The sequence below is a fragment of the Aotus nancymaae genome, unplaced genomic scaffold (genome assembly GCF_030222135.1).
Source record: "Aotus nancymaae isolate 86718 unplaced genomic scaffold, 86718_ANA_hifiasm-v0.15.2.pri h1tg000019l, whole genome shotgun sequence".
Taxonomy (NCBI): domain Eukaryota; kingdom Metazoa; phylum Chordata; class Mammalia; order Primates; family Aotidae; genus Aotus; species Aotus nancymaae.
The window spans coordinates 58,357,759-58,608,286 of NW_026988431.1; the positions used below are offsets into that span (position 1 = coordinate 58,357,759).

Genomic DNA, 250,528 nt, shown 5'->3' on the forward strand with positions numbered 1-250,528 from the left:
TTTCTTCTTCATGCATCCCCAAGTCTATTCAGCAAGTGATCGCTCATCTACTTCCAAGAGTGAATGATGGCTTATGCCAAAAATAAATAAATAATAAAGGTCACCATTCTACTTGTTTTACTGGCTACATATCTTTGAAGAAAAAAAAAATCAAGTCAGTAAAATGTTCATTAATCAAAGAGATTTCATCCACTTGCCTGTGGTTTTTTGCTCCTTTCAACATATTTTCCATATCCATTTAAGATGGTGCCAATGACAGCAATTCTTTAAAAATCTTTTTTAAAATGGAGAAAAAAATAACTGAGTTGCATGACAGCAAAAAGTATACTGCCAACAGAAACTTAGTTTAACATTTAAAAACTTTATAAAAATAAGCAAATTCTGATTTCTTCCCTTTATTTTATCATAATTGAAAAATGAAACCACTTAACATGAATACTTGATACATAATTTCCTTAAAACTGCTCTATGGTGAAATAAAACTGTACCTAGTTTAAAAATGTATAGAATATTAACACTCACGACAATTTCAATCCAACTGTTGCTACAGCTTCAAATTACTATTAATTGTGGCTATTTTGGGGGGGAAAACTGTGCAAATCTTATGAGGGCCCAGTATATGAAAGACTTAATTTTTCAGAGTCAAATCTACATTTGTCACAAGAGTTGAAATAGTGACATTATAGTGTAAAAGCACTAGAAAATGCCATCTCTTATAAGTCTTTTAAAACAGGTTGGAAATAATATAAAAATACTCAGTACCTTATAAGTAATAATTAAAAAATATATTTCCATTGACTACTTTTTGTCCAAAGTGAATAAGGACAAAAATAGAAATTCTTGTTGCTTTACTATTTGATAAACTGCTGATAAGCTCCCGTCAGAAGTTTTTTAGGCAATACACCAAGTTGTCTCGGTCTCGTGATCATATATATATAAATACACACACACACATACATATATATATACACACACACATATATATATGCATTTTTTTCAAGTAAAGAAATGTTTAACAGATGTAAACTATTTATTGAATATTTGCCACCAAATATTGTTAAATACATAATCTTGCAGCATATCGCTTTCAAGTTAAAATGTCAGAAACAAACACCAATATTTACAATTCTTTTAAGGAATGTTATATAATGACACATTAAGGCGTAAATTCATTTGGCTTATAATTCTTAAAAGAATGATAATAGCAAAAGTGATGCAAAATCTTCAGTGTGAGATTATGATTAAGCTACATTTTACAAAAATATGGTGTAAGATGGCAATAATCCCATTCAACATCCTGGATTAGATCCCTTCAGGAGGGACTGATAATTTATACAGTCAAACTTTAAAATTTACAGATAAAGGCAGTTCAATACTGCCACTGAGAAGTACATCTCTTAACATATACAACTTTCAGGCCACAGTTTTGAAGGTCTGAAGTATTAAGTTGGTTTGATGAATTAGTCGGTTGGCACTTATGAACACATTTATTGCCCTGTTTAAAAAGAAAAGAATTAAGCATTAATTTCATCCAAAAAAATCACCCTTTAAGATTTATACTATTAACAGTAGCAATAAAATCAATTTAATAAAAAAAAAAAGACAAGTTAGTACAGAGTATTAAAATTTTTATTCCAATTTAGGATTTCATAGCCTTGCATCATTTTAAACTAACTAGGAATTACTGCCCCCTGGTGGTTCTGACTGGCAGTAAAGTGTCGGAGGGCTGCTAATGATAGGTTGGAGCCTAAACAACCCCAGCTCATTTATAGATGGAACAAGTTAACTGGCTGAAGGAGGATTCAGATGTGGTCTCCAGCTGTGGCTTCATAGACGTTAACAAGTAAAATCTAGCAAAGTATCATAATCTCAAAATCTTGTACATTAACAGGCATAATAAATACTCAAGAAAAAGTTAATTACTTCTAATCTGATTCATCCCAATCTTTATCTCCTTCAAAAAAAGGTAGAAATTCTAAACTACAAACTACTTTTACTATAAACATACTTTTAAGACAAAATAATCATGCAGTTTCAAAATCTGGGATCTGACAACATATAAAAACATATTCTTTAAAATTAACTGGCTTTGTGCTCCACCACATACTCCTAATGGCTCATCTTCGTATGGCTGGAACAGAGAGCTGACACCCCAGTCCCACTGTGTGGCCTTAACAGTCTTCTAGTATCATATCTAGCATGTACCTGCATCCTAGACATTTCTCAAAAGAGAAGGTCCGGGGGCCAGGCACCATGGCTCATGCTTGTAATCCCAGCACTTTGGGAGATCCAGGCGGGCGGATCACGAGGTCAGGAGTTGGATACCATCCCGGCCAACATGGTGAAACCTGGTCTCTACTAAAAATACAAAAATTAGCTGGTTGTGGTGGCATGCAGCTGTAATCCCAGCTACCCGGCAGGCTGAGGCAGGAGAATTGCTTGAACCTGGGAGGCAGAGGTTGCAGTGAGCCAAGATTGTGCCACTGTACTCCAACCTGGGTGACAGAGCAAGACTCCATCTCAAAAAAAAAAAAAAAAAAAAAAAAAGAGAGAAGGCCCAGGAAGAAATAGCTGAAACAGTTGAACCAATACAAATCCATGGCTTAAAGATCAGGCTCTATCATTAATTTTCTGTTTTGAGGAGACATACAAAACTCACAGCACATTATTCATACACAAAGAACTGAAATTTTAAAAAGCTACAGAATGCAGAGAAAGTAGTAGCAAGGAGACTGAATAATCCATATTTGGAGTAAATAATTTCAAATTAATGAAAATTAGGCTCTAAATTAATGTCTACCTTTCAATGTGCTTATTCCATAATAGTAATTAAAATCAGAAATAATGATCCCATCATGTAAATTATTCTTTTAATGTGTTTTTGGTTATTTGGGCTTAGCATAGCTCAAAGTTTATTTTCAAAACACAACTGCTAGCTTATTAAATTAAGTCATCAAGGAGCATGTCCCTTAGACAAACCTGTGTACGGAACATCACCACAAAACATCACCACTAAATTAACAAAATTTAGCTCGATATCTCTAATTCACAATGTAAATATTTCAAGATGTTTGAACTGTTAAAAATTAACATTTGACTATGAAAATTAACAGAATTCTACCTAATGTATTTTTATCATTTTTAAATATTACTACAATAATATTGTAATGATATGACATGAATATAGAGATCTTAAAACCTGGATAGTAGGATGGGATGACTGAGGTCTCTATTTAGATTACTTTTCTGACTTTAAACAGTGTTATATAATCTTGTTAAAAAAATTCTCGTATTTGACTTGAAGTGCAAATAACTATGTGGCCGGCCTCTGCATCAGTTTACACATTTTATATATATATGCATGTATGTATGTTAAAATATATAAAATCTCTTGGTTTTCTATAGTACATTACAACCAATTATATGTAAATTTAAAAATAATGTCCAATTTACATTTTAGTATATTTCCTGTTTTATAGAATGATGCTGTGAAAGCCTCTTACCAGGACAGTGGATCAAAACACTTACAGCACTTTAAAAACATCTGGCACACTTTTACATAACATCCAAAGCCTGGCTCCACTCCCAGCCAACTGAATCAAAATCTCTGCAGGTGGGGCCTAGGCAATAAATTTTTTTAAAACTGGCCTCAAGTGACTCTAATGCACAGGAAGGATTGATAACTATTGCTTTAACTTTAGTACAGTAGTTCTCAACAGAACTGTAATGTCAGTATCATCTGAAAATTTCTAAGAAATGTAAATTCTTGGGCTTCACCCTAGACCAAAGAAATCAGAAATTCTGGAAGCGGGACCCTTGGGCAATTTGCAATTTGTGCTGTAACAAGTCCTCCATATGACTCTGATGCTACTAAAGTTTGAGAACCATTGTTTCAGGAGTGTATAAAGTAGACCAATACACTAAAAATGCTTTTTACATGTTTAAATGCAAAAAATAATAATAAAAAAATATTATCTGATAGGTAAAAATTATTTCAAGACACTAAAATTTGAATTTTGTATAAAGTTTTATTAAAACACAGTCACACCTCCTTGTTTGTACAAACAAGTGGCTTGTTTCTGTACTACAACAGTAGAGACAAGGTGGATAATGGCAACAGGCCACCAGATCTAACATATTTACTATCTGGCTCTTTTCAGAAAACGTCTGATAACTCCTGCTCTAGAATGGAGTTATGGCTAGATTAGCAACCATTCATTTTCTATTTTTAATGGTCTGCCTTGACCAGTTGCCTGGAATACAGACAATAAAGTAAAAGGGCTTAATTTATATGGTTTTCTTATCATATAAAACAACATAATCTATTTAATTTTTAAAGTAAAGGATAAATTACAGTACTTACTTGCCATCTTTAAAATACGTTTTCAGAGTATCACTGAAACTTTTGGAGTACTTTACAAATTCTTTCTTTTGGTGTTCAAGTGCCTATAGACATGAAATATAATAAGAAAAACATACTCAATAAGAGAAATAATCACAAAAGCCAAAGGCAAGGACAGGAGATTACACAGAATATGGGATGCATGATGCACTTTATACAAATATTACTAATAGGCAACAATTATTTATTAAATAATTGTTTAAATATTTTTTTAAATAAAAAGGCATATTTAAATTCAAGGATAAACTCAATGGTTAATGACACAAAACTATTTCCAATAATCAATCTTATTTTTAAATCAATGAAACAACTAGGCATAAACCAACATCTAGGGCGTCAACTAGGAAGGCTTCTACTAAACATACCCTGCGGTTCTGGTATTGATATTTCTTGAAGACATTATTCACTGTATCAAGAAGTTCTTTTATTGCACTAGCTATATCCCTGTTGGGAAAAGAATAAAGATTATCAGCTACATTTGAAAGAAATTTGTGAAAGAAAAGAACATCAGCTATATTTGAAAGAAATTAAGTACACTCGATCTAATCACAGCACACAATTATCATAAGTACAATCACTTCATCAAGAGCCAACCTCTTGGCTAGCTGGTTGGAGTGGGGGTTTTAGCCTGTATCCCTCTGTAATCCTAATTCTCTTGCATCACTAACCAAGGTTGCCAACCAACACCAACTTTCTCCAATCAATCACATTTCATTCAGCATTCCCTACTCAAATTTATAAAAGGATAAACATTACCTATGCCTGTCTTTTCCCGTTTTAAAATTTTTCTTTGCTCTAGCTAACGTAGCTAAATTCAATCTATCATATTCTCTACTTTTGTTATTTGAACAATTAACAATTTTGTGAAATTCTGCATTACATATACATATAACTCAATTCTGCATTTAACAACACTGACGCTAGATACCTATTAGTTTTGATGTTTAACATAAAATAGTTCCTCCTCAGAAAATATTCCTCTCCTCTGAGAAAATATTACTCCTCCTTTACTCTTTTACAGACACTTTTAGGTTCTACCCAGCCACCAAATATCCTCCTCTTTCAAACACTTGCAGTCAGTCACTATTCCCCTTGGAAAATAAATTTAAATTACTGGGGGAGACAACATCACAATATTCTTCTACTTTAACCTTTCCAGAAATCATTCCTAGACTGTATAAGCATCAACACCTTCCTCCCATTTCTAAAGAAAGAAAAAGAAGAAATCAGTAATTCTCATTTGAGTTGACTGCTCTTCCTATCCATGCACCATTTTTTCTGGACATTTTTTGCCTTTATATCTAGACCCTTTCGATTTCCATTCTAACCTCGTAGCAATTTTTTTGTCAAACTGTAATGTAATTCTGCATTCTTAAATAGTCTCACATTCTCTAAGACAAAGCTTCTTTTTCATATCCATTCACTTAGCTGTTAGTCACTACAAAAACCTGTTCAAATGCAACTGTGAAGAAATGAGTAAGATGCAAATCTGCACCATCCTAAACATAACATTTTATTACTAATATTAATTACAAATGTCAAATTTCAGTTATTTCATATTGAAACATTTCAGCACTCTTATTTCAAGAGGAGAAAAACCTCAGTGTCCAGGTTTCTGTGTGCATGTGTGTTTCCCAGCATATTTTTCAGTAAATAAGCATGTAGAAACTTTAAGAATTAAAAGCATACAGAATTTTGATATAAACAAGTATTTCAGATTACTCTGCAGTAGTAAGTACATTTTCATTAATTATTTCAATAACATTTTACTTATTACCTCTCTCAGGTCAAACACTCGTACTGGGCTGAAACTTGAAAACATTACGTATTCAAGTAAGACAATAAGTCTTACATAAATGTTGTCTGTCTAATTTTTTTTTGCCTCCGGTTTAGTAACAGCAGTTTTTAATTAGATAACTATTCCTTTGTTTATGGCTTAAGCAAGTTGAATCTTTGTATATTGGTGTGATGGACATAAACCTACCAATGTTTAACAAAATGCTATCATAGGACTATTCTATTATGTGAGAAAAATTACAGTTTCAACAACAACAACAAAATGTTAACTCTCTAAATGTGCAAGTTTCTCCAAACCCACAATGAAGTTATTTAAAATGGAATACAATGGAGCAAATTACACAGTGATCAGACAGAAGTTTACTGCAGTCTCACTTTGTAGTATATTTCAGTAATCTGCTAAAGAGGAATAAAATATGTTTTCGGGGTAGTCATCAAGATGAACATATGTTTCGTATACAATGACAATGGCTGTATTCTACAAGTCAAAAGAGTGGGTATGAAACATTTTGCTCCATGCACCTAGAGAGACAAAAAGACAAGGGGAGAAGAAAGGAAGGTTTTGCTGGACAAAAAATAGAGAGACCTGCTGATAAATACTGGAAATCTCTACTGTAAAAGGGGGTGGGGGAGGAACAACTCTGCTGATGAGTCAGGTTTGAAAACCTGGAGCTAAGGTTTAATGCCTTATTGGAACAGAGCTTTACAGAGAAGTCTGTCAACCAAGGCTGTATATTCCTAAGCCTGGCCTTCTGTTTGGACACGAGAAAAAAGACTGTTAAATCCCTACCAAATCGTAGAAAAAAATGTTCTCTAGAAACAATCTGCAGCAATGTATGTCAAATATTAATGTTATCCATATGTACAGAGACAAGTATTTCATTTATGGCACCAAGGTTTGCAACTAGGGAAGCCAAATAGTATGAGAAGAAGGATAAAGAACTTAGCAATTTGCACTAACCTAACAGTAGTGCAGCTTTGTAAAACATACACTGAAAGACAAAGCTTCAGATGAAACATAAACATAAATCTTATCAAAAAACTGCATGGGAAAGCAGAGTTTCTAATCATGTCACCCAAATTTGTATGATACATGTTTATGCAAACCCGCTAATGAAAGGAAATACCTGTGTTTTATTTTGAGTTTGGCTTAGACTAGACAACTCTGAAAAAATCTCTTCTGAGCCCTTCATGAAAACTCCTAACTTTAAACAAATAAACCTGGCTGAATTTTAGCCTAAGAATACACAAATGCAGATTACAAATGGTAAATAAATACCTGGCTTTTTAATTTTGATCTATTAAAGCACAAGTCTCTACTAGTTGTCCATTAACTGATGTACTGGACTTCAAAAAATATAAATTAATTTTATAAAATATTTGCATAGCTCAAATGTAGTCAGACATTGACTGATCAAGAGTCTTTTTAAAGTATTTGTTTGCTGGATCATTTTTCCTAATCAACTCCATTGAGAGAAGTGGGGAAAACCCTCATTTCGCAATGCTATTATAGCAGGCACTGTTGAATGTATGCTAGGTTCTGTGCTAGGCACTTCACGTACATCATTTCTTTGAATTCTCACAAGTCATTACCCTCATTTGCAGAGGCACAAACTAAAATGACAGAAGTTAAGCAACTTATATCTAAGGTTACATAGCTAACTGTGGGACTGGAGATTCAAACCTAGGTCTGCTAATATATTTAAAATTGAGTATTAGCTGTGAGGAATCTTTTTTACTTATACTTTGATATAATCTATAGCATCACCTATAGTACTTGGTGTAATATGTCTATGACATATGCTTATTGAAAAATGTTGCTAAAATGAACGAAGGGGATAACTATCTCAGATTTAAGTAAAATATTTGAGAAACAGCAACTGCACAATATGCTTTACCTGAAGGAGAAATCATTTTCTATTTTAGTGAAATTTTATCCACTAATTTGCCAATTAATAGTGGTAAGAGCATACATCAGAATGTACCAATATATGACAGTGATACAAATAATTATACTTTAGCCTATCTATGCTATTATATGTGGTTTAATTTTAGTCTCAGAAATTAACATACAGATCAACAAACTTGCCAGGGCAAATTATCCCTCCTCAAATGGTTAAGAAGTAAATTTTTACTGCCATTACTCTTAATTCAACTGTGCTAAATGAGTACACTCTAGAAAACAGAACTGAAGTATTATAACTCCCTCATAAATGAAACAACACCTTAACGAAAGCCTGTTAATGACTACAGACAAGACTCTTAAGCTCAATTTCCTTATGACTAAATGTGCTGTTAATAATGTGGTTTTTAAACTGTAGCTCCCTAGAGTCACAGACGGTTTAGCAGAGATGTCTCAGGAAGTCTGTAGGGAGAAAAAGGATGTCAAAGTGTCAGGATGAGGACTCTAGGCCTACATTTTGACCCCAGCTTCAACCACAATACTGTTATCTCTCACACATACTGGCATTTTAGGTTAAGATATCCTTCATCACACTTCTTTCAAATGGCAGAAACGCCTTTTTTCAATCACCAGATTAGATCAACATTACAAGCCTACAACTGGGAAATAGCAGTGAACACCTGGCATCAGATTGCCTGGGTTCAAATCCAGCTCTACCACTTACTAGGTAAGGTCTGTGACCCTACCTAACACTCTGTGCCTGCTTCAATTTCCTCACTTGTTACTGGGTTGTTGTGATAAGTAAATATATGTAAAGTGATTAAAAGAGTGCTTAGCATACAATAAGTCCTATATAAGTGATTGCTATTAAGATGACATTGATTACGTAAACCTACTTCGAAGATCTGAAGCAAAATCTGCTGCAAATATTATATTTAAATGTCATATCTTCATAGAAATGTTATCATGGCTCATCAATGAGTACATGATTATCAAAGCAAATGAAAACTTACTAAATTATTTGAAAACTTTAGAAACAAATAGTCTAAAAACCAAGTTTGGGATCACTGACAATTTATTCTTTTACAGGCCAAACATCTTTACTTTAACTATACAGGGCAAGTCTCCCTTAAATGAAATGCTTGAGACCAGAAATCTTTAGACTTAGGGATGAGGTCCAAGTCTAAACATGAAATTCATTTGTGTTTCATAAAGGTGCATTCACAGATGCATGTATTTTGTGCATACAACAAAGTCTTGATTGTGTTTTGACTACAACCCATCACATGGCATCAAATGTGGAATTTTCCACTTACGGTGTCGTGTCATGGTGCTCAAAAAGTTTCAGATTTAGGAACAGTTAGAATTTCTGATATTCAAATTAGGGATGCTCAACTTGTGCCAGATTAAAAATAAAACTCCATCAACAGTTATTATCTTCCCCCTTCACATATTAAAAATAGAAAAGGAGGTTGGGGCTTTCCTATAGGAAAGGTAAAATATAAAAACCTTAGTGTTTGTCCATTGTGACACAGATTTTAGCTATTTAATTAAAAGCCTTTTTCATATTCCTGGTCCTTAATTTTGTCAAAGAGGAGAGTCATTCCTTGATAGCTGGGTTGCATACCTATCATGAACCATTATTTTCTATGGGACTTATGTTATCCATATGTACACAGAAAAGTATTTTCATCTATGGCACCAAGGTTTGCACCTAGGGAAGCTAAATAGTTGCATCTCTCTTTATGTGACTCAAAACAGAGCATCCAACCTAGCTAGGTATCCAAACAAGCTAAAACAGCATTTCTCAATGTGAATTACAAAGAATACTATTTTCAAAAGATGAATGTTTTCTTTTTCTTTCCTAATTGAGAGATTTTATCAGTTGTGTTGAGGATCAGTACACAGACATTTCAATTTGTACACAACATATGTACTGCAAAATCTAAAAAGACATGTATCATTATTCTTCTTTAAAGTTATTCCAGTGACTTTCCAGCTTACAACTGAGGCAAAATTTCCTTAAAAATTTGGTAAGCTGTTACATACATCCCACCAAGTCACAATTTAATAGCATATACACTACATACTTCAATCTTTCACAGCACATTAACAAAGTTATTAGAAAAACATGACTACCATGACCAAAGATGTTACACAGTGCACACGCTTCTGACAAGGAGTGGTTTGCCCAAGGAAACAATTCTACTAAATACTAAACAATTCTACTAAAATACTAGAAAACAACATAAAGAGTAGAAGTAATTTAAGGACAGGTGTGATGGCTCGCTCCTGTAATCCCAACACTTTGGGAAGCCAAGGCAGGAGGGTCAGTTGAGCTCAGAGGTTAGAGACCAGCCTGGACGATGTAGGGAGACGTGGTCTCTACTAAAACACACAAACAAAAAAAATTAGCCTGGTGTGGTGGTGTACACCTGTAGTCCCAGCTACTCAGGAAGCGGAGGTGGAAGGACTGCTTGAGCCCAGGAGGTTGAGGATGCAGTAAGCTTTGATCATGCCACTGCAGTCCAGCCTGGGTGACAGAGTGAAGTAATTAAAAATGTTCAAGATATCAAATGCAGGACTGTGACTCCACTTTGCCATTTAGTATGCTTTCGATTATGGGACATAAAAACTAACCACCCATGTATGCAGTATTACACTGACACTCATAATAGTCAAGGCTTCTCATAATTCAATATCCAACATTATTTTCTTGTTGTACCAAAAAGTAACCAGCAAATTATTTCACCTTAAAAAAAAAAAAAAAAAAAAAATTTACACTTAAAAAATGGGATGAGGTGGGATTCCTTCCTTAAATGTTTCCAGAGCTACTAAAAAACTTGCATTTAAAGCACAGTTGATAAAAATATTCCTCTGGATTTTATAAGAAGGGAGACAAGGAATCACTGATAAAACATGGTATATGATATTAATGAGAGTGGGCTTCTTTCGCTCCTGCTTCAGAAGCTGGACTCTCCTCAGTTTGAGTTTCTCTGTTTTCTGCAGGTAAATCTTTACTCGTGGTTAGCCACCTTGGCCCGTTTTCTGCAGGTAAATCTGCACTCGTGGTTAGCCACTTTGGCCTGTTTTCTGCAGGTAAATCTTTATTCGTGGTCAGCCACTTTGGCCTGTTTTCACTTTGCTACTATTTTCCCTTTTGTTTGCCCTTTTTTGCCTAAAGATTTATCCTTTCCTGCTACCTTTCTGGGCTTCAATTCCACTACTGAATAAGCAGGTTAGCTGACAGCCATGCTAATCTCCTTTTGGGCTCTTCCTTTACTGCCCCTTTAGCTGGGCCGATCGTCCTCTTGGGCATACTGGAAGTGGGGAAGCCACACATCGGATGCATGTGGGCCCCGGCATGCAGAGAGCCTTCATGAGGCTGGGCTGCCTGGCCGCTGTCACTCTTCCCACTTCCCAAGCTCCAGAAGATGAATGTTAACATTTGTTACAAGTGATTCTCCTTAGGTTCTTCAAAGTTACTACCTATGTCTCAGCCTCTTCCAGAAAAAGACCTGTGGTAAACCTTTTTTTCCCAGCAACATCTACCTACAGTTTCACCAAAACCGTGCATTGATAGTGACACTGCAAGTATTCCCAGCTTTCTTTGTTTTCTATCCACTGAGGCTGAAGAAAATTATCAGACTCTCTAGTTTAAAGATACTTATGTAGGGATTATGCTTTCACTCAATCCCCTACCCTCTCACCCCTCGCTGTACTCCAGAAGACAGTACCCCTGGTCTGAACTACTGCTTCTTGCTGCTGGTCACCAGCCAGCCTCCTGACCCCACGCATATTCTTGATCTTATTTCACCTATATCCCCCAAGGCAGAGGCTCACTATTCAGTCAGCCTTAGAAAATGCTACTCATTCCTAAGAGTTCATTACTTATCTTAATGACGTCTGTCATTTCGCAAATAAAAACAATTTTGGTATCTCTTACTACCAATCTCTATGACATATCCAGTTAATTCATTTATCTGACATTTACACTTTTCTATCATTTATGTAGTTCAAACTACATTCCAGTTTACACACATTTCATTCATTGTTAAATTAAATATTCTAAAAAATGTTTTACCCTGAAACCAAATGCCATAAAGTTAATAAAATGCAGTATTTAAAAATTTGAGATTTTATTTCAAATTAGTATTTCAAGTTATTATTGTTATACCAAAATTTAAAAATGTAGAAGAGTAGTTCCTTGGAAGTACTTTTAAGAAAAGAAGAAACAAAACAAATAATTGCTTACTTGATTGTCTGCAGAAACCTCACTCTGTCATTGATCTCATCTGGGATCTTACTGAGAATTTGTTTAAGTGCTCGTGCCTTTTCGTTTAGGTCTTGGAATTCTGGCTCTGGTCGTTCAATCATATACTCTGATAAAATAAATACATAATAAAAAACATCCTGTGACTCTCTGCCAAATTCATAACTAAGAGTTCCAATGTTGGTCAAAGGCAGGTGGGGAGGAGAAAGGCCAGATAATTAGGAAAGACAAGGTTGCAAAGCAGAATTCATTATCGTTCAACTTGGTCCAGTAATCACAGCAGGGCTCCCTTCCAGTAAAATCCCAGAAAATGAAAGAATATAATATTTTCAATTTGGGATAAAAGGAAATCCCATGAAATCTTTAAAAAAAAAAAAAATAGATTTAAAAGGGAGGCTTAAGTTCATCAGTGCTGTGATGTTATATTTCCCAAGGAAACCTTAAATTAAATAATGATATTCATAACTAATGCCAAGGTAATATCCATTTGCCAATGAGAAAGATTAGTTTAAAAATCTAAAACCTCTATATTGAATATACATTGCTTCATTATTTTAAACCCCCCAATAATCTAATAAAATCTTTTACACATTCTTGAAATCTCACTTAAAAACAAACACCACCACAAATCCAACACAAGGGCTGTGATCATAGAAGAGCAATTGCAGAAAGGAGGTTCAACCAGAATTCACCAGATTCATTGTAGACTTGGCAGCATTACAACTCTACCAATTCAATATATTATGATGTAATGGGGTGCAAATGCTCAACTCTAAATAATGATAAGGGCTTTCTTATAATCATGGAATCAGTTAAAATACCTGGTTTTTGTTCTCCCTTAATAATTATGGGCAATTATATGTCCACATTTTTCTAAATTAGTGAGAAAATTGCTACTAAACTTAAGTAAAACCAATGTCTATTATTTTTTTAAGTAAAAAAAAAAAAAGCAAAAAGAATGGTTATATTGTTCTCTTAAATCTGGGCTTGAAAAAAAGATGCTGTACTAAAGTTAATAAAACAAGCAAACAAGAACCTCATTATTTTCAAACTGTTTTTTGCTTAAAGTTGACACATTCCAAATAGCTTATCTTTTAGTAAAACTGAAACTCACCAAACAAAAAGGAGGAAAAAAGCATGTAGCATAAACAAATTTCAAGTAATTAAATCTCACAAATCTAAAAAGCAAGAAAAAATCTATTTTTCTATTTTATCTAGATTAGCTTCCACTATTACTATCACTATCACCACCACCACCACCATCATAAGTGAAGGGAAGGGGGAAAAACAGTAGGGAAGGAAGATTTTTTAACCAAATAATAATGATTTAGAGGAAATGCTATTCAACATTTGCAAAACTTAAACAAGGTTCTTCTTTCTGATACCTTCTACATCATCAGCTGCCATACGAAGAAGGGATTCCGTGAAGTTAACTTCTACACTTTTTTTCTCTAAAATTTTCATAATGATGTCTTGTGTCAGACCTGGATTTTCTTTTTCAGCCTATAATAAAGAGAAAACTAGTTTTGAAATATAGATAAGGAATCAACATTTTAAAGCCAAACTTTAATTGTTTAGAATCTGTTGGGAACTTCTTACACTGATAACTTTTAAGGGCAGAAATCTTTGTAAAGCAGGTATCATGATGGCATTCGCTAAGGCTGTTAGAGCTTGTGCACCTGGCTCTTTACTATTACTAAGGTTCCATTTTCCATTTGAACATAAAGAATTTAATATTTTCTACACCTTCTTTACACATTCTCTTGCAATTGAACCAATAACACTGAAATAAGGATTATATATGTTTTAGTAATCTATCAATTACTCTTCTCATTACTTTAAATATACTGAGGGTTTTTTAAACTTTTTAAAAATTTGCTAATATTGTATGTAACTCAAGGACCAAGGAATAATCCATCTGACTAGTATTTTGTATACTCTTTGCATTTATATTAAGAGAATGCCAGGAAAAACAAAAAAGGATTTATTCTGAAGGTTTTACTGAAGCTATATAATATTACCTTAACTATTTTCCCACACAATGATTTTCATTTCCTATTTTATTTTTGTAGCAAGAATATTTCCTTCACTGGTTTCTAGAACATCATTAAACCTTTTACTACCTTGTGAGCTTGTTTCACTGAGTTTGCATTGGTTCTATGTTACTTAGACTCCCAAGACAATAAAATCTTCTAGCCATTTCAAGACTGAGCATAGAGTTCTGAGTTTACCAAAGCCAGAGTTAATTTTCAGATTTCAGTTTTTCACAGTAAATTCAATAATCACACTTGATGTTTGTTTCCTCTAGGATGACTATCAATTTTAATTGTTATACTGATGATTTTCTTTCCTTTTTGCCCTAATATTAAACAGCAAATAGAAACACAATTTTCGATCTTAATCAGATGGCAAAGATGGCAATCTTTTTGTTGCCCTATGTGTCAAGCACACTTAACCTCTGCCTCTTCAATTCCACTGATTATCACTGCAGATACAGTTTTCTTCTCTTTCTATTGCTCTTTCCATTAGCTTGTCTTGTTTCTCATTAGATCTCAAGTATCAAAAACTGAAGGGTTGTGGGGCGAAATAAGAAAAGAAAATACACGCATTTATCTCAATCCTGGGATCATTTTAAATGCTGTCAAATAGTATTTAGGGAAAATCATTTTGATAGATGATTAATGACAATAAACCGTGTCTGACTGAATCCTGTTTCTTTTATAAACTATGTTGACTTTTCCTTCCATCGATATATATTTAAGAAAGAATCTATTTTTTAGCCAGGCATGGTGGGGTATGGCTGTGGTCCCAGCTATTTGGGTGGTTGAGGTGGGAGGACTGCTTGAGCCCAGGAGTTCAAGGCTGCAGTGAGCTGTGATCACACCACTGCACTCCAGCCTGTGATTAAGAATAACTCGTTTTAAACAAACAAAAAAACTATTTTTTTTAAAAAAAGGAGTTTCCTTTAAAAGATGTCCAAATATGGCTTAAGATGTGTTGTTATAGCATTAATGTGGTGTACTGCCACAAAATTACATATAATGTAGCATTTGGTAACAATACTTTATCTTCTCTAAAAAGCAATAAATCTACCTACATAATGAATTATCTTGCGTAGGTGGGGAGCATTCTCTATGTGCTTGTAGGGAATGACAAAAGAAAAACATCTCTCTGATTAAGTTATAATAAAGTACTGAAAGGTTTAAATGCTAAAAGTCTGAGAAAAAAGTTTTCAATACCAATGTAGTCTGGGACCCAAAATGCTAAAGCTAGATCATTACAAAAGTCTCACAGATGTCCTTAACTTTCTCAGTTTTCAGTGCCCTTAGTGCCAAGAGATACACCTCACAGTGCTGTTTATTAAACAATTAGGTCCAAACAAGTTATTAAGTACTACATCCTAACTACTTAGCCTTTAAAAAAAAATACACATACATTGAAAGAAAAATATTTTACTTCATTCTTAAATAACATGGTCACTTATTACTGGGATGTGTGTGCCTACTGGGCACTTCACAATTTCTCAAACACTAGACTTAGACTGGACCTTGCCACTCTCATTTCCTTTTGCACACATATTTTTTTCTGGTACTTTTGTTAGATCATAGCACAGGACAAGAAATCCAGCTTCTCAAAGACCTACCACCATTGAAAGCAGTGTAGAACAATCTAATATGCTGAACTGCAATCTATCTCAAGCTAGGAGCCCACGCAGTGTCAAACAGATATTGAGTATCACTGTACACCTGCAAAATTTTAAAATACATCGTGGTACCCCTCTGAATTTGCTATGGGCCACCAGGTACCTCAGTACATAGTTTGGAAGGAGTAGTCTTAGTACCTGCTGGCTAAAGATCTGGTTAAGCTAATTCTTATTTTAATAGCTTGAATTTTTAATGACTCTAATCATCTCCATGTGAGCAGTTCATCTCTCCAGCAAACGAAATGAATAGATATGCTCTTAAATCAAAGAGACAATCTACACCTCTAGATTTTCGCTCAGAATACAACTTGACAATCTATGTCTAAACAATCTACACCTCTAGATTCTCTCAGAATACACCCTATAGGGTGTTTAATCTTTGTAAAGAACCCAGCTGTAGGAGAAAAATAACCCGAAGGGCAGCAACATACACTCTTGTGGATCAGTGATTCTCAACCTGGAAGATGGACAGCCTGTTGGAAGCTCTTAAAGAGATAAGGGAGACAGAGAATCAAGTAGAATATAGCTAACCCTTGAAGAAGTGGTTTTAACTGCTCAGGTTCACTTACATGCAGTTACTTTTCAATAAATATATAGGACAATTTTTTGGAGATCAGCAACAATTTGAGAAAATTTACAAACTGAGTGGCCTATAAACAGTGAAAAGAATAATAAAAACATGTTATGAATGCATAAAATATAGGTATCTACTAGTCTATTTTAGTATCTACTATCATAAAATATATACAAATTATTAAAAAGTTAAAACTCAATCAAAACTCACACACAAACACAGACCATACATGGTGCTATTTGCAGTTAACAGAAATATAAACAAATGTACAGACACAATATTAAATCATGACTGCACAAAATTAACTGTAATACATATGTATATGTAATAATTTTGAAGCCACCTCCTATTGCTATTGCAGTGAGTTCAAGTATTAGTAACTATATGATTAAAACACTGTGTGACTCTAATAATCTCCATGTGAGCAGTTCATCTCTCCAGCAAACTGCACATCCCAATACAAAGTAATGCCTCCCAGGTCTCAAATTTTTTTTTTTTCATCATGTTTAGTGCAATGCTCTAAACCTGGAATAACACCATGGGACCCAACAAAGTGCCACTAGTGATGCTGGAAGTGCGCTCAAGCAGCACAGACATGACATGACAAGAAGGTGAACTGCGTGATACTGAATTGCCTGAATCCAGCCTAAGGATCATTGTAAGGAAAAAAAAAAAAAAGGAAATTCATGAAAAGAAGCAATTGCTGCAGCCACATCAACAGGTAGGAAAACTTTGCATGTTTTGTGAAATACCTTTTTGTCTCGTTGAAAATGCAGCTTTTATGTGGGTGCAAGATATCTGTAAGAAAGGCATACCTACAGAACCTAATATGATTCAAGGAAAGGCAAAGTCATTCTATGACAAAGCAAAAGGAAAAGTCTAAAGCTGAAGAATTTAATGCCAGCCAAGGATAGTTTGATAACTTTAGAAAAAGGTTTCATTTTAAAAATGTCAAGATAACAGGAGTAACAGGAGAAGCAGATTCTGCTGACAAGCAGCAGCGAGTAAGTCCCCACACACCATTATGAAAATCTGAGGAAAAAGGACATCTGCCTGAAAAGTTTTTAATACAGATCAAAGTGTCCTACTGTGAAGAAAAAAAGAGCCACAAAGAATATTAGTAAGGCAGGTAAGTGAGTTCCAGAATTTAAGGCAGGAAGGGATAGGCCAACTCTACTGTTTTGTGCAAATGAAGTTTGGTTTATAATCAGGACTGCCCTTATTTACAATTCTGCTAAACCCTGGAGCCTTGCAAGGAAAAGAAAAATACCAGCTGCCAGTCTTGTGGTCATACAAGACGACCTGGACAAAGAGAACCCTTGTTCTAGACTGATGCCATCAATGCTTTGTTCCTGAAGTTAGAAAGCACCTTGGCAGTAAGGGATGGTCTTTTAAAGTTCTTCTGACTGTATGTATGTATCTATAGAGATACATCTATAGATCTATAGATATAGATCTATAGATATATATCTATAGATATCAGATATATATTTATAGATATCAGATACATTTATAGATATAAGAGATACACACATACACACACACACACATGCTTAATTGGATACAAGGTCTTGCTATGTTGCCTAGGCTGGTCTTGAACTTCTGGCCTCTAGCCTCACACTTCGGCCTCCCAAAGTGCTAGGATTACAAGCCTCTGCAACTAGCCTTTATTATTATTAATATTTTTTAAAATTCATCTGATATTGGATAATGCCCCTTGCCTCCCAGAACCCCAATGAGATACTGTAAGTGTCAAAGTGGCCTTCTTGTCCCAAAACACCATACCTCTAAATCAGCCTTTATATCTGGGGATTGTAAGAACTTTTAAGGCTCATTATACAAGGAACCATAAAGCCTCTATGGAAAGGGACGTTAACAATCCTTGGTAGAAAGAATATCAGGTAAGTCTGGAAGAATTATACCATTGATGTTATTGTTGCTATAGAAAAACCCACGGAGTCTAAAACAATAAATTTCTGCTAGAGAAACTGTGTCCACATGTTGTGCATGACTCCACAGGATTTACAACAGAGCCAGGGAAATCATGAAAGAGATTGTAGATATCATAAAAATGGTAGAGGATGAAGGGTTTCAAGATATGAATATAAGAGAAATTTAAGAGTAAATAGACAATGAGAAAGAAGGAGTGCCAGAAAACAAATGGACATGAGACAATCCAGCAGAATTCTGTTTATCCAAGGTTGCTTTATGACAGACCCTTGTATGATATCAGCACTGAAGCTAAAGCAAATGTTGGAAGATTGGTACTGTCCTGTCATTTTCTGAGAAATGACAAAGCGAGTAAGTCAGAAATTAAAGTTATACTAAGTGTGCCTGCCTCTCTTGCCTCCCCATCCACCGCCTCTACTTCTGCCATCCCTGAGCTAGCAAGACCAACCCCTTCTCTTCTTCCTCCTCCTCAGCCTATTTAATGTGAAGACGACAAGGTGCAGACCTTTATGATGATCCACTTCCACTTAATGAATAATAAATATATTTTCTCTTCCTTATGATTTTCTTAGTAACATTTTCTTTTCTCTAACTTACTTTAAGAACACAGTATGTAATCTACAAGACACACAAAATACATGTTAATCGACCGTTCCTGCTACCAGTAAGATGTTCTAGTCAACAGTAGGCTTTTAGTAGTTAAGTTTTTTGGGAGTCAAAACTTATACTCAAATTTTCAACTGTGCAGGGGATCAGCACCTCTAACCTCCACATTGTTAAAAGGTCAACTGTATATGTATTAAAATATTCAGTAGTATTATCTTGGGAAAAAACTATTTTAGTCCTTTTTCTTCCAAATGACAAAAAGTATGATAAAAACTATTGTTGTTGCAGACCAGTAATTGGAAGTATGAATATAAAATATTTTACGACTGGTGAGGTTTCTTTCATAATTTTTCAAAAGTTGTAATTTAAAAAATACAAACATCTTTGTTTTTAATGTCTCCCTTCAATTTCATTTGAAATTTAACAAATTAAATGTGATAATTAAAAATACATCAGTGAAAAAAAAATACATCAGTGCAAAGTTAGCTAATTTGTTTTCTTCCAAAATAAATAACATACGCCATGGACGATAAACTTTATCCATGGATCAAACCATTTCTATCACGGTCACATTATCCGTGCTTAAGCGTTAAATCATTAGCTTGTATGTTAGAATGTTACAAGAAAAATCCTCATAAAATTTATTATTTATCTTATGAATGTCATTGAAGATACTATCTACTCCATCAGACAGGGTCTTCTCTCTGTTCCTGGTATCAGAAAAGCTGAAAACTTGACTTTTGTCTTAGCAACACTATACTGTACAGATTACTCTTCCTTCTTTTGGCCACAAAGATGCTTAAGATAGCATCATGCCTCCCTAATGATCAAATATGCCATTCCAAAACCAAACTGACACTCAAAGAAGAAAACAACAATAAAAAAAAATGATTATGGTATTGCTTCACTAACCCAATGATTTGGGAGGATGCAATTTAATGAAGCTACTAAATATATATACACTCACCTTGAATCATAAGATATTAAATCAAAAAAGCTCTAGTCTAACATACATAATATAGATCATTGTGATAATATGAGATATCTAGCGGCATTACCTATGCTATCAGCAAAGAGTGGTATCAATAAACTTTTGTAACATGAAAGAAATCAAGCTGAATGGATTTATAGTTTCAACTCCAGTTAAAATATAAATGTATTCCACATTTAAACATTACACTACTTTACCTAAAACACAGGTTATTTAAGCTGCTGACAGGAAGGAACACGAAAATTAACGTTTTGGGCACCATGATATATATTTGGGATGGAGGACCAGATAAAAGTTTTACATTAAAGAATACATTCAACATGTACGGTAACTCTCTAAAGTAGGGCTGTACAACAGAAATGTAGTATCAGCAACAACTATGAGCTACCTATGTAATTTTAAGTGTCCACATTAATAAAACAGGAGAAAGATACCGGTAAAATTATTTTAATCATACATCCAAAAGATTATCATTTCAACATGTAATCATTATAAAATACTTATTACTAAGATAGTTTACTTTTTTCTTATATGAAGTCTTCAAAATCTGTGTATATTTTAACTTGGAACATATCTCGATATAAACTAGTCTTATTTTAAATGCTCAAAAGCAGCATATGGCTAGTGATAATCCACTGAACAGCTCCGGTCTAAAGACAATGAAAAAATTTATTTTGAGTGACTTAACTGTATATCCTCAAAGTATATTTAATTCACCATATTTGAAGGTATTATTTTCCTGTTGAAAAATATTTGTTAGACTCATGTTCTATAATTAAACAATAGAAAGAATACCTTCTCAAGTTAAACTTTTACAAATACTTTTAAATTTTTACTTTATTTTGAGACAAGGTCTTGCTCTGTCACCCAGGCTGGATCACAGTGGCACGATCATGGCTCACTGTAGCCTCAAACTCCTGGGCGCTAGCAATCCTCCTGCCTCAGCCTCCTGAGTAGCATGAACAACAGGCACACATCACCATGCCTGGCTAATATTTTCATTTTCTGTAGATACGGGGTTTCGCTCTACTGCCCAGGCTGGTCTTGAGCTCCAGGCCTCAACCTCTCAAAGTGTTGAGATGACAGGCATGAGCCACCATGCCCAGCCATGTAAGTTTTCAAAAGGTCAAATTAAAAAAAAAAAACCCTCAAAAATATAATCTACAGTTAATGAGATAACACTCTGAAAAAGTCAGTTTCAAAGGCACAAAGTGATGAAAAGATGAAATAAATGCTAATGATAATATGCATTTGTTCTAGTTTATCTTCTGGAAGTGTTTTAAGCTTTATCGAATATAGTAAAACAGGCATATGATGGCTCAAAAGGGTTTCACTAAAAGAAAATAAACTGGCAACCATCACATGTACTTATATTTACAAATAATGCATACTTTAATAATCATAATAAATTATTTGCACCTCACCTTAATGAAAGCGGCTCTCAGTGTCTGAGCTGCAGATAGATTTACTCGTTCTAGCTGCAATAAAAATTTAAAATCATTATGAATATCAACTTTATTGGGAAAAGCACATTTCTGAGATCCCATTCTGTAGCAATCACATGAATACATTAAACATTTAATCAACAAACATCCTTGTTAATAACTGTACATCACCATAATTCTTCAATTAGACAGGGTATCAAACATTTTCAATGAAAACCATGAAAAATTTTAAGTCCTTAATTTTTTATAAAAAAATTAAAAGCAACCCAAATGCTTTTAATTTTTATATCAAATATGTGAGATTAATAATTTCAAAAGATTAACATCCTTACTACACACATTAATTCAGTTTTCAGCAAACTAAAGGCAAAGAATTTCATAAAAATAATTCCATTTGTAAAGAGTTAACTGTCAGGCTTAAAAAAAAAAAAAAACCTAGTTAAATTCTGATTTTTTCAGTCCTTAAAGATTGAGCTAGTTAACTCAATAAAATTCAATTGTATTTATTTTTTATTAGGGACAATATTAAATTAGAAACAATGTAACCTATACAGATTTTTACCAAGCGGAATATTTCTACACAAATCTTATGAACATATATCATATTATGCAATAAAGTCTTCCCTTGAGGCAACAAAAATGTAAGTTTTGCTTTAGAAATCACTCACACACACACACACCCCTCTCTGTATGGGATCTCTAACACTTTAAATCAATTTATTTTCTAAACAAGAAGTTACAAATGCTAAGAACCATATCTTTCTACAAATTCACCTTAAGCACAAAGCAAAAGCAACAGAATCTGACAAGGTAGTTTATCCACCAAAAAACAACGAACCATTTAGCTTAATATTTAACATGACTTCTAACAAATCTTGTAAAATCTAATATTGCCTCAGTGGGTAAAAAGGAAGGCATAAAGAGCCTGGTAAACAAATGCAGAAAGAAAGAACTACATAAATAGTTCATAATTAACAAAGATATGTTTCCAAAAAATGGAGAAAGTTTCCTACTTCAAAGTAATTAATGTAATTACAGTGCATACTACTAAGATTAAAATAACAATAGAGCTCATTAAATCTCAAGTTCTTGTTATGCAAGAGAGGCAGAGACAGACATAAAAAAATGAACGTTCCCATTCTGATAGGAACCATTTCCTTACTGAGGTTTACACCACACTCTTAACTCTTTTAAAAAGGTCCGAGTCAGCTGTATGCCTTCAAGTATTAACGTTATTAGTTCATTCTGTATTGCCCTGAATGGTATGTTAAAGGATCCAGACAAGTAAAAGTGCCCAGAAAAGTTCATGAAGAGCTGAACAAGATTATCTGAGATAGTTATCAACATCTCTAGATTTCTAGACTCATTTTACTTATGTGAACCTTAAAACAACAACAAAGTCATAGGAAGCTCATACATATACTAAATCAAAAAATCTGTGAGCTCAGAAGCACTTCACCAAAATTCTGCTGGGAGCCATTTGGAGATACACTGTAGTCATGCATCGCTTAATGATGGGGATGGATACGTTTAGAGAAACATGTCATCAGGTGATTTCAACATTACGTGAACATCACAAGATGTACTGACATAAACCTATAGGGACAGCCTACCACACACCTAGGCTATATGATGTTGCCTACTGTGCCTAGGCTGCAAACCTGTTATGTTTACTGAACTGACTACTATAGGCAACTGTAACACAATGTTAAGTATTTGTGTATGTAAACAAAAAGAGGTAATGCGTTGCACTACAATGAACAATGGCTTTAACATCACCAGGTGAGAGGAATTTTTCAGCTCAATTATCTTATGGGACAACCATCATATATGCCATCCATCCACCACTGACTGAAACGTTATGTGGCACATGACTGCATATACCCAAAGACCTTACAATAAAGCCAAAAGGCTTTCTTACTCATATGGTATTGATATATCCATGGTGTCCAAAACAGTACCAGGCACCTATCTATTGTTTGAACTGAATTTAACCTCTCATCCACAAATTTAACTGACCTGTTCTTAAATCTATCTGTAATTTCAGCCTATACTACTTAGGTAGCAAGATATGTTATCTTCTTCTCCATTTTACAAAGGAAGAAACTCAGTTTGAAGGTAAATCCTGTAAACAAGCCACTAACGCTACCCTGACTCCCTGTACTCACTCTTCCAGACTGAAGCCATTGAATCTCTTCAAGGCTGCTTCTTTAAGGACCGACACATTATTGAGTTCCTACCACATACTTGAGTTCCTACATGTACAACATGAAGCAGCTATATGAAAAGTGGAGTGACAGCCATCAGTTAAAACAGAAAGAAGTCTTTATAAACATGCGATTTGAACTGGTCTTTAAAAGTGTGTTGTGGCCTCTTAAAATCATCCTCCTGGGAAGTTCTCCTACTTAGAAGTTTCTTCAAGGTTGGTAACACATAGGATGTCATGATTTTATGTAAATTTAGGAAGGAAAAGTATTTCCATTTTGTTTCCAGTCTCTTTAGAGTCCAGCACTTTTTGAGCTTTAAGGTAACAGTCTTCGTCTAGGGCATCTTTAAAGAATAAACACAATAACCTTCTTGGTAGTAACTGATAGTGCATACGCTGTATTTTGGGTCCACTGAAGGAGGAATATATGACTGCACCTTGTATTAATGGATACTGGGACAGAGAGAGGCTGCTTGGGCCTCAGTTATACAGTATGTCCATGTAACCAGTAAAGGAGTAAGAGAAAATAAGAGAATCAGAGTGAGAGAAAAGGTATGTAACACACTTCATCTCTCCTAAAAGAGAAGGCAAAGTACCTCCCGAAGCACATTTGGAGACAACGGATAGGCTGGGTGAGCCTAACAGGTCTTACCTCAACCCCCCATTCTGCCTACTCTGTTTTGTGAGTTCCTTCTGTAACTTATTGTTGATAGTCTTTAAGAACACTTACACTTACTATCAACCACAAATCAGGTAAATTTACTCTGCTTCACTTATAAAAATATTTTAAAATCTTCCACATAACTCCGATTCCATGAAGAGTACATTCATTGTTTTGCTCTTTCCAAAAGTATCAGTTTCTTCTACACTTTTCTAGCATCAAGCTAGTTTCCTAAAACCATATTTAAAAAGAAAAATCCATTAGCCCTTCGGTTACTCAAGTTTTTAAAGACTCTTGCTTTCATACTTTTGTGAAAGCTGTGTGGTCTGTTGTTGTTTGGTTTTTTTAAAGGTCAAAATAATTAGGATAACTGGATCCAAATTGGGTACAAATCTACTTGCTTCTTCAAAATCAGGCAAGATTTGACTTTTTCCATGTTGACACTTCTCTCCCTACCCACACTAAACAAAGATTGTTGATCCTATTTCTTAAGAAGAATTAAACTGGGCCAAGTTACAAGAATAAATACTTCAAATACATCTCCTGTGATTTAAATAAAAGTGAGGTGAGTCAAGTAAAAAAAATAATAAGCATGCAAGAAAGAATTAATGGAATCAAGAGGTTACTTATTAGTTTTTGAACTGTCACAGAGAAAGATAATGAAATCAGCTGTATTTGTACATGTGAAGTTCAACACGTTTCTAAAAGAATCAGTTCTTTGGGTTGCCAAGCTGTCTGGCAAAAAATGTAATCGGAACCACCTATTATAAAAATATTCCATTAAAATACTGCCTACAAGTATACAAAACTGTGAAATACATGTGAAAGATTTCTTAACAATAATAGCTAACACTTACTATATAACTAGTACTATTTTAAACACTTTACATCAACTTATTTATTTCACAGAGTTGTTAGGACAAAGAAGTACACCACTGTTTATCCCAGTTTTACAAATAAGGAAACAGATAAGATTAAATAACATACTAAAAAGAAGAACAGTAATTCAAACCCAAAATGTTGATTATGATCACTTCCGGATAGTAGGATTGTAGATAAAATCTCTATCTGCATTATAGAATGTTTACTATGCTGAAAGTTTGAGGTCTGGTTTATTTTATCTTTAACAGGAAAAAAAGATAAGAGGGGAGGCAAAGCAAGATGGCTGATTCAAAGCCTCCATTGATAAGAACGTTCCCTCTGCAGGAATAGCAATTTTACCAACTACACACAAAAAAGCACTGCCAAAGAACTAAAAATCAAGTGAGCAATCATACCACCATAGTTTTAATTTCATATCGCTGAATGAGGCAATAAAGAGGGCAGGAAAGACCATCTTCAATTGCAGATGCCACCTCTCCTCCATCCTGCAATAGCATCTGTGTGGCATGGACAAACAATACGTGTACTTGGGTGGGGAGAGCACAGGAACTAGGGGACTTTGCAGTGCTGACCAATCATGGTGGAGAGCAAAAGTGTGCTGGGCTCAGCTAGCAGTCACCCACAAAAGGGAGCATTTGGACATGACCTAGTCAGAGGAGAATCGCCCATCCAAGAGGTTGGAAATTGAGCAAGCCTTGCCACCAACAGCTAAAGTGCTCTACGGTCCCAGGTAAACTTCAAAAGCAGTCTAGGACACAAGGACTGCAATTCCTGGGCAAGTCTTAGTCTTAGAGTCAGTGGACTAAGTCAGCACATGACCAGCTGAGCCACTAGGCAGGGCAACCAAGGCAATAGATGTGTCACTTCTCTGCAAACCCCAGGTGATGGAGCTCATAGCAATGATAAGTGACTCCTTCCTTCTGCTTCAGGATAGGAAGGCAACAAGTAAAGGCAACAGAAGTTTTGTCTTTTACCTTGTATACCAGCTCAGTCACAGTAGGATAAGGCAGCAGGCAGAGTCCTGAGGCCCCATTCCAGGCCCTACCTCCTGGACAACATTTCTAGATACACCCTGGGCCAAAAGGGAACCCATTGCCTTGAAAGGAAGGACCCAATCCCGGCAGGATTCATTGCTTGCTGACTAAAGAACACTGGGGCATGAATAACCAACAGCAATACCCAGGTAGTAAGCTGTAGGCCTTGGCTGAGATTCAGACATGCTGGCTTGAGGTGAAACCCAGCAAATTCCCAGCTCACTGTGGTGACTACGGTGAGAGACTCCTGCTTGAGAAAAGGAAAAGAAAAAATAAAAGGGATTTTGTCTTAAATATCTTAGATATCAGTTTAGGTCTTGAGGTCCCTGAGTCTAGGCCTAGGCTTTTGGACAGCATTTCTAGACCTGCCCTGTCCAAGAGGAGCCAATTGCCCTGAAGAGTGAAGCTCAGACCCAGCAACAATCACCACAGGCTGACTAAAGAGCCCTTGGGTTTTAAGTGAACACCAACAGTGGCCTAGCGGAACTCCCCGCGTGCCAGTGACCACAGAGAGAGGCTCTTCTGTCTATAGAAAGGAGAGAGAATAGTGGGAAGGACTTTGTCTTGTGCTTTCAGTGTAGGCTCAGCCACAGCAGGAAGAACACCAGGTCAATTTCTAAGGTTTTTGACTCTTAATTCCTGGACCCCAAAGTGCATCTCTAAACCATGTGAGGCCTGGGGAACTCACCACATTGAAGGGAAGGACATAAATCTGGCTGGCTTCACTACCTGCTGATTGTAGATCCATAGGGCCTTAAGTGAACATAGGTGGTAGGCAGGTAGTGGTTACAGCAGGCCCTGGGTCACACCCACTGCTGTGCTAGCTTTAGGTCTGATCCAGTGCAATTCCAGAGGTGGTGGCAACAGGGATATCATTCCATCCCCCAGCTTCAGGCAGCTCAGTACAGAGAGACAGAAAGACACATTTGTTTGGGAGAAAGTAAGGAAAGAGAGCAAGAGTCTCTGCCTGGTAATCCAGAGAATTCTTCTGGATCTCAGTCAACACCACCAAGGCTGCAGTATCTCTATGAGATTGAAAGAACCACAGCATTAGTGAGCTTGGGGCCTAAGTCCTTTTGAATACTTAGAAAGCCTTCCCAAGAAAGATGCACAAAAACAAGCCCAGACTGAAAAGACTACAATAAATACCCAACTCTTCAATGACTAGACACCAACAAACGTGCAGAAGCATCAAGACCATCCAGAAAAACATGACCTCACCAAACGAATTATATAAGGCACCAGGGACCAATCCTGGAGAAACACAGATATGTGACTTTTCAGCCAGAGAATTCAAAATGACTGTGTTGAGGAAACACAATGAAATTCAAGGTAACTCAGAGAAAGATTCAGAATCCTATCAGACAAATTTAACAAAAAAACTGAAATTATTTTTTAAAATAAAGCAAAAATTCCAGAATTGAAAAATACAATTGACATACTGAAGAATGCATCGGCCTCTTAATAGCAGAATGAACCAAGTGGAAGAAATAATTAGTGAGCTTGAAAACAGACTATTGAAAATGCACAGAGGAGTCAAAAGTACAAATAAGAATTAAACACTCCTACAAGATCTAGAAAATAGTTTCAAAAGGGTGAATCTAAGAGTGATTGGCATTAAAGAGGAGGTAGAAAAAGAGATAGAGGTAGAAAGTTTATTCAAATCAATAGTAACAGAGAACCTCCCAAACCTAGAGAAAGATATCAATATCTAAGTACAAGAAGGTTATAGAACACCAAGAAGAGTTAACCCAAAAAAGACTGTGTCGAGGCATTTAATAATCAAACCCTCAAAGGTCAAGGATAAAGGTTCCTAAAAGCAGCAAGAGAAAAGAAACAAATGGCACACAATGGAGCTCCAATTTGTCTGCAAGACTTCAGTGGAAACCTTACAGGACACGAGAGAGTAGTATGACGTATTTAAAATACTGAAAGAAAAAAAATTTTATCCTAGAATATCCAACAAAAATATCCTTCAAACATGAAGGAGAAATAAAGACCTTCCCAAACAAATGAAAGCTGAAAGTTTTCATCAACACCAGACTTTTCCTAGAAGAAATAACAAGGAGAGTTCTTCGATCTGAAAGAAAAGGACATTGATGAGTAAAAAATCTTCTGAAAGTGCAAAACTCAGTGGTAATAGTAAGTGCACAGAAAAACATAAAATTTTATAATACTGTAATTGCGATGTGTAAACTACTCTTACGTAGAAAGACTAATAATGAACCAATCAAAAATAGTAACTATAACAACTTTTCAAGACAAACAGTACAATAAGACAAAGAGAAACAACAAAAACTAAAGAATGAGAGGGATGAAGTACAGAGATTTTATTGGTTTTCATTTTGCTTGTTTATTTATGTAATCAGTGATAAGCTGGCATTGGTTTAAAATAATAGGTAATAAGACAGTGCTTGGAAGCCTTATGATAACCTCAAAACAAAAAACATACAATGTACACACCAAAAATAAAAAGAAATTAAAACATGCCACCAGAGAAAACCACCTTCACTAAAAGGAAGATAGAAAGGAAGGAATGAAGGAAGAGAAGACCACAAAATAACCAGAAAACAAGTAACAAAATGGCAGGGGTAAGTCCTTATCAATAACAGCATTGAATGTGAATGAACTAAACCATCTAATCAAAAGACAAAGAGTGGCAAAACGGATTAAAAACCAAGAACAATCTGTTGCCTACAAGAAACACATTTCACCTATAAAGACACCTGAAATCAAAATAAAGAGACAGAAAGATACTCCATGCAAATGGAAACCAAAAAACGGGTAGGAGTAATTATACTTGTACCAGACAAAACAGATTTCAAGACAAAAATTATAAGGAGATAAAGGTCATTATATAATGAGAAAGGGTTCAATTCAGTAAGAGGATATAACTGTAAATATATAAGCACCCAATGCTGGTGCACCCAGAAACATAAAGCAAATATTATTAGAGCTAAATGGAGAGACTGACCAAAAGATTATAAAAGCAGGAGACTTCACCACCTGACTTTCAGTATTGGACAGAGCTTTCAGACAAAAAAAATCAACAAAAAAACATCAGACTACATCTGCACTACAGAACAAATGAACCTAAACAGAATATTTCATAAAACAGCTGCAGAATACACATTCTCTTCCCCAGCACATGGATCATTCTCAAGGACAGACCATATGTTAGGTCACAATAAAAGTCTTAAAACATTCGATTAATGCCAAACATCTTCTCTAAACAATCAAATAAAACTAGAAACCAATAACAAGAGTAATTTTTGAAATTATACAAACATATGGAAATTAAATAATAGGCTTCTGAATGAATTGTGGATAAATAAAAAAATTAAGAAAGAAAATGAAAAATTTCTTGAAACAACAGAAACACAGCATACTGAAACCTATGGGATACAGCAAAACCAGTACTAAAAGGGAATTTTATAGCTATAAGTGTCTACATCAAAAAAGAACAAACACTTAAAAATAACATGCATCTTAAACAACCAGAAAAGAGCAAACTAAACCCAAAATTAGTAGAGGAAAAGAAATAATAATAAAGATCAGAGCAGAGATAAATGAAATTGAGACAAAGAAAATACAAAAGATCAATGCAACAAAAACATGCAGAATACACATTCTGCCTGTGTATTTTTAAAAAGATAAGCAAAATTGACAAAACTTTAAACCAACTTAGAAAAAAAGAAAGAAGACCCAAATAAATAAAATCAGAGATGAAAAGGGAGACATTACAACTAATACCACAGAAATTCAAAGGATCATTAGTGGCTACGATGAGCCACAGTATGGCAATAAATTGAAAAATCTAGAGGAAATGGATAAATTCCCAGACACATAACAGCTATCAAGATTGAACCAGGAAGAAATCTAAAACTTGAACAGGCCAATAATAAGCAACAAAATCAAAGCTATAATAAAACCATCACCCAGTAAAGAAAAGCCCAGCATTCGATGGCTTCACTGCTGAATTCGGCCAAACATTTGAAGAACCAATACCAATCCTACTCAAACTATTCCAAAAAACAGAGGAAGAGGGAATAATTCCAAAGTCATTTTACAAAGCCAGCATTACCATGATACCAAATCCAGAGAACGACACATTGAAAAAGGAAAACTACAGGCCAATATCTCTGATAAATAAATCCTCAACAACATACTAACAAACCAAATTCAACAATACCTTAGAAAGATCATTCATCATAACCAAGGAGATTTATCCCAGGATGCAAGGATGGTTCAACATACACAAATCAATCAATGTGATACATTCTATCAATAGAATGAAGGACAAAAATCATATGATCATTTCAACCAATGCTGAAAAAGCATTTGATACAATTCAACATACTTCATGATAAAAATTCTCAAAAAACCGGGTATTGAAGGAACATACCTCAACATAGTAACAGCCATATGCAACAGACCCACAGCTAGTATCATACTGAGCAGGGAAAAACTGAAAGCCTTTCATCTAAGATCTGGAACATGACAAGGATGCCCATTGCCACCACTGTTATTCAACACAGTACTGGAAGTCCTAGCTAGAGCAACTGTACAAAAGAAAGAAATAAAGGGCATCCAAATTGGAAAGGAAGAAGTCTAATTATCCTTGTTTGTAGATGATATGATCTTACATTTGGAGAAACCTAAAGACTCCACAAGAAAACTATTAGAACTGATAAATTAAGTAAAGTTGCATAATACAAAATCAACAGCATTTCTATATGCCAATAGTGAACAATCAGAAAAACAAATTTAAAAAAGTAATCCAATTTATAATAGCCACAAATAAAATTAAATACTTAGGAATTAAGTTAACCAAGGAACTGAAAGACCTTTACAATGAAAAGTATAAAACACTGATGAAGACAATTAGACACAAAAAAAGGAAAGACGTTCTGTGTTAATGGATTGGAAGAATCAATAGTTAAAATGCCCATAATACTCAAAGCAATCTACAGATTCAATATAATCCCTAGCAAAATACTAATAACATTCTGCACAGAAATATAAAAAAAAAATCCTAAAATTTATATAGAACCACAAAAGACCCAGAATAGCCAAAAAGAAAAAATGGAAGAGTCACACTGCCTGACTTCAAATTATACGACAGAGCTATAGTAGCCAAAACACCATCTACTAGCAAAAAATACACACACACAAACCAATGGAACAGAATAGAGAACCTTGAAACAAATGCATATGCCTATAGTGAATTCAATAACAAAGGTACCAAGAACATATACTACAGAAAAGAGTCTTCTTTAATAAATGGTGCACAGAAAACTGGATATCATATGTAGAAGAAAGTGGACCCCTATCTCTTGCCATATATAAAAATTATATATGGATTAAAGATTTAAATCTCAATCATCAAACTATGAAACTACTGCAAGAAAACATCCACAAAACTCTCCAGAACAATAGTGTGGGGAAATTTTTCTTATGTAGTACCCCACACACACAGGCAACCAAAGGAAACATGGACAAATGGGATCACATCAAGTTAAAAAGCTCTGCACAGCAAAGAAAATAATCAACAAAATGAAGAGACAACCCACAGAATGGGAGAAAACTGTAAACTGTCAATGTAACAAAGATTAATAGCCAGAATCTATAAAGAACTCAGACAATTTCACAGGAAAAAAAAAATCTAACAATGCAATTTTAAAATGGGCTAAAGATCTGAGTAGACATTTTTCAAAAGAAGACATACAAATGACAAACATGAATATGAAAAGGTGCTCAACATCATAGACATCAGAGAAATGAATATCAAAACTACGATGAGATAGCATCTCATCCCAATTAAAATGGCTTTTAAGCAAAAGACAAGGAATAACAAATGCTGGTAAGGATGTGGAGAAAAACCCTCATATACTGCTGGCTGGAATGTAAATTAGTACAACCCTGTGGAGAACAGTTTGGAGGTTCCTCAAAAAACTAAAAACAGAGGTACCATATGATCTTCTGGTATCAGCAATCCCAATGCTGGGTATATACCCAAAAGAAAGAAAATCAGTATGTAGAAGAGATTTCTACACTCCCATGTTTGCTGCAGCACTGTTCACAGCAGCCAAGATTTTGAAGCCACCTAAGTGTCATCAGATGAACAGACAGAGAAAATGTGGTACACATACACAATGGAGAACCATTCAGCCATAAAAAAGAATGAGATCCTGTCATCTGCAACAACATGGATAGAACCAAGGTTGTATGTCAAGTGAAATAAGCCAGGCACAGATAGACAAACTGCACATGCTCTCATTTACTTGTAGAAGCTAAAAAAATAAAATAATTGAACTCAAGGAGATAGAGAGATGGATCATTACCAGAGGCTGAGGAGGATAGTAGGGGTCGAGGGAAAGTGGGGATGGTTAATGGGTAATAAAAAATAAGAATAATGAATAAGACCTACTATTGATAGCACGACAGGGTTGCAACAGTCAACACTAATCATACATTTTAAAATAACTAAGAGTATAATTGGATGGTAATATAAAGGATAAATACTTGAGGGGTTGGATACCCCATTTACCATAATGTGAATTATTACGCACTGAATGCCTGCTTCAAAGTTATCTCATGTACTCCATAAATATATATACCTACTATGTACCGACAAAAATTAAGAAATTTTTTAAAATAAAATTTTATCTTCTTTAAAAAAAAGTATGTTGGTAAAGCTGGAGAGGTACTCCCAGCTTTCATTTGCTAACTAGGAAAAGCCAGGAAAACATAAAGAGTTCAGTATCTGCCAAGAATTGGTTTCCAAATGGAAATATACTAATTATTTAACATGGAAGCATACTTTTGTGTAATTTATTAGGAAACAAACATATAAACCTTTGGTGACCTAAAATTAACATAGCTGCAACTGTTTATTTTTCAAAATACGACATGTATTGCTTGCGAAAACAATTCCTCTAAATGGTCTTAGGAAAAGAAAACACAAGCCTTATTTTTTCCTGGAATGAAGAACTGAATCACCACTCTCTCCTCCCCAATATACAAAGAATCACTACAAAATAATAGTTACATGAGAACCTGATATGACATGAAATAAGGTTTCCAGAAATCTATTATTCCATAATGCAATCAAGGGACCTATTTCACAGTACATTTACAACACATGCAATATACTTGGACTCTGAACTCCGAAGCAGCTGACTGAACAAGAAGCCTACTACTACTCAGCTGTCCTGGCATAGCTTTATTAAGTCTAGCAAACATCGAGCTTTCAGAGTGCCATAAATAACTTTGGCTTGCAAGCTGTAGTAACAGTACTAAAATTTCCCCAGGTGTAAAGATGTCCTACCAGCTAGAAATCCTTTAAAGGATGGTTTCTAGACTACCATTGTAGCTATTACGGATCTAACGATAAGGTGAGGAGTGAGCATTTTAACTCTTACAATACATTGTGGACAAGATTTAGTGAATCATTTAGCTTCAGAGTAAAACAGTCAACCTTACAATGGTACAATTTTGTAGAGATTAATTTGACAACCATTTTCACCTTTAAATCTGCACAGCACAGAAAAAGCCAAACTAAAATATAATTTCCTTATTAGATATACAGAAAAATTCATGGGTAAACTATAGTTAAACACTAATGTTTAACTGATTAAGTATCTTATTTATATGTTATGTTAACAAACTAAGTCACCAAAGAGTAATACTAGTACATCATTCTTTTTTAACAAAACACTTCATATTTGAAGGAGCAGTAATTATTTTACTCCACTCCCAATTCAAGCCCTAGGTTTCATCTCTATCAAAGAGGAAAACTAATAAATACCATCCCTATTTCTAAAAATCTATAGTTCTGAACATGTCTTTGAATACGACAGAAATAATTTTTTAAAAGCTTGATACATGATGTTAGATCAGTAAATTCAATTTGAGAATTATGCAAGAAAAAGACCACTCAAATTGTTAGAACAAAAAGCTTTTCTAATTGCTCTTCATTCATTAGAGGATCAACCTGAAGCTCTGCAATATAAATTTTCCTCCATTCAAGTAAAGACTCAAAATACCAAACAAATACAGAAAATTCTTCCAAATAACTTTGCCCAATAACTTATCAACTCAGAAATATACACATGAAAAGAGAAAGTATCCCTGGGTGGAACTGTGATAATGGTTCTTGAAATAACTGAAAAGGTCAAACTAAATTCTTACCAAGATAGGTTATTCACTAGCTTATAGGATCTGTCTCCTTATCAAATTTCTAGAGCAAGGGTAACTTAAAAATGTACTTGCTTAAATATCTGTATTTCCAAAAAGATTCTTGAGAACATGCATGCAGCCTTTTTCACATCGCTAGACCCTAACAGAAGTATTCAGCAAATAAATAGCTGACATTCGGTGTTTACTAAACAAAACTTGAAGCCACTTGCTTCTAACAATAGCTCCTTAAAAAATGAATGGGTATCAGAACAAAAATGATGAAATTAATTACTGGAGTGTTGGCTATAGTTGCCAAAAATGGACATAACCAGACTTAAAAAGTGTCTCCAATGCTACCATGATGGCAGTATAATAGGAGTAGGTTTTTCAAAAGATGCTTCTTCCTTGATAACAACACTCCTAAATTTCGCAACCTCCTTCGCAGCTAAGTTTGGTCATTAGACTTAAGTTCTTGACAAAAAAAATTAAGTGGAAGTCTTGTGTAGGCCTTTCAAAAGGGCTACTTTAGGAAGCAAACTCAGCTAGAAGCAGGACCCCATTCTCTGCCCTACTTTGTCCCCTTCCAGACAACAATTTAGGATGTGATGGGTGTGGCTCTTCAGCAGCTACCTTGTATGCTGTGGTGACCTTGATTGATAATGAAAGCCAAATGCTATGAAGACAGATAAGAACTTGAGTTTCTCATACTAAGTCATGATAATATTAGCCCTGGACCACTTGCCTTCAGAATCTTTTATGTGATAGAGAAACAAATTTTTACCCAAGCCAGCATTTTGACCATTCTTCTATGGTCACCAAACCTAACAGAGACAGCGTTTACAGTGTTTGAAAATTTAAAACATATGACGGAATTGGCAACTAAGTCTGTGGTTTTCATGGCAATGAGTGTAAATGGATCACTCTCTACTGACCCTAAGACTTAAGATTATAGAATACAACACTGTAATCAAGTTCAATAATGTGGGAAAAAAATGATTTTGAAATGCAGAATCTTAATGAAAATATTTTACAAAAAAAGATGAAAATTCATTGGAAATGGTGAGAGCGTACAGACTATAATAGTAACAATAAGGTTAATGGTACTAAAGGCAAATTAGATTAATAAAATAGCAGTAAATTATTCAATTTTTAAAAGGCTGAAGCCACTGAATTTGAAGTCTAGAGACCTTGATTTGATTTTAGTTATAGGTAATTTTAGGAAAATAAATTTCACCTATTAGGACTTTAGTTCCCCAATATACAAAGGGGATTAATTAAATAATCTCTAAGAAAATTTCAGTTCCAGAATTCTCTATATACCCCAGTATGTTAATATTAACTTAGAAGAAAATCCAAAAATATATCAATATTAAGTGTAAGATAACTCTTCAAATTAAAAAGCAACTGCATCTTCTCCAGATACAAAGCAATGATATCTTCCAAATATCAGTTTAAAAAGTTTTGTCACCACTGACAGTATCTTATTAAGATCTTGTGCCTACTATTCTGGCTACCTAGAATTGACTTATCTCCAACTCTTCAACTAACTCTATTTATCTCTTTTAGATCTCTTTCAGATCTTAGGATCTATGTCTTTTTTTGAGTGAGGCCTGTCCTGACCCTAAAGTAGGTCCTACCTATTTTCTTTCTTAGTGTACTTTGTTTTTAAACTTCACAGTACTTATCAACATTGTTAATTTATATAATTATTTATGTTCTTTTATTCAATGTCTCTCTCTCCCATTATAGTATATTCTCTAGAGGGAAGAGGTGTGTATCTGTTTGGCTTTGTCTTCACAATTTTTTTCCCTGATACAATGCCTAACACACATATAAGAGTTCATTTATGATAGTATTTGTCATAAAAAAGAACAAGCAGATGAATAAAGCAGGTATTAAAGAATTTCAGAGTTCATGCAAGGAAAGGTTTACCCAACTCACCTCATTAAACACAGGATACATGACTGCATAGAGGGGCATAGAAACCATGGATGTGGTCTCAGCTTCATTCTTCATCTCTTCCATTGTCATCCTCATTCAAAAGCCAACTACAGTTGAAAAAGCAGTGCTAAAATGCAGAGGAATCTTCATTCACTGCAGTATTTCTCCTCGTTTTTGGTGATAAAAGAATAGGGCACAAAACACACACTGATCTGGTGAAAGGGGAAGAAAGAACAGAGATTTACTATATTAAGGGGAAACGACAAACACCAATAGCTTTCCTTCCCATTTACAGAGTTCCTAGCTTATGAAAAGCTATTTTTTAACATATTTTACTTGTGAAAGCAAACCTAGTTGACAAGAAATCTACCTTTTCCTCAAAAGACTCAACAACTGCTCTTTCCTAAAGTCCTTAGTTAGGTACTAGTTCACAAAGCAGTGATTTAAGAAGCTGCTTAACTTGAACTCAGAGAGTTCTTAATGATATGCTACCATATACAATCTAAGAAAACATATCAATAAGATACATATTTATAACATATGTAATATAAAATTATAATCAGGAAATGCATGATGTGTTAAATGTGTGCAGAATATCAAATTAAAGAATCAATAAAGAAGAAAGAACTAGGCTGTTTTAACATTTTTTATTAAAACCTTTTTCTACTTGTTTAGTGATTTTGTCACCTGAAAACAACACAAACACACCAAGCACCAAATATTTCAAACATAAAATTGAAAAAAATTCTACCAAATGTGATCCACTTGATAAAATACTTGCTACTTAATTGTGCCAGTGATACCTTTTGGTATTTAGAAGAACTATGGAAATCTGACACAAAAACTGAGAAAGAAGAACTCAGAGAGGCTGGTAGTTTGGGATTAAAATCAATAATTCAACAATAAAAGAAAGATATTTTGCCTTGAGGCGTTAAGGAAATATGTTAGTTTTTAAAGATAATGCAACCATTTAATTCCTTTACCATGGTAAAAAAAAAAAATGATCCTAATCATAAAGGGAAAGAGTAATGGCAGTGACACACCTATATTCAACAAGGCATTTTTTGAATAATTTCTACTACTTGTAAAGCATTTTCATAGTATTCAACATTTTGCACATGCATTTAGTCCTACGATAACCTGCTTTTAAAAAGCTGCAATTCTAATTTTACAAGTCTTAAGGCAGGCTCAGAGATCATAAATAACTTGCCCAAGATCACACATGCAGCAACCCAAGACTTGATACCAAACTCTGCATATAGATCAGATACTCTCACATCCCAAAACCAAATTTGAAGTAGAAATAAAGAACCCCACCTCGTCTACTCAATAAAAGTACCCAGAAGATATCATTCACTAAACATGTTTATAGTATGTTTAGCACTCGCTAGATATGAAATGCAGTTCCTAATCATTAAAAATTTATGTATGCCAGATTGTATAAGACCTAACAAGATTGAAAGATACAATCAAAGGCCTGCAGTGACGCTTCAGAAAGCTCCAATAACCTGTTCCATTTGAAAGCTGCTTAGTATTCTACCATATTCAACACCTACTGAAACTGTTTAGTCCCATTTATGACAGTTCTAAACATCAAAGAGTTTTCCTGTTCCTCACCTGAAACCTACTCCATGACTTCACAGAACAAAAAGAACAAAAGGCCAATTCCTGAATTTCATTCTATAGGAAAAGAGAATATCATCACCTGATTACATAACTTACTTAAGTAGATGGCTTCAATCATAGCATGATGGAGAGAATGGAGAAAGAATGAAGGCAAGGAAAACTTAAGAGACTTAGTATACCTATGTCAGAAATAAAAAGACCAAAATAATAAGCAAGAAGAAGTAGGTAAATACCAATTGTGGCCCTTCTGTTCCTATTTAACTATTTAATGTCACTGGTAATCTACTTTTCCACTTCAAAATAAATTGGGAAAACTTCATAATAAAAAAACCTGGGGAAAAGGAGGATGGCTAAAATGCAGTGATAGCAGTCAAAATGAAAAGGACAGAATGAATGCAGAATCTAGACAGCAGCAGAAGGCATGGTATCAGTGAAAAAGCAAGTAAGAAACAGCAAAACAAAACCAAGAACAGACCTTGAAAAGCTCTCTCATTGTTTGCCAGGAAAAAAAATCATTTATTTAATAAATATTTCATTAGTTACATAGAGGCACGGTATTAAATATAGAGCAGCGAACAAGACAAGACAGTCTCTAATCCCATAAAACATGTTTTATCAAAGTTAAGTCAGAAAATGTACAATTGTGATGCGCACACAAGGGAGAAGTCAGGCTGCTACATTGCTGTGGGAGAACTGAAGAAAACCAGCATCATGAAACAAGAAGTTTCAAAAGAAGGTAGCCAAAAGTTTTAAATGCTACTGAGTATGAGGAGTAACTTTAAAAAAATTATTTGCTTTCTTGATGAGGTTAAAGCGGTAACCTTCAAAGAGCAGAGTACTTATATACTGGGGTGAGAACTCCCTGAAGGGGCTAAGAGAGTGAGCTGGTAAGAAAAGAGTCTAAGTTTGCAAGAATCTCAGTATAAAGGATACGAAATCCTGATGAGAAAAGTGGGCACAAAAGAATTACTTTTGTGTTTTACTCTTTTGAACACATACGCATATAACTGCAGATGTAGAGGCTGCCAGAGATAAAGGGATAAGGTAAGTATCTAGAATTACTTTCAGAATTACTGCTGATATCTCTACCTACCTACCCCCAATAAACCTACTCAAATACTTAATTTGTACCTTGCGTAAATATTGGCATTTAATATTTTTTAAACTCATGTTTAATAAATAGTTTCTTCTCTAAAACTAACTATACAGTACTAGCAGTTCTTACTTGTCAACAAAAAGAACAGTATTTTGGCAACATCATGGGCTACTAGGTGGCTGGTCTATGGCATACATACCACCTTTTAATATTGTTCTTATGAAAAATGCTCCAAAGAACCAATTTAAAACTGCACTTTTTAGACTACACATTAACAACTGGGGGCCACTCACAGTTCCAGTAGAATTTACATGAGATTAAAAATCAACAATTCCAGTATGGCTTTTTAAATATTGAATTATTCTATCAATTTCAACTTCAAGTTAAAATATGCCTTTGTCATTCTTTCCACATGCTTCTTCATTTGAAATAGTTTAGTGGACAACCTGCAATTACTCCATGCAACAAAGAGCTTGCTATGGAAAGAGCAAGGGTCAGCTGAGCTGAGTTGAGTGAGGTCTGAAACCCCCTTTGACAAGGTGCCCTCCGTTCAGTATGAGTGTGGCCAAGCCTCAGCAGCTGGGTACACATTAACAAAGTTTCAGCCCTCTAAGTAATTATGCACATACAGAAAACTGAAGGTCGACTACAAATTCCAAATCTGAAAAGGCCTTAAAAAGTGATTTCATCCATCCCACTACCTACAGCAGAAACCAAAGTCCAAGAAGGGTGCAGTAACTTGCTCATGGTCACAACTTCTAGCTAATAATTAAATGAATAAAAAAAATGTAATGTTGGTATGATGGCAACGTAGCATGAACTTTACATCTCACATTTCAAGTATGTTGCTTTGGGGGAAAATTTTCAGTTCAAAGTAAGATTTGTGTACTGTTAGCATCCACAGACTAAAAACAACCAGAATTGTAGATAAGAACTTAGACAAAAGGCATATTTTTAAACACATTTTTCTTCGAAAACACCCAATGTAATATGGGGACATCAACATAAATACAGTATAAGCAATCGTCTCATTTATAATTTCCCACTCATTTTCTTGAATATTCAAAATAGCATTACTAATTTTTTTTTCTTTTTTCAGGCATATTCTAGCAAGCAACTAATTTTTCATGGAAGATGAATAAGCTTTAAATATCTTCCTGAGCTGAAGACAATTATCACTTGTTTAGAGTAAGAGTCCTAAAACATAGGTATTGGCCATTCCACTGCCAAACTCAAATCTTCGGTATTTCTGCTCTCCCTAACCAACTTGAGTCTGCTCATTTAAAGAGCTACACACGGGTATATCTCAAGGCTCAGAATCAGTATTTCCTGAAACTGCCTTACTTTACTCCGTCTGGGACTTGAGATAACTCTAGAGCCAAAGCTATTTACTACCAAATGAAAGGAGTGGACCAGCAGAAGAAGTCTTGGTACTGGTATAGGCACTTCTTGGTTACAAAAATGGCTTCCTAACTCTACACTTAAAACATCTGTAGGCAGGTCTTTTTGTCTTGTTATTCTCTCTAGTAAAATCCAGTACTTAGCCCTCTCAGTTGGCCCTAAAGTCTTATAATTCCTATAATTCTCTCTCAAAAGGGAAAGATTGATTGACTGATGTATGCTGGATCTCCCACAAAATGTGCAGGAACACTCAGTTAAGAGAAGTGTGTTCATTCTAGCAGTGAGCAGAATCTTATGTTTATGTTTCCATTTATAAGTGTATTTCTTCTTCCCAATAGAGACATTAGAGTCAGCATAGCAGGCACATAATAGACACTTAATGTTTGCTGAATGAACAAATATATGAATTAAGAGATGGGCAATTTATAAGCTGAATCAGTCTTGCTAATACTTTTCAAATAGCATGCCTAGTAAAATAAAAAACAAAAAAATAAAATTAAATTAATTCTATTAACAAAGTCTGGACCCAGCCACATTATCGCTGGACCTAAAACTCAGTAATAAGAGTTCATCATTGTTATCAGCTGTACTTTCCAAAGTAATTTCATGGGAATTTTTTTAAGACAAATTTTTTAAGCATCAGATCATTAACAATTATTTACAAATTCTAGTAAGGAGGTCCTCCCCGAGAGTTGGTTGACCCAGGGTTTCAATTAACTGACAATTTCTTGCTTTCTCCCAATAATATAAGATCAAGAATCATATTCATCAGTCAGACACGGTGGCTCATGCCTGTAATCCCAGCACTTTGGGAGGCTAAGGCGGGCGGACACTTGAAGTCAGGAGTTCAAGACCAACCTGGCTAACATGGTAAAACCCCTTCTCTACTAAAAACACAAAAAGTAACTGGGCACGGTGGCGGGCATCTGTAGTCCCAGCTCTTTTGGAGGCTGAGACAAGGGAACCGCTTGAACCCTGGAGGCAGAGGTTGTGAGCCATGATTGTGCCACTGCACTCCAGCTAGGCAACAGAGTAAAATCCCATCTCAAAAAAAAAAAAAAAAGAATCATAATCATCCACCTTAGATGAGTTCTTAGAGAAAATGGATTTATACAAAAACTATAGATCACAGTCTGGCCATTTAACACAGCTGGGAGGGGTTAACATTTGCTGACAAAGTTTACATACCTTTTAGGGCTTTCTCATGCCAAAATGTTGTTAGTCACTTCCAAACAAGAGACCAAGATTTAGAGGAGAAAGCTAGGAAAAAGGGAGGCAGAGGAACAGGGTAAGTCAGTTATCCTGCTTAGAATGAAATGAGCTTGATGTCTTAAGAATATACCTACATCCCTCTCCTTGACTTGCAAATTATATCTTCTATAATTCATTCTCTTCCATTTCTAGTTTACTTAATAAAGTTAAGTGGAACTCAACATCCCTAGACATACACTACTGTTAGTTTAGTATTTATAGAATTTTACACTTAGGAACATCTAGAAGCAATCTCTTGTTAATAATAAGTGTATATAGCACTTTGCCATTGTATTGTTTACATATATATACACACACACACACACACACACACACACATGCTGTAAAAAATATCAAATGGACAATTTGTGCAGAGAGAAGGAGGGAAAAACCATAAGCATTAAAGTCTCAAAGTGTGGGCTCAAATTCTGATCCTATCATTTATAAACTATCTTTGTCTCTGAACAAGTCATTTCACCTCTCTATGCTTTAGCTTCTTTAATACATTTGACAACTCTAGGGCACTTAGCAGCACAAGCTTGTGGATCTTCAGAGGTGTCACTGAGACCTCTGACTCACCTTAAAAAGTCAACTACATCATGTCAAGTGTATGCACTTACATATTTTGTAGAGTACTGTTTCTTTTCTTTCTTTTTTTTTTTTTTAAGAGACAAGAGTTTCACTCTGTCACCCAGGCTGGAGTGAAGTGGCACAATCTCGGTTTACTGAAACCTCTGCCCCACCTCCAGATTCAAGCAATTCTCCTGCTTCAGCCTGCCAAGTAGCTAGGATTCTAGGCACCTACTACCACGCCTGGCTAATTTTTGTATTTTTAGTAGAGACATGGTTTCACCATATTGGTCAGCTTAGTTGTGAACTCCTGACCTCACGTGATACACCTGCCTCGGCTTCCCAAAGTACTGGGATTACAGGCATAAGCCACTGCACCCAGCTGGAGTACTGTTTCTTAATACAGAAATGTATAAAATGGATAAGTAATTTTTTCTACACACAAAATGGACAGAATGCAGCAGGAGATAAGTGCTCAGATTGGAAGAAAAAAAGACCTCAAGTTGAATTTTTGCTCAGCTGGATGCTATCATTTCAGTTTTTTAAATCTCTATTTTTAAACTAGTGAGAAATAGAAATATGCATTGAAGTACCCACTTCCCCAGGTTAAGAGTACTAAATGTATATAAAACACTTAATACAGTGGCTAACATACAATAAGAATTCTATTCATATTATTACTAACATTTTAGCTGAAATTCTAGGAATCTGACATGGAATCAGGACTGCAACTAAAGTGAGGCAAACCAGACACCTAGAACACAAAATTTTGCTCTGATTTGCATGACATGGAGAGTTAGTGCCTCTTCAAAGTTTGTACCTTACGCACATCTCTTGCCTAGTCCTGCCCCTGCATGACATACACAATGAGAGTCAACACTGATGTCACAATGTCATAACAGTCACCTACATAGCATATTTTCAAAATCCTTTATCTCCCACTTATCAAAGTGGATGCATAAACTTAGTTTTGGAATACATAAAAGAATTCGGTCATCAGGTGCATTTTAAACTATTTGCCAAGTCAATGTTAAAATTACTTTTTCTAAATGTACATAGGTAAATTTAACAAAGGAAACCATGGTCCAGAAGCAGGCTGGATAGCAGGCTGGGTTGCAGAGTGAAATCAAGATGTGATCAAAGACCTTGAGACAATTCATAAAAAGTTATAAACTATACAAGATAATCAAAAGTTGACAGCAAAATCAAAGAGCTCATTACCTCTGAATTAGCTGATGGGAAATAGAAACGATAACAAAATAGTAACAACTGACATTCTAAGACATTTCAAAGCAACTTGTTCAGGGGAAAAATACGCATCTCTTTAGTTGTGACAATCCATATTTTTTTCCTATGTCTAAATTTTTGGTAAATTCTGATCCGAATAAAATTTAAATGAAAACACTTGTTGGAAGACAGGAAACAAATCTGTCCCCTTGAATATGTTCGTCTTTTGCCCATGAAGTTCTCAATCTAGTGGTTCATGAATAATACTGCCTAGTTGAATAGCTGTTTGGTGTTTAATTGAGGTACATGTCTATTATCCTTTTTTTTTTTTTTTTTTTTTGAGTCGGAGTTTCGCTTTTGTTACCCAGGCTGGAGTGCAATGGTGCGATCTCAGCTCACCGCAACCTCCGCCTCCTGGGTTCAGGCAATTCTCCTGCCTCAGCCTCCTGAGTAGCTGGGATTACAGGCATGCGCCACCATGCCCAGCTAATTTTTTGTATTTTTAGTAGAGACGGGGTTTCACCATGTTGACCAGGATGGTCTCGATCTCTTGACCTCGTGATCCACCCGCCTCGGCCTCCCAAAGTGCTGGGATTATAGGCGGGAGCCACCGCGCCCGGTCTATTTTCCTTTTTATTAGCATTTATTATTCCTTGTGTTAATTTCTCCAATACGATGTTAAAACTTCCCTTTAAAATCCCTTAAAAATTCAACTAAACTTCATTCCTCAGTTTGTCCTCTCTGGTTAAAGGTACAATTAAAGGAATCTGTACCACCCTGGGGCAGAGCTACTTGCTTTGTATGACTTACAATCTTAGATACCTAAAATTTAACTTAATGACTCCTATGGCTTAAGATCCTCTAAAATATGTATCAGGTACTTTCATTACTTTACAAAATTTCTTGGCACCAAAAACACTGATAAAAAGTATTAGCCCCAGACAATATATAGCCTCTGCCTTATTTAACGCTAGGTGCTATGTGAGGCCAAGGTTCTATCTTGATGATGCCACTGAACTTTACCTTTAGCTCCCAACTGATCTCAAATACAAATGCTACTAGTTACAAGAAGAAATTAGGGCCAGAATAGTATCTGTTTTTACTGCATTTACAGTTTCTCCTGTAACCTTCACTTTGCAAAAATGTGATTTATTTTTTCATGAAGCATATCAAAAATAAGGTAGAACCTTGGAAATCTCTCAAGTTTTGGCAGTACTGCATAAATGCCAATTTTAATATGGATAAAGACATAGAAAAAGATGTGCGTTTCTCAATTAAAAAAACCAAAGGATTCAAAATCCTTTGGAATTAAATGAAAAAAGCCTTCCAACAATCTAAACTCGTATAGGGAGCAGCTGATGTCTAGAGGCCCGGTCTGACTCATTTAACATTCCCAACTGGCTTTTGTTGTAGTAACCTTACGTAAGTCTGAGGAGGCAGACAGTGTGTAACATCTTAAGGTTTTGTCATTCCGTAACTTTAATCTCAGTTGAATTCCAGTCCATCTTAAAGTAAGAGAGAATGACTGAATAAGACAGGGAGACCCATTTCAGTGCCAGGGACCAGATGGCCGTTAGAGAAACTATCATTTATTTTTCTATCAGCTCTAACCTAAAATTATAAAATGAACTGATGCACATGGAAGTACTTACTATATTAGAAAGACTAAATATCCATACAACGGTCTTTTAACCCTTTCCCCTTGTATCTACTAAAGTCTAACTCCCCAAAGGGAAGTTTCATCCATTTCTCTATTTCCTAGTATCCAACAGTATTCTGCATAGTCAGTCTACGTCAGCAACAGTGTTAGTTGGAGACATGGTGATGAAAAGTCTAACAGCATATACCCTTGAGTGTATGCAGTCTTGCAGGGAAGAGACAGTAAAGAAATGCAGTGTCATGTCACACTGCCACTTGGCATTAACACTCCAGGGAGCATATCTGCTTCACATGATAATCCTACCCTATGCAAGTTCAACAGACATAGTCAACATTTGTTTGAAGAAAACAAAAAATAACTTTATCAAAAATAACCACTGGAGTATGTAGGTGGTAATTCCATTCTATATACACAAGTTCCAGAATGAGAGATAAGAAACATGGTTCTGCCACACACACCCCCACCAGACTGAGAGCCACAGTGAGCCCTCACAATGAGCAGCTTGCCACACTGATTGTGATTCTTGCATTATAATATGAATATTTCTTTTTTCAACATGGTCTCTGAATAACAAGTCAAACACTTCACCTTGTACTCAAAAGATATCTACTCCAATGCTAGGAAAAAAATGCTGTGTTGAAGTTGTTAGTCCACAACATGTACTTCCTAATAGGTTTTTTAAAAGTTTGAATATTAAGTAACTTTCTGCCTGCCACACTGACCTCAGCATTTAAGACATAACTTCTCTGTAACTACAACTCTTAATGCTAACTTCTCTCCAATGGAGTTCAATCACTAACATCAATGAGGAAATATAATTTCATCATTACATTTACTGTAATGATGAAAAAAAGCAAGGTCTCTTGAGGCAGCCAGCCTGGATTCAAATCCTAATTCCAAGCAATTTTTCCTGCAACCTTAGGCAAGGTCCTTAACCTTTCCGTAAAGTTTCCTCATTTAAAAATCGGAGATAATAGTGCCTATACCTCCAAGGGTTGTTGTAAGAGAGCCTGTAAAATGCTTAGCATGAGACTTGGCACTAAGTCACTTACTACTCAATAAACACTAGCTATTATATTAGGTTCCAGCTCATTCCAAAGAAGGTTTAAGGCAATTTCACAGGTAATGTGCATTCAATAAGTAAATGAATCAAAGGATCATTATTTAGACTGACCTCTGGTAAACTTATTCCCAAGGGACTGGCCTGACTGAATACATGTTAGTGACTACCACTTAACATGTTCCACTGCTGTTACCCAATAGTTCAGAAGCTTGTTAATAAAATTCTTTCCTTTATCTTTTAACCCTATTGGCAATCTTGATTCTATCAACTGTGTAAGAATAAAACTGAATAGCGTAAAATCACTTTTGGGTGATTTTAAAAATGGTTATACATAACCAAAAATGTGTAAGAGTGAGCTTGAAAAATAAGTGTAATATAATACACTTAAGACACATTTAAATTTTGTAGCTTAAATGAGAAAACTGAAATTTCAATCTTCATACAAACAAAACTGAACCACCAAACCACAATGTTTATCTTCCAGTAATTAAATTATTTCTAATTGCTATAATAAATGTGCTTTCATTTTTTACATTATGTGTTTGTGTGTGTGTATCCCTAAAGCATGAGCTTCTAACATTGAAGCTTACTATAATATTTCAAGTGCAATAACATAGATAACAATGAAATTTAACTTCTAAATCACTGTTACAGTTTATATTACAGAAAAAATTATTTATCATGGAAGTGGCTTAAAATTCTTAGTAACGCCTATCATGATGAGCTTAATAGTCCGACAACATATAAGAAGCAGTACTTGAGTTTTATCCTCCACATACTGGTTATGCTAGGTAAGTATGAAAATTTTATCCAAGATTCAAGTAACATCAACACTGACTTTTTAAAAAGTTTAAGATTTAGCAAAGACTTGCTTTTAATAACAAAATGGATAGTATTATCGAATTTTAAAGCCAAATATCAGCAATCTCTTTTTGACAAGATCTTATGGAAGAGTAAACTGGTAAATCCACAAAGGCATACAGGGCTACAGAAACACAGGGCTATTATTGACCTTATTCTATACCATACTGTGGTACAGCAAATAACTGCAGAACTCGTTTTCAAGACCAAAACCTAACACAATTTATCCCTAAAATTCAGTTTGCATGTTTTAAAAATGATGATCTTTTTATGCTTAAGTCTCTAGGTTTAAAGCAAATAAGATTCGTTTAAGTATTACAAAAATTTTCAGGAAACCCAAAATATAAGTTCCTTTGAAACAAAAACTACTAAACTTTACAAAGCCACCTTGTCTAAATCAAGTGATATTAAAGGTATAAGTCACAGGAAGATAGCATGGTTTAAAAGAAACAAACAAACAAAAAAAAGCAAAGAAAAAGGAAAAAGCATGGATTTTAGAATCCGAAGACAGATCCAGGTTTTAATCATGGTTCCAGTACCTACTTTCTGGAAACCCTAGCAATTTAAACTTTTTTGAGTTTAATAAGTAAATTTACTTATTTTCTTGAAGTCTTCAGCTATAAAACAGTGTTAATACTACTATTCAGAGGAGATAAAAGTTTTGAGGACAAAATGAGATAACATTAGGAAAGAAGAGTCCAATAAAAGTCTATACTTTAGTCTATAGTCTAAAGTCTGTAGTCCATGTCTATATTTTGTACAATGAACATTACCTGCAAAAAGCAGGACAGTAATAAGTCTCTAAAATGCTGTGTTACACAGTAACTTTGCTGTAAATCAAAGTGATTCCTTTTTCATTTAGAAAATTAATCCTGATTTCAGAGACCTCCAAAAATAAACATTTTTCTACAGTTTATATTAAAATTCTGTCAATGACTCCTTTGCATATAACCTAAGTTGCCTAAGTGTTATAGCTCATTTTAAAGTTCTTATATATTTCAATCCAGAAAGCCTATCTGCTTTATTCATTTCTCTATTTCTGTCCCCAGAAAAGTGCTGGAAGCACTGTGCATGAATATACTCCTTCATTCATTCAGCAAATATTTACTGAACCCTTACATTGTGCCAGGTACTACATAAGTATTGGGGTAAAACACGACAAATGAGGGCCCTGCTCAGGTAGCTTATAGTCCAATGAGGAGACAAATATTTGTCAAATAAATACAGAAATAATTAAGTTTCTATTATGATGATGCCACAAAGGTGTAGAGTATGGTGAATACTTAGGGGCAACCTATGCTGGTTTTGGGAAGGCAGGCAAGGCTCCCCTGAGGAATGATATTTAAATTGAGACATGAAAACTGACTGACTACCAGGTGGCCACATTTAGGTAGGTGAGAGTCGAACAGTCCAAGGAGTGAGATGGAATATGTAAAGACCACCAAGTCAGGAAGCAGCTTATGTAGTAACTGAAAGGCACTGTAAATGAAAAAGGCTGGCGATAAGGATGGAGAGCTGGATCCGAGAAGAGATAAATTTTTAGTGTTAAACAGAGTAAGTGGGTAATAGTGTTTGAATATTTAAGTCACATTGTCTTTTTCTCATGTAAATAAGGGAACTAAGTCTCTACTCCACAATATTAAAGATCTGTAGTCAGAAGATCTCGATTTTGTCTTGCTCCCACCAGTTAACTAGTTGCATAACCTTGGGCAAGTTACTTAACCTACTTGAGCCTCTTCATTCTCTTTGTAAATATTATCTTACCTATTGAGACTACAATGATAAATAATACACAGCACCTGTTCTTACAGACCTTACATCCTTAAAGAAAGAGACAGATGTATAATACATGGAAGACATCTCAAGTCCTATGAGAAATAATGTCCCGAAGCTGACATAAGGCTCCTGCGAAGTCCAAATTGAGAAGAAGAAATGCAGACACTAGTGAGCTGCAACTACTCTTAGAATGCTTGTGTATACATAACTCTGTGAACTCGTAACTATCCAACCAAGGTGCAGAGATCTAAAGTGACCACAATACTCCAGCATGTGACTGAAAGATGATAAATACAATACAAATATTAATCCACCAGCCCAGGAGAAGAAATACCAAAACTATAACTGGCCTCAGAGATAAAGAGAAGTTAGTGGCAGAACTGAACCAAGAAAACAAAATCTAAAATACACTGAACAAATGCATTATATTAACTTATTTCCAAATTTTCCTCATAGTTCAAAAGCTCTTTCCATAATGACATAGCTACACGCCAAAGGTTAGAACTTATTTCATACCTCCTTCAACAAAAGGCAAATACCTACACTGTCACCTAGAAAATACATTAATATTCTTGCTTTAACATCAATGATTCATGTTCAGTTTATGGTCTACTTACACCACCGCAGCCTTCTTAATCCAGCAAGATTAAGGATTATTAATCCTTCTTAATAACAAAGTCAGTTATCCTCACACAATGTTCCATTTGTTTAACTGATTCTTTCTTGTCTGTGTACTATTACTACTCATGGTACATTATTCCTGATTTTACTTCATTCTATAGCATCATAATTTTTCTATTTTAAAATCGTATTAATTTCCACACCATCTTAATTTCAATCATCCAGGAACATACCACTGTTCCGAAAAAAATGTTTTTGCATTAAAAAGTGAAGCACATTGTTGATAATATAATAATTGCAGAGTACATTCAAAATTCAGCAAGTCTAATGATCAACTTATCTACAAAACAGTAAGCTATGACTTATTACACGCTAAGAGTAAGCCATGATTTTTTACATGCTAACCTTTATGAAGTTATCACAAAGAAATTCTACCATCAATGAATTCTATTACAATTCTATTAAAAACTTACCCAATAATAATAGTCATGAGCTATAACTGGTCATAACAATTAGAGGATAAGACTGGCATAGGGCACTACTTTCTCCAAGATATAAAATATAAGAGTACTTTTTAAAATTCTTTAATGTAAAACAAGAATGACTTAAAAGTCACAGATGACGCTAAGAAAAATAAAAATATCCAAGAGCCTGATTTTATTATTTGCAGACACACACATACACAAACAGCCTAGAGTCAAGAAAATGGGGGAAAAGTAAAATCTCAAACAATAGGATGTTACCTCTAAGAAATGCAAAATACCTTCTTTTCTAGTAATAAGCACATTAAACTCTCCTAAGGCTATATTATTTGGAAAAGGTGTGAAGTTTTGTAAAAGAATTCCAATCCCACTATTATCAGTTTTACAAAATGAGAGTAAAAAGAGTCCTAAGGTAGAAAAAGAATATTCTATTAAGGAAGGGATACATTGTTTAACTGTTGTTCACCCATCCCATTACCTACCCTTAAAATTGAACTGTAAGAATACAGTATATTTTAATACATCCCTAATAAAAGGGGGAAAATCTGTAAAAGTTGAAATTGACCCTTTTAATTTCTTCCAAAAGTTTCTTTCCTTTATTGAGGAATTTCACTCCAGTTCAAGAAAGTTTTCATCTCACAATGGCTTATTAGACGTACTATATAAAATACATTTACTTTGCAACTTCCTCCACCCTTTTCAAAAAACACAACCAACGTCCCTAATCTTTCTCTGTCGGGCAGCAGCTCTGCTTTAGAAGCTGGACTCGAACCAGACTAGACTGAGAAAGTCTGTCCCTACGTGTGTGACCTTGGGCACGTCATCTAATCCCTCGGTTTCCTCATCAGCATCCCAACACGAAAGCGCTCTGAAAGCAGTAAAGGAGTAAACATACCTTAGGTATGACACCTAAGAGGGTCAAGCCTTTCTGTTTAAGGCAAAATTACCTCCTTAGAGGGGCCACATCATTAAACTGGAACTGAATCCGTAGACCTCAACATTTGTCTCTTCCTTCTTCCAGTGCTCCCCTTCCCTCAAAGGGCATAACCGTAGTCACCCCAAGAGCAGACTCCCAAGCACCCTTTCCTTCCTCCTCCCTTTCTCTTACAAAGCAGGGGGAAAACAACAGCCTCACCTCTCCGTCCGAAGCCACACCTTTAAAGAACCCCACCCCAGGCACATCCGCCCTCTCCCTGCTCCTGGGGCACCAGGGGCCAACCTCGTCCTTCCCCTCCCGCCCCCACCCAAAGAAGACTTCCTGGAGGCGTTCGGGCCCAAGCCGGCAGGCGGCATTTACAAACCCGCTTTACGCCACTCGCGTAGGGTAACCTCGCTTACGCCCGTAGGGCCCCGCTCCCAGCCCCGTCCGCTCCGCCTGCCAGAACCAAGCCCGAGTGCCTCAGCCATGGCCCCTACGTGACCCTAGACCTCTTTTGCTCAGTGGAGAGCTACGGGGACTGGGACAGAACAGCTACATCTTACCAGCAACTGAGGCACTGACTTCACTTCCCACCTTTGCAGCCCTCTTCAACTCCCGGATCAATTCACTCCGGCGACGCCGGAAGGACCCGAGAGGAACCAGGCGTTGTCCGGAATCCTGCCCAGCCGGAGTCTCGCAGAGGCCTATGGGGACTCGTAGTCCCGCTCGCCGGTGTTGTCCGTAATTCCTGCACTCTGAAGACTACACTTACCGGCAGGCCGTGCGGGGGAGCCTGAGATGATGGGTGGGGACACTCCTAGCCAATAGCAGGAGAGTTCCCTGCCTTTGCGGGAGGAGGTGAGAAGAAAAGAGATGGTGCACGGAAAGGAGAGGAAGGGCGGGGCAAGCCCTCACCTGCGCCAATCAGGGTGCGGGGTCGGCCCGGCAGGCGCCTTACCCATTGAGGGGGCGGGCTGACCGAACCGAGGAAGTAAGGGGGTGAGGGGCCAGTGGTGGGGAACGTGGGGCTGTCGGGCTGAGTATGCCGTGCGGGTGGAGAGGAAGCCTCCGGGAAATCTCCTGGGTGAGGGAAGGGCTTGGTGTAGGGACTTGCACTGGGCGGAGGGGCAGCTTTCCCAAGAGCAGCTAAGCCCCAGGCACATCAGGGAACCTGACCCACGGGTCGGGGAGGGATCGGCTGAGCCGGGGCTCCCAGCAGAGACGCCTGGGTGGGGCCAGAGGCAGCTCCAGGTGTGAGGCCACAGCGGAGGGGAGAGGGACCCCCAGGGGAGAGGAAGTGGCAGAGCAGCTGCAGAAGTGCGGCGAGCGGGAAGGTACCAAGGCAGCTGCTTTCCGCTGCCTCTGGTCCGGGCAGCTGCAGAAACAGCAGGGGGAGGAGCAACAGCTGCCAAATTCGCCAACTGGAGGACGGGGAGGCGGAGCTTCGGTCCCCGTAGAAGCCGGAGGCGCAGTCTGGACTGTAGTTACCCGGGAGAGAGGAAAGCAGGAACGAGAGCGGAGCGGAGCACAGCCCTACCGGCACCAGCTCCAGAATCCTGACAGGGGTTGCAGGTGTGTGGGAGGTAAGCGGGGTCCTTCTTCGGGGCGTCTGCACTGCCCTGGAGGAAACGTTTTCCAATGGGAATTACATCAAGACACAGCTAAAAGAGTCCGCCTTGGGTTAGGAAACCGGTGCAAACCCTCTCGGGTGAAAGATTTACATTTTTGGACTTTAACAGCAAAAAAGCGAAAGGAAGCTTGATTCTGGGCATCAAGGGCGTGGTTAGTGTTTTTGGTTTGAGTCGCACCAGTACAACTGTTCTGGGAGATCTCAAGATTGAGAAAAACCCTGCTAATTGAGGACGAGGTGGATGTTATCTGGTGGATGTTATAGGTGCGCAGCCTCTAAAAAGCAAAAATTGTGCTATTGATGTAGAATGACTTCCGAACTATTTCACTAGGAAAAGAACTTTGCGTTCTTCTTCAGTGTCTACCCTTTACGTTGATTTATCAGATTGTCCTGCTATCGACCTGTTATCTAGGGTGGTTATTTTGCAGGTTCCTAGAATTGCAAGAGATCCGTTTTAAAGAAGCAAAGGCAGGCAGGAATAGTCAGGATAGGCTGGGCTCTGACTTAATCTATCAAAAGTGCAACTTTTGCCAGCAATAATATAAAAATGAATTTTAATGAATAGATAGTTAGCTTTCTTTCCAGTGGCTCTGGAATATTGGAACAAAGACCTGGATTCAGCCTACAATGGGAACATATGGTGTACTTCACTGCTGCTCCTTATTCTCTCATTTGTGTCCGATAATATGTGTACATTTTAAAAACAAGAGTGCATAGGAAGCTGTGTGGGAATCTTTTCTCTGGGTAGAGAGTATACGCTTAAGGATTACCCTTAATATGTGTTATGATAGTGGGTTCAGATTTAAAACACATGTAGTGTCATAAAATAATAGTTTATTCTCGGTATTAAACCATATGGTATTCAAAGCAATGTAACTGTAATACCTATGGATGGAAATATGTTGTCATGCCAGGTAAAGATGAAAGTCTCACCTACCTTTGTGTAATTGTGACAAAATTACAGCCTTTTATTTTTAGAGTAGTAAGAAGCTATTTTCCTAGTTCATTTTCATTTTGTTACAGAGGTTCCCAGATTACATGGCTTTTAATCGTAGTAGCATATTGCAGCAAATTTTGCTCTGAAATGCCTTCATTGTGACAGTTGTGTATTTCGGAGTCTGTCTCAATACTTTAATCTAGGTTTTTTTTAATAACTAGGGTCAATAAAATGGAGTAATTGCCTTGTTTTCTCCTGTTTCTATGCTTTCCTGAGTTCTCAAGATTTTAAATTTTATTTTTGTAATGCATTCCAAATTTCTTTTTGAAAAGAAATGGCTCAAATGAATTCTCTTCCCAGCTTAAAGTTCAGTCCTACTGAGTGCTACTACCGATAAGCCTAAGTGACTTATCAGTGTATATACTCTTCCCTCCCACACTCTCACATACCATAGAAATATATAGACAGATAGATCTTAGAAAAACAGCTGCTTTTTTTTATTATCCCTAAGCAGATCAGCTAAGTATCAAAACAGGAAAAAGAAAAAAAAACAAACATTCTTTTTTGCTTAAAAGAAGGAAAAAGCAACAGTAGCTGCTAAACTTAACCACTGTAAGGATCAGGTTTTATCTTTGCTACAGCACTGGAGAATCTATTAATTCACATAGCTGATGTGGCCCTGTGAAAATGATTTTTGGGGTTAAAAAAAGTGGGTATTAGGGTGACACCTGGAAAAGACTGTGTTTGCCCTTGTTATTTGTGATTAAATGGATTGTCTTGAATCAGTCTTAGATTCTTTCTCAGACCCTGCTAATTCATTTTGTAAATTGAATACTTGTCACCGGGTTATTTCCCCTATGTAATAATTATAATACTAGCGATGAAATTTCTTCAGAGCCTTTATTAAAAGATCTGTTTGAAAGAGTTTTATTGGGAAACAGATAATAAGCAAGCACATGGTTAGAAGATAAATATCTAAACAGTTGAAATTAAGATGTACTTTGAATCCCAGCTCTTTATAGGTCTTCTGCTCTGAAGTGTGGTAAAGACTAGAATCTCATTAGGAATGAATGAGTTTGTGGTATTAAAATACTGATTTTTTCATCTATTTCCAAGATTTGGGTTCTTTTTACTGTGTCAATAAAAGAGATGGGTTTCAATATCATTTGGAAAAAAGAAGACCATGTTTTTAAATGAGAGAATATCATTAGCAATATATGGCATTTATTTTTTACCTTGAACTTTTGATTCATTAGTTGATATTCACATTCAATCTCAGGTAATATGAAGATTTTTCTTGATTGATGTTGAAAATGTTCATTATATGGCAGTTTATAATTCTATGTAAAATGCTACCTATGTTATAAGCATATTACTTGCTCTGCTCTTTGTTTTCACTATTTGTGTATGGCTATCAGTGAATATATATGATGAGAAAGGAAAAGCAACAGAGTGCATAATGTCTCTCTTGAATGGAAATTGCTCTGGGGATGATTGTTGTTTAGCCAAAAACCTTGATTAATTTCGAATTACAATATTCTTTGGTCTTTTCTTTAGAATTCTGATTCTAAGCCTATTGAGTAAAAATAAGTTAGTATGGATTTCTCTTTAACAGGAGGTTTCACTGATGCATGCAGCACAAAAGAGCAAGAATTAAAGGTTCAAGATCAAATGGTGTTGGTGAAGAAGGAGACGGGAATACATATAAAGAAAACTACTTGAGAAACACACCTGTAGCAAAAGAGAAAAAAATAGTTTATATTTTTTGTTAAATTCTTATAATCTGTGATTCCATGGCCTTTTCTTCCCCGGTCATTAATTTCTAGAGGCCTGTATTCATACTAGGATACATTACTTTTCTAAGTAGAATTGAATATTTAAATCTAATAAATGCCAGTCTGATTCCAGTTAAAATGGTAGTTTTTGCTGGAATAAATTTTAGATAATTAACCTTCCTTTTTTATGTTTTTATAATCCATGAATATTCAAAATCTAATGAATACCAGTCTGATTCCAGTCAATTGCCATTTTAACTGGAATCAAACTGGTATTTATTAGACTTTGAATATTCATGAATTATTAAAGCATACAGAACCCTCTGTGTATACATTCACTTCTAAGTGAAACCTTATTTGAACAAAATATCAAAAAGTAAAATCCTAAAATAGTGTTTTCCCCCTTTAAAATAATAATGGTACTTGAACCAGACACTGAGATGAAGAAGAGCCCATTTATTTAATTAAGCAAATTTCAAAGGTTAAACACTGCTTTTGGGATCAGAATTAACATACACAAATAAGGGATAGATTTTTTGTTGTTTTATTTTTATTATTTTTTAATCTTACAATATATGGACTAAATTTTAAATTTTAGTCCTTAAAATTTGAAAAGTGTGTTTTAAATAACCATATTATTAACTCTTACAGACCATATACTTCTTTTCTATTTCCTGTTGAGCACCTTATGTCATATTCAGCATAAAGAAATTGAGTAACCAATTACTGAATTAGAACCATTGGACATTGGACAGTACGTCTATAATGCACACATTGAGACAGTTTGCACTTTGATAGACAGAGTCAGTTGACCTCACAGAATGTTTGCTTATACATTAGTCCTTCTGAAAATGTCTTTATGCTAGTTTTCCTTTGCAAAAGTGTTGATTGAGCACAATTGGATTCACACCGTGTGGGCTGCAAAAACATTACAAATTTGGGTGCCAACATTTCTAAATTTGTCCCAGAGATAGGATATATAGGCAAGGGTAAATGAGTCTCCAACTGGTGCCACTTAAGGTCTGAATTTCACGGACAGGAAAACCTAGGGCTCACCATCATTTAACCTCAAGGCCCTAGAGTTATACCTTTGTTGAAGCTTATCTGTAGAAAGCATGTTTCATTCTATAAAAACTGAATTTGCTCTTCTGTTTTTCTAACTATTTCTTCCAAAAAAAAGAAGTAGTCAGACTGATTTTGTTTGAGCATGTGTGTGGAGGTAGGCATTTGTTGTTTTCTTTCTTTTTTTTTTTTTTTTTGCATTTAACCTTCTAGAAACAAGTTAATCTGATTGGTGGTAGAATTAAGAATCCAATGTAATTTTTACTTGATTATTATATGACCTATACAGCTAGTTAATTGTATATAGTTTTTTAATAGTAAAATTAATTATAGCAAATATTTAACTGCTTTCTGTTTACTTTTACCTTAAAGTTGATGGATATAAATTAGCTTAGAACTGATCATAAATCTTCCTTTTTTTTTTTGGAGACAGGGCCTGACTCTGTAGCCCAGGCCGGAGTGTAGTGACCTGATCATAGTTCACTGTAACCTCGAACTCCTGGGCTCAAGCACTCCTCACACCTCAGACTCTCCAGTAGCTAGGACTATAGGCAAGAACCACCATGCTCAGCTAATTTCAATTTTTTATAGAGATGAGGGTCTCACTGTGTTGCCTAGGTTGGTCTCAAACTTTTGACCTCGATCCTCTCACCTTGGTCTCCCCAAGAGTTGGGATTACAGATGTGAACCACCATGCCCTGCTGATTACTATTCTTAGTGATTAGCACTGTGCTTTCTGTAAACTTAGTTCATACCATCTTTCTCAGCAGATACTTAGTATCTTTAGAGCTAACACTGAGTTTCATTGACCTTTGTATTCATTTTAATAATCTTTTTACATAGTTCATACTTGGTAAGTGGTAACAGTTTGGATAACTATTTGGCAATCTATAATGAAACATCATTTTGCAAACAAATACAACTAGAAAAATGAATTTTTCTTAGACATCTGTTTTAGTACCAAATTCAGCCGTCTGCCAACCACAGTTGCTTACATTACAGCTAAATATAAATATTGCTATCTTTTGTTGGATTTCTAAATGAGTAGAACAAATTTTGTTATTAACTGCAAACTTACTTGTGTGTGTGTGCATGGGCGCAAGCTTTAGACATGAATTTATTCATTAGATGCTATTTGGAGTTTGTGTGGTCCTTTTCTCTCCTTGCCTCTAGAACTTCGCTGATTTAAAGATGTACTTTTATATAATACCTCCCCTCCCCTACACATGATTTCTATTACTTCTTTTCTTAACAAATAGAAAAAAAAAATAGATAAATTGTAATATGAGGACTTATCTTAACTAAAGTTTAATTGGCCTTAAGTGTTCTATCTTCAGTGAAACTGTTGCAGTGGGAGGCCTTCGTAAAGCTTATATTGTACCTGAATTATACAGCTATTTGTCATCTCTGAGCCATCATGGGAAAGGGATGGATTTTGAGACTTGACATTGATAGTGCTCAGTGTTGGCCTTCTATATATAGCTTAGTGGCCGAAGCTTACAGGGTACCTCCAGCTTCAGCCACTGCTTTGAGGACTCCTTCTGGTTCTGCCTAAGAAAGGAGACTTCGGAGCTCCTCACAGCTCTTACTTAATGTGGGAAGGAAAACAGATGAATTTTTTTTTCATTTAATAACCTTATTTGTTAAACTGTATTGTTTTTCCCAGGTATGTCTCACACCAAGGTTCCCAGTAAGAGTATCTCAAATGTCACAAAGTGATTTCTATAGCACAGCCAGGCAACTCAGTGAATACCTATCAACTTGTAGTCCATTTTCTCCTAGCATTTTGACTTTTCTTGGACAGACCCCAAAGAGCCCACTGAAACATTTCTGATATTTTACCCACATTGAATTGCTTCTGTCATTTTCTTGATAACCTAAATTTTGTTGCTTTATTTGAGGTCTTTTAACCTGATCTAACTTGAAGAGCTAGCTAATTTTATTGTTTTTACACCTGTTATTAGTATGCTTTAGATACCATATTATGGTGTATAATTTTTGCCCTTACTTGAATTAAATCAGTTATTGGAGCATTTAATTGTAGTGTACTTCATGAAGCAATTTAGAATCACTGAAGCAATTAGTGTTTTTGAGATATATTCAGCCTTCCAGTTAAGAAACCTGTACCTAGTCTCCTAAATTGCTTACAGATGTTAAAATCCTTTATTTGATGTCTGTGGCAGGTTAAATAGTATCTTACATCTTATATCCTTTGACATATAATACCAGATAAAATTACATAATACCAATATTCTCTCAGCTATGTAACAATAGAATAATTTTTGGCTTTGGTAAATTAGGAAACTTTTAAAAAATTATGAGATTTTGAGCACAAGGTATATTAACTAAATCTAAGGCAACAAAGTATTTTTTTGTATTTCAAAGTTTCTGATAATATTCTTTTAAAATGCAAATAACTAGGTATCTAGATAAGAAAGTCTTAAAATTTAAAAAATTAATAAAAAAGAATGAAAATAAAAAATGCCAATAACTTAAAAGGCTTAAATAATAGCTATTTAATATAATAGCAGATTTAATTAATAATTACTGATATAAAATTGAACATTTTGAAAGAGAGAGAAAGAAATCTTAATCAGGATTATCTTAAAAGCCAATCTGTCCTCAGATTCTGTGGCCCAAAAGTGATTAACAATTTAAAAAATAATTTTAAAGTACAGATCAACTAGAAACACATTCAGCTACAAGTTTTATGCGCAATGACATTAAACAATAGGGATTTATTTTTCCGGAACAGGAAGTCTGAGGAGAGTAGTCGTTTGCTTTCTGTTTACAGCCTCGACGTTGTCAGGGTTTGGTCCTTGTGATTTCTCTTGTGCTTTTTGTAAGAAAGATGCCTCTGCTGATCCACATATTACACTCTCATTCAAAGAAGGAAGAATGAGGAACAGTTGTGCCTGTTGAGTCTTTTCTCTTTTAATCAGGAAATAAAAGCTTTCCCAAAGGTCCCCAGCAAATGTCCATGTGCACTAACTGGCTCATGTCATGTGGCTGTCCTACCTTTAATAGAAGTTGAGATATCGAAGACTTTTGGCTTCTGTGGCAGATGGAGCAGGGGAACAAAGATTTGAGAATGACTTTTGGGTAACTGTCAATAGTTTCAGCCATAGTCTGATGACTAAAACCATGTTTATTTTAAATTTTCTTTTCATTCTTATCAACTTTGTGTCATTTTGTGTGTGTCTGTCTGTCTGTGTGTGTGAGGTGTAACAACTCTAACCTTCCACACCACATGTTCACTTCAGTGATTTCCAAATTTTAAGTCCTTAAGCAAAGGCATTCCTCAGAAACTGATGGTATCTCCAGTTAAAAGGCCATCTAGCTAATATTGCATCTCATATTTTTTCCTGTACTTTGCATTACAAACACTTTTTTGTAAAACTTGATGGTTCTATAATAAGTCTGCTTTAAATCTAAAAGTATTCCATAATCTCTCCATATAGACTGTATTTAAAAATGTGGGTATAATGCAAATAAAAGAAAAATAGAATATTAGGAGCTCTTTTACGAAGATTTTCTTAGCTGCGTGAGAAAGCAAAATAAGCCATTATTCCCTAGAAGAGAGCTTATTCTAAAAATTTGTTACCCTAGAAAGTGGTGTTATCCATTTCAAAGAGGTGAAAAATTTGAACATCTATAGAGTTATTATTACCTAAATTATTACTCATTCATACAGTGACACTTTGATACTTAACGGTTTGGCGAATTATGATTCCTTGAGATAGGATAGTCTGAGGAGAAAACTGAAATTGAGAAAATGTAAATAAGTACATTAATTTTTTTCTCTGCCTATAAAACTCTCATAATGAAAGGCATTGACTGTAGAACCTTGGCAAATTTGTAGTTGTCTTTGCATTTATATATCAAAATTTTTACTATCTAATTTTTACATTTCTATCATCTTACCTTAGGTGAATGGCTTTACTGGGGTCAAGCTTTCCAGATGACCATCACATGTACATTTCTAAACTCTTCTACAGAGAATCTCTAGTATGGATTTGGATCCTATAGGGAGATATAACAAAATAAAGTTACTTACTCTTTGGCATAGTCTTTTGTCAATATAGTTCATAAAAGAAGGCACTGGAAGACACATTTACGTTGAAACAATGATATATGACTTTAGGCTATGATATTACAACAGTTACTATGGTAGAAAACCAGAAGCAGAAGAAATCTGATCTATGTGGTAATCAGAAAGGGCTTTGAGGAAGAATTAGGGCAGCTGGTATGTTGGTTAATTGAGGGGATGGCAAGCTAGGGCCTGCAGTCATACTACCTTGCTTTATAAATAAAGTTTTATTGAAACACAACCATGCTTATTCATTTACATATTGGTAAGGCTGCTTTCTCAGTACAACAGCAGAGTTGAGTCAATGCAATAAAGACATGTGACCCACAATACTAAAATATTTTCTATCTGGCCCTTTTTAAAAAGTTTGCCAACCACTGGTTAAGAATGTCAACTCTACAGTCAGACAAAACTGGGTTCAAATTTTTGTTCCATAATCACTAGCTATATGATACTGGGTATGTTACTTAATCTCACTAAACCTTGGTTTTGTAATATGTAACTTTTCTCAAAGTTTGTTTATGTTGATATAATGAGATTTTACATAGAGTATACTGCACGGTACCTGGCATGTAGTGAATGCTCATTAAATGTTATTTTATTAAATGTTGGGTTTTATTATAATTTATTTTTTAAATGAACTGTAACTTTTTTTACTCAAATAGGGATTTGAAGCTCTAATTTTAACTCCCCTTCAGCCCCTAAAATAATGTTCAGGAAACTAGGAAGGGTATCATCTAATTGTGAGACATTTAGAAGAGTTGCACAGAATATTGTACTAGGACAGTAAGATTCATGTAAGAGCCAAACAACCTAAGTATGTGGAAAAAGTAATGCTACACTTTAAAATACAATTAAGACTGAATAGCCTATTGAGTATTGAAGGAATCCAGGCCAGTCAGTTTTTTCTAAGTTAAGACACTGTCTCAGAATTTAGAAGAAAATGATATTTAAAGGTGAATATAATAAAGATAGAACATCACTACCAATCTTACAGAAATAAAAGTATTATTGGGGAATACTATGAACAATTATATGGCAAAAGATTAGATAACCTAGATGAAAAAATTGCTAGAAAGACACAAACTACTGAAAGCAACTTCAGAAATAGAAAATTCAAATATAGACTAAAAAATACTCAACAAAATACTAGCAACCCAATCTGGGCAACAAAAGAATTATCTACCATGATCCAGTAGGATTTATTCCAGGATTAAAGGTTAGTTTAACATGAAAATCCATTAGTGTAATATACCATATCAATAAAATAAAAGACACCTAATTATCTCAATTGAAGAAGAAAAATATTTGACAGAAACCAACACACTTTAATGATAAAAACATTTAACAACCTAGGAATAAAAAGGAACTTCCTCAACTGGGTAAGTACATCTACAAAAAAACAATTTAAAAAAAAAAACAACATAGCTAACATATTTAATAAAAGTCTGATTATTTCCCTTTAAGATCAGAAATAAGTCAAGGATGTCAGCTTTCACACTTTTATTCAACACTGTATTGAAGGTTCTAGCCAGGCCAATTAGGCAAGAAAAAGAAATAAAAACCTTCCCCATATTGGAAAGGAAGAAATAAATTTCACAAATGAAATGGTCTTATGTATAGAAAATCCTAAGGAATCCACATGAAAAACTATTAGAACTAATAAATAAGTTCAGCAAGGTTGCAGCATATAAGATCAATAAAAAGAAATTAATTGTATTTTTATACACTAACAGTGAACATCCAGAATCAAAATTTTAAGATCCACTTAAAACAGCATCAAAAAGACAAAATATTAAGGAATAAATTTAACAAAAGTATAAGAATTTTACAACAAAAACACCAAATGATGTACAAAACATCACTGAAAGAAATTAAAGAAGACCTAAATAAATTGAGAGGCAGCTCATGTTCATGAGTTAAAATACTTAATATTGTTAGGTTGACAGTATTCTTTAAATTAACATGCAGATTCAAGGAATCCAAATGTCAGCCACCTTTTTTACAGCAATTGACAAGTTGATCATGGAACCCAGACATATATGTGTCAGTAGAATAGAATTCAGAGTCAAGAAATTATTCTTTACATTTTCAGTTAATTGCTTTTCCACAGGGTGCTGAGACAGTTTAATGGGAAAGGATAAGCCTCAATACATGTTATCTAGACAACTGGATATCCACACGAAAAAAAAATAAAATTGAACTCTGCCTCACACCATATACAGAAACGTTACTTAAAATGGATTACAGGCCTAAATGTAAGAGCTATAACTATAAAACTCTTAAAATATAGGAGTAAATTATTACCATGAATTATGCAGTAGTTTCTTAGATATGACACCAAAAGCGCAAGAGATACAATAAAAACAAATTGGACTTCATCAAATTTAAAACTTTTGTGTTTCATAGGACACAAGAATAGAAAAGGTAAGCCACATAATGGGAGAAAATATTTGCAAATCAGATATTTGAGAAGAACCTTATATGCAAAGTTCATAAATAGCATAATTCAACAATAAAAAGACAAATACCCCAATTAAAAGTAGGCAAAGGATATGAATAGACATTTCTTCCTCCAAACAAGATATAAAAATGTCCAATAAGCACATGAAAAGATAGAGAACATTATTCGACACTAGGGAAATGCAAAATCAAAACCACAATGAGCTACTACACACAAACTAGGATGGCTAAAATCAAAGACACAGACACCTATAACAATAAAAAGTACTGGTGAGGATGTGGAGATACATGAACCCTCAAAGTTTTGGTGAGATTGTAAAATGATACTGCCACTTTGGAAAACAGTGTGACCATTCTTCAAATTATTAGCCACAGAGTTAGCATATGACCCAGCAATTCCACTGTAGGTATATGCTGAAAAGAGTTGAAAAATATTTATCTACACAAAAACGTACACAAGTGTTTATAGCAGCATTATTTATAAAAGTGGAACCAATCCAATGTCCATCAGTTGATGAATGGAGAAACACAATGTATAGCCATACAGTAGAATATTCTTTGACCATTAAAAAGCATGAGGTACTGATACTACAACATGGATGACCCTTGAAAGCATGCTAGGCAAAAACACCTGACAAAACAGGCCACATTTTATATGAAATATCTAGAATAGGCAAATCCATAAAGACTCAAAGTAGATTACTAGTAAGGGACAAAGGGGAACAGGAAGTGACTGCAAACGGTTATGGGTTTCTTTCTGGGGTGATGAAATGGTCAATGTATTAAAAACCACTAGATTATACACTTTAAAAGGATAAATTTTATGATATGTGAACTATATTTCAATAACCCTGTTTTTAAGTGAATATAATTTTAAAAGATTTTTAAAAATAGGGAAGAGTTATAGAAGATTGAATTATGAAGAACCCAGACTAGCAGATAAAAAGTAATGTAGGAAAAAAAAATTTCATTTTACATCATTTGGCCTCACAGGACACCACCAAAATTAGTGAAGATAGACTAAGACCTAGCCATACCTTGTTAAAGTATTTTTTTGTTTTGGTTTGTTAAATTTCAAAATTAAGGCAGGGAAAAAGCCTAAGCAACTCTAAGCAGATAAAAATAAAAGAGGTGGAAGTATCAGCTTGTCATAAGACTTCTTTTATTTTATACTTCATTCATAGAAAATATTTAAGAACAAAAAAAGAAATGTGATCAAAACAAAAAAAAGGATAAACGAGAACTTTAAAATAGAATGACAAATACTAAACAAATATATTACAATTATCACAGATTTAGTCCATTAATAAAACAAAATCTATCATACTGGGTAGAAAAAAAGTCAAACTATTTAACATTTAAAAGAGATAAAGTTAAGCAAAAGAGTACCCATTTAAAGTAAAAGGATGATAAAGCAATAATAGACAAAATAAGTTTTAAAATATAAGGTAGGTATATTTGTATAAGACAAGATAAAATTCGAGGCAAAAGCCTTTAAGGTCAAGGAGGGTAATTTATATTGATAAAGGTATAATACGTAGTGAAGACCTAATAGCCATGAGCCTATTTGTGTCAGTCACATAGAACTAACATAGGTAAATCAGTCTGAAAAAGAACTGTAAACATGGCCATGGTGCCAGATCTTGATTCAAGAGGGAAAAAGTAAATAGTCATACAAAATTAAGACTAAGGAAGGGATAAAAATGGATTTTGGAAGAAGTAGAGATGACAGTGTCTCAGAGGTAGTAGCACTGACGATAGAGATTTGAGGGAATTTGAGTACAAAATCAACTAGTTTTGTTTCTGAATTAGCTCAGGGATTACAAAATAGGTCAGCAGTCAGCCCACAGGGGTGTGTGTGTGTGTGTGTGTGTGTGTGTGTGTGTGTGTGTCTATGGTATCTAAATACCAGTGTGTGTGTCTATTGTATCTAACTGCCAGTTGTCCACAATCACTACCATGCTCTGTTGTCTTACACTGAGCTCATTTTGGTCATTTTCCCAGCCTCCATTTGGATTTGTTACCACTCGTTTGGGATAAGGGAAAGGAAAAGGACTAAGAAAGTTTTGAGTCAAGCAGCAAAAAAAGAAAGAAAAAATGTAGTAATTCAAAAAGTAACCATTATAAATCGGCTGAAAACATAAAGCATTTAAATCTTTAAAAGTATTGTATTCATCTACATTCAGTTTGCTTCATATTACTAAAAATGACTCACTGAGATATTGATATATCACTGTTTTGAAATTGTCCCCTTGCTTTTATGATTAAGGAAGTCAACTTTCATTAAAATACGGAATCTCATTTCCTGTCTTCTGTGTCTTAAACTTTTCTTTGTTTTCATTGCTCTAGTTTACTCTCATACAACGTTCCTTTTATGTCTTACCTTACCCTAATGGGGAAATTTTATTTTTTGGTTTGACTCCGTCTTAACCTCCACAGAACATATTAAGACAACTATGCTTTTTACCGTCATAAAAACATAATATTCAGCTAGCTACCTGGCATGAATAATCCATCACTGAGGACCATTAACCATATATGACAAGCTACAGTACAGTAATAGCTATTTTATACAAGACAATCATGACTATCAGGCTGATGACTTAAAACCATAAACCCAGTCTCACTTTAAATGTAATAGTGCACCAACTTATATTTCAAGAGTTGTTTTCTTTTCTTCTGTTTATAATGACATTTATAAATGAAAAACTTTAACAGGAAGTTCTCATTTATTAAATGGATCCAGAATTTCCACTGTAACACACCCTCGAATGCAGGAAATAAGCTTACAAACCCAGCCCAATTCCTTGCTGTGAAATTCACCTTATTCATCCATTAGCCTTTATGCAGAATCTATTTACTGTTAATAAGCTGTTTAATTTACTATCAAATGCTATTTATATGTTTAGACAAATTGACAGTGACTCAATATAAACAAAAGATGAGAGAGGAAAAAAGCTAAGAAACTAAGAAAGCTTAGTTGCCTGAAGGATTCGTGTCTTGGTACCTCAGAGAAGTGCAGAGACATGAGCTGTGGGGCAGTAGATATCAGCTGGGTGAAGGACAGAGCCAGCAAGTTTTTAAAAAATGACCTCAGTCGTAAGAAAGAGAATTGTTACATTTCCAATTTTCTGGAAAAAAATAAGTGAATTATACATTTTCTTTAAGTTTCGATGGGTAAAATAAAAACTTTTGGTGCTTAAAAAGTAATTCACAGCTCTTGGTAAAGCACCTAGCCAGGATGACTTATTTTCAGAGAAATTAAAGAAACCAAAACTTTTCTTTTTTTCTGGATGTCACTACATGTGTTATGTCACCCAAATATCTAAAATGACAGCATTGAAGTATCTGTTTTAGAGATGTGTGTATGGAATGACTAATTACATATTATATAACATTTCTTTCCAGGTTGAATTTAGCAAGCTCTACGAGAAATATTTTTTCAGCCATGCAGTGTAGCGTGGCCAAGTTAGGACAACATGGCTGCACATAGAAATTAATGAAACAGAAAAGGCGACATGGAGCAATGGGTTTGCCGTCATGTGTTCGTGATACTTATTTGTGTATCTTGTGAAGACTATTATTAGTATGTGAAGAGAAAATGGAAGGTTTTAAGGAGGCAGTGGGTGTTTTCTACAAGGAGATCCAGACCTACTTCACTTTTTGAGACTGATTTTTTTACTGTGACCTAAGCACTCATATCTTTACATCCATACATTTTCACTGTTAATTTTTTTGACAATCCTGTGAGACAAGTACTATCATAACTCTCATTTCATAGATGAGGAAAGTGAGGCATAGAAAATTATATAGGTTATTTCAGGTATTCCCACACAGTACCTATGTTGTATTTATTTCCAGCCAAAACATAGTTCTGCGATATAATCATGATCTCAGAAGTAACCAGAATACTATGTGTATTTCTATGGAATTGTCCATAGTTACTTCACAGTATTTATATATCATATATTATACTTTGCATTCTGCAACTATGAATTCTCTTGCATTCTTAAAATTAAAAAATTAAGACAGTTACAATTACATGTCTGAACCCTATTAAAAAAAATCAATATATAAAAGCTAATTTCAGACAAAAACTAGAGAATGTTTCATGATAATATATATTTAAAAAAAAGAATAGAAAATTCACTGCAAGGTTACTTTAAATTAGTCATTTCAAACTGGCAGCTTGGCAGACCGAAATCTTTCTGTCTCACCTCATGTTGGCTAAATTATGTTTTGCAGAGTTTATTATATTAGGAAAAAAAAATTTTTCTTTAGATGAGGAATACCCTCTTCAGATTCCACTGTTCACCATTATACTGGACCAATTCACACATTCATATTATCTGCCAAGAAACTGCAGACTTCTGAGCTTGTCAGAATTTTAAATCACGAGCCCCTTGGTAAATTTAAAATATGTATTGAATTATTAACAGAATTTTTAGAATATGTCTACTTCATAAAATGAGGTAGACCTGTAATTACATGAAGTAAGTCAAACCATATCAGAATAGTTTTTCAAAGCATAGTCTCTACAAGCAAAGATTAAATTATTAAGCAGTCAACCATATCTGTTAACTTCCTTTAAATGTTTTCTCCACATAGAAAGGAGTAGGAAATACGAGATTTTTCTTAAGACAGATGAAAAATTTGAGATGTGTTAAATTGCAAGAGGTGTTAAATTGCTCTGCTAAATATATAGATTTATCAGAGAATAGTGTTGAGGTTATCGACAGAACATGGTGATGGGCTGTCAATGGCATTTTCAGGCTGTCAGCTCAACTGTCAGGGTGAAACTAATTGGCATGTCGTATGCAGCATTATAATGTATGATTTGTTCTAATATCTTTTCCAGTATGTACGATCATAAAGAAGCCTCCAATATTAGTGAAAAATTCTTCTTCATGTTTGAAATGGCAACATTTTAAAACTGTGTACTGTACCACAATATAAATGGATTTTGTTTCAAATTGTGTTGCATGAAGTTGAACTTTGTGAAATTGCCAGTATTTGACTATTTTTGACCTACCAAAAAAAAAAAAGATAATTCATATGGTTCAACCTAATACAATAGTTATTCCAACCTATATAGTATTATGCCAAACCGGGAAGATGTTTTTCTACAGAAACTGAAATACAAGTTTGTTTTGATATTAGTAATAAATATGCATTGTGCCCCTGCTTTTTGCCAGACCCTGGACTCTCACAGAAGGTCATTTTCTCTCTTCATCCTCCTAAGCCTTGCATGTGTTTGAGTTTCCTAGAGCTTGGCCATAGGCCTTCTCTTTTCCACACTCCCCAGTAAATCTCATCCAAATGTGCTCATAACTCCTAACCCAGACCTACTGTCTGAACTCTAACCTTATTTATCTAACTACTTTCTTAACTCTCCAAGTGGATGTCTCATGGGCACCAAGGATTTACTTAACTGAAGCAAAATTCATGGTCCTCATCTCACCTCTCTCTGCTTTTGCTCCAACCTTCTCCATCTTAGTGAAGGACAGTTCCACCCACCCAGCTGGTTGAGTTTAAACCTGTTAGTAATCTTGATTCACCCTTCCTTTCTGTTACCTCTGTCTTATCCAATTTATCTTTTAAATAAGTATATCCATAATCTAACTACCCCTTTTCTATCTCCATTGCAACCCCTGTAGTCAACCATCTTCTCTCACCCAATTGTTGCAATAACCACCCAATTTCTCCTTAAGCTTCTACTTTAGACTCCCCATACTCTCTCCTGTATAACTTCATAAAATATACTGCCTTTAGGAGAAAATGCAACATCCTTGCGGCTTACAAGGCCCTAGATACCCCAGCTCCTACCTCCGTAAGCCAGCCTCTTCTTGCCCTTTGTTCACTGTATTATTTCAGTTCTTTAATCACAAAGCTCTTTCCTGCCATCAGGCCTTCATGTTATTCCCTCTGTCTGGAATATTGCTTCCCCACTCAACTCTTATTTATCCTCAACTCTCAAATAACTCTTGCTTAGAGAAGCCTTCCCTGATCCTCCCCTTAATCTAAAATAGGTCCCCCTTATTCTTTTATATGACACACTGTTACTTCTTCTTCATTGCAGTTAACACAGTTTTCAGTTAGGTACTTCAATGCATGTGTGTTTGCTTAATGTAAGTTCTGTAAAAGGAGAGCCCTTATCTGCTGCTTTCACCTCCATGTCCAGGGCCCAGTACACAGTAGATGCTATTGCCTGAAATGACAAGTATAGTCTATATTGGATGTTGATGCTTGAGAAAAGCCAGATGTTCGGAGGAGGATGTGATGATGAGGGGCTTTTGGAAATGGGTGTGGTTTCAGCTCCCCTCTCTTTTTTTTGATGACTTTTCTGAGCCCCTAGATTGTAGGCGTTTTCAAAGCAGGTACTTTGTCTATTTTGTGTACAGGGCATTGCTCTATTCCCAGTGCCCAGAAAACTGCTTGATAATTAGTGGTGCTCAATAAATATTTGTTAAGTAACTGAACTGTTTCCTCTTTCACAAAGTTCCTTTCTCATGACACTGTGAGGGGGGCAAATAAAGAAAATATAATAAGCATTTAATATATAGCAGGTACTCAATAATGCCAGAAACCCTAGTGCATTTTTCTAAACATAATTCCCACATTTTTTACAAGAGTGATTCTCAGAGGCCTTGGGACCCCATGAAGATTGGGGGTAGGGGGCAGTGAGGTGGGTACCTAAACTTATACTTCATATCCACTGCCTACTACAGACTGGCTAATTTTGATGAAAAATATATTATATTCCTCAGGTGTGCTAAGGCAAAGATTAAGAAAAATATGTCTAAATCTTACCTAGAACCAATGTCACAAGAACAATAGCTAATAAAGTAGAACTGCATATCAGAAGACTGCCAGTGTTGCTGGCTGAAGTATATATATTAAAAAAAGAAACTGAAATAATTATATAGTGATGCTACTGTCTCTCTTCTGGTGAGACATATCAGAATGTGTGTTTGACAGGGTGTCTCTCTGGGTATAATACCTTGGATTTAATTTTAAAGACATTTGCTAGCCATTAATGTTTTTAAAACGGGGAGGGGAATATTTCCTATTCTCCAAAATCATGTATTAACCTTACTTCAAGCTTCTTTTTCAAGGAAAATATTTATACTCCCAGTGACTGGTTGGAAGAGATGCAGTTATGCCACATTTACCTTTGTTTTATCCAGTTTAAGAATTTGTGAGCTCTGCATTCATTTTTATACTGGTTAATTGAGCATGAAATCCAGGAGGGATAAAGGAATGAGGGTTAGAATCACCACAGGCTGTCACAAATCCCAGAAATAGGAGAGAGAAGTGAAAATTCACTAACCAATTGAAACACACATTACATACAGTCAGACCCTGGGCTGCAGAGATGCATCTTCAGTAACTGGAATAGATGAAAGTGTCTCTTAAAGCCCTCTATTGATCTGTAATTTTAAAATGTTTACAAGCATTTTGATTGTGTATCCAACAAAAATATTTAAGCAACTTTAAGTGTCCTACTTCTATGGCACATATTTTCTTAAGTTACAGATTCTGTTATAAATTTGTGCTTTCTTTAATATATGGACACTGTTTAAATTTGAATATTCTTTTTAAATGTCAACAAAGAATAACATTAATGTTTATGAGTTGGCCATAAGGAAATCCATAGTGCAAAATCTGAATTTTATATCCTTGGAACCTATTAGAAGTGTGACTAATCAGATAAATCCATTAGAAGGAAAACTTCTGGTAGAGCTATAATCCAGAAGGGAAGTTGACTGAACACACCTGAATTATTTGGTTATAGCAGAACTCATTTTCAGGCTGCCATGGTATAGGGTTTCCAGATTGATCCAACTAAATCCTTTCATTTCCTTCCACTTCAGGAGTTCTCAGTCTTTTCTGGTCTGCATGTCCACCGTGGAGTTCAGGTTCAAGCTGCTTCTCTCCACGTCCTTCCCAACCCTGAGTCGGTGCTTGCTTCTTGGATCCCTGCTAGCACTTTTTTGTTCTCTATTAACTGACCACCTAGTTGGCCTCCTCTTCTCTCTTTCTTTCCTGCTGTTCACAGATATCTTTGGTAGCTCCTTCCTGCAGCCTCAGGTAGCTCGATGAACCGTTCTGCTGTCTGATCAAAACATTTGACTTTTACTCCAGTCTTTCAACAATCCTACCAGGTTACTGGGTCATATCTCTCATTGTAAGTATTAACATGTAACTCCACATCTACATTTTGTTAAGTTCAACTGTATGGGAAAGAATTATGCATATTAATCCATGACCTATTTCAGGATGGTGGTTTGGAAGCACTTCCTAATTAAGAAACTCTGAAAGAAAGCACATGGCATTATCATGATCACTCCAAATGGACCTCCTTTTAAAGTCATTTCAGATTTTCACCAGCAGCACACATTCACTCCTGATTTGGAGTAGGCAAGTGACCAAGGATACTGGTACATTCAATATTTTAAAACTAACTTACTCGTAAAAATCAGTTCTTGTTTCATGAAAATAGATGACGGTATTATAGTACTTCAAAAGGGCCCATTGCGATCAAGCTATGCTTTGTAAAAAGATCTGTTATTTTAGGTTAAGCAATTCAGGAGAGGAAACTATAAGGCACTGTGGTTGGTACTGGAACCTTGTAAAATGCAGGCCAATATCACTGACTGTTCATACTTGGAATTGCAATAAATGTAAAATGTGACTTTGGTATTACAGCATAGTCTTTTAAAAATATATTTATTTTCATTTGTTTTTCACTTTCTTCTCTGTGATCTCGCAGATTCTAGTACTACTGAAATAGTTTAGTAAACCTATAGCCTTTATTATTAGCTATTAAATAAGTAGGTGTTGCTAGGTTTTGTTGTTGTTTGTTCTTTGTTTTGAGACAGGGTCTCACTCTGTTGGCCCGGGCTAGAGTACTGTGGCATGATCTCAGCTCACTGCAGCCTTGACCTTTTAGGCTCAGGTCATCCTCCCACCTCAGCTTCCCAAGTAGCTGGGACTACACACATGCACCACCACACCTGGCTAGTTTTTTTGTTGTTTTCTAGTAGAGATGGGCTTTCACCATGCTACTCAGGCTGGTCTTGAACTCCTTGACTCAAGTGATTCACCCACCTCAGCCTCCCAAAGTACTAGAATTACAGGCATGAGCCACCGTGCCCAGTCCTAAAATTGCTTTCAAATTAAACTTCCAAATAAATATGTCTGGCCATTAGTCAAAAGATAAGTTATCTTTTTTTTCTTTTTGAAAGAGAAAAAAGAAAGAAAGTAGAAAGAGAGAAAGAAAAAAAAAGAATGAAAGCGAGAAAGAAAAAAAAGAATGAAAGAGAGAAAGAAAAAGGAAGAGAAAGAGGGAGAGAGAACGAGAATCTTGCTCGATTGCCAGGCTAGAACGCAATCTAAAAATAGGTATTAAAAACTTCTTTTATACCAATAATTGTGCTTAACAATGGAGACAGGAAGGAATAAGGGAGGGAAATAACAAACAAGCAGCCAACCAATATTTCATTTAAACCTGTGAAATGCTATGCAATTACTGAGGAGTGATTTACTTCCAATAATGTGGTCACTTTTAGAACGGGTGTGATGTGATACTGAGAAGAATGTATGTTTTGTGGATTTGAGATGGAGAGTTCTGTAAATGTTTATTAAGTTTACTTGTTCGAGGTCTGAGTTCAAGTCTGGGATATCCTTGTTAATTTTCTATCTTGTTGATCTATTATTGACAATATGGTGTTAAAGTCTCCCACTATTGTGTGGGAGTCTAAGTCTCTTTGTAAGTCATTAAGAACTTGCCTTATGTATCTGGGTGCTCCTGTATTGGGTGCCTATATATTTAGGATCGTTAGCTCTTCTTGTTGCATTAATCCTTTTACCATTATGTAATGTCCTTCTTTGCCTCTTTTGATCTTTGTTGCTTTTTTTTTTTTTTTTTTTTTTTTTTTTTTTTTTTTTTTTTTTTTGAGACGGAGTCTCGCTCTTGTTACCCAGGCTGGAGTGCAATGGCGCGATCTCGGCTCACCGCAACCTCCGCCTCCTGGGTTCAGGCAATTCTCCTGCCTCAGCCTCCTGAGTAGCTGGGATTACAGGCACGCGCCACCGTGCCCAGCTAATTTTTTTTTTGTATTAATAGAGACGGGGTTTCACAATGTTGACCAGGATGGTCTCGATCTCTCGACCTCGTGATCCACCCGCCTCGGCCTCCCAAAGTGCTGGGATTACAGGCTTGAGCCACCGCGCCCGGCCTCTTTGTTGCTTTAAGGTCTGTTTTATCAGAGGTGAGAATTGCAACTCCTGCTTTTTATTTATTTATTTATGTTTGCTCTCCGTTTGGTTGGTAAATCTTCCTCTGTCCCTTTGAGTCTTTGTGTATCGTCGCATGTGAGATGGGTCTAGATGCAGCATACCAATGGGTTTTGGCTTTTTATCCATTTTGCCTGTCTGTGTCTTTTGATTGGGGCATTTAGTCCATTTAAATTTAGGATTAATATTGATATATGTGAGTTTAATACTGCCATTTAATGCTAGCTGGCTGTTTTGCCCATTAATTGATGTAGATTCTTCATTATGGTGATGCGCTTTACCTTTTGGTATGTTCTTGGAATGGCTGATACTGGTTGTTCCTTTCCATGTGTAGTGCTTCTTTCAGAAGCTCTTGTAAAGCAGGCCTGGTGGTGATGAAATCTCTGAGTACTTGCTTGCTCACAAAAATTTTATTTTTCCTTCACTTATGAAGCTTAGTTTAGCTGGATATGAAATTCTGGGTTGAAAATTCTTTTCTTTAAGGATGCTGAATACTGGCCCCCACTCTCTTCTGGTGTGTAGGTTTCTGCTGAGAGATCCACTGTGAGTCTGATAGGCTTCCCTTTGTGGGTAACCTGACCTTTCTCTCTGGCTGCCTTTAGTATTTTCTCCTTCATTTCAACCCTGGTGAATCTAACGATTATGTGCCTTGGGGTTGCTCTTCTTGAGGAATATCTTTGTGGTGTTCTCTGTATTACCTGGAGTTGAGTATTGTCCTGTCTTGCTAGGTTGGGAAAATTTTCCTGGATAGTATCCTGAAGAATATTTTCCAGCTTGGATTCATTCTCTTCGTCACATTCAGGTACACCTATCAAACGTAGATTAGGTCTTTTCACATAGTCCCATATTTCTTGGAGACTTTGCTTATTCCTTTTTAACCTTTTTTTTCTAATCTTGTCTTCTCATTTAATTTCATTGAGTTGGTCTTCGACCTCTGATATCCTTTCTTCTGCTTGATCAATTCAGCTGTTAAAACTTGTGGATACTTCGTGAAGTTCTCGTATTGTGTTTTTCAGCTCCATTAATTCACTTATATTCCTCTCTAAATGTCTGTTCTCGTTATCATTTCATCAAACCTTTTTTCAAGGTTCTTAGTTTCTTTGCATTGGGTTAGAACAGGTTCTTTTAGCTCACAGAAGTTTCTTATTGTCCACCTTCTGAAGCCTGATTCTGTCAATTCATCACACTCATTCTCCATCAGGCCTTGTTCCCTTGCTGATGAGGAGCTGCGATCCCCTGTAGGAGGAGAGGCATTCTGATTTCAGGTGTTTTCAGCCTTTTTGCGCTGGTTTCTTCCCATCTTTGTGGATTTATCCACCTGTCATCTTTGTAATTGCTGACTTTCAGATGGGGTCTCTGAGTGGACATCCAGCTTGTTGGTGATGAAGTTTTTTCTGTTTCTTAGTTTTCCTTCAGTGGACGCCCCTCCCCCACAGAGCTGGACCTTCCTGGGTTCAGCTGTGCTTGCTGTGAAACTCTCAATCCTCAGCGTTTCCAATTGTTGTTTTTTTGTGGGGGTAGGACCAGCTGAGCCTGATCACCTGACTCCCTGTCTCAGAGCCTTTTTTTTTTTTAGTTGAACAGTTGATTCTCTCCCAGGTGTTCCAGTCGCCTGTCGAAAGGGCACCAGAATCTGTGTAATTTCCCTTGCGGCAACTGAAACAGCAGCGTTGAGATTCATGGCACTTTTCTGCCCGGGAATCTCCCGGTCTGGCTCCCTGTCTCCATCCCCTTTTCAATCAGCTGAATGGGCAACTCTGCCTTCCCGGAGCTCCAAATGCCAACCAAAAGGGCACCCAGTCCCGTATACTCCGCACCGAGAACCACTGCGCCGGAGAGCCGGTAAAACAGCAGCGCCGGCCAAAAGAGTCGCGCTGGCAACCCGTGGGGCTCCTCCGCTGGGAATCTCCTGGTCCATGGGCAACAAAAATTCATCTGGGAGTGTGGTGTCCACTCACTCTCTGCGCTTTCACTGGGAGCTGCAATCCTGAGCTGCTGCTAGTCAGCCATCTTTGATCTCTCTCTCCATCCTTTTTTTTTTAATATAGATAAGCATATGCCCTGGTAATGACTATGGCAGTCATAGCCATAAAAGCAATTTCTAGTCCACCACTACAGTTATTTAGATTTGCTATTTGATTTCCATTAATCCAAAGACAGCCAGAATATCTGAGTAGCTACAGTATGCAACCAACTTTCTGCCTGAGACTTTTAAAATAATGTATTCTGAGTCTCAGCTGACTCTTCCATTATGTCACAATTTTAAGCCACCATGTGAAAAATAGAATTAGTGACTCTATGTAAATCAGGTTTTCTGCCTGTAGGGAATCAGTTATGTGAAATTCAGTGAGTATTAAAACAGCTACAAAGGATTTATTAAAGAAAGAAAAATGCATCTATTACTGATTAGGATATTTTTAGAGAAAGGCACATTGAACAGCAACCTTTAAATAATCAAGTTAGTTAATCACAGTATCAAATGACTTTAGTGCTAGAAGGAATCTGAAAGATCGAAGTCTAAACCTCCTATTTTACTGATGAAGCCTAGAGCTTTTTCTAAGACCAGCTTTTGAAAGGACCTCACACTAAACTGCAAGGTTACTGAAGACAGTATATAATTGTTGCTTATATCCATGGTGTTTATGCAGTGCTGGGATGTATTAAACATTGAAAATAAGAATTTGCATGATGAATTAATAAATGATTTTATAAACAAACATAAGGAATTAATATGATCTCCTTGGTGTTACATAGGGATTTGTTATACAAATCATAATGAAAGTTAACGTTACCTGTTTCAAAAAGTGCTCTTATTTTTAAAGGAGCCTGATTTGGTGAGATCTCTCTTTCTTCCTCTCTTTCTCTCTCTCTTTCACACACACACAGACACACACACACACACACAAGATATATTACACTATTAGATATAGTCATTGAACTTGTAATCATACTCCTTGCTGGCCTCTGTATATTCAAATGAACCAGGGATATAAATGTTCCTAAATGTGGCTGGCAGCCGTGGCTCACGCCTATAATCCTAGCATTTTGGGAGATCGAGGCAGGTGGATCACTTCAGGTCAGGGGTTCAAGACCAGCCAAGCCAACCTGGCAAAACCCTACCTCTACTAAAAATACAAAAATTAGTCAGGCCTGGTGGTGCACGTCTGTAATCCCAGCTACTCAGGAGGCTGAGGCAGAAGAATCACAGGAGGCAGAGGTTGCAGTGAGCCAAGATCACACCACTGCACTCTAGCTGGGGCAACAGAGTAAGACTCCATCTCAAAAAATAAATAAAAATTTGAAAAAGATAAATGTTTTTAAATATTCTTCTTGCCAATTGCCAGAAAACCAAATCTCCAGCCAGAGTATAAATATCAGGGATATTCAGCATTCTGATTTATGTAATACAAATCCCTATGCAACAAACAAGAAGTAATATTAATTCCTTTACACTGATTCACATTTTGAGTGTCTGTTGTATCTTTATAAATCTTTTGTCTTCATTCTGGACTGCAGGTGTCTGGATCCAGTACCCTGTGTCCCCTGATACTCCACACATTTTTTCTTGCCTAAGCTTATATTTTAATTAAGCTACGTTTTTAAACAGGCGTTTCTTTAGATGGATTGATATTTAACAAGGCATTGATCTATGTGAGTTGGACCATCTAAAAAGTCCATAACAAATCTGGGACAATTTGAAAAATAAGTAGTGATAGCAATGTATTATAGCCTGTAGAATAAAATAAATACCCATGAGTCTCTACTGACACAAAAATAATTTTGATACATAAGTAAATGGGAGCAAAGGGACAGCTATTTCTTATAGTAGAATTCCAATTGACGAATGTAGAATGATGGAAATAGAAAAATCACAATTTGTCAAATACAGCATTAATAATTGTTTCAGATAATCATTAACAGATTAAAATTAGTGTTCAAAGGTATGATGAGAAACAGGACGTTTATATAACCTGAAAGTATTCAACCACAGGACACTTTTTCACATATTGGAGGAAACTAAAGACACGTGGCAACTCAGTACAATATGGGATCCTAGATAAAATCCAGGGCCAGAAAAAAGATCATTGTTGAAAAAATTTAAACAACCTATAGATTACTCAATAACATTGTATCTATGTTAATTTCCTGGTTTGGATGATTATGCATTAGTTACAAGTAAGATGTTAACATATGGAGAAACTGAATGAAGGATATATGGGAACTCTGCTTTTTTTCAACTTGTTTGTAAGTCTAAAATTATTTCAAATTAAAATTTAAAATGTTTTAAAAATAAATAAAAAGGTTATAACACTCTTATATTTGAATGGCTCTTTATAAAAGAAGCTTAAGAGATACAGAAGTTTTTATGATTCACACTTCACACAGGAAATAGATGTCGTTCGCTTCAGTGACTTGCCCAAGGTCACCCATTATGGAGCCAAGTGTTCTGTTAGATCCCATTTTCCTCTCTACAGAAACTGCTGGGCTTTACTATTTTATTCTCATGACCACTTTACAAAGACAGAGAAGACATATTGTTCCCATTTTATAGACTTTTGAGTGCCAGAGATTTCTCAAAAACCTAACAGTAGAACTATCATTTGACCCACAATCTGACTACAAATTTTTTTTTACTAGCCAATAGAAAATAAATCATTTTATCAAAGAACCCTGTACTCATATGTTGATCACAGCACTATTCATAATAGCAAAGTCATGAAATGAACCTAAATGTCCATCAACATTGGATAAAGAAAATGTGGTGTGTGTGTATTTATTTATGCCATGCAATACTATGCAGCCATAAGAAAGAATGAAATCATATACTTTGCAGCAACATGGATGGAGCTGGAGGCCATTCTCCTAAACAAAATAACTCAGAAAATCAGATACCAAATATTCTCACTTATAAATAGGAGCTAAACACTGGGTGCACCATAGACATAAAGATGGAAATAATAGACACTGGGGACTCCAAAAGTGGGGAGGTTGAAAGGGGGCGAGAGTCGAAAAGCTACCTATTGGATACAGTGTTCACTATTTGGGTACTATTTTCACTAGAAGTCCAAAACTCAGCATCACACAATATATCCATGTAACCTCCACAGGTATTCCCTGAATCTAAAATAAAAGTAAATGAATAAAACTGAGTTCCAGCAAAGGTAAAAGATTTGCCATAAATAACACAGGTTAGTGAGTAGTGGAGTTAGAAGTCAAGTCCAAGTCTTCTCACTCTCTATTTATTTATTTTTTTTTTTGAGACGGAGTTTCGCTCTTGTTACCCAGGCTGGAGTGCAACGGCGCGATCTCGGCTCACCACAACCTCCGCCTCCTGGGTTCAGGCAATTCTCCTGCCTCAGCCTCCTGAGTAGCTGGGATTACAGGCGTGCGCCACCATGCCCAGCTAATTTTTTGTATTTTTAGTAGAGACGGGGTTTCACCATGTTGACCAGGATGGTCTCGATCTCTTGACCTCGTGATCCACCCGCTTCGGCCTCCCAAAGTGCTGGGATTACAGGCTTGAGCCACCGCGCCCGGCCCAAGTCTTCTCACTCTTAACTCAGTTTTCTTTTCATTCATATTCCAAGAGACAGATATTTCTGTAGAATTCCAACAGATATTTCTGTAGTCAAGACACTGCAGTGAGCACTATATGTGTGTGTGTGTGTATATATATATGTATATATATATGCATAGTTGGGGTCATCTTCAATGAGATGAGCTTTGACAGAGGATTAGAAGTTGGCCAGGTGAAAGGAATTAGCAATATCATTCTAAGTAGGAATAGTGCTTAACATTCTGCTTCTGACGAGCTTAAATTAGTTAGGCTGCCTCGTCAATTCCTCTGAGTTATCAACTAGATCTTACCATAGTTGCGGTGGTTCTGGTAAAAGAAGTGCCCGCTACCCGCTGGAATAACTAATTTCAAGAAAAAATAATATATGTCTGAGTGGCTTGGGAACTGTGAGATCGCATGCTGTTCTGGCACCAGGGCAACAGTGTGAGGCATCTGATCAGAGAATACATAAAACCTCCAGTCCTCTGACACTATGTTTCTGGGTTGAACGTGCTGCCTCAGCTTTAATTGGTGAGCTGGTGACAAAAATTTCCTCAGTTCTGGGAACCCAGCTCCAAATTGTGTGAGGTGTGTGTGTGTGTGTGTGTGTGTGTGTGTGTAACTGTGTTACAACACTTAACCTATTTAAACAGTATGGATTGTTTAAGTGGAACATCTCTCTGGATTTATCTAATCTGGCCAAAGATTACACAATTCCAATTATCTGAATTTGTCCTTTCCTTCATTGGTTTTAAACACGTTCAGATTAGCCTACAAAAGGGATGAGTTCAGCAAGGGAGATGTGAGCCATTAACATTTAGGAGAAATGTTATAGAGAAATTGATTCATCACCACAATTCTGCAAATAACAGGCAAGTTCAGGCAGAGTAAAACCAAATGATGATTTTCTGCAGGGTGGGTAGTTTTGGATCTTTAGCTTGCGCTGTTGTTTTGGTGGCATGCAGAATTTATGCATCTGTATTTGAACAAGATTTAACACTAGTACCACAGCTGTTCCTGATGCACAAATGAACAAATGAACTCTTTGCTTGTATAAGAACCTTCAACCTAACCTGGAAGGGGAAGAAACAGTGCCTCTTGTATGGTTTACTCAGGCTTTTGCTCCAAGCCTGCCTTCAGACTTTTGAACAATAGATTTAATACATTTGGGATTGCAGGTGTTTTTATGAGTTTATCCATTGCAAGATTAGCCATGGTTGCAACAGCTTTGAGGCTTGAAGAGTCCGAATGAAAGGCTGAAAAGTTTAGTGGTAGAAATTTTACTTTGTTAACCTATTCATTGTCCCCAGGTCAAAAACTTTATAGGCCTCTATTTAATGGCTGATGCCTTTGCCTAAATTCTCTGTTAATAAAACTAAATTCCCAACTGTAACTATTTTCCAGTTGTATCATCAAATGTATAATCCCAACACTTTAGGAGGCCAAGGTGGGTGGCTCACCTGAGGTCAGGAGTTCAAGACCAGCCTGGCAAACTTGGCAAAACCCAGTCTCTACTAAAAAAATACAAAAAAATTAGCCGGGCGTGGTCATGGGCACCTGTAATCCTGGCAACTTGGGAGGCTGAGGCACGAGAATCGCTTGAACCCAGGAGGTGGAGGTTGCAGTGAGCAGAGATCATGCTGCTGCACTCCAGCCTGGGCAATAAAGACTCCATCTCAAAAATTAAAAAAAAAAAAACTTTAATAAGCCATGTTAAAGATTTGATTAGTGTGGTGGGGTGGAGGACCAGTAAGCAATGCCTTTATTATCTGACCTATGTAGGCTCATTCTACCTTAACCCTCCAATCGTTGTATAGTCTGCTGATGTCCTAATTTCATAAGACATTAGAGTAATTTCTGTTGCATAAATGATAGCTTTCATTGCTTATAAAATGTGCTTCAACACACTCAATAATGTCTTCTTCAAACTTATATTGCATTGATTACATCTGGCAGCCCCATATGGTGAAACTTAGTTATGACCCTTCCACTTAAATTATAGTTCAAACTCACTTCTAGGGTGCAGCTCAGCAATCTACTAAATTTCTCAGTAACATTCAGAACATGAAGTAATTTTGGGAGAATAAATTTGCAATACAAGTGGGAACAGAAGAGAAGATTTTCAATCTCTATTAATTTGTTTTTCAAAACTCATTACTTGGACAATTTACTTTCCAAGCTAATTCTAAGCAAAGATGAGTAATACTATCTTGACAGGAGTCTTTGCTTACAATATTTCCATACGTTTAAGCAGAAATACCTAGTTTGGTACGTTCCCTATAAGTAGAATGCCAGAAAAATGTTCTTAAGACAGATTCTCCAGCACCTTTTTCCACCCTTGGTCTCAATGAAGGACCGCCTGTCCTATTTCACAGGGAAAAGGGAACCCTGCAGAAAACTTTCACACTCACTACCACGTGTTTCCACCGAAAAGCATCTGTACCCATGTACTTCAGTTTTTCTTCTGTTTCTTATAGATGCATTGTCTGTGCTTCTCTATAAGGTCAATGCCTCTACTTGTGTTCTAGACGTCATTCTCTCTCCTCTCCTCATGATACCACTCCTGAATGACCTGCTCCTCCAAATAATCAACTTCTCCCTCCCCTAGATCTTTGCCCTAGGAAACAGGGGTGCTGTTTTTTCTCCTATCTTAAACAAGAAAATGAAGAAAACGTTCTCTTGACTACTCCTTTCTCCACCCAGCTACTGTCTTCAAGAGTTTTCTTTGCTCAGTTTCTAACTTTTTGTTCCCTATTCTTCCTTAACTCACTCTAATTAGGCTTTTGAGTTTCACTCTTCACCTCACCGTCCCATTCCACCTGTACTGGCTTCTTGCTAATCTCTGGATTAACCAGACATACTCCTTCCTCAGCATTTGCACTTGCTAATCCCTGGCCTCTGACCCTAGATATCCAAGGTTTAGCTTCTTCACCTTCCTCCTTGAAACCTTTGTTCAAAAATCACCTATTCAGTGAAGCTTCCTAATCTTTATTTAAAATTGCATCACTCACTCTTAGCTCTTCACTTTCTTATCCCCTTTCACTGAGGTTTTTTGTTTGTTTTCAGGATATTTATCGCATTCTAATATTCTGTGTGACTTCTTTTCTAAATAAGATTCCTTACAGAGGTATTTGAAGACCTGAATGTTTAACAGGCAAAGAAGATAGAAGTCTCCTTTACAAACAAATTTAATGCCTGGTAACATTGAATTCAAGGAGGGGATGTTGGGAGAGAAGGGGTCTGGACCTAGGAGCTGGACCTGATTGGTTCTCTGCTCACTATTTTTCAGTTGCGCCATTTTAGGTAATCTACACGAAGTCTCCAGGTCTTAGTTGGTTCATGTGTAAGTAGGGATAATATACCTAAATCATTCACTCAGCGAACATTGAGTGCAGACTTGGGCCAAGCAGTGGGCTAGGTCCTCGTAGTCCTAAGTAAGGCAAATGTGGTTTCCATTCCTCATGGAGCTTGCAGTCTGGGGAGCAAATTGATATTAGGCAATAATGCTAGAAAGAAAGATAAAAAATACAGCCAGTAGATTGCAAAGGAATAAGTGATCTGGCTTGTAATTAGTGCTCAATTACTTCCTCTTTTCCCGTTCCTCTCATGCTACCACTCATATTTCAACCACAGTTTTATTGTGTGTGTGGTGTTTGTTTGTTTGTTTGTTTTTGGATGGCATCTTACTCTGTCACCCAGGCTGGAGTGTAGTGGTCTGATCTTAGCTCACTGCAACCTCCAACTCCTAGGCTCAACCAATTCTCTCACCTCAGCCTCCCAGATAGCTGGAAACACAGGTGTGCGCCACTATGCCCAGCTAATTTATTTCGTATTTTTGGTAGAGACACAGTTTCACCATGTTCCTCTGGCTAGTAGACCACAATTTTACTGATAGGTGTATCATAGTTGATATTCTACCAACTTGTTTTCCACAGTTGAGTGTGTCTAACAGTCACCTGAAATATGCCTTAAAAATACACGCCACTGAGGCCAATGTGTAGAATTTATTTTTCAAGAATTTGGTGATGTGCCACTAAACTGGATTTTAAACATTTCCTAAAAAATCATAATATTAGACCTGAGTGTATTAGTAACTGAGTGTATTAATACTGAGTGTATTAGTAATTATACACTCAGAAGTGCCAGGTTTGAGAAATAGTTTTATTGTCTCTCTTTTTAATAATAGGTTATGAAAACACTTTAAAGTCATATCATTCTGAATACGTTATACTCTCCCAGAAGCTATTTAATCTAGGACTTTTGCCTCACATTAATAATATTAATGATCTTTAGAGAGCACACACTATTGAATCATACTAGATTCTAAATCTTAACATAACTCACCCCACCATCGGGACACCTTTTGTTTCCTGGCATCTTTATTGCAAAAAATACTTGAATAATTTTTAAATTGCATCAATTATAATGGCTAAAAAGTAAGGAACAGCAAAAGAGCCACACCCAAAAAGAAAACTGACCACGGAGAGCCCTCCTGCCACAGGCACTGAGGACAGCAATCAACAGATGGTGCTGACTGCTGTGATTATTAAGCCAAGCACTTTGTACTAGTCCGTTTTCACGTTGCTGATAAATTCATACCCAAGACTGGGGAATTTATACAGGGAAAAGGGTTTAATGGACTTAGAGTTCCACAGGGCTGGGGAGGCCTCACAATCATGGTGGAAAGCAAGGAGGAGCAAGTCACATCTTACATGGATGGGAGCAGGCAGAGAGAGAGCGCTTGTGCAGGGGAAGCCCTCTTTTTCAAACCATCAGATCTCATGACACATATTCACTATCACAAGAACACCATTGAAAAGATTTCCCCCATGGTTCAATAACCTCCTACTGGGTCCCTCCCATAACATATGGGAATTCAAGATGAGATCTGGGTGGGGACACAGCCAAACCATATCATTCCACTTCTGGCTCCTCCCAAATCTGACATCCTCACATTTCAGAACTAATCACGTCTTCCCAACAGTCCTTCAAAGTTTTAACTCATTTCAGCATTAACTCAAAAGTCCGCTGTCCAAAGTCTCATCCAAGACAAGGCAAATCCCTTCTTCCTATGAGTCTGTAAAGTTAAAAGCAGGTTTGTTACTTCCTAGATACAGTGGAGGTACAGGCATTGGGTAAATACAGCCATTGCAAATGGGAGAAATTGGCCAAAACAAAGGGGGTACAGGCCTCATGCAAGTCCGAAATCCAGCAGGGCAGTCAAATCTTAAAGCTCCAAAATGATCTCCTTTGACTTCATGTCTCACATCCAGGTAATGCTGATGCAAGAGATGGGTTCCCATGGTCTTGGGCAGCTCCGCCCATGTGGCTTTGCAGAGTCTAGCTTCCCTCCTGGCTGCCTTCACAGGCTGATGTTGAGAGTCTGTGGCTTTTCCAGGCACACGGTGCAAGCTGTCAGTTGATTTCCCATTCTGGAGTCTGGAGGACAGTGGCCCTCTCCTTATATATCCACTAGGCAATACCCCAGTAGGGACTCTGGGTGGTGGCTCCAACCGCAAATTTTCCTTCCACACTGACCTAGCAGTGGTACTCCATGAGAGCCCCACACCTGCAGCAAACTTCTGCCTGGGCAATTACGTTTGCATACATCTTCTGAAATCTAGGTGAAGGTTCCCAAACCTCAATTCTTGACTTCTGTGGACTCACAGGCTCAACACCAAATGGTAGCTGCCAAGGCTTGAAGCTTGTACCCTCTGAAGCCACAGCCCAACCTCTACATTGGCCCCTTTCGGCCATAGATGGAGTGGCTGGGACATAGGGCACCAGGTCCTTAGGCTGCACACAGCATGGGGTCATTGGGCTGGGGCCAGTGAAACCACTTTTTCCTCCTAATGGTAGGGGCTGCCACAAAGGTCTCTGATGTACCCTGGAGACATTTTCCCCATTGTCTTGGGGATAACATTCAGCTCCTTGTTACTTATGCAAATTTCTTGAGCCAGCTTGAATTTCTCCTCAGAAAATGGGATGTTCTTTTCTATAGCACTGTCAGGCTGCAAATTTTCTAAAACTTATGTTCTCCTTCTCTTATAAAACTGAATGCCTTTAACAGCAGCCAAGTCTTCTCTTATAAAACCGAATACCTTTAACAGCACCCAAGTCACTTTAGAAATTTCTTCCACAAGATACCCTAAATAATCTCTCTCAAGTTCAAAGTTCCACAAATCTCTAGGGCAGGGGCAAAATGTCGCCAGTCTCTTTGCTAAAACATAATGAGAGTCACCTTTGCTCCAATTCCCAACAAGTTCCTCATTTCCATCTGAGACCATCTCAGCCTGGACCTTATTGTTCACATCACTATCAGCGTTTTTGTCAAAGCCATTCAACAGAGTTCTAGGAAATTCCAAACTTTCCCACATTTTCCTATCTTCTTCTGATCCCTCCAAATTGTTCCAACCTCTACCTGTTACCCAGTTCCAAAGTTGCTTCCACATTTTCAAATATCTTTTCAGCAATGCTCTACTTTACTGGTATCAATTTACTGTATTAGTTCATTTTCATGCTGCTGTTAAATACATTACCCGAGATTGGGCAATTTACAAAAACAAACGAAAAAGGTTTAATGGACTTTACAGTCCTACGTGGTTGGAGAGGCCTCACAATTATGGCAAAGGCAAGGGGAAGCAAGTCACATCTTATGTGAACGGTGGCAGGCAAAGAGAGAACTTGTGCAGAGGAACTCCCATTTTTCAAACCATCAGATCTCCTGAGATTTATTCACTATCATGAGAATGACATGAGAAAGACCCACCCCCATGATTTAGTTATCTCCCACTGGGTCTCTCCCACAACACATGGGAATTTTGGAAGCTATAACATGAGATTTGGGTGGGGACACAGCCAAACCGTATCAGTGAGGAAGGCATGTTAAAAGCTGAGATAGGCCAAAAGCTAGGCCTGTTGTGCCATGCAGTTAGCCAAGTTGTGAATGCAGAGAAAAAGTCCTGAAGTCAATTAAATAAAAATGCTACTCCAGTGAACACAATGAACACATGGATGATATGAAAGTTAAACAGTCCTATTGCTGATATAGAGAAAGTTTTCATGGTCTAGATAGATCAAACCAGCCACAAAATTCCTTTAAATCAAAGCCTAATCCAGAGCAAGAGCCTAACTCCTAAATTCTATGAAGACTGAGAGAAGTGAAAAGGTTTCAGAAGAAAAGATTGAAGCTAGCAGAGGTTTGTTCATGAGGTTTAAGAAAGGAAGGCATCTCTATAACATGAAAGTGTGTGGAGAAATAGCAAGTGCTGATGGAGAAACTACAGCAAGTTATCCGAAGATCTAGCTAAGATGAGTGATGAAGGTGGCCACACTAAATGACAGATTTTCACTGTCGATGAGACAGCCTTATACTGTAAGACAATGCCATCTAGGACTTTTATAGCTAGAGAGATAAAGTGAATGTCTGGCTTCAAAACTCCAAAGGACAGGCTGATTCTCTCATTATGGGCTAATGCAGCTGGTGACTTTAAGTTGCTCATTTACCATTTTAAGAATCTTGGGGCACTTAAGAATTATGCTAAATCTACTCTGCCTGTGCTCTATAAATGGAACAACACAATCTGAATGACAGCACATCTGTTGTGCAGCACGACTTAGTGAATATTTTAAGCTCACTGTTGAGACCTACTGCTTGGAAAAAGAGGTTCCTTTCAAAATATTACTGCTCCTTGACAATGTACTGGTCACCCAAGAGCTCTGATGGAAATGTACATGGATATTAATGTTGTCTTCATGCCTACTAACCCAGCATCCACTCTGCAGCCCATGGATTAAAGAGTAATTTTGACTTTCAGTTATTATTATTTAAGAATATATATGTAAGGCTATAGCTGCCATAGATAGTGATTCCTCTGTTAGATCTGGGCAAAGTAAATTGAAATATTCCTGGAAAGGATTCACGAGAATGGTATCATTTAGTGATGCCATTTGAAAAAAAAAAAAAAAAAGTTCTCTTTTTTGTAAAGAACATTTGTGATTCATGAGATGTTAAAGTGTCAACATTGACAAGAGATTGGAAGAAACTGATTCCAACCCTTATGGATGACTTTGAGGGGTTCAATCAAGTCTTCAGTGGAGGAAGTAACTGTGGAGATGAGAAAAATGATATGAGAACTTGAATTGGAGCTTGAAGATGTAACTGAATTGCTGTAATCTCATGATCACATTTTGACGGATGAAGCATTGCTTCTTATGGTTGAGCAAAGGAAGTGGTTTTTGGAGGTGGAATCTACTCCTGGTGAAGATGCTGTGAACACTGTTGAAATGACAACAAAGAATTTAGACTATTACAAAAACTCCATTGATAAAACAATGGTATGGTCTGAGAGGACTGACTCCAATTTTGAAAGAAGTTGTACCGTGGGTAAAATGCTATCAAACAGCATTGCATGACACAGAAGAAATATTTTGTGAGAGTCCATAGATGTGGCAAACTTCACTGTTGTCTTATTTTAAGAAATGACTACAACTATCCCAACCTTCAGCAACCACCAGTCTTACCAGTGAGCAGCCATCAACATCAGGGTAAGACCCTCCACCAACAAAAGGCTTATGACTTGCTGATGGCTCAGATGATCATTAGCATTTTTCAGCAATAAAGTATTTTTACATTAAGGTACATGCCTTATTCCCTCTTAGACATAATGCTATTGCACACTTAATGGACTACAGTAGAGTGTAAGCATAACTTTTATATGCACTAGAAAACCAAAACGTTCATATAACTCTCTTCGTTGTGTTATTAACTTTATTGTGGTGACCTGGATCCAAACCAGCAGTATCTCTGAGGCATGCCTGTCCTCAATTCAAAATTGTTCAAGACTGAAAAAGCTGACTTGTGGGTTAAAAACAAAAGCACATCAGTGATAATGTATTATTTGCCTTTTACACTATAGCAATACCATAACTAGCTACAGCCACAAAGAAATTAGTTTTTCTATGTATTTGAGTATTGTAGAAAACTGAAATATATCCTGTTGAATATTCCAATATTGTGTTTCAGATGGCTTATGGAATTTATCTAACACATATTATTCACATCCCTGAAGATCCTACTGAATAGAATAGGGTACTATTTTTGAGATGGTTGAAGGGCGTCATCATGAGTATCCAGCACTGGCCACTATAGTGTTACCATGATCCGCATAGAAAATATGCTTACGGTAATGGTCCTACACTTTAAGGCTTTATTTGAGGTCTGCAGACTTTTTCATGTGCTGCACACCAGCTCCTTTTATGGCTTCTTCCTAAAGTCACTATACCTGTCTCCAGGAGCCCCTCCCTCTAATGTTTGCTTTTTCTTTTCTTCTTTTTTTTTTTTTTTTTTCAGATGGAATCTCCCTCTTTCACCAGGCTGGAGTGCAGTGGTGCAATCTCAGCTCACTGTAACCTCCACCTCCCGGGTTCAATCAATTCTCCTGCCTCAGCCTCCTGAGTAGCTGGGACTACAGGTGCATGCCACCACACCCAGCTAGTTTTTGTATTTTTAGTAGAGATGGGATTTCACCATGTTGGCCAGGATGGTCTCAATCTCTTGACCTCATGATCCGCCCACCTCGGCCTCCCAAAGTGCTGGGATTACAGGTGTGAGCCACCGCACCTGGCCCTAATTTTGTTCTTTTAAGTGCCAAAGGTAGGAAACCAAACCAAAATACACATGTATATTAAGATTGTACATAAAATAAAATTAAACATTCCAGGGTAGGAATTATGTGTTCCTGCCCCTCTGAGTTAACTATATAGACTTTGATACAAAATATGTATCTTTATGGATTTTTTGACTGTTTAAAGATCTTAAAGCTTTTGCTTATTCTGGTTTATCAATTGCATTCTGGATAAGAGAAGTCATCTAATATTGTGACCTTCGTATAAGTGAGATAAAACCATAAAACCCCAATCTTAAAGATTATAGACATATTCTACAACTTTTAAACGGTGACTGCTTTTCTGTCCCTGTTCATTTTTTCACAAGTCATGTTTTAGAGGCATTGTCTAATATTAAGAGTGTGAGCCTTAATATTTTTATCAATCTGATAAGTGACTAATGGTACTTCAGTGTAGTCTATTTTAATTAATAATTATTGAAAAGTTTGACCATGTTTTTACATGTTTAAAAGCCATTTGTAATATCTTTTTGGTGAAATATCTATTCATATTCTTTCCTGTTTTTCTATAGAATTTTTGTTGATATTTTTTATTTATAAAAGTCCTTTGTAGAGTAGGGAAATTATTCTTTTGTCTGTGATTTAAGATTTTTCAGTTTGTCACCTGTCTCTCGACTTCAGTTATATATATATATATATATATATATATATTTTTTTTTTTTTTTTTGCTGTGGATTATTTTTATTTTAACATAGGTATGTTTACTTTTTTTTTTTAACAGTGCCTGGATCTTTGTCACACTTGGGTCTTCTCTAATTCAACATTATATATATAGATATGATATGTGTATATATATGCATACATATATATGTGTAAGTTTATGTATATATGGAAAACATATATGAATATGTATATATGTGTATTTACATATGAATATATGTTTTTAAAGTATATGTTTAAAAAGGTTCATGGTTTTTTCCTGGAACTTTTAAGTTTCATTGTTTACTTTTAAAGTCTGATCTCTCTGAAATTTATTTTGATTTGAAGTACAAAGTAAGAATCAGAAGATTATTAACACAAAAATATCATGTTCTCCCAACACCAGTTATTATTTACTGAATGATCTCTTCTGAAACCACTGATTTGAAGTGCCAAGTTTTGTCATATAGTAAATTATATTTTGAACAACCCTATTTTAATTATTGTAGCTTTTTAATGCATTTTATTATTTCATCACTGTTTTTATTGCTCAAAATTTTCTTTGGTATTCTTAGTGTTTTCTACATAAACTTTAAAATTAAAAGCAGTCTAATTTTTTAAAAGCTGCTATTTTATTGAAATTTTATTGAATATATAGTATAATACACGGAGAACCGACATCTTTACTATGTTGCATATTCCTATTAAAGAATAAGGTATCAATTTCCACTTACCGTAGTTTTTTCCCTCAGTTGTCTCATAATTACTATAAATGACTTTTACAATTTGTTTCAACTGTAAAATAAAGCCCAGGCATTATAATTTGTTGATGTGCATCTCAAATCTCTTAAGCCATCTGTCTCCCTGTTTCTCCAGCTCTCACTGACCTTTATTTCTATGTTATGTTTGTTGAAACTGATCAACTGTCCTGTACATTTTCTCACCATCTGGTCCTTGCTGATGTACCCTCATGGTGATGTTTAACATGTTAATCTGTCCTTATTTTGCTAAGAATACTACTTAAAAGATGAAGGATTCTAGTCTTTTTCGTGTCTATTCCTCAGCAGCATTTTGTCTGTTCTTTGATATAGATCCTTCTTATTTCTGTTTGAGTTTATTTCTAGGGTTTTAAATAATATAACCTCTGTAAAGCGCAATTTGACAGTATTTATTAAAATTATAAGTAGTTGTATTTTTTGACCCAATAATTTAACTTCTGGGAATTTACACTGTGGAGATAATTGCCCACCTGTGAAATACTGTATTTCTGAAATTATTGTTGTGGCATTATTTATAATAGCAAGATTGCAATAATCTAAATTCCCATTGGTTGAAGACTAATTAAGTAAATATAGTGAAATGCTATAAACCTTATTTTTTTAAATGAGAAAATTCTTTATGTAATGCTAGGAAATAGTATCCAACATATGTTGTTAAATAAAAAGTAAAAATCTAAACCAGTGTGTATGAATGCATATTATGTTATCATATCTGTAAGAAAAGGGGCAATTCATATAGTGTATATATACGTAAGATATCTCTGGAAGATAACTTGGGTTGATTCCACTGAGGGAAACTGGCTAAGGGACAAGGGAGTGTGGGAAAGAGAATCTTCACTATATACCTTTTTATAACTTTTGCATTTATGTTCTGTGAAAGTTTTACTTATTTAACTTTTTTTTTTTTTAGTTAAAAACGTTTAAGTACTGTAATGAAGTAAATGGTAGGTTAACATCCCAATGAATGTATTTTATGTTTGAGATCTGTTGTAGAATTATTTGGCACAAGTAGGACCAATATATTAAAGAGAGTAAAATTTCATCCAAACTTAAGGAATACCTTGCCAGCAAGTAAGCCAATTTATAACTAGATGGACAGCTGTGTGTGTGTGTGTGTGTGTGTTTACGCACACACATGGGATTTAGCAGTCAGTCTTTTACAGCAAATTGCTGTATTAAATTAACAGAAGTGAACCTGATTACCTCTAAATCCCATCTAACATGGGCAGCATGGCATAGTGAAATAGTACAGGACTTGAAGCCTTCTGATGAAAGTTCAGATCCCATCTTCACTCCTTAATAAACTGTGTGAACATAATACAGTATCTTCAGCATAATGGGTTTCAGTTTCTTAATCTACAAATGGGGTCGCCAGCATCTACCTATAGGCTTGTTAAGAGGACTAGCAATAATTTATATTATGTCTAGATGTTTGGTTCATTATATTATTGTTCCATCTCTACAGTTCTATGAATGAATGATCTTTGGGGAGAAAATGGAGTTCAAAGGATATACTTTATGGGAGGAACTTTTCATTTTGAAACTTAGATATTTCTATCATATTCCCGAATGTTATTAACAATTCTCTAGATCTTTTAGCTCCCAGCCACTCACCTGTAAAATTCTTTAAGCAATACTAGAAGTGAGGAAATATGACAGTATAGCCCATCCTATTTGAGTAACCTGTCTAGCACTTATCTCAAGTTGAGCTTTGCCTCTTATTACTTTTCTTATTGGGATTTTAAAATTGTATATTCAAATATAGCTATATAGATCTGTTATAGAGTAAAAATCCATAATGCTCATGGCAATCCAATGTCATTCAGTCATTCTCTGCAGAACTAATTGTCTGTATTTTTATAAAGTTAAGTCAAGAGAATTGTTTCATTTTATTCTAATTCATTTATGGACAAGTCTTATCTCCATGACAGTCTCTGACACATACCTTGGAGTCATTAAAATATTCTCTGAAATTCAAGTGTAATGGAGTGCACTTAGAGTATCAGCTGCTCAGGAAGATGAGGCAGTAAAATTGCTTGAATAGCCATTGTATTCCAGCCTGGGCAGCATCTTGAGACCCTTTTTCTTTATATTTATGTGTGTGTGTGTGTGTGTGTGTGTGTGTGTGTGTGTGTGTTTCTCTGAAGTTTATCTGACACAACCAGCTTTAACTTTTGGTAATGCTTAACACAAGAAGCGAATCAAAAGTTAAAAAAACAAAAAGGCTCCAGCATATTTGCCTGCATTTCATCATGACTATTCTGAGAACCTTCAGTGGTTACCTAAGGAGAGGGACACATCCTAACTATGCCAGGGCAATGAATGCTGTTGCTCACAATGTAAGATCCATACAATATTCTTCCCATTCTACCTGTACAATGATGGGAAAAGCTTTAAGCTGCTATGTAAGGAGCCTGATAAGAGACAGTTTCCTGTTAGTGGGGACTGTTAAACTTGGATTTGATTCAGAAACATAAATCAATTTCTCTTGAGATCTCTGAAAGGAAAAGTGGTCGATTTACTATTTTAAGTGCCTTGTGGAGAAGTACAATATTTCCCTTACACCAACATTAACATTGGCTGATTTCCTTGACACATCTTTCTACATGCTTCCTAAAGCTGTTACTATATTATAAATGTTGTTCTGAAAATTACAAGCAAATGTAACTAGAATACTTTGATAGAGCCTTTTTAAAATCTACTTATGTTTTAGTTGTTTGCCCACACTCTGCAATAAAAATTATAAGTTGCCTTTTCTGTCATTCACACTGATGAACAGGAACAGGTAACCAAAGTTTCTTTTAGAAATACTCCTATTACAAGGTGTGTGGCAGGTTTATAAATAGAATTAACAGGCAGGTATTTTCAGATAGCATTAGCACAGTGTTAGTCAATGTCAGGGAAATGTTTTTAAGTTTATGGGAGCTTTAAAAAAGAAAACAGTAAAATAACTTTTGACACATTCTTTCTTAATTTGACTTTCACCATGGTCTGTAGTCCTGAAAAAGTCTGTTTATAAAGTAATATACGTAACTTAATTTCCCAGGATAAGTGTGAGCCACAAGTATTTTTGTGATTAAGAAAGAGCCACTTAACTTGGGTTGGTGTTCCATATCAGTTAGAGAGTTCTTCTGTTAATTTCTAGCATTTCTAATACAATATTAAAAAGAAAAAAAGAATTCTTAGAGGAAATGATAAAGATTTTTTTCCAGATTTCTAAGTTAGTATACAATTTTTTAAAAAACATCATAATAACTCTATGAAATATAAAGTGGCAAAACAACGTGAAAGTTTTCACCTTCAGCTTGGCACACAGCTAAGCTCAGTAAGTAACAGATTTAGGCATATGAGGTTGCCAATATTTGACCACTTTGACTCACAAAAATGACAATTTCAGGAGATTCAAGTTAAAATTAGTCTTCTTCCTCATTTGCATTGGTGTCAGAATCCCATTAGCCTAATTCACCTTACTAAAAGGACCTTGGCCCAGATGAAAGTATATTTGCATGGCTTCTGTGGCTACTGCGGCAAAGTGAACCTATACCTTTCACCTCAGGAGAGTTTAGGGATGTCCTCACACCTCATACCTGATCTTATAAAGCAGAGGTCCCCGATCCCTGGGCCATGGACCAGTACTGGTCAGTGGCCTGTTAGGAACCAGGTTGCACAGCAGGAGGTGAATGGTGGGTGAGTGAGCATTACCACCTGAGTTCCACCTCCTGTCAGATCAGCAGCAGCATTAGATTCTCATAGGAGCCGGAGCCCTGTTGTCAACTGTGTATGTGAGGGGTCTAAGTTGTATACTCCTTATGAGAATCTAATGCCCGATGATCTGAGGTGGAGCAGTTTCATCCCCAAACCATCCCCTCACCCCTGTCCATTGAAAAATTGTCTTCCACAAAACCTGTCCCTGGTGCCCAAAAGGTTGGGGGCCACTGTTATAAAGTACAGCAAGAGGTTAAAGCTAAAGGAGTAAAAGAACAGTTGTGAGGCTGACACTGTAGTAGGGAGAGACAGAATCCAAAGAAGTGAAAAAGGACAAAAGCGCTCTACAAATATAATACAAATATGACTTGATCTCGGGTGCTTTGATGTGTAGGTATGACTAGCAGCACTGTATCCTGCTGTCCTCTATCGGGATATCATTATATTATAATAACGTATTTCTAGTTCTGACTGTTCGCTATCAAGACAAGTTTAAAACTGTCTTTGGGTGCTCTAAAAGTCAGTGTGAATTTTAAATGTGAGTTCTAAATAACTTCTCTGAAAATTTTACCTGATTCCCCATTTCTTCAGGGTACAGTGAAGTGTCACTTTATTATTATTATTATTGTTATTTGCTTTGTTTTGTTTTGAGGAGAAGTCTTGCTCTATCACCCAGGCTGGAGTGCAGTGGCGTGGTTGCAACCTCTGCCTCCTGGGTTCAACAGATTCTCCTGCCCCAGCCTCAGAGTAGCTGGGATTACAGGCACCTGCCACCACACCCGGCTAATTTTTGTATTTTTAGTAGAGATAGGGTTTCCCTTGAAGTGTCACTTTAACACATGAATGATTAGAGGACTAGTCAGGCTACAACTCTCTTCATTAGCAAAACAATTGAGAAGTAACTTTGTATCTGGGTATTTTTAGACTTTCAGGGACACAGCCAACTTTTACGATTTTATTACACAAAAATATTTTAAAAATAAAATATTAGAAAATATTTTAAAAAATTCTGCATGAAAAGCTGAATATCTCCTTGAACAATGTAGATCTAGTAGATGAAGAAAAATATCACAAACAGGGGTTGCTTGTTTCATCTGTTTTTTCTGTATCCCTAGCACCTTGCTCAGGGGCTGGTATATAGCTGGCAAGAATAAGTATTTATTGAATGAATGGAGTGAATGAAATTCTATGTATTGCATTACTATTTGAGTCTTTAACTCATTAAACATTCTTTTTGTACAAGAAATTGTTCAGTAAAAACATTCATTTTTCTCACCTACAAAATGGGGGGAGGCCTTACAAGGTGTTTCCAGCATGACTATTCCACAGTCTTGTAAACAGCCAAGCCCACTGTCTGGGGAAGAGATCAAACAGTAGGGATTTCTTAAAATATTAATGGGCAAGGTAAGACCATTAATGCCTGGCTTAGTCCCACAATGGCCTTGGGCCACATGCAACCTTGATTGATGATGACTTTTTACCCATCTCTCTGAAACTACTTGCTGAGTTTTGTCTGAGGGCTTGTGTGTCACTTGTTTAGCTCTCCTGACATGAATCCAAAGGAAGTCATTCATTGGCAAGTATAAATTCTCCCTAATTATGCCAAAGAGAATTATTCATTACATTTTATGGAAAGCCCAAATCACATTTCCAGGAGGGCTGAGGACCTGCCAGCTCACTGGGTTTTGTTGGCATTGATTGATTTTGCTTTCCCCAGGCTTTAACCGAAAGCCTTTGGAATTCCAAATGGAGCCTCTTTATCATTTCAGATCTCCTGAAGAAAGGGAATTTGTTTTTAAATAAAAATATCTTTGCTAGGGGCACATGTTTTGTGGGATTCATGCTACTAGTTTTTCTCTGCTTTTTTTTTAAAAAAAAAAAAATTGAATTATGGGCTCTTTGGTCAAGAAACAATGTTGAGAAAAGTTGATCTTTTTAGCCTACTTCTAGCTCTGCACTGACTAATTCAGTAGGTACTAGCCACATGTGGCTATTTGATTATTAAATTAAAAATTAAGTTCCTTAATTTCACTAGTCAAATTGCAAGAACTCAATAGCCAAAAGTGGCTGCTGGCTATGTCACTGGAGAAGCCCACATATGTAGGATTTCTGTCACCACAGAAAGTTCTATTAGACAACACTGGCAAACTATCTCCTTGACTGAACTTGAGTCAGAATCCCCTGATCTCTCTTCTCAGCTAGGCCCTCCCTGACCTGGGACACTGTCTTTGACCTACTTGGTCCAGTTTTAGTAAGAGTCCTCCTGAGTCAGTGTAGTGAGACTCCCCTAGTCTTGATATGTGATAAAACTCCTCATGTTGCCTGTCCTACGCACATCATCCTCCATATCTTATCTCCCTGGCCTGCCTATACCAAGAATCCTGTCAGGTCAGTTTAGGTAGGAACCCCCTAATTCCTGATCTTTCCTCTCAGTAATTTCCCATCCACTGACATCCACTCTGCTCCTTGGCTGTAAATTCCCACTTGTCCTGGTATTTGAAGTTAAACCCAATCTCTCTCTACTATTGCAAAACCCCCAGTGCAGTAGTCCCTCTTGAATAGTCCTCCTTATCATCTTTGAAAATGTCATGAATGTTTTTTTCTTTATTGACATTATCTTAACTTCTGAAAGGATACAAAATAGTCAAGTATTTTAGCTTTAATTTAAAAAATTTCTTATGACCTAAGATGGGAAAAGGATTGACCAGATATTTATTTATTCAACATTTATTTATTGAGTCAAAACAATTTTACAAGAGGTTTTTGTAGTTGTAAAATATTCCTGGAGGTTTACAGCCTCTATCTCCCACTACACAGGTGATGTTGTGGTCCAGGGAAGCTCCTGGGGAAAGCCCAAAGACTTTTTGGAAGCCTCAGGCACTTTTTTTTTTTTTTTTTTTGAGACGGAGTTTCGCTCGTTACCCAGGCTGGAGTGCAATGGCGTGATCTTGGCTCACTGCAACCTCCGCCTCCTGGGTTCAGGCAATTCTCCTGCCTCAGCCTCCTGAGTAGCTGGGATTACAGGCATGCGCCACCATGCCCAGCGAATTTTTTGTATTAGTAGAGACGGGGTTTCACCATGTTGACCAGGATGGTCTCGATCTCTTGACCTCGTGATCCACCCGCCTCAGCCTCCCAAAGTGCTGGGATTATAGGCTTGAGCCACCGCGCCTGGCCCTGCCTCAGGCACTTTTAAAGAAAGGGAATGTTCTCTTCTAAGTGACAGTTCATCTTCATTTCGACTACCTTTCTCTTGATGCTAGAAATTCAGATGTAATATATTAAATATACTTTAAAATTCTAGGGAGCGTTGGCACTGCTTATTCTCTTAGTTGTTTCCAAACATTTCCAGGACTAGATTGTATTACAGTTTGAATGTGCCCTTCAAAAGCTTAAGTGTTGGAAACTTGATCACCACTGTGACGATGTTAAGAGGTGGGGCTTTGGGAGGTGATTGGGCTATGAGGGCTCTGTGCTCATGAATGGATTAATACTGTTATCATGGGAGTGGGCTGGTTACTGCAGGAGTTTGACCCCCTTTTCCTCTCTGTACTGCCCTCTTTTATCTTCACTTGCCTTTTTGCCTTTCAGCCTTCTATGGTGGGATGACCCTCATCTGATGCTAGTGCCATGCTCTTGGACTTCCCAGCGTTCAGAATTATTTGCCAAATAAACTTCTTTTCTTTATAAATTACCAATTCTGTGGTTATTCTGTTATAGAAATAGAAAACAGACTAAGACAACTTGTTAGTCCCCAAATGAGCAGGTCATCAGGCCCAACTGTACTCTTGGATGCATGCAAAATAACCAAGAATTTTACACCTGTGTTACAGCCCAACAGGTTCTTCTTGCCTGCTGCACAGATAAAGCCAATGCACTAAGACAACACTGTTGCAGCAGAGAAAGAATTTAATTACCACAAGGCAGCCGAGCAGTAGAATGGGAGATATTTCTCAAATTTTCCCTGCTGAGATCTCAGAGGCTATGCTTTGTAAGGATGATTTGGTGGGAAGGGAGCTAGAGAATGAGTTTTCTGATTGGTTGGGGATGAAATCATAAGAGATGCAAACTGTCTTTGGAAGCTGAGTCAGTCTGTGGGTGAGAATCACAGGACCAGTTGAGTCAGTTTGTTTGGGTGAGTCACTGATCTGGGTGGCATCAGTCTGTCTACCTGAATTCAAGTCTGAGAAATATCTCAAAAACTAATATTAGATTTTGATAATAGTGATGTGATTTATAGGAGCAATTAGGAAAGTTCCAAATCTTGTGACCTCTGGCTACGTGATTCTTGAGCAGTAAGCAAGCTAGAGAACAATGGCTGATTATCACTTAACTATGCTTGTAGATTGCCAGAATTCAGGCCTCTACCATAATTCTGACCTTCTGGCCTTTCAGTAGTCTTACGAAGGCAGTTTCAGTCCCCAAACAAGAAGGGAGTTAGTTTGGGGAAGAGACTATTATCATCATTGCTTTAAAGTTACACTACAAACTAAATTCCTTTCATAGTTTGGCCTATACCCAGGAATGAGCAAGAACAGTTTGTGAGGTTAGAAGCAAGATGATGTCAGCTGTGTTAGATTTCGCTCACTGCTATCATCTTTGCAAAGGCAGTTTCACCTGTAGCACAGCCAGGTCAGTGCTAGTTGCTATGTGATCAGTAATTCCAAGCAACGGAGGAATTCTACCAAATCATTTTGGGCTATCACTGATACAGAACAAATTCAAGCAATGATTAAGGAATGTTTAGTGATTAAGAAAAGGCTAACATTCCAGTACCTTCCTACTCTAATTATTGGATTATTCTATAAAAATAAATATTTTTAAGAGAAAAATTTCTAGCTTCAAACATTTTTAAACCAATTAAAGAATAACTATTTTTAAGAAGGTTATAATCTTGACCGTCAAACAAATATAAAATGAATACATAGCAAAGATGTTTTTAGCTCAATTATTAATGAGATAACCAATAAACTATTATAACCAATTCAGGAAGGATCCAAAAAGCAGATGAATATATAAGCCTATCAGAAATACCAAAATACTTTTGCTTAATAGATGCAAACTGGCCAATATCCACAGGGCAATAATCAGTTGCATTCCACTATACATGTATGCTGTACATTATTATGGACCAGAATCATTTACCTCATGACCAATTTTCTACAACTTAGAGAGTTGTAAAATTATTCAAAGAAAACTTCAAAATCCATAGATTCAGATAGCCTATAAATGTATGTTTTCGATAATACATAGTTTTCATTGAAGACACCCAGTAATCATCTTGGCCCATTCCCAAGTCTTCCATAATTTTTTTCTGGTAAATTAAGTCTTCATATATTACTCTTTCCATAGTTATGTCCTTTTGATTTACTTGGCCATTTTATCAAGTTCACCTCATTTGAGACATATCTGAGGAGCTTTCCCTTTTGCTTGATTCAGTAGTACAGAAAAAAGTAACATGTATCCTATTAAAAGCTCGAAGTTGAGTGTATGGAAAGGGTCACAGTGAGCTGGATAGCTAGAGGAAGAGGCAAAAGAAAGAGAAAAAGGAGAAAGGATTAAATCATTTATAATGTAATTTCATGGATATTACAGAATTAAGCCTCTTTGTAGTCCCTTATTTCCTTGGTCTGGCCTATTGGTTTCAAGAGACGTCTCAATTTAGTAATTTAGTCTCAATTTAGTAATTGAGAAGTCTCTTGAACGACTCAATTTTTTTTGAGAAGGAGAAAGAAAATTTGAAAAGGAAAAAAATATATACTTCTTTTAGAAAAATGGAGTATATTCATACCATGGCATATTATTCCCTGAGTAAACAACAGTTTAAACCTTTTTAACATTCTTCTGAATCACTTTGTCCATTATTTATCATGCATATAACATGATACTTTCATAATGCATGTCCTGATTGGAATCTTTTTAGCACCTTTGTGATTGAAAATGTAATCTTAAGGCATTTCGAAGAACCTGGGATATTTTCTACATAGTCCACCCCGTACTTCTACTCTCTCTACACACACTGCAATTTAATTATATACCTGAGGTTATACAGCTAATTTTGAAAGTTATAAGGAAGCTTTGATAGCTTACCACCTGAGCAGTTGTCCTCAGCATAGGATTCATGGGTTATTCACTTTTCCTAGCTTTGAAAATACTGTGATCTATTCTGAAAGACGGGCAAATTCACCTGCCTTTTAACTGTGCTGGTTGGCATCCAACAGACAGTTCTTGTGAAGAACCCAAGGCCAAAAGATTTATTAACTTGCACAGATTTATCTACTTGCATGTGTTTTCTATTCTTGGGTCCTCTGTAAAACATTTAATTGTCATTTTACAAGAGAATCACTTGGTTCGTTTCTTGAGTGATGAATATTTGCATCACTTCCAGAAAATTAAATCCTCTGGTACGCTCCATTCTCTTCTGCATACACAGTACTCTTTCTGTTCAGTGCTGCCATCACAGTACAGTCCTACTGAGGACAAGTGCAGATCCAAGTTTAAGGAAAACTCTACTGTGAGAGGCAGCACCAATGGAAACAATTCAACTGAGGGAACAAGGATAAACAGCCTAAAATACATACTTGTCCAGGCTACGGCACATGCACGGGAAATAACAGCTCTGACACAATTTCCCTGTCTGTATGGAGATCAGCTGATTCTCTCAACACTGATTATTAAGATTTATTAAAATTGGGAAAGGGAAGGAACACTATGTATGAGGAATTTGTGAAATTATAGATTTCTAAAATTCAGATTATTTCACAAAGTGGGACCCCCTTTTTTTTGACAAGTTTTTTTGACAAAGTTCCTAACTTCATTGCTGCTGATCTAATTTTGCCTTTCTCATAGCAAATCAGGAAGCAAAGGCCTGGAAACTTTAACTTATTCCAAATTTCACCAAGGTAGCTAGTATTAACCACAGTTAAAGCAGTGGTTCCCAAACTCCCAGGTTTCCAAACACCCATGATAAAGTTTTCACCAATCTGTGGCAACATGAAAAAAACAAAGTAGTGAATTTTTATGAGCTTGAAAATATCCACTTCAAGGGATTGTCTTATTTTCATGATGAAATACTGATGTATTCACTCTTTTATATGATTCGAAGAGACATTGTTTTTGTTAATTTTTTTGCTGCTACATCAATATATTAGTAGAACAAAAATTTAGCAGCCCTATGTAGGTTCTTTCAATTAAAAGAATTACTAATAGTTTGCTTACAAAGTCTGAGAATTAAGAGGCAGTGGAATTTCTTTTTCTTAGGTATTTCTCCCTAGTTATTTCTTGTGGCTTTTTTTTTTTTTTTGGCTGGAGAAAAGGCCTCCCTCAAGCATTTTTCTTAGCTACCAAAGGGCACCTCCCTCTTTTTCTCAACTCACAATTATGGAACCATTTTTTATAATATTAAAATAATTCATTTATAAAAAAAGCAACAAGATGCATTTATGAATAATCAATCTAAATAAGATGAACTACCAAATTAAAAAACACTATCTTTTTTTTTTATAATGCTGACATTTAGTTTTGTGATTCATCATACTTCAATTACAAGAAGATTTAGTTCCCTTACTTGTTTTAAGGAAGTATTTGCTGGAATAGTATACACGTATGCACTTGTATACAACTTACTCTACCACCGGTAACAAAGAGGAGAAATGCAGGAAGTAAGGGTAGTTTATTCATAGCTACACTACTTCTACCTTTGCTATTACCACGGCACCATCTACCACTATTCTGGTTCTGCAGCCCTTTGTTTTTTGGTAAAGACATTTTACAGAGTAGCTAGCAAAATAATAAATCTCCAAAGTCATTATCCATGTGAAAGTAAGTCATTTGAGAATGTATTGATTATTATGATTAATAGTAGGGCCCTGGCATTATGTAGACTAATGTTAATATTGTAATGTTTTGGTACCACCTTTTGTGATTGTTCAAAGTGGTGTACTAGTTAATATATTACACGTCTAGTCATTGCATTGTGCCAACATTGGTGACAATACCACTTTGTCAGGCTGGAAAGATGGAAACACTTTATCAAAGAGAAGAAAAAATAAAAATGAGCTACTACCTCTGGGCTCAAATTAAATTAGCCTCAAACATTTAGAAGTGACAGCTACTTTTGCTGTTTCTCCTGATATAGCATTGTGGGCCTTTACATGTCATACTATATTAATTTAATAAATATTTATTTGGCACCTACTATGTGTAATTCATTAGGTGCTCATTCTGATTACCCTAAGATACACAGAGATGAATATCCTTCCATTTGTGCCCTCAAAAAGCTTAGGACAAGAGATGATCCATGTATGAAATTACCTGTAAAAGAAGGAAGCAGTGGCATGTGATATTGGAGAGGTAGAGATAAAAATTTGGCAAGATTTCAGAGGTGGGAGGAAGTTGCTGTTTTAATTGAAGAATGAAGCATGTATTCATGAAGAAGACAAATATAGAACAGAACCTGGAGAAGTGCTTTGGATTTGAACATATGGAACTTGGACTAGGTTCGTTTCAGAAAGAGAACTACACAAACCAGTAACGGGAGAGGAAAATTCTGGTGTATCTGTTGCAAAAGGGAGTCTGGCTAGAGTTACAGGATCCATGAAGGGGAGTAGTTAAGTAGAAAATTATGCTGGGTCACAGTACAAAGATTGTGTTATGTTCAAGACCAAAGATTTTGGGCTTTGGTCTACAGGGATGGGGAAACTCCTGAGGTTTTGTAAACATAGGAATAACCTGGTCATAGGGTGTATCAAGACAATTGATCTGGAGGCTCAGCATATGTGCTGTATTGAAGAGGGCAATAACCAGCAGTTCAGAGAGTGGCTGAGAACCAGAACCATTGGTGTAGCCCTTGAGATGCACTGAGAAGAAGAAGTGCCATTATGGCCATGGGAATGGCCATGGGACGATCAACAGGAGAGGTGCCAGGATGCAATGTGGAATGCCTGTTTGACGATGAATTGAACATGAGGGGAAAAGAGGTGGAGGGGAGTCAAAGGCTTTGACGTCATAAGAAGAAAGAGTAGGTTTGATTGATAAGGAGTCATGTTTGAGCCTCCTTGAATTCAAAGTGCTGGCAGGCATCAACAAATAAATATCCCAAGAAAAATTACCAATGCATATCAGAAATTAAGATAAAAATGAAGCCAGAGCTAGAATTTTACTTATTTGGGAATAATCTTAATAGATATAATAGTTGAAGTGTCTTTGTTTCGAGAGTTCACCAGTGGGCATGAGAAATGTACTACCAAGAAGAGAGAAGGGCCTGGACTAGATCCGTGGAGAATATCAACACTTAGAATGTAGAACAAGGAAAGCACTGCCTCCAACCCCCACCCAGCCGAAAACCTAGAAACTAAAAATAATTACCCAATACTCAGGAGTAGATAGAGGCAACAGAGGTGGAGGAAGAAGCCAGCAACCAGCAACCAGCAGCAGAGAGGCTAGAGCAGGCTAGCAGAAGTAATTTTGCTTGCAAGCTGGACGTCTTGCTTCAAGAGGAAGAAAGGTCACTTAACTGTGGATAGACACGTGTGTTTCTAGAGCAGAGTTCTTTCAACTTGCTGAAAGAGTTCCCTGACATGGCCTGCTCCCACAATTCACAGCCATGTGGTCCAAATTTCTTGGCAGAATGTGTCATCAGTGGCCTGCTGCCCACTGCCCTGGCAGAGCCCTCTCCCACAAACATAATGGGAGCTCTTTCCAGGAGTTTAGAAGCCCAAAGATGCATCGTGGTTTTGACATCTCATTTTCCCTAGTAAGAAAAACCTGCAAAGCTGCAAGTCGATCTAACACTGCTTTTTTCTCGGTCTGACCATCTGCTGTTAACCAGAGGTTCTTTACCTGAGGTCAGTGAATATTCTAACCAGTGGATATAATTTTCTGTTATCCATGTGCATGTATTTTCCTGAAGGGATGATTTATTCTTCTCCTCATTCTTAAGAAGATCTATTTTCTTAAAGAGCCACTGTAATACTAATTGTAAACTCTTGCAAAATGATGTGAGTTCCTTGAGGACAAGAGCCTGTCCTTATAAATTTTGATATCTTCATGGAACCTCTGTCAATCTTGGCTGAATGAATGGCTAATGGTGCCACATTAGACGGGAAACAGAGATGATTGTGTTAGTCTGTTCTCACACTGCTATGAAGAAACACCCGAGACTGGATAATTTATGAAGGAAAGAAGTCTAATTGACTCAGTTCCGCATTGCTGGGGAGGCCTCAGGAAACTTACAATCATGGTGGAAGGTGGAAGGCAAAGGAGAAGCAGGCACCTTCTTCACAGGGCAGCAGGACAGAGAAAGTGCAAGCAGGAGAAATCACAGGAACTTATAAAACCATCAGATTTTGTGAAACTCACTATTACCAAAGAGCATGGGGGAACCTGCCCTCATGATCCAATTACCTCCACCCAGTCCTGCTCCTGACCGGATTGGGGATTTTGGGGAATACAATTCAAGATGAGATTTTGGGTGGGTACATAGCCAAACCGTATCAATGATAAAATACTGATTTTGCCTTGATAGCCTGTTGTTTAACTTAAAAAATATAAATACCTAGGAAACATTTTTTCATAATGTCCTCTGTTAGAATAACTTGTTGCTTAAAATCAGTGCCTCGCAAATGCTCTTATTTCCTTAATCATTTTGCAGAGTGGGGATTAGTATCTTTATTCCATTAATGAGGATGCTGGGGCTGAGATAAGTCATGTGACTTGCTGAGCATCAAACAGCATGATAGCACACTTGGGACTTACATCCAAGTCTTTGTTCTCCAAGTCTTGTATCTTGTCCCACTTATCCAAGGACTGGAAAGCCAGGTTAGTTTAGTAGGCAAAGCCCTATAAAGATGGCTTGGGCTCTAATCCTGGCTCTAGCACTTCCTGTATGACATTGGACAAGTTCCTAACCTCTGTAAGCCTGTATTTCCATTTATAAAATAGAGACGGTAAGTGTCTACTTATAAGGTGATTGCAAAGTTGAAATAAGATAGTTGTTACAAGTATTCAACAAATGTTAGCTATTATCATCTCATGGTACATTCATTTATAAACAAAAAATGCCTGTGAACATAGTAGATTTTGTCTTGTTTTCTGGAATGCTTATTAGCAATAGGTTGAATTTTGATTTATGTGAATATCATATTTTTTTAGCCTAAAATGTGATATTCATGTTAAATGCAATGGTTTCCAAATAGTTGTGTTATTGACCGACAGATACAACTATCATACAGTAAATTTAATTGCTTGGTCTTATACACTTATTCATTGCATAATGACAGGAATATATTGAGCAAATGAGTCATTAGGCAATTTCATTCTTGTGGCGACATCACTGAGTATACTTATACAAACCTAGATTGCATAGTCTACTGCACACTGGCATTATATGGTATTATGTAGGTCCTGGGCTACAAACCTGTACAGCATGTTATCATACTCAATATGGTAGGCAACTGTAACACAATGGTATTTGTATATCTAAACATAGAAAAGGAAAAGTAAAAATACAGTATAACCTGTCTTTCCAGTCCTTGGATAAGTAGGGTAAGATATAAGACTTGGAGAAGACAGGCCAGGCATGGTGGCTCACACCTCTAATCCCAGCACTTTGGGAGGCCAAGGCGGGTGGATCGCTTGAGGTCAGGAGCTCGAGACCAGCCTGGCCAACATGATGAAACCCCGTCTCTACTAAAAATACAAAAATTAGCTGGGCATGTTGGCACACACCTATAATCCCAGCTACTCAGGAGGCTGAGGCAGGAGAATCTCTTGAACCCAGGAGGTGTAAGTAGCCATGAGCCACGGTTGTGTCATTACACTCCAGCCTGGGCAACAAGAGTGAAACTCATCTAAAAAAAAAAAAAAGACTTGGAGAAGATAAAATATGATGTGGCTGTCTGTAAAGGACACTTACCATGAATGAGCTTGCACAGGTGGAAGTTCCCTGGGTAAATCAGTGAGTGAGTGGCCAGTGAATGTGATGCCTAGGACATTACTGACTGTTACAGTAGAATTTGTAAACACTGTACACTCTGGCTATACTAAATTTATTAAAAATATTTTTCTTCTTTCTTCAGTAATAAATTAACATTCACTTCCTGTAACATTTTTACTTTATAAACTTTTAAATGTTTAAAAACCTTTCTGAGTGTTTTGTATTGCCACCGAGTCCAGCTCCAGTAGTGTACAGAAATGTCCTAGGCATCACCTTCACTTATCTCTCACTTACTCACCCAAGGAACTTCAACCCGTGCAAGCTGCATTCAGTAAGTGTGTAAGTGTGAAACGACACTTAGCTTAAAGCACAGACACATCGTACAGCTGTACGAAAGCATTGTCTTTATATCCTTATTCTATAAGCTTTTTTCTAATTTTCTACTCTATATTTTTATATTTTTACTTTTTAAACTTCTTAAAAGCTAAGACACAAATACATACATTTGCCCAGGCCTACACATGATCAGGATAATCAATATCACTGCCTTCCACCTCTATCTCTTATCCCACTAGATGGTTGTCAGGGGCAATAACACCCACAGAGCTGTCATCTCCTTTGATAACAATGCCTTCTTCTGGAATACCTCCTGAAGGACCTGCCTGAGGCTGTTTAATAGTTAACTTTTTTTCTTAATGATAAGAAGTATGGTATAGTAAATACATAAACCAGTAACACAGTCATTTGTTATCAAGTATTGTGTATTGTATGTAATCATGCTATACTTTTATACAACTTGCAGTGCCGTAGGTTTGTTTAAACCTATCGCATGCATCACCACAGGTAAAGCCTCTGCCTTTTCCTGGAGTTCTCTGGAGTACAAAAGGAAGTAAGAATGCCAGAGCAGTGGCAGCCTCCCAAAGGTGGCTGCAATCAGTAGACTGGCAGGGCTGCTGTGCTCTTGGCACCTGGCTTTGTCCCAATGCTGCATGACTGACAGAGCCTGACCTGCAGCAGTGCACTCCATCTCCCATTAGCGGTCATCCCATTAGCAGTGGAGGTGGTGAGAGTCCATATTTACAAAGAGGCTGAGACTTACCTTCCTAAACAAGCAGTAACTATTTATTTACTTGAATACAAATGCAGGAAGGTGAAGGGGTGAGGGCAGAGGACTTTGGAACTTTTCAGACAAAAAAACCTGATGCTTCTAACATTAAAATGTGAAGGACTTACAAAGTCATAGGGAGTTCTCTGAAATTGGAGTTACAAATAAATGTTTCAGGACTGATTAGGATCTTCTGATTCATAAGCCTGTTGGAATCACTCTGCTGTTCAGTTAAATGTGTATGTACTCTGTTAATTGAGTAATGTAGACTATTAATGCTCGCCCATAATTAAAATACAATTTTCCAAATGTATTTGCTCAATATTACTTTACATGTTGTTTTAGTAATGTTTTTAAATGATCAAGAACAAGTAAGTTACTTGTGTGAATAAACAGTTTAGCTTTCCAAATGTCTGCAGTGACAAAATTGGAGAATACAAAGGAAATTGGAAATCCTGTCCCTAGTGTGTTTAAGTCAGGCTGTTTGTGGGAAGACAGGGCTTCTGAAATACTGGCATATGCCAAGAAGCAGAGATATTATTCAGAGATTCTGGGCACTGATGGTGCTTTTTTTCTTCAAAAGAAAATGTGGCCTTGATGCCCTTCAATTTGGTTCAAGAACCTGATGAGCCTGATAATTAGAAATATTAAATAGAAATGCCAGTTGGTTTGGTGTTTGCTGAAATGGTAACATAAGCCTGAATATAAATGCACTGTGTTGTAGCAGGAATTCAGCTTCATTCTCCACTTTGGTAGGGGGCTCCTCCCTGCCCAAAGATTGTCACTGGGAGAGCAGCAGCCTCATAGGAACCAATAGGTGAGAAACAATCACACAAGGATGTGCCGAGTCTGCTCCTTCTCTGGGTTACCACTGCCTGTGGGCTCTGCCACCTGGAATGAATAAACTGGGATTTGAGGAAGGTATATGTCTGATCTCTGCTCACCAGTTGGTAACCCAGCTGCAATGTGCATTTATTATATAAATGGGTAAAGTGACATTTTCAAATGCTTAGCTGTGCTAGTTCATCTTAAGCCCCTTAAATACCTTTTGGTTTTCACTGCAGTTGTCCTAGACCCACGTAGTTCGGTGGAAGCTAGAGTTAGTCCATTCAAAGTCATGATCAAACTATATTTGGAGAGGCTGTGAAAAACTGATAAACTAGCTACACCAAACATGACCTGTAATTACTTGTTGTATAAGTAACTATATATACTCTTAACCCCGTAAAGGTAGGGACCATGGCTATCATGTTCCTGGGAGAATCCTCAGAACTTAGCAGTGTTATTTGTTCATTTGACTATTAATGGAGTTTTTAAAATAGCACCTTCCAACATATCCTTCCGTGAGACTTTTGTTACAGGGATAACTAATAATTAATATGTAAATGATTGTTTTTTAGGCTTGTAACTATTACAATATGGCTTTCCCTGGACTCTTCTCTCTGCTGTTGCTGCAAAGTATGGCTGTAGGGGCCACTCTCGCTGATGAAGCCATTGCTGACTTGTCAGTGAATATGTACAATCGTCTTAGAGCCACTGGTGAAGATGAAAACATTCTCTTCTCTCCATTGAGTATTGCTCTTGCAATGGGAATGATGGAACTTGGGGCCCAAGGGTCTACCCAGAAAGAAATCCGCCACTCAATGGGCTATGACAGCCTGAAAAATGGTAAGTGTGATCAGGTTTGATTTCTCAAGACTTTTGAATTTGACTTTGACTCAGTTATGTTGTCTTCTTATTCCAGATGCAGCAATATTTACACAGGGTAAAAGATAATCTCATTGAAATGGTATGGCTAGAAGGATTAGGAAACCCAAGAAATGTGTTAATTCCTGGCTGCATTTCTGGCTGAGTGAATCTAAGGAAATTACATCTTCTAAAAATTATTATGATTTACATCAACTCATTGTAATTTTAAAAAGCAAACATTATTCTGGAGTTTTCAGTCTAGAGGGAAAGGCACATATTTATCACACAAATAAATGAAAAATTACAAATATGATCAGTGCTACAAAGAAAGACAGCATGGTTCGCTAAGAATATCAGAAAGTTTTGCTTAAAATCAGCTGTATCTTCCTGGTTTAAATAGCATCCAATAATTTTTTTGAGGTGCTCTTATTATAGCAATTCTATGTATTGGGGGAAATTTCTAGCCAAATGGCATTTTGTAATCACTTTGACATAATGTTTGATTTCTATTTAAATGCTTTAATATACATGTGAATTCGCTCATTAAAAAATTAAAAATTAAAATAATTTCTAATGGCTTTTCTAGTTTTAAAATTAAAAGGTCTACTGAGTAAAAAGGGTGATCTTGATTTTTTTTTTTTTTTTTTTTTTTTTTTTTTGAGTCGGAGTTTTTCGCTCTTGATACCCAGGCTGGAGTGCAATGGCGCGATCTCGGCTCACCGCAACCTCCGCCTCCTGGGTTCAGGCAATTCTCCTGCCTCAGCCTCCTGAGTAGCTGGGATTACAGGCACGCGCCACCGTGCCCAGCTAATTTTTTGTATTAGTAGAGACGGGGTTTCACCATGTTGACCAGGATGGTCTCGATCTCTTGACCTCGTGATCCACCCGCCTCGGCCTCCCAAAGTGCTGGGATTACAGGCTTGAGCCACCGCGCCCGGCCGATCTTGATTTTTTAACTAGGTCCTTTTTTCTAATAAGGTAAAAGAAGTCTAATCAAAATAACTTAGTAATTTGAAATAAAGCAATTGAAACAATCTCTATAGATTGTACCAAAATAACAACAAAATAAAAAATAATGTCAGTCCATGATATTAACTTGCAAAAAGTTACTTTGACCATCTAGAAATAGAGTAAGTATTGGACCATATCAGTGTGGGGGGAAAGCCTGGCACTCTTCTCCTGGGTACCTGTTCCGTTAACCTCCCTTGCTGTATTTTAATGCTCCTCCACTTTCCTTGACCTTTTCCCAGTTTGTTCTGCAAATATACTTGTCCTTTCTCATCTTGCAGGTGAAGAATTTTCTATCTTAAAGGAGTTTTCTAACATGGTAACCGCTAAAGAGAGCCAGTATGTGATGAAAATTGCCAATTCCCTCTTTGTGCAAAATGGATTTCATGTCAATGAGGAGTTTTTGCAAATGATGAAAAAATATTTTAATGCAGAAGTAAATCAAGTGGACTTCAGTCAAAATGTAGCTGTGGCCAACCACATCAATACGTGGGTGGAGAATAACACAAATAGTATGTCACCTGGTTCCTTTCTTCCTCTAATAGCTTAGTTTTAACTGTCTTTAACTTCTGAAAGTATTTGCCCCCTTGCTTCTTTTGCATTTTGAATGTTAGAGAGCATTTGGTTGGGTATGTAATAATTATTTTGTATAGATTATGGTCTATTTGAGAAACCTTGTTATGAATGAATATTTGAGAACAAAGTTAAATCTTTTGGCATGTATAGAAGTCTGTACTCTCTGACTGATGGGTTTCCTCTGTAATCCTAACCACTTTATGGAGTTTTGCTTGTCCTATTTAATAAATTAGTTACTGGATAGAATGCCAGTCGGCTCTTAACATTGTGATTAAAATAGAGTAAGAAAGAGTTAAAAATCAGAGTTTATAGATGTTTGCTGGCTTTTGAATCAAATACCTTCATTGGTAATTTTTTTAAAAAGTATATGATTAATTTTCAAAAGAGCAGCTTATTTCAAGTCCCGCAAAATGGAGAGGAAGTAGAATGAGATGCATTCATTCTAATTTCATTGCTATTTTATGTTTCTAAAATGTGTTTAGAGTTCCCAAATGTTTCATATTTTAGCATTTTATTTTCCAATTTTACCAGCAAAATATTGAAATCATAGTATAAAAACTGAGACTAAATGAAAAGTAAATTTTTAAAGCTGTTCATTAAATGAAGTTTATTTTCAAATCTACCCAAATAATGTTAACCTTGAACTTTACATTGGAACAACAACAAAAGTAACCCTGAGCAGATACTCAATACTCCGTGATCTCCAAGATGTAGGCACCTTTTATCTTCAGAAGTGCTCTGATTAATCAAATGAGAGAATACAGAGCAAATTTTCATCTTATGTTTTTATCTGTGAGATTAAAATGTATGATAAAAGAAACTTAAATTTAGGCTTTTAATATTCAAAGAATAAATTAAGGGTGATAATCCATATGAAGTAGATTCAGTTATTAAAACCTATTTGTTTTCAAACTCCTTTAGACACTTGTAGCAAACAGCAAAGATCCAATATCTTTTCAAATAGATTTGGAAAGGAATATTTCAGATGATAAACACCAATGCATGATGTAAACTGGCTTTCATGCATCTGTTTTCACCTACCCAAAAGCAGATGATATATTGGCAGAATGATGTCCAGTATACACAGGGAAGAATTCGAAATCGATAACATTTAATCGTATGCATTGTTCAAGAATAAGCTTAGGGCTGGGTGTGGTAGCTCAACACCTGTAATCCCAGCACTCTGGGAGGCTAAGGTGGGCGGGATCATTTAGGCTGGGAGTTCCTGACCAGCCTGCCTGACATGGTAAGACATGGTCTCTTCTGAAAATACAAAAATTAGCCGAGTGTGGTAGTGCACACCTGTAATCACAGCTATGAAAATCACTTGAACCCAGGAGGCAGAGTTTGCAGTGAGCAGAGAACGTACCACTGCACTCCAGCCTGGATGGCGAGACTGTTTCTCAAAAAAAAAAGAATAAATTTAGAAGCATTTATTGAGTGCTTACTCTGTGTTAAGAGTTGCAGCACAGTTTACAATAGCAAAGACCTGGAACCAGCCCAAATGCCCATCGATGATAGACTGGACAGGAAAAATGTGGCACATATACACCATGGAATATTATGCAGCCATTAAAAACGAGGAGTTCACGTCCTTCGTAGGGACATGGATGAACCTGGAGAACATCATTCTCAGCAAACTGACACAAGAACACAAAATCAAACACCACATGTTCTCACTCATAGGCGGGTGTTGAACAAGGAGAACACATGGACACAGGGAGGGGAGCACTATACACGGGAGTCTGTTGGGGGGAGTGGGGGATAGCAGGGGGGTGGGGAGTTGGGGAGGGATAGCATGGGGAGAAATGCCAGATATAGGTGAAGGGGAGGGAGGCAGCAAATCATACTGCCACGTATGCACCTATGCAACAACCTTGCATGTTTTTCACATGTACCCCAAAACCTAAAATGCAATAAAAAAAAAATAAATAAAATAAAATAAAATAAAAAAAGAGTTGTACATACATTACTGCAACTAAAAAGAGATTAAGTCTAAGCTTACGTTGTGTGTGGTTCTGTAGTTTGTGTATCAAGATGCTAGTAGTATTATTTCAGGTAATATGGGTTTTTTGAATGTCCTTAATTGCTAAATGTGTGTGTGTGTGTGTGTGTGTGTGTAACTCTTTTCCCTTTGAAAGTAAGACACTTTTTATTTTCATTGTAAATTTGGTGTACAGTTTCTCTAGACCACTCTATCAGATGGTGGTTTGAAAATCTTGTGGTTACCTTTCATATTCTGGTTTAACGTGAATTTTTATCTGTTCATTTTTTTCAAAATAGATCTATTGAAAGATTTGGTATCCGCAAGGGATTTTGATGCTGCCACTCATCTGGCCCTCATCAATGCTGTCTATTTCAAGGGGAACTGGAAGTCACAGTTTAGGCCTGAAAATACTAGAACCTTTTCTTTCACTAAAGATGATGAAAGTGAAGTCCAAATTCCGATGATGTATCAACAAGGAGAATTTTATTATGGTAAGACATTTTTTCTTTTATTTTTCTCTTCTTGTCTTCTTGTAGTATATCAACACATTTCTAAGAAAAACATGAGGTATTTATTCATTGCTCAAACTCCTTGTCCATATAATTTGGGCTACAATTCAGTTTCCTTGGCTCCATTTTAAAAACCCTCTAATTAGCTTCTGAGTTAATATTATATTCATTGATGGGTTCCAGTGTATTTTCAAATTTATAAGTTGGTCACACCTGTAGAGTTGCTTTATTCATCTGAGAATATCTGACATAGTGTGAGGATGTTCTCATTTACTCCAAAAAGTCATTTGCTTTAGCATGGGTCTTCATGAACCATATGCTCCACCAAGCACTTGATTTGGGCTCTGTACCACTTTTTAAATTACAAACATTCTTCTCATACAAGAACTTTAAAAAAAATAATTTTAGACTTGTGTATGTATGGCCAAACATAATTATTTGTTTATAGTTTAATTTATTGAGAGCCTATGATTTTTAATATAATTCAATATCCTTGGTATAATTTTCTAAGATGTTTTATTGGATTCTTCAGAAGTTTAGGGTATTAGTCCTTCTTATCCACTACATTGACTTGTAATAATTTGTTAGTCATAATCAGAAAGGTAATTTTTAGCCAAGTATATGTTATAACTAGTAGTTTTATTCTGTTTAAAAGCATATTACAGGACAGGTGCAATGGCTCATGCCTGTAATCCCAGTACTTTAGAGATGGACGCAGGAGGATTGCTTGAAACCAGGAGTTTGAGTCTAGCTTGGGCAACACAACAAGACCCTGTCACTACAAAAAATACATATATTTTTAATTAGCTAGGCATGATCGTACACACCTATAGTCCTAGCTACTCGGGAGGCTGAGGGAGGAAGATTGCTTGAGCCCAGGAGTTCGAGGCTGCAATGAGCTATGATCCTGCTACTGCACTCCAGCCTAGGTGGCAGAGCAAGACCCTGTCTCTACAACTATATATATAGGTTTTATATGTAGATAAAACTATATGTACTATATATATAAATAGTTCATTTGGCAATATATATATATGTGTGTGTTAATTTGGCTAATTTGGCTAAATTCATAGAGAACAAAGCCAATTACCTCATTTACCTAATTACCTAATTTGGATATATCAATTTTCACAAATATAATAGCTAAATATTATACAATCTTTGATTTCACTTTGACTCTGCAAACTTTGCTTTAAAACTTGTAGTTTTTATCATAATAAAGTGCCAGGTATTAAATGGTCAAATTTTCCCTTCTTAAAAATCAGGTGAATATTGATCAATGTGCTTTACATCCAACTTAGAGCCAGGGCTTTATTTTTGTAAACAGGACTTTTCGTTGTTTCTAATGCTACACTTTAGCTGTAGTGAATAATCTCATTTAAAAACAAAAAGCAAGTCTTGAATGCATGTTATTACAAATGTGAACTAATTCTGGGGATTCTAAAATAAAATAAATTATACAGGGCTATGAATTCATTTGAATTTTAGGACCTATGTTCAAATAAACCTGCTTTTTATCAGGTGCCTTAATTTCTTTATATTCTATATACTATTTGGTAGGAAACATATATAACAGATTTAAACCTTTTTATTTTTATTTTTTCATTTTTTCATATTTTAATAATTTTGGGGGAACATGGTTTTCGGTTACATGGAAAAATTCTTTAGTGGTGATTTCTGAGATTTTGGTGCACCTGAGCAGTGTACACGGTACCAAATTATGTGGTCTTTCACCCCTCACTCCCCAGCTTTTTTTTAAAGCTTTGATATGAGTCTTTTATGGCCTTCTTTCCTTTTTAGGGGAATTTAGTGATGGCTCCAATGAAGCTGGTGGTATCTACCAAGTCCTAGAAATACCATATGAAGGAGATGAGATAAGCATGATGCTGGTGCTGTCCAGACAGGAAGTTCCTCTTGCTACTCTGGAGCCATTAGTCAAAGCGCAGCTGATTGAAGAATGGGCAAACTCTGTGAAGAAGCAGAAAGTAGAAGTGTACTTGCCCAGGTGAGCAGCTCCTGTGTCACCCCTCCCACAGCATGGACAATGGGCTATCAATGAAAGTCTGACCCAGACCACTCTTGGAACTGCTTTCACATTGTAATTCTTGTACCACTCTCCTCTTGTTCTTGTTCTTCTTCTCTTCCTTCTCCTTCTCTTTCTCCTTCTTCTTTGATTTTCTTTTTAGTATTCTTTCAGAGTCATTTCTTTCATACTCATGTGGTCCTTCCTATAGACACATGCTCACTTATGGGTTCATTCAGTGCTATTCATCAAGACCTAGTCTCAGATATAATTCAATGTTCTTGTCTTTGTCTTAGAAAATTTCTCTCTTTTCACTCTGAATATCATTTGCATCGACAGTCTTCTGTATTTCATTAATACTTAATCTTTAAGGATGATTATAACTGAAGAGGAAACCATCTCTGATATTGCTAGAAGACTTGCAAACAAGTCACTGTGTTAGGTGCTGAGATGCAAGCATAAATTAGCAGGAAGATGCAACTCTGCTCAAAATTCTCCCTGTGGCTGAAAGAATAAGATGTACACAATGCCTTTAATGTCCTGAATGCCATCCCCTTCTCAACCCCATCTCTGGTCACTTGCCACATCAAGCGTGTTGTAGTGAGTTCTATCCATGACTTGTGGTTATGCCACATACGTCATGCTATTTTCATGTCTCTGAGTCTCCGTTTATGTTCTCGCATTTGCCTAAAATGCCCTCCTCATATATCTTTCCCAAGGTAGTGTTACTTAGCCTTCAAGGTATACCTCTAGAACCAGTTCTTCTCTGAAGCCTCCCATTAACTAACATGGAGCAAGTGACCCTGACTTTCGCTTCACTTATACACCTTTCTGTTATTACTTGTTACCGTCTCATAATAACATTATCTTTTTGTACAGCTAGTTTTCTTAAGTTCTTCTAGGGTAGAGCCAGTTTTCTTTCTTATAAAAAAAAATAAGTGTTTGCAAAATGAAACTGAACTGAAAATGTGTATTCTATCCCTGAATACCTTAAAACTTAGTGGGAAAGCTAGGTCAGTAAACTGGTAGAACATGTTTATTAGCATACTATGTAAATTTTAGTCTAGAAAACAAGACATATCAATAAAACCAGATTAAATGTATATGTATATAGGTATGTGGAAGTACAGTTAAAACTCCTTCCATATTAAGAAAGTTGTTCAAATACGATTAATTAAACTGTGAACATTAAAGTGGTAAGTAAGATATTAGTATTAAAGATGAATTACTAATAACTGATTAACCCCTTCATATTTATTCTAATTTTAAGAATTATCATTTAAGGGTTATATTTTATGTAAATATCAATGTTTCTAAAAACTTAGCTGATAGTTTGCTTATGTTGGTGAAGGAGATCTATTTGGAACTTCAGAATTTTTGCCTGTAAAATGTGTTTTATAATATATTCATAATATGTAATATTGTTATAATTTATTATATAATATGTCATCTTATATATTCATAATATATAGCCATAAATAATATGTAGCCATATATTTTCCTTTTTAAAAATTTTAAGTTCTAGGTTATATGTGCAGGATGTGCAGGTTTGTTACGTAGGTAAACATGTGCCATGGTGGTTTGCTGCACCTATCAACTCATTACCTAAGTATTAAGCCTTGCATCCACTACCTATTTATCCCAATGTGCTCCCTCCCCTCAACCCCCCAACAGGCCCCAGTGTGTGTTGTTCCCTTCCCTGTGTCCTTGCATTCTCATTGTTCAGCTCCCACTTATAAGTGAGAACATGCAGTGTTTGTTTTCTGTTCCTGTGTTAGTTTGCTGAGGATAATAGCTCCCAGCTCAATCTATGTCCCTGCAAATGACATGATCTCATTCCTTTTTATGGCTGTATAGTATTCCATGGTATATATGTACAATATTTTCTTTATCTGGTGTGTAACTGATGGGCATTTGGGTTGATTCCATGTTTTTGATATTGTGAATACTGCTCCAATGGACATATGCGTGCTTGTGTCTTTATAATAGAATGATTCCTTTGGGTGTATACGCAGTAATAGGATTGCTGGGTCAAAAGGTGTTTCTGGTTCTAGGTCTTTGAGAAATCTCCACCCTCTCTTCCACAATGGTTGAACTAATTTACATACCATCAACAGTGTAAAAGGATTTCTATTTCTTCACAGCCTTGCCAACATCTGTTTCTTGACTTTTTAAGAATCGCCATTCTGACTGGTGTGAGATGGTATCTCACTGTGGTTTTGATTTGAATTTCTCTAATGATCAGTGATGTCGAGCTCTTTTTCATGTTTCTTGGCCATATAAATGTCTTATTTTGAGAAGTGTCTGTTCATGTCTTTTGCCTACTTTTTAATGGGATTTTTTTTCTTGTAAATCTGTTTAATTTCCTTGTAGATTCTGGATATTAGACCTTTATCAGATGGATTTATTAGATTGTAAAATTTTTCTCCCATTCTGTAGGTTGCCTGTTCACTCTGATGATAGTTTATTTTGCTGTGCAGAAGCTCTGTAATTTAATAAAATCCCATTTGTTAAGTTTTGCTTTTGTTGCAATTGCTTTTGATGTTTTTGTCATGAAATCTTTTCCTGTGTCCATGTCCTGAATAGTACTTCCTAGATTTTTTCCTAGGGTTTTTATAGTTTTTAGGTTTACTTTTAAATCTTTAATCCATCTTGAGTTTTTTTAATTAGGTATAAGTTTCAGTTTTCTGCATATGGCTATATTTAGTCACAAATTTTCTTGTCTGCATATAAAAGTCAAGGCAATCACAACCCAAATTGTTGATTTTTTTTCTTTTTGGCTAAGATATTTCATATGCATAACTTTCCATGACAATACATATATGTAGAAATGTTCCATAAGTCTATTCTTAAGGAGAGGTAGTCAGTAAATACCTACCAAATAAAGCCAAGAGCTTTTTTTATATATGATAAGTGACATTTATATACTAAATATGTAAACACTGTATCTTAATTCCAAAGAACAATTGACTTTTGAACATTAATAATTAAATTTAAATTACTATGTAAATCAGGTCTAAACTTGTAGAACATTCAAGGCATGTTAACCCTCATCTAGTGACCTTTCACAATTAATTTAGTATTTTTTATTTCATTTTATGAGGAGTTCCTTTTGATAAAATGAAAATTTCAGTACAGTGTTAATGCTTCTCTTGTTAAATCCATGAATTAAGTGCAATGGTTCCAAAGGCTTCAATTCTGTGAGGATGCAAAGTTATTTAGGAGTATTTTAACAGAATTCTAAATGAATGCTTACTAAATATTATACACCCTAATTCAACCATATTTCACTAGAAAATGTCGCCTCCAGGCCCTTTCCACTGAGAAATTGAATGTGGCAGCAGAAGAAAATTAAATTTTCATTCTCTAAGAGATACTCTTCAATTATGAAATAGTTTGGCTCTCTTGCTCATATTAATGTCTGTACTAATCTAGGCACAGGAAATTATCATGTATCAATTTTTCCAGGAGTTATATTAATTCTCCCTGTACATGGCTAATGCATAGACAGGGAGGCTAAATAGCAAAATAAGATAACTCTGGATTCCCCTTTTAACAGACTGAGCTGTTTTCAAATACTTATATATTATATTAATCAATGTGAAACTCTCCACCTTCTCCATTTTACAGCATTAGGATCCACTAAATGTTTGATGATGGTAATGATTTATGTGATCCATTTTTAGCAAAGGTAAACATGTTTTTAGTAGCTATATTCTATGTTTACTAAAGTGTCCATTTTAATAGTTTACATAGTTTTATCACAGAGAGATATTATTCTGAAAATGCAGCTTGTATTTCTATAATTTGACCACATTCTTGTCCTGCTCGACAGGTACTTTTACTTTCTATTTTGCTAGAATTTATACAAACAGCTTTAAAATGCTGTCCTCGAAAAACCAAATACTGCGTTTTCTAACTCGTAAGTGTGAGCTAAACATTGAGTACTCATGGACATACAGATGGCAATGATAGACGCTGGAGATGACTAGTGGAGGGAGGAAGGAGAGGGGGCAAGGGTCAAAAAGCTATTGGGTGCTGTTCTCACCATCTGGGTGACAGGATCATTTGTATCCCAAACGTAACAATAAGCAATATACCCACATAACAAACCTACACATGTAGGCCTTGAATCTATAATAAAAGTTGAAATAATTAAAAATAATAATAAAATTAAATAAATGGCTGTATTTAAGAGGTAAAGGGAGGTTATTTGCAGGGGAGGGTCATGTAGAAGAAGCAATTGCTTTTGCATTTTAGCAATTTTTCCCCCCTCACAGTAAGTTCTACAGAAATTAGATGCTGAATTGAAATTATATTTTTATCCAAAATTTAAGAATCATTTCAAGAAAAGATAAGATTGCTATACCCGTTGCCAAATCCAATGAAATACCACAAGATTTATACATAGTTGAACATCTCTAAGATTTAACTAAGATGGCCAGATCCTTCCATTTATCCATGGCAGCAAAAATAGTTTGTTTCATGTATAAAATATTTATGTAAAATATCCAAAAAGCACTTAAATATAAAATCTGGTACAGAGTAAGCATTATGTAATTATTACCTATTATTAATATTATTGCTATTTGTTTAGTGTAAATTTTAAGTCCTGGTATTTACATTGTGTTACTCTTAGAGGTAGCTTTATTTATACCTCTCTCTAAATTGAATTTTTTAAACCTGATTCTCTTGAATTTTATCCTCTTCAGCGTGTATGCTTCCTTTTAAGTCTTTACTGATATAGCTTAGACATAAAAAGATTTTTCTAAAGTTAACATCAAATTTTAATACTTGGAAGCAGATGTACCTTGCTCTATGTAGTATCTGTCTACTCTGGCTTTTGTAGTTTCAGATTTGTCATTGTGATCAGAGTGTTGGAAATCAAAGGATGTGAAGTGGTTCTCTATTTTGTAACAGAAACTATCCTGATATTTTGAAATAATTGCCTATTAATAAAGCACTTTAGTTTCATGTTTGTAAAAGAAAACCAATACATAAGTCATGTGATTTTTTTTTTTGGATGAATCTCACTCTGTCGCCCAGGCTGGAGTGCAATGGCACGATCTTGGCTCACTGCAACCTCCACCTCACAGGTTCAAAAGCCGTTCTCCTGCCTCAGCCTCCCAAGTAGTTGGGATTACAGGCATGTGCCCCCACGCCCAGCTTTTTGTATTTTTAGTAACTATGGGATTTTTAATTGTTTATACATGTTATAATCTCCTACCTAGGATATATTTGTTATTTTCTAACACTTGCTCTGCAGGTCTTCAAATCTCTACCCTCCATATGCCTCTTCAACTTATTCAGGTAGAAAGTTCCAAATGCAGAAATTACATTGTATGCCTTTATTAAAACAGGCATCTCCTTTGGCTTTATAAAAGCAGTGTCATGGCTTTTAATTTTTATATTTCATGAAATGTAAAATCTACTTTTAATGTTGTTTAATTTTCAAAAGTCGTTATTGGAATTATAGTGATTAGTGATGGGGGATTTGCTGTCAGAAAGACCTCTGTTCAAATCCTTATTCTACCACCTATTATCTGTGTGATTAGAGAAAGTTCCTTGTTGCTTAGCTCTTTTAAGCTTCAGTTTATCCTTCTGCAACCAGGAGATAATGACACTTATTTCACAGGGTTGTTTGAGAGCCTCATAGAAATGATTAAATATTAGCCATAAAAGGATTTGCATAGTGCCTGAAACATAGTAAGCACTCAATATATGGGAGATAATGATTATTTATATCACTATTAGTCTCTATTAAGAGGAAAGAAATAACAAACAAATAATTGCTATTTTTCAATACTTTGATTTTAAAAAGTCAAGAAATGGACAAGTGGAGATTATTTACTCCCTATCTTCAACTTTGAACAAAGTCTTACAAACATCTAGATTTTATTTCACTTCAACTTTTGTGGTTTGTTCTTATGCTAGATATTGCAAATATCTAGAATAAATAAGACAATAGATTTGACTAATTTACAGTTAAGGTGGCAGGCATTAATATAGCTACTTAATCAAATTGCACCAATTACTACTAGAATGCAAACTTACAACACCTTAACATCTATAGTAATGTGACATGTTATACATAACTGCAATATGATAAATGGCATTCATGGTATCTACTCCTCATTGCGTGCCCATCCTAAGAGCTAACCTTATTTAATCATTCCATCAATACTATAAAACAGGTATTACTGTTGGCATTTTACCTGTGACAAACCTGAGCCTCAGAAATTAAGAAACTTGCCGAAGTTCACTTGGATCGGTCACTCATGATCACCTGACTAGCGAGTGTTTCATCACTGACGTCTGTAGTCCTAGCTACTCGGGAGGCTGAGGCTGGAAGATCGCTTGAGACCAGAATTTCGAGATCAGCCTCAGCAACAAAGTGAGACCCACACCTATAGAAACAAATTAAAAATAAAAAATAATAACCGGGTGCTGTGGTGTGCACCTGTAGTTCCAGCTACATGGGAGCTGAGGTGGAAGAATTGCTTGAGCCTGGGGGTTTGAGCCTGCAGTGAGGCGTGATCATGCCACTGCACTACAGCCTGGGGGACAGAGTGAAACCCTGTCTCACACACACACAAATGTATTACTTGATGCAGACATGTTCGGTCAATATCTTGCACAAGAAAGTTTGGTGATACAATTCATTCGTTTGGGGGAGAGTCCATATTAGGACCAATCTGGCTTGCTGTGGAAACTATTTTTTAATTTAATACTGTTTATGATCACTATACTTATTTTTATTTTGTTTTAAGATAATGTTTCATTTCTTTTTTCAAAAGTTACACACACTTATGTATAATAATTCATAAGGTCAATTAAAACAAAAATAAAAATCCATGATTAAAAAAACAAACTCTGAAGTGTACTAATTTACACTCCCACCAACAGTGTAAAAGCGTTCCTATTTCTCCACAGCCTCGCCAGCACCTGTTGTCTCCTGACTTTAATCATCGCCATTCTAACTGGCTTGAGATGGCGTCTCCTTGTGGTTTTGGTTTGCATTTCTGTAATGACCAGTGATGATAAGCTTTTTTCCATAGGTTTGTTGGTTGCACACATGTCTTCTTTTGAGAAATGTCTATTCATATCCTTTGACCACTTTTTGATGGGGTTGTTTGTGTTTTTCTTGTAAATTTGTTTAAGTTCCTTGTACATTCTGGGTATTAGCCCTTTGTCAGATGGATAGGTTGCAAAATTTTTCTCCCAAATTCTGTAGGTTACCTGTTCACTCTGATGATAATTTATTTTGCTGTGCAGAAGCTCTTTAGTTTAATTAGAATCCATTTGTCAATTTTGACTTTTGTTGCAATTGCTTTTGATGTTTTAGTCATGAAGTCTTTGCCCGTGCCTATGTCCTGAATGGTATTGCCTAGGTTTTCTTCTAAGGTTTTTATGGTTTTAGGTTTTACATTTAAGTTTTTAATCCATCTTGAGTTAATTTTTGTTTAAGGTGTAAGGAAGAGGTCTAGTTTCAGTTTTCTGCATATGGCTAGCCAGTTTTCCCAGCATCATTTATTAAATAGGGAATCCTTTCTTTTTTGTCAGATTGTCGAAGATCAGATGATTGTAGATGTGTGGTGTTATGTCTGAGGTCTCTGTTCTATTTCATTATATCTGTTTTAGAGTTCCATGCTGCTTTCTAGAACCTGAAATGCCATTTGACCCAGCAATTCCATTACTAGGTATATACCCAAAGGATTATAAACCATTCTATTATAAAGGCATATGCACAAGTACGTTTATTGCAGCACTATTTCCAATAGCAAAGACTTGGAACCAACTAAATGCCCATCAATGATAGACTGGATAAAGGAAATGTGGCAAATATATACAATGGGATACTATGAAGCCCTAAAAAAGAATGAATTCATGTCCTTTGTAGGGACATGGATGAAGCTGAAAACCATCATCCTCAGCAAACTAACACAGGAACAGAAAACCAAACACCTCATGTTCTCATTCATAAGTGGGAGTTGAACAATGAGAACACCTGGACACAGGGAGGGGAATATCACACATCGGGGCCTGTCTGGGGGCAGGTGGGGACAAGGGGAGGGAGAGCATTAGGACAAATACCTAAAGCATGCGGGGCTTAAAACCTAGATGATGGATTGATAGGTGAAGCAAACCACCACGGCCCATGTATACCTATGTAACAAGCCTGCATGTTCTGCACATGTATCCCAGAACTTAAAATTAAAAAAAAAAATCTTCAGTGTAAAAGCACATAGTTTTTAAGATATAATATTTAACTCACTATCCATGGAGTAATAGTTTTTTTGTGATGATACCATGGGAAGAGGCTAATTTTTAGAGATCACTATAACCATGAAAATACATTTTTTAATGTAGTAGGTTTTATGTTCGCTTTCTCTGACTCGTAGGGAGCCGAAATGCTAAATGTATTCATTGTAAAACAGAATTTGGCTCTAATTTAACTTTGTCCATGGTATTGATGCGGGTGGGAGTCACAGATCGGTGGAGGGTTAGGAATATAAATTGACCAGGATACTAAGAAGAGAATGAAATAGCCAACGTAAATGTATGATTAGTCATCTCCAACTTAAAAATAATAATAAATATATAACTACTAGGTCAAAGGATTTAGAAAGCTACTCAATTACAAGTTTTACTCAGTACTATGATACTAAGTGATCATATGGTAATGATACTTGATCTCAAAACTCATTTATTGTACCATATATTACAATTTTGTGTCTGTATCATGTATTTTCCTACTTATGAGTTTAAATTCTATTTTGTTACATCATTCTCTTTGATGCCACCTCTTTTCCATGTTCAATCAGATACTAGTTGCAGTTCAAAAGCCAGTTTTAGCATAATTTACTCTCCATAACGCAGACTTTAAACATCCACATATATAACATTTTATTCTTGTCCCAGGTAACAATATGCTGTAATGAAATATTTTTCTCCCTATGTATTTTCCAGGTTCACAGTGGAACAGGAAATAGATTTAAAAGATGTTTTGAAGGCTCTTGGAATAACTGAAATTTTTATCAAAGATGCAAATTTGACAGGCCTGTCTGGTAAGAAATAAACACAAATTTTTAAAAATATTATTCCATAAGAGTTTTTTTTAAATAATGATGATGTTAAATCCTCTATTTAGCATGGAATTCTGAGGTAAAATGTAGTTACCACTTGCCAAATAAATCTAGCATGAAATATATTTAACCTCTACAGGCAAAACTATAAATATAGTCATAATATTAAGTTTATATTATCTGGTTCATGTCTTATCTTTGATAACAGATTATATTCTCTGGGAGACCTGTCTTATACAGCTTTGGATTCCCCATTCCATCTGACATAATGCCTTGTAGAGTAGATAATCAATAAATGTTTTGATTGACTATCTCAATACATCCCATTGTAGTAAATCATGTAAGAAAGAAAGAAGAGAAGATAAATGAGTGCCTGCTGTGGAGCTAGACCAAAGGTCCTTTTAAAAAGTAAAGAATACCCAGTGAGATGGTATAAACATGTTCTAATCCTTTGATCTAAAAAAAAAAACAGTGGGCTGGCATGGTGGCTCATGCCTGTAATCTCAATCCCAGCACTTTAAGAGGCTTAGGTGAGTGGATCACCTGAGGTCAGGAGTTTAAGGCCAGCCTGGTCAACATGGTGAAACTCTGTCTCTACTAAAAATACAAAAAAATAGCCGTGCATGGTGGCGGGTGCCTGTTATCCCAGCGACTCAGGATGCTGAGGCAGAAGAATCGCTTGAACCCAGGAGGCAGAGGTTGCAGTGATCCGAGATTGCGCCATTGAACTCCAACCTGGGTAGTGAAACTCTGTCTCAAAAATAAAAATAAATAATAAATAAACAGTTGTTTTAAAGAAGTAACTTGAAAGTATACCTGGCACATTGGAGTCTCTAGTAATTTATTTTAAATATTGCAAGAAAAAAATCCAATTGAATTATTTGATTCAAATACCCTAATTTTTTCAGAGTAAAAAAAAATCACAAAATATTAATAATATTAAAGCATTTATAATTTGTAAAATACTTTTAGAAGTATTTTTAAGTAGTTAACCCCATGAAGTTTACCATCAGAAAAAGGCAACGATGAGCTTAAGGCTGAGTAAATAAGTTACATAATGATGATTTTCATCATTTCCTTAGAAGAGAGAAAATAAAATACAATCTGTTTTCTGATGAGATAGATATATATTAAGATAAAAGAAACTCAACATGTAAGGCCTCTTTATATGCAAATTATTTAATCCAAATTTCCAAATAGCACTGAGAATGACAGAAGATTCCTTAGCAGTTCATCTGTTAAAGGAGAGAATTTCGTTTTCTTATCCTGAAGCAGCAGCCTATAGAAAATCAAGCTGGCCGAACCACAGCTTCTACACATGGAGTGTGAGGGTCCATAGATTCAATTCAGGGAAGCTGATGCCCTCCAACCCTGGAAATTGCATATAAATATGTACACACGATGCATGTGCACATATACATGTAGGTGCGGGAGAGAGAAAGTTAGTGTGTGTGGGGGTCATACTAATAGCTTTCAAGAAATTCTCAAGGAGGCTGTGATCAAAAAAGCCTTTTCCTCCCAGATTTAGGATTGAGCATATTGTTTTCTAAACAGCACTCAGCTTCTAGCAATGAGTTGATACTAATGTATTTGGTACAACTTCTAGCCCTTGTTCAGAGAGCTTACAGCCCTAAACACTAATAGAGCTTTTCTAAATGTCTACTATATAAATGTTCCTGTCCACATAAGAGAAATGAGCTTTCCCTGAGTAAATGTTTTCATGGCTTATATCCAAGCTCCTAGGGCTCTGCACTCTTCAATGGGGTTATCAAGAATGTAGCACTGGTAGAAATTCAAAAAATAATGTGGTATCTGCACCTGAGTCAGAAACATATTCATGGCTGAAGCTTTGCATAGTTTAACATTGTGATTCTCTCTTCTTTAGGAACTGAGAGAATCTGTCTTACCACACTGGCCAAATTCCAACTGGATAATTACATTCTGCTTTCTTAACGTGGCTCTATTTTCAGTTTGATTAGTGATTCCTCACTGTCTCACCCAAACATCTAAGCAGTTATTTCAAACAAATAGAGTATCTGCTGCCTCTCAGTCCTGAGGGAGTAGCAGTGCAGTGGCAAATCAATCATTGTGGTCAGTGTAGCTTATAATTTCTAACATAGTTGGAAGGTTTATAAGGTAATATTTAATTGCCTTTACTATACACAGAGACAATAGACCATAAATATGCTTTATGAATACAGATGGTTTGGAGATGTGAAATAACACTAGAATCTTCCAGAGAATTAATACACTCTCTGCTAAGTATCTGTTTGTTTGATCAACACCTCCATGAGAATCGAATCCTTCTCTCTGTCCTACTCACAGTTGCATTCCTGGTACCTTGTAAAGAACTAACATATAGTTGGCACACAGTAAATGTTCACTGAAGGGTAAAAAGGATGAGGGAAAGAAGACAAGAGGTTTCTTTGGACCCACATTACATATGGTCTAAGGACCACTTGTCCCATTAAACATATATAAGAAATCCAGTATTCGCCGTTCTCAAATACCGCCCAGTTTAGGTTTTCAGGATCACTTGATGAAAGATCTAAAGCAAACTTCCGAGTCTTTCAGTGGGAATTCTTTGATTATTACATTGTTAGTTTTGCTGGAGTCTTGGCAGCTCCTGCTTGCCATCCACCCTAACGAATCTATCCTTACATTCCCCATGGCATGCACACACACATTAATTTATGAATCATTCATTCAAAAACTATTGTTATGATTATAAAACTTGCCTCCTTATTTCCTCTAAATTCAATAACATTTATCTTTTCATCATTTATTTGAGCACCATATGCTCTGCTTTGTAAAGTTGGTATCATTTTCTCTTTTTTTATTTATTTAACTTTAGGTGCATACTGTATCTGGCATTTCTCCCCATGTTATCCCTCCCCACCCTCCTCTCCCTCCCCACCCACCGCTGTCTCTCCTCTACCCCCCAACTGCCCCCAGTGTGTGATGTTCCTCTCCCTGAGTCCACCTGTTCTCATTGTTCAACACCCACCTATGAGTGAGAACATGCAGTGTTTGGCTTTCTGTTCTTGTGTCAGTGTGCTGAGAATGATGGTTTCCAGATTTATCCAAGTCCCTACAAAGGACATGAACTCATCATTTTTTATAGCTATGTAGTATTCCATGGTGTATATGTACCACATTTTCTTTGTCCAGTCTATCACTGATGGGCATTTGGGTTGGTTCCAGGTTTTTGCTATTGTACACAGGGCTGCAATGAACATACGTGTGCATGTGTCTTCATAGTAGAACGATTTATAGTTCTTTGGGTATATGCCCAGTAATGGGATTGCTGGGTCAAGTGGATTTCTGTTTCTAGATCCTTGAGAAATCGCCACACTGTCTTCCACAGTGGTTGAACTAATTTACACTCCCACCAACAGTGTAAAAGTGTTATTTCTCCACATCCTCTCCAGCATCTGTTGTCTCCAGATTTTTTAATGATCACCATTCCAACTGGCGTGAGATGATATCTCAATGTGGTTTTGATTTGCATTTCTCTAATGACCAGTGATGAGGAGCATTTTTTCATATGTTTTTTGGCCTCATATATGTTTTCTATCATATGTCTAGATTTTTTCCTCTCCAAATAACATGATAACCTTGATGATTAGTGTTTGTGACTCTTAGTATCCTCCATGTATACCCAGGGAAAATATTTGCATGCATTTGGTTTCTACTTTAATGAGAATCTCATGATGTTTAGGATATATGAAGGCTTACCTCAATATATACGGGTTTGGCTTCAAACCACTGCACTAAAGTGAATATTGCAATAAAATGAGTCACATGAATTTTTTGTTTCACAGTGCATATAAAAGTTATGTTTACACTATACTGTAGCCTTTTAAAGGTACAAAGATATTATGTCTGAAAAAGTAAGGCATGTATCTTACTTAATGTAAAAATACTTTATTGATGAAAAATGCTAATAATCATCTGAGCCTTCAACGAATCATCAGATTTTTGTTGGTGGAGAATCTTGCCTTGATATTGATGGTTTCTAATGGATCAGGGTGGTGTTTGCTGAAGGATAGAGTGGCTGTAGCAATTTCTTAAAGAAACCATAAGAATGAAGTTTGCTGCATCCTGTACTCTTCTTTTCATGAAAGATTTCTTGTATCGTGCAATGCTGTTTGATAGCATTTCACCCACAGCACAACTTCTTTCAAAATTGGAGTCAGTCTTCCCAAACCCTCCCACTGCTTTATTAACTAAATTTCTGAAATAGTTTAAGTCCTTTGTTGTCATTTCAACAATGTTCAGACATCTTCACTAGGACTAGATCTCATCTCAAGAAACCACTTTATTCATCCATAAGAAGCAACTCCCCATCCATTTAAATTTGACCATGAGATAGCAGCAATCCAGTCACATCTTCAGCGTTCACTTCTAATTCAAGTTATCTTGCTGTTTCTACCACATCCACCGTTACCTCCTTCATTGAAATTTTGAACCTGTCAGTCATAGAAGTCAGAATCAACTTCTTCCAGACTCCTGTTAATGTTGATATTTTGATCTCCTTCCATGAAACATCAGTGTTTTTAATGGCATCTAGAATGCTGAATTCTTTCCAGATTTTTCTTTGCCTAGATTTTGGATCTGGGCAAAGAAAGTTGGTTGTCTAAACTGTGGAATGCTACTGATATCTGATGAGCAGAGGCCAGGGATTCTTCCTAACATCTGCAATGCCCAGGAGAGCTCCTCCGCAACAAAGGATTATCCAGCCCCAAATGTGAATAGTAAAAAGGCTGAGAAATCCTATACTGGAGAAAACATGTGGAAGCAGAGAAGAAGAAAAAAATTAAAAGGCAGAATGGGAACATATTGGGTCAAAAGACAGAGGAGTCAAGCTTATGAAATTGCTAAAAAAAAATAGAAAGGAAATGTAAAGGTAGAGAACAATATATGTATATATATAGACTTTTAAATGCCTAGAAAATTTTTGAACACTATCTTAGAAAGTGATAACAGCAAGCTGCCTCTGGAACATGGGACAGAGGCTTTAGATGAAAGAGGAATTTTCATTTCATATGCCACTCTGTAGTGTTTGGAATTATACCTTGTATATGTATTGCTTTTTAAATTAAAATTCTTACTTAAAAGTTAGAAAAAAATTTAAAAAATCATTAATAGGCCAGGTGCAGTGGCTCATGCCTGTAATTCCAGCACTTTAGGAGGCCTAGGCAGGACAGTCCAGGAGTTCAAAACCAGCCTGGGCAACATAATGAGACCTTGTTTCTAAAAAAAAAAAAAAAAAAAAAGTCACTAATAGTAGAAATAATTAATTTGAAATCACCCAGAGAATAATTTAGTACTATTGTTATACTGTTACTTTCTTAAATTATGTGATAAAAATTATATCTTTCTTCAAAAATAGCATATGTGATTTAGCAGTGGGGAAAAAATAAAACCTGCTTTGCTTTCTCTTGCTTCTGGAAAAGCAGAGCGACGAGATCTTTTGCTAAGACCTCTCCAGTCCACTCTTTCATTTTTTATTCCATGGCATCCACTCTTATTTCAGACTCTCATTACTGCTGCCGTAAACTATTTCAATAGCCTTCTAAACGGTTTCCAATCTCTCTCCAATCTAATCTGTTTCACCTATCACTGCCAAGATTAATCGCCTTAAAAACGCACCCTCAGATCATTCCAGTTCCTGTTCAAAGCCGGCCTTCAGTCGGCTGTGCCTCATCCACTGCTCAGCAGGGCACTGAGACCAGGATTCACTCTGGCTGATTCCATATACACAACTCCTGCCTCAGCCAAATGAAACACTCACTCTGTGTCTCACCTGTCCCCAGACCTCTGCCTTCGTGAAGTCTCTTCCACAAGAAAAATCTCTTGCACTGAACCTCAGCTTAAATATCCCAATTTCATCGAGGCATCATGACTACCCCAACCAGAAGTAATCATTTGTCTTAAATTTGTGATATCTTGTGCTTTTCTTTATGGCACGTATCTCATTTTATCTCATATTATTGTTATTTATGTGTCTAATATCCCCTGCCAGAATTTACACCCACCAAGACTCATTATTACACGTTTCCTATAGTGCCCAGCACTGTGCCTTCTGCTTAGTGCCACTGAATAAGGAGGTGAATCAGATGAGATGCTCAGCATTTATTACATTTATTTTTTATCTCAATTTGATGTCCATTGCTTTAGTTGGTAAATTCCATTAAGATAAAACACAGTAAAGGCTCTTACAATAAACATGGAATATAGAAACTGCTGAGAATCATTTTCTTCTCAGGCTCTATTTAAAATGCTCATCTACTTGCAGTGAGGATCCTGTTATAGAGAAGAACTATTTTTGTAATGGAAATGAATGAGTGTCAGCATTTGGATTAATAGATAATCCTCTTGGAAGGTGTAAGGCGAAGGAGAAAGAGAGTGCTAAATCCTTCAGTATCAAGTACAAGCTTTAATGAAGGAGCCAATAAAATAAAGGAATGAAGAAGACACACCAAGAGTCATATTCAGGTTAGACTCAAGTGCTGGCGATTTATGCTGGACCTATTTTTACCTCCAACCTTGTTTGTTCTCTTTCTTCTTGCACCTGTAAACCACAAGGCTGTATTTCTCTCTCATAGCCATAATTCCAGTTCTTCTCCTACTTTCTTGCCTGGATTATTGCAAGAGCTAACAAACTTCATCTTCCTGTCCCAGCTGTTTGCTTTTCTGATTCACCCTTCACAGCAGCTGCCACAGCTATCTCCTGAAATCAAAGCACTGTGTCCCATTACTTCTGGATAAAGTCCAGGATGTCTGCCATCATCATCAAAGCTCTTGAAATTATGTCCTCTCCTACTCCCCATCCTCCTCATAGCTCAAGCTCCAACTGGCCCTTCAAGACATCCCCACTGGGGATGTAAAGCTTCTCTCACTTTATAAATAGAATCCTCTGCTTGGAATGTCCTTCTTGACTTCTCTGACTTTTCACTCATACTAATTGTTCAGGAGCGAGCTGAAACGTCGCCACCTCAGAGAAGCTTGCCCTGACATTCTTCTTCCTTCCTAAATTGTTTACTTTTCCTTATCTGGAATCTGGTAGCACTTTCCACACACCTCTGTTAGCACATGTTTCATTTTCTCCTAGACTGTTGGTTTACATGCTTGTCTCTGGGATCAAAGCTATTCAAAAGCATAGACATCTTTCTGTCCCCAGAAAACAGAAGAGAATTTGGGGGGTGGGGGACAGGGTAGATACTGAGTGGGTTATTGCTGTGAGTAAATGTCACTGTACCCCACCTGGCTACAAGCATCGGGGGGTTGTCTCATAATTCCTGCTCTCCCAACTCTACACGGCAACCACACAGCCCTCCTCTGGGTCTTTAAACATGTGGAGTTTGTATCTGCCTCTGCACTAGCTTTTCCCTCCATCTGAAATACTCTCCCTTTACATCTTCCAGTGGCCGGCTCCTTTGTATTCCTTCAGTCTCAGCTAAGATTTGCCCTCTCAGACCCACCTTTCTGAATAACTGGTGTCAAGTAGCTCCTCTTTGCTGCCCCAGTCACTGACCGACATACCACCTTATCTTGTTAGCTTAGTTATACGTGCTATACTCTGAAATTGTAGTCATTTATTGATTTGCTTTTTTATTGTTCTTTTTATAATGTTTGTTTTCCTCTCATTAGGAAGGAACAGTTTAGTTCATCATAATATATCTAGTACATCGAGTGTCTGGCTCATAGTAGGTGCTCAGCACATGAATGAATGAATGACCAATAACTGAATATTTGTTGGTTCTGTAACAAAATCCATCCAGAGAAGCAAACAAAGAAATGTTATTCCTATCTTAAGAGAATTCAAATTCTAGGAAGTTTTATAAATTTCATGGGTGGGGCTGAAGCTAAAAATATTTTGGCAACTAAAGCACAGAGACACTTTTGGTATGCCAGGGTTCTGTTATGATACTCTCGTCATTTTGTTATTTTAAGTATGCCCTTGATGACGCAGAAATCTATTTAAATTGGCTGAGTTTAGGAACCGTGCCACAGAGGAAGTAGTGGCCTACACTTGCGTGATGACCATCCTACAAGCACGATGTTAATGTCAGACACTTAGAGCCTTTTGTGCCTTGCACAATACCTCATACGTAGAGGGTAATGAATAAATATTTACTAAGTGACTGAATGAATGCCTTTGTAGTCTTGCCCTGCTTTTTTCAGAAGAGTTTGAATTATTGCCCAGTTTTTCTCTAGGGGAACCTAGGGTTTACTGGCCCTGTTCCCATCTCATCCATTGTAAAAATCCTGGCTTCATGCTGCCTGGAGAAAAGTAGAACCAGTCATTTGGCAGCAATGTCTGCTGTGGCCAGAAGGAGAAGGCTGCTTGGTGCCAGTGTGCAGATTTAAAAACAAAAAAAAACTATTCGCCTTTGCTTGATTGATTGAGAGAATAGCTAACTTTTCTCTAACCAACAAGACAAGTTCATCAGTGTAAATCTCCTTAATACCCCTTTGCATTCTGATTCAATTTATCAGATATCTGAGTGCATACCTGGTACCTCACAAGTGTGCAAGGTGTTGTGAATGAGATAAGTAGAACGGGCAAAATCCAGGACTTGAAGAGTGTATGGCCTAGTAGGAAAGATGGTCTTGATTGTCTACTGCATGGGATGAGTGATACTGGAGGGCAAGCTAAGGGGCCATGACATTGCCTGTATCTCTGCATGACCTGATCTACTTCTAAGGTTTTGTGGCTGCAAACACCTTTGCTTAGACCACTCTCTGCGTATATTTTATTTAATAAGTCTCAACTCCTTGAAGTTTGTCTCAAGAAAAAAAAGGCTTCATTTTCTTTTTTTTTTTCCCCTTAGTATCTGTGATGTGATTTCTTTCTTTTTTTCTTTTTTTGTGAGATGGAGGGAGTCTCACTCTGTCACCCATGCTAGAGTGCAATGGCACAATCTTGGCTCACTGCAACCTCCGCCTCCCAGGTTCAAGCAATTCTCCTGCCTCAGCCTCCTGAGTAGCTGCTATTATATGTGCATGCCACCACACTGGGCTAATTCTTAGACTTTTAGTAGAGACGGAGTTTCACCATGTGGGCCAGGCTGGTCTCGAACTCATGACCTCGTGATCTACCCCCCTCAGCCTCCTAAAATGCTGGGATTATAGGTGTGAGCCACCACACCTGGCCTTCTTATTTGTCACATTTTCTTCTACTTATGTATCCAATGGGATGGTGTTTTACTAAAGGTTGATTGTCCTGAGGTCTCATTTACATGTGCAGGCATTTGCTATCCCTCACGTAGCAGTTAATCATGATATGGGAATCCACATGTTGCATTCAATCTTTGTTTTGCTGTCTTTGAAATAGATACAGTAGCACCGGTCTGCTGCATCCTGTTCTCCTTAGTCTTTTACTCAATCAGATTTTTAAGTCTTTTAGCATGTATGTGGCCTTTGCACTTTCTCCCTCTCTGTTGCTGTTCTCAATTTTCTCAGAACATCTACTTTAGATTATTGTCTTAGGTTTTATTTATTATAAGAATAAACTTTTTAAAAAATTTTCTTGAGACAGAGTCTCACTGTGTGTGCCCAGGCCAGAGTGCAGTGGTGCGATCTTGGCTCCCTGCAACCTCAACCTTCTCAGACTCAGGTGATTCTCCCACCTCAGCCTCCTGAGTAGCTGAGACTACCAGGCCCAGCTAATTTTTATTTTTATTTTTTTGTATACAAAAGTTGTATATATGTGGGGTTTTGCCATGTTACCCAAGTTGGTGTCCAACTCCTGGGCTCAAGCGATATGCCTGCCTTAGTGCTGGAACTACAGACATGAGCCACTATGCCTGGCCTATTACAAGAATAAACTTTATAGCCATAATTGTGAACAGAGCTGTGATCTTAGTATACATACATCAAATGACATTAAAAGGCTTTGCGTACCCAAAGTCTTATAATATGAAATAGTTAACCACTTTCATTCAATAGTTACTGAAATCCTGTCTGTGACAGTATACTGGGTTAAAGACTAGAAAACTGAACATTACCAGGAAACTCCCTCCACTAGGGTTAGTTCATTCTTTAGATCCAACTATATGCCAGAAGGCAAGGTTACTAAGAAAAATGACACAATTCTTGCCTTAAGGAAGGGAAGCATCAGTGCAAATATGACATATTAGAAAGGCTTCAATAGAATTAGTTTCTGGTTTCAATAGGAAAGAGTGGTCAGATCTACTTTAGTGATTTAGGAATTAGAGGAGAGCAGAAAAAACCCTCACAGAGCTAGAGGCTAAGCTTTTAAACTAGATTAGATGTCTTACTGTACAACAAAAGTTGAGGGAGGATCTAGGGAAACAAAAATACAGAAATGACAAAGTGTGCTACATTGAGGCTGTTTCAGTTCAAATACTTTGAAGCACAGCATATGGGGCAAAGAATGCTAACTGAAGAAAGCAAAGGCGGCCTTATGGAGGTCCTTATAGTTTATACTGAGCAGATATGCAGGTCGTAATATACTGAAGGTGAGGAGAGACGGAGAGCAAGCAGGAGAGGGGATAAAGTGTTTTAAGTAGGTTAGTGGCATAATTTGATTTGTATTTTGATAAGATCATCCTGGAGGAAGCATTAATGTGAACCGGAGGCAGTCAGTCAGGAGAGCAGTTCTGTACTGCTGAGTCATGACACTGTAACATCCATTGAAACTCATTCAAAAAGATGATTTGTATATGTTGCTGAGTTTAATTTTCTGATTTTTAAAGAACTTTATCTTCATGCCAATAGGTGAGCTTGATCTATGATTTTCTTTCTTATATTTCTTTTTTTTCAATTTTTATAGTAAAGTAAGAATACCCACAGATTAGATAGCTTTTATTTTCTTTCTAGTGCCTAGAACGATTTTACAACAGGCAATCCTATCTGTTCCTTGATCTGGTTTAAATCACTTGGAAAACCATTTAAGCTTGGAGTCTTTGATTTTGAGGGTAGAGAAAGTTTTTGTATACTGATTCAATTACTTCAGTGGTTACTGGATTATTCAAATATTCTATTTTTTTTTCCTTGACTCAATTTTATAATTTATACATTTCTATAAAATAGTCTAGCTAATGGCATATCTCTTCATTTTCAATCTTATTTTCCTATCTCTGATTTAAAAACATGTTTCTGATTCTCTTTTTGTAGATAACAAGGAGATTTTCCTTTCCAAAGCAATTCACAAGTCCTTCTTAGAGGTTAATGAAGAAGGCTCAGAAGCTGCCGCTGTCTCAGGTACTGTTTGCTAAAATCTCCCCTCTTCTAGATTTGTATTTTTAGAGCAATCTTGGGTGGGGAGTGGGGTCATTTTCAAAACCAAGCCAAGAAATTCACTCTGCTCTAACTTAGAAGTCAAGCAAATGCTGAACCAGCCGGAATTTTCTAAATAGAACGTGAAGTGTGAATTCACTCCAGTGCCCCTTTACCGGTAACGCTCATCTTCATTTTCTAATGAGAGACAGGAGGACACTGGCAGCTCTCTGAATATAGATTTTTCTGCTATCTATTTACACATTTTTCCTCATACCAAATCACTTGCTGAAGTTGATTCCTAATTTTTCAGCAAAAAGTTTTTGTTATTTTATTTTCATGGTTACATAGTAAGTGTATATATGTACGGAGAAAATGGGATATTTTTGATACAGGCGTATAATACATAATAATCACATCAGGGTAAATGGGGTATTCATCACCTCAAGCATTTATCATTTCTTTTTATTATAAACATTTCAATTATACTTTTCTACTTATTTTTAAATGTACAACAAATTATTGCTGATTTGCAATCACTTTGATGTGCTATCAAATACTAGATCTTCATTCTATTTAACTATATTTTCGTACCCATTAACTGTCCCAACATACCCCCCCATCACTGTCACTGTTAGGATAGTATTTTCAGAAGGAAGTAAGAGCACGGTAGTCTCAGGCATCAAGACAGCTTGAAATCTCAATGTAATCTGGACTTTCTTTTGACAATTAACCACACTGCAGCAAGTATATAACAATCGTCTTATAATGAGGATCTCGGGGGAATTCAGTAGCCCGGTCGTGTGTTACCCCATCGCATCTCTCACTGTAACATTTTCCCTTTTATCACTGCCATCCTGACCACCTACTGGAACCTGATGACTTGCTATGTAAAAATACCCACTTCAAACAAAAGAAATCATGATTTGAAAATATAAAGAAATGGTCTTCAGTTTTTGTTTGGGGATTTTTCTTTATACTTCCCTTTCCTTTTACTCAAAAGTCATTTTAGTAAAGACACACATATTTATGTGAGGCTGAGAATAAAAATTGCATAACAAGCAGAATAAATTGTCCTATTATTTTTAGTGGAGTAGAGGGAAGAGACTGTTTTGATCGTGGTGTGTTTTTTTGTTCTGTTTTGTTTTTTTAGAAGATCAAGTAGAAATGTTAACCCCTATATAATTTTTCTCCAGTTAAGTATTTAACATCTTGTTTCCTGTAAGTTGTGGATAGACACAGATGGCTTTGGGGAATCACTCATCAGTCCCTGCACATCCACATATAATTACTTTTTCTCTGCGCTGTAGGAATGATTGCGATTAGTAGGATGGCTGTGCTGTATCCTCAAGTCATTGTTGACCACCCGTTTTTCTTTCTAATCAGAAACAGGAGAACTGGTAAGTTTATTATGAAAACAAAATTTTAATAGCCCACAAAGAACCTCTTTTTTAAGTGGAGATTTTTTTCTCAGTAATCATCATGTAATTTCTTTTCATAATTTTATTTATTCTTTTTCCTGAGATTGATCAACTGAATTATCAGATAATTTATAATGTGGAAATAATTTTTTTTTAATGAAGATAAGGCTGGATGAGGTGGCTCAGACTTTAATCTCGGCACTTGGAGTTCAAGGCAGGAAAGATCACTTGAGGCCAGGACTTTGAGCCCAGACTGGGTAGTGAGACCCCATTTCCACATAAATAAAAATTTTAAAAAGTTAGCCAGGCATGGTGGCACATGCCTGTTATCCTAGCTACTGGAGGTATTTGGAGTAGGAGGAATGCTTGAGCTCAAGAGTTCAAGGTTATAGTGAGCTCTGATACAGCCACTGCACTCCAGCCTGGGCATCAGAGCAAGACCCTTTCTCAAGAAAGTAAAGACAGAAAGAAAGAAAGAGGAAAAGAGAAAGAAAGAAACATATTTTCATTAATTGTAAGTAAGAAGGGAGATAAATATTTCATTATTTTGTTCACCCCCTCTTTTGTTTACGTCCAAACAGGTACAATTCTATTCATGGGACGAGTCATGCATCCTGAAACAATGAATACAAGTGGACATGATTTTGAAGAACTTTAAGTTACGTTATTTGAATAACAAGGAAAACAGTAACTAAGCACATTATGTTTGCAACTAGTATATATTTAGGATTTGTGTTTTACAGTATATCTTAAAATAATATTTAAAATAGCTCCAGATGAAAACAATATATGTAAATTATAAGTCAATTTGTCAAGGAATGTTATCAGTATTAAGGTAATGGTCCTGTTATGTCATTGTGTGTGTGTGCCGTTGTTTAAAATAAAAGTACATACTGAACATGTGACTAGATCTATTTTTTTTTAGAAGTCATAATACAAATATATCTCTTGGTGAACCTTGGAATGTTTCTGTACATCTTAAATCTCTTATAATTTGCAGGGTCAAAACACCAACGTAAAATGCCATTATATACCTACACATAACAAGCAATAGCAACTGAGGTGAAGACAGGTACTCCACAAAAATTCTGTCATTTCTTGGAAATAATTGTATAGTGTAGGCAAAAGAACACAAACTGAACATCTTCCATATTGCTTAATGACAAGACCTGTTAGAGAAAAAAAAAAACAACAGATCTATGCACATCTCAAATGCCTATAGCTTCTCATATGCCTAAAGTAGTTTACAAGTCTGGTGTATCACTGTTTTGTTGCTGCAAGTAAAATCAAAATTACAATTCCCTAAAAGCCCCAAAATAAACCACATGAACAAACTAGCAAAAATATGCACTTTGGCATGTCACAGGAGAGTTAAGGAGAAAAACCATGCTAACGCTTATGCTGGAAAATGGCAGATCACGGGACTGAGTGCTGCCCACAGGGGGGTTCTTGTTTGCTCTTCGTTGGGCTTTTACATTTTGAACTTGAATGTCTATAACTGGGGTACCATGTTCCTTGTTTCTTCCATTAATTACCGGAGTGGCTACTGGATGCATTTGTGTTTGAGATCTGGAGAGAATTATAAGCAGCACTTTGTAGAATACATTGGTCTCATTTTCTAATACAAGAAATAGTTGATTCCAAAGGGAGAGGTGTCAACTTCAAGGTCTCCAGTAAGTGAATTTATCTTTTAATACTTCTTGGAAAAAAATATTTCATAAGATCTCATGAATGGTACCATATCTGTTTAAGGGCAAATTTTTAATTCTAAGATGAACAGTTTCTTAGAAAGTTTTCTTAGAAAAACTTTGAAACATTTCAAAATTTAACAGAAACAGTTTGCATGTTACTTTCTTGTGTCGTAGGTATTGTGCTGATTTGGAGATGTTTACAAGAATTGTTGTTATCAATTATCATTAACTTTAATTCAGTTCATGAGAGTTTGGGAAAACCAGGCCTGATCCTAGACCTCCTAAATTTAAAAACTTGAAAATCTCCCTTTTTCCCCAAGCTTCTTGTTGATTCTGTCACATGCTAAATCTTAAATACTGCTAAAGTAAAGGGTGCATAGGGAATACTCATTTATAACCAGTTTCTTAGAAATGGTTAGTTTATAGAAACTAAATAAGTGTATTAAATCAATGCTCCTCAAAGTTTATTGTGTAATGGAATCACCTGGGAATTCTATTAAAAATTCAGGTTATCATTCAGTAGGTCTGGGGTATGGTCTCAATGGCCTGGGGTGTATTTCTAACAAGCTCTCAAGTAATGCCTTTCGTGTTTGTCCATAGACTCTGCTGTTTGTCACTTTGTTAGCAAAACTCTACTTAAGATTTGCATGTTTGATATTTTTGTAAATGGAATAGAATGTCTGTATAATTTTTATAGAGTTTGGAGGGACTTGGGGTAATGGGGTGACAGTATGTATGAATGCAATATACCTGTCCAAAATGGGAAAAAATTGTTTTACTCTAAAGGTTTTTTTTCTATTACATGCTATGGATGAATGAAAAATTCCTCTGCATATTAGAACACTTGAAATATATTCTTTCAAAATATGAAGACATGTATAGGCATTATTCACAAAAGAATTTATGTATGCCCAAGGACATAGTCCCTAACACAATCTTTTATAGCTTATATTTTCAGAAGACTTATAGTTTATTCATAGGTTGTTATAGAACAGTGCTCTTGTTTTCACGTATAATGTATACAGGTTGGGTTAATTGATGTTGTTTCAGTATGGGTATGATGAGTTTGTGATATTCTTCATTACCATATCACTACTTGTTAAACATTATTTCTATATTTGTATGGCCATCAGTCAATGAAATGAATTACCTATAAGGAAGAGTAAATGTCATTAGACAATCATGTGAATTTTTTTTTCTTTTTTGAGACGGAGCTTCACTCTTGTTTTCCAGGATGGAGTATAATGGCCCAATAACAGATCACTGCAACCTCTGCCTCCCGGGTTCAAGTGATTCTCCTGCCTCAGCTACCCAAGAAGCTGGAATTACAAGTACCTTCCACCACGCCCAGCTGATTTTTGTACTTTTAGCAGAGATGGGGTTACACTGTGTTGACCAGGCTGATCTAGAACCGCTGAACTCAGGCAATCCGCCTGCCTCGGCCTCCCAAAGTGCTAGGATTACAGGTGTGAGCCACCGTGCCCGGTCAATCATGTGGAGTTTATAAAGCCCAAAATGCAACTTTTATTAGCTGATAGAAGATTAAATTCTACTATTCAGAAGGTTTACCTTAAAATATTTAAATACCATTGAGCTGTCCTTTAAATAAGAAACAATTGTCATCCTTTGTTGTTAGCATGCTTGTGGAATGCTTAGGAATAGAGTACTTGATAAACCAAGTTTTTCACTTTGTTTGACTTGGTTTATAATATCTTCAGTACTTTGTTTTAAAAAGTAACATAGCTAAGTTCAATTTCCTTTAAATGAATAAATTGATACACACAGTATACAGTTTGCCAACATTTTTGCTTTTTGAACCTTTTTCTTAGAGAAAATCAACAATAATTATATAGATTTTGCTTTTATTTTAAATCTTGATTTTACTTTTTGAGTATTCAATAGACTAGACTGAATACTTACATATAATACAATCCTATACATTTTCACATCACCATAGTAACCAAATAACTGTTAAAAATCAATCTTAAATAGAAATGTTTATTTGAACACCAGAAAAAGTTGGGGTTTTATAAAAGTCATTAGAATAAAGGAAATCTGGTAAAAAAAAATTTATTCTAATTAAATATGTATATTATACATATTATAATTCACTGCCTTTGGTATATAATCAGCTTCTTGATTTATAATGATGGACATTATTCTTACCTAGAAAAAAATCTTTTTTTCTTAATTGGAATGGCTTGGGGCATTTTAGTTATTGGCCAAAGGTAACTTGAAATGCATCTTTGTGAAATATAGGTCTTTGTTGCAATGTTGAGAAAATAAGATGAATGTCTATTTGTAATACAAAAACATGGCTGCTAAAAAATCAATAACCTTACCATATTCTCAGAGGGTCACTATAACACTATCTGTTACAGAGAGGATTCATTTAGAGAAGCATGCCTTAGACAGGGGGCAAGGTTCTTTAGTTAAACGGTTTCATTATAGGACTGCCTCAAGGTATAGGCTCAATAAAAAATATCCTAACAAGGCTCCAGTGTAGCTGTTTCCTTCCAGGAAAGCTAGACTGCCTGTTAATATTTTAACACATTTTAAAATATATATTGGACTAAACTGAAAACAAATCTCCAGCTTGACTAAAGTGCATCATTAAAAAGAAATCCTAGACCCATATACGCAGGGACTCAAAATACATTGCTTTAATTCAGTTCTTGTTCTCCAAAAAATGGTGGAGTCACTAGGGAGGATGTGTCAGGATGGGAGAAAGGAGTGTATACAGGAGTGCAGTTGCTTGGGCAAATCTAAAACCAGCATCCCACAAGTTTTCACCATTTGATATGTGGAACCCACATACCAGTAACTTCTGGCCCAATTCCAGATCACACATTATTTAGAAGAACTTAGCTTATATATTTTTCTGCCTGAAAATTGAACCAGAAAAAAACCACATCATTCCATTCCATTTTAGGTTATGTCTGTCTGTGTGTGTGTGTGTGTGTGTGTGTGTGCGCGCACACACACACATGCCTGTGTCTGTACTTTTCCTTATCTTTTTAACGTTTATTCTAATGGCTTACTCTCTGCACTGAAAATTTTTATCCTCAGTCTGACAATAGATGAGAGAAGACCTTCCACATCCATCATTATCTACTGGGAAGCAATTTACCCTCCCCCAAGGATGCTTGATGTCATTTTCCCCCCAAAACTTGAGGAAGCCCCTTTAGAGAAAAAGAGTGAGAAATCTGATTACAACATGAAACTCATTCACATAGACTCTGCTCTGCAAAGTGCTTTTATGTTGAATTTTCCATTCAAATTCCACAATCTTTAAAATAGAGCAAAAAATATTAATATCATTTAAAAAATGTGTAAACTGAGGTATAGATAAATTAAATGCCTAACCAAAAGTGATACGTAATTAGGTATCTCAAAAGAGACTAATAGTTTATTAAATTGTATTACTCTATTCGACACAGATACCAAATTAATCAGCCTTTTACCTATAAATGTCTAGTTTATATGTGAATGAATGAATGAATGCAATGATTCCTTTGCCAGTGAAATGTATTTTTAAAATGGCTTTTCCATTATGCCAGACTTGCTAACAAGATTCATACCAGGCTGGACTGGGTAGCTCATGCTTGATATCCCAACACTTCGGGAGGCCAAGACCGGTGGACTACTTGAGCTCAGAAGTTGGAGACCAGCCTGGGGAACATGGTAAAACCCTGTCTCTACAAAAAATACCATGCTGGGTGTGGTGGCACATGCCTGTAGTCCCCACTACCCAAGAGGCTGAGGTGAGAGGATCATTTGAGCCTGGGAGGTTGAGGCTACAGTGACCTGTGATCATGCCATAGCACTTCATCCTGGGAGACAGAGCAAGACTCTCTCTCAGCAACAACAAACAAGATTCATAGCAGTGGCGTCTGTCTGTAGTAGGACCGTAAAGGGAAATAACCTTCAAAGGAAGGCCCAGTGGACTCTAAGCCAATTAAAGTGTCTGAAATGCTCATTTTTCCCAGCTCAGTACTATTTAGCAAATATTACATTTTATAATATATCTACATAATATGACCCAGGAAAGAAACACTGAAAAAGGCAAACTTGTTATAAACTTGTATTTTAAGGAAAATTGTTAGACTCTTGTGCCAGCCTTTGTAACATTGGTAGTTCTGCAGTTCTTCTATTTTTAAGTAAGAATAAATAATGACACTAAGTTCCTAATCGAAATTTTACTGCCTCTAAAGTATCTTAAATTGCTAAGATTTTAAAAATTTACATACACCAACATTCACTATTCTTGCTGCACTAGTGCATTTTGAAACGTGTAACTTGATGTAACCTTCACTACAAACAAAATACAGAACACTTCCCTCCCTGGCATAAACTCTACTCTTTTGTTCTGTCTTTTTTTTTTTTTTTTTTTTTTAGATGGAGTTTTGCTCTTGTTGCCCAGGCTGGAGTGCAGTGGCACAATCCTGGCTCAGTACAACCTCCACCTCCTGGGTTCAAGCGATTCTCCTGCCTCAGCCTCCCGAGTAGCTGGGATTACAGGCATGCACCACCATGCCTGGCTAATTTTGTATTTTTAGTAGATGGGGTTTCGCCATGTTGGACAGGCTGGTTTCGAACTCCTGACCTCAAGTGATCCACCTGCCTTGGCCTCCCAAAGTGCTAGGATTACAGGCGTGAGCCACCGCGCGCAGCCTGTTCTGTCTTTTTTTAGTCACAGCCTGTCTCTACCTGCAACCTCTAGCCACCACTCATCTGTTCTCCCTTTTTATGATTTTGTCTTTTTCAGAACATGATGTAAACAGAATGTGTGAATCTGTGGTAAACATTTTTGTGTTCATTTCTGTATGATAAAAACCCAGGATTGAGATTGCTGCATTACATAACAAGTGTGTGTTAAACTTTACAGGAAGCTGCCTAAATGTTGTCCAAAATGATTGTGTACCATTTTGCATTCCTAGTAGCAATATATGAACCAAATGGGATAATCACAAAAATCCTGACTAGTACTTGCTAGTATCAGGTTGTGTGTGTGTGGGCGCATGTTTTAGCCATTCTAACAGATGTGTAGCAGTATCTGATTATGCTTTAAATTTGTATATTCCTAATGATTTGATTTGAATTCCCTAATGCTGGGAATATTTTCATGTGCTTATTTTTCATTTGTATATCTTCTTTGGTAATGTATCTGTTAAAATCTTTGGCCCATTTTTTATTAGGTCATTTGTTTTCTTGTCTTTGAGATTATATGAAAGCTTTGCCAAATATGTGACTTGCAAATAGATTCTTTCAGTCTATAGCTTGTCTTTTCATTCTCAACAGGACTTTCACAGAAACTGAAAGATACTAGAACATTTTTAATTTCAAAAGTGAATTTTTTTTTAAGATTGTGTTGTCAGTGTTGTATCAAAGAACTGAACCTAATGTAAAGTCATGAAGAACTTCCACTGTGTTGTTCCTTAACAGTTTGATAGCTTTTACATTCAGAATATGGTCAATTTTGAGTTAACTTTTGTATAACGTGTGGAATACACCTTGTTTTTTGGCATATAGATGTTCAGTTTTTCCAACACTATTCATTGAAGAGACTATTCTTTCTCGATTTGTCTTTGGTATTTGGTAAAAAAAAAAAAAAAAAAAATAGTTTTTTACCATAAAATACTTTTTTTTAGTGGAGTAAAAGCAGTCTTTTACAGTAAAAACCATTTTTAATAGAGAAAAGTTAATTTCTTCCATATTGTGTAGATGTATTTCTGGTCTCTCCATTCTGCTCTCTTAATCTATGTGTCTATCCTTTCTCTAATACCACACTGTCTTGGTTACTGTAGTTTTCTAATAAACCTTAACGTTAGGTAGTGTGAGTGTTCGATTAGGTCAAAAAAGTTGATTATATTGTTCAGGTCACCTATATTTTTGTTGATTTTCTGGCTACTTTTCCAACCAATTACTGAGACAGGAGTGTTAAGTCTTCAGTTGTAATTGCATATTTTTTTCTTTCTCCTTTTAGTTATATCAGTTTTGTATCATGTGGTCATTCAAAATAATACTTAAAATGTTTCTTATAGACCAAATTTAGTTTGGTCCTGTTCTTTTTATCAAATTAGACTATCTTTACTTGGTATGTTTGGATCATTTACATATAGTGTAATTACTGATATGGTTGAATTTAGATGTACCTTTTTATTACCTGTTTCCATTTCTACTTTGTTTTTTATTCCTCTGCTTTCACTTTTTTGTCTTCTTTGACAATATCTGAATTTTTTCCTACTATTCCATTTTAATTTACCTATTGGATTTTCAATATTTCTCTTTGGATAATTTTTAGTGATTGCTCTAAGGATTACAATTTAAATTTTTATTTCACTTAGTGTTACTATTTCACTACTTCATGCAGAATGTAGAAACCTCATAACCACGTAATTCCCTTACCCTGTTCCTTTATCTTATTATTAAATGCATTATATGTATATGCAATGGAGAAGTCCCATTGGACAGTAATTATAATTTTTGCTTTTAACTGTCATACATATTTTAATGAACTTCAGAGGAGAAACAGAGTCGATATATTTACATAAATTTTGACCATTTTGGTTGCTCTTCCTTGCTTTGTAGTTTTCCTTCTGTTATCATTTCCCTTCTCCCCAAAGAACTTTCTTTAGCATTTCTCTTGGAACTAGAATATTAGTAAGAATATATTTTAGTCTTTTTAAATCTTAGAATGTATTTCTTTCACTTTTATTCCTTAAAAATATTTTCAGTGAATATAGAATGCTGAGTTGATAGTTCTTTAACTTCAGCACTTTAAAAAATTGGTCTCATTGTCTTCCAGCCTCCACGGCTTTTGGTGAGAACTCCCCAGTCATTTGAATTAGGGTGTCGTGTATGTCATATATCCTTTGTATCTTTATTCTGCGAAGATTTTCTTTTTGGTTTTCAACACTTTGTTTATGATATATCTGGGTGAGGTTTTCTTTGAGTTGATCCTAAAAAATAAAGTCCTCAGAGTTCCATGTTCAAAGCCTTTGGTCTCCTGTTTAAAGAAAGTTACACACATAACAGTTTAGGGATTGACACTTTCTAATCAACTTTTGGAATCTATTTATTGATTTATTTGCAGTAGATTTTTAAAAGTTGTCTAAACAAGTGCTTCTCAAATCTTAATGTGTGTAAGAATAATATGGAAATGTTGGTAAAATTTAGATTTTGATTTAATAGGTCCAGGGGTCAATATTGGGATTCCATATTGCTGTGGAATGTGCTGACGGAGTGTTGGTACTACTGCTCTATGGGTCACACTGAGTAGAAAGGCTCTAAGTTACTGGTATAAACCTGAAAAATATGTCATTCTTAACATATTTAAGGAAAGTATCATGTCAGTATTTCCTGATTTTTATTTAGTATCATCAGGAATTTATCTGATTCCAAAAAGTAAATTTTCAGGTGTCAGTCTCTGTTTAAGGTTTAAAATGCTTTGCTTTGACCCTTGTTTTATGAAAAGCTTCCCAAAAATGTCTTAAATCACTACTGAATAATTTTTAATGTTCTGAACTTAAAAACTTTTCCAGTAATTCCATGTACTCATTATGAGCATCTGTTATTGGGCCTGCTGTCATGTAAATGTGCACACACGATTACTGAGCTGTTCGATGCTGTTTGCTCAAAATGGTCAAAGATTGGTTGCTTGCTGAGTTTTATGATTGCTATGTATGCATGCATACCATTTTATTTCCTTTTTTTTTTTTTTTTTTTTTTTTTTGGTCTATTACTTCTTAATTGTCTCTTCTTTTTATGGAATGTATTTCCATGAACATTTAAATTTGCTTCTTTATATCTGTGGTCCAGAAGCTCACATAGTATTTTAGAATGCGAAATAAGTAAAAGCAATTAGGGCTAAATGCTTTGCATTTTTTTATGGAAAGAACGTGTCATGTAATGCTCATATTTTCTGACTGATTACTTGTTAATTCAATTTTCTACTTTTAACTTAATGTTAAGATGGTTTTGATTATGCTAGATACATTCTATGTTGTTGTAGATTCCATCATAAAATTTGTTTCTAGGAAGAATTAAGAAAAATATTAGTCTTCTGTCCTCTCATTTAGGATACTATTTGCACTATAAAATAGGAAAAAAAGATGCAAGGATTTCTAAAACTCACTTCTCAAAATCTCCAATTTGTGAATAATTAGTTTGCTTTTCAACTATATAGCCATTCCTAACATTGTTGGATAAGAACACATGGACACAGGGAGGGGAGCACTATACACGGGGGTCTGTTGCGGGGGAGTGGGGGGGACAGCGGGGGGGGGGGAGTTGGGGAGGGATAGCATGGGGAGAAATGCCAGATATGGGTGAGGGGGAAGGAGGCAGCAAATCACACTGCCATGAATGCACCTATGCAACAACTTTGCATGTTTTTCACATGTACCCCAAAACCTAAAATGCAATAAAAAAAAAAAAATTTTTACAAGAAATGTAAGTTTTAGATTATCTATGCCCATTTCAAACTGTACACAAATTTTGAAAACTTTTTTTAATTTGTACAAACATAGAGAACATGATGCTTAGCCCAGCCACTTTGTTTTATGTCTGCCAGCAATGCTATTCTTGAGGGAATGCAGAAGCCTGCATATGCACATAAAAATAGCGTATAAAAATCTGTCTTATGAAGAAAAAGAGAGATTTCCACAGAAGAATTAGTTTAATTTTTCATTAACTACTTTGGTTCAAAGTATAGAAGATAATTTAACTTTAGTAAGCTAAGAACTTAAAATTGGATCATTGTCATGTTGATTTCTGATTTTGGTGAGACAAAGATTTGTGGAAAGTACATTTATTTAATAGAAATAAAACTGACCCAAACCAAAAACATACTGTTCTTTGTCCAAATTCACTCCTTTCTTCTCCTTCCTTCCTTCCTTGTTTTCTTTTTGAGGCGGGGTCTCAATCTCTCACTCAAGCTGGGGTGCAGTGGTGAAATCTTGGCTCTTCCGAGAGCTAAGCTACTTCTGGGCTCAAGCGATCCTCTCACCTCAGCTTCCCTAGGAAGCTGGGACCACAGGTGCGTGCCACCATCCCCTGCTATTTTTTTTTTTTTTTTGGTAAAGACGTGATTTCGCCATGTTGGCTTGGGTGGTCTCAAACTCTTGGGCTCCAGAGATCTGCCCACCTGGGCCTTCTAAAGTGCTCACAGACGTGAGCCACCACACCCAGCCCAAAATTCACTCTTAATTATATATGTTAAATATAGATGCATTCTCTTCTCTTTGAAAGTTGCAGAATTTTTTGTTTCCTTGAGGAAAAGTAAAGTGGCTATTTGTGACATATGGCATGTTCCAGAAAATGTTTCTTCAGCAGTAATCACAGCTTCTAGCTGATGCAGCAGTTTTTTCCCTCCTCCTCAAACAGGAGACAATGTTTCATCTTTCTTTTCTGAAAGTTTTTTCATAATTCATGCATATACAAAGCTGACATTTGTTCACAAAATTGCTCTTTGCTCTGTTATTCAAGGAAAATTGCTGATGGAGAGATTATCCTTTTATATATGATTGAGTGACTCTCTCCCCTGGTATTTTTAAATATTTTTAACCAGATGCCTATGGAAAAAAATACTGGTTTGGGAATGAGATAAAATTGAGTTTAAATCCCAGATTTGCCACTTGCCAGATGTCTGTCCTTGGAGCAAGTTGTTTACTTCCACCTACATATTCAAATAATACCATTTACTTCATAGAATTATACTAAGGTTTACATGATATAATGCATACAAAAAATATAAGTACATAGCACAGAGCTGTCATTCAGGAAAGGCTACCTATTAGCATTAATGTTATCAGATTTCAGCTGTTTTCAGGCAAATCATTGTTCACGTTTTAATATTTATGAAAATCGAACAGCCAATTGTGTTTACAATCAGTAATGGTCAGGTAGCAGTCACGACTTAGCTGCCATCATCTGTGCGTGGTATCTTGTTGCATGACAGTTTCTAACTGTAATCTCTTGTATGTCTGTCTACAAACCACTTGAGGAAGAATCCTAATGACCATTTGAGGAATAATTGTAAATCTTAGTCATTGTAAAAAGATCTTTCATTGATTTTTCTGTAAGATAAAGTGCCAATTTCAAAACTTTCAGAATATGTGTCAATAGTTTGAAAGTCCTGGAGACAAAAGTTGGGGCTCTCTTTGGGCACAGCTGAATCACCTACGTTCTTACTAGCATAGAGGGCAGTGGAGTGGGCAAACCCAGACAGCAGTCACTGCGTGGAGAGAGACTTGGAGCTGGATTCTGTGTTTCAGAAACATTATATTTTGTTTATATTTTCGTTTTAAAATATGCATAAGCATTATATAAAATAAAATCTATTTAAATAAGTCTAAAAGATATGTAATGCATTTTCAATGAGTTAAAATAATCATTCTAGTCAATGTGTCACTTTGTAGCTGGCAGTGGTTTTCTTCTTTCTTGGTAGCACATAAAACAAAGGAGTATCTAACAATCGATGTCTCAAATCAGATGAAGTAGTATATTATTCACAACAAGACTTACAAGGAATTATATTAAACTACATAGCAAGAAGAAACATTATCAGCTATAATTTCCAAAAGGGATTGCTTTTGTTGGCCATGGGAAGAGTCATTTTAAAGTTCAAAATCAAAAGGAGAGGGAGTATGTGGGAGAGTGAGTGAAGAGAAGAAGGCAGGAGAAAATATCCCTGCAAATGGTAATGATTTTCAGCATAATGACCCTGCCTTACCTGAAGAAGACTCAAATTGGTCATCTCTAAATTATGATTAAATTAATGACTGAAAGGTGTGTTCACAAGTGGGAGGATAGGAGTATTAGTTCTAGTCTACTGTGTCTATAAAAAAATTTATATTTTAATATAGCTTAATAGAGTCTCACTTTTCACACTATACTTGCTAATTAGAGGCAGTCCTGGAAGAGGCTAATGACTATCGGATTTAAATGGCAGAAGTTTGATTTTGTTATAGAAAACATTTTCCTTTCAATAAAAATCTTTCCTCAAATAAGATTATTTTAATTAGCTGAATTATAATAATTCTTAGAAGTTATGATTATACAATAGTTCCTTAACAGAAAGCTTTTAATTTTTAATTTCATTGTCTTTACATGGATTAAGTTATAACAAATTTCCAGGACATTTCCTGTGTTATAATGAGACTGATAGAAGAAAATTTAAAATAAATGGTAGACTTAAAAAAACTATTTTCTAATTTAAATTATTCAGAAATACTTATTAGAACCAAGTAAAGAAGAATGGATTTTGTTCATTTGGCTTCTATTTTAATCAATAATCAGTTTTTTTGGTCAATGTATATTATATTAACAAAGCCAAAATTCTTTGGCAAGAACTGACATGCTCAACTTTTACCTGGTCAGGAGTTTTAAAAGGGGAAATTATATGCCACAAGATGTCACTGTAATCTTTACAAACCGATAAGGGTAGTAACCACTTTTATTTCAACATTTAAAGCAGTTGGGTGAAAAAAATTCCTCATAGTAGGCACCAAAGTAGTTGGTAATATGAGTCTATCCAGATGTACACATGCTATAAAAAAATGCTCATGAGAATGAGCCTCTTGCATTCACTGGCAACCTTTAGAGAACAGAATGTGAATCTTTCACTGTTTCGAAGTAAATAATCTTCATTTTCATGACACAGTTCTATCTGGCCTATTTCTGATTCAGATTCAAAGTGGAATAATAATTTTGACCTATTGGAAATAAAAACTCCAGGTCAGAGAATCAGTTCTTTATAAACATTATATAATGTCTTTAATGAACCTGAAAGACTCCATTGCCACCCAGAAGGGAGATAAACTGTGAGAAGAACACAGCTCGGGCTATCAAATTTAAAAAAAGAGGAAGAAAAAGAAGAAAATTATCTCTTGGTAGTATACTCTGTAGTATGTATTGTAAACAGACTGTTTTTGCTTTCGTTTTTGAGTCGGAGTCTTGCTTTGTCGCCCAGCTGGAGTGCAATGGCGCAATCTCAGCTCACTGCAACCTCCCCCTCCCAGATTCAAGCAATTCTCCTGCCTCAGCCTCCTGAGTAGCTGGGATTACAAGCACCTGACATCATGCCTGGCTAATTTTTGTATTTTTAGTAGAGATGGGTTTTCACCATATTGGCTAGGCTGGCCTTAAACTCCTGACCTCAAGTGATCCTCCTGCTTTGGCCTCTCAAAGTGCTGGGATTACAGGCATGAGCCCTGCCCAGAGTAACTGCTCTTGGTAATGTCCCTGTTGAAAGTCTTCTGATTCACATCTTATAGTCAAAGCACAGAGGTAAAAGGAGAATCTATAAACCTTTGTTTTGACTATAGCGACAAACTGGTAGGAAAAGTGAGTGTACCTGGTTCTTCCAAGATCACTTGTTCCACTATTAGAAGAGATAACAGCATACCATTTATTAAAGAAAGCTCTTCTATGTCTTTGAACATGTAAAATAATGTTATATTCACAATGCTCCTGGGTTTTAGTTACAAGGGGCTAAGTGGTTGGCATACATGGATTTGGAGGAAACTTCCTTTTTTCAAGTTTTCCCTCATTTTTCAAATAGGAAGGGCTTAGTGAAACATTTCCAAAAGCAAATCTTTGCCACTAGTAATTTTAGTGATCACTTTTCCATTTACTTGACTTTTTCCCATACTTACTTATTGACTATTATTAATTTGTCATGCTCTAGAGATACATGGATTAGATACAGACCTACCTGCCTCTTGGAGTTCTTAGAATCTAGCTGAAGGAGGCAACTGTATTAGCAGATAACATTAGAAGAAAAGCTAGTATTGAGTATAGCCGGGACATTGAAATAGTGAGTTACTCAAGAGGCTGGTTAAGGAGGTCCAATTCTACACAAATCCCAAATGGGAGACAAGGAAAAGCTTCAGGTAATTGTTTTTTTTTTTTTTGTTTCATTTGTTATGCTCGTTTATTTTCCTCTTTACTGGAGGAAAACCTGTCAAAACACATAATTTCAGTTTTCTTTTCAGTTTGACAAATTTACTTAATAAGACCAACCATTTCTAATTTGCACCACATTGCTAAAAAGAAAGAAATGTAAGAAATTGCTTACTTGAAGATGAAAACATTTCTAAAGAGATGTTTTCTAAAGTAATACTCATGTGGCTGCATAATTATATTGAGTTCCATACTTGTGTGCTTCTGTACATAACTATTTGCAAAAAGAAGCGTATCTATTGATCTACTGGTCTGTCATAAAGGAAAAGGTTTAATAAAAATCACTTTAATGGACAATCAAGATGCAGCAAAGCCTGTGAGCTTATCTTACAGGCTAGAAGTTCTCTTCACATTAGTAGAGCTTATTAGATCCCCAAAACCTAGACTCTGAAGTTAAGAAACTGATTTCTTGCCTGTGGTGGGTCGTATCTCTACCTGCCTGTGGGAAATCCCAGTGTAAGCATAAATGGTAGACTCGTTGGCCCTGACATTCAGACCTGAGTAAAGGCAATTGCTCCAGGCCTGGAACAGAAAAAAGTTTTAAGGTTGAACATGGGTATTAGTCCAGCATGATACAGAGTTCCTGAGCAGTTGGTTTATACCATGCACAGATATATACGTTGTTTTGGAGTACTGACATGGCTAGAGATAGGAACAAGTTCACAGGCCTTAGGCTTCCTTAACTTCAGGGAGATCTCACTCCATGAATGCTACCAGGTCAGTAACCTTGGCAACCTCTCTTAAGAGAGGCAAGGGAATCCTGCACCCACCCAGCCACATCCGATCTCGTTTATGCCCTTTGCACTGCTTCTTTGCTGTTGGGGAAATAAACGCAAGTACTGGCACCTTAAATTATGTCCAAATCACTTCCACACTTACCCTGCAACTCTGACCAGCTTCTTTAGTCTGGCTTTGCACCTGCTATAGCTTTCTCTTAAAGTAAACATTCCAGACTGCTCAAGCAGCATATTTTCTTCAGATAACTTTATTTCTTTAATTTAAAAATAATTATTGTTTAAATAAAAAGGAATTTGACAGTTTATAGAATGAGGAAAAATAAGACTGGACTTGTGGCTAAAAAAAAAAAAAAAGCTAGGATTTCACCACCAGGTCGCTTTTCTCCTGGGCGCAAAGTGGCTGCATGTCCCAGCTTGCCTTGCTGTTGGATGCAGCCAAGGAACAAAGTCTAGCCAAAGGTATATGAGCAGACGTACAGATGTCACTTCTCTGTCCTTCATCTCTTTCTCTCCCATCACCTGCTGGGTGCAGCATTCCAGAGAGAGGCTCGGGCCCTAGGATTTGGAAGAACCCCAAGAGGGGTTGCCACTTGAAGGAGAAATGCCCAAAAGAGCCATGGAATGCCTAGTTGGCTCCACATTAGCAAAAACTACAACTTGTACAGTTAAGCCACTAAATTTGAGTCTGTTTGTTTATTATGTCAGTTAGCCTACTTTGATCTTTCCAAGTGTGCATGCGACTAATTTATCCTCATAAGCATGGTTTATGCCTTTTCACTTTTTCCTATTTTTCTTTCCCTTGACCTTTTACCAAAATGTATATGTAATATACTATGTAATATTCTTTCCCAAGGCAACAATGTGGTCTCCAATCAGTAATACAAATTTACTTTATTTTATTTTATTTTAGAGATAAAGTCTCATGTTGTTGCCCAGGCTGGAGTACACTCATGTGATCATGCATCACTGCAGCCTCTACCTCTTGGGCTCAAGGGATCCTCCCAACTCAGCCTGCTGAGTATCTGGGACTACAGGCACATGCCACCACACCTGGCTAATTATTTTTTAGTAGAGACAGGGTCCCACTACGTTGCCCAGGCTGGTCTCAAACTTCTGGGCTCAAGCCATTCTCCCACCTCCACCTTCCAAAGTGTTAGACTTACAGCCATGAGCCACTGCACCAGGCCCAAATTTACTTTAATTCTTGATCTTTATGAGGTTGCTCTCATTTAACATTGTTGAATAGTGGATAGCAAGTCCTAAGAAGGATTTTCAAGTCCTGGCATCGTAAGTAGCCCCTTGCATAGACCCTGTAGGTCAACTGACAGGTATTGTTAAGGTTTATACTACCTCTCTGTTTCTGACTCTGAAAACCAAATACCTGAAACAGCCTTTTGCTTCCTGGACAAGTCTGCCCCAGGATTTTGCATCTCTTGTCTAATTGCCTCTTTGAGGAGCTCTGGACTGCAGTGGAGAAGAGACACGACTGACAGCCTCCAACACCTTCAGGCTGAGGCTGCGAAAGATATTGAAGACATATAAACTTATCATCTCTTCCCAGATCTGAGATACTAAGAAAAGTAGCTAGGCTTTTAATAGGATAGCCTATCAATGAATGTGTACTTATTCATTAATTCATTCACCATTTATTAGGTACCTACCAGGATCTGGGAAGGCATAGGAAAGCAAGTGAGCCTAAGTCTCTACCTTCAGAGAATTTACACTCCAGTGGAAGGGGGTGGGAGGGAGAGACAGATGTGTATGTGGGCAGCCAGAACCTTCACGAGAGCTGTGCTGCTGGAGGGATGCTAAAGGTGGGTATTTGTCAAAATTAACTGAACTGTGCAAATTGAGAGTTTGTGCATCTTATTGTATGTAATATAAAACATTCTTAAAGTACGGTTTAAAAAGAAACCCATTAAACCTTTTTTTTTTTTTTTTTTTTTTAAAAAAAGGCATTTATTAGCCAGGTGCAGTGAGTGGGGAGCACCTGTAGTCCCAGCTACTTGGGAGGCTTAGGTGAGAGATCACTTGAGCCTAGGAGATCGAGTTCAGTCTGGGCAACATAGCGAGGCCCTTTCCCTTAGGAAAAAAAAAAAAAAAAAGCGTTTGTTAATAGCCTTCCTCTTCCTATTCTTCTGTTGCAGGCAAAACTTTTCCTTTTTTTTGAGGGGTTGTTTCGCTCTTGTTGCCAAGGTGCAATGGCGGGATCTCGGCTCACCGCAACCTCCACCTCCCAGGTTCCAGCGATCCTTCTGCCTTGGCATCCTAAATAGCTGGGGTTGCACGCATGTGCCACCACGCCTGGCTAATTTTGTATTTTCAGTAGAGATGGCGTTTCTCCATGTTTGTCAGGCTGGTCCCAAAGTCCCGACCTCAGGTGATCCACCCGCCTTGGCCTCCCAAAGTGCTGGGATTATAGGCGTGAGCCAGCGGGCCTGGTGGAACATTTTTCTTTTTCATGCTGCATTTATTTAAATATTTGTACCTGTTATTTCGATTTTTAGTCTGGGACTTTCTTTTGGAAAATCAAGATGTTTACAGATCCTTTATAAACTAACCTAGTTTGGGGGTATTTTTGGCATTCTTATTTTACAAGCATAACACAAATTAAAATAGCGCTAAAATACTCTGAAAATATGACGTACCATGGAAGTTCTAAATTATATCAGTGCAAGTGCGGGAAGAATTGCAGACAAATTTAACAATTTTGTGTACATTTTTCCTCCTGGGAGACAAATGATAAGTTCAAGTTATTCATTTTAAGAACTTAGTTCTGAAAATAAGTTTCAAAATCAAACAGAACAGATAAAAACTCCAATACCCCAAATGTCAAACAAAACCAAAGAAAAAAAAAGCAATAGTCTAAAACGAACTACCTACTCCAAATACTATAAATGGCAATAAAGAAAATAGAACAATTTTAAATGAAAGTACAGAAAAATAACAAGCCATCAAATATGATCTTTGAAATAAACATTTGGAAGTGGTTTTCAAAAAGAAATAGTTCTACTTTTTAAGTATCAAAATTCTGACACGCTCAGTAAATACTTAATATGGTTTGGCTGTGTCCCCACCCAAAATCTCATCTTGAATTGTAATCCACATTACCCATAATCCCCACATGTCAAGAGCGGGACCAGGTGGTGTTTGGATCACGGGGTCAGTTTTCCCCATGCTGTTCTCGTGATAGTGCGTCTCACAAGAGCTGATGCTTTCATAAGCATCTGGCATTTCTCCTGCTTGCAATAACTCCATCCTGCCACCCTGTGAAGTAGATGCCTCGCTTCCCCTTTGCCTTCTGCCATGATTATAAGTTTCCTGAGGCCTCCTCAGCCCTGCTGAACTGTGAGTCAATTAAACCTCTTTCCTTTGTAAATTACCCAGTCTTGGTTATTTCTTTATAGCAATATGAGAATGGACTAATACAATTTTATGAGTAACATATGCAGTAGTAATTTATCTAGTGTTAATGGCTGTCTGTAAGACATTCCTTAACAGTTTTAAAAGTGGGAAGAAATATAATCAATGATTCCTTCAGCAGTGACTGTGCAGCTTCAGCCCTGACCAAGATAACTTTTTATTGACTATGTTAAAGAAAGAATGGCTGAATAACCATAGTTTGTAATTGGCATAAGTCCCAGGAATAGCAATATAAACACTACAGAAGCTTAACCAGTGCACATCTCAGCAACAGAATAGCTATCTCGGTGTACAGTATTTATATTTCTGACCAGCCCTTAGAGATCTCCTCGCATGTCTAATTTATTCTAAGGCAATGCAGGTACAATTGCTTTCAGCTAGAAGTCCCTCCTCATTCCACAGATAATCATTTGTTTGCCCTTAATGAAAACCTAGTTCAACCTTCTCTTTTACAATTGAGGAAGCTGAGACCCAAAGAGGTGTAGCTCTGGCCCAACATAACCCCATCGTCTCCATTGAAAAATGAAGCAACTGAAGCTCAAAGCAGTTGTATGTTGTGCTCAGGGTCACACAGCTAAAATTTAAGTCCTGGCGCTTCTTCAGAGCCAGCGTTCTTAATCGCTACACTAAACTGCATGTTAGCTGTGGTGCTACAGAACACAAGGCTCGGTACTACCAAGAATTGTCAGCACAGTTATTATTCAGTAATGTCAGCACATTACTTTTAATGGCAAAACCTGCAATTACTTTTGCACCAACTTAGTACAATTAATTTGTCACATTTTAGGCACTCAAAAATATTGCTGAGCAAATCACTGAATGAAAACTGAATGCATAGGAAAATAATCCCCACAAATTGATCTGCAAACAATTTTCACCAGCACATTTAAAAGAATGGCTCCAACCATACCGTAGTTAGACATCAGTTTTACTTCCTTTCCAAATTACCTCACTATGTAAATCACTATTTTAACAGAAAATAAAATATGACAGTTATGAGGGGAAATGTACATCATCTACAAAAAGGTTGTAACTTGAAAACAGAACGTGGATGAATTACATGTGTGTGTATATTGAAAAAATCAGAGTAAGTATAAACAGAAAATAACCAATGATAAACAAAAACCGTAACGTTCTTAAAAGAGTCAATACAGTATCAACCTTTTGAAGTGTATAGTGAAAGGATGATATATATGATCTGTATACACACATATGTTGTATATATATTTCCCTAAGTGAGGGTTGATTTTAAACCATTATATTGCTATCTGGTACTTTGTTAAGGTCTTAATGTCATCTAGTAGGTACTGAGTAAGAGGTCAGCAAGGCAGACAAGAATCTACTGTAATTTACCAAAACCTAATCTCAGATTTTCTAGAATAATACCCACTTAAAGAATGTATTCTGCCCACAATTTTCATTATAAAACACTCTGAAATTTTATTATAAAACATTCTGAAATGTTTGCATTTGACACCAATATGCCTTCTCCCAGATTTTCTCTCAAAGCCAAAAATCAATACATTCAACATCGATTTATTCAACAAATATTTACTGGCTGTCCATTATTTGCTAGACCCCCTGGGATAAATAAGCATCAGTCCCACCTCTGGGTTCAAAAAAATAAGTAACTTTATGTCAACTTGATGGTGAATTGCACATTAATATTCAGTTGACCTTTAAACAAGGCTAAAACTGTCTCTTTCTGCTGGATATGTGATTACCAAGGAAACTTCCATTACAAACAGGTAAAAATAGGTTTTCATGCTTTATTTTAAATTTTTTAGTCTTTCAGACAGTAAAGGGTTTTTTAAAATGAGAGATAAAATAATTATAAGTTATGAGTTATAAACAGAGTTCATGTCTATATAAAAAGAACTTATCCATGAATATTTGCATTTTAGTGGCAAAGTCAGATAATTCCTATAAGCTACAGCACTCAGTTGTATTATTTGAATCCCATCATTTTTTATCACCAACCCAATAATGTCTGTAATTTTTTAAAAGTAATATTGACTCAGTATATAAAATATGAACTAAACATCCATCAAAACAGAGATGAATTAATAAATTATCACAGATTTGCACAATAGAACACTGTAATTAGTTAAAAAGAATAAACTAGAGTTTCAGGGATTAATGTAAATAAAATCTCAAAAATATTTATTGAGCAAAAAATAAATATATATATGTATATGCTTAAAAAATATTTTACTATCTATACATTATTTCTGTCTTAGTTGGGGCAGCCATAGCTAAGTACCATAGATTAGGTGGGGTGTGTGTGTATACATACACATGTATAGATGGTGTGTGTACAATATACACACATGTACACACATACATACATATATGCACAAATATATATACACACATATCATACGTATTGTGTGTATATATATATACACACACATCATATATATATGTGTGTGTGTGTGTGTATATATATATATACACACACACACACACATACCACCTAATCTATGGTAGTTAGTTATGGTGGCCCCAACTAAGACAGAAATAATATGTAGATAGTAAAAGTATTTTTTAAACATAAACATACACACACACACATATATATACACACACTATGTATATACACACACATATATAGTGTGTGATAGCATTTTTATAAAAGTACTTTTTTTATAAAGATACCATTTTTAAGATACCATTTATAAGATATCATTTATAAGATGCCTTTTTAATAAAAGTACTTTTATGGACTGTTTGTGTTCCTCTGCCTATTCATATGTTTAAATTTTAACTCTGAGTGTGATGATATTAGGAGGTGGGGCCTTTGAGAGGTGATCAGTTCATGAAGGGGGAACCCCCATTAACAGGGTTAATGCCCTTACAAAAAGAACCCCAGAGAGCTTACTTTCTTTGCACCACATGAAGCTACAACAAGAATATGGAAGTCTGCAGCCTGGAAGAGGGCCCTCACCAGAAGCAACCATCCTCATTTTGGACTTCTAGCCTCCAAAACTATGAGAAATAAACTCGTGCAGTTTGTAAGTCACCTAATCTATAGTAGTTTGTTATGGCAGCCCCACCTGACTAAGAGAAATAATGTATAGATAGTGAAAATATTTTTAAAACTGGGTTGATTTAAAAAAAAACATACAGAAGAGTGGAGATGGAGAAAAAGATCAGAAATGGAATCAGGAAAGGGTATTCAAGGGAGGAAGATGTCAAATGTGTCTGTATTGCAGTCCAACAGTTATCGCCAGGCAGAAAGTACAGGCGATTCTAGTATTCACCTGCTTTGTCTGCCTTTTCTAAAGATTCACGGTGCTAACTATCTTAGTCCAATGTCAGAACATGATTGTTTCCTATAATTCCACATTTTTAAAGTTAAGGTAAGAAAGTAATTACTGACTCTCTTCCTTATGAAATGCAAATCTTACTGTACTCTTTTAATTTTGAAAAATAAACAATAAAAAAGGAAAAAGAAAAAATCCTGAAATTAACATAGTAAATGTTGTTGATATTGGGCACTGTTGAGTTTTCAGTTCTGGGATATTTCTCACATTATACTTTATACGTTTCTGTATTTCTAAATTATTTCACAATTTTAAAAGTAAGTTTTTAAAAGTAGAAATAAGAAAAAAATTAAAATTCTGACAAGCCAAAAAGAGAAAAATATTGTCATTATTCTACCAGTCAGAAATAACCACTTTTGTATTTCTTGTGTATTTTATAGTCATATGAGGGAATATGAGATGATAACTTCCTCTTACCATATTTAAAAATTGTATTCTAAAAATATTTTCATAATATTAAACATTTATCTTCACATATTTCCCAAATGAAATTCCATTTTACACCTGCAACATATTTTATTCAATCAATCCTCCCTTCCTAGAATTTCTTAAAATATAAACTTTCGGGGTCAAAAATTTTATGTAGTTTTTTAGGTTTAAAGTATGTTTTGAAATTGCCAAATTTCAAATAATATAATCCAAAAAGATTACACTAAATTCTACCAACAAAATATAAGAGAGGCCATACTTAAAAGTGGCATCTTTTTTTTTTTTTTTTTTTTTTTTTGAGACGGAGTTTCGCTCTTGTTACCCAGACTGGAGTGCAATGGCGCGATCTTGGCTCACCGCAACCTCCGCCTGCTGGGTTCAGGCAATTCTCCCGCCTCAGCCTCCTGAGTAGCTGGGATTACAGTCACACGCCACCATGCCCAGCTAATTTTTTGTATTTTTAGTAGAGACGGGGTTCCACCATGTTGACCGGGATGGTCTCGATCTCTTGACCTCATGATCCACCCGCCTCCGCCTCCCAAAGTGCTGGGATTACAGGCGTGAGCCACCGCGCCCGGCCCAGCATCTATTATTTTGAAAAATCTTTGGTAATTATACGAAATATATTCTTGCTTCATTTTTGGAAATTTCTCTTTCATGCCTTCCCCTGTATCTTAACTAGCTCTTTGTCTTTTTTTTTTTTAAATAATTCTTTAACATTTTTATACTAAGTATATTAGCCTTTTCGTAAGTATCGTATTTCTTCTGGGCTCTGGTTTGCCTTAAAATTCAGTTTAGGATGTTTTTAATGTCCTGAATTTTAAAAAATTAAATCTATTAATATTTTCTGCTTATATGTATAATCACTTACACATTCTTTAGCATTTCTGTTTCATTTTACATTTGGATATTCAACCCATATGGAGTTTATTTTTGTATATTTGGACATATGGTTCTAGAAATTTAATTCCATTTTTATTATGAATTATTACAAATAGTTGATCAGCTGTTTCAAAGGTGTTTATTGAATAATCCATAGAACCTATTACATTACATATTTTTCCAACATTTAACTTTAAAAATATTTAAGACTGACACATGACAACTGTAACATTATGTTTCTGTACATGTATTCATTGTATAATGATCAAAATGGTAATTAACATGTCTCTCATCTTAAACATTTAATATTTCTTTGTCACAAGAACATTCTAAAACTTCTCCTCTAGGCTGGGCATGGTGGCTCATACTTGTAACTCCAGCACTTTGGGAGGTAAGTCAGGGTCACTTGAGGCCAGGAGTTCAAGACCAGCAGGCCAGTGTTTGAGGCACAAAGTAAGACCTTGTCTCAAAAAAAAAAAAACACCTGGGCACGGTGGCGCATGCCTGTAGTCCCTGTTACTGTGACTCTGGAGGCTGAGGCAGGAGGATTGCTTGAGCCCAGAAGTTCAAGGTTACAGTGAGCTATGATGGCACCACTGCACTCCAGCCTGGACAACCCTGTCTCCCAAAAATCAAACAAACAAGCAAGCAAAACAAACAGACAAAAACAAAACTTCTCACAACTATTTTGTAATAGACAGTACATTATCGTTAACTATAAGTCATAGTACCATTCAATAAAAAAACACTTATTTTGATCTAACTGAGGCTTCATACCCTTTGACTCACTTCTCACCATCTCCCCTTTCCTTACCCACCACATCCTCTGGCAAACACTATTCTACTCTCTATTTTTATGAGGACAACTTTTTATATTCCACTCGTGAATGTGATCATATGGTATTTGCTTGGCTTATTTTACTTAATGTCCTCCACATTTATCGGCATTGTCACAAATGACAGGATTTCATTCTTTTTTATGGCCGAATAGTATTCCACTGTGTATTATGCTACATCCCTTCATCTGTTGATATTTAGACTGATTCCATATCTTGGCTATTACTTTTAACTTTAAAAGTAAAGGAGAGGAAACAGAGGCAGAGATCCTTTGAATGCACATTTTTCCCCACTTTGGATATATACTCAAAGGAATGCTTGGATAGCCAGATCATATGGTTGTACTATTTTTAATTTTTTAGGAAATATTCATATTGCTTTTTATAATAGATATACTAATTTGCATTTCTGCCAGCAGTGTGTAAGGGTTCTCTTTTCTCCACAACCTCATCAACACTTGTTATCATTTGATTTTTTTATAGCAACCATTCTGACTGGAGTACGGTGGTATCTCACTGTAATTTTGATTTGCATTTTCCTGATGATTAGTCATGTTGAGCATTTTTTCATAGACCTCTGGGTCATTTGTCTGTCTTCTTTTGAGAAATGTCTATTCAGGTCTTTTTAAATTTTTCAATTGGATTATTTTTTATTGTTATACAATAGTTTGAGTTTCTTATAAATTTTGGATATTGTTTACAAATATTCTATTCTCTTTCCAAACTCAAATAAAAGAATTTTACTACAAAAGTATATTTCTAGTACATTTTTAACAGATTTTAAGAATAAGTTTTCCTAGAGTTAATATTGTACTAAAAATTTCAGTGAAATCCACTATGAGCTGTTGATTTTTCTCATTTTTACTGCTCTTGAAATCCTAATCTTCTTATGCCTAGTGAAGAAAGGCATACTGGGACATGATATATTAATTCCTGTCATTTAAAATTATTTTACTCACAATTCTAGGAATTTGAATTTATAAGCAAAATAATTACATTATACCATGCACAAAGACTTAGCCAAATCTCACTCTTTGCTGGCTAAAATCTTAATAGGAAACCATGAGGCTGGAATGCATTCTTTTTGACTTAAGCGTCTGCATGTTATCATCCACGTTATTAAAATGTCAGTTTTATGTCTACATGTCTTATTCTTTCTTGGGTCAGTGAAAATGAATAAAAATTCAACATAGTCATAACTTATTCTTGGCCTCTTTCTCACTATGTACAGTAAGTACTTGCATTTCTTACATCTCCTCCTTACGTGAAAAAACACTATTACTGCCATAGGAGAAAGAATATATATAACAGATAAACCTCCTTGAGTCTTAAGACCTGCATTTGCTGTGTTATTTAATTAATTGGGCTGTAAATATATGCAATATGAAGCTGACAGAAATGTATGGGTGATTTCATTTAATTTTCCCCAAAGAACGTGTTTCAGCCCCTATCTTTTTAAGTCTCTAAAAAATTCAACAGCAACTTCACATTATAGGAATTTTAATATGCACAAACGTGGAGCGAACAGTAGTAATGAACTACCATGTGTCTGTTGCTAACTTTCACTTACTATAATTACCCACATTTTACTGTTTTTGTCTCAATAGGCTTTGACGTGGTGCTGTCTCTTTACTTTTCTTCTGATAACACATTCTTCTTCTCAGTTTGCTTACTACCCTCTGTAGGCTCCTGTCTTTAAATTGTCATTTTCCCCTGGAACTCAACCACTGCCATGGCTTTATCTACCATCTTTGGCCAACTCCTAAATTCACATGTACTGCTCAGATAGCTTTCCTGAGGAACATTAACCTCAATATGAGCAAACAAGAATACATTATCTTTCATACCCTCTTCAACCCAGCTCCTCTTTCAGTATATCAAGAACTGGTGTATCATTCAATTTTTTATAGAGAAATAGAAACATGATCCTTGATGATCCTGTATTTCACAATAAATCATCAAATTAGTCAATTTAGTGTCCTAAACCCTTTTAAAATGTGCCTACTTCCTTCCATCTGTATTGTCAAACTCTAGATCAGCATTGTCCAATAAATATGATCTATACATGAGAGTAGCACATATAATCTTAAAGTTTCCAATAATTTCATTTTAAAAAGTGACAAACAGGTAAAACTGAATTGAATAAGATATCTTATTAAGATATCAGTATATCCAAAATATTGTCATTTTAACATATTATCAATTAAAAAAAAGTAATTGGAGATTATACTTTTTTTCTTACTAAATCTTTGGAGTCTGGTATGTATTTTATACTTAAAGCACCACTTTATTTGGACAGGACACATTTTAAGGACTCAATAGCCACATGTAGCTAGTGTCTACCATATTGACAGAGCAGCTCTAGTCCAAGTTACAACCACCTCTTCTTGCTGTGTGTCTGTTAATGGGTTTCACACATGAACACCTGGTCCAGTTTCAATTCATTCTTCACAGACAGTTAGAGTAAATTTTTTTCCAATGCCAGTGTGCTCTAATGGCTACCAACTAAAATCTTTCAGTGATTTTTCACTTTTCTCTTTGGCTAAATTCTGCACATAACCTCTATCACCTTTTGTGAGGTACTGCACTGTATCTGTCCAGTTTGTATAATACACAAGGCTTATTCTCATCTCACAGCTTTTGTACAAGCTTAAAATATTTTTGCTCCTATCTATCCTTATTCTTAGCTTAAGTACCACTTAAAGAAATGCTTCCTTGAGATCCATTTCCACTCTTCTATCCCAAAGCAGGTTAGGATTCCAATTCCTTATATTACTGCACAGACTGCTTTTACTTTATAGGAGAAATTATTTTAGTTATTAATTATTTAATGTGGGCCTACCGTTCCAGACTATAAGTCACTTTTGTTCATTTGCACAAAGTACAGTGTTTGATAATAAATAAATATTTACTGCATGTATAAATTTGGTCCTCTCAACATTATTCACATGAGAAAAAGCTAAGGTTACCAAAACAGGCATAGACCAATCATGAGTCATGGGACTGGGCTAGGCAGGGGACTCTATCTGTAAGCACAAAGCTACCTCATTCTTTGATAAAATTAATGTTTGGCAAGAAACATGGGGAAGAGGTGGCTATTGTGTAGGCGACTGATACTGTCTACCAGTAGTTCCAATTTATTATTGTGATAGACTGCTTATCTACTTTGACTTACATCGGCCCCAAGAAAAGCAAGCCAGAGCCATCTGGAGATACATTTGTGGATGAAGGGAGTTTTGTTTTTAACTTTAAAAGTAAAGGAGAGGAAACATTATTAACCAAGATTCACAAACACTCCTATATCAACTCATTTGGTTCTCCCAACAATTCTGGACAACCTCTCTAAGTTGGTGTTATTATCATCACCCATAATCGACAAAGGAGAAATCACAAGGTTAAGTGATTTTGTCCAAAGGCACTTGGTAATCATATGTTAGGATTTGCAGAAGGACATACATGTGTTCTGATTTCCAAATCTAAACTCTTTTCCCTTTATGAGTGGTACTTAAGAGTATCAGCATCACCTGGGAACTTGTTAAAGAAAATCAAACGATCTTAAATATATACACACCCAATATAGGAGCACCCATGTTCATAAAGCAAGTTCTTAATGACCTACAAAGAGACTCAGACTCCTACACAATAATAGTGGGAGACTTTAACACTCCACTGTCAATATTAGACAGATCAAAAAGACAGAAAATTAACAAGGATATTCAAGACTTGAACTCAGATCTGACCGAGCAGACCTAATAGACATGTACAGAAATCTCCACCCCAAATCGATAGAATACATGTTCTTCTCAGCACCACATGGTACCTACTTTAAAACTGACCACATAATTGGAAGTAAATCACTCCTCAGCAAATGCAAAAGAACGGAAATCATAACAGTCTGTCAGACCACAGTGCAATCAAGTTAGAACTCAGAATTCAGAAACTAACTCAGAACTGCACAACTTCATGGAAACTGAACAACTGGCTCCTGAATGTCAACTGGATAAACAATGAAACGAAGGCAGAAGTAAAGATGTTCTTCAAAACCAGTGAGAATGAAGACACAACGTACCAGGATCTCTGGGACACATTTAAAGCAGTGTCTAGAGGGAAATTTATAGCAATAAATGTCCACCAGAGAAGTGAAGAAAGATCTCAAATCGACACCCTATCATCAAAATTGAAAGAGCTAGAGGAGCAAGATCAAAAAAACTCAAAAGCTAGCAGAAGACAAGAAATAACTAAGATCAGAGCAGAACTGAAGGAGCTAGAGACAGAAAAAAATCCTTCAAAAAAAAAAATCAACAAATCCAGGAGCTGTTTTTTTGAAAAGATCAACAAAATAGACCACTAGCCAGATTAATAAAAAAGAAAAGAGAGAAGATTCAAATAGATTCAATAAAAAATGATAAAGGGGATATCACCACTGATTCCACAGAAATACAAAGTACAATCAGAGACTACTACAAACAACTCTATGCGCATAAACCAGTAAACCTGAAAGAAATGGATAAATTCCTGGACACTTGCGCTCTCTCAAGCCTAAACCAGAAAGAAGTTGAAACCTTGAACAGACCAATAACAAGCACTGACGTTGAGGCAGCAATTAATAGCCTACCAACCAAAAAAAGTCCAGGTCCAGATGGGTTCACAGCTGAATTCTACCAGACGTACAAAGAGAAGCTGGTACCATTTCTTCTGAAACTATTCCAAACAATCCAAAAAGAGGGAATCCTTCCCAAATCATTTTATGAGACCAACATCATCCTGATACCAAAACCCAGCAGAGACTCAACAAAAAAAGAAAACTTCAGGTCAATATCCATGATGAACATAGATGCAAAAATCTTCAATAAAATACTGGCAAACCAATTGCAACAGCATATCAAAAAGCTTATCCATCATGATCAAGTAGGATTCATTCTGGGGATTCAAGGCTGGTTCAACATATGCAAGTCTATAAACATAACAACAACAAGCAATGAGGAAAGGATTCCTGTTTAATAAATGGTGTTGGGATAACTGGCTAACCAGGTGCAGAAAGCAGAAACTGAACATAAGCAAAAAGAACAAAGCTGGAGGCATCATGCTACCTGACTTTAAACTATACTACAAGGCTGCCGTAATCAAAACAGCATGGTACTGGTACCAAAACAGAGATGGACCAATGGAACAGAACAGAGGCCTTGGAAGTAACGTCACACATCCACAACCATCTGCTGTTTGACAAACCTGACAAAAACAAGCAATGGGGAAAGGATTCCCTGTTTAATAAATGGTGTTAGGAAAACTGGCTAGCAGTGTGCAGAAAGCAGAAACTGGACCCTTTCTTGACACCTTACACTAAATTAACTCCAGATGGATTAAAGATTTAAACATAAGACCTAACACCATAAAAACCCTAGAAGAAAGTCTAGGCAAAACCATTCAGGACATAGGCATAGGCAAGGACTTCATGACTAAAACACCAAAAGCATTGGCAGCAAAAGCCAAAATAGACAAATGGGACCTAATTAAACTCCAGAGCTTCTGTACAGCAAAAGAAACAATCATCTGAGTGAACCAGCAACCAACAGAATGGGAAAAAAATTTTGCAATCTACCCATCTGACAAAGGGCTTATATCCAGAATCTACAAAGAACTAAAGCAGATTTACAAGAAACAAACAAACAAACCCATCCAAAAGTGGGTGAAGGATATGAACAGACACTTTTCAAAAGAAGACATACATGAGGACAACAAACATATGGAAAAATGCTCATCATCACTGATTATCAGAGAAATGCAAATCAAAACCACATTGAGATATCATCTCACGCCAGTTAGAATGGCGATCATTAAAAAATCTGGAGACAACAGATGCTGGAGAGGATGTGGAGAAATAGGAACACTTTTACACTGTTGGTGGGAGTGTAAATTAGTTCAACCAGTGTGGAAGACAGTGTGGCACTTCCTCAAGGACCTAGAAATAGAAATTCCATTTGACCCAGCAATCCCATTACTGGGTATATACCCAAAGGATTATAAATCATTCTATTATAAGGACACATGCACACATATATTCACAGTGGCACTGTTTACAATAGCAAAGACCTGGAACCAACCCAAATGCCCATTGACGATAGACTGGACAAGGAAAATGTGGCACATATGCACCATGGAATACTATGCAGTCATAAAAAATGATGAATTTGTGTCCTTTGTAGGGACATGGATGAATCTGGAAACCATCATTCTCAGCAAACTGACACAAGAACAGAAAATCAAACACTGCATGTTCTCACTCATCAGAAGGTGTTGAACAATGAGAACACATGGACACAGGGAGGGGAGCATCACACACTGGGGTCTTTTGGGGTGGGGGCAAGGGAGGAACAACCCAGCGGGGGGGTGGTGGGGAGGTCGGGGAAGGATAACATGGGGAGAAATACCAGATGTGGGTGATGGGGGGATGGAGGTAGCAAACCACATTGCCATGCGTGTACCTATGCAACAATCCTGCATGATCTGCACATGTACCCCAGAACCTAAAGTACAATTAAAAAAAAAAAAAGGAAAGAAAATTCTCAGGCACCACCTCACATGTAATAAATTAGACTCTCAGGGAGTTTGCACAGTAACCTGTATTTAACAAGCTCTCTAGGTGATTCTTTTGCACGCTAAAGCTTGAGAGCTACTGTATTACACAGTACTACCCACACTGCGTTTTGCTGAATTGATCACTTTTTTTTTCCGGTTGTTATAATTCTGATTCAGCAGAAAAAGAAAAGTACTACATTTTGCTGAAGTTCAACTCAGGAGTCTCTTTTGGCCATTCGGGAACACTGTAAAAAGTCAAAGCTGTCTTTGCCTTCCAGATTCAACGGGCTCTTGAATTTAGGGATCCATGCATTGGGCCCCATTTTCAAGGTTACATTGTTGAATCAAATGAGCAGTGGCCAGTTATTCCTATATACAGCCTGAGTACACAATGGGAAAGAGGGTGAGTCTGCAACTCAAAGAATTTATTTTCATATACTTAATAATGAGTCCCAGTGTACTGTCTCCTCTGCCAAAATGAGAGCATTTTGCACTCTATTTCTCATACGCTTCTGTGATCCAAATGTTTTAACACAAAACCTTCAGTATTTTCTCCTTTCTGAACAAACAAACAAACATTTTAGTGACTAATAAACATCTCTGACAAAGATGCTCTAATTTTTAGCATAAAAAATTTGTCTTCTTTCAAATGTGATTCTTTTACTACATTTTCAGTTCTACAATGATTCTAACCCATAAATAATGGGCCTATCCCTGCACCCTGTCTATTTTCCACATTTCTGCCATCTTTGTGAGAATGAAAGGATTAATAGACTCAGGGTTCATTTCAGGCTGATACATCGGCAACATCTGTCTCTCCCAGTTTTGGGAATCTGGCGTTCTCAGTAACCACCTGGATAACCACAGGTTTTTGCTGCTTCTTGGTTTTCTCAGAGTTCGATAGTCACACTTTACCATATTTTGCCCCTCAGGAGCACATCTTACATTGGACGTATTATTTCCTATTAAAATTTGCTTGCACAAAAGGAGAAAGCCTTGTGCTGACTTTGAAGTCAGGCCAAACTCTATGGCTGATGGCCTGAGCAAGCTGCTTACTGCTCTGTTCAGTTCCCCAACTATAAAACGGGTATAATTCAGTGGTTGTCAAATTCTAGGGTACATTGGCATTATTACCTGGAGATTAGGTAAAAAAAGAAAGCAGACTGCTGGGCCCTCCCCAAAATTTCTGATTCAGTGGGTCTATGGTGTGACCCAATAATTTGCATTTCTAAAAAGGTCTCAGGTGATGGCAGATGCTGCTTGTTTAGAGACCACACATTGAGAATTACTGGTATAATGTTATTAGGATTAGAAACTCTATCTGCAACATTCCCAATTCAAAGTATCCACCTAATAAATATTAGTCCTCTGTTTACCACTTCTATTCTATGTCTCCTCAGGGAAAGGAAATACATGACAAAAATAAATAGATGACATTGAATTGAAATGTGACTGAGCTAAATGTAATTATTGTTGGACAAGCCTTTCTGGAAGTAAACCAAAAAATATTTCTGAAGAAGTAAATGAAAGGAAATATTTTAGATAAATGAACACTTAGAAGCTAATGACTGTACTAGTAAAGACATCAGGCAAAGGGAAGGTCTATATACTGTTAGTAGAAAAATAAACACATACATAATTTTGGAGAGCAATTCAGTAGTACCCACCAAAATGTGACCCAGCAATTTCACTTCTAGAACTAGATTTTTGAGAAATAAACACAAATAAACAGGAATCTAGTGCAACATATTCGCAAAGCATCTCCTAAACTCAAGAATGCAAGAAATGTAATATTTTTTCATATGTCAACTTGATTTATATATATTTCAAGCCCATTGCACCAGGTGGTAAAAATAAATCTCATTTATTTCAGGATTCATTCCGATATTTTTCTGCAGTTGCATCTGAAAATCAGGGGGCATATACAGAGCAGAGGGGTGCATGTGTGGGGGGTGTGTGTGTGTGTGTGTGTGTGTGTGTGTGTGTGTATGCGTGCACGTATAGAGTGTTTGGCCTTATGTCTGATCCATCCATGCTGTCATCTGCTGACTTGGCCATCATTCCATTGGTACTTGATAGATTTTATATGCAGATTGCTGCTGCCTCATTGCATGACTTTCTCCTCACAGTCCCATCCTCTCTGCTTCATCTTCATCATCTGCTGCTTCTATTGCCCCCATACTATCGTAGGCTGCCAGATACTATGGGAGGCTGAGACTCTGATTCCTTTGACACTTTCAGATGCTCAGGATTATTCTGCCATTTCCACGTCTTGTAAATTCTGAGCTTGTATGGAACGCTAATCAACTACATACTTATTTATTTTAGTCCTACTAATAGAGCAGATCAATAAAGTTCAACTATTAGCTTTGAAAGTGTCACAGATTTCCATTTGGAACTTGTATTACTTTAGTTTTTATCAGATACTGAAGAAAAGAAAATAACCATTTTGATGGCAAAAAAAATCTTGTTTTCAAGACAAGTCCCAGATGTAAGCTACTTCTTAATCAGTGACTCAGTGATTATAACTTAGCAACATGCAAGACTGTGTTCACTATATATAGCGCTATTTTTGTATGCATTAAAATGAGCCTCTGATGGTCAAAATAGTTTTTTTTAATTTTCAAAATGATAGCAGCTGTTTATCCTTAATTTTGAGAATAATTTGGGGAGCTATGTACTTCACTTTTTGCCCAAAAAACAGAAATGACTTCATTGTTTAGATACAGGAAGAAATATGTTAAATCATCTAACCAATGCTGCTTGGAATAGGCTTCTTTAAAACATATTTTGATTGTGTAACTGTTCTGAACTAAAATTGGCTTGCTAAGTCTCTGGATGTTACATAACCTCAGGGAAAATACAAAAATAAGAAATAAAGACAAAATTACACAAAAGACAATGAGGTTGAGGCATTTCAGTGTTCATTTTTTAAGAACCCATAAGGTACCAGGTGTTGTGAATACAAAGATGGATGGGGCACAGCTCCTGTTGTTGAGATCTCCAGCCAGGTGGGGAGATAATCAAATAAAAGTGACAACAGTAAACACAAAGTACAGAGCCAGAGAGCATTTATTCTACCTGAAGAAAGGATTCATGGTGGAGATAACATTTAATCTGTGGTGAAAAAGGAAAGGAAACATATTCAAGATTCAGGGACAGAATTTACCATGAGATCCTATTCATGAGACTGTAAGCTTGGTGATAGGAGGAAGAATGTCCGATTGGCCTTCTATGCACTTAATGCCTGAAAGAATGCCTGATACATAAGATGCAATAAATATATATTTGCTGAATGAGTGGAAGCATCATTTCAGGTAAAGGTGGCTGGTTCAAGCTTATTCTATCTGACTAAAACACAGAAAGACTGGGACTAACAGATGAGGAACGGTAGAAAGGTAGATAATGACCAAGTGCCATGACTGTTACCTTCTAAGAAATTAGGATTTTGTCTTGCAGACTATGGCATGCCATTAATAGCATTTGAACAGGGCAGAGACCCAGGTGAGTATTTAGTAAAATGTTCAGTGGATCTTTCCAAGTGCTTGGAACTAGGGTTTATAGGTAACGACCAATGATAAGTACCTCATATTATGAAGAAAACACTCAATTATAAGGTCACAGGTTTTACCTTCACTTCCTCTGGACTCCCCCCACTGCCCTCAACACACACACACACACACACACACACACACACACACACACGCAGCCCTGTGGAAGTATGGGATTCTTGGTGAAGTGAAATGTTCCTTCATTTAGCCAGGATGCCAGAACAACCCTGTAGCCTCTGCTCCCTAATCTCAATACCGATTCACAGGGAGCCATGGGAGTCAAAGTGGTCCTCTTCTTTTTTCCCTGAGGGCCACAGAACGTGGTGTGATCATTCCTCTCCCTCCCTTTGGCTTTTATTCACAGGCAAATACACAACAGTCCCTTTTGCTGGCAAACTATTACAGCAAACCACCTGCCTTCATACTTTCCTAGAATAGAAGAAAGGACCATTCTCCATGTTCCAGTTCAATAGCCACCCACAAGGTACACACATCAAGCATTCCCAATGATTCTCTCATCACTCCCTCCACTGCAACTTCATGCAGTGTGGTTCCCAGATTTTGCAACTGATCAAGCATTCATCCCGGGATGGAACCAAAATGCACTGCTTCCCCTCTTGCAGGGATCCTCAAGCTCTTGTTCCTGATCTCTAACCTTCAGGCGCATCACTGGGCATGGTGGTGGATAGAACGTAAACACAGATGAGTGAGCAGGAAAGCCTCTCTCCACAAACATTGTCCTGAAAAGTTATTGTTTTTTTGAATTTGGGATTGTGGATGGAATAGTTCCTTACCTCTCAGTTTAGAGAGTTGGTAACCAAATCGCTGGCTGCCCTCTTGGGAATGTGGAGCCAATGAGCACTTCTCGTCCTCATCTATAGATCTGAGAAGTCAATTTCAGGGCAAAAAAAAAAAAAAAAAAAAAATTCTCTCAACATTCAATATTGGTTTCCAACAGAAATAGAATGTGAGCCACATTATGCAATTCCAAATTTTTTAGTAGCCACATTAAATAGGGTAAAATGAAACATGTAGAATTAATTTTAAAATATCCTTCAACCCAATGTAGCCAACTACATTTTAAGTAGTGATCAATATAAACGAGACAATTATATTCTTTTTTGACCCTAAATCTTAAAAATCTAGTATGTATTTTATACTTACAGCACATCTCAATTTGGACCAGCCTCATTTTAAGTGCTTAATAGGTGGTTTTTTTTTTGTTTGTTTTTTGTTTTTTGTTTTTTTGATAATAAAGAGGTAGATTAACTTGTGACCAAAGCTAGCAATAGTTCCTTACTGATCACAGGATAAGTTTAAATTCCTATTAGAAATATATTTGTGTTTTAGTGGGTTGTCTTCAAGGGTGGTGGGGAGGTCACCTGATGCAGGTCTCTTTTCACCATAGAAGACCACCCTATTTAATATGGCCTTGTTTTCTAATTGATTATTTAGAAACTTGTTTTTAAAACTCTGAAAGCAAGATTTTTCCTGACTCAGGTCACTGCCTTAATTAAATACAGCTGAAATTATAGAATAACTTTTCTTTGAACTTTGCATCACAACTTTTTTAAACTGATGAAATTTTTCCTCTTAAAACACAAATCAAACTCTCCTTCCACAAAGGCAATTCAACACAGTGCTTTGCAGATGGATGGGTCTACGTCAATGGCCTGGTAACTGAACACAGGCTGGACGTGCCCCATCTGCTCTGTCTCAGATTTTTTCCTTCAGACTGAGCAAGAAAGAATCAAGGTAGAATATATAGAAGGTGAGGGCTGTGATCTAATCTGTATTCCATGGGTTACTTAGCGCATTGAGAATGCCCAATAAATATTAACCAGGAAGAGTTTATCGAACCACTAAACACCATACACTTCCTGGTTTATCTATTATGCCAACTTCCAGTGCAGAACCATCATGAATAGACGAGTGGTTGGATAGATTAATGAGTGAATTTATTTGATAGTTCACTGCCAAAATATTGGCACTTATAATTAAATAATATTTCCTGATCTCCTATGAATCCAAGGAAATAGTCTCACATTAGAAACAATTGTAAGTTTAAACAAATATATAATATCCCTTTGTCTCTGGAAATTTTAAAGCAGAGGTTGAAGTCCAGTAGACCCTATTATCATCAATCCATAAAAGTAGAACTCCTAAAATAACCTTCTGGCACCTAAAAATCAAAAAACTTTAATAATACCAGAATATGCAATAGTTATAATATTAACTCGGAATTATTCAAAATTGAACCATATTCAATACTATTTTAGTGCTAACTAGTATTTATTTCTTCAAAGCTATTCATTTATCAGAATCAATCATTTAAAAAGAAATTGAGTGTAGTATAGAGCACCTACTACGTTCCAGGTATGTTTCTAGGCTCCGGAAAACAGAAAAACATCCAGCTTTAATGGAGCCTACATTCTATTGGAGTATTTATTTCAATAGTTACTCAAACAAAATATTTAATACATTTAATGTAATCAAATATTTTACTTTAATTCAAGCATTGAGTTTAATTCCATTTCTGTTTGATAGAAAATCCACAAAGTAGGTGTCAGAACTACAGCGCCAATCAAGGTCTTTTGATTATGAAATTTATGTTCTTTTCATAGTGGTGTGACAAGTACTTTTCAATTCAATTTGTTCAGTGTTAGCTTAGGAAAGCCACGAGATCCCTTCTAGCTCTAAAACTTTCTTCTTTCTGTTTTTGTAATACAATGTTCTAATCCAAAGATAACCTCTAGAAAATTGAGTCTCAACTCGAAAATGAAGATAATAAGGCTAAAGATAGTCCTGACAATGTAAATCTTTCCTAAAGAGCTCTACAAGGAAGGTTTATGAAAATCTTGAGAATAAAAATGCAGAATAATCATATCTTTATAGATGGTATCAAGATGAAGAAATTGTATGGTAAGTTGGAACTGTTCTACTTTATATTCAAATATATTAACGGCCATTCTTTCAGACTTGCTCTGAAATGTTTCTCGGGATAATTAAGAGCTGCTCGTTAAAGGGTAGAACAGTGGTTAGCGGCGGCTGGGGGCGGGTGTTGAGGATATATTCATTGAAGGATAACGAATTTCAGTTAGATAGGAAGACAGGCATGGAGATTATAGTTAGTAACAATGTGTTGTATTTTTGAAAATTGCTGAGAGCAGATTTTAAATATTCTTACCACAAAAAAGAGATGTAATGTTTATGTTAATGAGCTCTATTCAGCCATTCCACGATGTATACATATTTCAAAACAACATGTACATGATAAATACATGCAATTTTTGTCAATTAAAATTAAAAAAGCTTAAAAATAACTGCTTGTTTTCTTATAAGTTCCATACCATATATCTATATTATAAAAGCATTTTAACCTCATCAAATGATATGGTCTCCTTTCCCCTGGAAGCCTCTCACAGCTAAATTGCTTCGTAGAGCTCTTGAATGCCAATTACTAATATATATATATATATATATATATATATATATATTTAATGTTGACTAAAATGGTGGTAAAGAGGGCAGGTAATCTAGAAGAGAGGAAAGGGTCTGGGTGAGACAATCCCTTAAATCACTGGAAGCCATCCATTATTTAAAAAATTACTTGTTATAAAACTTCTAAAAGAAATTTTATTGTTCCAGCTCCCTGCCCCATTTAAATAAAGGCTAGCTTCTAGCATTAATTTGTCTTTGACATTTGCATCATAACTTTTAAAAAATTAATTAAATCTACCATCTCTTAAATCACCAATCAAGTTTTCTGTCTACTGAGGCAAGTCAAGGCGGCCCACTCGCACGTGAAAGTGAGTCCCCTCCATGCCACAACATTCAGAGCCCCTAGACCATCTTCTCAGTTGCACTCTACCTTTATAATTGCTTCCTAAATGTTGGCTTTTTCAGGAAGCTGCTGGTGCCTCAGAACCAAAATGATACCTACCAGTTCCCTTTCTGAACTTCCTTTGTCTCTTGATTACATACATTTCAGTAACATTTATTAAAGAATTTTATGTACCAGGTAGCCAGGTGCAGCAGCTCACACCTGTAATCCTAGCACTTGATGTCAAGAGTTTGAGACCAGCCTGGCCAACATGGTGAAATCCCATCTCTACCAAAAATAAAAAAATTAGCCTGGAGTCGTGGTGGGTACCTGTAATCCCAGCTACTTGGGAGGCTGAGGCACGAGCATCACTTGAACCTGGGAGGCAGAGGTTGCAGTGAGCCAAGATCACCCCACTGTACTCCAGCCTGGGCAACAGAGGGAGACTCAGTCTCCAAAACAAACAAAAATTATGCTCTAGGTGCCATTTCCTAGAAATGTAAAAACGAGTGTCATTGCCTGCTCTATATTTACTCACAATATGTATCAAAGAAGAGAGATACAAGAAAGAATGGGGTGGTTTACTGTGATAGAGACATGCATAGAGGCTAACGGAAGCATCCTAAAAGGATCTCTAACCCAGACTGAGAACTCAGAGGTTCCTGGTGGATGTGCTACCCAAGACAATTCTAAAGAGAAATTTGGATTCCTCAGAGAGGGTGCGATGTGAAGGCAAATTGTCTCTGTCATTTCCTGGAATGCATACCTATCATGAAGCTCATCATTAGTATATCATGTCCCATATACTTCATAGCTCCCATTCTAGATAGTGAATTCTGTAAGTCGAGGACCATTTTTGATACAAATTTCTCTTTTGCGCAGGATCTAGAAACTCTGAGTCAAGCAGGCTCGTTCTGCAAAATGCAGGTGACTTGGGATTAAGAGACCTACAAGTCTAGCATAAAAGTTTTTCTAATTACACCAGAAATACATCATGCAAGAACTGAAATTTTTCTCTTATTGAAGCAGATAAAGATAAAGACATCTGAAACCTTTTAAGGAGTAGCTGAGAAACTCTCAACTTTTATTTGCTTACTAAAGCAAAGGCCATGAACAGCTCAAAGGGAATCATTTCCATTTTGTTCATCATGTGCATTTGTCAAACCTCACAAAGAACAGTGTAGATAACACAAGTGCATACTGAATGGTGCTAAACAGGGTAACTTTTCACACTGTATATCAAAGTGATAGCATTGAAAATTGGTGCAGGACAAAGCAATTTCAAGAGACTAAACGGACTGAATTGTAGCTTCCTTTATCCCTCTCCTCCCACCTCCAAACTTAGTTTTAAGAGTTCACAGCAGTAATTTAAAAATATTGATAATGGCCGGGTGTAGTGGCTCAAGCCTGTAATCCTGGCACTTTCGGAGGCTGAGGCAAGTGAATCACGAGGTCAGGAGTTCAAAACCAGCCTGGCCAAGATGGTGGAACCCCGTCTGTACTAAAAATACAAAAATTAGCTGGGCATAATGGTGGGTGCCTGTAATCCCAGCTACTCGGGAGGCTGAGGCAGAGAATTGCTCGAACCTGGGAGGCGGAGATTGCAGTGAGCTAAGATTGCATCACTGCACTCCAGCCTGGGCGACAGAGTGAGACACTGCCTCAAAAAAAAAATTTGCAATACTCAGTGCTGGTATGTATGGAAAGACATGTACTCTAAAATACAGCTTGTAGAGGTATAAATTGATGTAACGTTTTAGAACATGAATATTACATATAACCCTACAAATACATTTCTTTAATCCAGCAATTCTACTTCTAAAAACCTATATAAGTATTAAAATTTTTATCATACACATCTAGAGTACTGGTATAAAAATATATCTAGAATACATTGCTATTTTTAAAAATCTGGGTTACACACAGGGTATATCATATGACTCTATTTTTAGTAATTAATAAATGCACTGAAAATTCTGGTAAAATGTAGTCCTAAATGCTTATAGCAATTATATCTGATAAGCAATTTTAAAATATCACTTCTTTATTGTTTTTCTAAGCGTCCTCACGTAATAACTCTACCTCCTCATCCTCAAAAATTACCCTACTCTCCACACTATTTTCGAATATTTTGGAATAAATATGCATGACATTGATAATCAGAAGATCTGTTACACTGTTAAAGTTCTAATTCTAGCCTTTCTCACGCTGTGTGTATGTGATGTGTGTCCTGGTGTGTCCTGCGAGTTTCTCTCTACTCCCATTTGTCACATGCAGGGCGTCCTCGTGACAAATTTTAGCTATAAAAGAAAGAGGATATTTGAAATTAGAATTGCTGGGAAAGGCATCTTGTAGTTTATTTGCACACAAGTACTTGCCGATATATTTTTTTTATTACCACACCCACATTCTCTGAAATGCCTGACTTTCTTTATGTGGAAATGTCTAAGCCACACAATTTGCATGTAGGCTTCCCAGCAAGCAGTAGCTTCTCCTTTCTTCCTTTCTTTGACCTTCAAGTTAGGCAAAACAACCATTACATAGTGCACAATTTTCTCTAGTTTGTGAATGTTACTGTAGACGATAAACTCTTTAAGAGAGGGCTTTTTTTTGGTACCCCACAGAGATCAGACTGAAGCTGGTGAAGCAACGCACCCCACTGACTGCCTCAGTTGTGTGGTGAGACAGAAAGCCGAGTACCCCGGGGAATTTGAAAACGCTGTATTTTAAAAGACGCCTTCTAAGTTCTTTTAAAAAATGGTCTAACAAAGCGTGTATATACAGTAAACATTTGGAAATCTTCATCACGATGAATGTAGTATTCATCAACCTTCACTTCATCGTAAACAAAATGGTGATTAAGTGTTTGCTGTTAATGTTGAAATCATATCATAGAAACATAATAGACTATGTCTAAAACACAGAAACGTAAGAAAAGAAACAAAAATGCCCCTTCCTGAGTAGTTAATTTCAGCATTTTTGGTAAATCTTGGCTTGCTCACAAAGAATTGTTTCCTTTGGAAGAAGTGAGAGGAAACACATTGTTTATCAGCTACTGTAAGGCTGTGATTCCTAATGAATTTAAAAGATGATGCCATGACAGTTTGCAAGATGAGAGCTAATTAGTTCAGGGTCCTGAAAAGCATAAACCCATCAAGAGCAAGTCCTCACTTGCTCTCCTTGCTTTCCAGCTGAATGGCATTGACATTACATTCTTCAAACAGTCGAGCCCCTCAAAGAACCTTGAGAACAAAGAAGTTAGAATCAGATTCCAAGCTCCAAGCGTGGGTGAAACAAACCAGGTGTCTCAACAGCAATTCTCAGTCCTGTATACAGATGAAATGTTAAAGGAGGGTTCATTTTTCCGGAAACTTAAACCTAAGAAAAAGGCAAAGACTGACAAAACCCACAGCACTCAAAGATTTCAGCTTGAACACACTTTTCTACCCTCTCATGGCCTAGCTGTGACTGGGGCAGAAAGAAAATGGCAGTGCTTCTCAAATTTGAGTGTGTGCACCCATCACCTGGGGGGCTTGTCTCCCAGGGGATGCTGACACTGCTGGTTTTAGGACTGAGTAACAAGTTTCAGGAGTACCATAGGACACCACGTTGTGTATTGAATCTGTAGCGGGAATATCCAATCTTTTGGCTTCCCTGGGCTGCACTGGAAGAAGAATCATCGTCTTGGGCCACACATAAATGCACTAACACTAATAATAGCTGTTGAGCTAAAAAAAAAAAAAAAAAAAAAAAAAGAGAGAGAGAGAAAAAGAAAAATAAAATCACAAAAAAATCCCATAATATTTTAAGAAAGTTTAACAATTTGTGTTGGGCCACATTAAAAGACATCCTGGGCTGCTTGATTCATAGGCCACAGGTTGGACAAGCTTGAATAGGGCTTCAAAGTATTGGAGAAATCCCTGTGCTGCTTCAGCTTTTTAAATTGGTGGAAGATGAGCAGGGTGGAGCAGCCCCTGAGATGGAGGGAGGTAAAAGGTGACTTCAGGCCCGAATTAGGGCTCCATCCTCTTTGTGGGTACCTGGCACAGGCTTGGACCACATTTGATACAAGCCATGCTCAAAAAGAGGGCAGCTCTATCCCTTCTGTGGCTGAAGGCCAAGAGTTCCCAGGAGCACAGCTCAGATGGTGGAGCTCAAATTCATACCTTCCTGGCACAGCATCGTGACCTATAAAGACTGTGTTCTTGCTTCAGGGAGAGCAAGGGGGAGAACAGGAGGGAGTGCTAACACCCTGCTTTTGTGGTTTCATAGCATCTAACTCTCTAGAAGATACGTGTCCCTTCCATTCCCACCTTCCTGTAGAAGGACAGATCAGACCCCTGACCATTGCCTCAGTTCATCATTGCATCTTTTGGATGGCTTTCCTAAGCTCCCGCCTGGGCCCAGAAAGGAAGCAGCTTCTGACCTTCAGTCTTTGACTGTCACCATCCCCATGCTATTTATGGCCTGACTGCGCCTTTGTGCAAATTGGGAAAAGGTGACCCTTCTTGTGGGGATGGAGGACAAGGACAAAACAGGGCATGATCTGGCCAGTGAAGGGGGACTGGACTGGCTCCTGGTGGGCTTTGGCAAGGTGTAACCTGCACCATGGTTGTTACTTCCCAAAATGAGAGCCATCAGCTTGCTGAGAATCACTGAGCCTGGAGCTCCACTCTTGGCTGAGGATACTTCTTCCAGATCCCTGCCTACCCACCTGCAAGGCTTTCAGGAAGCCTTGAGAAGAACCAGGAAGGAGGCTGATGCTTCTACCTGTTTATAAGCAGCCAGCGTAGTAGGCTGATGTCCGATAGTTTCTACCTTCTTCTGCATTCCCGGCTGAGAATCTACCCATGAGCCCCACAGAGCAAGAGCAGCCTGATTAATGCTCCTGCCTATGACATGGAAATTGTCAAAAATAGACCTGAATCCTTGCCTTGCCTCCCCATGATTTCTGTGTAGTATGGCCTTAAATATACTAGATAAGTCAGAAGCCTAAAATAGCTCAGCTCTTGGAATAACAGAATTTGGTCCCCTCTTGTTTCTGTAAGTTGAATTCTTAATTGCTAAATTTCAGGCTTTTTTGTTGTTGTTGTTTATGAAAGAATTTCAAGGCCACAGCTCCATATTTGAAGTAAAGTACTCATAAAATTAGTTGCAAGGTAATTTGCCATTAATAAATATCTGATTTCTACTTTGATCTAGTGGTTAAGAAGAGTGGATTTGGTTTTTTTATTCATGATTTTGGTGTTGATTCCTACTTTTATTTGCTGTACTGGAGAAAATGATTTCTGTGGGCCTTTTTGAGGTATAGCACATGACTCACAGTTATATATGCTCTTATAACATAAGAAAATGACACATTCTTTGTTAGAATACAAATACTTAAAATATATGTTTTTAAATATTTGCAAAGGGGTCTTCTGGTCCCATTATTAATGCACTGCATTCTCACTTGGTTAAATTACCTTTGTTTCTGGAGGATTTTGTTGTATGTATGTATGTATGTATATATATATGTATATTTGACGCTGTGTCCCTGCTGAATAAAGTTATAAATTCCTTGGACTACAGCTTTTACCATGCATTTGTTGTAAATTTTTATTCATCTTATATATGTTGATATTGTCAGTCCTCCTTACTTTTTAAAATTTGCATTTGACTTTATAATTCTTCACATCTTTTTCAACATTTGCCTTCATTTTTCAAGTGTGTTTCTTATAGAAAGCACATGTTTGCATTTTTTAAAAATCCAATTTGATATTCCTTGTTTCATAATAGGAAAATTTGGTTCATTTGAATTCATTGCGAAGATTAATATTTTGGTGGTGTTCTCATTTTATTTGCTACTATTACTTTTTTTTTCTATTTTTACTTCATATTCTTGCTAATAATATTAAGCTTTCTGAGACTTAGGAATTCTCTAATAAAATAATAATAATAATAATATTAAGCTTTTTGCTAGTCCTGTTGTTTCTCTTTTTATCCCCTCATCCTGGTTTCTGAATTAATGTTATTTTATGATTTCCCATCGCCCTAACTATCAACTTATTCTAACAATATAAACTATTCTAAGAATTATAATTTATGTGTCTTTATTAACACATAAAAATTAATAAGTGTAGCCACCCAAGTATTTTATTTGCCCCTTTAAAAGGAGATATTTCCTCCATCCTGAGCAAACTCCCCACCTCTGCAGTAACCAACACTTGGGTTTACAGCAGTGGTTTCAGATTTTCAATGTTTCATTATCCTGACTCATCTTTTTGAGATAATAATTTCTTCTGTTTAGCAATAAGTTCTTAAAATTTAAATATATTCCAGTCATATCATTTTATTAATTCATTTTCTCTATATCTTAAAATTGATGGCATCTCATGGTTCAGCATTGGGAAATCCATCACCATGATTCAGTAAGTAAACAAATTCAAGGTGGCACATCATGTTGCCTTTTTATGCTTTTGATTTTAGTAATATCCTTCCACATTCATAATGCACAGAGAGAGAAGCAAGATTTTATCCAAACCCTCTTCTTCACTGCTCTTACAAATGGAAAAACGTAGCTGCCATTTTAGTCAACAGTTAAACTTTATTATAGAATATTTTTATACCTTTTCTGCTAAAGTTACCTGCAACTCACACAGTGATGCTCAAATCCCATTTGGGAATTCAGTGAACTAGTAGAAGGAAACTCTAAAAGACTTGGATATTGATGTGTCCATGCTTTCCATGGGAACTGACATTAAATACTTCACAAATACTATAACTTCCAGGAATTCACATTTTCTTTATTGAATGTAGAATTATGAAATCTTTAAAAAATAAATGAATCATTATTTCTTGATTGCCTCCTGCCTGTTAAAGCAGAACTATGAAATAGATCAAGGGAATCAGTGAAAGATTTGTGTCCATTATATTTAATAGCCTGCATGTGTCCGAATTACAGATGAAAGAATGTGGGAAAATATAAATTAAAATTGAATGTTGCAGAAATGGCTGAAGAACTTCACCAGAATATATTAATGTACAAACAGAAAACTAATGAAAGTCAAGAGTTTGATCCTACATGCTTTAAAGGATAGGAGTAGTTTTGTGGACATTTCTTCATTTTTCTCTTTCTGCTTTTCCAGACATCTAAAGAAAGATTTGCTAGGAGAAATAAAAAGATGTATAAATTTCAGTGATGCTGAAGGTGTGTGCAAACAAATTCTCCTTATTAATGGTAAAGGTATAAATTGGTATAGATTTTCTAGAAGACAATTTAAAGGTACACACTTGGTTTCTAAAAAGTACATGTACGTTTAAAAAATCTTTCAAGCTCAATTACTTTACAATTTAAGAAAATATTTATGTAATTATGCAAAGATGTATGTAAAGTAAGTTCACTAATTGTTCTCAATACAAAAAAGGGATAAAATTCCATAAATATCTGTTAAGAAAGACCTGGTTAAATAATTTATTGTACCTCCATATGTTCTGTCATTAAAAATGGTCACTGAAATCTCTAGTGTATTGACATCAAATAATGGCAACAATAAACTGAAAAAGCATAAACATATAGAAAAATATCCCTATGTCTATATAAAGAATGTCTACAACATATCTGCTTATGAATACATGGAAACATATCTGCAAGGATATGGTCTAAAACCAGATCAGTAGTGTTTCTTCGTAGTAGTGTGAAAGTAATACAGTAGAAACATTTAACTCCTTCTAGTAATAGGAAGGAGAGGAAGAGCTCACAAAAACAGAAAGCAAACATTTTTGAAATTTTAAATGTAATCTCTTTTCTTCATTTTTCTGACTATATATTGATTTAACACATATTAATAAGCAGGATGTTATATTCAATTAAAAAAGTTCTATAATTTTCTGCATTGTTCCAATTTATTTATATAGAAACTATTCATTGTATGTATCTCTTTCTATTAAAGTAACATTTAGGATGTAAGGCACAGTTTTATTCTTGAAATTATTAATAAATTAAAATATTAGTGACAAACATGAACTCTTGAGCTTATAGGTTAATGATAAAGAAGACAGACAATATCAGATGGAGAAATGCTTCATAAAACCCACAGGTTAGAGAAAAATTGTTAGGCATTTAATAAATGATAGATCCTCAATATTTTGCTGCACAAAATCCAAAAGTGAAGCCTCTTCTAAATGCATGTTCTCAGCATGCATTTCAAATCTCATTTTTGAAGTTTATTCATTTATGATTACATAGGGGAAGAAAAAAGTTCTTTTTCTACCCATCTTAGGTCTATCGCCTGGGGCTCTGCAATTTAGACTGACAAAAGACAGATTAAACAAGAGAAAAGCAAAGGAAAGTTTATTAACATAGGCACAATACCTAAGAATGGGAACTCTCACTAACAAATAACCCAGATGAGTGATTAGACCTTAGGGTTATATAACAATCTTAATAAGGAATAATAAATATGTTGAGAAGTGTCAGGACAAAGAAAAGAGCTTTGGGCTTCTGGGGCAGCAAACTGTGGGAAGGTAAATTTTTGGGAAAAAAATGGAAGATGCTGGGCATGGTGTCTCACGCCTGTAACACCAGCACTTTGCGAGGCCGAGGGGGGTGGATCACCTGAGGTCAGGAGTTCAAGACCACCCCAGCCAACATGGTGAAAGCCTGTCTCTATTAAAAATACAAAACATTAACCAGATGTGGTGGCATGCACCTGTATACTAGCTACTCCAGAGGCTGAGGCAGAAGAATTGCTTGAAACTGGGAAGCAGAGGTTGCAGAGAGCCAAGATCATACCACTGTACTCCAGCCTGGGTGACAGAGTGAGACTCTGTCTCAAAAAAAAAAAAAAGAAAGAAAGAAAGAAAGTTAATGGAAGATGAGGGCTGAGTGAGTAGGTTTGTTATGTATGTTACGTAGATTCCTCCGGTGCCTTGCTTGGGCTGGTAGACTTCATAGCTGTTTCTGGTGATGAAGAATCATCCTGCCTTTCCTGATAGAGGGGGGAAAACAGAGTTTTTCTCATGTCTCCTTTTTTTTTTTAATTGCCTTTGACTCAAAATAATCCTTATGCCAGACTGACATATTTTGGGGTGACATCCTCTGAACCTTTTCAAATATAAGGTCTGCCTCCTCCTTTCTACTTCCTAACAAAGTCTTCTTCCACTTCCATGAATATTACAATTCCCGCCTGAGTCACACAATGCCCTCCCCTTCCCCTGTAGGTCAGGGCACAACTGGTCTTTGAACTGAGCTGTTGTAGCGGCCAAGCTTTGGCCAGTGGGGTTTCCACCTTTCATTCTGTTTCTTAAATATTTAGTAAATGATAAGTGGATGGTGATTGTATAGCACAGAATTATTCCAATGTATTATTTTAGCAATGAAGACAAGTAGATTTGATGTAGAATTCCTTGTCATAGGAAGCCAAAATATTTCTATTGCCCTTAGGGGCTAAATATCAATATATCAACCCATATTAAACATTTTTTTAACAAGAGCTGGAGTTCTGCTATGTTGTTTAGGCTGGATTTGAACTCCCAGATTCCTCAAGCAGTCCTCCTGCCTCAGCCGCCTGAGTAGCTGAGATTACAGGTACATGCCACTATGCCCAGTTTACCCAAATTAAGCTTTAACAAATCTTGTCAATAAGGTTTTCCTAAATTATTCTTTAATACAGTCAGGTAAAATATATAACACTCAATTATGAAGTTTTTAAAAATTTGAAATTTTGAATAAAAACAAATGAAACTTTTTTTTTTTTTTGAGACAGAGTCTCATTCTGTCACCCAGGCTGGAGTGCAGCCCCGTGATCTCAGGTTCAAGGGATTCTCCTGCCTCAGCCTCCTAAGTAACACGGGATTACAGACCCCTGCCAGGAAACAGAGGCAATAAAAAGTCATTGCTAATTACCTAGTCTAGGTTTAAAAAGCTAAGCTAAACTTTTCAAGTATCTTTTTTCGCTGAAGCCTACATTTTGTTATTACTTTAGTTGGAAAACGACTCCAGTCGGTGACTCACTCCTCAAGTTTCCTCCCCATTCTGACGTGCAGCCCAGCAGCGCTTTGCCATTATTTCAGCAAGGGTAGATGTAATATGCTACGGACGAAAAAGAGCGGCAACCTGGACTTAAGAGTTGAAGTCCTACTGTGAAATAAAGACATTCCTGAGACTGGGTTCCAAACAAATCTATTTTTCAGTTCCACTGCTGTGGTTTTTGTGTCTTGGTCTCTTTGTTGATCCTGTCAGCCAATGGTTTCCCACATGCCTGTCAGAGCTGAAGAGCCTATTCCTTGTCAATTCAGAGCGGAGTATAACACATCATTGGTTTTGAAGTGGAACAAACATCCTTTAGTAACAAAACCAATCCAAAATGGAAAAGGATATATTACTGCTGACTGGTGGTTGTCAGTAAAGATGTTTTCATAGCAACTTTTCCTTCAAAACACAATGAACATCTGCACTAGTCTTTTACCCAAATGACAAATACCTTTCCTACTAAATCACGTCTTTACAAAATTAGAAGGCTCTATTTTAAACCTTGAATTGCTTGACATTGAAAGTAATTCTAATTACAATAAAATCTCCCACTTACATAATTATTAATTCAAATTTGCACCTTTTTTCCTGAATTTTACCTGCTTAGAAATCTTTACAGTGCTAACGATGAACGTAATGATTAAGAATTTTGTTGCTGAAGTCTCTCTATGCCTCAGTTTAACCATGTTAAAAATGATAATACCTAATTGATAGAAATTGTGATAACAAAATAACACCACAAATGTGATTACAACAGAACATGGCAAAATAAATGCTAAATTTTTAAATCATAGTTTAAGGGTAGGATTTGTGTTACTTTAATTAAATAATGGATAAATAGTTTTCTTGCTTTGACACTAACATTGAGTATTCATATTTCTGCACGAAGGAGAGGAAGGATGTGATACTTTCCACAACCCATCATGAGGGTCATGGCCAACACTCCTATAACAAAAGATAGGCTAACAAGAGAAAAAAGTATGACAAAAATATTGACATATTTTTTACGTGACAGAGAAGCCTTCAGAAGAAAGGCTCAAAGAACCAGGGAAAACTGCCATCTTTATGTTTAGATTCAATGGAGTGGACAGCTGTGTAGAAATGTGATTGGACAAAGAATGAATCATCTAATAGTAATGGACTGAATGTAGAAACCCAGCAGGAACTGTCTATTCTGATTCTTCTTGGCCTGTGTGTGTAGCATTTCTTCCTCCTGGATATGAGGCAAGATTCCTTCTGGAATTAGGGTTTGATGACCTACTGAGGGGAGGTCAGATAATTTCTTTATGGCCAGCTCCTAGCTAGGAAGGCAGGACAAAGTCAGAGTAATAATTCTAGCTGTTATTTTTGCCTTTGAGGAAAAGCAGTAAGGTTTCTATGACCCACCTCAGGGAGGAGGAATTCTAGTTTCTATGGTTGCCTTGAGGGAGAATGAAGGGCAAGAGACAGGAGGGCAGGAGAAGTCGGAGAGAAACTGCTTCTGAGGCTGCGTCTGAGTCCTTCACTTTGGGGTATCGTTTCTGAGCCCCAATATGCAAAAGTATGTTTAACTAGGGGTTTAATACGGCCTTTTGAGATACACAATTCCTATGCTGTAATCTCACGGGCAATGGTCTTTATAAAAACGTGTTGAGGTTGAAAAAAACAAAGCAGCAAAACAAAAACCTGAAGAAATACTCCCCACTGAAGGTCCGGCTTATTTTAAAAAGGAAACTACAGTAATTTACTCTCTTGAGAAGGAAAATTCTTAAATGTTCCCTTTGCTTGCCCCATGCATCAATTCTATTGATATTAAAATAGGCCTAGCAAATATACTTGCATTCTCACTGATTCAGTCTTTTATAATTCACCACCAATTCTAAAAATAATTAGAAATTATTTCAGCCAACAGCTCTTATAAGTGCTATATGCATAACAATATTTCAATATCAGAGACTTCTTTCCCATGAGAAGGTATTTTCAACCTGAAATTTATTACAAATGACCTAACAACGTACTATTTTTTCAGTAATTGGCAATTATGGTCCAATCTGTTACACCCACTTTATACTAGCAACTATCCTATATTTGCTTGTTGCCTACATAATATTGGTCATGAAAAGGTTAAACACTAAACCTCCCGAGTCCTGCCAGCCAAGGGAAGACTACTGGTGTTACCCAGGAAGTGTCATGGCATTCTCATTTCTGTTCAATGAGGGAAATCTGCTTTCAATTCCAAATCCCAATAAGAAAGCTACTCTTCCAGACAAATTAAGCTAAATAATCCATCGTGACAGCTGAGAAGACAATGTACAAAAGCTCAGTGGAGGCCAGTAAGAGAAAGGCAGAGATGGACTGTAAGAGCTGCAGCAGGATGCAGATACTGAGAAAAGACATTCTGTTAATAAAGCTCTTAACTCCAGGCTTTTTTACAGAACATATTGGGAGTGAAGCAAAGCTTCCTTAGCAGCACTCTGATGCCTTCTCAGCAGGATAAGGTAGGGCAATTCACAGTGAAGGCAAGGGGTTAGGAAAGTCACAGCCCTAAGAATCAATGGAATGCTCACAGGGAAGAAGGTACAACAGATCTTGGGGAGTACAGAAAAGAAGAGATGAGCAGCCCATGTTGAACAGAAACCAATACATTCATTACATACATCTAGCAAAGTCGTTTCACAAGTTCATTAGTGAGTAGGCACCAAAAGTCAACTGTAAATCCTATATACTCCTACATATGCATGCTTATATTACTTATATTTTCAACAGACTATTCTCAGGCTGTATCACGAGCTCAGTCATTCTAAAAAGATGCTTCCATTGTCTTCTTGGTACTTACTCAGAAACTTCCGTTATCTTATTTATACCGTGTGCTTACTGGTTGTCTTACAGACGAGGGCAGGGGTCCTGTCTTACTCACCTCCACATCCCCAGGATATAGAATAGTAGTTGGCACACAGCAGGAACTCAATAAATAGTCATACTATTTTGAGTCCTTTAATCCTTGTATCATTACATGATTTAGGGTCTATGATTATCTCCATTTTACAGATGATGAAAGTGAGGGATAGAGAAATTAAGTAACTTGCCCAAGTTATGCATGAATAAGTGGCAGAGTCAGGATTTGAAGCCAGGCAGTCAGTCCCTAGCATTCACGCTCCAACGACTACTGCCTCTAGTGGTTACATATGTGTTTATAAATGTATATCTTTGCAGAAATAATTGAAACATGTCTGCCTGGGTGCATGATATATTAAAGCATCACTAAATCCTTATGAATATAATTCAAACTTCTTCCTACCATAGACAGAGTAACGGCCCATAATGGGCATAATGATTATCCCATCATATACCTTGTACTATATTAGTTTTCTTTGCAATCTCAATTACACTTGCTTTTTTATTATGGTTTTATAAAACTTTATGACTGGAAAGTACCATATTCATAAAGAGTTGTGCCTCATATATGCTAGACATTCATGCATTTTTATAAGTAATTATAAGTTTTTATGCAGCAAGATAGCCCCAGGTTTATGATTCCACATCTTTTGTGTATCTTTTGTAGCTAGTTCATATTATAATGTTTGCTGACTTAATTCAGTCACTTATTAGTTTCTATAAACTAGAATTTCAGGGCCATTTCAATGGACAATGGAGAGAAAATAACTGAAAATTGGAAATTGAGGGCATCTGAGAAAATCCAAGGTGTTTGCACATCCTGGACATAAATCTCAGGAAAACTATCACTAAAACTAGTCAAACATTTAAACATTCAGACAGTCAATTTAGTGGATGCTTCATTAAGTTTACTGAACAGTTTTTTACCAACTACTGAATAGTCACAGTTGAAAATGATCTATATTGTATTACAAATGGGATTAAGCAGTTATGCTGCCAGACAACCCCAGGTGTGCCACATAACCCTACACCTTCCTCCAAGATAGTCGTTGAGAAACTAGACAGCGTCTGAGCATTATGGGAACAAACATTGAAGTAAATGGATTCTAAATTCCTTTGAGTTCTAAAATGCTATAGAGATCTGAGAAGTTTATGAACTTAGAACAGCAGGCAACATAGATTATGCTTAAAAAGCAACATACTTGATAAACTCCTTTTGTAGTTCATTTAATGCAAATAGGCTTTAGAGCTCAATTCACACTTTTGGGAATGAATTTTGGTACACATTGAACATATGTGATTCAAGAGTTATATTTCTGTCTGACATGAGTAAATTATAGAATGTATTAACCTTAACAATTTAATTAGCATGTCCCAGTTGTAATCGCTCACTAGCTGGGTAGTCTTGGCCCAATTAATCACTCTAAACCACAGTTTCCTCATCTGTAAAATAGGAAGGAAAATAATAGCTCATAGGGTTGCGAAGAGAAGTAAATTATGCATGTGCCCTGTCTGGCACACAGTAAGTGTGTATTAAATGTTTCTTAAGTACCAGTATTAGTAGCTTCCATATTTAAAGAGCCATCAATTCTGTCTTCCAAGAACTCCATTAGTGAGAATTGTGCTGTACGTTTTTTTCCCCAATTGCATTGCCATATACAGGGATGTAAATTCTGTCTCTAAAGCTGTTCAAATAACGAGCCAGGGGAAAACAGACTTAAGTCAAAAAGAGTTTGACTAAACTGGCTGAGAACATTTAAGGTGGATAGAAATAGACGTATTTTGTTTGTATAAATAGATTTTGGTCATGAGAAAGAAATAAAGAGGTTCTTCTCAGAAGAAAGCCTGGTTTAGCAGTCAGCAAACATTGGAAAGAGTCAGCTATTAACTTCTCCATTGTGTGGAAGAAAGGGCAAGAAGCCCATCCAGAATTAGGTGTGTGGGAAGGAAGAACAGAGGCGAGGCAAACAAGAAGCTGTCACTATGCACCACTTCCACCCTGAATAACCTTTAATTGAAAAATAAAGTTGCCAAAACAAGGAGAAAAAGAAAAACTACTATTTTATTCCCTCCTTGAGATTGAATTAGAGGGAAACATACAGACTATAATAATCCCAAGGTTGGACTCACATGATGGCAAATGTCACTTAGTTCTAAAGCTCTAATTAGAAACAGGGCTGGAGTTTTAGCCAGCTCCTGCTACTAGAAATATAACATGAGGCAACGGCAACCCAGTCCCTGGACACTCCCTGACAGTGACCTCTAAGTGCTTTCTGCGTGGGTTCAGTATAAAGCGGACAGTCTAGAGAATTCATACTTGAACAAGTATTGGGAAAGAATAAACTGGGTCAGTTACCACCTGTTACTAGATTTTGTTTTTGTCTAGACTTCAACTGAGATTATCTTTCATATTAACAGATGAACATAATCTATTCCATCCATCTTCTATATTCCAGGCACAGTATCAACCATGTTATTATATTTTATCTTATATAATATTCACACTATTGGGTAGATTAATCAACTTCCCCAAGTTCACACAACTGGTGACTCGTAGAAATGGGATTTGAACTTATTGATGCCAGATGAGGTGTACACTTTAATATTTTAGAATAACTTTTTATTTCATTATATTTTATGACTCTTGAAATATGTTTATTGTTAAAACAAAAAAAGCAGAAAATACAGATAGCTAAAATGTGTCTTTACATTAAAAGGCTTAATTTGCAAAAGAACACTTGTTATTTTAAAATCCTACTGGGTAGTTTTGTATATTTCTCTTCCTATGGAGGGTTAATCTCATGAGGACTTTCTCTCATCCATCCACTGTTTGTAGGACACTTCTTTGCACATAATGGGCACTCAAATGTATGTGGATCGTATCAGTCCAAGAAAAAGCTGCTTATTGTGGCTACCAAGCCAGCGTGGTAACACCTCACCTCAACCTTCCTGCCTGTAGTCACATTGTTTCTGGAATCAGGTGGTGATAATTGCCAGCTAGCCCAAGTTTCTGGATACAGACCTTTAATGACTTCATAAGTACCCTTAGAAAATTTGGTTAAGACTGAACATGGAAATGCTTGCTCCATTTTTTTTCCACTCTCAAAATATCCTTAAGCACTAACTTATTCATAGATAAGAAAAAACTCTTTCTCTTCAGTTGTTTCTTTTTTGAATACTTTGATTTTAGCAGAAATAGGCACTGTAAAAGAATAACAAATATAATAGACAAGGAACGAAATTTATCAAACTTAGAAAGTTCATGTCAGATAATTGTACTCTTTAGGAAAATCCTCATTTAAAGAATAATTAGAAAGGAGAAAGAAAACCAAATATAAAAGTGTACAAATGAGATTCCTGATAAGTTGTTTCTTTTGATGGATAAGCTTTTAAAATGTGCTTGAATTACAATATTTATATATCAGGAATATGAAAGTTTTAATCATAAAAATTACATAACGTTCCTTCCAACATTTTGATCTTGTCCTTTTCTTTGTATCTATAGTGGAGAATTATCCCTTTGTATGCATGAAGAAGTCTTTATTCTCTTCGGAAGCTGCTTCTCTTGCATTCCAAAATATAGTTCTGATGGAAGCTGCCAATCACATTATCCCATTCCTAGAACAGGCATGATGCCAGACCTGGAGTCAGTTATATACCCCACCTTCTTAGTCATGGAAAATAGCCGAGGGATACTTGTATGACTCAGGGCAGTTGGAGTAGTTTCATGGAATTTTTTAAACCAGAGTTGGCAGGAAGTAGCTCTGTTCCTTGTTAGTTGCAAATGCAATCAGCAGTAAGCAGAGGTGTGTGTGTGTCGGAAAGAGAGAGAGAAAAACGTTACTACCTCAAACCAAATCCATTTCCAAGGTGTGGTTTTAGAAGCAAATAAATTGCCAATTTCAGAGCAAAGTTGGATTTTTGTCATGTAACCGAAAGAGTCCTAATAGCCAAAATTCAGGCTGTTAAATAAGCATAATCTATAAGAATCCATTTTCCAGCCTCCATTCCCCTTGACATCTTCCTGAAAGATGATTTATATAGGAAAGGCTGAAGTTTCTTTGGCAAGTGCATAATAATTATTGAATTCAACAAATCTATTATATGTCTCTTTGGGGCCAGGCATCTGGCTTGGCACTGGAAATGCTAGAGAGATTGGGGCAAGAAAATACCGCATCTCCATGGAGGAGGCATGCATAAAAGTCAGTCGCTACACAGCTGGGTAAGAAGTGCTTTAATCAAAGCCTGAAGAAAGTGTTGTGGAAACTCAAAGGAGCAAGCAAAGTGCTTCACATGAACGTTTGACATTTGAGTGAAAGAATCACAGGGTTTTCCAAGCAGAAAAGAAAGGAGAGGACATCACGGACAGTGGAAATAGCATGTTGCAAAGGCATGGTATAGAAAAAACAATACACGACTAATTTGTGGAATAACAGAACTTTTGATGTGATCACAGCATAATGTAGAGTTGGGTAACAGTGAGGGATTAGGTTAACGCACTTGGCAGAATCCTGATAGTTAGAACTTTACCTTATAGGTTTTGAGAAGCCATCTGCAACTTTCAACTGGATGAGTGACACGATCAGATGTGTGTACAAAGGTAGTTAATGAACATCCATGTAACCATCACCCTGAGTTAATAACTATCCCTTCAATTGGCCAGGCATTGTGGTTCACATCTGTAATCCTAACACTTTGGGAGGCCAAGGTGGGTGGATCACTTGAGGTCAGAATTTCAAAACCAGCGTGGCCAACATGATGAAACCCCATTTCTACTAAAAATACCAAAAAAAAAAAAAAAAAAAAAAAAAATTACCTGGGCATGGTAGCAAGTGCCTGTAATCCCAGCTACTTGGGAGGCTGAGGCAGGAGAATTGCTTGAACCTGGGAGGCAGAGGTTGCACTTGTGAGTGGAGACTGCACCACTGCCCTCTAGCCTGAGTGACAGAACAAGACTCTATCTCAGAAAAAAAGAAAAATCCTTTTGTAAAATTAATAATTTTCTGCAGATCGATTCATTTTACTATAGAGTTCTTGGCCTTTTTCTTCTCAATCTTTAGAACTTCTTGTGTTTTATGATATATTAAGTATTAGTATAACTTTTCTGGCATAGTTTGCAAAATATTTGTTCCCATTCTATGATTTGTATTTTTTATTTTGCTTATGGTATATTTTTCCTGTGAAAAACATTATAAAAAATATATAATAAAATATACATTTTTTTCTGTTTCTTCTAGATTTTGAGTCATATTGAGGAACGTTTTCCCATTTTCAGATTGTAGAAGAATTCATAACTGCTTTTTAAAAATACATGCACAGTTCCTTTTTAAAGCCTTGATTTAAATATCTGATCCATTGGGAATTTATCCTGGCTTATGGTGTAAGAAATGGATCCAATTTTATCTTTCTCCATATGGCTATCCAGTTATCTCAGCAATGTTTGTTTAACCGTCCGTCTTCCACCCAGCAGTTTGCGATGCTACCTACATTGCATACTAAACGTTCACATGCTATTGCATCTCTTTCTGAGCTTTCTACCCTTTTCATTAGTTTGTCTGCCAATTCATGTGCTAATATCAAGCTGTTCAAATTACAAAGGTTTTATAGTACTTTTTAAAGAAATCCGATACAGATTTTCCTTCCAGTTCTTGTCCTAAACATTGCTTTTCTTTTTTAGTTTGTCTAGTTATTCTTGTTTTTAAATTCCTAATGAACTTTATAATCAACTTGCTTTACCCCTAGAAAAATGCCTAGAGACATTGAACTAAGACCAAATTAAATGTATTAGGTAAGTTAGGGGAACTAAAGTCTTGACGATAATTTCCTTCTCTTTCTCCAAGATTATGACATTTCTTTTTATTTATTTGGGACTAGTTCTTCTTTCAAAAGCACTTCATAGTTTTGCTCTTCTAAGTATTAGACACCTCTGATTAAGGTTTTGCCAAGGTGTTTTCTTCTCTTTTTCCTATTTTCTATCACAAATGGTATCTATTATTCATTTATATATTCTCACTGTTTTCGTTTATATGTATATACATATATCCTTATATATGCTATTAATTTTTATATGCCATTTTATAACATGTTATTTTATCAAATTCTCTTATTGTTTATTACATTTCCCCATGGGTTCTTTTGAGCTTTCCAGATTTCACACATTCTCTAAATAAATAAAGCTTTACCTCTGTTTCCCAATCTTACGCCAGTAACTGCTTTTTCACGTCAGATGATTACATTGGTTCACATACTAATGTGCACTATGTATAATGTAACTATTGCATTGGTTAGTGTACCACTGAATGTTTGTGTCCCTCTGAAATTTACATATTGAAGCCCTAACCCTCTGTGTTGCTCTATTTGGAGTAAGGAAGTAACTAAGATTTAATGAAGTCATAAGAGCGAAGCCAAAATCCAATAAAATTAGTGTCTTTATGAGAAGAGACACCAGAGAAATATGCTATCTAGCTTCCCCCTTCACGCCCCCCACAGACACACACACCCCTCTCTCTTTCCCCTCTTGTACACAAAAATGAGGTCATGGAAACATACAGTGAGATAGTAGCCACCTGCAACCCAAGGGGATAGATAGCTTTTACCAGACACCCACCCTGCTGGCACTTTGATCTTCCAGGATCCTGAACTGTGAGAAAATAAATTCCATTGTTTAAGCACTCAGTCTAAGGTATTTTGTTACGGCAGCCCTTGTATAGTAATACAGTTAGTACCTGCAATATGCTAAATGTTGTGGATATAGTAGGTATCTTTGCTTTGTTCCTGCCTTTCAAGAAGCAGCATTATAATGTTAAATATTAAACATTAAAGTTTACAAAGCTTTTGGGATGATGTAAATATATTGTAATATGCTAAGAAATTTTACTGATTATTTTTAACATGAATGGGCATTACATTTTGTCTAATGTGTCTACCACAGGAATGGGGATAATCAAATACATTTTTTTAGCTCTTTAATGAATTATAACAATGTATTTCCTAATATTAGGCAATCTTTGAATAACTTAAATAGATATGTTTCATTTTAAAACATATGTCTATTGTTTTAGAACTGGGCTGTTAGAGTATTTTGGATAGTATTTTAAGATTTAGATTTGGTTTTAAAGAGAAAATTCTGGCAATTTCTGACAGATATGGTAGAAAGAAAAGAGAATGAAAAATAATGTTAACAATCTAGGTGAGGAATTGCTTAGGAGACAAATTAAGGCAAGAGTTATTTGCAATTTTGCCATTTTATGCCATCCTTCTTTTCAGTAGTCTATAAATCCAGGGAGAGCAGGGCCTCACTGTCTTCTTCATTAGCGTGTCTACAGATACCATTACAGTTGACAATACGTTAATTCAATTAATGAATAAATTTAAACAATCTTAAGGAACGGGAATTAACTGAAGAAAATAAGCCTAGGTGATATTTGCCAGGTAGAGTCAACAGCATGTAGGGACTAAATAAATGTGAGAGATAAGAGAGACAAAATTACATACTATTGTTGTCACTAACCTGAGCAGGGAATTTAGGAAAGAGAACTGATTTGGGGATAGGTACGGAAGGTATTGATTCAAAAGATTTCGATATATTATCTTCTGCTTTTTATAAGACATCTGAGTAGAGACATCCAGTAGGCCTGGCTCTATTTTCTAAGAAAGAGCCTACATGAAATAATGTACTAGGTCTTTACTTTCTGCCAGATACTGTGGTAAATGCACTATGAAAATTGCTTTATTCTAACCTAACAAGGTAGCAGGACTATTAACATTCTCAAATTACAGGATAGTAAACTAAGACAATGGAGTTAAGTAACTTATCAAGGTCACCTAATGATTAAATGATGATTAAATGGTGGAACTGGCATTCAAACCCAGCCGGTCTAATGCCAGTGGCCAACTATAGCCATATAAACTCCTAGGATTTGAAGAGAGACTACTGTGTTCACTGTACATGAAAGAATCAAATTATCCTTCAAGACTGCATACAGAAATAGCAAAGTGTGAGAAGCAAAAGAGCTGAGAAGAAAAGAATTTAAGAAACAGGCAGAAGAGGACCCCGAGGAACAGACTGAGAAGGAGCAGGTAGAAAGATAAAAGGAAAACCAAGGGGAGAGCATGTCATGGCGTGTGTCTCAGGAGCGATGGAGAGTTCAGGGAGGAAATCTGGTTTCTTTTCTGACCCTGATTCTTGAAGTTCCAAAATTTCTCCATGCCAATCAATTCCCATTATTTTAATTAATTTGTACCAACCTTCCCCCACAAAAAGTTATCAGGTATGAAATATTGCAAGATATCCACAGCTACTTTAATAAAATAAATTTTTCACAAAATTATCAAACAGCAAGAATGTTCTTAATTATTATTCAGAAAGATCATGTTTGTAATCCCAGCTACTTGAGAGGCTGAGGAGGGAAGATTGTTTGAACTCAAGATTTGGAGGCTGTAGTGAGTTGTGATTATGCCACTGCACTGCAGCCTGAGTGACCAGAGTGAGACCCTGTCTCTAAAAAAGTGTAGAAGATCAGTATGTTTCTTGTTCTTTAGGGTATTTATAAACTTAAAAATATTTCTACTTTACAAGCTGATGTTGCTTACATGTTGCCATATAATAAGTAACCAACATTGTGATCAAATGAACAAACGATATGTCAACATTTTAAAAATGTAACATAACTAGTACAGCATAGAAGTGAATACATTAGTTTTGCTTTTTGATCTGTATGTCATTTCCTTCCTTGTAGGATATGAGATGCATTATACGTAAGATATGAGATCCATTTGGTCTTGGTTGAAAACATGACAGTGCAACTTTGCCATTCATCTTCACAGTCATTTAAATGCAATTTGTTATCCAGTTTTGTGATTCTACTTTATATTGTATGGAGTTGGTAAGACTCCAGAATTACTTTCAGAATTATCCATCTTATCTATAGGGGAAAGTTTTAATCCTTCCATCTCTAAACAAAGAAAACTGTCATAGTAATCAGGCTCCAAAATGAATTCTTCAAGACCAGGAAGGATGGAGAGGATGAATAAATAGAATATGTTTTTCTCTGCAACTTATTCTAAATGATCTTATAATCAGTTTTCTGTTGAGGATTTCTTGACTATGGTAACATCTGCCATCTAGTGGCTGACTTGAGCTACTATATGATTAAACTAGAAAATTTTATTTTTGTGTGCATAGTAACAAGGAGGTGGGCAAATCATTGTACCTCATCTCTCTCTCCCTGTATGTGTATATATTTCATGTTGCAGACAAAGTAGGAAAATACAGATTTTTTCTTCGACAAACTATTATTTTTAGCACCAGATTTGAGCTAATAATTCAATCCTTTTAGTGTAGGCATCTTCAAAGTAAAGGAGAAAAATAGAAACAGAAAGAAAAGAAGAAAACAAGAAAGAAAAATAAACTAGTATGTTTACCTGCCACAAAAGAAGACATAAACAATGTATAATTTAATTATAGTTCTTAAATTATTTCAGTTCTAGGGTGATTTTGTTTTTTCACTGAAGAAATGTTAATTTATTTGTACTTCAAGATAGAATAAATAAAACCAATATCTTTAGGTAAAAGTGAATGTATAATACCTTCCTCCTTATTTTTACTAGAGTTAAATTATGCACATATACTTTACTGTCTAAGCTAATAGAATTAGCTTCATTAGTCTCCATACCAAAAACAATGATCAATTTTGAGTCCTTATCTCACTCAACTCTTACCAGCATCTGACACTGTTGACAGATGTTTTCCCCCATCTGGAAAGCAATTTCTTCACTTTCAGGACACCATACTCTTCTTGTAGGTCATAGTTTGTGGGGCTGGGCACAGGATGAGAATGTGGGGCTCCCTTGTGCAAAAAGTGAGAAAAAAATATCCTTAAGGTACATATAACTTATGTGAATTACACAATTAATATTTTGTGGCTCATACTTGCATATGTACTTCATTCTTCCCACAAGAGTGGAAATATTGCCCAAAACTAACCCAACTATTTTATGTCATTTCTTGATACAATACATATTGTGAAAGGAGAAAGGAAGAATGAGGATTAGATGGAAGAATCTCCATTTCTCAGGTATTTATTGTTTACTTCCATGTGATTGGCATCTAAATTATTATTTTAAAGTTAGATGAATTTTGCTAGCATCTTTGTATTTAAATTTTTAAAAATACATCTTGTTATTCTTCTAATGTGGCTAAAAATTGCTGTTATTGGAGGCTAGCAGGATCCGGACTTAAACTGCAGGATGTTTTGCTTCTTGCTCTTTTACTTCTACCTTTGACTTACCTTACTAAAAAGGCACACAGACAAAATATATTTCATTCTCTGTTTAGTCATAATAATGTCACAGACAAAAGTCAAAATGAGATTTGAATTGTACTTTGTTGACAGGTAACTGATTGCCCCATAAATATCTAAATGACATTTCATTGTCTTTTTTTTTTTAATAAATATTTTGTCTATCATGCATGAAAATTGATAAAATCTAATTATTACACCTTTTGGAAAATAAGCATTTAGAAGATCTCTTTAAGTGCAACAAAACAATATTACATCTTAATAAAACTTACCCTGTACTAACAGATGCCCAGGAAATAAATAGTGAGTAAATTTGAATTTACAAGTCTTTTTCACTTATAATTCTGAATATACACATTTAATGAAATAGCTCTCTTATTACAAATAAGCTCCAAGAGCTGGAAAGGAAATATAAGAACTAAAAATAGATGAGTTAGTTGGTAGATATAGTTAAATGGATGTAGTTATAATAAAATTTGTTTTTATTTATTTATGTTATAGCAATGTTTCTCTGGCCTACCACTTCACATTGAATTATAGACCTTCAGGAATAGTTGCCTCCTTTTGGGTTAATTCAATAAACATTTATTAAATAGCTCAGATCTATGGCAAGTCCTATGCTAAGACTTGGGAATATAATAATGAACATTTTTTGTCTTCTGAGGCCCACAGCCTATCGGGAAAACTAACAAATAAATTATTATTTCAACGAAATTACAATAGAGATACAATGAAGATAAGCACAAAACAGTAAGGGAGCCATGCGGTCTAATTATCTTGAAGAACCAAAAAGTCTAGTGAGGTGAAGAGTTCAAGTGTGGAAAGAGTTACAGAAAGCGGAAACAGAATGAGACAAGACACACACGTTTTGGAAATTGCATTCTGATTTCTGCATCGGTATCATTACGTTCGCTCTTACAAGATCACTAGAGACAGTCACCTCGTGTTAATGCCTCCTGCAGCTTTCGATGCTTTCCTGTAACGCTCTTCCTCTGGGATCTGAGGCATCCCTTAACCTCTGCTTTGTTTCTAGCTCTCAAGTCATTCACAGTCTTATTTATGGCTTTTTTTCTCTCCTCCTTGTCTGCTGAAAGTTCGTATTCCTCATGATTTGGTCCTGACCTCTCTTCTTTCCTTACTGTTCACATTTTCTACAAACAAACTGATTCAGTCCCATGGTTTCAATTTCCAAAAAAATGTTTTGAAACCTCTAAAACATGTCTCTAACTTCTCTCACTCTCCCTTCTGGGTTCCAAACACCTACTACGGTACATTTGCCTGATAGTTCTTGTGGGTGTTCCTGAGGGTCCTCAAACCCAACATGGAAATTGATAAAATCTAAAGCAAAGGTTTCCCTGCCCCATCGTGGTGCATGATACTATCATTTCCTTAGTCACCAATGTCAGAAATCTGAAATGACAACTTTGATTTTTTTCCTCCCGCTTATTCTCCATGTCAATCAGTTATGCCAGTAATAACTTTTAAAGAGTCTCTCAAATTCCCCGATGCTGTATCTTCTTGGTATAATTCTTAGACTTTTGCAAGACTCTCCTAAGTTGCCTCCAGCCTCCTGTTCTCCTCCCTTCAATCCATTTTTCACAATGCAGTCAGGTGATCTTGTTAAAACCTAACTTTGATCATACCATTCATTCTTCTTATTAAAACTCCCTAATAGTTCTCATTTATATAAAAATCAAGTTAAACTTATTCATAAAGTTAGGTGAGCACGTATGTCCGTTTGCCTGAGACAATTACGGATTGATTTTAGCTCCAGGATCTTGTCTGCTAGCGCCCCCTTAACTCTCAAAATGGTCTTGGTTCACATGATAACTTATATGGTCACCCTATACATAAAATCTTAAAAATCGTGTAAAATCTTCATAGATTTCTCCTTTTGTCTTCAGCCTCATCTCTGTTAGTCTCTTTTTTATTCTGAGCCCCAGGCACCCTGAACTACCAAAGATACTCAAATCGCAATGCTCTCTTCCACCCCCAGCCTTTGCCTTTTGCCCGCATCATCCTTTCTCCTGTTCCCCTTTCTTTGCCTGTCTGACTCCTGCTTAACCTCCAGATGTCAGACCGGATGACAGTTCTTCTATAGAGACTTCTCCGATTCTCTTCCACCACAGATGATCAAGTGTCCCTTCTGAGGGATTCCTTGCTATTCTAGTTACTTTTATTGTAATACTTTTCATGCTAATTAATAATTTCCTACCGTTTCTTTCACCTTCAGAATATTTCTTCCTTGAATAAATCTGACCTGTTCACTATTGTTTTTCTGCCACTTAGCGCAGTGCCTAGCACACACAGAAGCTGAAATGCTAAAAGGCCTATGAATGGTGATAGAATTTTTAATCAACCTAAACATAGTTTTATTTAGACTGAGATGAAAGCTCTTTACAAAAATTGATTTATCTTATAATTTAATAAGCAATGACTATTCTGTATTTTGGCCTCATTCATCATATTTATGTTGTCAAATTTTGCCATTGGAAAACAGCATGAACAATGAACCTTGTAATTCATTGAAGAAAACAAACTATTTAAGATACAATTTTGGGTTTTTGTTTAGTATTCATCATATAATCTTTTTTATTCACTTCTTTCAGAGCTGCCAGGCTACATGGTAGTTTCAGGTAATTGAAATGATTTCAGATTCAGTGACATTACTTGTTTGCCTGTAGATTGATTTCTATTAGTCTAGATAGCACACATTAAAACATAAAGCGGGCAAGCAGTTTAAAGAACACCCAATCCAAGTAAGTCAGAAATGGAGTCTCATTGTTAGGGATTATCAATAAGCACTTAGCAGTGATTTTTCTGATAAGGGCAGGTTAACTGACTTCAAAAAGGAAAGTAACAAAAACATGGTAAGTTTCTAGAAATAAGATGCTGTTTGAAGGTTAACGTGATACAGGCGAACATCAGTATTATTGACCAGAATTTGGAGATTCAAGCTAGAGTGCAATCAAAGCAGCACAGAGTATGAGGCACCTTCGTCACATGTTAAACATTTATCAAGCTCCCTGCCTGTAAAGAAGGCTGGGAAGCGCCGGTAATTTTAACAGCCTTTGGCAAAACAAAGCGGAACCCTTAGCACATATTACATCATATTTTTTGCAAATAAAAAATTTTTTAAAGTGACTTGTTGGCATTTGGCTAGCCGCTACTTCCACTGTAGACTGCAATATCTTTAGAATTTATCAATTAGCTTGTGCTAGGCTAAACAAAATGATATCCATATAAGAAAAGTTTTAATATTCCAAGAATCAGCAGTGCTGTAACATCAGATTTGGGCAACCCGAAAAATCCTTTGGTTTATTCTCCTGCACCTTTTAACAAAAACCATTCTGTATTCACATTTTAAGTCTCCACAGTAGACCTGTTGTTAATTCATGCCATCATTTATCTGAAAGCAAGAACACCGTTTCTCCCATCTCACATAAATCCCTTGTGCACCCATGATGTTATCATACCGCAGCACTGAGTTACATTAGTATGATCTGCCTTCTTCCGTCTGTGGGTTTCAAGGATGATTAATCTGCTAAATAAATAGACTGTTCCCACTCCATGGCCTGTTCCTTTTCTAGAATGGACTCCAGAGCTGTGACTCCCAAAGCCCCAAAGGCTAGTCCACAAGTTAGCATTGGCAAAGCCAAGGGAAAACAAGGAACGCAAAGAAAACACAGCTGAGTTTCATAGTGAGACATTTACTTTACACGGCTAGCCTTTAAGATAGTGTTTTTTTAATCTGGACTACCTGATGTATCTTTTCATTTTAGAAATGGAAGATGAAATATATAGTATTTATATTATAGTTTTAGTTACCTTATTTGGAAAATAAATTGTAAATTCGATGTCAATTTTCTAAAATTTTGCTTATTTATAAAATACTCAAATTGGAAACTACTTCTGTTCTACAGTAAATTTGTAATAACTTGAGTTAAATTTTGTAAAATCTGACTATATTTTATGTATACATACATATATACATGCAAATACATGTATATATAATTATGTTAGAAAATTTCATATAAAGGAAGGATATTAAATAAATGTAAAATGACAAAAGCTTGGCCCATCTCATACTTTCTATTAGTTTTTATAGCCTGGTATCAATTAGCTAGTAACAATGTTTACTTAATAACAATTCATAATTACCTAACAATTTCTTCCAAGTTCTCTTAGTCTGCTTTTTAATGAGTGTCGCTGAAGCCCTTAGTCTGCCTGTTTGCCCTTGGAGGCAAGAGCTTGTTCTCCCCCGATTAGAAAAGTCAATCTCCCCTAGCATTTCTGCTTCACTGGTTTCACTCTACCACTGAATGGCCACTGTGTGCCAAGCCTTGGGTACTCAAAACTCTGTTAGACCGAGAACATAACTATTCACACCCTGCGAGGGGGAAAGGGAAAAACCTTAATTTGTCTCCAATTTAATCTTCCAGTAAGAAAAATGAAATATTTTTCCTTATTTTCTCCCTGAAGAATGGACTATAAGGCAGGATCCATACATCTGTGTTACGAACATACCATGGAATTTTTCTCCGTTTGTGTCTTGTTTCCCAACCAGTTATTCTTCATACTGTTACAGGAAAATCTACACTTCTAAAGCTGCCAGGTCAATTTTGGGGGGAAGTGAAATAAATTTTCACTGAAAGAAACCTCTTGAAATACTTTTCATAAGCAACTCACATGCAAGCACACGAACATTTCCCAGCAGTTAGTCTGTGAATTGTTCTCAGCTGTGAAGAGTTTCCATTCTCCATGTCAGCATAATGACTTTAGGTATTTGTACTTTTACTCACTTATTTAACTAATACTTCCTTTTGCTTATCATATACCAGACCCTGTGTTTGGCATCAGAGGTACCAAGTGTGGAACAACATAGGCAGGGAACCTACCCTGGCTGTCAGTTGCCTGGTAGTAGGTAATGACCAATTTGAAGAAAGAGTGGAAGAAAAATTATTCATTTGTTTGGAGAAGTCATTCCTTAAACTTCTAGATTAGACCCTTTTCCCTGCAGTAAGCTCTTAAATAAACACCCTTTATACCTACATCACAATCTACATAACAGCTTTAATCAATTAGTTGTGAATTTGATGTAAGTTAGCATTAGATGCCTGACCTCTACAGAGTGCCATGAAGATAGAGGCGCTTCTGTGTGTTCTCCACTCTGTTCTCAGGACCCAACACAATGTCTCTGGTACTTTGCAGTTACTCAGTAAATGTATATTGAGTTAACAGTAAAAATCTTAGTCCCAGGACAAGAATATTTGGTTTCTTCTATAGCACCTTTACTACCATCTCCCCAGTTATGATAAGTAGGAATCATTTTACTATTATCAGGGTCTCAAAACAGACTGAGACTTGGAATTGGGAGAAAACACGAAGTTGAACATTTCAGAGCACCTGGCATCCTTCCAACCCAAGCTGTTGTCCAATTAATCTGGTTGGCATAAAACTAGGTTTGCCACTGCTATATAAACCTATTTCAAATAGATTACACAAACAGCAGGTAATGATCACAGAAAAGTTGGAAAGTTTAGAAAATTACATATCATATGCATTTAAGATTTTGGTACAGGTATTTACGGCCACCTCCGTAAACTTGCTTAGTAGGTACTCTCTGCTGAGCACCATCTCATAGCCTCTTTATGCATGCTTCACTTTCCCAGTGCCCCTTGCTTCTCCCCACCCTATGGTTCTACAAATCAATCTGCCCTTTTTTGATACTATGTTCTGAATTTTCCCTTCCCCCACCCCCATCCCTCAGTTTCCTTTTCCATGGGAATTACTCATGACTAACAGGCTTTTGTTAATCTAACTCTTATGCAGAAACCCACTTACAAAGCTCATAAAAGCATAACTCTGAAGTGTTGAGAGGGTCTGGGGCCTTGGATGAAAGGCATTTTCTTGACTTTTCCAGCTTCTAGAGGTTGCCTGCATTCCTTGGCTCATGGCCTCCTTCCCTCTTAAAGCCAGCAATGACCAATTGAGTCTTCATTACATCACTCTGACACTGACTCTTCTCTTTTTCACACATTTAAGGACACTTGTGATTACACCGGGCCCACCTGGATAATTCTGGAAAATTTTCCTATTTTAAAATAAGCAGATCAGCAACTCTAATTCCATTGGCTTCCTTACTTCTCTTTTGTTGTGTAAGGTAACATAGTCACCAGGTATTAATATGTGGGCATCTTTGGGGAGCCATTACCCTGGCTAAAACAGGAGGTCTGTGAGTCCTCTAATTTAGTTTATTCTATTTGCTTTACAAGACCTTTAGATTTTCCTTTCTCTTCTTTTCCTTTTCACCTCTACATTAGGCAGGGTTCTCAAGATACAGAATCAATGGGATATGTACATATACATGAGTAGATATAGATACATAAAAGGTGATGTGTTAGGATAATTGGCTTAAGAAATTATGGAAGCTAAGAAGTCCCACACCTAGCCACCAGCAAACTGGAGACACTGGGATGCAGGTAGCCTTGCTTAGTCCAAGTCTAAATGCCACGGAAGTGGGGAGGCCAATGGTGTAACTGTTGGTCCTGGGCCAAAGACCTGAGAATGCATGGAACCACTGGCTAAGTCCTGGAATCCAAAGGCCGAAGAGCCTGGAGTTCTGATGTCCATGGGTAGGAGAAGAGTATACTCACTTAAAGCAAGACAGAATTTGCCTTTCCTCTGCCTTTGCCTTTCCTCTGCCTTTGCGTTCTATCTGGGACCCCAGCTGATTAGATGATGCCCATCACATTCAAGGTGGATCTTCCCCACTTAGTCTACCAACTCACATGCCAATCTTCTCTGGACCCTTACAGGCACACCCAGACATAGGTATTACCGGTTCTCTAAATATTCCTTAACCCAGTCAAGTCAACCCCTAAAATTAACCATCAAATCCTTCCAATTGCCAGGTCAAGGCGGCAGTGAGCTGAGATCGCACCACTGCACGCCAGCCTGGCTGACAAAGTGAGACCCTGTCTCAAAAAAATAAAAAATAAATAAAAATGAAAAAAAAAAAAAAAGCCTCCCAGTTGCCAAAGGGTATGACTCACAATTTTTTTTTTTTACTTTATTCTCTCCCAAAAGCTGTGTTTCAAAAAAGGCTCCTTTATAACAAGCCTGTCCTTTCAAATCTTGCATACTTTGAAGTCTCTTCCCTGTAGCTCATGCTCTGATTTGCCTGAAGACTTTCATGGTACTTTCTGATGGTTTTAGATTGACTTTAGGCCCTTTCTTTCCTGTCCTCCCCACAGTTTTCCTTGGTTTGCCCTAGTCTTTGTGGGATGAGGCTGAAGCTGGTGCATGAGAGACAAACCAAACTTTTAAATTCACGGTTATTTTGAAGTTCTACTAGTCTCTGTTCTCAAGAACTACTGAGTGCATGGTTTTTCAGTAGCTATACTTTCCTCCTGTTTTGTATAAGTTTTGAAGGAAGTATAATATTAGGAGACTGGTAGGTAGACCATGTCCATTGTCTCAAGCTACCCACAAGTTCTTTATTTTGATTTGATTTCACAATATTAAGAACATACTCCACAAGAAGTATTTGTAAATGGTAGCCTTTTTTTTTTTTTCCCAAACAGCTCATGTTCCAAATTCCTTATTTTAACAGGTCCTAAGACCTAAGAGAAACAAAAAAGAAGTATTTTTTAAGTTAATTGTCTAACAACACGTACCAACTGCTTAGCTTTTCTTAACTAATGTTAGTCAACTTCCAAGTTGTACAAGAACTGTAGTCAATTTAAATCTTGACTGTTTTGTGGTTGTTTCAATAGTACCTTACGATTTTGAGATAGATATGTATTTTTTTAAAAGTCAGACACATTGGTGCTTTGTAGTCCATTGTGAGGATACTGTTCTTCCTTTGCGTGATGGGGTATCATTGAAGTATTTTGATCAGAAGAGTGACCTGCATTTAACAGAATCACTGCAAGTGCTATGCTGCAGTGTAGACTGCACGGAGGAATGGCCTGAAGCGGGAGACCAGTAAAGCAGCGGTTGCAATGATGCTAATAAACGTAGGGGTCTCATAACAGGTTAGCCATGGAGGGAGGGAAGGTGATATGATTCTGAATATGTTTTGAAGGTAGAGCTCATAGGATGTCATGAGGGATTGAACATGGGATTTAAGAGAAAGAATAGTGAAGGATAATTCCAAGATTTTTGGCTTGAATAGACAGAAGATATGAAAGCAGCTGATTTGGACAGGAGGTTTAAAGGTATATTTCTGGAAGATTAAGATTGAGATGCATCTAAGAGGAATTTCAAGTAGGCAGGTAAATATATGAGTTTGAGATTCAAGAGAGCAAACCTAGGATGGAGTTATAAATTTTGGAGTCATTAGCATATAGGTGGTTTTTAAGGCCCTGAGACTGGGTAAGATCATTAATGAACTGAGTTGAGAGAGAAAGGGGCTTAGAGGTTGAACTCTGGGCATACTGAGGTTAGGAGATGTGGGGGATGAGTAGGGAACAGCAAGAGACTACAAAGTGAAAAGACAGCTGGTGAAGTGTAGAGTCACAGGAGCCAAATTAAAGTGCTGAAAGGAGAGAGTCACTGGACTTTTTAAGTAAAGAAAATAAGGACTAGGAATTGACCATTGAAGTTAGTAACCTGAAAAGCATTAATGACCTTGCCAACTGTAATTTCAGTGGAGCAATGAACTGAAGACATTCGCGTGAGAAGAAGAATTGGAGGCAGCAAGCATTAACGGCACTTTTCACGATTTTTCTCATACGCTGTAAGACAGATAAAGCAATCCATCGGGATGGAAGCTGAAAGGAGACGTGGGACAGAGAGGGCATCTTTTGGTTATTTTTTCAATGGGAAAAGTTACAGCAGGCTTATATGCTGTGGCAATTATGCCGTAAAGAAGAGATATTAGTGATGGAGTAGGAAGAGGCTTTCTGGATTAACGACTTTGAGTAGAGATAAAGTGATAGACTCCACTTCACAAACGAAGATGGAAGTGCTGACGAGGCCTACTTGATAAAGATGGGAAAGTAGATAAGTGGAGAGGCAGATGTGAGTCGATGGATAAATGCATGAGAGCACCCTGTGGACATCCTTTCCTGATTGTTTAGGTGAGAGTAGGATGGAGGCAGAAATAAGGGAAATTAGAAAAAAAGGAAGAGCGAGTGAAAACCATCTACTAGACTTGGTGAGATGGAGGCAGCCTGGAGAATGGTTCTGGGAATTTAGTGTTACTGCCAGAAAACACCTTGAGTGAGTGGTTTTACATTTTAGAGTGAGACCAGTCAGAATGATGGTGTATTTTTCTTGAATCACATTTTTGCTACACAGAAGTAGGTACAGATGAGTGAGAGTTGAGAGTGTATAATAGGAACACTTTAAATATTATGAATGACTTGGTCCCACCCACTTTCAGATATTTGTTTAGTTGAGGAAGGGCTGGGTCACTGGATTTTTTTTTAAAGCACCCAAGATAATTCTAAGTGAAGTCAGAGTTGAATTGCTGGAGTATTACATAGCTTTTGCCTAAAGCAGTTAGGAGTATGGACAAATTGTTGTGGATTATAAAGCTAAAAAGGTAAGTTTAGTTGTGATTTATTCATTTTTGGATAATCCTGGTCTAGAATTTTTGGACTGGGGGAAGTTCCCAAGCTGCTTAAAAAAGATGAGAGTAAAGAAAATGTCTGACATTTGCTCTGTGGCTTACAGGTGTGTGTGCACGCACACACACACACACATATACTCACAAAGAGAGAGAGAGAGAAAGAAAATACAATGTCTAATATTTGTCATCTCTGCCCCTATCATGGGAAAAGTATCCAGAAAGTTTAGATGTAATATTTTAGGCATTTGAAAATTTTTAAATATTGTACTAACTTGGGCTGGGCGTGGTGGCTCACGCCTGTAATCCCAGGACTTTGGGAGGCTGAGGCAGGTGGATCACTTGAGGTCAGGAGTTCAAGATCAGCCTGGCCAACATGGTTAAACCTCATCTCTACTAAAAGTACAAAAAAGAAAAAAAAAAATTAGCTAGGCCTAGTGGTGGGGACCGGTAATCTCAGCTACTTGGGAAGCTGAGGCGGAAGAATTGCTTGATCCCGGGAGGTGGAGATTGCAGCGAGCTGAGATTGTGCCACTGTATTCCAGCCTGGGCAAAAAGAGTGAAACTCGTTTTAAAAAAAATTATACTAATACTAAGTTGGATAGAAACAAATCAGTTTATGAATCTTTAGCAAATATGTTAAATTATATTTTTTAGCACAGAAGATTTTTATGCTAAGTTTCAGCCTGAAGCGTTTTGTGTGTAAAATTGAAGTCCTGACAGTAACTAAGTAGAGAATATATTTTCAATTTTTGATATGAAACACATTAATAAGTTTATTGAAACATTTTTAGTCTATAGATGGATTACTATAATCCATCAGAAAAAAGGAATAAAAAGAAATATGATGCTTTTTCCAAGACATGCAAATTATCTTGCTTTGAACTCAGATTTTGAATAAAATGGTTTCCTAAGTATCTTTTGTTCTGAAGCAGTAAACACTATGGGAGAGTTTACTGTGATTCTGACAAACTGCGACTTCTTAGTACACAAAAACACAGCTAACATTCTTCTATTTTTTGGAAAGGAGACATAAAACTTTCAAGTTTAGAGATTCATCTTATCAGCTCAGGAAGTTGAAAATTCACAGTGCTATCTATGCACATAGCAGACATTCAGAGCAAAATAGGGGCCAACAAGTGACTATACATATACTCCTTTTTGTGAAAAGTTATTAAAAACTTGCTTTGAAATAAATTTATTAATTATTAATTATTATTTATTAAATATTTATTTATTTCTTCTTATGAACAAGGCAGAATTCTCAGTCTTCAAGTCACAGGGGTTTTATTTGAGCAAACTTCCAGCAAGAATTAGATATCTTCCATTGTGTTCCTCTTTCTACAGAAGAGAAGCAAGAAACCAAATACTGGGGGATATATTGCACAAGTGTGACTTCAAGAAACCCAAGCCAGTGCAAACAACTCAAAAAATAACGGAACCAAAGACAGCGAACCTTTCAGGAAAGCTATGGACATTTATCCCCTCTGCTATCATTTATGTTTCTGTAGTCAAGGTTCAGTTATATCGCAGTTGAGACAACTCCCTAGAAACAATGATCCCTGCTAAAGCTGCTCTAGGAGCACAGGAATTCCTTTGATGAGCTCTAAGAGATTGGTAACAATACCTCCTGAAGGGCCATGTTGCTAGGTAACAGCTTGTTTCCTTGGTCACGGTGAATCCATGGAAGACCCCCAGAAGACGCTGCAGATTCTTGGTGGACAGCTCTGGTATCCCATCCAAGGAACATGATGAAAAATGTCTTCAGAAAAATAGCTTTATGAAGGCAAGAGGAGTTTTTGCACCCACAAGACATGTCTGGAAGGTAGGAAAATTAAATTAAAAGTAATTCTCATCATTAGTGGAGAGAGAAAAAAAGCCAAACAAATGTAGTGTTACCAGATTAAATTTCCTTTAGAGACGTAAAGTCATGCAGCCCGTGTTACTGATTATGGTTATCTTCAGAGAGAAGCAAACTCAACTGCCACTCTCTCCCCTTATACCATGTAACTGGTTACAAATGCAATGCAGTTCCTGTGATTGTTGTTGTGATGGAGACAGGTGGGCTTACTCTTTTAGTATCGGTATGTCTAAGAGACAGAGGACTCTTCAAGAAAGCATTTGTGATTTTCATGAGAAAAATGGGCAAGATAGCTGAAAGGTAATATTTATTAGTGTTTCTGTTTACATGAAATTACTATCATAAAAACAGGATTTATACCAGCTCATTAAAGCCATAAATTAAATAGAGGCCAAAACCCAATATGTTTTCTCACTCCTGAATTTCGCAGCTGTTTCATAAGTGTTGCTCAAACATACTGATAAACAATATACAATTAGAGAGTTTGCAGTTTTCTTGAATTGTTTTTGTTTTTACATTAGTATAAAACCTGGCTCTCACATTTTAAAAAATAATATTTGCATCTTCAACTTTCAAGATTAAGTATATCATGGTTTCATAAAAGTGTATGAAACTTATTTATAGCTTCCATTTACTACCTATAATTAAGAAATGAATTATGTTTAGATAAGGGATTAGAATATCAAAGGAGTGATAGAAGTTCTATTTGTTTAGTCAACTCTGCATATCTCAAACAGTGCCAAGGTACTTGATTTTAATGTTAAAAATTAAATGTGTATTAATTTGGAGAAATTAGCACACAAAACAATAGTTTAAAATGGATAGTCTGTGCAGAATTGTAAACTTCATTTTTTCTCTGCTTGCTAAAACTCCTTTAGTACACTATAACAAAAGGAAGTTTATTTGTTCTGTATAAAATAATCTTTACTATCAATATTTCTCAACTAGTACATCTTTATAAAATGATTTTAGAGACAGCCTAAAAAGTGATACCCAGGATGCAACTTATTTTTATTTTTTATTTTTGGGTACACAGTTTCAGTCTATTGCCCAGGTTGGAGTGCAGTGGCACAATCTCGGCTCATTGCAACCCGTCTCCCAGGTTCAAGCTATTCTTGTGCCTCAGCCTCCCGAGTGACTGGGACTACAGGCTTGTGGAACCACGCCTGGCTAATTTTTGTATTTTTAGTAGATATAGGGTTTCACCAAGTTGTCAGGCCATTCTCAACCTCGTGAGTTCAGGCAATCCACCCACCTGAGCCTCCCAAAGTGCTGGGATTACAGACATGAGCCACCACACCCGGCCTACACCCAAGATACAACTTAAACTTAAATCTTCAATTTGTAAAAGGCAAAAGAAGAAAAGATGAAAGGAAGGAAGGAGAAAAGAAAAGGAGTAAGAGAGAGAGGGAAGGAGAAGTTTCTTTGAGGCCAGTATTTCTTCAATCACATTTCTGCACATCATGAAACAAGAATCTTATTCATCCCCGCTTCCTAAAACTCTGTCAATTTCATTTGGCATTTTAGAGTTTTATTTCTGCTAGCAAGATCTACCTCAGGCGCATACTGTCTTTTAGTATCTATATTCCTCTAGTTCAGTGTTGTATGTGGTTAAATTTTCTAAGTTGTAACATAGGGAGTAGTAGATATTCCTCAAGTATTGAAAACCACCTAAGCAACAGCTATGAATGTAACAATAGAGCTCTAAAAATTTCTAAATATAATTTCATGGAGGGAACACAGAGATAGTTCAGTCTATCTTCATTGGTTCTGTTGAGTATATCTTTCGCTTCTATAAACGTCAGTGAACCCACATGTAGCCACTGAAGTTTACAAGTTTTCCCTCTAGAGAAGTATTGTAGGCGTTTGTTCTTTTGGTTTTGTTGTACCTTAATTTGGGGGCCTATAAATGTTTATAAGAATGTGTGTGGGGCTAAAATAATAGGGACCTGCAAAATTTATAAGAATAAAAATTGAGTCACATAAAATCTGACTAATTCAGACTGAGGTACAGAAAAAGCAATTGCAATTGTGAATTTTTCAAAATTGAAATTTATTGTTGTATGCTTTTAGAATCAACAATCTAAATCATTTAGATTAAAATCCTAGACTCTGGGATAACAAATATTTTTGGAATATCTCTAAATCACCTAGCTTTTCAGAATAGTTTATTCATAAATATTTACTCAATTTATGTGTTTAGTTCCAGAAACTTAATTTAAAGCTATCAGTATGTAGTAATAATTTTCAAATTAAAACATCTAGCAAATTTGCCATTTGGAAATTAACCACTTGGCATATCAAATTTCTTCCTGACTTTGTGATAATCTCATTCAGAGTACTTTCAGTTACCTCATTACCACGTCTGGCACATAAAGTACAACCATTACCCATTTTACAAACAAAATACAAGCATAGAGAGGACAGAAATTCTGGGTTTTTGAAAGGAAAAAAATGGTCTAAGAAATCAAAGAGGCTGAATTTATCTTTCCTTTCATCCAAATTTAATGCTTATAGTTCATTGTAATTCTCTTCTAGCCCATGCTTCAGAAGTACCTGGCTTCATTGACTTTGAGACTCTGGCTCAGTATTTTTTTGGAGGGGAGGAAGAGGCTGAGAGATTGGAAAGAGTAGTGTCCTTTGCCAACTGAAAAATAAAGTTCAACATGCTTTCCTCCCTTCTTTCCTAAATACAAAGCTGTCATGCTGAAGCAATGAATATAAATGGAACATTTAGAAACTGAGTTGTATTCTACACTGTTTTGACAATTCTACATGTCTTAAAGGAGCTCCATGGCCTGTGTATGATGTGTGCTTAACATATCTTCATGCGACTTAAGAGCTCAACTTCACCTTACAAACAGGGCCATCTGTCACTTCCTCCTTCACTCGCCTTACAAAGTTACATAATCACCAACTTGACATTTTAATTAAACAGATAGCAACAGTTGCTACAGACAATTTATGAGGCTTATAAATTTGTGATTGTAAAGAACATTGCAGTCTTCTGATGAAAGGGCTCATGAATTGATAAGTTTTATTGTTGTTCATCCAGCAGGCTCAGTTCACCCGATTCCTTTTTGTTAGCCATTCTATACTTTTTTTCAACCAAGACTAGATGGCCAATTCAGATAATGCCAGCTATTTTAAAGACACTATAAATCATGGCTGACAAATGCTGTACAGTTTTAGCCATGGCACCCTCTCCATGGCAGCTTTATATTGGAACATTAATAAAATTCCTCTTTCATAAAGGTTTAGATTTGTAATTTATGATAACTCTTTGTTCACTGCAGGCAGAAAGATTAAAACTGAGTAAACCAATATACCAACTAAACTGCATTTGTCTGATTTTATTTTGGGGGGAAAGAGGGGTGGGAGCATTTAAAAAACAGTTTGATGTTATCTGGAATAATGTTCTCATAGGTTCTACTACTGAAGGCTTAACTTTTGTTTTCAATAAGTAATAACTGCTTGAATTTACATGTTCTATTAACTAGTACAATTATTTATGTGTTTAAGTGATTAGAATAAGAAAAATCAATGTTAATGATTTTTCTTAACAACTGCACCCTAATAGCGATAGATCTCTACAGTTATTTAAGGAATCACAGTAGTTACCTGCATCTTGTATGAATTCTAGCAGTTAAGATGACTGGTTAATTACTAACATAACTTGGGCAAATTACCCCGTCTCTCTGTGCCTACTTTTCCTCATCTATAAAGTTGAAATGTTATTCATTTCATTAGGTGATTGGAATGATTAAATGAGTTAATTCATGTAAATCTTAGTATAGTGCCTACCACATAGCAAATGTCAATAAATAAAAACTATGAAAGTATAATTTTAGTAATAGCAGTACTTGCCATTATAGCAGTAATATTATAAAACAAAACACCCTATCCCTGAGGCACAGTCCACATTGTCATCTGAATATTAAAGATACAGAACTGAGGATCAGAGATGATGCTAAGTGCCTTGACCAGGGTATGGTGCCTGGAGTAATATAAGAACGTGAGAAAAGGAATCCAGACTTTGGGGCCTACAAGTAGATTTCATACTCAAAGACAATCAGACTAGTCGTCTATTGGTTGGAATTTTCTTAGCTGAAACACAATCATTCTTCATTTTTCAATTCATTCTGAAAAAAAATGAAATGCATTGAGAGAGAGAGAGGAAGAGAGGGAAGGAAGAAGAGAGAGAGAGAAAGCTGGGAAGCGTGTTCGCTGAATACTTACTTGTATTACTAAAGTTTTAATTACCTTCTATTATTAATAAATGCCTGGTCATTACTGGGATGTCATAAAGAGTTCTAGTTTAAACCAGAAAGAAATCTAATGTAAACTAAGATGAGATAATTTTCACTTATACTTTTAAACTTAATTTCACCTTAAGGTTGTTATGCTTAATCTTGCAAAACTACACAAGAAGCTATAATAAAAACACAATCAACTAAGTCTTTCTTATCAAATCTTGTAATTATGTGAACTTTATTTTCCTTGTGTCCTACTTTAAGGAGATTGTATAAACACGATAATGCCACATCTCATACTTTAGATTAAAACACAAGAGGGAGGGAGACTTCCAGGTTATTCTATTAACCCAACCCCTCATTGTTTAACTGTCACTGGAGTTTTAATCACAAGACACAAGTCACTGAAGATTTATCCATATCCATTGTCCTTATTTTTCTTATTTCATTTTGGCATAAAATGGCTAGCATATTTTAGTAAAGACAAATGAACCCAAAAGTCAGTTAGACTTTCACTCCTGTTAATCCTCTGATTTATTATTCTATTTTCCCTCAAGTTTTTTCTCATTATTGGCTAAAAATCCAGTTTTAGATGGTAGGATTTATCTGCTTCAGAAATAAAATTCAGAAATTGTGTTTTTCTCATGTTTGTTAATTTGTTTTTATGACATGATGCTTTTTGACAATTTCAAAAAGCAGTATCTAAACTTAAAGAATTGCTCAAGTGAGAAAAAATGAAATACATATGTTATATTTGTACATAATTAAGACCAAATTTTTGACTTTTGAATTTAATGGCAGATAGAGAAATAATTTTCTCCTTGATCATAAGTCATTTAAAAAAAATTTAATGGCTCAGTAATGACATTTTAGAATATGATGCTGTTTAAAAGAATGATCCTGTTTTAGAATATAATGGTTGTGCTCTTCTATTGTACAAGCTCAGTTAAGAAGTGAAAAAATGAAATATGTTTCTATATTGTACTTCATGAAGGCAGCCTTACTAACAAGTTACGTGTAGTTTCCTATCAGTAAAATTGCTATTACGGCCATTATAAATGTACTAATATAGAATCTTTCTCTTAAGATTTTTAGATTGAAAAATAATCTACCAAGAGAAAAAAAGAGGCCATAAAGATGTGATTCCTAGTTTCAATTCACACACAAAAAAATATTTAGATCAAAATATTTTAAAATTATTGGCTTAACAGCATGTACAGCATCAATGACGGAAAGAGAAACATCAGTATTTCTAAGGAGAAAGGGAAAGGTCTCAGAATGACAATATTAAACCAGAGAATTGGTGTAAAAGAGCAGAAAATATATTTTACATCTCAGCGGTATAAACATAGGAATACAAGAATTGGAGTGTTGCTACATGAAAGGTTGAGTGGCATTCCAAAGTGAGCAAAATTGATTAAAGAACCTGACTTTTTAAGTTGTTTACCACTAATCTGAGGAAATATAACAGGCTTAGGGAAAATCTCAAGGAAAATTTAAGTTCCAGAATCCGGGGGAGACCAACAGAGATTTTAAGGATGCTTGAACTTGCCAAATCTGCAGCTGTAGCTCTACTAGGCAAGATGTTCCAGTATGACAGCTGTCCTGCTTGGTATCTCATAAGCCTGTGTGTATGTATGTATGTATGTGTGTATGTGTGTGTGTGCGCGCGCACGTGTTTTCACATATACTGTTAGATGCTTTTTCTAAGACACACAATCTATGTAGACACCCTTACCTTCGAGATGTCTCAAGTGACCATTAGCTATAAAACTTTGGTTAGAACTATGAAAAGAGGTAAAAGTCCTTCTAAAATCTATATTATCTTTCTTTCAAGGGAAAACTTTATGCTTATAATTTTTGTTGGTTTTGTTTTTTGGTTGTTGGTTTTTAAAAATTTTTTAATTTTTATTTTTTGAGGGAATCTGTCTCCCAGGCTAGAGTGTAGTGGCATGATCTCAGCTCATTGCAACCTCTGCCTCTCAGGCTCAAACGATTCTTCTGCCTCGGCCTCCTGAGAAGCTGGGATTACAGGCCCAGCCACCACACCCAGCTAATTTTTGAATTTTTAGTAGAGACGGGGTTTTACCATGTTGGCCAGTCTGGTCTTGAACTGCTGACCTAGTGATGTAACTGCCTCAGCCTCCCAGATTGTTGGGATTACAGGCCTGAGTCACTGTGCCCAGTCTGTTACTGTTTTAAACAAGGATATTTAAATTTTAAAACTTTAAACAGACATATGAACACTTTAATCATTTTCTTTTACTCAGATCCTCAGGTCAAAATACAAGTAGTCGAGAGATTTGTCCATCTAATTCATCATACTACTCTGATCCAAGTGAGACCCACATTGGATCAGCTCCATCAAGGAGAGGAATATTTCACCCACGTTTGGATTCTGGAATATCATCCCTGGTAAATATTTTAAATTAACTCTTTAACTGATAAGTTTACAAAACACATTTTACTTGATATTCAACATTTTAAAATAAGTGTATTAGCTGTTCACCCCTACCTTTGTAATTGTGAGAGGAGAAATGAAAAGTTGATACTCTCAGTCCCAACTAAGAGACAAAAAAAAGAAAAGTTGGAGTGGAGAAAGGAAGATCAAAGAGGAGGAGGAGATGAGTAGAAAAGATAATGACTCTTTAAACCAAAATGGCACTTCTTCCTTTCTCCTGCTGAGTGCAAATTCTGTCTCTAGTCCGAGATTTACTTTCCTTTCTTTCTGGAATTTCCTTTGTCTGTGAGATACATTTTTCTTTTCTCCCAGACTCACTACTTGTAAGACATTCTCTCTAAGCCATCTAACTGGAATCATACATGCCTTTTCTCCCTTCCCTTCATGGGTAATTATTCCAGGCATCCCACTGGATTGAGTTATTAATATGTCTACCTCCCAAATTATAGAAAGTTCGTTTTTCAAGCACAACTATCGTGTTTTATTCAACATTGTATCCCCAGTGTCTAACAGAGGGCCTGACATATAATGTGTCAAAATACATTTTTTGAATAGAATGAAATGAAGCATGCTAGCATCAAACATATTTATTGAAAAATACATCAATCAATTGGCCTATCAGAATTTTAAAAAAAGAAAAAACTACAGGACAAGACACAAATATTCACTGTTTCTTTAGGAAGGACCAGCTGTCACACATCTGCACCACTCTGAAAACCTTACACAGAAATAACCTGCAGCAGCTCATTTTCCTACAATGTCAGAAGTTTCAAAATCAACCACTTAGCTCCTTTAAAAAACAAACAGGCTTTTTGTACGAAAGTAGATGTCTGGTGAAAAATAAGAAGTTTCCTCTTGAATACAGCTTCAGCTTAGAACAGTTTTTCTTTTCCCAGCACAAGCCTCGTAAGGTAGCACAGAGGCAGTGGGTGTGGCAATCCTAGGAAATTTAACGTCCAAGAAATTTTTATTCTATAATAGAAACAAGAAAAGAAAAATTCCAGAAGCACATAACATGTTGGGAACAAGGCTTTCATAGCCACATAAACTGAACAGCCAAGAGCAGGCTGTGGGCTATATTCCTTAATAATCGAAAATGTTTTGTGTTTATTGTTTTCCTAAAAGAATAGTACAAAAGGATGAGTAATTCCTTGAAAGCAAATCCTCAAACTATCTCTAAGAATTGCTCAAGCATAAGTTAACTTTTTAGTGTTGCTATTAATAAGGTAGACAGCTTTTGTTACTGTACTATTTTTTAAATGGAGATATTGGGATATCTGCTGAAGCAATCAAGGTCATTCAGTGAGTAATGCAGCTAACATAGCAAAGTTAAATTACTATTAAAAAACCAACTCTTTTCAACTTATTTTGAGGCAGCACTTTCCAAATTCTGCTCTAAAGAATAGAGTATTTGTTCCAAACACTTGATATTTTTTAAACTAACTATTCTGAGTTTGTTTGTACACGTGTATAACTTTGGCTAAAAGAAGAACGAATGAATCTGCTGTAAAATTTAACATAATATTCTTTTCAAGTAATATGCCTTTTGTTTGTGTTAACCCTGAAATGATCACAGTTATATAAAATACTGAAATTTGGATTGACTACAACCTCAATGTTAAAATGGTCCCGAATGTGATCTTGGCACCTGTTCCATTCAGTAATATACTGTCCAGAACAAGATGGCTATACCTGAAATATTTCATTCAGTTTGAACTACACATTGTAAGAGCTATGTAAGTTGAAACTCTTCCCAAGAATAACCACCAAAATGTTTACTAATTTATAAACCATTATCTATGATTAATAAATGTCTTAGAGAATAACAACTATTATTGAACATTTAAAACAGTAATCATATGTGGAGGGATCCTCCGTGGAGCCTTAAAAAAAATGTAATGAACAATTGGAGCAAGTTAGAAGGATTATATAATCAACAGGGTGCAGGTAACAAAGACGTCTTAATTAGAACTGTTATAAATGGAATGGGACTGCTCATGAGATTTTCAATAAATATTAAAGGACAATTTATACAAATTGGCCTAAAGGGGATCATGAATGGGTACATAATTTATTCATGATTCATTTGCCATCAAGTGTAGATCAGTTGCAGGTGTTGGGGATGCAAAGTTGAATAAGAACATAATTTAGATTGGACTAAGGCGATTTCCATGAGCACACCATTAGATATCTGGAGTTCAGTTTGGCTGTTTGGCGTGGATTTGCATTACTTTTACACACGGAAGTAAGTGAACCGCATATTGCCAGATGTTACATCTCTCTCTTCTATTTTAAAGCTTCCTTCAGATTCTTGTAAGTACCTCACTTGGCACAAGGTAGAACAACATGACATTCAAGGAGGTCAACTGCGTTGCCCAAGAGTAAGAGAAGGTAAAAGAATAAATGTGTGCCTTTTTTTGTGTACATCCTCTGAGTAGAATTTTTTGTGGATTTAAAGGCATTACTTGAAGAAAGAAAAAGACATCATTTGGAGGTAAAATTTTCCTTTTTCAAGACTATAGAATTGTTGATATGTGAAGCCACCTTTGAAAGCATATTCTTATAACTTATTATATAAATAACATTCAGCATTATTGGAAAAAATTGAAAGATAGAGAAGAACCTGTAACCGACTATCCAGAATAACCACTCTGACTTTTGTTTCCATTCTTGTACAATATATACATACATATATATACACACACGTAATTTTTTTCACTAAAATGAGTAAGCATTTCTTCCATTCCATTAAACATTACCCAAATCATACTTTTTAAAGCTTACATAATTTTCTATCATATATCATTAAATTTATTTAGCCAATAATCTTTGTTGAAAATTTAGTTTACTATTTTTTATAACCATGTTATTCACAATGTATATATCCCTCTCAATCTATACATCTGTATATATACATCTACATATTGATACATATATCTAGAGAGTTAGATAAGTAGATAGAAACTTATTATAGGAATCACATGATTGTAGAGACTGAGAAGTCCTACAACATGCCTTCTGTAAGTTGGAGAAACAGGGAAGCCAGTGGTATAATTTGGTCTGTGTTTGAAGATCTGAAAATCAGGAGGCTGACAGTGACACTCTATCAGAGCCCTCAATGGGTTGCAAGATGCCTGCCCACATTGGTGAGGGCAAATCTTTGCTCAGATTGCCGATTCAAATGCCCATCTCTTCCAGATATACCCTCACAGATGGATAAGTTTAGGTGTCAACCTGATTGCATTAAAGGATAACTAGATAAACTGGTAAGGCATTATTTCTGGGAATGTCTGTGAAGGTGTTTCTGGCATAGATTGGCATTTGAACCAATGGATTAAGGAAGATCTACCCTCACTGAGTGTGGGTGGGCACTATCTAAGTGGTTGAGGACCCAGGGAGAACAAAAATGCAGAAAAGCAATGAATTTTCTTTCTCTTTTGGAGTTGGGACAATGATCTCCTGCCCTTGGACATGAGAACTCAAAGGTCTTTGGCTTTTGGACTCTAGGACTTGGATCAGCAGGCCGTCAGACTCTCAGGCATGCTCAGGTCTCTATCCTCACACTCAGTGACACCATCAGCCCTCCCGCTTCTTAGACCTTTAGACTCAGACTGTTACACCACTGGCTTCATGGGTTCTCCAGCCTGCAGACAGCATACTGCGAGACATCTCAGCCTCCATCATTATGTAAGCCAATTCCTATAATGACCCCCCTTTCATCTCCCTCTCTCTCCCCCACCCCTCTCTCTCCCCCACCCCTCTCTCTCCCCCACCCCTCTCTCTCCCCCACCCCTCTCTCTCCCCCACCCCTCTCTCTCCCCCACCCCTCTCTCTCCCCCACCCCTCTCTCTCCCCCACCCCTCTCTCTCCCCCACCCCTCTCTCTCTCCGGAGAACCCCGACCAATACACAGACATACCCAGGGACAACGTCTCACTTGTTATCTGGGTATTCCTTAATTTAGTCAAGTTGATACCTAAAATTAACCATCACACTAAATAAATCAGGTAGTCTCATTTTACATTTTCACACGGCACTTTAAATTTGGTAGAATAACTTTTGCTATTACTATTTTATTCTATCAGATTGTATAAGGGTATAGTATAACAGTATGAATACTGCTATCTACAGTCATTGATACAATGTTTGATTTCAAAAAGCAGCTTTCAATAGATTATAAATTCTGTAAGAACAGAGACCATGTGTTTCTCATGTCTTTCTTTTTTTTTGCATCCACAAAAGCCAATGAAATAATATTAGACATAATTCCTGCTTCAGTGAGTATCTTCCATCTATATTAGTGGACTTGTAGTAATATTGCATATCGTACAATTTTACTATTGATTTAGGAACAGTGGCTTTAGATCCACTTATCTGCCCATTTCCCCTCTCGAGGATCCCCACGATGCTTCTTTCATTCAAACTCAGTTGGCAAAAGAAGGGGAGAACGAAAACAGCATAATTTGCTTATTCTTTGAGTAAAATATGTTCTTATGCTTTAACTCAGTCAGCTCTATTTGCAGCCAAGCACTGACTCCTATTTTCAAAATGTGAGTAGATAGTACTACTAGGGATAAATTAGAGTTGTCCTTTTGGGACCTTAGAAAGAATTTTTTTTCCCACCAAGTGAGAAATTGTGAGGAATTAGAAAAGAATGACACCAAGAGAAGTGGTGGCTCAGTGTCGCATGTGTAAGGAGCCCTCCAGCAAAAGGAAGAGGGAGCTACGTCACAGACTAAAGCAGGAAGGATTTAATTTAGTCCCTAAGCTTCAGTGCGTGAACAAGTCATCTTGAGGTGTGTGAAAAGTCAGATTCCTGGGTCCTACTCCCAAAGAATCTGATGTAGTTAGTAAGGCCTGGAGCCCAGAATCCAGATTTGTAAAAAAGTTATCACAGGGAATTCTGTTGTAGATGATTTAAAGGGCATCGTATGAGAAACACTGTTTAAGAGGTATGAGGAAAGGAAGAGAAGAAAGAAATTTGAATAGAAACTGAGAAGACTGACGAGTAAAGACGCTGACATGAGTGTGTGTATGCAGGGGCAGGTGGTTGATAATTGTGGCCATCACAGAGAGGCAAAAAGAGATTGTATTCTGAGCACAAGTGCTGGGTTGAGGTTTAGAGAGAACTGTAGAAGTTAGAGATGACGAGAAAATAAAATGTGAGAGTAAACTGAAAATGAGCCTGTGCAGAGAACGTCCAAAGTTCTCCTCCTCTCCCCGACTTAAGTGACCAGGTTATGTGCTGAGGTCATCACTCAGCAAAACCAATCCCACGTAATGACCATGGTGGCCATTCATGCAGAAGACATCATTGCTCTGCAGAGATAAAAGTGCATTTTCCTTCTATAGATCATTAATAACACCCAATCTCTTGTAAGTGACTGGTCATAAAAGGACCAGAACATGATCACAGGGATGGAAAACACTCGAAAAATCCTATCGCCTCAAACCAGGGAGAAAATAGATGTCCCTCCTTCATTGCTCTCAATTTTGTTTAAGTTTGTTTTGTGGCATGGAGAACAAGTGCTTTTCAAAAGCATCTTCAGAAGAATTACCCTCTTTCCAGATTAGATCTTGAAACATCCATCAAAGCTACTTCAGTTGATCTCAATTGCCTCGACTGTACATTCAGGAAGAGTTCATAAGGAAGGAAAGGTTATCCGATATATGATAGACAGCAATTGCTGAAGGCTTCGATTGCCAGATCAAGGCTGACTTAAGTTTTCACACATAAAGCAAAAGAGTAAACTGCTGGCAGAATTCTTGTAAAGAGCAGATTCTTTCCCTTCAACAATATCCCAGAAAGTTAATTCAATGACTGCTATTTTGTGTTACAAATCCAGCGAGGGGACAAAGAACAGGCCGAGAGGGAGCAAGTGAAAGCCAACATCCCTGAACTGTCAGATTTTCCAGACTGTAGTTCAGCTGCTAAGATATATCTTAAATTACCAACCAAGCCTGAGGGAAAAAAAAATCCAATTTAGTTCAACTTCTCACAGTGGAAGTGAACTTTGGCCTCCAACTTCAAAGAAAGCTTTGAAAGCTACTTTAAAAAGAAATAATTAAAAGAGCAGAAGATCAATAACAAACAATACAGGGAAGAGTTTAATAACTCTGGGTTATCTAGTGCACAGAGAAAGCCACCAAATTTGAAGTGGGGGTGATGAAAGATAATACAGCCTGAAGGTCTCCCTGGTCAATTAGGTGATCGTTCCAGTTTTCCACTTCTGTGATTTTTAAATCCAATCACCCTCATCAATGAAGAAGAACATTTCCTAACACAAGGATATTTTATTTGTAAGTTGAGATACTGCCTCACTCAGGGCCAAAGGATTTCCTGGGTGATAATAGCAGAGTTCATCATGAGAGAAATGACTGAAAGGGAAGGCTACACTCTGACCTCCACATGCCCCTGAGGGCAAGAACTGACGTTTGTGCCGAAATAATGAAATATGGGACTTTCTCTTTTTGCCTTCCATAAACTCTTCACAAATGAACTTACTACTTTTTATCATAGTCCACAAAAGCAAACAGGCCACAAAAGCAAAGCTTTTGATGTCCTCAGTGTCCTTTCTTTATTCTTTTACCTTTGAAATGAGGGGAGTCACGCATTCCAGAAAAACAGTAGGGAAAGTGCATGCAAATGGTACCAGGTGTGACTCATAGAAATACACCATGATAGAGCTGGTAGGAAACTGAAGTACTTTAGTGTGGGGTTGCTTTCAGGGGCCTGGTTGTCATCATATCTGAGTGAAGTTTGCTGGGGAAGCACACTAGAGAGTGCAGGGGACTATGGCAATTTAAAAAAAGCCTATATTGGCCTTAAAGTACTGGAAACCAGTATTTTTATAAAGCACCATGAATGTCAAACATGTTTTCTCACCAAATTCAGTTCTTGGTCAGCCCTTGATTCAGGCCTTCCCCCTATTTTTTGCCGACATGAAAAACTGAAGATCAGGAAATTGAAATTAGCCATCTGGAGTCCCACATTTACCTACCAACCAATTCCAGACTGGAAACAGGACATTCTTTCCCTATCCCTGAGAGTTTTGTGAAAACCTTACTTGGAGGATGATAATGTTGGAAAATAGTGAGAAACGAGTTCAGAAATGGAAATTGAGGTTAGATTGTGGAAAGCCTTATCTGACAAACCAGGATTTGTAGGCAAGAAGGAATTTCCGAAGTGTTTTGAGTAGGGAGCCCTGTGATAAAAGCTGTGTTTTAGGAAGGTTGTATGGTAACGCGTGCCATTTATATCAGAGGAGAGAGCATGGCAAGCAAGAAGATTCAAGAGAAAGTAATTACAGTTTAAGTAGGAAGACATGAGAACCTAGACTTTGAAAAGGAAGGGACGGATTCTCAAAGGGAAAACTGCTAGGATAAGGTGACTTACTGAATTGAGAGACAAAGAGAAAGAAATGGAGTGACTTTGCAATCCCCACAGAGAAAATTATATGAAGATTAAATCACTGTACTAGTGATTGTTCTCACTTGGCTGGGCTTGAAATATTGATGTAGGGCTAAAAGTTAATTCTACATGTTAACTTTTTTTTTCTACCATTAATAGAAGTAACTCCCCTCTCCTTTTAATAGTCCTAGAAAGTAATTAAATTATCTGTGAACCTTGAAATATATGGCCAGAATTTAAGGCAGGTATATAAAAAAGATATTTTATATTTTAACTGTCACATTTTCATAGTGATATGCTAAATTAGATTTAAAAATAAATCTGAGTGAAATTTTAAGCTAAAGGCAACTCAGTCATCTGTAGAAACTTAGACCATGGATAGCATAAAAAAGAACAATTTAAGTTTAAATAATCTATAACCCCAGTTTTTCAAAACTATATTAATTTTCCTTTTTTAAAAAATGCTTTTTAAAAAGCAAAGCAGATGAAAAAAATAAAATTGCTGATTTGTTTCATATTTCCTCTTTTGTGTCACTCATCTTGTTCTAAGGGGCTGGGTAGTGAGCCTCTCACACACAGCCACAGGCTCCTACAGCAGAAAGATAGTGAGAAAACTGAGTGGTTTAGATAGTTAATAGTCATCTTTTGATTAATTTATTATTGTCATAACTGTGAATCTGGTTTTGTGTTGTCAAATAAAAGGTTTAGCTCGATTTTCCTCAAGATAGGAGAGGAAAGTTATTTGGCAAATTTTTTTTAAAAAATAATTTTCAACCATTAGGAAATGAAAAATGTGGAGTCCTGGACCTTTCCGTGCCTCCAACCTTTCCCCCAACCAGGTTAGGGAGGCAGGAGTGGGCTAAATCATTTTATTACTGCTCACACTATGTGGGTCAAATCATGTTTCCCCCAGTCCTGATATCTAGTGGGAGTTTCAAATAACTGGCCAAATATCAAGTGAATTTGCCAGTCCTGCCCCCTAACCATACTTCCAAAATCTCACCTTGTGGTTCTTATTTAGGACCCTCTGAAGAAGAGCACCTTTTCAGATAGCTAGAGTGTGCCTTGCCCCCAAGGAAAAGAGTTCCTGAAGAAAACAAATGGGAAACACAGCTACAAGAAAACTGGGAAGACTGCAAGGTGAGAACTTTAAAAAAAAAAAAAAAAAAAGCTTATTTTTTCCACTTTTTTTTTTAAAGGCATACATAACAAAACTTTTAGCATCTCTTCAGAGCTTTCTCTACAACTCAGTGTTTGGACTTCTCTATTACTTCTTCCTCCATTCTTTTCATCATGATATGCTACATGTTTTCTAACTTTTATTTTAACATGATATTGCTGAAATTTGACAAAAAGTTTAAAATACTTGGGAACAAAATTGTTAATTTTTTTAAAAAAGTCAAATGGACAATCCATATCAATGAGTTTATGATGCAATCTGGAATCCTTTGAACAATGCATCAGGATGAAACTTTTGAGCAGCCAGCTCAAATCTATCCTGGAACAAATCAAATTTTTCACCAGTGAGGGAGCCGGATTGTCATTTCCAGGTGCTGAAAGTCACCCTGCTGACTGAGCCACGAGCACTGAAACATCCCCTGCAGTTAGTCAGCCTGACCACTATAAAGTTGTGGCGCTGTCACTACTTCAAGCTTCTGATTCCAGCTGGATCAAATCATGCTTAGGCAGAGGACTGAAGAATTAACTGGGAAAGACAAGTGTTGCTGGCAATTAAAAGAATAAGTCAACTACTTCACAACAGAGTGAGAGGCTGATATTTTTGTACCAAGGGATAGAATTATACTTGAAAAGTTTAAGAAGCCTTCCAGAAACGAAACAGGCTTTAAAACTCTTTGTTGGCAGACTCCACGTTTGGATCCCCTTCAAGGAACAGTCCCTTGGTGGAAGCCGCTTTTCTCTCTCCTGGGTTTCCCCTCTGGGGTCCCCTTCCACACACTCTCGTGGAAGCCTGTCTTCCCTCCTAATCTCCATCTCTCTATTCCTTCCACTCAGTGTGGAAGCTGCTTTCCTCTCCTGGATTCCATCTTTCTGGATTCTCTCACTCAGTGTGAGTCAGCGGTTTCTCTCTCCTTCTCCTGTTTCTCTCCCTAAATGACTTTCTACAAAAAAAAAATAAAAAATAAAACTCTTTGTTGAGGACTCTTGACGCCTCCTTTGCTTCACAGACTTATATACCGTAGAATTATAAACTTAGGGGATAGGAAGGAGCTTTAGAGAGGGTCTGGTTTAAATTTCTTGTTTTATAGAAAGGAAAAGGAAGTCCAGAAAGAAAACTGACTTGCCCAAAGTTATGCAATTTTTCAGGGAATTAAAAAAAATGGAATACCATGTCCCAGTATGGTTCTGCCTTTTCAAATTAAGTTTTCATATATAATGAATGGATACAATCTAATAAAAATGTAAACAACACATCTACTTATTTAAAAATTTTAAACAACATACCTAAGGCCCCGACTCCATTCCTAGACTCTCTTTAGGAGTGGTCATTTTGGTGTTTATCGAGGCCAGCTCGGTCATGGAGATCCCCACCCAGGCAGCACTCAACGTATTAAAAAACAGACAGAGAGATAGAGTGCAAAGTGAGACTTTTAGAGCGCTACTAACCTTCCGAACTGACAGCCTCAGGAACTAACAGCATTCAGAGCTGACTGAGAGCCTCGAGCAGACGCTGACCCACGTATTTATTCCCTCTGAACAGGTGATTATTATTAACAAGCAGGTTTTCTGTGTTTTCTCATAGACCCAAGATAAACTAGGCAGGCAGCTGGTGCCTGCTTACCACTGATCAAAGGCAAACCAGAACGCATTCTCCACGAGGGAGCCACGGGGGCAGGGTCACATATCCTGTGCTTAAAGAACCAGTTTAACTGGTGTATGATATAAATATACTGTTTACTACTTCAGAATGCCCTGAGCAGTTTTCCGCTTGCGGGACTGGCTCAGTTTTCCTTGCCATCGTTCTCAGTAAACAATATAATTCATCACACATGTTAGGACTTGTCCCAGCAGGTGTTTATATGCATTCCTTCATTATACTTGCAATTTAAACCTTGGGTATACTTTAAGGTAAATGGAGCCTTGCCAATAAATTCATAGAAAAATTAATTGTCCTTTCAATAACTATACTGTAAGAGAATGGCTAAATAAACTCTAAACTATCATAGAAAACTTAGTTGGGAAATAGTGATAAATTTTTAAAAAGTTTCTGAGGAGATGATTTTAATGTATAGGTAATACACATAAACTTTTATCATTTTCAAGTTTTATTTTAAAATAAAGACCTTAATAATCTTTCTAAAGATAATGTCTATATTTCCTTAAAAACAGCAATTTTTTGACTCAAATTTTTAAAAAAGGGATTGTCATTCTATTCAATAATTATTGACAGAAATTGATGGTAAAATATGGAAAAAAATTAAGTTGACTTTTAGGAATGCATTTTACAAGAGCAATGCAACCACTGAGAGTGGCAGCAATGTGTTTTATACCAAAGTGGCTGATGTTAAAAGTGAAAATAAAATATTCACTATCTTTGAAGCACACCAAGTCATTTTGAAGTATGTATCTCTAGTTAATTTAAACAAAACCACAGTTTTCCTCTTTCAAATGATGTTATCTTACTCTGAAAGTTTTATAAATGTGATTTCTGAGATTTTCAAGTGAGGCTAATGATTACTGATCATGTAAAGCTGTCAGAAGTTCATCTCTTCCATTCTATACCCATAGAAAATCTCAGAATCTGCTTAAGAATCCTGTTCTTCTTCCTCCATACACCCCTGGAACCCTCCCAAGCCCTGTATGCTGCTCAGTAATTCTGATCAAGATCTTCACCCTCCCTGTCTTGAGAATTGCTACAACATAATTGTGTTTGGATGTGTGAATACTCTGGAGGACCAAAAAAAAAAAAAAAAGGTTAAAAACTACTGGTAAAATTAATATATACATTTTAAATGAATAACTAAAGTTGACCAAAAAAAAAAACCTTATATTTTTCTTTTTATTGGTTTTTCCTCAAAACTTGAACATTTCATTTCAGAATTTGGGGGATCCTTACCAAGTTGAAAGTTTTAACAGAATTCTTAGAAGACTAATTCGAGTTGAAACCCTCTGGTTAGTGGATAATTCACTGGTGGACTTAAGTGCCATAAGATTGCCAAGGTATCTGCTCTGTAGCACGTGTGGTTACCAGGTTAAAGTCTTTGCTATTTAGATGCATGTGATCATTGGCTGTACATCCTGCACCTGGACTGCAGGGTCCAGCCCTGCTGGGTCTAGAGGGTATTCTCTACAGGTGCGCAGATGAGAGACTGTAGAAATAAAGACAGGATTCCCCAGCACTTTGGGAGGCCGAGGCGGGTGGATCACGAGGTCAAGAGATCGAGACCATCCTGGTCAACATGGTGAAACCCCGTCTCTACTAAAAATACAAAAAATTAGCTGGGCATGGTGGTGCGTGACTGTAATCCCAGCTACTCAGGAGGCTGAGGCAGGAGAATTGCCTGGACCCAGGAGGCGGAGGTTGCGGTGAGCTGAGATCGCACCATTGCACTCTAGCCTGGGTAACAAGAGCGAAACTCCGTCTCAAAAAAAAAAAAAAAAAAAAAAAGACAGGATTCGCCGAAATCAAGAGAAAAGGAGTTGGGCCCAGGGGACCACTACCACCAGTACGCGGAGACCAGTAGTGGCCCCGAGTGCCTGGGAACTCTGACTTGTATTGGGTACAAAACAGGGGAGCAGGCTAAGTAGGGTGAGTCCTCCACAGTTATTTAGAGGGTCAAGCAAATCACGTGTCTAAGGAACAGGGGCCCAGGGCTTGCAGGTAGCCGAAGCAGGGGGCAGCGAAATGCGTCCGCACTTTGTTATGCCCCTCGAGTAAGAACAAAGGCTTCAAGAATCACGCTCCTTCTTGCTATCTACAAACGAGGAACAGGTGCAGAAGTAGGGAGTGAAAGCAGACACAGACGGAACCAATACAGCACAGCACCACACAGAGACAATTAAGCCCCAGGGTAGCTGCGGGTTGGGCTGATTGGTATCAGTCCTCCCACAAGAGCGTGGGGAGTGGGGCGTTCTCCGACTCGCCCAAGGACAGGGAAGTTCCCTTCCAAGGTCGGCTGAGGAGCGGGTGCTTCCCCAAGCACTGGGGCTACCGCAGAGACTTTAGATGCCCTCCAGCAACCCGTATGCGGGTGTGACAGAGGGCTTGGTTTCACATTCAACAGGTTGTTCCTGCTGATCTCTGCAGGTATTAATGCTCTTGCCTCCTGGCCAGATTCCATAGCGTCCCCTATCCGTCCCTGAACACAGCAACTCGTTCCTAGATAATCATGCTTCAAGTACAAGAAGGCTTTAATCAAGGCTTAATGCTCAATAAGATTAATATCTAATCACTCATGCTACTTACTCCTAACTATGTTCTTTTCTGTACTCTTATTTATTAAACAGGAACTGGCCGAGGCTGTCTCCTGCTTTGGCACTTATGAGACTTTCCACCCACACTGGACCTATGTGGTCAGGTCTAAAGGTGACACTGCACTAAAGTGGCACACATGGCAAGGCAAAAGGAGAAATTTATGTATCAGAATGTCATACTTTAGAAGGAAACGTCTATTTTTTCAAATTAATATTTTATTACTAAATTTTAGGAAAGTTATTTGTATGAGCAGAAAAGTTTGCCATTTTCCTTGTGTTATAAACTGGAAAATACAATTACATTACATAAACATTATGGTTGTAAGATAGTAATTTTTAGTTAGTCACATTTTTTGAACACCTATGGGGAAAGACTTTACAAGGTGGTTAAGAACAGTAGGCGTCAGGGTAACATTCTGTTATTGGAGTGGAGGCTGGTTATCAGATTAAGGACAGAAATAAACTAAAAATAAAAATATGTATATTTATAGACTCTTTGGTCTCTCAAGGATTCCAAACTCATATTGTTAAAAATAATCTGCTCAGGGATTGCTTGAGAATCTTTATTACAGGGAGCTGCTATTTGCTTCAGCAGGCAGAATGGTAGGTGGAGCGAGCTTTGGTGGCAATGAGAAGGGCCAACAGAGGTCCTCAGGAGTGAATTAGATGAAGGAAATTGAGCATCCACAAAAAGGAAGGGTAATTTCTAGAGCAGGTTAAGCTACAATTCTGACCATTGGCTGAGAGAAGGTCACAGAACGAGGCCATTACAGCTGTACACAAGAGGCAAGCAGACAGGAAGTGCCAGGACATGCAATGTGCCTGCATTTCCCCACCTTCATTTTCAAAGCCCCTTTGAAACTTTAGACACACTTATATAGCATTTGAATTTGCTTCTGCTCTTTTTAAATTACCAATATGAAAATACCCAAATAAAAATTTTCAAAAGAAACTTTATATTACTACCATAAATTTAAAAATCAATATCACTGATATTCATTTATTCAGTATTTCTTTTCTTTTCTTTTTTTTTTTTTTTTTTTTGGCTAGACCCTCTTCTAGCTACTGGGGATACGATAGTGATGCATTAATTATGTTTTTATAATACATATTTAAATACACATTATAACATTTAAACACAAAACAAAAATATTTTATTAGTCACAAATGCCCATAGTATATTTTAGGAACACTGAACTAGAAGATTATTTACTTGTAATATTTGAAGTTGCTTTGATCCAGATCAATAAGCTTTTCAAGTTTTTACTATTTTATTTAAAAAATAAAAATCACAATCATTAAAAGACTTGACCCAGTTTCAACATTCTCTAGATGCATTTCTTGGTTATTCTTTTCTTTAGAGGTAAGATTTATAATATAAAATTAAACAATTGCAAATCAAACTTTATAACGGCCAAATCAACTTATTAGGGAAGAAAAAGTCATGGATGCATGTATATTCAAAGCCTCCTTTCCCTATCCCCAGAGAAAGTTGTGTCACCATCTGTTGTGGTCCGTGAGATCGGCACGTCTGGTATGTTTTATAAACCAGGCTAATTCACAACCATCCACATGCTTTGCCCTGCTTCTCTCCCCTAACATTTCCTATTGACTGGGGCAATCTATGATGGGGTGAATCTGAGACACTGAAAGGATAAAAGGATACCCATCAAAAAGCGAGAGCGTGGCTGGTAAACAAGAAAATAACAGATTGCAGAGGAGAATGGGGAGAGAGGTAGCGGGGCAGGAACTTCTTGAACTGGGTTTTCAATGAGAAATTGTCACAGTACTCAAGTGTTCCTGAAGTCTGTATGAATTCTGGAAATAAGCAGAAGTCAAAAGTTATCAAAGGTCAGATGAGATTTCTATAAAATCTCATATATATGGAGCGGGACTGAAAGGAAACAAGAAAAATACAAATAATAGATGATACAAAAAATTGCAATGACATCTTTTTTTTCCTAATGCCTCTATATTGCAGTTCTCTCTTTACAGAACCATCTTTCCCATTAGCAGTGACCATTTACCAAGCGTCTTTATGGGGCCCAAGGCAAATAAATATGTACCCTGTATTTACCTCATGATATTAAATCCTAAGTTATACAGTGTCAGTGATAGATTTTGAATTATTTTCTCTATTTGCACAGTCTTGTACAGTTACAGCTTTAAGGCAAAAATATTGAGAAGCAATATCTATCAGGAAAATGTATTGTTTAAATGCCTAACACACTACTTTTAAAGAAACTTTATAGTTTTCTTTTATATTAAAAATGCCTTGTCTGATTTAAAATGCTGTTTTCTCAATATAGACTTTTTTAAATTACAGAAAATTTAAAAAATTCTCACTACTTAGAGACAGTATTCTTCACAAGTTATTATTTTTGTCTGTGTCGACTTTTATATTGCTGGGATGATATGCAGCTATTCATCCTTTTCATCAGGATGTATCAAGAATCCACCATGGGCCAAGTCAGGTACCAAGCATATTCATTAGAAAAGAAAGCAGATTCCTATGCTCCACAAGCTTATGGTATCTTGCTTATTTTCTCTTAATATTCTACTATAAATACTTCTTTTTTTGCAAACCATGTTTGTCACATAGTTTGCACGTGACCATCATGTCAGTAACATCACTGTTACTCCGTTGAGGAGTTATTGTCTAGAGGAGGCACGCCAGTCTTATGTTGGGTTTGGTAGTTAACCATTCTCTTTAGGAGACAAGTAACAAGATGTTTATGTTTTGTATCCAGCTGCAGAATTTTAAACATGAGCAAAAACCATCTCACATCTTTCAAACAATTGCCAAAGATACCTCAGATACAGCATTTATCCTTGGCCGAAAACCACATTGAGACTCTACCTGGACTCTCCAGTTTACGGTGCACTCCACTGGAATCCCTTATTCTCAGGAGGAACCCCTGTGAGTTCCACCAAAATTACAAGAAGCGGTAAGGTCCCAAACACCGTCAGTCACCTTTTGCACTTCATTGAATATTATACTTTTAACTATATTTTAAAATATTGTTCCTCTGTTGCTCAAATTTACCCAGCAAATAGTTATAGAATCTACTCCACATTGAACACTTCATGCTTCTGATCTCATCTAAAGACTTTTGAACTGACTTTTCTTTATCTTTTTAAAATTTTATCTTAATACACTCTTTTTTCTTGGTTAATTTATAGTTGCTGTAAGATTTTTAGGCTCCTTCTGTAATGACTTTACCTATACAAATATGCTTAATTTTAGACTTTCAAATTTCACACACTTTCTCCCACGTGCTTAATAGATATTATGTCTTTTAAAGAATTATACATATGTATGTATATTTTATTAAGTTCTGTGTGACAATTTTATAAATTGTTAATTCTCTGGTTTTACTTTCACTCTTTGGCCCCCAAGGGCAACATTAAGTGAATACAAAGAATTCAGTTTACTCAGTGGTTGAAAGAGCTCAAAACTCTGCCAAGAAGAAACCATTTTTATTACTTTGTCACGACTGGGAACATTCCTAATGATAATAATGGAATCTAAATCTTGAAGTGTGCACCCAGTAATATGCCCACCTATTTATCTCCAGCTAATTCCCAGCACCACTAATTAGTGTACTTAGGGGAATTAAAAGGACAAAAAGAAGCAACTGAATTCTACAACTTGTATTTGCACCCCTACGACTGCAGGGCATCTCCCCTCCCAGTTGAATCTGTCAAACAGTTAGATTATCTCCAGGGTCGATTTCTATTCTATGATTACAATCGTTTGTTTACTTCCATTTCAGTAAAAGACAGTTTTCACCATCTTATTTTCTCACACTGCTCTTTTCCCATGAACAGCAACTATATTCCAGAAGCCTATATGATGTTAGACTTCACTGCCTGATGTACAATGAACACTTGTCGAAATAGAAATTCTAATCTCTGTTGTTACATAAATCTCATTACTACAATTGTCTCCTCTATGACTGTAGTCTGGAAGCAAAATTTCATGTCTGTGATAATAAATTCTTAAATTGCTTTCATATAACAGTGAAAAGTAGCACAGTTGCTATAATATTGAGCTAATATTTAACCATAATAATATTTGGAGGTTTAAAATTATATTTTCTATAATCAGAGGAGGTTAAGCTGGACATTTCAACAGTCATTCATAAGAAAGCACATTCCTAGTCATAAAAATAATTTAATAGTATTGTATTTCAGTTTTGTTAATTCATATGTGGGGTTTTATAAAGTATTTTGTTCCCAGTTCAGCCACTTGCCTCTCTTCAAAGAATGCCTTACAATAACAGTATTAAAATGAATTGTCTGGAATCTGATATGCCCTGAGGTCTTACTATAATTCTGTCTACAAAATTCATGATGTGGTGTAGAGTTATGAAGGAATGAGGAATGTAACGAGGTTCTTCTGTTTTTCCAGTATTAACTCTATTGGATTAAGTCCAAGGTGTATATAGGCTGACTTTCAAGTTACAAAAAGCCAGGTTATATTGACTTAGGTAGGGCAGGGTTGTGTTGGAAAGATGGGGTCATTTTAAAGTATGAGGAAAAGGTTTAAGCATCCACTCATGCTAAGGAACTGAGCTGAAGTCGGAAGTTCATTCAAGTATGAGTTCAGTTACCAAGCCAAAAATCCATACCTTGAAGACGGTAACAGCATTCATTTTGTCACTGGGTATCTGTGTTGAGGATTTGGGCCAGAGCTTCAGGTGACTCTTTTTACACACTATGCTCAGAATTATTTGAAGTATAAGCTTTTCTTGATCATTATCACCTAGAATTGTGACTGCTTTCCCCTCCTCCTTTGATTCAGATCCTCCAACAAGAAGATAGCACAATTCAAAAGAGAAAGGACTTAATGATAGAGCTAATAGTGTACGTCCCAGTAGGTTAGAAGGTGGCCCCATTCCTGGGACACCTACAGGCAAACTTCTCTAACATTCTCCAGGAGTCAAACATGATATTAGTTCATTATAGCTTGACTTAAAAAAAAAATCAATGGCTAGAAATTCTTGCCAGCTTAGTCTGAATTTTGAAGGCTGAAGACGTAGATTTTAATATTTGCTTTGTCATCTAGAGGCTTTACGATTTTGAATAAGTTACTTAAAATGAGGGATAAAAACCAATCTGACAGAGTTGTTGTGAGGATTAAAAGAGATGCATACGAAGTGATTAATGTTAAGAAAATCACGCAGCCAATGGGAGCTTTCAAGGAGGTCAGCGCCTTCATTAGTTGACTTAGCATATCTGCTAGGAGGTTTCAATATCTTTCATGCAGGCAAATTCGAATGCCATGGATTTCCCCCAGCCTGAGCTCTCAGAATTCCCAGATCTAGAAAAGCTGTTCATTCTAAAGAAAATGCTGCTTTTTAACACTGCTATGTATATGACCACTGTTAACTGGATTGACCTGAAGGATCTCTTTCTGAACATAGAAGTGACTCCCTAAATTTGAAATATAAGCTTCAAAAGTTCTCTCTTTCAGGAGAAAATAACAGCCCAATATTATTTCCCACTCTCTCTTATATATTTACCAGCCAGAATTCTTCTTTACCTATCACTGAATATCATGGGCTTGCTTTACTTTCTCTCTAAACTTTTAACTTTATAATGAGCACATATATCATGATCTTATTTTTTCTTTTATGGTTAGTTGGCTAAATCCACTCATTGATTTTTTTTTTTCCTTATAAGATTGTAAAAACTGGAATGCAATTCTCTTATAAAAACAGACTGTAGGCAGTTCCACTTCTCTGGTCAATATTTACTACTTGCTGAAAGATACATTAGATCCCTGAAAGGGCAAGCTATGACAGGATCATCAGTTCAATTAACTGAATACTACTTCATTTTACCTCCACTGCAAAGACAAGCAACACAGAATGAAGTGATAGCCATTCATCTTCCTTATAACAATAGGCAAAATCCATTTACTTATAAAGAGAATAAGTGAAATAAAATGCTTTTGTTCAATATAGTTTTTTTTTTTTTTTTTTTTTTTTTAACTTTTGCTTTAGAGTATTCTCCTGTTTGCCAAACTTAAAAATGCTGGATGGAATCTTGAATCTACCAGAAGATTGCTCATCAACAGAAACCAATATTTTTTCAAAAATATGTGTTGTATCCTAATGTAGTCTGTATAGAAAGAAAGCAATCGTCACTGTCGCTAAAAGCTAATAAATACAGGAAACGCATGATTAAATATTGCAATTTAGTTTATATGTACGTCTTTTTGCTTTCCTAAATCAAGGCAGGAAAGTATTTTCTATAAAGGACCAGGTGGTAAATACTTCAGGCTTTCTGGCCCGTGTGGCCTGTGTCGCAGCTACTCAACCCTGCCATGCAGTGCAAAAGCAGCCATTGATGATATGTAACTGTATGGATGTGTCTGTGTCTCAATAAAACTTTATTTACAAAATGATGTGGCAGCCTGTAGCTTACTGAGCTCTGTTCTAAATTTTAATGTCACATGGTTGATTGCACTATTCACCAATATTCACGTGCCTTCCTTGGAAGAGGTGTATGATTCCTTCACTACTGAAGTTAGATATATCAAGAAACTTGCTTTGCCAGTAAAATATAAATGAATGTGATATAGGTCACTTTCAGGCAGAAAATTTTGAGAAACAGTTCGTGCTTTGTCACACTTTCCTTCATTGTGCCATACCAGTGGGCAAGTTTCCAGATCAAGGCCTGTTTCTCCAGCTAGGTCCTGAGGTAAACCTGGCATGGAGCAGAGCCACAGCCATTCTGTAAAAGATGGATATTTAAAGAGTAAACCTTTGTTATCATTTGATGTTGCCCCATAGCCTACCTTCTCCCTACTAACACAGCTCCTTAAATTTAGGGACTGCAACATAACTCATTCAATTACGTGTTTTTCCCCCGAAATAGGATAGCAGGCACTCAAAATGTTGAATGAATGAATAAATGGCTATTACAGGAAATTATTAATGAGTGGCAGAATTACCAGGTGGGATACAACTAAAAAAGTTTAGGTGGAATGAATACCACGTCTTACTTAAAAGTTGGAGCTAAACATTGGGTCTCATAGACATAAAGATGGCATCAACAGACACTGGGGACTAATATGGGTTGGAGGAAGAGAAGGGGAAAAGGACTCAAAAATTAGCTATTGGGTACTATACTCAGTACCTGGGTGACGGAATCATTCAAACCTCAGCATCATGCAATATACCCAGGTAACTAACCTATACATGTACTCCCGGAATCTAAAATACAAGTTTAAAAGAAAGCTTAGGTGAAATATATTAAAAACTTTAATTAGGGCAACAGTGTTGGAAATAGAAACAAGTTATGAGGGGACAGGAAATTTGACAGTTACTACAGGCAACCAATTATTTTATTGTTTAAGCTACTTTATGTTGGGTTATCTGTTTCTTGCAGGCAAAAACATTCTAATTGACAAGAAAATCATGGGTTTTATACATAGAGGATAACAAGTGCTGGGTTGCTTGGCTATGAAGAAGGCTAGGCTCACTGGTAAGGGTCTTAAGATGTCTATCACGCTGCTTCGAAGATATGTGTTGATGTTGCAATCTGATGTTCTGCAAGGCTCTATGGGCAGTGTGGCCAAAGTCGGTGATATCTGTCTATGCCATAGGAAAACGGATTAGGAGACCTGTGAACTAACTAACATCAAAGCCCAAAGTTGGGTTTGTCTACTCACGGTAGTGGTGGTCGTTCTACCAGTCATCAGTGGTGACCCATAACGACATATCCAATAATGGCGTTGCTGTAGTTTCTAGTACATCTGCTCACTTGACCTTTGTAGTACTTTCTGGCATCTTCTATAATGCACAGAGATCCAAGCCACACTCACCATGGTTTTAGCATACCAGAAGATATACAGTGCTGGAGAATGCAGGGATTTTTTTAAAAATCAGCAATCAAACTATATTTGTGGAAATTTTGTTCATAGACGGCTGACTTCTGACCACATTCTATTTAACTCAACTGAACTACACCAAGCTCTCATCCTAAAACTTATAGTTACGTCCACCCTTCTGAAATATTTAATTACTCTCCAATACACAGGAGGTAATAGGTATAAAAGGAATGTGCATGTGCCACTTAGCATCTCATATCTAATTTTGTGTCCCAACTTCATTCTTCACCTGAATGGCCCATGTGTACCAGGTGCAGGATTATCCAGATGGCTCAGTTCAAAACAGTTTCAGGGAATAAATTGTGTAGGGGATACAATTTTCTGAAAGAGAAACATAATGTGAACAACTCCTTTGTTAGAAAATAATTTCTGTGACAGAAAGCCTTTCAGTTCATGAAGAAAACTTGTAAATCAACAAGCTTAGCTCCTCACCAGCTCCAACGAATTCTTGCATCAATCAGCTCTACAGTATCCAATAAAGGGCTTTTCAATTGTCCTTTGAATAAATTGAGGTATTGGAAATATCTAAGAAAATTACGTTTAATTCTTCCTAATCTTCAGGGGGTTCTTCCTTATATTGAGCTGGTATCTACCTTCTGCAACTTTCGACTAATTATTCAAATCTCTCAAGTGATTATAATTAATTCCATCGTATAGGGATTTGTTTTCTCAGCTTCCAGGTTCTTGAAAATGCCCTGATATTTTCTCTTATATTCCAGTGGAAATGTAAATGGGTAAAGTAGGAGTCTGGGGGGTTAGGAGGCTGGTGGAAGGGTAAGAGAAAGCTAACGAGAAATAACCAAAGCAAGAAAAAATAACTTTATTTTCTTCAAATTCTTTATACATCCAAAGCGGAAGATTACTACAATAAATTCCCCATACAAATTTTAAAAATTAAGTTAGCAAGCTTGCTTTTTAATTTCTTTAGAGGCCAACTACTTTTAATTATTATTTCTTTCCAGAATAGAATTATCACTAATTGTCATTATAATACCAAACTATGTTAATAAATGCCTATTTTTTTAAAGGCTAATTGCAATCATGAAACCAAATATCTAATTAGTTTTATAGCTTTGGAGCAGATGTATTGATATTTGATTCATTCAGGTGTATATTTGCTTATCTGCTTTTTTTCTCTTCAAAATAAGTATTGTATCTGTTCTGTTTATAATTTCTAAATGGTCATTTCAAAACTGATTATACTACTTTACACAAATCCTAGTGAAATTTGTTGCTAAAAAAAAGCTTCATTTTCCTATAAACTCTCATTGTCCTTGAGCTATATATATTTTATGGCAATTTTTACTTCATACTTTATATGCTAGTTATTTTTGATGGTGACTACTAAAATGCAAGTTTCTTCAAGGGCAGATTCATCTTAGTTCTTTATATTCCTCAAAAAATCAGAGTTTTTCTCAATGAGTATTGAGTAGATGAGTGAAATCTGAGTGTATAACTTCTCGAAATTGCATTTCTGGAGCTGGACAACTTTTTAAAAATATATATCATGAGTCTAAAAAAGTAAGTTACATGGCTGGAAAAATATTTTGTGAAAACCAAAACTCTCATGGAATCATGAACTTATCTATGGGACACAGGTTAGCCTTGGGGTTGCTCTGGTCTTCTTTTTTACCTCCTTCTCATGACCAAATCAGCTCAACAGTCAGCAGTTCTATCCTTCCTCTCCTTCTTCCATCCAAGAAGCTGGAGCTGAACTGCTTCACTGCTTGGCCACTGATTGCTGACATGCGGAGTTTTCCACAGGTGGAGTTTTCAGGAGGGCTTTGATTTTGCTTTTCCCAGTTTTCCTTCCTCCACACCTGAAAAGTGGTAAGGGTATCAGCTTTCTATCTCTGCCTCTGCCTCTGTCTCTCTGTCTCTCTCTTTGTGTCTCTGTCTCTGTCTCTGTCTGTCTCTCTCTCTCACACACACACACACACACACACACACACACACACACACACACACATTGTTTTTTCTTTCACTCCTGCAGAGCAGGAGACCTTGCCTTAATCTTGGAAAGTCTACAGCAAGTGGTCTAGGCTGACTCACTGCTAGGCAAATGGAGAAAAAATTCTTTTCTGCTTCTTTGTCTCCACGTCTTCCGGAGCTGGCAGATACAGCTTTTGTTCTATAGGAGTGACTCTAATGTCAGCTCAGCAGGATGATGGTCACTCTCGTATGTTCTTTAGGATGAGTTCTATTGAATTTCAGCACAATTTACCAGACTTTGTCCGTGGCTTTTGGAGCAGCAAGGACTTAATTTTTAATAAAGTGTTATTTTGTTTAACTGGTCATTGTCATCTTCATTTACCTCTTTCCAGAAAATTGTGAAAGGTATTTTTCTAGAGAAAGATTTTGGTATTCCTGAGTCCTGTGGCTAAAATGTCATGCTCATCTCACCTTCTCTTAATATTAGAGTATGTGGTTACATATAAAACACAAATATGCTGATAGTTTCAAATTGAACATTCTATCTTATTTAACTTAAATCGAAACCTACTATAAACCATCAAAACAATATATTGAATAAGTCTCATAGATTCCAGTCATCTGGATTCTCAATCTATTGCCAATATGGTCTTAGATAGGTTAAAGATTCCCTATGCATATTGCATTACACAAAAAACTAACAATACAGCAATTCCTTGTTGCCCAAATGAAGAATTAAAATAAGGAACTAATATAAATGTATCTTTACTGTCACACAGAGCTACAAAATGCAAACAACTGAATATTGGCCTGTATTATTCAGAGTAATTATAGTTTTTTTTTTTTTTTTTTTTGGCTTTCTGAAACAAAAACAAAGACACAGCAAGTGACCACTGAGTAAAAGATCTAAGTTGGCTTTCAAATGAATTTGTATTAAGTATCCACAGAGTATATTGTCCATCATATTTCAGAAGTAAAACCCATTTTGATAAAGAATTGTTTTTAAATGTTATTTACTTCTTTTTGCAAGCAGACACCTGTTCAATGATTACATATATTTTCTCTGCTTTTAAAATCATTATCCATCCATAACACATTTTAAGAAATCTTGATGTCTATCTCTTTCAGTAAATTACCATGCATGAACAGAAAATAACTCACTGGTGAATGAACATAAATGTGTACAGAGAAAATTAATTTTATTATGTGTTATTGGGGGACAGTATCTGCACATCTCTGCCCACACTCTGCCGTATTTAACTCTCCCCAGCTCTTCCGTCCACACAAAAGACACTACATAACATAGCTCTGATTTAAAAGCTGTAGCAGCAGGCAAGCCATTAGCTATGAATCAGACACTTTATTTTCTACGGATATCTATATTTTGATAGATAAATATCTTCCAAGGGCAACTAACATTTCTTTAGCAGCTACAATATTCAAGACGCTGGGCTAACCTTTTTAGATCCTGTGCTATTCTGTATGTAACTTCTCTCCCTACTTAAAAAAAACTTCTAACAGTAAATAAAGCTTTAGGATGGGTGGCCCCTCGTGTTGACCCTCTGGTATACAAAGTTTTTTCCTATAAATCATTTTGCACTTTGACACTAAAATCCACCTGGGAGCAGATATTCTTCTTCCTTGAATTTTGGCTGGCAAACAACAGAAAAGAGAGAGTAGGAGGTAGGTTTGGCAGAAGTGTGACAGTAGGTAGTTAGCCAGGTATGAGCAGGCCAGGAAAGGCCTCCCTCCACCCCACCAGGAATGTCAGGCAACCATCAGCTGATGGTGAGGTGGCAGGCGATTGTCACACTACCTCTCTAAAATAATAATGGGTTGTAGCCAGTGCCAGGGCAAGGCAGTTTCCTAACAGATAAAAATGCCTGTTACTAGTGATCAGCAGCTTCCCAATAAGATCTCGGGAACTGGGTGAGTGGGCTTGAGCATGTGCATTAAGAGACAACATGGTGGTATTTAACTAGTATATGACCTTCCGGGGGCATTTCACTGGAAGAGGGAAGAACACCTTAGCGGGGTATGTGCACAGCTCCAGTAAACACACTGCTCAGGCTCACCTCTCGAGTACTAGCAGGCTGCCATGTATGCAAGCAGCTTATGGTACAGGAAGAATAAAAGAAAACGGGATGTAAGACGCTGGAAGTATGCCAGCATGTAAAACCCCAAGTCAAAAGCTCAAATTCCGCACTTGACCACCAAGATGCCCACTTGGCCTTCTTTCAAGTATACTTTAGTTTCTTTTTATTCTTGTTCTTTAGCTTTTTAATAAACTTCCACTCCTGCTCTAAAACTTGCCTCCATCTCTTCTTCTGCCTTATAACCCCTCAGCTGAATTCTTCCTTCTGAGGAGGCAAGGACTGTGTTGCTGCAAATCCGTATGGATTTGCCACAGGTAACGAAGCACAGCTGGGCGTATACTAGGTGTTATGGCTAATTTTATGTATCAACTTGGTAGGGTAACTATACCCAGAAATTTGATCAAACATTATTCTGAATGTTTCTGTGAGGATGTTTTTTGGATGAAGGTTACGTTTAATTGCTCTATGGAACGTAGGTAAGCCTCAGCTAATCAGTTAAAGGCCTGAAGGAATAAGACTTCCCCTGCACCCTCTTCCTCCTATAGGAATAAACTTGTCTTGGAAGCTGGCCTTTGGACGGAACTACAACATTGGCTCTTCCCTGGGTCTCCTCTGTCGACTGCCCCTGTAGATTTTGGATTTGCTAGCCTCCGTAATCGCATGAGCCAATTCCTTACAAACTTGTCTCTCTCACTCTCTCTTCTCTCTTCCCTATTGTTTCTGTTTCTCTGGGGAAAACTGACTAATACATCAGGTAGCCAGCCTAAAACACGCATCTTTTGTTTGCTTCCAGCATTCTCTAAGAAAGTAGTCATCATTAATGTTTTACCCTCATTTCTGTGTAGTTGGAGATTCCTCTTTCAACATAGCCTGATATTTTCCTCTTCTGTGGCTCACTTATACTCCATGTCTGAGCCCAACAGCTTTTGACTTTTGATACTAGAAAGAAAGATTTTGGAATTTAGAAAAGCTTTTTCTCTCTCAAGAGCCTTGCCCTTGCCATCGAAAGTCTAGCTTTCAAATTCTTTTTGCTAAAGACTTTTTAAAGTCTATTTTGAAAATCAAAGGTGAACAATGACTTTTTTGCCCTTGATTTTTTCTCTATTACACCCTAAGGCAATGGATGCTTCAGCACCGACGCTTAGAGAGCAAAGGTGAAAAAAACGGAATCCATCAGCTAGTATTTGTAAATATTTTTACTCTGCAAGAGAGGGGCATAAAATGCAATTCTCAGCCCTGGTTCATATTAGAATCATCTGAGTAGCTTTTAAAAGTATCAATGCCCTACCCACACTCCAGAGATTCTGATTTAATTGGTCGAGAGTGAGGCTCAAGTGTTACTATTTTGCTAAGCCTTTCAGGTGATTTTTTTTTTTTTTTTTTTTTTTTTTTTTAGCGGGGAGACAGAGGCTTGCTCTGTCACCCAGGCTAGAGTACAGTGGTGTGATCTTGGCTAACTGCAACCTCTGCCTCCCGGATTCAAGCAATTCTTCTGCTTCAGCCACCTAAGTAGCTGAGAGTACAGGTGTGCACCACCATGCCTGGCTAATTTTTGTATTTTTTAGAAACGGGTTTCACCATATTAGCCTGGCTGGTCTCAAACTCCTGACCTCGTGATCTTCCTGCCTCAGCCTCCTATAGTGCTGGGATTACAGGTGTGAGCCACCGTGCCAGCCCCTTCAGGAGATTCTAATGTGCAACCAGGTGAGGGAACCACTGGTGTAGAGGAAGAGACACTGGGCAGGGCTCTAGTGCCTGGTGTTGCCATGAAGTAGCAGGGAGAGCCAGAGGCATTGACGTCACCTATCTGTATTCAGTTTGCTCATATAGAAAACGTAAAGTTTGGATTCAAGGTTTTCCAATAAGCTTTGTAACATTAACATTCTGTGAATCAATCATTGTGACAATTAAAAGAGTGACTTTGTTCAGTGACTGATTTGAATATCAAAAAAAGAATTAGTCTAGACACACAAATAAGATTGCTACTTTGCTCTAAAGAAATATATGGTGACTAAAAGAACCCAACGTTCCTTTTAATGTGATGGTCGTTCCCTGTTTCAGACTGTTGGACTGTTTAGGCACCAACTTAGAACCACTGCCATGTGTAGTTCCACATCCCTAGCTGCTCAGCTATCCTCAGTGAGATGAGCCCCAAGTATTTTCTATGTTGAAAATATGTGTCTCTAAAAAGAGTGGAAAAATTGGCCAGCTCTCACTAGTAACGCATTTTGCAAAATGTGGACTGTGTACAAGGAATTTCAAGTAGTGCATTAAATAACACCGAATCAAGTGAGTAGAACTTTTTCCTTTTTAATTGATTTCCTTTGGTGAGTCAAGAATAGTCTTTAGTGCTGAGATATCTTCATTACATTGTTAAAACAAATGTATTTTAAGAGAGAGTAAATTTCAGACTAAAAGGCTTAAGCAGGCAATGGTATTTAGCTAATATTTAAAAGCAATGTTTTACTTTCATTCTATTTAAGATATGTACATAGCTAGAAAGATTTATATGAAGGCAAGATGTTTCACAAGCAAAAACATTATGACTCACCGAGGCTCAGATAATTGTTCCCAATTTTTCACAATAAAGTATTTTTAAATTAAGGTGTGCATTTTTTAGACATAATGCTACTGCACACTTAGACTACATTATGATATAAACGTAACTTATATGCACTGGGAAACAAAAAATTCATGTGATGTGTTTTACAGTGATAATCACTTTGTCGTGTGGTCTGGAAGGGAGCCTGCAGTGTCTCTGAGGTACGGCCTGTAAAACCATAGAAGAAGATGTGATAGGCACGCAACGACCAAAACAGAACTGGAGTGACTATACTGGGTGTCTGAAAAACAGACAAATTTAAAGACAAATTGTTACTGGAAACAAAGAATGATATTTTATAATGATAAGCAGCTGGTATTAATATTAAAAGGAGGTTTTCTTTTTTTTTTTTTTTTTTTGAATTGTACTTTAGGTTCGAGGGTACATGTACAGATCACTCAGGATTGTTGCTTAGGTACATACAAGGCAAGGTGGTTTGCTGCCTCCATCCCTCCATCACCTATATCTGGCATTTCTCCCCATGTTATCCCTCCTCAACCTCCCTACCCACCGCTGTTCCTCCCCAGCACCCCTCAACAGACCCCAGTGTGTGATGCTCCCCTCCCTGTGTCCATGTGTTCTCATTGTTCAATACCCGCCTATGAGTGAGAACATGTGGTGTTTGGTTTTCTGTTCTTGTGTCAGTTTGCTGAGAATGATGGTTTCCAGATTCATCTATGTCCCTACAAAGAACATGAACTCATTAAAGGAAGGTTTTTGTTTGTTTGTTTGTTTGTTGAGGAGTTACATGTTCTGATGCTGCTTATCTAGTTGTATGTAACTTTTTTAAAGCAATTCAGTTATTCTTACTCAAATTATTTATAGTGAATGGAAGGGCTTAAGTAAGGTTGTGATACTTTGGTATAAGGAGTTTATTGGCATATTCACCAGGGTCTAGGCACAATCTCTGATTTACGCACAGCCCAGGAGGCTCAGAGAAGACAATCTGAATCTAGTTTGTACTGAGTGACAAGAGACAATAGACTAGAGAGAGTCCCAGTGGGGACGCCGAGAGAACAATCCACATACTTGAGAAGAAAGCCTGATATGACAGGTCAGGTTTAGCAATATAGTCTGTGCCAGATAAAACCACAGTAGGTGGAAGTGGGGGTGAAACGGCTGGTACATGAGGGGCATGTCTGGAAAGCTGGAGAGGATCGTGTGAAAACTCGCTCAGGAGAGATCTACACTCCTCCAGCAGGAGACCCTGTCCCTCTTTCCTGAAAGAAGGATGTAAAGAGTATAGTATTTTCTAACCAGCTGGCGAGAAAGAGGTAAATTAGACCCAGAGACAGGCCACGGAGTCAGGGAAGAGAGCAGATTCCTCAAGGGGCATCGGAGGACACGTGGGCATCAGGGCCATGTTGAAACGTGTGAGTGAAGCCTGAGCCTGGGCAGCCTGAAGCTGTGCACATAAGCAACCAGCTCACAGTGAGGGCAGGCGCACTGGAAAGCATCCAAACTCAATGTGAAATGAGTCTCCTTGGAGAAGATGAAAAAGAGATTCAAGAAAATTTTAGAAATGTCAGGAAAGGTCTAGAAAATCATACAAAGTTCAAATGAGGCCTTTTCTTATTGAGAGCTACTGATTGATCCAGCAGCCTTAGGGGTAAACTAGAAGATAAATGTGTGAGTATAGTTTAGAGGACCTATTACTGTGCAGTTGTATATTTGTATATACTGTGTAAAATTTCTTCTTGTATTATTGCAAGTAATTGTCAAAACGTATCCATGAAGTGATATCTCTCCATTATATGGTTCAGGAAACAGACTCAGAGAGGTTAGAGGGACTTCCCTGAGATCATCCAGCTAGTAAGTGTTGGAGCTAGCTCAATCTCAAGTCTTATGACTACAAAACAAGAGATCTCGCTATACACATCCAGTTTTCACAGCTTTCAGTATGAATCTACCGTGCCCCTATTAAAGTCGTTCTCCGGGAGCCCAAACTGCATTTTCATCTGTCGGGGTGGACACAATTGACCCAGTAGGTAGCCGGTCACGTGCTGCTGGTAAGGCAAGAGTATTGCCCAAAATAGTCTCTTTCACTGCACCCAAGGCCCTAGACAGAGTCACCAATTTCATCCCAGACACATGAAACCCTGACGGTGCCATTTCCTACTTGTATCATCTCAATAGTAAAAGTCTTTTAAGCCTGTAAAAGTGCAAATACCTGGAGAGATGCATTACATACTAGGGCAACTAGAGGGAGGCAGGAGAGAAAGAAGAGGAACTGTGTGTGCTGCTGACTCGAGATAAATGTGGCGCTAGACCTTGTTCTCTAACTACAGGACTCAACAAAAATTTACGAATATTACTTGCTTCAGATTCACTAAATATTACTAGTTCTGATACGTCTAGAACAGATTATTAAGCTAGAATCTGACCCCGTATGTCTGAACTGATCAACAGAATGGGTGACTATTTCTTCTTTGTTCCACAAAGTAAGGACTGGAGAGAAGCACATCTATTGGCAGTATAATCCTTCAAAGGTTTACACAGGTTTGCTAGACGAGTAAATGAATCAGTTTTTTTTTTTTTTTTCTGCAAGTCTCAGGTTGGAGAATAAGAAAAGTAAAAAGTGGTAATTTGGGACAGTAATTTGTAGATAACTGTAGCTGTTGATGAGCCAGAACATCTTTCTCCACTAAAATACCATTTTAAAAGCTTTTGTGGCATTATACCAAGATATCTCAAAAGATTAAATGCCTCACTTCCAGTGACAGAGTCAAATGGTGCACTTGAATGTCAAGTTTGCTGTTCCAGGAAAAGGACAAAAGAGACACATATTTTAGATTTTTAAATTAGAGGGATCTACATCCGTAACATAAATATCATCATCCTCATTGCCATCACCATCATGATCATCAAGGATTCTAGGCACATACGGCAGAATGGAAGAAAATTGGGTTTTCAGGCTGGACGCGGTGGCTCATGCCTGTAATCCCAGCACTTTGGGAGGCCGAGGCGGGTGGATCACCTGAGGTCAGGAGTTTGAGACCAGCCTGGCCAATATGGTGAAACCCCATCTTTACTAAAAATATAAAACAATTAACCAAGCATGGTGGTGGGCACCTAATCCCAGCTACTTGGGAGGCTGAGGCAGGAGGATTGCTTGAACCCGGGAGGCAGAGGTTGCAGTGAGATGATATCATGCCACTGCACTCCAGCCTGGGCAACAGAGTGAGACTCCATCTCAAAAAAAAAAAAAAAGAAAGAAAACTGGATTTACCAAAAAAGAATGCCAAAAAAGGAATGCTTTTAGTAGAGAAAAATAATTAATACTCAAGCTACATATGCTTTACTCATGCTATCTTTAATCTTTTGAGAAGTGAAACAGGGGAGCCAAGCAAGGCAGAACAAACATAGTAATTGCATATGTAACAGATACATATCCATATCACAAAGCAAACTCACCCCTTGCCTTTCTCTAAAAATAACCTATGGAATTTCATCTAGCTGATGTGCTTCATCAAGGTCACCTGCTTCATAGATAATTGATCAATTAGTCTTGTTGAAGATTTTTTAAAAGTTGAGAACAAACTGTTTTTCAACATTGTAGAGGCTGGGTGTGGTGGCTCACACCAGCACTTTGGGAGGCTGAGACGGAAGGTTTGCTTGAGCCCAGGTGTTCAAGATGCCTGGGCAACATGGAGAAACTCCTGTCTTTGTCTTTACAAAAATTAAAAAAATAAATAAATAAATTAGCCAGGCATGGTGGCATGTACCTGTAGTCCAAGCTACTTGTGGGGCTGAAGTGGGAGGATGGCTTGTGCCTGGGAGGTCAAGGTTGCAATGAACCAATGAGCCATGATCACACCACTGCACTCCAGCCTGGGTGACAGAGACCCTGTCTCAAAAAAACAACAAACAAACAAACAAAAAACCCAGCATATTGTAGAAATATAAAGAGATAAAGAGTTTGTTCATGATAGACTTTTTCCTCTTGATAACCATCTATGTCAGCATGCCTAGTTCTTGTTTACAACCAGTTCTTTATCACCCTATGAAAAAGGAAATATTTCTAAATTTATAGTATTTGCCTTTATATAATTCATAATTTTTACTACTTATCTTGCTATTCAGTTTAGCTTACTTTTTCTCCTCTTTTTTTCCTAAAGGGAAGAGTTTATCAATGTTGGAAACAGTGAATCTACATGTTGGGACAAGCTCCTTGATCTGGGTAGCTACTCCGGATTATTTTCCTGCCATTATGACGATACTGTCAGAATTCATTCCCATACTAAACTTAAACTTAAACTCTGGTCCACATTTGTAGACAGAATAATTGCCATCATATTTAAATCACACACCTATGAGAGAATTGTCATGTTAGCAATATCTGTGCATTTATCACATTGTAATGAAAAATACTTTGCTAGCTTTCTTTATTCTGACTTGGTTTTCCATATTGTTCACCGGTTCCTGAATACATCAAATTGTGATATCATTGTAAGGTACTTAAGCTACCTTCTCTGCTGTACAATCTCCCGAAGTTTCCAAGTAAAAATCTTTTACACATTCTTTTTTTAAGATTCATCAATTGTGTGTATTATTATATTACAGGTAACCTATAAAGCACTAATGTTTGTATGTGAAATAGTGAACATCTACTTCTGCTGGGTTTTTATTTCAGTATTTTTTCTTTCAAAGAATTCTTTTAGATTTGAATGTTTATGCTATGAATGCAAATTCTGCTTAAGTGTTCATAATGTTATTTACTTCATTAGCCAGTGTATCTCCAGAAGTATCACACTGAGGTATTAGCACATTTCTCCATCAACAGCAACCACAAAACTAAACTCCCTCCATAAGACATCAGATTTCCAGCTAAAACCAGTATGAATTCTTTTGGTCTTCCATTCTTGGAATCACACATTTAATTGCCATACTCAGAAAGAAGTGTTTTTTTTCTTCACCTGATTAAAAAAAAAACAACAAATGAACTACACTTAGAAAAAGGCCATATGCAAATTGGAATAAATGCAAATAATATAAATTTTACAATGTAACATTGTTGGCTATGGTCTGAAACATAGCTAAGCTAACAATGTTATATTGTAAAATTTTAAATTTTGAATTAAAAAGTAAAATAACAAGTTACAAATATTTAATGCTTATCTGTTCTCAGATTTTAAAATTATTGTCGTTTCTAACTGACAGACTAACTTTAAAATATCACACATGACTAGCCTACAGGTGAACCACACACAAATCCCCTCACAAATGCAAGTTCAACAGTATCCATACTGATCTATGTCCTATCAAACATGACGAGTTCATTGATCATGAGCTTGGATATCACGGTATGACAATTGTGATAATGGTTTCCAAATGCTTACTCCCATTTTCTATACTTTTTTGGTATTATCTTGTTGTAAGTTGCTAACCAACAGTTTGCACACTGGCACCAAATGCAAAACCCACTTTGACAGTTAATCATACCATCATTTCAAATGTACCACATCAAGTGTGTGAGTTGGGGTTCTCCAGAGAAATTGAACCATAGGATCTATCTATCTATCTACCTACCCATCTGTCTGTCTATCTATCGAGATTGAGAGAAAAGTTACATTAAGGAATTGGCTCACTCAAACGATTATTGTAGGGGCTGGAGAGTTTGAATTATGCCGGACAAGTCAGGAGGCTGGAGATTCAGGTAAGCGTTGATGTTGCAGTCTTGAGTCCAAAGTTCTGGAAACTCAGGCAGAATTTTTATATTGTAGCCTGGAGGAAGAATTTCTTCCCCTCTGAGAAACCTCACGCTTTGCTCTTAAGTCCTTTAAATGACTGGATGAGGCCCTCTCACATTATGGAGGGTAATCTTCTCTATTGATTGTAGATGCTAACTTTGCCTTAACAAAACACTGTTATAGAAACATCTAGACTAGTGTTTAACCAAAGAACTGGTCACTACAGTCTAGCCAAGTCGACACATAAAATTATCCATCACATTGAGTCAAAGAACAACCTTGAAACAAGGATGTGGGAGCTCTATTTGTAATAGTCAAGCCAGGAACGTCTGGAGTAAGAGTCTGTGATGGAATCTATTCTGCTACTTAGTAGGTGTGTGATCTTGGGCAAGTTTTTCCATCAATAATTGTACCTTCTCATAAAGAATTTGGAAGATTAAGTGGGAAAATAATTATAGATCACTCAGGTGTCTTCCACAGAGTACACGCTGTGTAAGAATTACTAGTAATCATTATTCATTCAGACTGAGTTCAATGGCTGCAGCAAGAATAAAATGAAGACTGAGAATTTGTAATGAATTGGGAAACAGCTGAATATACAGATGTTAAAACAAAAAGTCCACATAGAGCATAAACTTTCTCTATTGTATTTCACATTTTAGAGTATTCTAAAAAAAGACTCGTGGATATAATTGTAAAAAGTATTTCCTATTTGCACATGATCTAGCAAATTATTCACCTTAAAACACTTTACTAATATTTTTTCCCATTAAAATACATTAGCTTTCATGCTACAAGTATCTGGTTTTCTGCTACAATTTAACTTTTGTCTGCATTATTATCTCTCATTTTGTGTTTTCTGAAAAATTCTTTGTATAAATTACATTTGTTAAGCCATTACTATTATTTAAAACCTAATATTGGCTGGGCACGGAGGTTAATACCTGTACTGCAGCATATTGGTAGGCTTAGGCAGGACTGCTTGAAGCCAGGTGTTAAAGACCAGCCTGGGCAACAAAGTGAGACCCAGTCTCTACAAAAGGTAGTTTTTAAAGACTGGCTAGTTGTGACAGCATGTGCCTGTAGTCCTCTATACGTGGGAGGCTAAGGCAGGAGAATTGCTTGAGCCCGAGTTTGAGGCTGCAGGGAGCCATCAACAGGCCACTGCAGTCAAGCTAGGTGACACAGGGAGACCCTGTCTCTTAAAACAAATAAACCAACAACAACAAAAAAACCTAATGTTCTTTTTTATTTGAAGAAGTTTGCCCTGGTAGACATTTCGTTTATTTCTTAACAAAGCCGCTAAACTCATCTCACAACTATCCTGTAGTAAAATTCACTAATGAAATTATGTCTTAGGTTTTGGATATGTGTTTAAACATATATTTAAAAAATATTTTCTTTAAAAATGTTTTTTCAAAGAGCAAAGTTCACTGTTTCAGCATCTTTTTCTCATTCTGCATGAGAGAGACCAATATTACCTTTTTAAAGACTTTCAAGCAGAGATTACGAAGGATTCTTTCAAAGACGAGAAGCTGCTGGCAGTCCTTGGGAGAAACAGAGTCCCTGG

General features: G+C 36.5%; 2 protein-coding genes across 4 annotated transcripts; one reads left to right on the plus strand and one right to left on the minus strand.

Moving 5' to 3' along the window:
• Nucleotides 1-1,011: 1,011 nt before the first annotated feature.
• On the minus strand, nt 1,012-51,773 carry PDCD10 (programmed cell death 10). 2 transcript variants are annotated; one of them, XM_012470939.3, is made up of 9 exons: nt 51,666-51,773; nt 41,861-41,932; nt 36,550-36,761; nt 21,624-21,677; nt 13,761-13,878; nt 12,358-12,484; nt 4,768-4,846; nt 4,364-4,446; nt 1,012-1,495 (listed from the first exon to the last, which is right to left on the minus strand). In XM_012470939.3, exons 3-9 carry the CDS (start codon nt 36,643-36,645, stop codon nt 1,414-1,416), a joined length of 639 nt encoding a protein of 212 aa, XP_012326362.1. In that variant the 5' UTR covers nt 36,646-36,761; nt 41,861-41,932; nt 51,666-51,773; the 3' UTR covers nt 1,012-1,413. The 2 variants fall into 2 exon arrangements, with proteins under 2 accessions (XP_012326362.1, XP_012326363.1); XM_012470940.2 differs by lacking the exon at nt 41,861-41,932 and having other exon boundaries at nt 51,666-51,771.
• Nucleotides 51,774-52,167: 394 nt separating this feature from the next.
• Nucleotides 52,168-137,211, plus strand: SERPINI1 (serpin family I member 1). Of its 2 annotated transcripts, none has more exons than XM_012470941.3 (9): nt 52,168-52,186; nt 108,165-108,432; nt 109,743-109,973; nt 112,321-112,515; nt 114,334-114,538; nt 123,527-123,624; nt 134,791-134,877; nt 136,203-136,292; nt 136,895-137,211. In XM_012470941.3, the coding sequence occupies exons 2-9, from the start codon at nt 108,183-108,185 to the stop codon at nt 136,969-136,971; spliced, it is 1,233 nt and encodes a 410-aa protein (XP_012326364.2). In that variant the 5' UTR covers nt 52,168-52,186; nt 108,165-108,182; the 3' UTR covers nt 136,972-137,211. The 2 variants fall into 2 exon arrangements, with proteins under 2 accessions (XP_012326364.2, XP_012326365.2); XM_012470942.3 differs by lacking the exon at nt 52,168-52,186 and adding an exon at nt 52,215-52,685.
• The last annotated feature ends 113,317 nt before the right edge of the window (nt 137,212-250,528 follow it).

What these genes read in the sequence shown, in the direction of transcription:
- PDCD10 (XM_012470939.3), bottom strand. Translation starts at nt 36,645, where the DNA reads ATGAGGATGACAATGGAAGAGATGAAGAATGAAGCTGAGACCACATCC. An exon ending in ATCAATACCAGAACCGCAGG is followed by an intron (nt 4,447 to 4,767) that starts GTATGTTTAGTA and finishes TCATGTCTATAG; the next exon opens with GCACTTGAACACCAAAAGAA. An exon ending in ACGTATTTTAAAGATGGCAA is followed by an intron (nt 1,496 to 4,363) that starts GTAAGTACTGTA and finishes CTTTTTAAACAG; the next exon opens with GGCAATAAATGTGTTCATAA.
- SERPINI1 (XM_012470941.3), top strand. Translation starts at nt 108,183, where the DNA reads ATGGCTTTCCCTGGACTCTTCTCTCTGCTGTTGCTGCAAAGTATGGCT. An exon ending in GGTGGAGAATAACACAAATA is followed by an intron (nt 109,974 to 112,320) that starts GTATGTCACCTG and finishes TTTTCAAAATAG; the next exon opens with ATCTATTGAAAGATTTGGTA. An exon ending in AATCAGAAACAGGAGAACTG is followed by an intron (nt 136,293 to 136,894) that starts GTAAGTTTATTA and finishes ACGTCCAAACAG; the next exon opens with GTACAATTCTATTCATGGGA.